General features: G+C 37.9%; 4 protein-coding genes and 1 long non-coding RNA gene across 11 annotated transcripts; 3 read left to right on the forward strand and 2 right to left on the reverse strand.

Annotated features, from left to right (window-relative positions):
* Positions 1 to 36765: 36765 nt before the first annotated feature.
* Positions 36766 to 38364, reverse strand: LOC140326305 (uncharacterized). Its single transcript, XR_011919814.1, has 2 exons — positions 38229 to 38364; positions 36766 to 37297 (listed from the first exon to the last, which is right to left on the reverse strand). It is a non-coding gene; the product is annotated as an uncharacterized lncRNA (long non-coding RNA).
* Positions 38365 to 38906: 542 nt separating this feature from the next.
* Positions 38907 to 70151, forward strand: FSTL3 (follistatin like 3). Its single transcript, XM_072404777.1, has 5 exons — positions 38907 to 39039; positions 42777 to 42962; positions 43736 to 43951; positions 65599 to 65823; positions 69280 to 70151. Exons 1-5 carry the CDS (start codon positions 38955 to 38957, stop codon positions 69330 to 69332), a joined length of 765 nt encoding a protein of 254 aa, XP_072260878.1. The 5' UTR covers positions 38907 to 38954; the 3' UTR covers positions 69333 to 70151.
* A 2840-nt stretch (positions 70152 to 72991) lies between these two features.
* Positions 72992 to 81029, reverse strand: PRSS57 (serine protease 57). The gene is made up of 5 exons (XM_072404779.1): positions 80877 to 81029; positions 79046 to 79193; positions 74743 to 74887; positions 73446 to 73706; positions 72992 to 73360 (listed from the first exon to the last, which is right to left on the reverse strand). The coding sequence occupies exons 1-5, from the start codon at positions 80926 to 80928 to the stop codon at positions 73208 to 73210; spliced, it is 759 nt and encodes a 252-aa protein (XP_072260880.1). The 5' UTR covers positions 80929 to 81029; the 3' UTR covers positions 72992 to 73207.
* Positions 81030 to 102494: 21465 nt separating this feature from the next.
* On the forward strand, positions 102495 to 156130 carry PALM (paralemmin). 3 transcript variants are annotated; one of them, XM_072404773.1, is made up of 9 exons: positions 102495 to 102606; positions 141954 to 141999; positions 144382 to 144462; positions 147335 to 147465; positions 148276 to 148396; positions 150080 to 150101; positions 150243 to 150299; positions 152634 to 152765; positions 153606 to 156130. In XM_072404773.1, the coding sequence occupies exons 1-9, from the start codon at positions 102602 to 102604 to the stop codon at positions 154121 to 154123; spliced, it is 1113 nt and encodes a 370-aa protein (XP_072260874.1). In that variant the 5' UTR covers positions 102495 to 102601; the 3' UTR covers positions 154124 to 156130. The 3 variants fall into 3 exon arrangements, with proteins under 3 accessions (XP_072260874.1, XP_072260875.1, XP_072260876.1); XM_072404774.1 differs by lacking the exon at positions 152634 to 152765 and having other exon boundaries at positions 102497 to 102606; XM_072404775.1 differs by lacking the exons at positions 102495 to 102606; positions 141954 to 141999 and adding an exon at positions 143778 to 143888.
* Positions 156131 to 160838: 4708 nt separating this feature from the next.
* On the forward strand, positions 160839 to 189730 carry MISP (mitotic spindle positioning). Of its 5 annotated transcripts, none has more exons than XM_072404765.1 (7): positions 160839 to 160975; positions 168017 to 168181; positions 169923 to 169976; positions 173336 to 175436; positions 175977 to 176134; positions 181804 to 181842; positions 184737 to 189730. In XM_072404765.1, exons 2-7 carry the CDS (start codon positions 168122 to 168124, stop codon positions 184824 to 184826), a joined length of 2502 nt encoding a protein of 833 aa, XP_072260866.1. In that variant the 5' UTR covers positions 160839 to 160975; positions 168017 to 168121; the 3' UTR covers positions 184827 to 189730. The 5 variants fall into 5 exon arrangements, with proteins under 5 accessions (XP_072260866.1, XP_072260868.1, XP_072260870.1 ...); XM_072404766.1 differs by having other exon boundaries at positions 160899 to 160999; XM_072404767.1 differs by lacking the exon at positions 169923 to 169976.
* Positions 189731 to 226727: the final 36997 nt, after the last annotated feature.

Raw genomic sequence — 226727 nt, forward strand, 5'->3', positions numbered from 1 at the left:
GGGGTAGGAAGGACTCTGTATGTACAGTTAGGTGAGAGAAGGAGACCCACACCACCCCCTACTTTATACTATGATAAGAGAGAAGGAGGGAAGAAGAGAGAAAAAGATAATTGAAGGAAAGGCGGCCATGGTGTTATCTTTACTCCATCAAAATATATTGTCAGTAATCCCAAATACTGATGGAAAAAATGTATTCCCCAATCATCAGCTGAAGAAATTACATGTCCAGTAGACTTGGCTGTTTCACAAAATTAAAGGTAGGCCCACTCGGAGTAGGGCTGAAGCACAGAATGACTAGACTCATAATGATGCCAGTCTCATCAGTGGTGAGGAAGCATATATTCCAAAAGTATTATAATAATATATAATACCACAAATTCGGTTTTCTGTGCAGCTTTCTCCCTCCCATCCCAACCCGGTTCGGTTGTGACATCAGTATTCTACTTGTAACTATCCTGATCATGACCCCCCATCATGACTTCAGTCTTTTCATCCTGACTGTGACCCCCATTATTCTGGCTGATCAATCTGTAGGCAGCAATGGTTCTTAAAATATTACCCATGTATATTTTAGAAGGTGGTAAACATCCCCTCACCTCAGTCAAACTGGGCAGAATTAAAATATTCAAGGCAACAAAGGAGCTGTGTAATTATATATATAATCATGACATGCAGGTAGTGGGGGAATGATTTTTAAAAATACAGAACTGCAATATAAATCCAGGCAATTACCATTTTCAAGAAAACAACTTGTATTTGCATGACAAGTTTTCTTTAATGCACAATTCCTGTCTATGTGTATTATATGATGCATGAAACTAAATTAAAATCACATTTAATGCCCTTAGGTGCAGATTCTAGGAAGAGCATCTTCTTTCAGGATAAATTATACTACATCTGAAATACATCAGAAACAATACCAACCATAGCACTTTAATGTTACTTTTTATATGTTTAAATAATATTATTGTCCAGCAGGTGTCACTGTATGCTGTTAAAAATAGTTTTATTTCACATTAAAGCGTACCTAAACTCAGAAAATTCACTTTACATAAAAGGGTAGACAACCCCTTATTGTTAAGTAAAATTTCTGTTTGTTTTTGTTTTAAGTGCAACACCTATTTTTAAAAAAAAAATTAGGATGCAGCAAAGCCTCCCGGGATGCCTACGTCACGCATCCCTAGAGGCTCTTGGGTGTTCCTTCTGTGCATGCCTAAGCATCTCAGCCATGTGCACAAGGAGCCTTTTGGTAAAAAGAGAAAATTTGCCGATCTCACGCATGTGCAGTGAGATCTGCAAATTTTTTTCCAACCTGCGTCACCTGGTCTCGCACCTTGGTTGAGTGTTGTAGGAAGAAGAACCAATAAGAAGAGGTGAAGATGGCGGCGCCGGGCACACTGGCTCAGGGAGAGATGCCGGGATGACACGGGACAGGATGAAAGACACCTCCAGATGGATCAGACTCCCCTGCCGGATTGAAGGTAGGTGTATTTTTTTGTTTTAGGTACTTTTCAGTTTAGTTTTTCTTTAAGCCAAGGATTTTTAGTGTATTTCAGTCTACTGAATCCAGAAATGACATCAGTTTTATTGAATTGGCTCTAGTTCTTTTGATACAGGAATCGGAATAGGCGATTTTACCAACAACAAATGTTAAAACAGCATATTATTATCAATCTTTATTTACACCGATGTTTTGCATTTTATATAATAAATGTAGCATTATTGTCATGAAACTTTCATTTGCCTTCTTTTTATTCATACATTTTCTATTTTTACAGAAATATGAGTTCTTCAAGAAGAAGTTGTTTAAAAGAGCCTAATGTATTTTGGTACATTTGTGGTGAATATTCTCAGCAAAAACATAGAAGAAGCATTACAGAATTTGTGAAACAAGCATATCTTGCATATTTTGGTAATAAACTGGGGGACCAATAAAAGTATTGGGCTCCCCATATGGTATGCAAAACTTGTGTAGAGTGTCTACGTCAGTGGAAAAATGGAAAACTGAAAAGTTTGAAATTTGGTATACCTATGGTGTGGCAAGAGCCCAAAAATTATCACAATGATTGCTATTTTTGTGCTGTGAATGTAAAAGGTTTCAATAGTTACAAGAAAAACAAGTGGGAGTACCCTAAGTTTGACGACCTTTGCCGCATGGTGCTGATGTTCCCATACCAGTGTTCAGTACACTCCCTGATATTCCTGTGTCCGGCATGGAGCGTATACAGGGTTTGGAGTTTAATCCAGGAGTTAGCAGTGGAAGTGAATATGAAGGAAGTGTTCCATCAAATCAGCAGTTCTCTTAAGAAAAGCTCAATGATTTAATACGTGGCCTTTAAGTCTTTCAAAACAAGCATCTGAACTCTTAGCATCCAGGCTAAAAGAAAAGAACTGTCTGAGACCTGAAGTTAAAATACTGGTGTAAAGGGCTAGAGAGGTGAAACTACCATATTTCAGTGAAAATGGAGACTATGTACTGTTGTAACATCCCTGGACTACTAGCCCATATGGGAGTACCAGAATACGGAGCAGAAGACGGCTTTTCATAGGCAGTTCCACTCGAAGTTTGAAATCTGTTTTACTGCATATTAGCAACTGCTATGCATCAATTCCAATTGGTCACTTAACAAAACTTAAAGAAAAATTTGAAAATATCAAAAGGGAAAACCCTTTTCCAAGGGAAAACATGAAAAAAGGTGCAGCGAACATCATTAACGAGCCAATGGTTGACAAAGAAAAAATCATTCTCTCTCCACTACACATAAAGTTGGGATTAATGAAACAATTTGTTAGAGCTCTGAACAAGGACAGTTATTACTTTAAATACATTTGTAGATTCTTCCCTGGATTGAGTACTGAAAAATTAAAAGCAGGAATCTTTGATGGACCCCAGATTCGGAAACTGATAAACGATTAAAATTTCACAAGTTACATCACTGATACTGAAGCTTCTGCCTGGCACAGCTATGTCATGGTAGTCAAGAACTTCTTGGGTAACCATAAAGCACAAGATTATATAGAACTGGTACAAAAACTTTAAAAATTTGGGTGCTACAATGAGCATAAGGTACACTACCTGCATAGCCATTACAAACATTTCCAGAAATCCTTGGCGATTTCAGTGAGGAACAAGTTGAGAGGTTCCATCAAGATATAAAGGTGATGGAAGAAAGGTATCAGAGCAGATGGGATAGACACATGATGGCAGACTACTGCTGGAGCCTTCAACGTGATTGTCCTGATCATCAGCATAAAAGGAAATCCTACAGAGTTTTTCAATGACTTCTTTGTGATTAGTTCTTTAAATATATTGAATATAGAATTTATTCACATTAAGTATTTAAAAAATTGAACTTTGTATATGTAGGCATATATATATTTGTATACATAGTTTAATTTTGCATGTTTCATTTGTTTCCTATGAGGCTAATATTGAGGTCATTATTTAAAAAACTAGAGACAATCTAGCAAAACCAATACCATATTTGGAACCTGTGCATCAAACATAACCTACAATTACTTTAATCTGTTTTGGCAAGAAAATGTTCGTTGACCAGTGTAATCAGACATAGATTGATCAGCCAAATTAATAAATCACCTACGCAATATATTTAAGGTCCCTCTTGTGCCACCAAAACAGTTCTGACTCATAGCATAGGCATAACCTCCACAGGACCTCTGAAGGTGTCCTTTTGCATCTGGCACAAAGTAATTACCAGCAGATCCTTTTAGTCACACTGTCTTCTTTCCTGCCATTTCAGGTGCCAAAATGACATTTTTGTTGAACTTTAAAGTGTAGTTGTTGAAAATGCATAAATTGTTCACTTGCTGCCTAATAGATGCCACCCTTTGCCAGGTGGTATTGAATCATGATAATTAATGCCATTCACCTTACTTCTCATTTTTTCATTTTTTCTTTTTCAAGATTGATCAGTGTATGATAAAGAAAAGCAAAAACTCAAGAAGATTTTAATGAACATAAATAGGTCCTTCCCATTCTGTCTTGATCACTGCAGCTATCAAGACAGAATAGGAGTACAAAGCCTCCCGGGATATCTACGTCATGCATTCCGGCAAGCACTTGGCTGCTCCTCTTGGGCATGCCTGAAATCGGGCAAATGGGGAATTTTCCCCGTTTGGAAGAGGAAAAAGATGCCAATTTCACAAATGCACATTGAGATCAGCACCCTTTTTTTCCCTTTACAGCAGATACAAGAAGGAAGAAGATGGGGACGCCCGGCGCAGAGGCGAAGGAGAAATCCAGGACGGCGCAGGACCCGATCAAGGACTTCTTGCGTGAATAGGGATCTGCAGAATTAAAGGTAAGTGTGATTAATTTTTTTAAATTTTCAGTTTAGTTCCTCTTTAAACATGAGATGATCTTGCTATGAGGGCATCATAACGGCATCATAAAGACAAAACAAACCTTAAGCAAAGCAGGTTTACTGTCACAACATGTCCTTCATGTATAGCAGCAAAGATTAGCTTTCTGAAAACCCAGAAGGAATTTTTTTTGTCAGTTTAAACAATTCTTTAAATGCAGTTCTTAAAGCCCAACTACAGGTATCGCAGACAATACATAATTTTTTGCTACTGTGATTGTCAGACAAGGACAGAACGTGGAGCTTTAGAAAAAATAAAAGGGACAGACAGTGCTTGATATTTTCTACTATTGTTAGAAAAAGGACAGAGCTTGGACCTAATAGAAACAAGGATCTAAAAAAAAGTTAAAAGAAGAACAAATTGCTTTCAAAGGAACAATTTTCTGCTATTGCTAGTCATGAAAAGAGCTTGTAGATAATAGGGATAGATAATAGTTAAAACAAAAAAATAGAAGCAGACAGTGCTTGCCAAGGTGCCTTAGTTTTACTGCTGCTTTTAGTTAGGAACAGAACATGGAGCTTAAATGGACAAATATGATTTACTAAAAATTGATTCACAGTAATACTTTCCAGTTATACACTGGTATTTTTTTGTTGTTGCTAACTAAATTTGCCTATTGTTCTCATATTGTTAATCAAGTAAAATCACAGCAATTATTTGAGGTTACACACAGGCATTTTTATCCCACTGTTGCTGAAACATGTTTTCTGATATTGTGAGTGTAAATGAGTTGAATCACAAATTGTAAAAACTGAAGACAGACAACACAGTACATTAACCTGGAACCAGGGTATCCCTACTCCTTCTAAGATATACGTAACTACTCTCTAAGTGCTTAGGGTCTCAATCGCCTTTTTTGATCACAGGAAACAATAGCCGATGAGGAAGATGAACAACATTGGCTTTTGTTATTTTCCATAGGAATGATCAATTTTGTGCCATAAGTATACAGGAAGGGCCATCTTTGTTTGTCCTACAAACTCCTCTACCTCCCTATCATTTTAGTCTAGTAGTCATTAGTTCCCTTTTGGAAAATGCTTGCACAGAAGGGAGTTCATGTCCTTTACAATCCAGTGGGTGAATGTCTTGCCATTGACTGTCCACACCTTGGGATCTGTTTTCACCCAAAGTAATCTGGAGGATGAGCTTCATGGTTGGCACCTCTTCTGATTCTTTTTATCTTTCCTCTTCACAAGTGTACAACTTTCCACTGAAGGCAACACGGCAACCCAGTTACACTGCTTAATACAGCATGTGTAAGCAAGGTAAGGTGTTGCCATGGAATCCTCTATCTAGTCAGACTTGGTCAGAGAAGACAAAAACAAATTGTGCTCAGGCTCTCCCACTGCTACATTCAAATTAGGTAATTCAAATCAATGTGATCATTGACATTGGGATTAATATTGGAGATGCCCTGTTTCTTGAAAATTCTAGTCTATTCCCTGCTTTCTGTGCTAATTTTGGTGGTGAACAAATTTCTGAAGAACTACCCTAGATTGCAAGCTGTCTTGGCAGTGGTGGTTTTAATAGACATTTATGAGGTCATGAAGAGGATAAGGAGGATTAAGGCCCACAGTGGGGGACATAGGGAACAGCTTTAGCCTCCACCTTGGTAAACATGGCAAGTTGTATCTTTGCTTGTTTTTTGCAGTGACAGGTGTATTCTTCATAATAAAGAAATTAGTACTATATAGCCACACTCTTAGACTCCTATTATCGTACCAAATTATGGAAATTTTTCTAACCTTCTTTAAGGAAGGCAAACAAACATTGTACAGGCACCTCAGTAAACACTTTTCCTATAAAGTGTATATTAGTGCTTCATCCCATTAGCAGACATCTCCCCATTCTCTACTGCAGCTTTCAGCTTCTAATCACATCTGCAGCGGCACCATCACTATGAGAAAGGCTAACTACACCCTTTTGGATATGAGGGTAAATTATCTCCAGCTCTGGCAGTAGCCAGGGCAGGAATTTTTTTAAGGTTAGATAGGGCAGATGGTATAATCTTATTTTGTATGCCCCAAAGTTACAGATTATTTATTTATTGACCCAATGGATTACTAGGCCAAGCAAGTATGTCCAGGTATGTTGTCTAGGTACTGTCTTGTCCACTCTCAAGTGTGATGGCAGAGAGTGTTTTCAGTAAGGCAGGTGGAATTCTAGCTTCAAAATGGACTATGCTCTCTGCTACCGGAGTGGAGCAATCGACATTCATTTGAAAATGAAAACACGTTCATTTGTTGCGGCCACCTGTTTCTGATGCCAAGGAGTAATTGCATCACCAACAACAACCACCCTAACGACCAAAAGCACAAATTTTAGCACCAAACCTATTAGAAAAAATGCATTCAGACTGGCTCATGCCTGTCCAAGGTTTCTAAAATTAGCTACAAAAACCATTCAGAGAGATTTATCACCAAAATAGGCATGTTAAACTTTTTTTTTTTTTTTTTAAATCTAATTTTTGATTTTTTTTTTCTTGAGCTTTTTGATTAGAATCATCTTGAATTTTTCCATTCTAAACACTTCTAGTTACTTTAACTTTACCGCAGGTATATTTTAAAGAAATTACAATAAAATGTTTTTACTGTATGATGAGGATAGAGTTACACCCTAACAATAGTTCACATAGTATCCTAAGCCGCAAATAGGCCTGCTGCATCCACAGAAATGCAAAGCATGTCAAACAGGCTTCAGAATAATCCTTTACAGTACAATATTAAAGTAAATTTGTAAGTGCAGAACTAAAATGCATCTGTGCCAGCCTATTAACAACCTATTCCTAACTTGTCTTGGTTCCTAAATAAATATAACATTGTTTTGTGTCAAAAAACTTCCACTTCTAACAACTTGGAAACATCTGTTGGGGGGGGGGCTTGGCCAGTTGATGGCGGCTTAAGACACACATCGCCTCAGCTCTTATCTGCCCGGGGGAATCCCTCACGTGTAAGCACTTATAGCGCCTTCTCTCCAGCTCCGGATGGGTCCTAAAGGCAAGGGGACCCAGAAAAGATGTGCTACCAGTAGTGGGAGTGCTGCGAGCGGGCTAGCTGGCTTTTTTTCTTCTGGTGCCCACATCACAAGGGACCAGGCCACAAAGCCGCTGTCTCCAGTAGATCCTGCAGCCAGGATCACGGAAACGGGATTGCGGCTCTTAACAAAGCGCAACCGGAGCAACCAGGAATCCAGCAGTCACTAGCATCACAGAAGAAGCCCACACATATATGTCCAGCGCTCCAAGCTCTCCGATCCAGGGCCCACATATCCTTGACACCATAGAAGAATCTTCCACATCCATCACCTCTCCAACAACTGGTGAGGATAACTGGTACTGGAGGGCAAATCTTAGGGCCTTGCCTACTAGACAAGATTTGGAATTAAGCATTGGCAGGCTAGAAGCGAGCTGCAAAACCCAATTCCAGGCTATGCCACTTTTCTTACAGCAAGTTACAGCTACTACGCTCCCACTGAAAAAAACCTGCACTGACCTCTCTACCCAGATGGCAGCCCACAATACGATCCTAGAAAGGCATAAAGCCCAACTTAACACCTTGTTCTTGCCTTGCAAAATGCAACAATTTATGCTATCAATGGGCTGCCAGAATTAGTTTCAAATTTGGAACTTCATACTGCAGCATGCTCTATTTTTGCATCACTCCTAGGTGTGCCTCCTGATGTGGATCTGGAAATAGATTGTGTACACAGAACGCATTTCTGGAGGTCCAATTGTAGTTTACTATATAATGGGTTTAATTATATGTAAATAACTTAGAGGGATCAGATGTGATCAGAATATCCAAGTATTTAATTGCCTTGTTTCATATCCTTAAAGAAGTATTAGTAATAATAGATGACATTTGACCAATGTCTAAGGTAATGTTGAGATATTCAGATTTTGAGTAATTCACCTTAAGATTACAATAGAGACTACATTTATGAAATTCCATCAATATGAAAGGAGTCATAATGTGTGGGGAGCATATGTACAAAAGTAAATCATCTGTATATAGTGAGAGTTTGTATTGTGAATCCCCTATCATGACGGCCTTGACATCTGAGTTATGACGCAAAGCCACTGCTAAGTGCTCCATGACCAGAGCGTATAGCAGCAGGGAGAGGGGGCACCCCTGACCGTGACACGTTGACCTGCACCCAAATTGTTGGTGAGGAATATAATGCTGAAATTCTCAAGAGCATGCTGGGGCCTAGGCCCACCTGGTGTAGTGCAGAGTACATAAACTGCCAGCTGACTCTGTCAAGGGCCTTTTCGGCGTCCACGGATAAAAGTCACATTGGTGTTCCAATAGCTCGAGAATGTTGGGTCAGTAAGACGGTTTTAATGGTGTTATTCCTTGCTTCCCTGCAATAAATGAACTCAGTTTGATCCTTATGAAATTCTGATAGCATATATGGGGAAAGACTATTTGCCAACAATTTGAAAAGTATTTTTGTGTCAACATTTATCAGAGATATGTGATAAAGTTTGAGCATACCATGTGGTCTTTGCCGGGTTTGGGGAGTACTGTAATGTGTGCTTCTAGGCTTTGTGGTGGAAATGGTGTATCCATAGATACAGAGGAGTACACTTTAGTTAGGAAAGGGACAAAATTGAGGGCATGTAACTTGTAAAATCGAGGAGTGAACCCATCTGGACCTGGGCTTTTACCTGCTGGTGTAGATTTTATTGCTGCACTGACCTCTTCCTCAGTAAATGGGGATTCTAGAGAAGATATCACCTCTGGGTCTAATACTGGGAGAGCCATTTCAGTATATATTGTTCAAGACAGGGAAGTGTTACTGGATCTGGTCATAATTGGTATAATTCGGAATTGCCTGCAGAATGTCTCTGGGAATAGATGTCATCGTGCCATTAGCTTTCCGTATAGAGGGTATATTTGTGGTTGACATGCATGGGTGAAGTTCTCGTGCCAAGAGTCTACCACATTTAACCTCATATTGGTAGATCAGTTTACGGAAATGATCCCGGTGCCGTTGGTGTGCTAAATCGTAAAATCCGACATTTTCTGTGGGGAGCGAGGCGCCCTCGTTAGCATTCTGTACCCTAGCCAAATCGAAGGATGGAGGTGGGGTAGGAGTTCCTGATATCAAATCCTAATATCGGGCATCTGTGATAGTGCAATTGATAGACTGGTTTCATAATAGAGAATCAAAGGAATTGGTACTGCTAGAGGAATCTCTCTCTCCAATTAGTCTCAGGTCCCTACATTGGGGGGACCAGTCTCTCTTACATCCAACTTTCCCTATACCTACACTTACCACCGATTTACTACATAACTGAGATGTTTCTATCAGATTAGGTAATCTATCTACGAGACCAGGCCCCATGACGCCATTATTTGATAACCCAGCATTTCCGCCAGCTATAGGTGCAACCCGCTTTTTATCCTAGTCTTCCTCTGATGATCAACAACTTAAGAGTATACTTCACAATGGCCAAGTTCCCCCTATGTCATCCCTCCATATATCAAATAGAAGTAAGTTGCTATCTTGGCTTTCGTATATACAAATGACCTCCCTTGTGTCCTCTTTCAGTATTACATTCCTGCTACATAGAGGTCTGACAGAATTTGAGGCGATACCTTGCTCCTCTACACGCCCTACACATCTCCATGGTATATGGGCAGATTGCCCAGAAACCTGACCTCACCATCCCTGTGTATACATCGTATTGAGAGAGAGAATTAGGTGGATTGATAACCACGGAGGATTGGGAGAAATCCTTAAAAGGGCATACTTCGTCACTTTCTCGTGGCCACTAGGGCCCTAATCCTGAGAATATGAAAACAATCTAAGGCCACTTCCATTAGGGACTGGGTCTCAGAACTCGAGAAAATCTGCCATATGGAAATTCCGGTTGTAGTAGATAATGATCGAACGGAACAATTTAAAATACCTTGGTCCACATGGGACTTGTTTAACCTCCCTAGAAGTAACCCGGAGTGTGACTTGGGGTAGAAAAAAGTTTTTGAAAGCGGGTAGGTAAACTCTTTGGAAGTAATAGTAAATACAGCCTTACCTGATCCGCCAGCGTCCCACGTCGTCCGTCACCATGATCCCTGTCTTCTTCGCCCGGCGTCTTCTGCACAGGATGAGTCACCGGGGGAGTTCCCGGTGATGTCGGTGCGTGTGTACGTTGCTCGCGGGGCAGGATATTCAAAATCTATTTGTATTGCATTCAATACAAAATAACTGTATTGAATGCAATATATTGGATTTTTATGTGTTAAAGCAGTGCATTTCATGAACATTTATTTTACAGTATAAGATAACAGTATGAGTATAATATATTTTTTTTTTTTAAATTATATTTTTTATTTTATTTAATTTAATATTTTTACATGATTTTGTGTTTCAAACTTTAATATACTCATACTATTATTTTATACTGTAAAATAAATTTTCATGAAAAACAATGTACCGCTTGTAGACATATAAAACCGTAAAGAAATGAACCGCTAGGGAGGTTAAAGAATACTCCAAACAATTCCAAACATATTAATTGTTAGGAGGATCTTCAGTCCTAGTGTTGTGGGTTAGCACCCCCCCCCCGCCCCCCCCAAGGGCTACCTTGTTGTTAGTTTAGGTTTTTTTTGTTTTAAGTTCATTTATCCCCTATTCTTAATGGTATCAACCATGGGTTTTTTAATAACATGGACTTTAGGTTTAAAATGTTAGATGTTTATAATGATCGGTTTGTGTAAATTTTCTTGGCACATAAGGGCGCTTATATGTTAGTCAATGTGATCTAAAGCGTTTAGATTGAAATGTGGATCTCTTTCATACTTTTAGACCAATGGTTGGTTATATTATTTTGTTGTAATGTAATTGTATTATATACACCCTGTTTATTTGTCTGTTATTATTTATTCTTGTAAAACTAATAAAGCTGATTGCAAAGAAACATCTGCTGGTTGTTTTCTTTAGAGGAAAAAAAATTTTAAATGCTTTAGTATCCATGATCCAGGTTCACTTTAAAGATTTTAAAAGTTACAATTTAAACCCATTTCAAGTCAAGGTCAAATGCAGAGGTGGGGGAAACTACAGTGTGGAGTGGTTAAGCAGGTGTTTAATACACTCAAAAGACTTGTACACCTATCAGCAGCATGGCAAGGTTTTAGGACAAGAACTTACTAGAAAATTTAGTATACATCGTTTTGATTTACAGGCAGCCCTTAGTTAAAGTCGGAAATTGTAATGACAGGGTCATGTAAAAAATAATGAATCCCCTTTTTTATTTTATTTTTAAGTATGTAAGAGATTAGCTTGTCTCAATTTATGTTTCTGATATGTACAAACCTGAAATGGATTTTCAAAATGTTTTTAAGATTTGTCTGCTATTAAGTGGAAAGCCTTTGAAAGCCTCACCTGTGTCTAAGAAGACCACAACTGTAAAAATATGTGAAAAATCAGTATGATAGCAAATATACTATTATAGCTGAGTACACATGCCTGGGATGCTATTTTTTGTAATAAATAATATTTTTCATTGCGGATGCATACAGATACTCATATCTGCATGACTGCATTTAACTAAACTTTCAGTAATTCTTAATATCTGCTTTGGCTTCAGGTTAAGGATTGAAAACATTGACCAGTTAAAAGCAAACATTTTTTAAATAAATCCATTCCAGGTTTGCTTGATTACCTAAGTTCTCCCATGATGGTCAATCTTTTCCAGCCTTAGTGAACTTTAGTAGATGAGGCCCAATGTGTAGCAGTAGTATTCTATTAAAACAAGAAAATGAGATTTATTTTCAATCAAACTGGATCAAAAAATATGTACTTTTATTAAATCTCTAAATATATTAAAATGATTTCTGTTTTTGAATTTAGAAGAGTTGTTATTACAGAAATGAATTGAACTCCTAAAAGAGAAATGCAAAACTATTTTGCGTTTGTGCCCATCATATGTTAATATCATATCAGTGTTGCATAATATGCTGCCTCTTTATAAATAGGGTTTATAATTATTAATAATTATATTAATAAAATTAATTTAACTAGACCTGTGCTGTGTCTATGCACATCATTGGTATTAGTGTTGGTGTTCGAATTGGGGTTGTCCTTATATTCGGCCCGAATATGGCTGTTCGAATTTGGATAGACGCGACCCAAAAAACATGTGATTGGACTTCGCGAATTTATGTGTAAAAATAATTGTAAAAAATAAGACGAGGCTTTAATGTTTAAGGATAGAGATTCTCTATCCAAGAACACTGTGTTCATGTTCAGCAGCCACTGCTGCTCTCTGATTGGCTGAGGAAAGGAAAATGCTGATGAGACTTGAGCTGTCATCAGGGTTTACCTTTCCTCACCCAATCACTGAGCACTGGAGGTGATAAATGGGGAAACGTGTCCTCATTTAACCTGTAGTGCCCGGGGAACCAACACTGACTGAGGGAGTCCCACGGCTGTGCAACTTAACACAGGACTCCTGTGTTCTTGGATAGAGAATCTCTACTACAGTTCCACTAGGGCTGCAAGAGAAATCAGGGGATTGGAGCTGTCAGCATAGCAGAGATCAGCTCCCCTGATTGCTCTTGCAGTTCTACACAGTCCCGAAAAAAAACCCGCCATTTCCCACCATTGAGATTCATGGTGTTCAAATTTGACCTCAATCACTGAACAATATCGGCCTATTCGTTCGAAGAGCCGTCGAACCGAAGAGTCAGATATTCAACCAACACTAGAAATAGTGTTAATGTTAAGTTGACAGTTTTCATATATAAAAGGTTCTGTGCTGAACATCAGGAGAGCCAACATGTATAAGGCCCTGGTTCAGCACCAGTACTCATCAGATGACAGTGCCCCAATCTAACACCGCAGTCTTCACCTATATCAAGCCACCGCTCAGCCTCAGGAGACTGGTTGCATCTCCCAGCACAAGGTTGCCCCCAGGACTTAATGCGCAAGGGATGGTGTCTGGGGAAGAGCTAGAAGAGGACCAGGAACCCACAGATAAACTAGTGCCAAGGTCATGCATGAGCAATCAGTCCACCAGATGAGGTACTCAGGGAGTAGCACAAGCAGAGTTGGAGGCACAGGCAAAAGGTCGGTCCAGGCAGCATACAAGTGATAAGTCAGGAACAATAAATGGCCAGCAACAGTAAATACCATGAAACACACACCAGCAACAGATAAGCCCAGCTAAACACTACAACAGGCACAGATCACTGGGAGCAGAGAGGATATTAGTCTCAGCACCATTCCAAATCCCTTTCAGCTGCACACAAATGTTGTAAAAAAAAGTTGCAATAATCGATAACCCCGTACTTTTCTCACTCCCCACTTACCTGGTCCCGCTGTACTCATCCAGCGTCGTGTCCGTGTTCCAGCGTCGGGTGCCATCTCCTGGACCCGCTGATCGTCCCACGTCGTTCTCCTTCCAGCGCGTGTGCGGGAAATTCAAATTGAAACTCATTCATTCATTTTGTATTGGATTGGATACAGGAATTTGTATTCAATCCAATACATAATGAGAGCTTAAATTTTGTTCTCATTTTGTATTGGATTGAATACAAAGTCCTGTATCCAATCCAGTACAAAATAATAGAAAATATATTTATGTGGTTTTGTCAATAGGTATGTGACGGACACTAGGGAGGTGTTTTAGAAAAATATATTACTATACATTATACCGAATTATCGCATTTTCAGTATTGGATTGAATACAAAGTCCTGTATCCAATCCAATACAAAATAATAGAAAATATATTTATGTGGTTTTGTCAATAGGTATGTGACGGACACTAGGGAGGTGTTTTAGAAAAATATATTACTATACATTATACCGAATTATCGCATTTTCAGTATTGGATTAAATACAAAGTCCTGTATCCAATCCAATCCAAAATAATAGAAAATATATTTATGTGGTTTTGTCTATAGGTGTTGTGACAGACACTAGAGAGGTGTTTTAGAAAAATATATTACTATACAGTATACCGAATTATCGCATTTTCAGTATTTTTCATTTATTTATGTATTCTTGTTTAAGCTGAATTTTGTGTTTTTCCTTTAATTTTATTAAAAGTATTTTTTTTTTTTTTTACATGATTGTGTGTTTCAAACATTTTTTCTATTCATTATATCTACTAGACCCCTATTCGGACATTATTCTGTAAGTTACAGATCTACAATTTAAAAAAAAAATTTCATGAAAACCTGTAACGCTTTTGGTACAGAAATCTAGCCATCAGTGTAACGCCCAGGTGGTTAAAGGGAAACTGGGGATCACAACGTGGACAAAAAAATAAATAAAAATGGCGTGCTGTCCTGCACTGGCCTACAGCACAGAATAGCTGGCCAGCTAATTGTCTCCTAACAACATACGTTAGGGGTCAGCATCCCCTTCTCAATGGATGGCAATAAACATGCTATATAGCTCAAAAGATGTGCCACTTTCAGATGGGTTTACTGCAATCAAACTCCATGTCTGTTCTGGTTCACTATAGGAACTGCATCACGGTGAGTTCCAGATTTTGTTGGTTTTCAATTCAATATTTAACAAGCCTTACTCGGCAGTCTGCAGACACACAGGCAATGTCTCACCACTATGCCGCTCATTCTCTGACACATTTACCTTCATGCAGGGGCTTATGATATAAAATAAGGCTTTAATACAGCTTTAGTAAAATACGATTTTAAATAAGGCTGTACAACATTGATGTACCCACACAAGCTTAAAATTCATTCTTCTATAGTGACATGTTTCTGTTCTCATATCCAGTTCAACCAGTAATGACTTACTGGAAGTCCTTACAAGACCACTTCAAAAGGGATCTTAAACTACTTGCAGATCAGACAAGTAAACGTGGAGCCAAAAAAAAACCAAAACACATCCTTATCTCAAACAGTTACAAATTATATACAGAACTATGGATATACTGTATGGGGTGCATTTTACCTGTTTTCCCTTTGATGTATGTGGATTTTTTTTTTATTAGAAAATGTTATACATTTTATGATTAGCATAAGAACAGAAGAAAAAAAAAACAAAATTTAGCACAGGTGCAAAGAGTATAATCTGTAGACAGTCAAACACAGAGAGAAAACATTATGTTATCAAGCAGTGGCAGTCAATGAAGGTAAGAAAAGCAGCCCCATGGAATGTAAAATAAAAAACCAGATCAAAACATGTCTTAGCACAGAATAAACATAAGGATGCAAAAATACATGGAAACATCAACAAGAGTCTAAGACGTAAATTACTAAAGTAAAAGACAGTATACCTACAAAAAAAAAGAAAGGGAAAAGGTAAAAGAAAAAGTATATTGAAAGAGGAACCAAGGCGGCCATGTGTGGAAAAATGTATCATGTTAGTTTGAGAGAAAGAAGGTGAGATCTTCCATGTCACGTTCAAATTTAAATTCTTTAAACTAATCAGTAATTGTAAGTGTAAATAATAGTTTGCATACCAATAACCATCCTGGCAACATTGATTTTGTTTTGTTTTGACATTTTAGGGGCAGGAAAGGCACTACTTCTGCAAGGGGCCTAGGCTCCAACCTGTCAGGGTGAGGCCCACTGATCTAGAACTAGAAATCTGATCTAGAAATGTCACCTGCCAGAAAAGTCGTATTTACAATAGAATTAAATGAACTTCAATGGCTTGTACTGTGATGGGACAAAACATGAAAAGAAGGACAGTATTGAAGTATATATCAAGGCAAAAAAAAACACATGCAGTGCATCTTTGCAGATGCACATTTTTCCATATTCTTTACTTTTAAAGACATTCAGTTCCTAGTTTCCTGTTGTTGGCTAATAACACACTTTTGTGGACTGACGGGAGTCAGCCTTGCCCAGATATCTTTTGCTACAAGACTGAATTCCTCCCAGTCTTTTTATCTCCACAACTTGTTCCATAGTCCAAAGTATGGCTGTGTAGGCGTGTTTAATTTTTCATGATCATTTCCAGTCACAAAAGAGTGACAGATGAACGAACGAGCTGAGTACTTGCAGTGTTGTTCTGTTCAAAAGAGAGGGGAGGGAGCAGAACGAGAGAGGGGCACTCCACTGTGCTGTCCTCCCTTGACCAGTAACGCAGTCGTTCATTGTTGGTCATTCATGGATAATCAGGACAGATTAATAGCCCAAGAATAGGAGCAAATACACAATACTTGAGATAGCCACTGTGTGTTCACTAGGAAGGCAGTGGGGTATTGACAACTTCTGAGAAAAAAATGTCTATATATATATATATATATATATATTCTGTAAATTTACCGCAAATAAAAGAGAGAATATTAGAGCTACATACTACATATATCAAATGACTGATTGAAATAATGTGTAGTCCACCACTATGCTTTTCTTCGGAGGACAGCACAGCGAGGTTCTGCTCTCTCATCCTCCACTCTCCATTCTATATAGAACAGAATGGTGCTATGTACAGTGTGAACTATCAGCAATCTGATATCTATCTGATGTCTGTATGGGGCTTACAGTGGATGAACAGATGAGTGGGTTTCAGAATGACACTTTATTTAGTAAATTCTGGGTATTTTTCAAACTCGTTAATCAGGCTGTGTGGTTGAACTTTGCAATGTGGAATGATGGATCTTAAGTGTGTTTTCAATGCAGGAATACCCAGTGTTCACCTTTAATTCCCACTGAAAGCTTGACATTGACATATCCTTTGCCTACATATTTTTGTGCTAAAAGATGTTCTTCAGGAAGTTGGTGATACATGCCTTGTCACCATTGTCTGATATTTATCTGCCTGTTACCAGATTCACAAATCTTCAATATATTCTGTACATTCTCAAAACATAGCAGAAGTAACTCCTCTATTGTGATGCAGGCTACTATGAATAGGAAGCATCTGAATGTCAAACAGTTTTTGAGATCCGATGAACATGTTTTGTGGATATTATTACAAAACCATAGGTAATTGTTGATATTTTTTAAACAGATTTGTTTCTGTGATAAAATCTACCAAACACCCGTTGTTAGTGCACAAAAGTAAACACTTGATTGCTCAGAAATCTCTGTTTTCTATGACTCATACTGTATACTGCACATCTAAAAAGACTCAAACTGGTGTAAATCACTTAATAGCTACAGCTATCAGTGCTTAAAGCTGAACTCTAGGCGATTTTGAAAAAAATTATTTAAAAGAGCGAAGCAAACATGTCAATAACAGATGCCAGGTGTGCTGTAGCTGGTGTAAACATCTGTACAGTCACTTCAAGCTCTGGGATTAGGTAAATGAACTGTTGTTCCTGGCCATAAGACAGAGGAATGACAGTTGAGTGAGAACGTTTATTGCAATTTTAAAATTTACTAGCCCAGGGACATCTAGCAACTGGCTTAGACTCTATGTTTTCATCAGTGGCGTCCTTTACTGAGTTGGAGACATAAATCTAAAAACATTTGTAAACAAAAATATAACTTTTAGAATAATAATCAACATAGCTGCACATGAGGCCACTGCAGACCTGACATATATTTAAATAACAAAATACTTGTAGGTGTGCAAGCAATTGTAAACCTTAGGGGAGATTTCCAAATGACCTTATATTCAGCGTTAGAGGACAACCTTACTTTGGTATAAATTGTCCTTTTAATCCTGGAACCCAAATTAGAAAGTGGTTATGAATGGCAGCTCTAGGCGGATGTGGAGGAAGAATAAAAAATATTAAACTCACCTCTTGTCCAGAAATCTCATAGCATAGGATTCTAATTCAAGTTATTTTGCCTATTACATAACTGTGGACACAAATTATAGCTATTTTACATAATCTTGCTTTCGCAGTTTTTATTTATAAATTTGCAAAAGATAAACTATTCTTGTTTAACAATATTTCAGTATTGATCAGGATATAATTCCACCTTTGACTTTTTTGCACCCTTCTTTGCACTCTGAGTTTTACTGCACAACCCATATTATTACTCTGTATTTATATGGTGCCAACATATTATGCAGCGCTTTACAAATTCCATAGTCATGTCACTAACTGTTCAAGTTCAAATTGGAGGGAAAGCCTAATAACCTAACTGTATGTTTTTTTGAGCCTTGGTTTGTAACTATTTGATAAGTATATTGAGAATAGTGCCATTTCTGGTCTCCCAGGATGTGAACAACCCAATATAATACAGTGACAATGGTGACTAGAAAGGGACCAGGAAGCGCATTGCTCTCAAAGCAATATTAGTGTATGTAGTGGGCAGTGAGCTTTTAATGATGTTGTGACCTGATAACGGTATTGCTTGCCCTAATATCGAAATACTTACAATCATGATTTATTTTCATTAGTCAATCATATATTTTTTTGCAGTCGCTTTGATCTCTTTCATTCAATTTTATTTGTTTTGTTTGTTTGTTTGTTTTATATGTATCGTTTAGGTGTATTTATTTTATTACCTGAAAAACACCACTATACATTTCTATTGCTCATATGTAAGTGTGCCATGTTTGCAGACATCAGCAACACACTCTCCGGCTGAAATCTACAAGTACATTTTACACAAGCACTACAGAAGGAGCATATTGTGCCTGTTTCAGACAGTTTGTATGGAATATATTCAGACTGGCTGGGCGCTGTCCCTGCCTGTCACACACTGAGTTCTTTGTTTGCTCAATACCTGTGCTCCAGACATCTCAACACCTGAGAGAATCTGTTCTGTCTGGATGCTGTAACCCTGTCGCTGCCACAAAATCCTACCAGGGGATCATAAAACATCACAATGCCGAACTGTTTATTGTAAATAATATGCATGTAGGGATAATTAAACCTACTTTTTATACTGTGGGTAATGTAATACATTGCTCTTGTACACAGAAATCGATTATATTCAACAAGGATGTCAGAAAAGGCAGTCAAAAAAGTACAATATTTTTTTATAACCAGGAGAACTTGCAAAAGTACAAATGCATTATTTCCGCCTTTGAACATAAATTATTATGCTGTACACACTTTGCAAAGTGCAACAAATCAATTTTACAATGGGATTATGACATTTTTATCAAACTGAAAAAAGTTAGTTAAAGAGTAAATAATGTAATAGTGCAGTGTACAGTGGTGGACCAAGAAGAGGGATATAGACCAGTGATCGCCAACTTTTTCGGACCCACGGACCATTAAATTTACCAGCTACGGACCCCGCATGCACGAGAACTGGTTGTCGCTCTCATCTCCTCACCCCACTCAGGGGTGCACTGGCCAGATCTGCGGACCACCAAAATTTTCTTGCGGACCACCAGTTGGCGACCACTTATATAGACAATGCCTTGCTCTGGAGCAAAAGCTGGGTAAGTACAGCTATTTGGGTGCTAAACCTAAACAGGAGGCAAAAGGGTAAGAAAAGGGTTGGGAAAGTCTCCAAACCCTTCAGGTGAGCATGTGGTTTGTCCATGTATAACACAGCAAACATATTTTCCCTTTTTTTTGGCATGCAACCTTTTTTTTCACACCTGCAGAGCAGAAGCAAGAAAGCTGTATACAAGCTCCATGTCACCCTGGTCAAAGCTTACACAGAGCTAAGGGGTGCCAGTGGGAAAGCGCTTGTGATCCCACGATTGGCTGCTTAGGCACCCAGAACTGAATCATGGCTGTAAGGAGGAGACACATTTATTCTGTGGACACCAGGTATTTCTCTTTGCTCCAGGAAGCTGAATACTGAAGTAAGTATATTCCAGGGGTGGCTTTAATGTGAACCTGTAAAACTCAAATGCAATTTATTTTATTTTTTATGTGTACCTATGGTAGATAAATCATTAACAAAAAAAAAACAAATACATAATAATATTGAAGAGTGTTCTGTATTTGCATGGTGTTTGTATATTCATATATTTTAAATGTTTTTTTCCAGGCACTCTGGTTTCCTCCCACATCTAAAACATGCAGTTAGGTTGGTTTACCCCCAAACATTGGCCTTTGTTTTGATGACATATGACTATGATAGGGACATTTTATTCTAAGTCACCTTGAGGGATAGTTAGTGATATGAGTATGAACTTTATAGATACAAGTGAATAAATAATTAAGTTTCTACTTCCACTTCTACTGGCAAGGTTAATAAATGATGTATAGCTGCTTGTAACATCACAAGACAGAATGCAATTGTAGGCAGGTGGCCAAAACGTTATATGTCTTTGCAAGCTCAGGTATTACCTTGTAGAAAAACATAGCGAAATCATATCAGAAAGAAGAGCTGTAGGAGGGATCTTACAGCTTCTCCTAATTCAGACTGCTAGCAGTAAGCTACAGGAGGGCAGAGACTTGACCAGCCTCTGCAAAAAGGGGGGGACCAGCAGTGACTGCTCTTTATTATAGGAAGCTCATGCACAAGGTGCACACTGAATGACTGCATAATTTTAAAAGAAACAAAACACACTAAGATTTAGGAAAGAATAGATGTGCCTCTTGTATTTAGCCAACATTTGCTATACAGCAGTTCAAGTTTGAATCCAGACCTGGCTGTGTCACGTGTTTATACAATGTACATACAGGATATATGGACATATTTGGTTGTTTAAACATTTTCTACCAATCACTAGTGAATTAGTAAATTGTCATTGCACTACTGAATCAGAAAGAGAATATTTATATAAGGTTTATAAGGTATTTATAGATGAAGCTCACATAGGAAGAAGAGTATTATTTTACTCATGAGTACTTCAAAGGAAAGTATTCAAAGGAAAAATATGAGCTATTTGCCTGCATAAAAACACTGGGCAGTGGACATCCTTAGTAGATTATTTTGCGTGATTTACAACCTTTCTCAGTCTTTTATCATAAACGTTTCCTGTTAACTTCAGAAAGATACATTTTAAGAGAAATGTATTGTATATAACACAACCCACCTCATTATACATAAAATATGGTGTCTCTGTCATTTCCTATAAAAGACTCCTACCCTACCAAACAAAAATGTGCCCATGACATATGTATATGATTGTTGTCCAGCAGTAGTCAGACTAGTGTCTAGAGCAGTGTTTCACAATCTTTTTAACATGTGGGAAAATCCTTGAAATAATTTACAGGACTTCAGGGAACCTAAGGACCACAATGCACAGTACATTAGTGTAGTGGTCAGTGGGAAGAATGCTTCCTACTTTTCTGACCAGTGGGAAGAGTTGCACCCTTACAGATAGCCAAAAAGATAACTGACATCTGGTAAAGTGACCTGAGAGGATTGCTCATTGCACAAGGAGCCCCTAGCAACCTCTGAAGGAACCTTGGTTAACCCCCCTGGTGGTATTCCTGAGTGTGACTCCGGGTAAAATTTAATTACAAAAAGTGGTAACCCTGAGCCACACTCAGGGTTGAGTTGAAAGCTTACTTGGTCCTCACGAGCCCATGGCATCCTCCAGCGATGCTGCCTTGCCATCTGTGTTCACTTAGTGATTCCCAGGCAGCACTGGTATCCCATTGGTGGTGCCCAGCATCTCTATCCCCTAACCTCGCATCCTGGAGTGTGAACGTTGGAGACGCAAGGCTAGGGGATGCAGATGCCGGCCGGGCATGTAACTTGTGTGTGCGCGGTGCGCGTGCGTCCGGGGGAGGGGGGGTTGATTACAGCAAAAAATGTAAACTTAGAAGTATTTTTAAATGTCCAATGTACCGATTTGACATTTAAAAGTACAAAATAATCATACCACCATTGCTCTATTGTTTGCATCCTCTTCAGATACCTGCCTGGTGACCAAAGTCTGGCAAACAGCTAAACAGTTGACTTTGATCCTACTGGGTTGAATATATATATATATATATATATATATATATATAATGATTGTTAGTAATTAGATCTTGCAATCGCCATCCCATGTATATAGAAGAATGTAACTTGTTAAACAGTCTCAGTATTTTTTGTTTGCAGACTGTAACAGGCTTTCCCCCTCCATTGGAATATCCCATACTCCAGCAGTGCTCTCCTCCCCACAAGTGACCTGCAGACAGTAAATCTCCTAGCAGGGTTTATCTGGAATTACACACACCGGACACATCTGCTCTGCAGGTCTTTCCCTCATGACTTTTCTTGGCAGATAATTGAGGACAAGTGTAGGCTCACATCATATTTTTCAATTTTATCTTTTTATTGGCTTTTAATGTAACATGGGCCAAAAGAGCTATTCCAAATGCCAGTGTTTTTTTTTTTAAATATGACAAACAGGGATGATTGCAGATAACCTCACATTTTTCATATTCACAGAAGTATTCTAAAAAGGTGGAGGGGGAGTGAACTAGATTCAATGGGGCTGATTTACTAAAGGAGTTTAAGCTTTTTTTTTTACCAAAGTCAATTATCACTTTCAAGTAGCTTAGCAAAGAATACTTAATCATATGCAGGAATTTTGGACAGGATAGATGAAGTCAGCAGAGATTTCACTAAGCTAAGAAAAAAGAGTGATAAATCACTTTTCTAAGTGAAAAGTCTAAACATTCCTTTAGTAAATCAACTCCATTGCTTAATTTTTACTGTTGGACATAGAACTTGACAGATACAATCTAAATGACTGCTTTGGCTTCACTCTTACAGAATTTAGTTTATGACCGTTATGTGGTCTATTTTTAAATGTATATTAGATTGTAGGTTCTTTCGGGCAGAGTCATCTCACCTTTTTGTGTAATTGTTTGTATTTGTCATTTGTAACTCCTATTCAATATAAAGGGCTGTGTAATATGTTGATGAATGATCAATAAACTGTAATATAACTAAATATAACAGATATACCAGACTACTATATAACAGAATAAAACAGTTTCAATGGCAGTAATTTATTCCCACCAGGGAATATTTGAGGGAATGTCAGATCCCCTGTTTCATAAATAAAATCATAGGAAACATTAAAATTCTGGATACAAAACTAAATGTATTCTTGTGTCATATAAACTGCTACATTTCTGTATTTAGGGGCAAGCTTTACAAGTGGCTATCTGCTACTTCTGTGAGGAGGCATCCATAACTGTGTTTATTACTTTTGCATAATTAAACAGCCGTTACAACCTGCAATTTGTACTGCCAGCAGCCCCTAAAAAGTTTTCTAAAATGATCATGTTTATTTCAAAATATGAGCCTTACCTTAAATATCTTATTTTTAAAACCCTTGCATTGTGTTTTATATTTTGGAAGAAGGTATAGAAAATCAGAGAAATGTTGCATACACAAGGGCATTTTTTGTATGTTGACTTAAGTTACTTGGTACAGCCTTTTAGTACTACTGAGGGATTAGATTCCAGTATTTAAATGCACATATAGATACCACTTGACAATATCTCCTGGAAGCCAGCCTTATCTATTTGGATTTTTTCTGGTTTCCTTTACATGAGAGCTCGCTCAGTAGCCAGTGGCGGTAAAGATTTTGCATACGTGAAGTATACAATTTGAATTAGGATGCACTGGTCTCAAATATCCTGATGAACAGATTCTGCAAGACGTGTCAAAACTTTGATGAAACCTAAACTGTAGAATATGAGCAAACCATACGATAATACTGTGCAATTATAATTTTTAATAACTTAATAATTTATGTTTGTATCATTTCTAAAAATAAAAAAAATCTAATTTGCTCAATAAATGTCAATGTATAACCCATTGCCTTCTTGCAAGTAGTCCAGTCACCTTTCAGTTTACTAAAGTCAAATGAGTAAAACAGAACAGGAGACAGTCCTCAGAGTAAAAACTACTGATCAAAGTAGAAAACATTTAGTTGTTAGGGTTTTACCAGATATTATGCAGATGCATATTAGAATGCCTTCATCCATCTGAAAGACTAAACAAATTTTAAAAAGAATAAATTAAATTCTCCAACCAGCAAGAAACTTTCTTGTAGCCAGAGGAAAATTCTAGACTAACTGCAGTATCTGGCATACCAAGATAGGGACTGCAGAAGCTATCAAATAAAAGGCATCTTAAATTGTGTTTTATTTTTCAGTTTCCAGAGAAATATTAGATAGGGAGCTAAATACTGGTATCCAATAACAATAACAAAGAAGCAAGGGGCAAACTTAACAAATATTGCAAAGGTTGAAAAAAGACACACATCTATCAAGTTTAACCAATAAGAAAATACTTAAATATTAAGAAGAAAGTGTATAGTTATTGCTAAGAAGGATATCTTAACACTGATATAACCTTATACTTACAATAGTAAAAGAATCACTACTATATTATTATTATTATTATTATTATAAAGGTAGTTTTTGCATTTTTTGAATGTTCCATATTTCCCACTCACTTCTTTATTCATAAATATTCCATAATACACCTATTCTTTTGAACAATGTAAAAGATTTCAAATTTGGAAAAATAACAGAAATGTTTGTTAATTTTCCAACACATCCAGTCTATTCACATTTTTTATTTGGCTAGAGAAGGTTTTTACCTAGCTGTAAGGTACCCCAAAACTTCATGCTTTTCATTTGTTTCATCCAGACACTTCTCAAACATAATATAAGACTTCTTTCTCCAGAAAGGAGGAGAGTTGGTGAACCAGTTTGGATAAAGATAAGATGAATGGGTAACGTTGATTTGGTATACTTTTTTTATTCATTCAATCAAAATACAAAGATGGGATGTTACACTTGGCTGGAAGGCCTGGGCCCATTCCTGGGCTGGTGTCTTCTTGTTATACTATATTTATAACTCTGTTTCAATCACAGATTTGTAGGGTTTTCCCTGTTGAGACAAGAAATGTAATCCTCAACTTTTGTTTTTAGCTAGTCTAGATAAACACAGATAACTACATGTTACTCACTGAAACAAGATTTATAAACTCTCCTGCAAGTAACTTTTTTTTATCATCACAATAACCTCAATGTACACTTCAGTAAAGTCTGTGTACAGGGCTGACTTACAAAGGTCCCCTATTGGTGGCCATTATTATTGTGTATACTCATTAGCCACTGGAAAGGAGTTATTCTTGTGCTTACACAGTTGGGCCAATGACAAAAAACTAATGGTGTCTAATATTATCACTGACATTTTCAGTGTATCTGGACCACCCACCCAGGCGACAAGCTTTTGTAAAGACCAAGGCTACAGACCCTTTTAATGGTGGAACATCGCCTTGCACCTAGGGCCATAAGGCTGAGTGTTCAGGGTAACCATGGTGCATTTAAATGCAGGATATACAAAGGCTTATAGGTTTATTGCAGACCTGGAATCTAAAAAAAAGATAAACATTATTTAGGATATGTTAGGTTTTATAAAAAAAGTTTTTCTTTTATTTTTGATCGAGTAGGCAAAGGTTAGAGCCTTTATCGGGTTATTATTGTTTGTGTCCCAGTGGTCATTGTTACTGACACAAAAACGAAAATCCAAAAATGTTGAGCTGTCATCACAGCAAGATGGGAGTGACACCAATGACATGAGATGAGGACATCAATTCCTTTGTGTGCATATGGTAATTCTATCCACTTTCGAAGGTTTTGCACTTATTTTCATAAGCATTATAAGAACAGGATATAAAGTGAAATCTTCCCAGATGGAAACAGGCAGAAAAATAAAAACACAATAAAAATAAACAAAGGTTTGGACCCTATTTACACTTTATTTCATATATTTTTTCAACATAAGAGTTTACATACATTTTTTATAACACTGTTTTTTGTTTTTTGTTTTTTTGGAAGAGGCACACCACTAGTAAAATCCATTCCAGTACTATTCAAATAAATCATAAACATGTCAGTGCAGTCACACAGAATGGCAAATGTATGAGCAGCAGAATAAAACACTGCAGTTCCAATGTTTGACACAAGAAAGCAGCAGAAAGCAAATCAAGTACAACCATGAGACTTTCCTGGGTTTCCAGGCTGTTTCCTGGGTAGCTTGTTCATCTTTATGGTCACAGCAGAATAATTTTCTTCACACTGTAACGCAAAATGGGTTACTAGTCAGGTAAACATATCCTCTTTATTCTATTTACCTCCGGGTACAAGTTTGTCGTTCTTCAATAAGTCACACTGTTGTGTTGTTGTCCAGATAAAGTCTTACTCTAAAGCAACTCATAAGAAATCTAAAGGTATTAAAGATGAGGGAGAATAAATACTGCTACCGCTACAAATAATACCTCACACTCAACAAATTAAAGTCACCAGGTGATAATTTATTGATGGTCAGGATAAAAGAACCAGTTCTAGGAATAAAGATACCATAAAACAATGCTAAAAACAAAGTGGGCAATGGCCTCTTGCTTTTCAAAGTGCCAGGCCTAGGACATGTTCTGCTTTGGGAGTATGTAAAACAGCAGTGGCTGTGCTTGGTGTTCTCTGGTATTGCAACTTTCCCCAAACATAAGTCACTTTTCCTAGGAATGCCTAATGTGTCATTTGGCAAATTCAAAAAGGTTGATTTAAAAGCCAAAGAATGCTTTTATGATTATGTCTTGATAAAAGACATCCACTTGTTACATCACATAGTTATTTTACAGATTCTTTTTGTGTTGGTAATTTTACATGTAGTGTGTAATTTGCCTACCAGGAAACATAATAAAAATATTTTGCAGTGCTTTACAGAATTTCAACATTCACACCAGCCCTTGTTCCAGTTAAGTTTACATTCCAATGACCTATAACAGTCAATTCCATGTTCCGAGAGGATATTATCAAGTAGATCATATCAAATGCATGACAAAAGAATCAACAGAGGGTATGAATCTAAGACACATAAAAAATATTTCTACCACCACTGTGCCTACCAATTGCCAAATATTTTTTCAAAACTGTGAGAACCTTGGGTTTGGTTGGTTCTCACTGTTTTAATGCATTAACAAATGCGTGTAAAGGTGTATTGCGTTGAGGCAGCCCATTTGTTTTAATTGAGCTTGCTAATGCCGCAAAAAAAGTTACCTCCATTATTTTTTTTGTAATGTAGACCCCCTCGGTCGTAAGCTACCGTGTATTATAATGTGCTTCCCAGCAGGTGCATTGGTACTATTACGGAAGTACTAAATTACTATTACGGAACGGTGACAGGTGAATGTATTTAAAAATTCAATTAGGCAGGTAAGGTTGTTTTATTGCAGGGACATAAGGAAATTGCCTATCCTTTATGCAATAAAGGACCTGCCTGGTTGTAATGTTTTATCTCTAAAGTATAGTTCTGCTTTAATAAAGACTCCTGCAGACAATCTAAACATGAATCAACAACATATGGAAAAATCAGAACAGCAAGAGGGATTCATGACTCTTCAGCTATTGGGCCTGATTTATTAAAGCCCTCCAAGGCTAGAGAAGATACACTTTCATCTGTGAACCTGGGCAATCTAGTAAACCTAAAATGGATTCCTAAAAAGTAGTTTGCTATTTGTTGGCAAATGTTTTCAAGCCTGGATCAGATCCATTACAAGTTTGCTGGATCACACAGCTTCACTGATAAAAGCGTATCTTCTCCAGCCTTGGAGAGCTTTAATAAATTTGGCCCATTGCATGCAAAGGGCTTTGAATTAAAAATGCAGTAGAAAAATATGGTATGGGTATTGAAGCTTCCCTAAGTTTCCATAGACACAAAAAAGTAGTGGCACCATTGTATCAGTGCCTCTGGAGCAACCAAGAGCACCTAACTGGGTCCTATAAAAACTTAGCCATGCATCATTGGATAAAATGAAACAAAAGAAAAATGATCAACCATAGATGGTATAGAGGTAGGTATGTCATACAAGAGAAGGAACAATGTATGAGGGGGAAGTAAACTGGTGGGGGGGAGGAGGACATGTAATAACTATATTCTCCACAATCCAAGGCCATGAGTGAACTCAAATCCGTACCAAAGAGACCAAATTAAATGGTCAAATTAAATGGTCAAAAATGACCAATCAAAATCTGTAGGTAAGTAATTCTGGATCCAAAGTTACCATATTTTACCAAACCCTTCGAAGGAATCACTTAGTACAGCTATTTTTTTTTCATTTAAAGGCACAATGACATTCCTATGTTTTACCTGAGTAACAAATTCTCTATATCTTAGTCAATACCTGTTTATTAGTAGTAAAAAATAGGCAATCAGAGCTGGCTTTTGTTACTAATCATGGGCTTGACATTCAATAGGGCTACCCCAGGCTACCCCAAACTAGCCACCATGGCCAAGACCAAAGAGCTGTCTAAGGATGTCAGGAACAATATTGTAGACCTACACAAGGCTGGACTGGGCTACAAGACTATTGCCAAGCAGCTTGGTGAGAAGGTGACAACATTTGTCGCGATATTTCGCAAATGGAAGAAACACAAAATAACTGTCAATCTCTCTCGGTCTGGGGGTCCATGCAAGATCTCCCCTCGTTGCAATGATCATGACAACGGTGACAAAGCACCCCAGAACTACATGAAGGGAACTTGTCAATGATCTCAGGGCAGCTGGAACCATAGTCACCAAGAAAACAATTGGTAACACACTGCGCCGTGAAGGCGTGAAATCCTGCAAGATTCCCCTGCTCAAGACAGCACATGTACAGGTCCGTCTGCAGTTTGCCAATGAACATCTGAATGATCCAGAGGAGAACTGGGTGAAAGTGTTGTGGTCAGATAAGACCAAAACTGAGCGCTTTGGCAACTCAACTTGCCATGTTTGGAGGAGGAGGAATGCTGCCTATCACCCCAAGAACACCATTCCCACCGTCAAACATGGAGGTGGACACATTATGCTTTGGGGGTGTTTTTCTGCTAAGGGGACAGAACACCTTTACTGCATCGAAGGGACAATGGATGGCCCATGTACCGACAAATCTTGGGTAAGCACCTCCTTTACTCAGCTAGGCTATTGAAAATGGGTTATGGAGGGACATTCCAGCATGACAATGACCCAAAATACACGGCCAAGGCAACAAAGGAGTGGCTCAAGAAGAAGCACATGAAAGTCCTGGGGTGGCCTAGCCAGTCTCCAGACCGTGAGTCGCCAAACATCAGCCTTGAAACCTTACTGACTTGGAGAGGATCTGCAAAGAGGAGTGGGACAACAAACCTGTGCAACAAACCTGGTGGCCAACTACAAGAAACGTCTGACTTCTGTGATTGCCAAAAAGGGATTTGCCACCAAGTACTAAGTCATCTTTCCCAAAGGGATCAAATACTTACAGTATTACAATGCACATCTTTGTCAGAGGGCAAACCTACAAAATCAGCAGGGGATCAAATACTTCTTTCCCTCACTGTATATCTATCATATTTTGGGACACTCTCACAGAGTGTACTTTTAACAGAACAAATGCCCAAAGAAACAAATCTGACAAGTCTAGCAGGTATGATATACTACCTCATTAAAAAGTAAAACAAAACCCTATATGATCTGATATTCTAGAGGAAAGTAAGGATTATGAATAACAAGCATGGGAGGGCAATGAGGAGACATAGGGTCCCTTTTAGGGTATGAATAATTAAATGATTTGTTACATGTTTGCACAGGGAGGGCTTATAGCGTACCTAAACTCAGAATTTTGACTTTACATAGACAACCATTTTATGTAAGGTAAAAATTTTGTTATTTGTTTTTTTTCGCCTATTTGATCGAGAATGAATGGGAGTGCAAAGCCTCCCGGGATACCTACATCAGGCATCCCGGAAGGCTCTTGGGTGCTCCTTCTGCACATGCCTGAGCATCTCGGACATGCACAGAAGAAGCTTTTTTGAGCAAAGGAAAAAAATTTGCTGATCTCACGCATGCGCATTGAGATCTGCAAATTTTTTTTTTTACATCCTACATCACCCGATTTCGCGCCTGGGTTCGGGTGACTTAAGAAGAATAACAGGAAGAAGAAGAGAAGATGACGGTGCCCGGAGCGTCGGCTTTGAGACGACGTGGGACCCGATGCAGGACACCCCCGGAGGGATCAGACTGCCCTGCGGGATTGAGGGTTTAGTTCCTCTTTAATACATAACAATCCATCTACGAGGAGAAGAGATACCTCCATTCACTCAAAAGATACCCACACGGCATATAAGATGTTACAAGTAATACCAATTGCCAAACGATTTATACTGCAGCATAATTGGTTGGGAGATATGGAACCAGGAAACTGTTCTAAAAAATTGTTAGCTTAAAAATTGTAAGATTATCAAGTAATTGGGGGCATCAGTATGCCCCCATAAATTTGAGCTTCTGGATTCAAGTTCTTTATACTGATACATGGGCATTCCTGCAATATATAGGCTATCTGTCTTTCTGTTTTGACTTTTTGAGAGGCACTAGCCAAGTTTGCCCTCTTTAAGTACTTTTGTTTACCCTCTCTGATGAACCATTGGTGTTAGCAATGCACAGTCACTCGGACATTTGGGGTCTTGAGCTAGCAGGTTATGAGCCTAGTATGTGAATCCGGCAGCATTAATCAAAACTCATTAAATCAAGCAATGTTTTACCAATCGTTCTTTGTTTCTTCTGATTTTGTTGCGCCTACGTGAAATGTAACCTTAAGTGGCTGCTCTTATCTGACGGGGGGAGCACCAAGTTCCTTTTTTCAGGCCATTCAATGTATTCCCTAGACATGGCTGCATGTAAAAATCCCAGTGAATCTGCAGTCTGTGAAATGCCCATAACTATGCTACCTTCTTGATTGGCCAGTCGGGGATGTGTACCTAATAAATTGGCTAGCGAGTGTTTATTTTAAATGCAGTATTAACTTATGTTAAAAATAAATTCCACTGGCAAGTTAACATGAAACCCCATTACTTTTGCTTTGCAAAAATCTTCCAGAAATTCAGTACAGCAAACTTTGTGGGTTTTTTTCCAGTAAAAATTAACAGTCCAAACTGTCCCTGCTGTCATCAAAAAATCCTGTGCATGAAGCTAAGCCTTAATTTGCTGTAAACAAACCGTAGATCACATGAAAGCTCATGCAATTGTTGGAATCTGACTTCATCTCGGCAAGGTCCTTTGGAGATCTTATCATGGCAAGGATGCTGGAAAATATGGGCAAACTGAGCATGCACAGCTTAATGTCAGCTGTTGAAAAAATTGCTGTGAGTGGAAAGCTGTGAATGATCTACAAGCTTAAACTATTGTATGTATGCTGAACCATTTATAGGAAAATGTTAACAGAAGAGAGTCAAATTCAATTTTATGATGAGTAACAGAATTCAGTGTTAAGATGCATTCGCATACACTATAAACAAATTATGAAATTTTTATTTTTATAACAAATATTGTATTGAGCTTTTTCATAGGAAGATAAAACAAAGTACAAAGTAACCATTTACAATATCAATTTTGAATTTCATACCTATCAAAAGTTATAAAAAAACAGTGAAAACGTTTTATTGAAGCATCAACTATATGTCTTGCTATGTCATAAAGGCCATTCATATGCTGTCACTGATATAGTGTACAGCTGATTCTAGATTGGCCGGCCTCCAAGTGGGGGGGAGTGGGGAAAGAAAGCACTTTAACCAGTGCACCTCAAAAGCTTGATATCAGATTCTCAGGAGCAGTGTGTCAAATGAACCCTGAAAGGTAAAATCCCACTTCTCCACAACTTCTGAAACATAAAGGTGAGGAGGAGTGGTATATCGTTGATAGACAAAGAAGTTTCAGGTACTTTGACAGGACTTTGTAGGTTGTTTTTACCGTAAGGGTGATTTGTGTACATCTGGCTGAGTAGGCCCAGACCTCTTCCCACTGTTTCTCCAAAAGATCATGCCCAACATCGTGGGTTCATGCCCTTGTGGTGGCCTCTCATGAAAGCCTGATAGCAATGTAGAGTACAATGAGGATATCAACCCCTTAGCGTGCAGATCGTTTCTGCATGTTCGTTCATACTCAGTATGGAAAGCTGGTTGGGCTCGGAGCAAGGACTTATAAAGTGCCTTATTTGTATGTATGAAAAGAATATGGAGTTAGCGGCCTCATATTGTTGTTTGAAGTATTGGAATGTCAGTACCTCCCTCCTCAAAGAAAAAGCAGACACCCGGGTCAGCTCTTCCTGGGTCCACTACCTGACCCACTTGGGCTCCTCGAATCCCGGAGGGAACATGGGGTTGCCCACTATGCTTGCCATCGGTAAGAGTGGAGACACGTGATCTTAACTGTGAGTTCCATATTTTAACAGAGTGGGCTAATGGTGAGGAAAGTTGGCAGGGACGCGGTAGGGAGTGAGCCACAACAGGTTAATGGAGATCAGGTAAAAATCTGGGGTATTAAGGTAGACCTACATTGGAGTTTCAGAGGAAGCATGCAATTTTGCCAGTGGGACAATCTGGGCTGCTTGGTATTATTTGGGGATGTGGGGTACTGCCAAACCCACCTCTATTCTTCCTCCTATATAGAATATATTATGGTCTAGTTTGGTCTAGTGGGACCCCAGATATACTTAGGCACAGCAACCTTCAGTTTGAGCAGAACTGCAGGAGGGACCGAGATTGGTGTACCTAACAGGATCTTAGGTAAGTACGTTGTTTTGATAGCGTTGATCATACTAAACCAGGATATGTGAAATGGGCGCAAGGACTCCAGGGGGGCATCAAGTAAACTCAGTATGACTGTGGCTTCATGTAGGGTGCGGTATGATGAGGTCAAATGAACCCCCAGATAAATAAGTCCTGTCACCCATTGAAAGGAGAAATTGGCTTGGACGCCCACCATTGCTGATGGTGGGAGTAAAACATTGAAGGCCAGTGATTACCATTCATCCTGAAATCCTGGCAAACTTGGAGAGGGAGATGTTAGGGTGAGGTGGATGTCATCAGCGAAGAGCATTAACTTGGGTGTTATCCATGCCACCTCTATACCCCAGACATTCATCTGTTGTCGTAAGAATTGGGCTAAGGGTTCATTTGCCAGTATAAAGAGGATAAGCGAAAGGGGACAGCCCTGTCTGGTCCCCCTCTGCAGGGGGAAGTTCTCAAAGCCACAGTAACGCATTAAGGCTGATGGCGTTGAATAGAGAGGCCCGATCCACCGCAGGAAGGATTCCCCAAAGCCCCATATTCTAAGCACAAAAAACAAATACGGCCAGGACACCATATCAAATGCCTTTTGTACATCTATAGCCAAGAACATTACCTCCAATGACTGTATCTTAGCTATTTTGGCTAGATGAATCGCCCTACAGATATTATCACCCCCGTCGCCAGACCATGATTTAGCCTGGTGGCTAAAATTCTTAAGCAACTTGAGGTCAAGGTTTAGAAGCAAGATAGGCCTATAATTTGACCATAGTTGGCCTAGGTTTAGTTATCATGACTACATGTGAGGCAAGCATATTAGGAGCAATGGCACCTCCTCCCTTAAATCCATTAAAGAGCCTAGTTAGGACAGAAACAATCAGGTCACTTTTTTTTGTAAAACCTGGCCATTTATCCATCTGGTCCCAGCCTTTTTTTATTTTTAACGGAGCTGATAGCCACCAGTACTTCTGAGCTTCTAAAGCCTCTACAAAATACAAGCATTGTTACAACATTTGAGTATTCTGCTCGGGCTCCAGGCATCAAAGCTTTCGAGTCAGAGGAGTGTCTGGCTTATTGCCTTTGTCTGGCCCATCGGAGTTGTTTTTCCGCCAAATCTGTATAGCATAGGTTAGGATCATTGGTAATTTTGTCTAGGGTGTGTCTATTCATGTCTGTGGGAGACAACCCAAAGGCTCAAGCAGTCTGTTTGTACTGTTGCTCTAATTGTTTTACCACTCTCTCTCCCTTCTGATGGGTCGCCATTCGTATTAAAAAGCCTCTATCGCTTTAAGATCTCCCCAAAGGGTCGGGGAGTTTCGCACTGACGATGCGCTAAAGTCCAGATACATGTTTTTTTTTTTCTCTAATGCCTTCCACATCCTCGTTAGGGGAGAGTAGAGACTCATTTAGGGTCCAGGAGAATCTATACAGTTCAAGGCCCTTGAGACTGCCACGAGAAAGTAATGCCAGGAGACCAAGATATGGTCGATTCGGGTATGTAATTTATGTAGGGCAGAGTAATGGGTGTATTCTTTCATGTAGGGGTGGAACTTCCTCCAAGCATCCGCCAAGCAAAACCTATCCAGAAGTTCCACCCCCATATATCAACATTCAGCAATAGGTTTGGTAATTACCCCTTCAAAGCAACCCTAAAACATCAGTGAACCTCCTCCATGCTTCTCTGTAGGGTCTTTTATTTGAAGGCTTTTTTTTACTTTCTGTAAATAGTCAAATGATGTGCGTGACCGAAAAGCTGTATTTTTGGGCCTGATTTATTAAAGCTCTCCAAGGCTGGAGAAGATACATTTTCATCAGGGAACCTGGGTGATCCAGCAAACCTGGAATGAAATTCTGGAATGAAAGTTATTTGTTAGCAAATGTTTTCAGTGCTGGACCAGATCCATTCCAGATTTGCTGAATCACCCAGGTTCACTGATGAAAGCGTAGCTCCTGCAGCTCTGGAGAGCTTTATTAAATCTGGCCCTTTGTCTCATCTGTCCAGATGACATTCTACCAGAAGGATTGTGGCTTCTACAGGTGAATTTTTAGCAAACTTCAATATGGCTTGTTTATGTTTCTGTGTCGGAAGTGGGGTCCTCATGGGTCCCCTGCCATAGAGTCCCTTTTCATTCAGATGGCGATGGGTAGTGTGAGCTGACAGTGTTGTTCCCTGTGCCTGCAGGTCAATTTGAATTTGTTTGGAATTTGATGGAGTTTCTTTATCTAACATTCCAACAATTCCTTGTTGTAACATATCATTGATCCTTCTGTTTTGTCTATGTCCAGAGAGATTATCTACAGGGACATGGGCTGTAAACTTCTTTACAATGTTGCACACAGTAGACACAGGAACATTAAGATTTCTGGAGATGGATTTTTAGCCTTGGGATTGTCCAGGCTTTTCTATAATTGTGGTGCTCAAATTTTCATACAATTCTTTGCTCTTCTTTCACACAGACCTTCAAATCTGAGATCTGGAGCAGCTGGCAAAGGAAGAGCGGTCCAAAATTCCATAAATGCAAGGATGCCAATATTTAATAAAAAATAATTGAATAAAAAATTAAAATAAAAAAAAATTGTTTTACTTCTAAAAGAACAGTGCCACAATATGTGTTTTTTTTTGGACATCTTGGTGCTTTGCAATCCATGCACAAATCAAGTAAATACCACCCTTACAAACATTTTTTATTCTTTTTTGTATTTTTGTTATTTAACCCATCTAATTAATATTTTACAATTTATTAACTATAGATGTTAAATATTGTAAATTGTTAAAAGGATAACAGTGCGGGACTAACAACACAAATGAAGGAAAGGTTTACTTGTGTTGTGTGTTTATGTGGCAACAAATAAACAGAGATTTTAGTTTCACACTTTTACAGATATATGTGGAGACCATACTGTCTCTTCACAGACCCTCTGCCTAAAAACAGAACAAAGCACAATGGCAGCTTTAGATACCTTGTACATGTGAAAAGCCCTTTCCATGTGCACATTGCCTTAAAAAAGTTATATATTGTTTGCAATGGTTGCCAGGTTAGCTTGTTGTACTTAGTGTGGGACACCTGAGGATCTTCATTTGCCATTTTGCTGTGCTGGGCTTCTGTCCTTGCACCCTTAAAGCTACATTTACACACTAGATAAGCCTTGCTCAACTTTTTAACATGGGGGAACCCTTGAAATAACCTCAGGTTTTAGGGAACCCGACAATATTTATGGTATGTCCAAATCATAGTACATTGCCTGGTTGTCAATGGGAATATCATTGGTGTCAATGGTATCTGACCTGAAAGGCACAAAAAGCTCATTGCTTGATGAACTCCTAGCAAACTCTGGAGGAACCATAGGGCTCCACATAACCCTGGTTTAGAATCACCCCCAATGTTGTTCATCAATCCATCCTCATGGATCAATGAGCGAGTGGGGACATGTGCATTTTTCAATGTAAAAAAAAAACTTGCCATGCATTGCAGCGTCAAATGAGCTCCATACACAATTTTACACTCTGCACTCTTTTTTTACATACTATAGAATGCGTAGTACTATGAATTCAATCTATTAGAGATACTGTAAAGAATTCTGACTGAACTGCCATAATTCTTTATGGCATAGATTCTGTAAGGTGCGTGATTCATTCTTCAGGGATTTTGGTCCATATTGACATAACATTATGTATTTGCACCAGATATGTTTGCTGTAATTCCATGATGCAGATTTCCTGTAGAAATAGGGGGGATAGATACATGCTTTCATGTTGATGACACCAAATTATGACCCCATCATCTGCATGTCACAGCAGAAATTGAGATCCATCAGGTCAGAGTACATTTTTTCAATTTTCATGAACCCATGTGAATTGTAGCCTCAGGTGCCTGTCTTCTCTTGCTGTAGCCTTCTTCAAGGTTCTTTTTGGTTGTAATGAGTGGGTATTTGAGTTACTGTTGCCTTTTTAGCAGCTCAAACCAGTCAGTTTATTGTGCTTTTATTGTGCCTTTTTGTGGAATTTAAAAGGGTTTCATAAGATAACGTCATCAGTACTTGGTAATTGACAAAATGCATTTATTTTTTTTTTACCAAACAAGTTTCAGCTAAAATAAGTGAATTTAAAATAGAGTAGCATTTTTTATTAGTAGAAAAGAAAATAGCATAATAAAACATCTGTGACTTTTTTTGGCAATCTATGCTTTCATATTGCATAAGGCTTCATTCTACAAAATGAATTCCTCAATCCCTAAAACCTGCATCTATGTCAGGTCACACCAGTACATCTTGGCTTTGTTTCATAACTCTGATTGTAGAACTTCAGTGAAACTTACCATACCATATATCACAGAAATCAAACTCTCTGTAGACTTTATTTGAAGTTTTACACCTGCTGCATGAGAAAGCAGAGATCATGTTACAATGGTTCATTTCACATTTCTTTTATGTGCACCATTGAATACAACTGTCGGTCTGTACTCTGTCTCGGCAGAAGAAGAAAAAAAGACGCAGCGTTATTCGTGTCTGCTCTGGCACTCCCCAAAAAATCCGTCCTGCAGCAACTGGAATGGGCATGTTATTTTTCCCTCCACCTTTCAGCAGAAAGACAAACATAATCAGACTGTTAAATTGCATTTTATTCCAAATCATTAACATGTTCCTAGGTAAACACAGGTATGAACAATTAAATAAAAAATGGGTCAACAGCGAGGATCATCATGGATGGATAGACAGGCAGAAAAAAGATAAATTGGAATATGAACATAGATATTTTGGAAAGCAGATGAATAGACGGAATTATATATTTAAATGGCAGATAGATTAGATATTTCTGTAGTACATTGATATCTTTCTTTTAATGAACATTTATGAAGATAGATAGATAGATAGATAGATAGATAGATAGATAGATAGATAGATAGATAGACTTTTTAAAGTATCACAGTCTACAACTGTAGACAAATAAATAAAATTAAAAAAAAATATTGTTACAATGACCAGAGACAGACAGATAGATAGAAAGATAAATCTCATTTTGATTTCTTAAATATTTCTATTACCATTAATAAATAATAAACAGATTTATACTTCTTTTTCAAAATACGACCCCGTAACGAATTAAAGGAATAGCAGCCAAAAGCACCCCATTGACACAACAAAATAAGCGATAAGGGACTGGCTAAGGGCCAGTACAGGGGGGCTTTCTGTTAACTCTTCATAACCAAAGGGGCTCCCAGACTCAGAGAGATCTCCCCAGACAGATAAACCTGAACAGACAAACACACCACCAAACCCAAACAAATTCAGAGATAAATCTGTACAAACACAAACAACAACTTAGAGAGATATTACAGCAGTGAGTAAAGAAAAAAACAAAAAGGCAGCCCATTGAGACAGACACAGACAGACTCATGAATCCTTTAGCAGACACATGCTGCTTGCTGTACAAGGAAATATGAAGGAAGAAGAAATAGGAAAGCTTGATGTGCCAAGGAGGTGTCACACATACATGACTATCCATACCTGATGAAGGAAGCACATGGTGGAGGCACTGCGCACAGCAAGTCGTACACTTTATGAGCCAGACAGAGGGAAGAATTGTACAGGAGCACCGGACAACACACATACACAACAAGTCACACACAGACACAGCAAGTCACACACAGACACACCCACGCACACACAAGTAGATAAAGTTCCAGAAATGTTCTCACATGTCAGACGTCCATGAGAGTACAGGCACATTCCCAGACAGATTGTAACGCATCCAGACAAGGGTCAGACAGCTCCATACATAAACACACAGGTGAAGCAATAGTAAAAAAGAAAAGTGGTCAGGCACAGAAAACAGGCACCCAGTGTGAGGGGACTTGGAGGAGAAGGAGGGGACAGAAGGGGGGAAATAAAGAAGTGGAGAGGAGGGGGCAGACAGATTTGTCCAATTCTTAGACACAGGACAGACATAGGGGCACAAATCAGGGGGAGATACTGACAGACTAGACAGAGGGAGAGAGGCACAGCACAGGGGGAGAGACACACACAGAGTGGCAAACAAACAGGGGAGGGACACCAATCAATTTTTTGAATACCAAAAGAGATAGGCTTGAAGAGCAGACCTCCTCAGACACAGGGAAAAAAACACAGCAGCCACAGACAGCCTCTCACCCAGACAACCAGACTTCAATCACTCAGGTAGACAGCTCTCAGACAGCCAAAGAGTTCCCATTCAAGCTGCGAACTTCGTGCACCATGCTACAATTTGTGCTGCTTACTCTACTGCTGCTGGCTGTTAGCCGATGCCACCCTATCCCTGGAGGGGACACAATGCAGACGGGTGAGTCACACCAGACCCCCCCTCCCCTTTCCTCTAGGTGCAGCAACTCTCCCTGCACTTCTTCCACATCTATCCATAAATGTATGAATCATATCAACTATATCACTTTACTGGATGCTACAAATCCACACACACACATAATGGCCTACTGCCTTTTTTGCATACTGTCATCTTCCATTTTAAAGCTTGAGTCACAACTAAAAGTGGGTAACTTTTGAATGAACATTCCCAGCCTACACAGATTTTGTACAATGGATCCATTCCAAGCTACAGACACACGCCAGATTTTTGTCGTTCAAAGAAAATGATTACTGACGTATCGTTAGATAATCAAAATAACCAAAAGATGACGATCGCAACTAATGATGGATTCATTCTGATGGTTATTTGTCATCTACCACAGGCTGCCAAGCTCTAAGAACCATCACATGGTTGCTTTATGTACAGGATATTTTGGTTGATTTTACATGCTGTGTAAATGTTCATTTTTTAGGGATTGTAAATTATGAACGACAATTATTTAGCAAGTGTACGTAGATTTGGAGTTCACCGACAACACTTTTTTTTTGTAAAATTCTATACAATCCGATCATAAGAATGATTGCAATCGAACACTTGTAAGTTAATATATTGTGCAGTCAATTTATGTTATTTGCACAATTGAAAAGAAAGTTGTCATGTGTTTTTTCTGATTGGTCACTTAGAACCAAACCGATATAATCTATAATTGGTCTGTCATTTCAATTATTCTTTGTGTTAATCACAATTGTTAAAAAATGAGACAGAGAATTACTCTGCATTACTAACTGTCTTTTATAATTGAGTCTACCCAGTTTTTATTTTTCGGATCCTCACATTTTCCAAAAAATGATATTTTATTAGTCAATTTCAAATGTTCCCCTTTAACAGTGATGTTAGCAAATTATTATCAAATTTAGTAGATTGATGGTAATTGTATCCTACACAAGGTAAACCTTTAATATTTTAATGAGCACCACATATGTGCTGTATATGTTCAAAAGATGATCATTCTAGGAGATTTATTGCACAGTCACATAATCAAAATAAGCCACATGGTTTATGTCTTACACAATATTTTTGAACCTATATGTTATTGCTACAGAATAATAACAACTAAGTAAATGTAGATGTTTGTTTTTTACAAGATAATACATATTCAAGCACCTAAACTTTTAGTTATAAGGCTGATTGATTAGGAGATTTTACACAGAGATGGGAAATAAAAATAATACCTTTTAAATGTTTTTCTTTTAATGAATACCACTTATTTAGATGAACATAAAGCCTTGAATTCATGTATTTAAAAGTCAAGATACAGAGAAAATAAGGTCATGCAGTGCATTTCATTCATTGCAGATGCACCTGTTTACTTGCATGATGTAAGGTACATAGCTGTCGTCTGGTTTTTGAAACTGCCCCCATTAACAGAATGGCTTCTTGGAAAGCTGTGCTGGAATGTCTGAAGCCAGGCATGCCCGAGCAGATTGTTTGTCTGTGGGTTCCTCCACAAGGACATCTTGACCAGGGCTCACCTCACAGAGGGACATCATCTTAATAAGGGGTCTGTAACCATCCATTTTAACCATTTGGCAGTGTTTATTGACTCAAATTAGGAATGTTTTCCAGACTGTGACTCTTGATTGAAGCTGTATGGAGTCTTAAAATGCCCACTTTAATCCACCTTTGATTGTCTTTGTTAGGTGATGCCACTTGTCCTTCACCGTCCTGCTTATCCAGTCTGACATGGGTTCTACCCAAACTTCTTTTACAAAAAAATGAGTTTACCCTTCTTCCCAAGCAATACATGACCCTAAAATGTAATGGACAAGGCTAAAGCAATGTACATATGTCACATGATTGTTGACTGAAACAGTCATTATCGTCTCAGGTAAAAATCATGTGTACAGTGATCACCTTCTGCCATTCATCAATCTGTCCTGGCAGATCAATGAATGACTGATTGGAGATTGCCACTGTACTTTCCTATAGAGAAAAGTGCGGTTGAGGGTCATTCATTCATTCTCCTTTCCCCGCTCTCAATAAAACTGGGAAGCACAATGTTTACAGCGCTCATTCGTGAGCACACAAAAGATTGTTTCCATAAACAGATATTTAACATGTGTACTTTAGTTTAGGCTTTTCATGTCACACTATTTTTTCGACTTAAGAACTCATAACTGCTTCTTTTTTATGTAGTCATCGAAAAATTTGGACCTTGTGGTCTATTTCTGTCCATAAACAATTTTTTGTAATTTCATTCATTTGGATGGATTTCAATTCTTAATGAAGTCTCAAGCAATTCTCGGAATGTACCCATTCCTTTTGATGCCAATGTTTGCCACATGGAGTGCTCTTCAGTCTTTTGCGTCTTACTCGTAACCACCCTACTTGTTTACAATGCTAAGTAGATTACAGTTTATCCATACCAATATACCATTACTGATTCTGAATGATCAAATGGCTGTACCAGGTATACTATCTTCAACATCTCATTCTCCATAGAAAAAGCAACCTTAAAGACAGTACCCTCCTTCTTTTAAATTCTAACATTTTATTTTTTTTTCCATGGTACTGTTTTTTAACTGTTCAGTTCTTTCACTGCACATGATTGCTCCAAGAATGTATAATCTTGACAATGTATCCTTATCTGGTTACTTCTGCCAATTCTTCACACTGCCATCAATGCATGTAGGGCTAAGCAAACTGCTATTCATTGAAAAGCATCTTTTCAGAATAACCTTCACTTTTTTTTGATGGTTTGATAGAGCAGGTGACAGGAGAGATATGTAAATATTTTTATCTTTACAGACACATCTTTAATGGGAATGTCTAGTTGGTGTCAGAGTCCCTTTAAAGTTTATCTGCTGCAAGGCTATAGGCATTTAAACATTTACTAATTCCTAGAAAAAAATATTTAGTGTATCTCTGTAATACATGCACATTTCTTACAGCAAAGTATACCTAAATGTACCTATGGACAGCAAACAATACCTAAATATAACAAAAAATGTAATAAAAAAAAACTTAAAAGTATAAATTTTATTTTCTAAATTCATACTAAATAAATACATTTTCTAAATTCACAAGCCTGTGCTGTCAGCCCTACTTACTTTATTTTTGAGTGATTACACATAGACTGTCTCCCTCCTACCACCTCCTCACATGATTTCTGGTATGTTTAACAGATCAAATAAAAGATGTTACATACAGTACACTTTAATACGTGCCCTCGCTCTGTAGCTGCTAGAATTAGAATTGTGCAACAATTCATTTAGAATTGTGTAAGCTAGTTTATCTTCCCCCACCAAGCCTTATAGCCTTGTAGTCCAATGCAGAGTTGTGTACATTTATATATTTATATATATATATATATATATATATATACACATGTCTAGTGGAGAGTCACATCTAAATCAAGCTCTTGTTTTTACACTTTCCATTTCTAAAACATGAGATGATAGCCATGTATCTTGCAATATATTGCTCCACAGTGCCTGCAGTAAGAGATGTGTGCTTGTCAGTACTCAGCCACCTACTACCAGCCTTATTCAACCCTATTGGTTGCTCCCTATTGGATTTCCATGAGGGACACGAGGAAGCAGCAAGTACACCGCAACCTTATCACCAGTCTGAACTTGGCACTGTTTTTATTTTGTTGCTTTTGCACACGTTATATAGCATTCAGATAAAGGATTTTCCCTGGTGTTTTTCTACAGGTGGCACATGCTGGCTCCTACAAGGCTCCAGTTCAACTTGCAGCTTGATGTTACTAACAGCAGTAACATGGGATGAATGTTGTGGAGATGGACATCTAGACACTGCCTGGTCCAACTATACTGATCCCATGAACAAAATCAGTCTGCTGGGCTTCCTAGGACTGGTCAACTGCAAACCCTGCAGAGGTAAGTCAGAAATATATTTGTGCTCCCGTAGAAGTTACACTGTCATGGGTGAACATGGGTGATACAGCAAACCTGGAATGGATCCAGTCCAGGATTTAAAACCTTATTACCCAAATATTAGCAAATTGTTTTAGGAAATTAATTCAAGGCTGGATCACCCAGGTTCTTTCATGATAGCCCTGAAGTCTTGAAAAGCTTTAACAAATCATCCCCAAAGTTTGAAAATGAACTTTGTAACAAGGATATTATTTTTGGGTATAAATAGCTGCAGTTGACATTACAGATAAAATGAAATGTGCTCCTCTTTTTATAAATATATGAGAAAGGACCTATCTTAAATAAAGAGGTTGCTCAATCTTTGTAACAAAGCTCTGGTTTACTGTGCTTTAGACCTTAGGGCACTAGTGTGTTGGCAGGGGAAGTAAAAAATGCCCCTGTTAGTAGTCATTGATGATGGGAGTAAAAATGCCCCAGGGTTAAAAATACTCAGCACCTGTAATTAATGGGTAAAGGTACAATGTCCTATTGTTGCTGTCAGTGGAAGGAACAGTGCCCTATTTTTGGTGCCTGTGGGAGGAATAGTGCTTCATTATTTGTATCAATGAGAGGAATATTACCCCATTGTTGGTATCAGTGGAAGGAATAGTGCCCCAATTGCTGGTTAAGTTCAAACAAACGGCCACAGTTTGTTCACTATTGAAATAAAGTATTTGGTAAATTCATGCGTGTTCATCATTAAAGTAACATCTTTTAATGATACTTTCTTTATGCAGACAGCTGTGATGGGGTGCAGTGCCCCCCTGGAAAGACATGCATTCTGAAGGATGGACGTCCACAGTGTGAATGTGCCCCTGACTGTTCAGGACTCAACAGTGATATTCCTGTATGTGGTTCTGATGGGAGCACCTATATGGATGAATGTGAACTTATCACCCACAAATGTCGTGGACAACCAGACTTGGAGGTCATGTACTATGGAAAGTGCAAAAGTATGTAACATCCTTTTTCCTTATATTGTTGTGTTTTGTATCTTTCAATAGCAGTTATATTTAAGTTATAAATTTGTTTGCAGTCATATTTTATTTTAAAATTCATTACCATTATTGTCTTTGACCTGTAAAAGGACTTTTGCAACAAGAACTAATTTAGGGCTTATATAGACTTATGTGTCCTTAGTATTTTACTACACAGGGCATTTAAATTGTTACCCCTGTTTTGAAATTAAGCGGTTTGTCGTAATTGTAGTACTTCAGAAACAAAACAACAGCCATTATTGAACCCATACCCCCATTCATAACTTAAACTTTGAAATAAGTAAGTTGTTATGCACCAAGGGCTGAACAAAGCCTTTCCTGTTAATGCTACGAAGACTTGTATGGACCTTCTGGTAACCTCCTGAAGATTCTTTAGGCTGTAGCTCCTTTACAAAGCAGGATGACTAAAAGTAACTCTATTTTCCTCTGACCACTTTGAAACCGTGCCAGCTTGTGCATTTCCTAAAACCTTTTTTCATCCAGTCATAGCCCTCAATTTTATGACCTAATCCATTAAATATCCTAAATTTTTGACAATATCACTCACTAGACTACTGCCTCTTCGATATACCACTCCACAACCTATGCTATTGCATTTTACAATTTCTGAACCCTTAAATCTGTACTGTGTCTAGTTTTCTAAATACATATTGTGCTAGCCTAAGCTTCCAACCCAATGAATACAAAAAAATAGTTTTGTATCTATTGAATACTGAGATTGTTGAGGATGTTTTGACAAATGAGATTTGTCCAACGTAAAGTGTAGTCCTTTAAACATGTATAATATGGTATATTGTGATCTAATATGATTTTTACTGATTTTGCTACAGCAACATTGATTATTGCTTAAAGCCAATTGATTAAGCAATTGATTAATGCTTAAAGTCACAGCCAACAACAAGACAGATATGATGTCAGGAGCTGGTGAGACACAAATGATGCCCAAAGCTGATAGTATTTCAGTGGTGCAAGGGATGCTTTGTACAGTTCATGGAGCAGTGGATGAGCCCTTTTAAGTCTATCATAGTTACTATGTCTATGAATGCTTAGAATACATGTTAATGACTAGAGTATAAATCATCAGACTGAATGTGAAACAAGGAGTAGCAACACATTTTGATGAAATTTTCTTTACATCAGACTCTGTGAAATGTACAGATCACAGAAGACATTTAAACATTTATTTACAAACCTATTGCCACGTGAATCTTTCTTTGAACAATTTCTTTTGGCAGCCGCTATGTTTCAGCTGACACACACATCTAGCCGTTGGTGCGCACAGGAATGTTTTCAGCCACACAGAAGCTAAACACAGCTTCCGATTACTCCACTGATAGCAATAAAAAGCAGAGTTGTTAGAACCTCCTACCATTCAACTCTGGTTAAGGAGGGTCAATGAGATACACCATATGGAAGATTTGACCTCCTCAAAATAGGAAGTTCTTTACCACCTGGTACTACTGGTCTCAATTCACTGATACGTTGGATTAAAGATGCTACCTGGGCACTTCTTGACTTCTTGATTTCTGGACCCTATAACTTTTTGAGTGCCTGATCTGCCTATTAGATTATATATTCAGTTATATATGTTACTCCAAATAGATGCCAATAGAACAGAGGTTAATTAGAATTGGGGATTATGTCCTGATGTTGTGATTGTAAAATGATTCGTACAAACAAATTCTTATTGAGACATTTATCGTACCGTACTGTACCATTCCATTTGTAATTCAGCTTGTATGACCTGACTTTTTGTTTTAATGTTTTAAAGTTTTAATTTCTGACCTAATCTTTCCAGATGTTATTTAAATGCGTTTATTTGATTTTGTTAAAGTCCATGTTTTTGAAGTTGTTTGTAACAATTTATGACCTTTTTTATATCACCTATCCCCCCTCCCTATATACCCAACCCCTTGTTTTTTTGAAAACCCTAAATAAAGAATGTTTTTTAAAAGAAGAAGCTGAATTGTTAGAAAACTTGTAAAAGTGAGGAATAGAAAGTAATAATGACAGGAGGACCTAAACAGCATAACTTCATGTCATGTTCATAAATGGAAGCTGTTTTGTTGCTGGTGAAGCAGACATATGTAATCATATATGAATATGTATTTATATTCATATATGTTCCTATATTTTCTATTATTGGTATAATTATGCTAAATTAATGTTGTTTTAACTAAGTTTAATATGTACTCTTCTATCCATTTAGCTTAGGCATTATACTGAAGCTGTTTAGTTAATACTGATATGCATTTATCTAAATCTGTTCATTCAGTCATCAATATGTTTATTGGAATGTTTAATTCAGTATGTTTCTTTATTGGCAACTAGTTTTGAATTTCATATGTGAAAATGGTAGCTGTTTTTTTTTCAATAATTTGTTATTAGAATTTTTCAAGTTTATATTCCAACTTTCTGAACAATTGGTTATCAAATGAAAACATAAAAAATACAGACAATGTAACAAGACTAATGTTCATCTGTTTCCATAAAAGTAAATAAAGCCAATAAAAGTAAAGCTGGCTGTTTTAAATGTTGGCTGGTCAAGCAAAAATTAGAATTAGGTGAACTCTGAAGAGTGCAGTGTCTGTTCAGTCTTTAGTTGGGGAAATACAGTTTTGGCAAGGATAATGTAGCCCAACAAGCCAAGCATTCCCATGGGCAGTTTTGTCCAGGGTTGTTGGGTGAAAGTAAGGCTAAAATATAAATTGAAGGAAGGTGCCCATTGACTGACAGTCTGAGATAATTCATGTGTAAGTGTTTTAAATGTTTCCTTTATTATGCAGCAATTTTCTAAAATGTTTCAAAAAGTCCTACAATAATAAATTATTATTTTCTAATCACTAGGCATTTGTCACTTTTAGTTGGCTGGATTAGATAAAGTATTTTGGTCCTTCCCATTGCTTCATAATCACCGTAATAAGGGCAGATATTTTATTACCTCTAATTCGTAGTGAGAGATCTGCCAATCTGTGAGTAGAGTAATGCGATGCCACATTCTGACATGCTAAGCCTATTTTCTAAAGCAGTTATTTTATACTAAGCCCAGTGAATTTGTGTTTTCTTCCAACATCCAGTCATGTGCAAAGGTACAACTTTTTTATGCTTCTGCAGGTTGACTGTGCTGAGTGGGAAATTTCCTTGCAAATTCAATGTTGTTTTCAGATGCATTTTTACAGTTGAATGTCATGTTTTATTTAACTTACCTTTATAGGTTTTTTTTGAGATTTTTCATTTGTACTTTTTTTTTCTTGATAAATGAAAAAAGCAGAACTCTGTAATCTCCATGTTTTAAATTTATTTTAAATGTGAAAATGCATGAAACATTTGAAATGAAAAGTAAGTAACAGGACGTCTATCTATCCTCTAATATGGGTGATGTTTGCCTACCCCCAAAACAGTAGTATACAAATAAAGAAAGTGTATGAACATATATGTTTATGATTAGTGTCACCACATTGATCGATGCTATATGTTTGAATGCATGTTAACCATACCAAAGTATTTTATGTCATTGTACAACTGTAACCTTGAACACTGTTGTGATATTACTATGTATATGTCACTCCTGTAGATAACTATTTAGCACGGCTTGCAGATCCCCTGAAGAAGCCAATTAGGTGAAACGTGTCGGGACATGAGACGTCATTATTCCATGTTACACATATATTACAATCAGGGATAATTCTGTCTAGTATGTAGATCCAATAGCCTATATTTTACCAAAAGGAATGGGACCTCCTAAAGAATCTGTATTGTATATATTGACAACATATTTTTTATGATGACTAATATAATTCACTAAATATAATTTTCAATTGCCTAACAAACCCCAGTTATTTACTCTCTTTATTTTTAAATGAAAACATAATTGATCGAACTAAGGAGAATCTAGTTTTGTTTGTTGTATTTTCTTAGAAATAGCCTATAATAAGCTTTCCACCCAAAATCTCACTCATTTTAAAGCATTTAGCCATTTTACCATGTTTACAAATATAACATATTTATTTGTGCTTTCAATGCATGTTTGGAAAGCATCTTTAAGCATATGTAAGCTACCTGGACATTGGTTTAATGTGTCTTCCCTAGTTTTCGCTCTTACATATATTGCTTGTTTACATGCAGCATTTTTTTTAAATACATTGAAAATTAAATACATTACATGCAGAATGTGTTTTAAATACATCGAATTTTAGGAAAGCATGCAGATAATATTTTTCTGTTTTTCTGGTAGGTTAGGTAAGGTTATACTGTATCTACACGGTCCAGTTTCCAGGGAACTATATGTCAGAAGTCAGATATTGTTTCTAAAATGATCAAATAATCAAAAGAGTACACCCCAGTGAAGTTTTATGGAATACTAAAGTAATTGCATAAAAAACTTACATTTATTAGAATATAAAAAACCTCTTTAAAGGACAAGGACAATACAGTGCAAACATGACAAGGGTAGTAACGCTTTTTGCGGGGTAACATTCTCAGCTTCTTCAGACTAGAAATAGCTACACATTAAGTTATCACACGCCTTTTAATCATCAACATATGAGATATGTATAGCATATCCACTAATGCCATGGTGTCAGGAGATTCGCTCAAAACAGTATGTCTGCATGATAGGTGGCAAACATGTGTGATGCCAAAACGGAAAAGACCATGCTGAATAGGTATATATGCAGAGACGTGCCTTGCCGAAAAGCTTACCATAAACTTGGGAAACCACACTTATCCTATTGTACAGTGAAAACATGCTCATATTATTGTCAAGTGGGAACATGGACCTACATTTTTTGCCAAAGGATTGGTAATATAAAATACACCCCATTTAACTCATTTATGTTGTATCTAAAAGAACTGATGCTTGTTTTACTGTAAATTATGGTGGTTTTTGATATTACGTTAGGTTGTTTGACTTCTTAGAGTGGAAGTCCAAGAAAAACTTTGTAGCAATCGTTATACCAATTAAATGTACCCTACCTTTTAGATTATCACACTTCAGTCAGCAGTCCAAAGATATTTGGCCTCAGATGTTGGTCCCAATATGGTCAAAATTTTCTATGGGATGTTTTGGAGGCCATACAATCAAATGTTAGTAATTTGGCCACTTCTATTGAAGGTCAAATCCTGCATCAATACTATGTCCCATCAACTACATCAATACCTTTTCCAGCATTCTTCTAAAGCCTGATGCACAGCAGCATGGACACTAAACACTGACATATCAGGGCTATTCAGGACTCTTTATTGTCTGTCATTTTGAGAAAGAGATCCTTTGGGACCCTAGGGTTCAGTATCCATGCTGTTCAAGTAAAACTACTACTTGCATTTTTAAGTGTTGAAATTTCATTTGTTTAGATTAGGCCCCAATATTAAGACACTGTTCTGAAAATTAGATCATAAATGTTTAAAAATTGACCAGTGGAAGGACAGTTTAACAGCAAAGTAAACAGGCTAAAAAAGCAGTAACATAAGGCAGGTGCTTATTTAAAATAGATAAAATAGGGTTCTAAAACACAGTGTCGTTTTTTTGTGGCAGAACACTTTAGAGCAACAGTCGCCAACCTTTCTAACCTCATGGACCACTAAATTCATCATTTTAAATCCCGTGGACCATTATTATGAATTCTTTTATAAAGATAAATCCATTTGTTAAAAAATGATCTTCCTAATGGTTCCTGACGAGGTCCAAGGAGGCTCTGATTTTTTGATCAGCTCACCGTTAAGTGAAGTATTGTCATTAGTCGCATTATCTTTGATATTACTAAAGAAATGCAAAATATTTGTTTTCTTTTTCTCACTCATTATGGGTTTATTTCACTCGAATCTAAGACAAAAGAAGGAATGATAGTTATCAAAGTCAAACTATTTGATGTAAAATAATATAACAGTTAAAGAAAATACACAGTTATTGTCATACTTACCTAAAAGAGCATCCAAGATTTAAACAAATAAAATAAAACAATCGGATGAGAGCGGGGTGACTGTTGTAATGGTCAAAACAATACTGATGCGTATGGCTCGGCAATGGTCGCCTCATAAAACTTAGGAGTGCACTGACACCAGGCTGCACCTCCCTTGTTTTTCTGTCTCTAGTACAATTGTGAATTTCGTGCAATATAAAGGTAAAAATTGTCATTCAGAATATTGGTATTTATTAGAATATTTTTTTTTGTTTTATTATTATTAAAACATAACAATTGCAAATAATGCCCACATTTTTCTGTAGACCGACAAAATCTTCTCATGGTTGGCGACCACTGGTTCATAGGCAACAAGGATACACTCAAATGCCGTAACCTGAGGCAGGTGTTTTGATACAAAAACTTTAGGCTCTTTTACACAAGTATGTAAAAATTAACCAGTGGCAGGACAAAGCAAGTTTTCCCCTGCATAAAAAATATATGGAGAGAAATGCAGAAACAAAAGAAAAAACAGTCAGAGTCTAGTTAGGATTTTGGGGGTTTAATTGCTTTTTTGGCAAAGAAGAAGAAGAGTAAAAGTAGAAGGAATGCCAGGAAGTATCAATGTTGACAGCAGCAGCAAGTACTTGAGGGAAAGGTGTTTGATCTTTTCCTTGTACAATATTTTTGTCAAATTAGGTTAGTAACCTAATCAGTGGTGGCCACAGCCGGTGTTTAATATTTTTTAATATTCTTTTCCGATCCTTGCTTTATTCATTTTATCAAAAGTAAGCCATGCCAGACTCTTTACACCCACAGGGCGGAATGTGTTCTATGACCTCACAATTGTAGCAAGACAGGCCAGGATTGTAAAAATATTTGAGCAAACTTGAAATGTATCTGGTCCTGGATTTAAAACATTTGTTAACAAATTGCAAATGACTTTTATAAATCCATTCCAGGTTTGCTGGATTACCCAGGTTCCCTGATAAAATTGTATCCTCTCCAGCCTTGAAGAGCTTTAACAAATCAGGCCCTTTAGGTTTTAGGTTTGCTGTATTAGAAACCTTTGTATATTAGCCCATCAAAGAGTTACCAAACATTGACAGCAGAATTGGGTTTTTGGGTGTTTTTAGATGTGGCCCATATTTATTAGGTGAGCACAGTGTGAACTTCCTTGAGTCCATTAACTATGTTCGAAGTTTGTGTGTGTAAATGACATTCCGATATTGGTGTAATAATCTTGGTAAAATCATAAAGTCAGCAAAACAATTATAGATTTTCTTCCTGCCTACTCTGTGTCTTTCATCTTCTGCTGGTATACTCAAATAAAAAAAAAGCAGATTGTTGTATTTGTAATATTCTTCTGATATAATATACCCATGTAATATTCTTCCACTCATGTTGAATAGAGGAAGATTTTTTAATGATATAACAACTTACAAACCATGACTCAATGGTCACTTCCTTTGGGGAAGTGGTGGATGCAAACCAATTTTGACATACTTATGTTTTAGTCTTGCAAAAGTTCTAGTTTGTTTTATCACCACATAATTGAATTTAAGTAAGCATGTCAGAAACCTAGACAGTTCATATGATGAAAAAATACATAAGCCTAGGTTACCTTTACATGCTTGAGAAGCTTGCGAAATGTGGGGCAAGCTTGGTCTTTGCAGAATATATGGAGATTTCCATAAATGTCAATGCTTTTATATATATATATATATATATATATATATACATATCCTGATGGTTTTTAAATTTGTCACACTTTGTTGTGTGGTCAGTTTATTTGCTTTGATCTGTATTAAACTATGCCAAATATATTATTACACAGCTAATTACACATGTAAAGACATTTAAGGTTTGTAAGGTTTAGTTTTACTTCTGAATATTTGTAAAGAAATTCATATAGTCCAAGTATCCACTTGTATGATATATTATACACAATATACATTGTTTACCTCTACACTTTTACAGAAGAGGAACTATCAGTATATAATTAAATGCAATGTTTAGCTAGTGCCAGCTCAGAAATAATCCATGAAGTTTATTGATTATTTTTTAAATATGTATATTTTAATTATTATATTCAGGATTAAAAACATAAATGCTGAAAAATATTTTCTTTAATTTGTTTTACTGAGCTGGGATTTATATACACAAGTAAAATGAATCAGACCAGGCTGAATATGGAAGTTATATAATTGTTGCTGAGTATTATTTTTCAGATGACAGTTTTACAAACTATTGCTGTATATGCAGAATGTTTTGCTTTTCCTGAGATGATGATGCCAAGGGTTTGGTAAAAATGAGTCAAGGTTTGAAGCCAAAGGTCAAAGACAGAAAGGCAGAGATCCAAGAGAATATTCCAAGGGGTCATAAAGTTTACGGAAAGGTTGGGAAAGCACAAACCAGAGGTCATGCTCAGGAGGTCAGTCCACCAGGTGGATATTTCAAGGAGTCAGAGAATATGTGGTGGAGAGGAGAAGTAGAGGTTGGTCCAAGCAGTAAACAGGGTATAGTAAAGCTGTGGCAAGGTATGCAACAGATAAACATATTAAACTGTAGCAGTAAGTACTATACTACTCTATCACTGGAAATGCAGCCATAATCAAGTGCAGTTTTTATACAGGTACTCTCCAGTCAAGGCTTGTAAAGGTACAGGGCCAGGTGGCTTCAAGGTAGCTGATTAGTAGGTCTGCCGGAATATACTCACCTTTGCTTCCAAAGTGCCAGCTCCACAGATGGAAGCATGAATAAGCTGCCACATGAACCTGTAGATAAGCCAGACTGTCTTGCATGGTGCTTGCTTAATGATCCAGTAAGGAGATTTACTACACGATATTGTGGTCGTAAAGACAAGACACAAAAGTCATTCAAGATAATCATAAGCAATCATTTTGAGTGATGAAAACCTAGCAAATGTATGAAGCTTTACACCACTTGGTTTTACACTGCAGTGTACAAAAATATATCCAGTTACAGAGAGTCAGAAAGAAAACCGCTTCTGCTGTGCTCTGTAAATATTATAGTTTCCTCGGAATTCATGTCATGGTTTTAATATTGTATTTAAGTTCACTTGTAAACCTAAATATACATGTAACATATATCAAATTAGGTTTAAAAATGTGAACATATGTAAAGAAATTAAATTGACCCCAAGCTACCGTATTTTTCGGACCATTAGACGCTCCGGACTATAAGACGCAGCAGGTTTTCCGCACGGGAAAACAAGAAAAAAAAAATTCATTTGATTTCCCCTGAGATCCAGCGTGCGGCACTTGTGCCCGCCCATGAAGGCGGCGCCGATCGGTATTCATCAAATCAATCGGCGCCGCCTTCGTGGGCGGGCACAAGTGCCGCACGCTGGAACACAGAGGAGGAACACAGACATTGGCTGCTATCTGCCTCTGTCTGTGTTCCTCCTCTGTGTTTCCCTGAGATCCAGCGTGTGGCACTTGTGCCCGCCCATGAAGGCGGCGCCGATCGGAATTCATGAAATCAATCGGCGCCGCCTTCGTGGGCGGGCACAAGTGCCGCACGCTGGGACACAGGAAGAGGACACTGGCTGCGGGGACCGGCGGGGATACAGGTAAGTAAAAAAATATGCATTCGGACCATAAGACGCACCCTGATTTTCCCCCCACTTTAGGGGGAAAAAAAGTGCGTCTTATGGTCCGAAAAATACGGTAATATATTTTCCTGTAATGGATTGTATATGTTATCTGCTTTTTGCACTTTTCTCTTTAGGAAAAACTCCAAGAAATGTTGTTGATATAGTGCCAATATGTACCTTAAAACTGAACTCCAGAAAAATTAAAAGACCCTCCCTCTATAAAAAATGTGCTTTAGGCTAAAGGCAGGTGGCCGGCTGTGACCACAGCCAAAGCTGTCCATGTTAGGGTGTGTGAAGGGTGTTACTGTAATCCAAAGCTATAATGCTTGAGATAAGTAGACATCTGTTTTTCTGAATGAAATTTGTATGACTAGCAAAAAATACTTCTGATAGAAAATCTGAAATGACTGTAACATGGAGAGACAGCCACATTGTTTTAGAGAACTTCCAGACCACAAGGTGCAGTTGGTGAGCAACACAGTCAGAAAAATTAGGCAAGTGTTTTGTCATCAAAACAAGACCACAAAAATCATTCAAGTGCTCTAATATTAAAAAAGACACATTAATACTTCCGGTGTACCAATAGCTTCAGTTAAGCCATCCTCCCGGTTAAGGTAAAACATTGTCTCTTTGCCTTCTTTCAAGTTTTGACAAAGACATAGTATGAAATGACGCACTCAATTTAGTAGCTTGCACTCAACGAGGAGTTGCATACCACACCACCTACTAAATGAATACCAACATACCAGACATTCAGTGTAGCCAAGACAATAGTAAAACATATGTAATACAGGAAAACACCTTCAGGATATCTTGAATAATGTTTTCAATTGTACATTATTGCACAAAACTCTTTTTGTTTTCCCAAGAAACAAATTATGTCCTGTCATTCACTTTACATTTCCATGTCTAAAGTTAAAAGGGTAATACAATTTTAAATCTACAATATATCTATATTTAACATTTCAGCAGTACAGAAATGTTTAAAAAAGAGGAATAAAGCTAAAGAACTGTAAAAAAATGAAGTGTACAGTAAAATATAAATGGTGGAGGGAAATATAAGTGCCTGAAAGATTTTGAGCAGTGTGGGAATCTTAACTGAACCCCACACTCAATTAAAATAATGTTGGTCAACTGTTTGACTAGAACAGGAAGCAGTAAATGTTTAACATACTGTAGACATAACATTTACATAATAACCTTTGATGTGTTTCCTTCTTTTTTTATATATGTCAATGCGTGGGATTACAGTTTTGAAATATTATATAGTGTGAACATGTTAGTAAGGGCAGGGTTCTTGTGGTTTCCAAAATTTTTGCTTTTATTAGCATGTCACGTAGCACATAGTGTTCTCTGACTGTTAATGCATTTCCGGAAGCAGACAATAATTTACAATACACAGAGATAGTAATTCTATGGGAGTTGGATGCCATATTGTGTAAGCCTGTGCTTGGAACATTATGTACAGATTAACAGGTATGGGAAATTTATGAAATAGGATACCTTCTCCTTACGTTTAGAGGCCTAACTATCACTTCTGAAAATCCTGCAGTCACAAAGGGGCTGGGAAGAGGGAATGATATTTCTTGCTTTATTTAAGGGGATCAATAAATGGCCAAATCAGCCTGGTCTAGCCCCACTTGGAGCAGGAGAACAGGGCTGGGATCCAGAGTAAGTCATGGCTTGTGGCCTGGGCATAGGTTGAAGTTTCCAGAGGGAGCCCTGGTAGATATGTGTTAGTGTAAAGTATGGTTCAGGTTTTTTACTGCATCTCTGCATCTATCTGCAATAGATTTGGCTGTAGGGTTTTGGATGTAGTTTAAGAATTTGGACCTTCTGGATTTAACAAGTCTCTGCAAGTATTTTTTTTTGTCATATCTAAAAAGGGAATAAAAAAAGTAATATTAAATTCCGATAGGTAATTTCCCTTAATTCCTTTGATATGTTCAATGTCAAAGAATAAAATTTAATATCAAGGGAAAGAACAGGAATCTCCAGATAACAGTACCAGCACACCTTTTTAGTATATACCAATGACAAATTGACAGTTTCCATAATTTACTAGCAGTCAGCACCTCATTGATTTTTGCTCTCGTCTGGAATGTTGGGTACTCCAACATCATCACATAGATTTGCTTTAGATCCTGCATTGTTTTTGATAGCATAGTTTTGATGGTGGAATGACTAGTCAAAGTCTGTCAAGAAGCGTAACTTCTGGGACTGGTCACCAATTATTCAAAATTGTGTGAAGGACAGAGAAGGAAGAAGTTTTATTTATTTTTAGTATAACCCTTTTGACAAACAAGCAATAATTCATCAGCTAGAGAAAGGATGGCCATAAGAACAGTCACAGTTCTAGTTTAGTACTGTAGTAAGGCACATCTACTCTTAGCTTTGCTGGATAAGGACTTAAAGATTTTTTGATCAGCAGCAGCCAGGTCGGATTTGTTAACTATATTCAATATTGACTGTGGTTTCAGTTATAGTCTTGTGATCTATACTTCATATCTAGATATAGTCACTACAGTGGCCCGTACTCTTACTGGGCTCCAAGATTTGGATACCAACTATACTGCCTTCCTGCTCTGCATTATACTGCTGTAATATACTATACAGCTAGAGCCAGGTAATCACTTCACCATCCTTAACCAGCTCAGTGCCATACCTACTCCAGACCACTATGTTGTACATCACCTGTACTTATGCAGTGAGTGTTTGGACAGCCTTTCCTTTTTTTTTCATCTATCGATCTTGCTGAGTAACACACCTGCTGTCCTAGCTGGCATTACTTACTCACTGTATTGTATCTATAGAGTAGCAACCTTGTCTCCATAGGAAAGGACTTCAAACACCCACCTTTCTCCTCATCTCCATAATATACAGGTTCTGCAGTCCCTTCAAAAAAAAAACAATACAGAAACGGAATACCCAATAAGTGCTACAACAATCTGAAAGCACAGAGAGTAATCAGCTCATGTGAGGTAGCCATACCAGCGGCCCAGTTGTTTAGTGGCTGTCTGAGGGTCCCAGCTACAGCCTTCATTTTCTTGTGGTAATTTAGGCAGATAGCAGAATTTGTCAAAGATATGCTTCTGTCTAGTACTTTACAAAGAAGAATATTCTTGTTGACATTTGTTGTCTGATGGAGAAGTCAATAGCAAACAATGAACATTGCTCGCTTTCTTTGCCTTTTGAAATTTGTATAATTGCTGTCAAAGGAACCAGGACTAAAGCATTAAATGTTCCTCTACAGTATCCAATATAATTTCGATCCTACAACAGTTTTTTTTACTTCAAATCCCTCTTTCTTCCTAGAAAGCTAGAGATAGATCTGTCCATGCCATTTAAGTCCTTGAAGCTTCTGATGCATTTCTTAGTATTTCTAAATGGGATTGGTTTATTCGGTGGTATACTGACTTCACTGCAGTAGCAATAGTGTTTTTTTTCTCTTCATGGTGATGTAGTTGACTATTTGGAGATGGTATGCAAATTCAGACTCACTTGCTAACTTAGATCTGCCCCCATTCAGATACTATCCCTTTAACTAGATCTGACAATAAAAATCTTATTTCTTTGGATACCTTTTTACCTGTGTGCAAATAACTCTGCTTTTTTTTTTGTATATTATCATTACAAGATATATTACCAGTAAATTTAACTAAATAAATTATGCAAGTGATTTGGCATCATCATTCAAAAATATTATGTTCTTTAATAACGTAAGTCCCAAATAAATATGAAAACTTTTAGCTCAGAAATGTTCGCTCAGAAAATATAGGCGTGGTTTAGATGTACAGTGTTGGGTGTGGACTGAGATGATCTTTGGGTGGTCTGCGTAATTTGCTCTGATTTTTCAGTGAGGAATGTTGTGAAGTATGCCTTAAACCACCCCTAGTAGTACAGCTGCAGCAATCCAATGCTTTGGAATCCAGCTTTTCTGGGAAAATTATCCAAGCCTCTCATCCCTCAGTGACTAGAAATTCCCCATTCTGTAGAGGTAATACTATCTGGAAACTGATTGAAAAAAGAACAATCCACATAGCTCTCTTTCCGCCAAGAAGTGTTAACTATAAAAGTAGAATATTATCATACAAGAAAAAAAAAACATATAATTATTGTTACCTGTGGCACTATTGGGGAGATTTTCTTTAAGGTCCTCTATGGCCACAGGAACAGGAAGTAAAATCTCTCTAGAAAGGACAAATTAATAAAGTTGTTTTTTAAGGGAAAGAAATTGCCCCAGGTGAAGCTTTAAGATACCATTTGCTGCACATGAGTTTTCTTGGAATTTCTCCTAATAGACGTTCCTAGTGCAAACAAGGGTTGTGTGAGAGTAGTGAAATTATGGTTTTGCTAACTAAGCAAAAGCTACATTCCTATATGGAAACATTTTATTGGTGGCTTTTCTGAAAAGTGTGGTATATATATATTAAATGCATTGGGCCTGATTTATAAAAACTCTGCAAGACTGGAGAATATAGGCTATCATGAAAGAACATGGCACCCAGCAAACCTTGAATTTGCCAACTAATAGCAAATGATTTTTAAGAAATCCATTTCAGGTTTGCTAAATCACCCAGATTCTCCCATGATAGCCTATTCTTTCCAGAACGTTAAAAAATTAGGCCCATTGTGTTTTAAGTAATTGTTGCAGTGTCCAATATTAGATAATATATTTCAGTTTAGCAGTCCCTTGATGTGATGGCTGCATTGTGTTTTTTTTTTTCCTTTTTTAATCCATGTATTTTGCAAATAACATATTGTCTATCGTGAGATGGCAACATTCAGTGCTCACTTACTGTACATTATGTAGGTACTTACTGTACCTTATGGAGGAGCAGCATTTTCACCATCTGCTGCTCTCCTAAAGTGACTTACAAACACCTTGTCCTTGTCTCATCTCCAGGGTCTAGCAGCGCCACAACTCTACAATCCTACAAGGTGTTCTTGATGGTTAACCCACCCTAGTCCCATCTTTCCCAAGTTGCATTATATTAGTAAGGGTTTTGGGAATGCAAAGCCAGAAAGTCTGCTTTCTTGAGAGAAAAGTGGCTTTGTAGAATGTGTCAATGGTGAAGTCTGGATCAGATCATGCTAGTCAGGGCCTTACCTTTATGGAAGACATTCAAAATATTTTGAGGGCAGGGTAACATCTAAGGCTATGCTGTGGGGGCCACTAATATCTTCTTACCTCCCTGCCCTGATACTTGACTTAGCTTTCAGTTAGATGCAGCAACCCAAGAATTTACAGTATCAAAAGTTTTTGTTTTTTGTTTGCAGAAAATGTATTTAGCCCCAAGTTATGCAACCACATGTAGGAATTTATAGGCTGTAATATATAACATTTTTGTTTTGGGGCTTGGATATAATTTAGAAAATAGTGATACGTAGAAAAAAATTGTTTTTTTACATGTTTGGAAAAATGTTGAAAACACAATCCAGACATTCCTATTTCAAACAGAATAATTTCCACTTTAAATGGGATACCTAATAAAAAGTTCCACAGAATCAGTGCAGATCAATGCTTCAGTTCTTTATTCCTTTCAAATAATAATTCTGCACAGTTAAGGATTTTATTTATTAGACGGAAGGATTGAAAAGGAACTTCACCTTGATTTCCCTTTAATTTAAATTGGGGGAAAAAGGCTATACCCACAACACAGACACCCAAACACTGCTGATCAATTAAGTAACTCATGGTATACTGAAAGGCCATCCAAGAGACGAATAGTAGTGAAGACATTTGGAGGAAAAGAAGCAGCTTACAGGCTGTGACCTCCTTTGCAGTATCTCTAAAGCTCCTTTGTCTATGACAATATTCTGCAAATGACCTCATTATACGTTTATTAAAACAGTCCTGTGTGCATCTGGGTCCTTCTCACTCTGGCAAAATTGACCATGTAATTGGCCACACAAGCTTACTCAGTCGTTTCTGTACTTGGCAAGGCCAATTGATTTAATGCTGACTTACTGTAGCAAAGATATTTTAACCTAAGCAGCTGGCTGGAGAAGTGTTACTCAGCTGTAAGCAGGTCTGTGCCAGACTTCTGCTAGCAATAGGGGCTTCCAGCTGCAGAGGAAACACTGGACCAGCAACTGTTTTTCTGACGCACTTGTGTTGTCTAGGAGTCGCTGATGTTTTTGTGCACGTAATACTGATATAAATGTAAATGGGGAATAATGGTGAACAATCACACAAAACAAAATCAAAATGATTTTGGTTGTCTCCAACTGAATTGCAACCTCTTGCAAATATATTCAAAAGTACATTTTAACATATGCACTGTTTTAAAGTATATGTATACCCACAGCTTTTTTTTTCATTGAACAAGGAAAAGTTAGAACACTTGTCACATGATTTTGCTTGATCTGGGAAACAGACAAATAAAAAGCTGATAGAAGTTCTAGCATACCCTACTAAACATTCAAAAGTAGTAATACATTGGGAACCTTTATAATGTTATATATTATTTCAATATTTTGTTGCCTGAACTGGAAACTTGAATACATAAATGTGTCCTGTAGAAGGTGTAATATATATCTGTGTCCATGATTGTTTATTTAACTAAACTGGTACATGTCCTCTCTTTATAATAAGGGGCAGGAAGTTTCAATATACATAAGCTCATATTTTGTCATGGTGTTAGGTTTCTGTCTTGTTTAAGAACTACTTGACTATGACATTCTGAGTAAGGCCCTTTTTATACTTGCGGGGGAAAACTGCGCCGTTAGCGTCTCCCAGGCACGTAGAAAACTGCTGCTATGTGCCCAGGAGTGGCACACCACAGGTCAAAATGTTGCTTTTCATCCCCAAGAGGAAAAACTGTACTGCCAGAAGCAACATGTCACTCCCAGGAGCCGTGCCGCAACCCCACCACAATGAAACCAGTGTGCAAACACATGCACAAAATGGTTTCCAATTTGGCATACTTTTGGTTGAAAAGGAGCCATTTACAGCACAATTGAACCTATGGCACAACACTTTAGTCAGCTGCAAGTCTGAAATTACTCTAAGAGTGGTTTAGAGTGCCATTTTTGCACATTGACACGTTGGGCCTGATTTATTAAAGCTCTCCAAGGCTGAAGAGATAAGATTTGATAAGCTTGACAAACATGTCCATTCTTGATTGCCAATAGTTGTAGCTTGAGGGAATTTCTGTCCCTTAGACCTTCATTCCAGGTTTGCTGGATGATCCAGCTTTGCTGAAGAAATTGTTTTCTCTCCTGTTTGGGGAGCTTTAAGAAATCAGACCAATTATGTCAGTTGCCTGATCTAGACCTTTTCACCCAGGTTGGGTGATAATTTTATGTCTAAGGAACAGAAATTCCTTCCAGCTACAACTATTCTATATTGGACAGGTTTGACAAGCTAATGTTTCCTTACACATAAGCCACTGTTGGGACAGCGTTAGGAGTAACTAAAGCCATAAATCCACTGGGTGATGGTCTACACTGGAAAGCTAATAACTTTGTCCAGTATTACTCTTAGATATATGAAAATGTAAGAACAATTGTTTCTGCTATAAAAAAGGTTTTTTTCTTTCAAAAGTGTGTTGAACATGATCACATGACTACATTTCCTTTAACTCGCTGCCAAACAGACGCTGATATATACAGAATCTCTTGGCAGCACTACTTGTGAAAGCTTACTTGCCAACAGTTGAAAACAACTTCAGGAACTTTGCTGGGCAGGTGCATATGTACATGATAACTGAAGAATGTTCAGTTCCAACAGAAAGCATCTACATGCAGACTTTTCCACCTCATTTTCATTGGGGCTACCTACTATATATTACATGGTGATATATAAGAACAAAAGATCATGAAATAATTTTTACAACAAAATCAATCAATTGCAAATTATATTTAAAAAAAATATCAAATTCATTTATTTTCATTGGGGAAAATTATCTTTTTTTTTTTTGCTTAGATGGATAGTCATAATAATGGTCCCATGGAAAGAGTTTATCAGATTGCAGCAAAACAGCAGAATAACTACAGCTAATATATTTTAACAAGTCAAAAGTTTTAGCATAAAATGTGACCTATTCTGGTGACTCCCACCTTACCCCCAATGTCCCTGTAATTGTACATATGTACAAACAATACTGCTGATGCACAATACAACCTTTCACAGAATACAAGGTGCTTTGTGATTGGCCAGGAAGAGAATAAAAAGCCACCCATTTCATGGTTGGAGTGGTGGAAGTACAATGCAGCACATCTGAAATTACATTATTTTTAAAAAAATGTAACATTGTAACATGTAGGACATTATAGAATATTGATATTAGGGCAAAAGCAGATACTTATATTGGTTGTCTGTAAAGATAATTAGATAAAGTGATTTTTTTATATTTGCTGCTGGGTGTAATAAAACAGATCTAAATTCACCTCTACTCGCTCTATTGCCGGTGTTGATATCTTAACATGGTCCTTTTCCAGGTTTGGGTCTTCAACCGTTTTGATTAGCCAGGCCAAAATCACCCAACTCTGCTCATTTGTGCATGAGTTCATTCATTTCTGGCAGCTAGCTATGACAGGATCATACATGGAGATGTGCAAGATCAGACCAGGGTAAGCTTCATTGCAGAACACACATAGAATGTCCCATCTGCAACAAACAACCTGTGTGCACGCATTTTATCACGTTTATAATATGCCTTAAAACATTTAATTCAATTCCAACCTAACTGTTTGCCTGGAGTTCAACTTTAATCATCACAATAACAAACTTGGCAGAAACGTATTTTATCTAGATGATAAAATTGTTAGATCCTCCTCAAAGTAGTATGTGGCAATAATAAAAAAACATGCTACCAGTAATACCACAAGCTTAAAAGCTGAAATTTACTTGAACTTTTGTAACTATTGAAGCTTTCATAAGAAATGTCAGCTATAACATTCTCCCCCACATGCCCTGTGTATGAACTGGCATAATGTGAACTGTTATACAAAACAGTTGCCAACACAATTTGGCAATCCCTAAATGTAGTAAGAGTATTGGTCAAACATCACAGTGGCATGGAGGAACTAGGTCCAGGTTTAAATTCTATCTGCATAGAGCTTAAAAATTCATCCAGTGTTTGTGTGGTTTCTTTCCACATTTAAAAACATACAGGTAGGTATTTGGCTTCCCTTAGAATATGTTAATATTATATGACTTAAAACTGTAAAACAATCCAATCATATTTTTACAGACCCCTTGTCCTTTGTAAAACCCTAAAGCGGGTAATTATAAAGTAAGTTCTCTATATGGACCGTTCATATATTTATACAGGGTGATCATATCCCCCCTAAAATGTCTCTTCTCAAGGGAGAATAGATTCAGTTTAGCTAATCTCTCCTTATAGCTGAGTTTATCCATATCTTTATTTGTGAACTGGTGTCCAAAACTGGACTGCATATTCCAGATGAGGTTTAAGTTGTTTGCCTATTGATTCCTCTTTATTATTTTAAACTATATATAAGTAGACAGTGGGTCAGTGTAAAGCTGACCTAAAATTAGTACAATCTAATTGTATAGCTTGTTAGTCAAGAAAAGTTGATGTGTTGGTTCATCATAATTCAGTGTATTTCTACAGATTACATTAGGTTGTTAAAAACAGATTGGATGAGGAGGCACATTTGTCAGTAGGTCTAAACAATTAAAAAGTTGGCAACTCTTGATATTTACTTCTTTCAACCATTTCTTCATACCCCTTCTCCTTACTTACTTTATACAATTAGATTGTTATGTAGCACTGCTGTAATGATGAATTAAATTCACTGTGAAGAAGTGAACTTAATATAAATGGAAAGTTTTCTCAGGAGCTAGTAACTAGGAATATTATGACGCTAGGGGGAGACTTGTTGCTGTGGAATACTTTGACAACAGCTATTTATGCTTGCCTATTATACCACAAAACAAGCTAATTTCTGATGGAAACAAGTTGCATTGTGCTTTTCTGGATAGGCAAACCTTTTAGTACAAAATTGTGTTTTTCCTGCATTTCATCTAAGGGATATATAATATCATTCCTCCTTCTCAGTTCTGTTACATGGAATGTGTGCTTTACTTTCCGTTTGTCACTTCTGATTTTTTTTTTCCTTTTTCTTGGAAAGTGAAAAGAAACACATTTTGTATTCTTAAGAAAAGCAGCAGAAATCAGTGTAAACACTTGGCAGCAGGAGAAGGAACAGTCCGTCCGCTCAAACACATGTCTTACATCTTCCTAACTCCTCCGGCTTAAAGAAATACACTGATTGCATTCATCCTCAGCCTGGGGAAATTAGCGCAGGACTTAGTTAATATGGCTGCAGCATGGAGTTGAGTAATGACCTCCAACTCTGCTGTTATGCAGGGAGGAACAATAATTGGACTGTGATCTAGTGAAATAATGATCCTACAAAAAAAGAATGATTCAAAGACAAAGTTTTCTTTTTCCAGTCTTTTTCCCAATATTCACCTGCTGATTCTGCTAATTACAGACACCCAGTTCTAGGATAACAATGCTCTGTCACCCAACTGTATAGGAATAATATTAATATTATTATGATTACACAGTATTTATATAGCACCATCATATTACGCAGCGCTGTACAAAGTCCATAGTCGTGTCACTAACTGTCCCTCAAAGGAGCTCACAATCTAATGTCCCTACTATAGTCATCTGTCATTAATGTAGTCTAAGGTCAATTTTGTTTTTCAGGAGGAAGCCAATTAACTTAACTGCATGTTTTTGGGATAATACAAACGAAAAAGGACTATAGACGTCACCCATCTCTAACATAGATTTAAAAAATAAATAATTTATACCAGCACAAGCAGAGAGCAAGTTATCAGCTTACTAGCCTGTTTTGTTTATTTTTTTTGTATTAAACTGATATAAAAGTACTTTATTTGGTCAAGCAAAATAGCTGCTTGATCAAACTAAATGAAACCAATTCTAGGTCAAAACTGGAAATCAGTGACCACCTAGTCCCCCCCCCCCGTCCCCCAGTGAAACTTTGGTTGCTTCCCATTGAAATATGTTTAAGCACCAAGTAACAGGTGCGAAGGTTGGGCACCAAAAAAAAGTATTAGGTTTAGGCCCCAACAGTGGGGGGTTACAGTTAGACACTAAGCACAGGGGGTTATGGTTAGGTACCAGGTAGGAAGGAGTGAACTAGGGCCACTATGGGAGCAGAACACAGCAATGAGTTGGTAGGAAAAATACTATGGGGAGTAGTGGAGTGAAGAATAGATAGGACAATAAAAACAGAGGGGTTCTTGGTTGTGTGAGCTGACTCAGATCATTAGGCTAACATGTTTATGATTTATATTTAAAGTAAACACCTAATTTTCTTCACTATGCTAAGTGAACAAATTAGGAAATACTACTTATTTTTTAATATTCTAACTTTAGATTTTTAAAGTAATATGTTTATTGTTTAGGACAAAAATGACAATGTACTGTGATCAGCTAGCAGGCGGTTTAGAATGCTACAATGACTGTGTCCATTGGGCCTGATTTATTAAAGCTGTCCAACACTGTCATGGGAGAACCTGGATGATCCACCAAACCTTGAATTGATCTGGTCTAGAGGAGCTTTAATAAAACAGATAAAGATTACTTATATTACTGTAACCAACAAAAGTCTAACCCAGATCAATTTTACTGACTTACAGTTATGGGCCAGTCTACTCAACATTATTTTTTCCTATTTGGTTAGATTATGTGGAATAGAACCATCCTTTTCATATCTCTAGAACATTGAATATGTGATTTTACATATGTGTCTCGCCAGGTTCTTTTACCCACCACCATGGTGACATAGAGGTTTGCCTGTTTGAATTTTTTATTATGGGAAATGTGGGAGAAGAGACAGTATTAGTAGCTCTGGGAATTTGCTTCTTCTGAATCCCTAGTAATATAAAAATCTGCTGTGTGACCTTTGTTGACCTTTTCAGCATCCTTTTTATTCAACAGTTCATCCAAGTGAATGTAACCACTCATAGACAGAAGACAAACAGCTTATGAACACAAGACTGTCTGCTGTATTTCATACTGAACACAATGATGCCCTGTGTCTTGGATATCAATAGCTGTCCTATTCTCTTCCAGAGTCCTGCTCCAATGTGGTTTGCCCAGGGACACATTCTTGTGTCGTGGACCAGACAGGAAGTGCCCATTGCGTCATGTGCCGTACTTCTCCGTGCCCGATGATTGCGTCTGACTACATGCTGTGTGGGAACAACAATGTCACCTACCCCTCTGCCTGTCATCTTCGAAGAGCCACTTGTTTCTTAGGGCGATCTATAGGAGTCCGTCACTCGGGCAGCTGTGCAGGTATCTATAACAGTTTATGCAGTTTTACAATATTCTATAGGGTTTCTTGAAGTCCCATAGGCATTTTATGACTTTAAAACACAAAACTGTAGCTTAATTGTGTCCTTATGTCTGGGACATTCTCAGTAATAAATGTAACAGCAGATGAAATTATCATTATCATTATCATTACTCCTTTAAAAGCAAGACCTAAATATTTTTTTTTTTTTTTTACGTACACGTGTTTTCTGTATTCTACTTACGACCACACACATATTCTATTTTGGCATGCAAAGTATTCCATTTGGTTTTATTAGACTCCAGTTGCAACCAAAAGTACTTTTGTTTCCGAAAAATTCCACTTGATTTATTCCTTTAATTTATGTGCTATGTAAGATTGATTCAAATCAAGATTTATAAACCACACACACACAGACGCTACAATACCTTCAAAATGATCAAAAATAGATGTGCGCACTGTAGTTGCTTTTTGGCTTTATCCTTAAGAATGTTATTGAGGATAACCACACAGCTTAATGTTTTTTTTATAGAAATGAATTCATATTGCCAACACAAATAATATTAGGTGCTGAATTACACATTATGCAGGTTCTGGTGCATGCATTGCCATTTAAACTGCATTGTTCCAAATGCACCTTGTCAATTAATAGAAACCACAGTGGCAACACACAGACATGGGTCACATTGCACTACACCAGGGGTCAGCAACCTTTACTATCAAAAGAGCCATTTTGCCTCCTCTTCCACTAAAGAAAAATAGTCTTGAGCCGCAAAACATAACACAGTTTATAAACTTTTAAAAGTTTTAATATTTTTTAAATTTTACCTGTTACAACAAGTGTGCATGTGTAGGCCTACTTTGAAATAAATTAAACCCTGGACTATGCCCCTAGAAGCCTCCAGCTTCTAACGTATCATCCTGTTACATTAGCTGGAGGCTTCTAACCTAACAGGGTAGATTTTTTTGATGGGCAGAGTTCTTTATGTTCTGACGATGCCTTAGCGATGAAATTTTAAGGGGTGTTAGCCACAGGTGTCCCTCATTTGCAGCTTTAATTTTGTTTACCTGTACCCACCAATCTTGAGTAATTGGGGTTCAGGTGCTAGAAGCCTCCAGCAATGTGTAACAGGGTAGATTATTTTGATGGGCAGAGTTCTTTATTTTCTGACGATGCCTTAGCGATTCAATTGTAGGTGGTGTTGGCCATAAGTGTCCCCCACTTGCACCTCTATTTTGGTCACCTGTACCGCCTCCCCCCCATTCCAGAGAAATTGGGGTTCAGATGCTTCCAGCAATGTGTAACGGTAGATTTTTTTGATAGGCAGAGTTTTTATGAATTTTTAGGAGGTGTTAGCCACAGGTGTCCCGTACTTGCACCTCAAATTTTTTTCACCTGTACCCCCGTTTCCAGATAAATTGGGGTTTAGGTGCTAGAAGCCTCCAACAATGTGTAACAGGGTAGGGGTTTTTTGATGGGTGGAGTTTTTAGGAGGTGTTAGCCACAGGTGTCCCCCACTTGCACCTCTAATTTTGTTCACCTGTACCCCCTTCCTGTTCCAGAGAAATTGGGGTTCAGGTGCCTCCAGCAATGTGTAACGGTAGATATTTTTGATGGGCAGAGTTCTTTATGTTCTGATGATAGCCTAACAAATAAATTTTAGGGGGTGTTAGTCACAGGTGTCCCCCACTTGCACCTACATTTTTGGTTTTGTACATCTCCCCATTCCAGAGGAATTTGGGTTCAAAGGAGGGGGATGTCATTGTACACACCCATTTGTACACGCCCCGTGGTAGATTTATTTCACTGGTAGATTTTTTTCATTAGAACACCGGATAGGGAATCCCCCTCCGCAGCAGTGTCTTGGGAGGAAGGGGATCCCCCATCAGAGATCTCCCCGCGGCAGCCGAAGGGAGCCACAACAAGGAGGGTGAAGAGCCGCATGCGGCTCCGGAGCCTCAGGTTGCAGACCCCTGCACTACACTAATGCATTTCACTTTATTTGGTGAGCTAGGCTGTCCTCTAAGATTAATGGGCTGCCTTAATGTGATGTATGTTAACATGCAGGTTAACCCGCATGAACTAAAGAATGATGTGATGTGAATTGGCCCACATATATGTGTCCACATAAGGAAAAATATAAATCCCCATTGTATAAATATATAATATGATAAATATGCAGTTATACTTTTAGGGAAAACTGTAATTTCAAAGTTTTGCCTTTTTTAAACACTTTTTTAACACAAGCACATACTACATACCATATAGCCATTTCCACAGCGCTGTACATTAAATAGGGGTAACAAAAGACAAACAGATACAGACAGTGAAACAGGAGGAGGAGAGGACCCTGCCCAGAAGAGCTTACAATCTAGGAGGTGGGGGAAAGTCTCACACAATAGGAGAGAGATATGGAGTAATGGGAAGTAGTGAGCGTTTTAAGAGACAGAAAAAGAGGGGTAGGTAAGTTTCAAAAGAATTTAGCTGAAAGTTCTTCTGTGTTGAACATTTCTTTGGATGTTAGATGCTCACATTGTCAACTGACTTCTGTGGTTCCATCCACTAACCCATACATCTTTATAAAACCATGGCGGGGGGGTTGGGGAGACCAGGCAACAGGAAGTATGTTGAATGCTTTAAAGAACCTGTCACTTACTTTTGAAAACAGCTACATAGCTTATCTAAAATAAATATATCTCTTTAATATCAAGGGATCCCAAGCAACATAATAAATATACCTCTTGATCCTTTCATTATTCTTTGAGAATATTATCCCAGATGTAGGCAGTCATTTTGTATGTATTCAGTATAAGAGTATGAGCAAAGTTGGCAACTGCTCTAACAAAACTTTGTTAAAATCAAGCAGCTCCTGATAGCTTTAATTTAGATTAGGTAAAATGCTTTTCCCCTATTACATATGATTTCAGACAGCCAGTATTGACAATACTACCCTCCTAGACAAATTCCTAATTAATTTTTTTGTTATCATGAACTGAAGAAATGTAAAGGTGTAAGAGTTTGTAATCTCCAGAGGTTACATGAGTGCAGTGCAGCAGAGATACCATCATCACTTGTTATGTGGAACAGATTGCTTCAGTGTCTACAGTGCAGATGCAGACAATCTGTTTGCACATAAATCACTAATTGAACTGGATCTGTGATTAAAATAAGGCAGAGATAGAATGTCATATTTACAAAACAGCAAAGGACCTCTTGACAATTGAAAATAATAAAAAGTTTTCAAAAGAAAATGTATTCCATAAGAATGACATTTCTTTATCAAGCCTAAGCACAACTTTTTATCCAGTAAATAGGGGCAGGAATCATCTTCCTAATGTCACTTTGCCCTTGTATGCCAGCTTCATGTTTATGACAAAATGCAATTTTTGTTTTCTTCTGCTGGGCAGAATTTTTCAAGATAAAAGAATATTGATATCATTTTAATTTCTGTTTACAGAGCACTCAAAATTTTCCATGGATCTCGATGACACAGTGAAGAACTATGTGTGATATCATCCTGAATAAATGGCCATGTCTGAATGAGCACACGGGCATTCCATGTGTATATTGTACATAGCGTGAGGCATATTTATTAACTGGAAGTGTTATTTATATGTATCAGACAGACTCCACTACCCAAACACGCTCATAACAGAGTTTAAGAGCTAAACTCTTGCATACTATAAGATAGTAAGTTATGTTGTAGGATATGATACTTTTTATTAATCTGTTACCACTATCTATTGGTGGATGTAGCCCACATTTAAAAGCTATTTTGAATGTCTTTCCAAGGCAAAGAATGAACTCCCTACTTGTGTTCCAGAGTTGCATGGTGACAGCCAGAATGGTCCTTTGTATAGAAAATATTATCCTGTACTATGTACCACAGATAATATAAAGACCACTGCTTTACTGGAAAACACAGAGAAAGTCTAAGCAACTTTGCAACACAAATAGAAATTACCTGGTATTATCACGTTGTATTGTATAAGAGGGTAACAAAATAGGAGTCTGACCCCCCATAACAGAACACCTGATTCACACATTCATACACACACACAACATTTAGTCAAAATGCATTGATCGTTGTAGAACTATTGTACCATATGATATGAAAACATTTGCTGCTGGAACAATCCCGTGCCAGCATATGACAGCCTCTTCAATGGGCTTTCAATCATTGTATAATCCCCATCTGCTGTTCACAGTTTTGGGTGTAATTTGCCTCCTAAATGTAAAGGTCAGAGACCACAGTGCTATTTTTTTCTATTTTTCTATCTATTGTGTCCTTCTTTTTTCTATCCATGACAATAAATGATAAAAAATTAACATGTATTTGATGTTTCTTTATTTAAACTAACTGGTATTGAGTAAAATGAATTGACTTTGGATGTTGAACAACCAAATATGTTTGCAATGTTATGCTTGTTTGGATATTTGAATTTTCTTGCTCATCCAGATTTTTCATTTACTGTACATAGATTTAGACGTTCTTTCTAATGGTCTGTTCTAAATCAGACACTGGAGTCAGCACTCCAGCACTCCTGAAAAACTTTTGTGAATAAAAGTAGTTACAGGTAAAGCCAAAAAACGTATCTTTATTTTACAAGTGGATAGGACCGTTTTTTTTGCATGTGGCTGCATGTTGCTGTGGTCATGGCAGCTCACTGCGCAGTTTACAAACATGGCATGTCACACTCTTATTGCCCACTGTGCAATTTGCTGTGCAGCTAGGGGCTGTCAGTCTGAAGGGGACCTTGGTATTGCATTCTAAGACAGCCTGAAAAAAAAAATCAATGCAGTCATCCTATAAAATGTTTGCTCTTGGGGTTATTTTTACACATCAAGTGATAAAACTGTTTGGAATGTTAATTTTCTTTTATTATATATTACATTGCAACTTATATTAATAATGAAATAGAAGATCTCTCCAGCGTTACTATCCAGTAACTGAGGAGCCTTGCTGTATTGGCTGAATGCATGACAGAAGCTTCTGACTACAGTCTACAGCGGAAAGCAGCTGATGCTGCATGTGAAGCAACCATTGCTGGATCCTGCAAAAGGTAAGTGTTCATTAAAGAAAAAATGTTAAAAGATTTTTTTTCCAATATTATTGTCTTCTCAAGGGCTGATTTAACTCTTTCTGGGAATGGGTATAGTGTACAGTGTACTCATTCCTAAGGGTGAATGTTATCTGGGGCTGTTTTAATAAAGCTTCCAGATTACAAATAAGCTCCCAACCTGCAGAGCCCAGCCCCACAGGTGGTTGGAGGTGGATGGTGGTATGGATTGTCCAAGAGGCACAGGATCTACACACTTTTTGGGAAACCAGATTCCTGAAGTCCTTTTATGGATAGAGGAGGGGGCACAAATGCTTGCAACTCCATTTCCTATCCAGGAAAGTCCTAAGCTTATTGAAGAATATAATTTGAATATAAGGGGGGATATATTCAATATTTTGGGAAAAAAAGCCTCAAAATGTTTGCATAGACTTTAACAAACACCTGTAAAAACCAAGCATTTTACCTAAAATTGCTTCTGGACACCTTACTATGGATAGTAGGCACCTGGAAGTGATAAACACTGCATTTTTTTTGCTAGTTTGAACATAGACTTAAAGAAGTTGCCAGCAACCTCTGCACGATAGTTCTGGAGTATATGTATTTATGTCTTTTTTGTGCTATGCTTTTATGCTACATCCTCTATTGCCATCTAGTGATGATATAAAGCATGCCTGTTATATTCCAGAACTGTTCTGTATTTGGATTTCTGTAAAACATTTTATTTTGTTTATACCTTATATTATATCAAGTGAGTTACCCCCTTTCCCCAATAGTATACACAGATTTTTCTGCAATTAAAAGAAACAAATATATTCTTTGTAGGAATGTTTAAGTGTAGTGTTCTAAAACATACCTTTTGTAGTGAAGCATTGCCATCTGGTGGTGTTGAAGAAACCACAGCTCAGCAAGAAGTCCTGAGATTTCTCAAATTTATTTTAAATCCTCCATTCAAGTATACAGATTAGCAAAAGATCAAATCAGGGTGGATTTCTTTGGGTCCTGCAACATAATTTTTTTATTTTTGGACTCCATTTGGTCTGGTGCTCTTGTCTGGATTCACCAGGATTCCCAGACTTAATGAGTCCTTAGGCTTCATTTGATAGCAGGCTAACTATATCTACTACACTCCATAAAAACCTATCTGAACATCCAATCTTGTAAAAAAAACATGTGATTTGGACTTTTGCAGTGGGAGATGGTCTTCATGATAAAACTAGGCTTTGTGTGTCAAGTTTATACAAATATATAAAATGTCTCTATTTTCCTCTATTAAAAAAAAAAAAAAAACATTACATTTGAGTGGGTTACTAATGCATCTCAACAAACAAAAAAAGTTTGTTCATATTTGTAAGAGTGTGGTGCCCAGCTTCTGTACAAATGCATTGGGTTGCCATTTAAAATAAATAGCACAGCAACATTTTACAACTGCTGCCTTTGGCTACGTACACACATGCAATGGTTTTCGTTTGATAATCGACTGATATTATTATTATTATTATTATTATTATACAGTATTTATATAGCGCCATCATATTATGCAGCGCTGTATATAGTCCATAGTTGTGTCACTAACTGTCCCTCAAAGGAGCTCACAATCTAATGTCCCTACTATAGTCATCTGTCATTAATGTAGTCTAAGGTCAATTTTGTTTTTCAGGAGGAAGCCAATTAACTTAACTGCATGTTTTTGGGATAATACAAACGAAAAAGGACTATAGACGTCACCCATCTCTAACATAGATTTAAAAAATAAATAATTTATACCAGCACAAGCAGAGAGCAAGTTATCAGCTTACTAGCCTGTTTTGTTTATTTTTTTTGTATTAAACTGATATAAAAGTACTTTATTTGGTCAAGCAAAATAGCTGCTTGATCAAACTAAATGAAACCAATTCTAGGTCAAAACTGGAAATCAGTGACCACCTAGTCCTTAGTACCTAGTACTTAGCCTATCAGGGTGCTTTGTAGTAAAATATATTCTGCCGCTTGGTACTGCAACTCATAGGTATTAAGCCAGCCTAAAAGAAGCCTGTTCCATAACGTCACATTCCTGGATCAAATGTACTTTATTTCCATTGTATAATAAAAAACAACCAACAAACATAATTTTTTTTACAATTCTACTTGTATTTAATATGACTAGCACATTTACTGACATCAGAATGGCAGTTGCCTAGTTTTTCTTCATGCAAGAGATTAATATCAACATACTTATTAAAGCTGTCTAATAAAATTGCCTAGAAGCTGCTCAAAGAAAGCTGTTATAAATGAAAAAATCAGATATATTCATATAATAAATCTGTGATTTTTGTGTTTTTTTTCTCATGATCTTTTTATCACTGATTTAATCCAGGACACGAAGGATGAAACCCGCGTGTAAACATCAGGAGTGATAGGATTGCCACAGCGTAATCCAGAGAAAGACACCACTCCTTCAACACGGTTCCTACAAACAAGAGGTCCTCCAGAGTCGCCCTATAAATATAAACAATATACAGGCAGAAATTAGCCACTGGACAGTTTTGTACTGTGTGTCAGTAAACATCAGCTTCTTACTTACAGAACAGAAACCGTTGATGCGCTGCTCAGGACTAGCAGTACAGATCATACTATTGAAGATGCTCTGTTGCCAAGACACGTTACAGGCTGCACGGTTCATCACATTTACATCTGTTTCCATCAGAGCTGTGGGTAAAGTCCCAAAATCTGACACTTGACCCCAGCCAGCAACAGAGCAGGAAACCCCAGGAAGAACATCAGTGTTAGCACCGGGAAGCCTTATACTTTTTACAAAGGGAGTAGAATTGGCCGATTTGTTCAGCTGAAAAGAAGAAATTAGAAATGTATTAATAATATAGGAATAAAAACATCTGCAAATGTAATTTCCTAAATATGTAAGACCATTATGTCTAATAATAATAACCTCTGATATAATAAATGTCATGTTCAAAGAGCAAATCCACTTTTTTTTTTTATCAAAATCCCTACCCTCTTTGCAAGTAAAAAAAAAAAGAATAAAAAATAGTTCTTACTATTTCTATGCTCTAGCACTCCAAAAGTGTTCCCCTGGGGTCTAGAATGTTACCCTTCCTACGGGTTGAACAAATCCATTTCCTGTCAGTCAAAGACAGCAAGGATTTGCCTCCAGGGGAGAGAGAGGTTGGTACATCATTAGGTTGTCCTAAGCTTACAGAAATTTACTGCAGAGAACAGCACAAATGTTACTACATGGCACTGTCCTCAGAATCATTTTAAACCACTCTGTGATACTGCAGGACGATAAGCTCCCCAAACCAACTAACTAGACTGAAAAAAATGGTATACAAAATTTGTAAAGGGTGATTAAGGGGTTTCCAAAGGGTTTGGGGTGCTCAAATAGGGGAATATGCTCAAGCTTGAGTCGGTCTTCAGTTCCACAACAGTTGCATATTGTACACTTATGGTAAAACACACAGATTATTTTGTTTTTACAATATAGGGAAATCATTATTGTTTTTTGTCAATTTTGTTTACAAGTATATGATTTTAAATAGATTCATTATATCTGTTTTTATTTTTTTTATCACATTTTTGTTACCATTTATTACAGGGTATACCCATGAACATAATGTCAAAGCATTGTGGATCTTCTCAAGATAAAGTACTTTCAAGGCTGTTTCCTCTTACACCTCAAAACAATGATATGACCTACATAACTCCTGCAACAAAAATGATATGAATTATCTATGCATTTTATCCAAGTGCCACTGTTCCTGCTAATAACAGACACAAGCTGTTCTTCTTCTTGTAGGTCTAGTGGAAGTTTGAACATTGACTTAAATGCTGAATTGTTTTGGAAGAAGTATTTGTCTACTTACCTTCAGCAAGTGAAGGTCATTCTGAAAAGTGTTTGGGTTATATCCTGGGTGCTGAAATGATTGCTGGATAGATGATACCTGAACAAAGTTATCTGGTTGATTCAGGTTATGAGCCCCAAGTACAACCCGTACAATATCTATAGGTCTGTAAGAAAAAAATGGTGTTTTACTTCTCTTTCTAGAGAATTATAATCTTTAGTTTCAAATATTAAAATATTTTATACTAGCATCCATCCAACAGAAGTATTTTTTTAACAGCAGTAAAATATTAACCCGACAGTCTGTACTCTAATGGGACCGTTCACTTGTCTTGGAAACACAAGAGGAAATGACAGGAATATCTTTTAAGTGATTTGTTATTGAAACATTTGTCCCCATTTAAAGATTTTTCCATTACTCTAGGTCAGGTAACATCTGATAAAAAGATTCTAACCCAGGAACACTCATTTCAAAATAAATATTACTTATTTATACAGCACTTTAAAGTATATGCTTCTGTAGTTTTAGGATTTGAGGGAAATAATGCCAGATTTGGTTCTCTATTGGGCCTTTGTTCTGTCAGTAGCCCTTGGGGCAGAATAACTGTCACCCTAGTCCTACAGTGACAGCCATTCATACTGGCTCTACTTTCTGAAACATTTCTTTCATATATTGCTATGGATTATCCAGTTGAATTGGATTATGGATGAATCTTCTTTGAAATTAGGAGACAGTACAGTAGAAGAACAAAGTTCAACTAACCATAGAGGACCAAGAGAAGAAAAAACAGCCACATGGCCAGAAGCAATATGTTACCGGAACTCAATACAAATGCAACCTTATACAAACACTTGCAACAAGTGTACAAGTGGTTCCTAAGCCTTCCGACACAGTTGAATGGGAAGATGTGGAAGAGGGTGATTGAGCATGCAGTACAATGCTGCTGCTTACTTCCCTAAAGGGGCCTTATTCTATACATGAGCATGGTAGGAACAGTGGATTGTGAGCTCCCTCAAGGGAGAGAAAACTAATTTGAGTTATTCTGTATACTTGGGTTGATTTATTAACTAATGAATTAAGTAAAGACTGTCCACTACACTGTGTTAACTAACACAGATGTTTGGGTTTGTACTTTACTGGGTAATTGATGATTAAAGGCTGTTCACTAAATTAAGAAAATACATTAAAGCTATGTTCCCTTTAAAATCCCCAATTGTGCATGGGGGTAAATAAAGAATTTTGCTAGCACCTGAAATAAACACTGTTAAATAGTTACATAGTAGGTTAGGTTGAAAAAAGACATAAGTCTATCAAGTTCAACCACTAGGGAAATAAACATATCCCAGATATAAAACCCTATAAGACATAGTTGGTCCAGAGGAAGGCAAAAAAAACCCTGGTACAATTTGCTTCCTGATTCCATAAGGCAATCGGATGTTCCCTGGATCAACAGTCACTGGTATTTTTACTTTAATGCCCTAAAACTCAGTTATAATCTGTGCTTCTAGAAAAACATCCAGCTTTTTATTAAAGCAATCTATAGTAGTTGCTGAAACTACTTCCTGAGGGAGCCGATTCCACGTTTTCACAGACCTTACAGTGAAGAATTCCTTCCTTATCCGCAGCTTAATCTTCTTTTCCTCCAGACGCAGAGTGCCCTCTTGTTCTTTGTAATGATCTCAAAGTGAATAATAGGGAAGAGAGTTCTCTATATGGACCATTTATATATTTATACAGGGTGATCATATCCCCCCTTAAACGTCTCTTCTCAAGGGAGAATAGATTCAGTTCAGCTAATCTCTCATCATAGCTGAGCTCCTTCATTCCTTTTATTAGTGTAGTTGCCATTCCCTCTCTAATTCAACAATGTCCTTTTTGTGAACTGGTGCCCAAAATGGACTGCATATTCCAGATGGGTCTGACCAATGCTTTGTACAGGGGCAGGATTATGTCTCCATCTCTGCAGTCTATTCCTCTTTTAATACAAGAAAGTATTTTGCTAGCTTTAGATATTGCAGCTTGGCATTGCATGTTGGTATTAAGTCTATGATCTACCAGAACCCCCAGATGCTTTTCCATTTCTGGCTCCCCCAAATGTATTCCCCCTAGACAGTATGAAGCATGCATGTTGATAGCTCCCAAGTGCATAATTTTACATTTATCAATATTAAATGTCATTTGCCACTTGGCTGCCCAATCAAACAGTACATCCAGGTCTGCTTGTAGATTATAGACATCCTGTATGGACATAATTCCATTACATAGTTTGGTGTCATCTGCAAACACAAAATTTGGTACTTTTAATCCCAAACTCTATATCATTTAAAAGGATGTTAAACAATAAAGGGCCCAACACTGAACCCTGGGGTACACCACTAATAACCTTAGACCAGTCAAAGTATGAATCATTAATTACAACTCTCTGGATGCGATCTTTAAGCCAGTTCTCTATCCATTTACAGACTGACTTTTCTAAACCTATCGACCCTAACTTGCATATTATTCATCTGTGGGGTACAGTGTCAAATGCTTTAGCAAAGTTCAAGTACAGTATATCAACTGCTACTCCACTGTCTACCTGTTTACTTACTTCCTCATAAAAAGAGAGTACATTTGTATGACAACTTCTGTCTTTCTTGAAGCCATGCTGACTATCACTTATAATATTATTTTCTAGCAGAAACTCCTCTATGTGTTTTCTTATCAAACTCTCCACCTATCCAACTATGGATGTTAAACTAACCGGTCTGTAGTTACCTGATAATGACTATGCTCCCTTTTTGAAGATAGGAACCACATTGGCCTTACAACAATCCATCGGTACGTTGTCAGTGACTAAAGAGTCTCTAAAAATTTGAAATAACCGAGCTCAGCTTTTGAGGACATGTAGATGTAATCCATCAGGTCCTGGTGCTTTGTCAACCTTAATTTTTCCCAGCTGTTTCATATCCATTCTGAGCCATTGTGACTTATTTAACCTCCCTAGCTGTCTAATTCTGTCCAAATTTCCATGCAAAAAGAGGTACAGTTTTTTGCATGTAAATTTATTTTTCATTGTAGGTTATAATTCTTAGGCATAACTCGCCAATATTTAATAAATTTAACAAATTCAATAATAAATTTTGAATAACAAGACACAAAAATCTGAAAAAAAAAATAAAATATTTAAACATGTAATATAACTGTACAGTAGCATATATATATATATATACATATATATATATATATATATATATATTATGAATATTTCTTTGTATTGGACTCAATGCAGTTATTTTGTATTGAATCCAATACAAAATTATTTAAATTTCCCGCCGTTCCACCCATGCATGTACCGACGTCACCGGGAAACCCCAGAGATCGTCGCTGCATTTGCCGGCTGGAGATCGAGGAGGAAGGACGTGTTCCCAGGACCTGCGGGGACCAACAGGATGGTGGGGGACGTCAACGGAACAAGGTAAGTGGGGTTATCGCTTTTTGCCTGGAAAATCCACCCCGAGCCACACTCGGGAATACCGCTGGGGGGGTTAAGGCAGTGACATTACTATTATGAATTTGGACTTGAGCTATGCCATTTTCTCAGCCAGAGCTAAAAAAAATGTTTAGTAAATCTGCCTTGTCTTTATCTCCAGTTACCAACCCAGGGACATCCTTTAAGGGGCCTACATGCTCAGATATGAAATTTTTGCTATTAATATATTTTTAAACAAATTGGGGGGTTTGCCTTACTTTCCTTTGCAATCCGTCTATCATTTTGAAGTTTTGCACATTATATCTCCTTTTTACATTTTTTGTTATATTCTTTATAGGTTTCAAATGATGAAGGTGATCCTTCATTTTTATATTTTTGTAATTCCATTTTCTTGTTCTTTATGGTTTTTTTAACATCAGCTGTGAGCCATAGGTTTTAATTTTAGCTTCTTAAACTTATTACCCATTGGAATATATTTTTCCATTTGCTTTTGTAGAACAGACTTGAAACATTCCCATTTCTGTTCTGTGTTCTTTGAGGACAATATTGTCTCCCAGTCCAAGTCACAGAAAGTCGCCCTTAATAATGGAAAATTTGCTCTCTTAAAATTAAATGTTTTTCTTTCCCATTTTTGCTTCCTGTTTACAACTTTTAATAAATGAAATCATATTATGGTCACTGCTACCCAGATTCTCTTTTAAATGCACATTTGTTATAAGCTCTGCATAGTTAGAAAGAACTAGAAAGAACAAAATGAACCATTAGTTTCATAAGTGAGCAGTCTCTACTCTTTTAGTTAATCAATTTCAGTCAATCACTGCCTGATTTGTCAGCACTACAAACAAAACTCACGTGTCTTCCATGCAGTGTGCTGCAGTCAGAACCCAGTTGGGACTGATTAAAGCTCCTCCACAGAAGCTCTGCCCTCTGATCTGTAGAGACACCATGTACGGTCTGGAATGGGCTCTGGCCTCTCGTCCACCCACAATTCTATATGCTCCTGGTATAATTCAGCAATAATATAGTTATTTTAAAACACACACACATATGTGTATATATATAATACATTAATAATGTGGTTTTCTCCTAATTTCTCATCACATGTCATTTCTTGCTCAGTTTCAATACTGATTTCATAGGTAGACAAGTTTATAGATTATTATTAATTAGAAGAAAGTATAATCTATATTATATAACATATTATACATTTCATTCAAGGTTTTCTGAATGAAACACAAATTGCAATTAAGTGTACATTATGAAAGACATATTTCAAAACTGGTTTGGAAAACCACATTACTTTTTGTGTGTTGGCGCCAGTTTTTTGCAATTATACCCTGTTGTACTTTTCTGAACACACCTGCTTATTCATTTCAATGGCCTTTCTAACACAATTGTCACTATGCAGGCACTATTTTAGTAATGCAGCACACAACAAAACATGGTAATATATTAAATTGTGCTGTGCTGCAAACAATGTAATATATTACCATGTTTTGTTGTGTGCTGCATTACTAAAATAGTGCCTGCATAGTGACAATTGTGTTAGAAAGGCCATTGAAATGAATAAGCTGCTTTAATGCAACATGTTAATGTGCTAAATAAATGTGTTTGCCAATAAATATCCAATGTCTACATTTACTTGTTAATAAAAGGTTTTTGCTTTAAATAAATTTCCTGTAAAGTTCGTTTGTATGTGCTTTAAAACCCTTTAATGCTGTCCATTGTTTTCATTTCATTTTCATTTATGCTCCAATAAAACAACCATTTGGAATGATACAATGTTGATATGATGAAATGATGAATGATGAAATGTTGATATTCATAGTTGCAGTTGCCTAGGCGGGCTAGAATGAATGGGAGCACAAAGCCTCCCAGGATACCTATGTCAGGCATCTCAGGAGGCTTTTGGGTATTCCTTCTGCGCATGCCCGAGCCTTTTTGTGGGGGAAAAAAATTTGCAGATCTCACGCATGCGCAGTGAGATCAGCCAGTTTTTTTTTAAACCTACAACACACGATCCCGCGCCTGGGTCGGGTGACATAGAATGAAGATGGATGCCAGGAAGACACAGGACCAGATGGATGGGACTGCCCTGCGGGATTGAAGGTAAGTGGATTTTTTTGGTTTTAGGTACTTTTGGGTTTAGTTCCACTTTAAAGCAGCAGGGAGTAGAATGCCTAATTTATTATTTTAAAAATATGTATTTTTCCTAATCTGTGCCACTTTTACTATGACACATTGCCTAGCTATGTGACAACAAAGTGATACAATTACTGCATGCCTCCCTTTAACTTCCAGTGGTCACCTTATGCACAGTACAATTTTTCATATATGTGTTCTTTGCCATGCCAGTTAGTACACAAGGAAAATTTGTGTGACCTCTGGCAAATCTGGAGTGTCTTTCTTATCCTGCCAGGAAGTGGTAGACACTGTGTGAAACAATTACATATTTTTTACCAGATATAATTATAGAACCTACCATTTTAAAGATGGCTCTGTATAAATATTGCTGAATATAAGGAATCTGCAAAGTAGTCAATTAAACCCAGGGATCAGATATTTTTCCCCTTATTAGTAGAACAGGTTCATTATATCTAATTTATATAAACCCAAATATTCAAAGTATTAAATATCAAATGTCACAAACATTTTCAGTAAATGTAAAAGATATAATGATTACCTGAGAAAGGAAGAAAGCATATTGTTGTGGCCAGCAGCACCAAATTGCTCATGGTTTGATGGTTAAAGTAGGACTCACAAGAAACAACAATGATCAGCTTTTAAAGGAAACTGGGCAATGTTCGTTAAGGAATTTCACCAGACCCTGGTGTTGTAAGGATGGTGGGTTTGTGTGTGTGCATGGAAATGCAAGGAGAGGAAGTGTAATGTAACTTCAATACAGAAATGTGTAAAAAAATCCCATTCAAGTGCTCTTCTTGGGTAATGTTCATCCCTCCCTATATATATATATATATATATATATATATATATATATATATATATAAAGATTAGGGCACTTTCTGCAACTGTAAGTCAAAGGACTCCCTCTAAGAGGATTGTCATTAGGTTAATACAGGTTGACATTCAGAAATCTGGCAACCTCGGGACCTGAGGAGTGTCATCTGGCACAGTTCCAGGGAGCCGGAAGCAGGGACGTCTCAACGTGTGTTTAGTTTAGCAAACAAGTTCTAACAGCTTTTTCTGCAGAACAGCGCCATGAAAACATTAGTGGTCAAACAGTGTAATGCAGTTCCTATATTGAAAATGCGATCAGAAATTCATGTGAGGAAACTAAAGGACCTGGATTATCGATAGCCGGACTTTCGATTGTCAACCTGTATGTGACATGAAAAAATATACTCAGCATTCTCATTAGTCTGGCATCCCGCATGTACCAGTTACTGTTCGTGCAAGTTGTATAGGTTCAGAAACTGGATTTACATGGGCTGATGAGGAGAGCATTAGTGTAATAGTTGTGGTACTGAGGGTGTTAGGTGTGGTGCTGATGACAGAATGGGTAGTGCTAGTGGTGGTAGTGGTGCTGGAAGCGTGCAGTGTCCAGATCTGTCCAGCAAACCAGGAACAGATATGGTTCAAGATTGAAAACATTTGCTAACAAATAGCAAATGATTTTTAGGAAATCCATTCCAGGTTTGCTGAATCACCCAGTTTCACTTATAAAAGTGTATCCTCTCCAGCCTTGTTGAGCTTTAATAAATCAGGCCCATAGACTCTAAATAGTAGCTATTCAATTTGTTTTTTCTTTATTCATAAAGTCATGTGTATAAATATTTGATAACACTGGCTTTAATTTATGCACCTTTGTATGGTTAAAATTGGTCTACAGATGTATAAACTTGGTTTTCAAAAAATGCAATAGGTGCCCAATAAAAAATATTATGTGCCAAAGGACATGGTAGGCAGTACAGAATGGTATTCTTTAATGGTAAAATAATGGTAATTCACCATGATCAAAAGTATTGCCAACAAAAGTTAAGGACTATTAGGAAAATAATTTGGCTGCCTATTTCTTGAATCCTGGTAAACTAGTCACACAAATGCATAAAACTACAAACAGTCTAGAAAATGTAGGCTGTTATAATTTTCTAGGACTTATGTAACAATGTTTCTGTGACAGCAGTTAATTTTCTTTTTCAATGCCTGGTGCTTAGTTGTGTGCAATAACAGTTACGCAACACAGAATAGTAAGATTTTATGCAACTTTCTGTGACACAAGCAACTTAAAAGTTTACAACTGTTGATTAACAGCTTACCCTATTTTTTAAAAATGAAAATGACAGGTAACAAAAGAACTATGATAAAGTACAATGCTCAGGTTTAGACAGTAAAATAAACATTGTGTCAAGATTTTGTACAAAAGCATGTTTACATAAATTAATACCAGAGCAATGACTATTTATTTTCATATAATAGCCTTTAACAAGTCAGCTTACCATATTTTAAAAATCAATAGGAGTGTCTGTGAAGCAATTTAGGCAGTTGAATGGTGTTTGTCAACCATTGCTGTAAATCTTCATTTGCAGACGCTACATTACTTATTTACTTACTTACTTATACTTACTGGGTCCGGCTGTTGTTCATTTTTTTTAACAAAAGAAACAGCCTACTGTGATTTGCATCAACCACCTGGTAACCACTTTGGACAGTGTTCTATGAAGTTTTTAGGGTTTTTTAGGCTGGTATAACACTGGCATGAGGACCAGAAATCTTTATAGCGCACACCTGTGATGACTTTGACAGTTGTTAGTGTGTATTGTGTACCTTCTTTTGTTACTGCAGGATAGTGTATCCCAACAATGGTCTGCACATCATCAAAAAATAAAATTGTAGTATCTGTGACATGTAATGCGCTTTGCTGTACCCACAAACAAGATTCCTTTTTAGAATTTTATTTTTTTGTTTCTGTAGCCAGTAAAGGGTTGTGTGTGTAGGGTCCAAGACTGTGCTTTAAGTTGAACTGTAAACTCCTCCAACCTGCTGTTTGCAATCCTTTACTCAAAATACATTGAGATCCACATGAGCAGCCCAATGTATAATATCCGCATCTGCTGGGATTCATTAACTCCTGCTTATCCAAGAGTGTCCAATTAGGATGGCTGCAGAACCTGATTGAAGACCAGGGAAGATGTCTCCTCCATCAATAGCTATTGATATCCTCTTAGATTTAGCATTTAGCATTTAGGTCAGAAAAATGTACCCATATTAGGTACCTTTTTTGTTTATTGTAAAAAAAAATAAAGGAATGATGGGGCGAGGGGGGCACTCACGAGCAGCTGATCAAGATGGCTACAAATTGATTTGGCTCCTCACCACTCAGGTAGCAAGTAGCTAGCTGAGCACACGTCATCCGCTGACATCTCCCACCTCAGACCTCACCCCACTGCCTCTAATCCTCCGGGCAAAGATGGGGAAGTCCTCAGCAGCTGGCAAGTCACATTTACAGACTCCAGCACAGCTGCACGAGGCAGACAGGCAAGATGGGGGCCCCGGCCTCCTCCACACAGAGACACCTCCTTCCTCACCAGCAGCTTTATTTTAGGAGAATTCCAGTGACGGGTCTGTTCTTTCAATGCCCATTGCACAGGTAAGCCACTGATGCAGAGCTTTTGGAGAGATTTAAACAACTACTGTAATCTGAGCTTACACAGGCCACTGATAAACATTCTCAAAACATTACTAAAGAAATAAGGAAGCTAGGGGCCCGCATCCATGACCTGGAAACAAAGATGGATGATGCCATCACAGTCATTGATTCACATGATCATGATAATACAGCAGTTCAGAGTTACTGTCCACTCTTCCTAAATTGGAAGACTTAGGAAATAGAAACAGTAGGGTTAATGCACAGATCAGAGGCATACCAGAGTCCATTGTTGATCTTCCCGTATACTGAATATTGGCGATTTGTTACAGGACTTGTTTCCTGACCTACCACCAGATAGATTGGAATGTGACCGGATCCATAGGGCTCTGGGCCCCAAGAAAGCTGATGGTCCCCCACAGGGTGTGCTTATAAAACCCACTTTTTACAAAACCAAGGAGGCCATTATGAAAGCGGCATGAAACAGATAGGTCCTGGTGTTTCGATCTTGTCCCTACCAAATCTTTGCCGACTTGGCGCCACAAACGATTCAGAAATTGAAGGCCTTGCAACCGTTCCTGTCTACTTTACAGGATCCAGATAATAAATATAAATGAGAGTTCCCCTTCAAATTGGTCTTTAGCTATATGGGCAAAACATATTCTGTGGTTAATACAGAGAAAACTCAAGACCTTTTTCAGAGATTACAGCTACAAGTTAAGGGGGGAATTCCCGTAATCCCAGAGACTCCCCAAGAGATCCTCTTGTCTTACCTCAATTTGGAAAACCAGCAAGCGTCGGAATCGGTCTCCTGGGCGGAATTTGCAGTCAGCAAAACATACTCATGTTTCTTCTCAAGAATATGAAGCTGTATCCTAATGTCTCCAGCTGCATGCCATAATGCAAATGCTAGGAGGATGACTGGTTTCACATGAATCCTGTTCTGTTGGGTTTGCTAAATTAGTTTTGGTTGAAAAATGTTCTGTTTACACCCCCCATTCTGGTGCCCACTCTGAACAGGCTCTATTGATTTGTTGTTACTGATTGCACTTTATTTTATATTTCTGACTGCAAGATGTTTTATAGTAAAGCGACGCCTGCTTGGGTGTGTTGGGTGCCTCACCCCCTTTTTATAGGCAGTGCTTAACAGCTTGCCTTATACCTGCTTTTGCAGGACTGGTCTTCTGTTAAAGACCTTTCCTGTTTTGTTTTTAGGTTGTTCTTTAAAGGTGTTGCCCTTTACTACAGTCAGGCCTACAATGTGGTATACCTCATGGTTGGGGGGAAAGGTCTGAATCATATGCAATGATTTTCGCATCTGTACAGTCTCAGTTTCCTAGTTCTATCTATGATGGCTGAGAAATGTGTAATTGTAACCAATACCGTACAGGAGTAAGAGTAAGAAAGTGTTTAATTATTATCTTCTCTGAGAGCAGATATTTTTTGCCTACAAGAAATCAGATTTTCCCAATCCTTTCAGCCCTCATATTTTCAAAAGAAATTTCCTCAAATTTTTAAAGCCAGTTTTCGAGAAAAGAAGAGGGGGGTTTTATTAGCCTTTAACAAAAATATGGCCTTCCAGTGTACTAAAGAAATAGCTGACCCCACTGGTAGATATCTAGTACTACAAGGCTTTCTGTTTGATATAGAGCTTCCTATTGTAAAAACTACGCCCCAAATACTCACCAAATCCAATTTCTAAAAACTTTAAAAATCTTTTCAATGTGATAGCTGCTCATACTGAAGGTACTCTCTTAGTGATAATAATAATAATAATAATAATAATAATAATAAAAAATAGTGATGGGTGATACCAACCTGGTTCTTGATGGCAAAATAGATAAGTCACAAATTTCAACAAAGGGACATCTAGGCTTGATCCTTCTGATCTCCCAAAAGTTCAAAGAGCTTTTATCAGATCAACATTTATTTAAAGTTTGGCGAGAACTCCACCATACTACGAAGGATTTTACTTATTATTCTCACTCTCACAATAGATTCACAAGGATCGATACTTTTTTGTTCTACAACAACTGCAACCCTGTGTGTCCACCTCCAAAATTATGGGATTCCTTGGTCTGACCACTCTCCGGTTTTTGCAACCTGTGAGGTCCTCCGAATTTCATTGGAGACTAAATAAGGCTATGTTGTCCTATCCTGATTCAGATAGCGTCCTGTAAGAAAAAAATTGTGAAATTAAAGAATCTCAGATCTTACCTCTTCCCTTGAACAGCTGGAATCTAGGTGGAAAGCCATACTGGACAAACACATACAGAACTTAATTTATTGCTGGATAGCTAGGTTGATAGGCAAATGAGATGGTCAAAACGAAAATTCTATGCAAGAGCTAATAAACCAGGCTCCATGTTGGCACGATTGCTTACCACTAGGGATGAGCGAGCGAGATTTGCAAGATTGATCTTGCGGCGAATCAGGCCATTCTCGCTTACCAAACATTTAGGCGAGAACGGCCTTGTGGTTCACCATGAGGCCGTGTTCTCACCGAACAAACAAGGGGAAATGCAGGGGGTGGGAATAGCGTGGCTGGGAGCGAATCATTTATTCCCAGGATGCACAGCAAGGCCCAGCAGCCCGTCAGAGATCTCAAAACAGGCATATATACAGGGAAAGAGAGAGGGGTGAGTCACTCCATCTTGTGATCTGTGTGAGGGAAAGAAGCAGGGAGAGAAGTGACAGGGACAGGTTAGGAGCCTTCTGCATATCTAGAAATATACAGATTGTGCAGTTTTTCTTGCTACCTTGCTAGTTATCAAAAAAGGCAGAAACACTTCTGTCCTACACTCCAAAAAATATTTCAGTGTGATACCTCTTGCAATCTATCAAAAAAGCCAGAAATTTTTCTGTATTTCTCTCAAAAATATACAGATATTTTATTTTGATCCCACTTGCTTTCAAAAAACCTAGAAACATTTCCGAATTTCTCTCAAAAAAATAAAGATATGTTATTCTGATCCCACTTGCTATGTTTTAAAAAAGTCAGAAAATTTCTGTATTTCTTTCAAAAAAATACAGATATTTAATTCGGATCCCACTTGCTATTTATCAAAAAAGCTAGAAAAATGTCTGTATTTTTCTCAAAAAAATACTCAAAAAAATACAGATAGTTTATTCTGATACCACTTGCTATTTGCCAAAGAAACCGTTTGGTACAGGTGCAGCAGCAGCAGCAGCAGCAACCAGCACAGCCGTGACAGGACCAAAGACAGGAGTTAGCAGAGCTAATGTGCCTGTACCTCCCAATGACTCTCCCTTGTTGTTTTACAAACAGCCTGGGAATCTGTCATTGCAAATTTCAGAGCAGGAGGCAGACTTTGGGACCCTTGGAGAGTGTGGTCAGCACTTGGTGGGCGAGGGTTCTGCATCAGTGGCTACATTTGCAGAGGCTGGCTTAGATGAAAATGAGGATGATGATGACTGTGATGTCACCTGGGAACCACTAGCAGCAGTTCCGAAACAGACATAGAGGAAAGGCAGCAGCAACAGACGGGATGGAAGGGGCAGCAAATCTGCCTCATGTGAGTCCCAAAGAACACACAGACGAGTGGGCACAAGCAGGGGAACAGTCAGAGATGATGTGATCATGGGGGAGAAGGAGCTGAAGCAGACGCAGGCAAAGAAAAAGAGCAGCAGAGTGGTTGCACGCACCTCTCTAGTGTGGTCCTTTTTCAGGCTGAAAGACGATGACGTAGCGTAGCAATCTGCATCTTGTGCCACAGGCAGATTCGCAGGGACCAGGCCAGATCACATTTGGGTACAACATCCCTGCTTTCCTACATGCGCAAGAACCACAAACCAAAGTGGGAGCAGTACTTGCGTTCTCTTGAAGGAGGTCCAACCACGTCATCATCTCTTCTTCCACCTCCATTGACTCCTTCTACACCTCCAACCGTCATTGCTACTACGTCTCAGGAGGTTGGTGACAGCCACACTTCAAGCTGAGAGGAAGTATCAGCTTTTGGCCGCAGGTTTCGTGGCGTCAGAAGATGGGTACTCCCCTTCAACTTCCCTAGCTCCCAGTCCCTTCAGAACACTCTACCAGAGTTCTGCGCAAGGCATCAGGCTATAGGCCCAACCAACAAAAAAGTAATCAAACTTAATTCACGTCTAGCTAAACTATTGGCCTTGCAGCTACTGCTATGCAGCACGCCGATCCTCTACTGCCACCGTGGCACTTAGCAAGATCCAACGCCAACAGAGGCTTCCATCGCATAGACTGATTTGTGACACTGTGACTAGATGGAACTCCACCCTACACATGCCATCCGCCATTACTAAGTCAGCGTGGTGCATAGAGGCAGCGGGGCCCTTGGAGATGCTGTGCAAGGTACTGGCCCCCTTTGAGCAGGCCACAATCGAGTCGGGAGCGGTCAGGATGGAACAATCATCTTTCTGCTTGATAATACCCTGTGTGGCCTGATGAAAAGTGGCAATGGGAGAGGAGGGGAGGAAATGGGGGAGGAGGATGAGGGTGACATTACACTCCATAGCGCACAGCCAGCATCAGGAGGAACAAGAAGGGACACTGGTCAGCATCACGAGGTTCAAGAGGAAGGAGGAGGAAGATAAATATGATGATGATGATGAGGGAGACCATGTTGGGGCTGCTGGACAGGACCTGTCCAACCCGCATTTGTGCCGTCACGCCCCAGGCATTGTGCAGGTGATGGAACAACAGGAACTGCTGCAGGTTGAGGAGGTGGGTGATGTGGAGGATGATATTTTTGCGCCTACTGAGGGACAGGAGGAGGATGAGCCCAGGGAACCCCTCTTTCATATGTGTGTTCACATGCTGCAATGCCTACAGAGGGACCCCCGCATTTGCAGCATCAAAAACCGGGATGATTACTGGCTGGCCACCCTTCTGTAACACCGCTACAAAGACAAAATGTCACAGTTTCTACCCAACCTGGCGCAGGAGAAAAGTGACCCACCTGAACAGAATACTATGCGAATACTAATACTATACTATGCTGGGTGAGGAGTTCTATGCACCACATTCCACACAGGGAGCTCAGGCGGACACCGCCTCCTCTGTATAATCCTGTAGCAGCATCAGCAGTAGTGCCAGCAGGCCGCACACATCAAAAAGTGTAGGGGGGATTTTCTGGATGCCTGGCGAAACCTGATGCAGCCACCTCAAACAAGTGAAGTGCAAGGGCATGACCATCGAGAACGGATGAAGCGCATGGTGCACAATTACGTTGGCTCTTTTCTGGCTGGTGGTGGTGGTGGTGTTGATGACAGCAGTTATGAGGACGATGCCTGTCCTGACAGTAGTGACTCCATTAATTTTTGGGTCAATAGGCTTGAAATCTGCCCGCAGTTGGCACAGTATGCCATCAAGCTTCTTTCGTGCCCAGAATCCAGTGTTCTATCCGAAAGACCCTTCAGTGCCACTGGCGGAGTGGTTACGGACAACCGATCACGACCGTCGCCGGAAAATGTCAATCGCCTCACCTTTTTGAAAATGAACGAAAGGTGGGTTACTAACAACTATCATATCTCCACTGCAGATGTCACTGATTAACTGACACTAAGGACTCACTAGGCCAACCAAGATGCCTCTGTGAATCCACACTGCTCCTCTGCTGAGTCTGTGGCTGCCTATCACCAAACACCCTGTCAGCTGAGCCTGCCTTGGTGGAATTTTTCTGCTAGTTATCGCAACGTCAAGGGGTGGCATTCTTCGCCAGTGTCATGCCTGCCATTGTGCCAGCTAGCAATTTACTTAACATTTCTGCTGCTTCTGGGAGGCCAACAAACTGCAGATAAAAACCCCCAGTACTGCCACACTGATAGGTACCATTGCCTCTGCCTAATTTTTCAGCTAAGTATTGTTAGATTGAGGGTTGGCATTCATGTCATCCACCTAATGATGCAAACTAGCAATATCGTCTACCTTCCTAATGCATACGGCACTACGGACCACAGCAACAGTGCTGGCGCACAAAACATCTTGGTCTAGCCCTTCTACGTCTAATCACAAATTTCCAATATTTGCATCACACACTTCGGGTTGGCATTGACAAAGAACTACACCCAGCTCTAGATGCCAGTTACCAATGCCGTCCATGCTCTATCTCAGGGTCGACCGCCTCCTCCTTCTGCTGTTGCTGCTGCCGCCTGTCGGTACTCCATTCGCAAAAATTAAATTACACACCTCTGGGTGCCATTGACTATACACTACACCAGCTCTAGATGTCAGTTACCAATGCGCTCCACGCTCTGTCTCAGGGCCCACCGCCTTCTCCTGATGCTGTTTGTGCTGCCGCCTGTCAGTACTCCATTTATTATAACTGTATTACACACTTCTGGGTGTCATTGACGATGCAATACACCCAGCTCTAGATGCCAATTACCAATGCAGTCCACAATTCGTCTAAGGGCCCACCGCCTCCTCCTGATGCCGTTGCTGCCCCCTGCCAATACTCCATTCACTAAAATTGTACACTTCTGGGTGACATTGATGATGCACTACACCCAGCTTTAGATGCAAGTTACCAATGCGGTCCATGCTCCGTCTCAGAGCTGCTGCTGCCGCCTGTCAGTACTCCATTCACAGAAAATTGTATTACACACTTCTAGGTGTCATTGACGATGCACTACACCCAGCTCTAGATTTCAGTTACTACTGCGGTCCACGCTCTGTTTCAGGGCCCACCGCCTCCTCCTTATGCTGTTGCCGCCTGTCAGTACTCCATTAACTATAATTGTATTACACACATCTGGGTGTCATTGACAATGCACTACACCCAGCTCCGGATGCCAGTTACCAATGCGGTTCACGCTCAGTCTCAGGGCCCACTGCCTCCTACTCCTGCTGTTGCTGCTGCCCCCTGCCCAGTACTTCATTCACAAAAAGGGTAATACACACTTCTGGGTGTCATTGACGATGCACTACACCCAGATCTAGATTTCAGTTACTAATGCTCTCCACGCTTTGGCTCATGGCCTACCGCCTCCTGCTTATGCTGTTGCTGATGCCGCCTGTCAGTACTCCATTCACTATAATTGTATGCTCCTTCTCAGGGTCCAACGCCTCCTCCTGCTGCTGTTGCTGCTACGGCCTGTCAGTACTCCATTCACTATAATTGTATTACACACTTCTGGGTGTCATTGGCGATGCACTACACCTAGCTTTAGATGCCCAGGTACCAATGCGGTCCACGCTCCGTCTCAGGACCCACTGCCTCCTCCTGATGCTGTTGCTGTTGCCGCCTGTCAGTACTCCATTCACTATAATTGTATTACACACTTCTGGGTGTCAGTGACTATGCACTACATCCAGCTCTGGATGTCAGTTACCAATGCGCTCCATGCTCTGTCTCAGGGCCCACCGCCTCCTCCTCCTGCTGTTGCTGCTGCTGCCAGATCAGTAGTCCATTTACAAAAATGGTAATACACACTTCTGGGTGTCATTGGCGATGCACTACACCCAGCTCTAGATGCGTTACCAATGCCGGCCACGCTGCTTCTCAGGGCCCATCGCCTCTTCCTGATGCTGTTGCTGCCTGTCAGAACTCTATTCACTATAATTGTATTACACACCTCTGGGCGTCATTGACTATGCATTACACCCAGCTCTAGATGCCAGTTACCAATGCGCTCCACGCTCTGTCTCAGGGCCCAAAGCCTCCTCCTCCTGCTGTTTCTGCTGCCGCCTGCCCAGTAGTCCATTTACAAAAATGATATTACACACTTCTGGGTGTCATTGACGATGCACTACACCCAGCTCTAGATGCCAGTTACCAATGCCATCCACGCTCCTTCTCAGGGCCCACCGCCTCTTCCTCCTTCCGTTGCTGCCGCCTGTCAGTACTCCATTCACTTAAATTGTACTCCATTCACTTAAATTGTATTACACACTTCAGGGTGGCATTGACAATGCACTACACCCAGCAATAGATGCCAGTTACCAATGCGGTCCACGCTCCATCTCAGGGCCCACCGCCTCCCCCTCCTGCTGCTACTACTGCCACCTGTCAGTACTCCACTCCACTTCACTAAAATTGTACACTTCTGGGTGGCAATGACGATGCACTACACCAAGGTTGAGATGCCAGTTACCAATGTGGTCCCCACTCTGTCTTAGGGCCATCTGCCTCCTGCTGTTGCTGCTGCCACCTTTCATTACTTTATTCACTAAAATTGTACACTTCTGGGTGGCAATGGTAATGCACTACACCCAGCTCTCCATGACTCTTACCAATGAGGCCACACACTGCTACTGCTTTCGCTGACCCACGCTCCGTCTCTGGTCCTACATCCTTTTGCCTAATGTCACTGCATTACTTGTCCATAACTTGGGTTCAAATTGGGCAGTTCCTTTGTCGCCCAACAAATATATGGGCACTTCCATGAATCCCTAGGAAACTCAAACCGTCAATTATGACCTTGCATTTGCGACATATGTTTCATTGCTGGGACAAAATTAAATAATTTAGCCCAGGGGTCAGCAAACTTTTTTGGCTACTAGGCCATTTTAATAGGCTCTCTCTCGAATCCCGCGATGATGGCTCTGCCCCACCAGGAACGGTCGGGATTAGGCCTGATCGACCAGGGGGGCGTGAGGCCGGAACAGACTACTGGCTAGGCCGTATCTGGCCTAAAGGCCGGAGTTTGCCTACCCCTGCTTTAGCGGATTGATGCCCCAACCCTACCTCTACTCCCAATTCAAAATACTCTATTATTTACTCTGGGCTGGGAATCACCGTCCATATTTAATTGGTGGGCGGAACACAACTATTATACTGTGTATTCACTGCTGGACAGATCAGGAATTCTTAGCTGGGATACTATTCATGAAAACAATGACGCCCCAAGTGGGGAATTCTTTAAGTATTTACAGTTGTGTCATTGGATTCTACAGCTAACCTGACACAAAGATCGCCCAACGCACCTATCAGTACTGGAACATGTCTGTTTAGGAACTCCATTATCTCCTAAATTGATTTCATCACTGTATAGTGAGCTTAATAAAATAAGAAATCTTTATTTGTACAAATATACTTAATTGGGAACATGATCATGAAAGATAAACGGTCAAATGAGGAGTGGATGGGGGCTTTGTTCTAAAACAGCAACATGCTTGAGGAATGTTACTGCTCTCGAGTCGGCATTAAAAAGTCATGATGCGTTGATATATGGTACCTTCTAAGCTGAATCACCCTTTGGGCCATGGCTTGGGGCTTTGTTTTCGGGGTTGCCAGGAGGAAGGGACAGTTATGCATATCTAGTGGACCTGCCCTTTTGTAGGCAGATTCTGGGGCGGAGTTTTTAGGATGTTAAATGGTATATTTTAAACAAATATTCCCAGGGATCCCTGGATGGCCTTGCTACATTTTAAACCTGCCCAGCTCACCAATAAACAATTTCAACTGTGTATGTATGTCTGTTTTGCCGCCAAACGAGTGATAGCGAGTAACTGGAAGAAACAGGTAATACCCATTCATGAGGTGAAGCTTAGAATGGATAATATGTTGATGTTAATGAGAAATGAACAAGCTCCCTCATGGATTCATATCAGAGATTCTCAGTTGTGTGGGATCCCTGGATCCAGTTTTCTGTGCCCTCCATACCCCAGATGTCTCTGAATGGCTAGTAACGCTGTACAACTAGGGAATGGGGTGGTATGTCCTGGGTTCTCGGTCCTTTTCCTATTTAATTAGGAGGCTGGAGGTGCCACAACTGTATTGTACTTTATATTTTATTTTGACCACTGTGTTCTGAGCAAACTTGGTTTGGGTTTATATTTTTTCTGTTAGGTGCGTGGATGCCATCACACTTTTTTGTTCTTATTCACAGTATTTTCTATAATGCATTACCTGTGTTGGTTATCAATATTGAATGTCTGTATGGTATCATTCCAGCTTTGTAATTTTTCTATGTAAAATTAAAATTTAATAATAATTATTGAAAACAAATATATAAATATTCTGGCCAACATGCACATGTTTAAGTTGCAGCAAAGTTAAAAAATAAAGGAAGGTAAAGTGTATTTGATTGGAAACCAGAGCTATTGCCACCTAATAATTTATGAACACTTGGTAATTGTGGGTGATGTTTCAGTACTCTGACATATACAAGACTTGTTTTGCTTAATATGTTTTGGAGCTGGGTTTGCAGTTTGACCTCCATGTTCTTCTTTCCTGCTTCCCCTTTTCGTTTAAGATATTTTTTTAGATTTTGATTTTTTGATTCTTTCCTGTTTGCCAATCCTTCACTTCTTTAAGGATGCATGCTGTACATTACTAGGTTTAGGACTTTGCCCAATTATATTTGAAGCAACTAAATCAACAAACCACCAGTCTCCACACTCCCTGAGGAAGCCTTTGGCGGAGAAAGGCACTGATACTCGAGGCGGGATATACTATTGTATTTAATTGTAAGCTAATAAGCTTAGTCTTTGAAACATTTAGTTTAAAAAACAAAGTAAATGTATATTTTTATCAGCCTTAAAGCTCATCTTGTCATTTGTCCAGTTTACTACATGTTTTTATGTTTTGATGACCTATTTCTAGGTTATTTTCCTCATTTTTTATACTCATATTAATGTTGCTATTGTGTATCTGAATATTTTATTTATGTTTGTAACAGTCTTCACCCTCTCTTTTTCATTATGGTATATTACATGATTTATCATTAATTATTCATGGATATATTGAAATCGCCTTTATGTTTGTTTAAATTGTTCCTTTTTTTATTTTTGTTGTTTATTTTTTTTTATCAGATTTATATCAAAGAACCATTATGCTTTTTTTGAGTGTGAAAAAAATAAATGTAGCTTTTCTTGCTTTATTTATGCATAATCCAGTCACCCTTTCCTCCTGATGCTTCTCTTTAGGGTTGATACTGGTTATTCAAGCCATTTACCCACCATCTGGGTGCTCATAATCATGGTGGTTATCATCCTTTACCGGATACTTTTATAGAGTGAGTCAGAGAGTGGGTCTGATTTATAAAAGCTCTGCAAGGCTGGAGAGGATACATATTTTTATCAGTAAAGCTGGGTGATCCAGCAGACCTGGAATTGAAAGTAATTTGTTATTTGTTAGCAATGTTTTCAATCCTGGACCAGATCCATTTCAAGTTTGCTGGATCACCCAGCTTCACTGATGAAAGTGTATCCTCTCCAGCCTTGGAGAGCTTTAATAAATCAGACCCAATGAGTGAACTTTCCATTTAAGTGAACAGTCCAGTTTAATCAACAGTACAGGTGACACTTATGTTTTAAGCATTTTTAATACTTAGAACTTGCTTGTAAAAACTTTTCCAATTGACAATTTTACAGCCCCTCCATGTACTTGAATTGGAAACGTTTGTTGCCACTTGCAAAAATGTTTAGGCATTTGCAAGCAGTTTGGTCAAGTGGTTGGAATTTTAAAAAACTGGAGAAAATGCACCTTTTTGTTAGGCTTGCAGCTGCTTGCTTCAGGACCCTCTAGTTTTTCTAACAAAACAAAACAGTAATAGACAGGGAAAAAGAAAATTATATTGTAAAATAAAAAAATAAAAAATTGTTACAACAAAGGTGAGCCAAAAGTCCAGAATAAATGCTTTAGGATGTCAAACGAACATTTTCAGCTTCACATTCTTTGGTAACCTATATACAGTGCTGTAGATCTGAAGTTGTACATCAGTCAAAATAAATAGCTTTTCAACAGTCAGGTACATTTTTATTCACTATAAGAAGTAAGTAAAAATGGAAGTAATAAAAAGCATGAGTGTTCTAACATCTGAATAACACCTATTTTCATGTCTTTTACTATGCACAAAATTTGTTTTTATGTAATTACTTGCCTTTTCAGGACATCTTGTGGTCTGAATTATGTATTACAGTTTTCTTTTATTCTTGATAATGGATAAACGTGCTAATTTTTGTAACACACCAAAAGAAAATAAAAACACAGGGCTTTAAATAATAAACCTTTCCTATTTTTTTCTGTGCGTCCTTACGTGTACCGCAAAACAAATGCAGAATGAAACAATAGTACCCCATGGGGCTGCCCAAACAGAAATGCTTTCCTGTGTTGTATTGTGCGTTTTTAAGTGTTTTGATCTAAAAAAAGATCTTTGAGTGGAAAAATTAACGTGCATCAGAGCTTTATCCACATTGTTTCCGATATCTATTCCATATGTGGACATATAACTCCACACTATAAAATCTCTTTTAGTATGTACTCTGTTTAGTGCTAAGTACAAATCATTAACTAGTATAGGTAGGGAAATTAACATTTCTGTGTTACCTTTAAATTGTTACAGATTGGACAACATTTTATTAAAAAAGATTCTTTTAGGGCAAATTGTCCTAGGGAAGGCTATTCATTAATATATAATATCATGGCGTTCTGTTTCTATTTCTCGGTTTTCTGAAGGTCATGAGAATTCTGGCAAGTCTGCTGGCCTGAATAAATGATTGTGTACAAGCTGAAATTAAACCTGAACTCTTTCCAGTCCAAAAACATCCTAGTAATACTCTAAAGCACTTTAGCTGGCACCACAACCCACTGCCATTTTGCCCACTTCTTGTTGAGTTAAGGTGTATACATTTTTAGACCCTTCTGGGCCATGTTGTGGTCCTTTCTTTGGCTACATACCTTATTATCTGCCATTCCTGGAATAAAATAAATATTGTATGCTGTAATTTAATGTGAGTGTGAGCACATAATATTTACCTGACACAGGTCAAATGTAGGACAGATGACGATCAACTGCAGTTTATCTGCAGATTTCATTGGAAACAAGAGTCTGGGTCACTAAAGTTACTCACGCATTCGGAAACAAAAAGGCGCCCAGAGATTTGGGGCTACAAGAGATGAAAAGGAGACATCTCTACCTCTCCAAACATTAGATTTCTAGTTCTTGGGAATCTTGAATCTATCTCCCTCTCTACCAAACTTCACATATCAAAAAAAACTCGATAGATCTTGAAAAGAGACTGAGCCTGATTGGTCATTTTCACTACCAGGTAGAACTGTTATCACCTTTACTTGTGGGGGGATAAATGCTTTAGTGAGTAGCACCATAGCAATATCACCAAATCTTACTCTAAATCTCCTGAGACTAGCAGTCAAAGGCAGCAGTGTATTAGATGATCTCTCACTGTTGATCTGTGCGTCTGAAGACATGATTGCCTAGTAAGGATTCAAGACAAAAGGGTCATTTTCAGGCTACTGGTAGGAACAATTACCATTTCTAAATTTTTCCTGTAATGCAAATCCTTTATTATTGAGTTTAGTTCCACTTTAACGTCGTGCATGTGCTACAGGGACTCCCTCCTAAATTGAAGTGTTGAATTCATGGTCATGAGCTAAAGCATAAGACATTTATCTACAATAACATCTTTGTAAATATTTTTAGAAAATGGTTTGTCTTTCTTGAAAACAGACAAACTTTAGAATTATTACAAAAACGGACAACACTGCTCAACTTTTCATTCTGTATTGCACTTAGAGCTTTGTGAGCTCACAAAAATCTTGATTCACCAGAAAAGTCTCCATCAGCTGATGACTGGTTAGGGATTGGTACTGGTGACTGGTTTTCTTCTTTAAAAAAATGCTTGCTGCTTGGCTGTCACATTGATTCTTTGGTTTTAATACTTTCTGAGTCACTGACCTTGAACAAATACCGAGATATTAAATTCTGAAATTAATGTTTGCTCTCCAAACTTGTGTTTCTGATATATAAAAAGCCATAGCCAGCACAGGCAGCTACCATTTTCGAAATAAAAGTCAGACAGGGGTAGCCCCATATTTCTATTTCAATAGGTATATATGTAAGTAAGCTACAAAAAATAAGCCCATCGATGCTATCTGCACATTTTATAATTGGTGACTGTATTAGCTTCCCAGGAAAGAACACAGGAAAAGGCAGAAGTATAAGCAGATACTTTTGTTTCACTCTCATAAATTAATGAAGAATCAACTCAACTATTTTCAAGATCAGAACAGGTGGAACTAGTTTTTCTCTGTGATTCCCATATTTTTTGATTCTTCTGGGTGCTAACTTACATCCTTACATCCAAAACATCACAGCCAAGTTTATAACAGAGTTTTGGGAAAAAAAGAAAGAATTGCCGTCAATTGTCCTGCCTTAGGCTAAATACCGCTCTGAGCAAGTTTATTTTTGTCACGCAAACCCAGCCTAATGTAAACTGCAAAGCAATGACCCTTGGCCCTGCAAATACCCCTTGGAATCTTTTCATTTTTATTTTGTGTTCAGTGTTGTCTTGATTACTAGCTGGAAGATCTTCAGCACAACTTGTTCCTCAGTTGCTTCCAAAGGTTCCTGCAAAATAGAGCATATGTTCTTCATTCTCAGGCTCACTGCTGCAACTCCCTTCGGTCTGTTCTGTAACTAGGTTGCCAACCTAATTACTAATTTTTTATGGACAAAATTATGGCTACCCATATGTTTTTATGGGCAGAGGTGGTGTCAATAGCACACTATGTGAGGAAATTGTGGACATGGTCTGACTCTGCAACATCTCAAGCATTGCGTTACCATACACACACACACACTAACATGTAATAAAATGCCTTTCCTGTCCCAATCAAAGCCTTTCAGTGCAGCCTACTAAGTAAGTCATGCAGTTTCCAATGGGATGATTGCACTGCCTTAACTATAGGTACTCCATGCCATCCCTGGTCTTTTAACCTTGTACACAGTCTTCAGTTACAATTTTTGATGTCACATACCACCCAGTCCGAATTGACTATGGACATAAATAGGATGCCCTTTTTCTCTCGATGCCACATGCAACACATCAGAGAAGCTTATTTGCTAAATATCCTTGTAGTATGGGATAAAACACAGGCATTTGCTGCCCATCTCCCTTATATGCTCCTTTATCTGTCTCTATCACTAGCACCTGTCACTATCGTACTTGCTTTGTGCATGGTGGTGTCCAGGCTGTTAGTGGTGCTTTAGCTAGCTCCAGGGCTGGAGTTATCTTAGATGTCCTGGTTGGTTTTGGGTTAGTGGAGTGGGATATGCCTGGTAAATGCATACTGGTTCTTTTTGCCCAAATCACCTACAACCTCCTTCTCTTTGCCATGTTCATGAAAGTCTGGTTTTCCTTCAGTTAACTCCTGGTTCAGATGACCGAATTGGGGCTGTTATGCTTTTTCTCTGGTTGTGTATCTGGGCATGATGTACGAAGCAGACACAGCACTTTAAATCCAGCGTTGAGCAATGATGCAGAGGAAAATTCAAGAAAAAAGTAAGGCTTATGGTCTAAAAAAAAAACAATATTAAAATCAAGGACATCACAATTTTGCCTATTTATGGATAATTGGGAATAATGGTCACAATACACAAACACTTAGGCATTTTTTTACAACTTACATGTAAAAAATGTACTGTTTAATGCAATATACCTACACAGTTCTTCCATCATTTTACATCCCTAAAATTAGTTCTTCCTGGAGGTTACACTTTAAATTGGGGGCCCCTATTTCCCCTGCTAGTTACAATAGTCTGAATTCCATGAAGTCCATTTTCCACATTCTTCAGCAGCAGCTGATCTATGCACAGGGCTTTGTACAGTGATAGTACTGTCTGGGGTTTTACAGTAGCTGCTCAGCAAAGCAAGTCCTGGAAAGGCAAAAATTGCAATCATTCAGCATTCATTGTTACACACTCACATTACTTGTAAAATTATCCATGTGTTTTATGTTTTACATGGTGGGACAAACTTTTTTGGAGCATCTCAAGACAAGAAATGTGTTAGTGATCAACCTAGTCATCTAGCTTTTGTCTGTCAAAGCACCACCTCCTAGCTAGAAATACCTTTAAATTATATGCCAGAGCAATAACCCCCCAACCCCAAATTTACAAAATGTTTTGTCTCTATAAATGGGGGAGGGAGGAAAAAAAAGTATGTTCATTGTTAAGATTTGCATACACTTTGCTCCCTTACTACCAGCAACAGGTGCAGCAGACATAAGTGTTGGAGGAGGGTAAAAAAAGTATCAATGTTTTGCCATGGGGTCCCATGATGTAAAGTTATGTATCTGCATACAGCATAATTTTTCTATTAGGCAAGACTTTTGTGGACATTGCTGCTAGACCTCCCGCATTACCAGCAAGGAAAGCCAGAGAAGAGTTAATTGTAAATACAAAACCAAATGTATGTGGGTTCTCCTTGGTTTAATATTTCCAGATAACATTTATGCCATTAAAGTATTGCATGTTTTTTCTTTAGTTTGTCTGAAATTTGTGAACGTCAGTAAATGTTATTAAGGGTCCCTGTGTTCTGGAGTTAATTTACTCATTTTTTTAATGTTTTTTGATGTTTCAATAATGGCAAAGATTTTCATATTTTATAATTTTTGTATCTGGTTGTGAACGTCTAAAAAGCTTGGCGTTATACTTCTTGGTATAACTTTATGCCTGCAATGCAACTTTAAGGATACAAATTATAGCAGCTCTCCGTTCATTAATACATCATTAAATGTATATTTTAAATGCAAGCAATGTAAAAACCTGAATTAAACCTGATATCAGCTTCTCACAGTTCCTAAGAGAAGAGCTCATATAAGAAGAGTCAAAAAAGCAAAACAAGAAGCCAAACAAAAACCTTTATCCTCCATCCTCATCCCTCCAGCAGCCTGTAAATGTACAGTGAAAAGAAGATGCAGAATGATCATGTTCTGCTGAGCATTTGATTCCCTGGGCTAATATTATCTGTACAGGTTACTTCCATTCACAACAATGTGCAGGACAATATTGGGGCACATGGAATACCTTGTCTTTTCCTCTCCCTAATTTCCCTTTTTTTAATTTATTTTCCTGTGGATATAATTTTTTTGTATGGGTGTGGGTGTATAGTTTGTCCATGGTGTTCTCTTGTCTTGGTGTTTTGGTTCTCCCCTGGTTATTTCTAAGTAATTGCCTTACACAGGTCTCCATTTATGGAATATGGGATCGTTTGCTATATCTGTATGCTGTTCTTCCGGCCCTCCAGGTAGTACCATTTTATTGGATATTGCTTTTGTTGGAAGCTTTATTGTCTTTTTGTGCTGATTTTCCCCCGTTAAAAAATACCGGTAATCAGGTTGGTATTTTTAAAACATTTATTTATAGACGTATGCACATTTCTTTTCTATGTATTCATCCCAAATTGATTCAAATGATAGTTTACACAATTCATTTGAATTTACCCAATGTAAATTCTAATTGGCTGTTTCATTGAACATTAATAAAACAATTCAGCATGGGTTCCTATTCAGAAACAGAAAAACCCAACCAAGTACAACATGGATAGTGTTTAGCTAGAAGCAGCATGCAGAATAGGGGTTTAGCAGAGGCTCTATTTTGGATTAAAAAAAACAAAAATGTAGTGTATAGAGTAGTATAGAGTATAGAGTAGTTGCTGTTGACAACATGGCTCCCAGGTGTTCAGTTTCAACTGCACCTGAAGTGGTTAAGAGGAGGTACTGACATGCATTCATAAGACTACTTTCAGACTGCTGGAGTTTTCCGCATGACATACTTCTCCTATTCAATTGTATAGGAGCAGTTGAGAACCAGTTCATGAGTTTGTGTACATGTTGCGGTGGTGTGCTTTCTGGACTCAGCAGGTTGCATCAATTGCCTCCGTTACCTTGAATGGAAATGTGTTGTAACCACAAATAGGTAGAGCAGTTGAATGCGTTTGCTTCGTGCTTTTTTCTAGGTGATTTGAGATAGCCCGTAATTCTTTACATCGCAGTAAACCGCACCTCAGCTGCAACCACATTCTATAAAGAGTTTGGTAAACACTGTGATTGAGTCTAAAATCTGCTCCTGGGTGCCCAGCAGTGCCTAACCATGTGGTTTTGGTCTGCATGACTGAAATGGGCTAAAAAGCAGTTGCAGGTTTTGTCACATGCTGCAAAGGATCATCTGCAAGGGTGTAGTGGGGCAGGCACGCTTGGGCAGGCTGTGCCCTCATTTTTTTCGGGACCCCCATATATAGGCTTTCCCTGCACGCTCGCCATGGATAACCTTCACTAATACCGTGCCCTCTCTTCTTTTTCCTACGACTACACCCCTAATCATCTATCCCTGACAACACATCATGCTCATGGCTCCCATTTTGGTCTATGGAAGCAGTCCTGTGACTGACTGACCGCAAAAATAGCGCCTCAAATACCTCAAAACTGCACTGCCTGAGGTTTCACAAGCAATAATAGATATTTTAAACTACTTAATTTTTATTCAGCTGTTTATGTGGTTCAGTTAAGTTTGTGAATTGGTGAAGTGGTGCCATTTACCACAGCTGTGAACTTAGTAGTAATATACAAGCAAAACCCTAAACTATGCTAATTCTGAGAAATCAGAAAAAAATCCTTCTTATACCAAACAAGGTAAAGCTGCCCACTTCCAGGCAGAATTACCAACAGCTTCTCTCAGGGGGTACAAATATGAGGAAATGCCAGGGCTATGGAACCATGGGCGGTATGAAATACAATGGACCACTGACAAAAAAAAGGTTCATAGGATAGCACAGAGAATTGTGTTCGTGCACTCAGGAAGGACATTTGCAAGGGACAAGCATGTCGAAGCCAATGACGTCTCACTTGTAGAAGGTATACTGAATACAAATGTGAATTGAAGCTGCTGTATCCCTTGCTGCCCACAAGGGGCGCTGAACACGTTACAGATAGTGTGCACAGGCTACTGCCCTGTCGGTGCCTCCCTCCCTTCACACTCATACTAATACACACGCATACACACTTAGGGCCAGACCAGGCTCTGCCGCCTGCACATCACCCCGAGCTGTTGCAGGAGCTTGCACCATGGAGTGAGTACTAAACAACTCATATTACTGAAAGCTGCCCGTCCTGAAATGCCTGCTTCCCTCTGCATGCTGTGCATCCCAGTCCTCCTGTATCTTCCGTCACAACCTATGGGTATCCTGCACTCCATCCCTGCATCCCAGTCTCCTTGTATCTCCTATCATCATCTATGTGCATCATGCACACCTCTGTATCCTAGTCTCCTTATATCTCCTACCATCGTCTATGTGCATCATGCACACCTCTGTATCCCAGTCTGCTTGTATCTCCTACCATCATCCATGTGCATCATGCATACCTCGGTATCCCAGTCTCCTTGTATCTCCTACCACCATCTATGTGCATTATGCACACCTCCTCTGTATCCTAGTCTCCTTGTATCTCCTACCACCATTCCTGCTCATTCTGTACTTCTCCCTGTATCACCTACCTTCATCTGTAATCATCATTCACATCTGTATCACCTACCTTCATCTGTAATCATCATTCACATCTGTATCACCTACCACCTCCTCTGGTCATCCTGCTCATCTTCCTTATATCCATCATCTCTGCACATCTGCCATGTCCCCCTGACCTCCACCCCTGTCATGTATTACCTACCTCTACCTCTGCACATCTGCCATGTATCACCTACCTCCTCCTCTGCTCATCTTGCATGTCTTTCCTGTACTACCTACCTTCACCCCTGTGCATTCTGCACATCTGCCCTATATCACCTACCACCCCCTCTGTGCATTACCCCGCCCCCCAAACAATTTGATCCACCTACCCCCTCCAGGGCACATCTTACCTTCCATACATTCTGTCGGGTTTCGTGTTTTCTTACCCCTCCATTTGTATCATGTGCTGCTTTTAAGCAAAGCAAATTTGCAATCCTGTGTTCTTGGATTCTGTTTTTTTTTCCTTTGATGTTATTTATACTCCAGACCATCCATCACACCAACCCCCACCCCTTTAAATTCCTGCAATCCCTGTATATTTTGCAGGATGACCCCCAACCCTGCCTCAATCATGGCAATAGTAGGTTGGGTCCCCTTTCTAATCTGCCATCTCCCCTTATCTCAATGCACCACCCCCACCTCCTTATGTAGCTTTGCAGTTTTGAACCCTGTGCTTTCTCGAATTCCTGTTCTTCCTGTAATCACATCTACTCCCTGCATCCCTGCTGCTGCTCTGCCACTCCTCCCTGTGTATCAGAGCTGCTGCTGATTCCCATCTGACTGCCCTACATCACCCTAATGTAGTATGTCAACAGTTACAGCTATTTGCCAGTCCCAAAATTCTCCGCATTTGCCAGTCTCTTTTGCGTATTATGTGTGCAGCACCTAGAACTGCTCTATTTTAAATGATTTACATTACTTTGCTGTGTGTCCTTCAAATGAGATGGTTATAGGTATGGAGACCCCCCCCCCCCCCCACACACACACACATTTCTGTGAATTTGGCTCCACCATCACGAAGTAGACTCCTCCTGAACCTTTCTTACCACCTGGCTATGCCTACCTGTTGGGATTCCCAAAATGATTTCCGACAACTTGTTTGAGAGGCCTTTTCTTGTAATTTAAAAATGTATATACATAACTGCTTGTGTAGGAGCTCTTGTTCTGTTCTGGGATTGGAATTGTTGCAGAAAATAGGCTGAGATGCAAGGTGCAAGAGGTTATACATAGGCAGGGAAGCTGGTGGGAGAGAAATCAGGGAAGGGCTGTGGATGAAGAATGCAGAGAGGCTGTGGGGGAGAGAAAAAAGGAGGGAGGTATCATGGAGTGTAGACAGAATGAGCAGGAAAGGGAACAGGGAGTGAGTGGCCTCAGTACGGAACCAGAGACACATTCCCACATTCCAAAACAAGGTTCATTCCTAGCACAGCCAATACTGGAATAATCACACTGAGATGTAACAAAATGGGAAGAAGTGTAATTATACATTAACATGGAAAACGGAGTAATATCTAGTTCTTTTCAAGTAGTATAGTAGCGTGCAGTGCCTTATAATAAAGCACAGGGGATGTAATATGCCACAAACACAAATTATACAATAACACACACAGCGATATAATAACAGCAATCATAGAGCGCAAAGCAAAATATTAGCAGAACTGTAAAAAAAGCTTTTTTTCTGCTTGATTTGCTGTGTGTTTTACAATAGAACTGGTGTAACAGTGATTATTGTGAGTATAAAATCATTAAAGATTAGTTTTATACCTTATTAAACGTTTGTTGAGTGTTGCCATATATGCTACCATGGAAGTCTTTTACTTCTGATATATGCTGCCCATTCAGAAAAAAGTATACACTCTAATATTTAGTTGGACTGCCCCTATCTTTTCATGCTTATGTAAAGTCACTATTTCCATCCAGAGTTGCAATCATTATTTACTAATATCTTCTGTTGATGGTGGGATGATTGGCTTTGTCATCTTGGAATATACTCACGTGATCAGGAAAATAATCCATTGATGGAAAAACCAGGTCATTCAGTATATTTAGGAAATCGGCTATGCTAATTTTTTTTTTTGAGGGGGGTCATATAACATTGCTGAACCGAGACCTGACCACCTGAAGCACACCCAGACCATAACACTGCACCCACAGGCTTGGGAACTTTCTTGGTAAACATTTGTTCACAATGAGTCTGATTTAATAAAGCTCTCCAATACTGGAAAAGATAGATCTGATTGTCTATCTTCTCTAGTCTGAGATAGCTTTGTTAAATGAGCCTAACTGTTTTTTTTTTTTTCACTTTGATAAAAGTGCAATAAAAGTCACCAAAACCAGGCAAACCCCCAATAGTTAAGAGGACATGTGTACTAGGGACATGACAAGCTTTCTCAATTCATAACAAACTCTCAGTGGCTATTAGTGTCTATCTTCTATGCCAAATACACGAGTTGTCAGGCAGTTGGCCTAGGCTTGGCAACGTTCATATTAGGGGAAGAAAAAAAAAGAAGCTGGCTAATGACTTGTAACACCATTTGTCCCTTGTGTCAAGGCTGCAACAATGAAGTGAGACAGCCAGTTTATTGACACCAAAACCCTGCAGCGATTCCCATGTCCTTGTAGTAGTTTTCTCCATTTGTGACCAATGGAGATAGCAGATGTCTCTCTAAGTGATTTCCCAACTGATTGTACAGTAATTTGCTGCAGACTGGTGTGAGATAGGTGCTATGATTTGTATGACTGTATGGTGATTTAATGAACATGATATATTATAACCAGCATGTGATCCAAAAGATGTCCACTGCCCTTCATTGACATTCATGACTCCATTTATTATAAAATACATGCCTCAAAACAATTGGTGAATATAGCTTCCCGGAGTGCTGGCGAGGACTACCCATACTTGAGTTATGTTATACATCCTGATTCTTGCTTACGATTTGAGAGAACTCTTCCTGGCCTAGCTGGTTATAGGTAATTGAGTAATAGATACACTTTAATGGACATCTTTGGTATTTGGTTCGTGGTAAGCTTTGCTGTAAAGGAGATGAAATGATCCTACATATTGACTCAGATGAACATCTATACTGCGCACGCAAGCATTTATAATGATCCCTTGTGTATTGGTGAACCGAATAATAATAAGACTGAAAATGTCAGTGCCACTAAAATACTGCGTCTGATGGCTGTTTGTTGTGCCTTTAGTAATGACACTAGGGGATCTATCTATAAAGCAAATATTTTCTGGTGGGGAATCAATCTCTGAAAACACATGAACCTTGAATAGCCCCTACTAAGGAATGTTTGGTAAATGTAATTTTCACTGCTTTATAAGAAGCCCCCTAATTGTTTGCTCCTAAAAATCACCATTTGGTACCTGGATTGCACTAACTGGCTTCTAAAATACACATGATATTCTTAGTGCATCAGCATAAACTGGAAAAGCAGAAATACCTAATGGTTATTTTATCAAGAGGTCCGACTAATATTTCTATTATGACATTGGCCTGCAGTATCAAACAAGACATTGTAATGCTGCAGATAAAACTAGAAATGGGCACACCTAGCCTAGGATTGTACCCATTTGTATTTGTTCTGTAGAGCTTGCTTGGTTGTAAATCCACATTGAATTGTTGATTAAAATATCAGGTATGCTTGGATAAAATTGTTTTGGACCAAATTAGAAATTTAAAGTCCATTTTCAAGTTTTTTTTTATAGTGATTAAGAATGAACCAAACTTTTTCTGCCTGTGTCTTGTTGGAGAAATTTCACTCTGCTGTCTGTTTTAGAGGCAAAATGGAAGTTTTCTACAAAGTGATGGAAAATCCTCTCTCGGGTAGCCATTAAAATGGATGTCCCCGTTGTTCTTCCTTGGTTTGGACTGTTCATAAAATTGGTAAAAAATGGAATCTGTTATTAGCAGTTATTTCATACCGTACAACTGAGTCTAAAGCAATGGACCTGGCAAATACTAAAGTATTTTCTGGTAGAGAATGAATTACTGCCATTGAAACACATGAACCTTGAAGATTCTCCATCAGGAAAGTTTTGCAGTAAAAGTCAGACTCCCTGCTTTCTAAATAGACCCAAATGTGTGTATTTTGTTAAAGATTGGACACATTTTCGGTCTGTGAAGCTCTGAATAATTTGGTAGTAATTATATTTAAAAATAGAAATGTTTTAATAATATGTTAATGTGGTATTATGTTCTTCTTTATATACTGTAGGTACTATAGTGAATTAAATGGTAAATTAAACAATAACATCATATAAAATGTGTATCTAGGGTAATAATAAATGAAGGAAACAGTATAAGAGAAGGAGAAGCTGAAGTTGTATTTTTTTTTTCAAGACTCACTAAAAATATTGGGAAAAAACTATGCCCCCCAAAAGCTTATCTAACTCTGCAATTGGTAACAGTGAAAGTATCTGTTGTCTGGTGGAAGCATCCACAAGAGAATGATCAGGGAATGCTGAATGTACAGTGTAATTTAATATAGCTAGGCAAGGTGCTAATTAAATGGTTCCATAATATGCCTGCCATTCATTAACATTAGGTATTAGCTCTGTGATAGCTGAATTGGTATTTAAGTCACTGCAGGATGCCTAAGTAAATTGTCCATTGATACTAAAGCTGGGTAAAGATGTGATATTTTTGTTGCTGGAAGCAATCCTTTATGATAGTTTCCAGTGACATAATAATGAATGAGGGCTGTACACACAGTGCTGTTCAGTTTTTGGAGACGGGAGGATGAGCAGGAGGGAACTTGGTGCATCCTCCTCCATAAGAAATGACAGCAGTTGTCCTACTCGATTATTCCCCATGTTGGATCACAAAGTGAAGTTGCAGAGACAGCTGTTCACGCACTAGGTTTTTGCCCAAGACTATCATGTGTATTTGTCTCTGGTGACAGTTCTGTAGTGTGTGTATATAACTTAAAAATTAGAAGCAAATGGGCAAACACTACCTACTGCTTTTGCTTCTTGTTAGATGGGGATCAGTGAATTAAACCTTACTGGTAATATACAAGATATTGTATACAAGTATACTGAGCTCCTATAAATAGAAGGTATTTCGATGTGCCCTATTGCATTCAGAACATTGGAATCACGTAACTGTGTGCTTAATACTTTATTACGATAGTATTCAGTATGAGAATCATTTTTTTTAATTTTAAAGTTTTTTTTGCAGTTGTTTTAGTTGTTGAGACAAATTGTGTAACAATGACAGGGTTGCTCTGAATTGTCTACTTTTACCCATATGGTTCAAATAATTTTTTCAGAAGAAATAAAATCCTGTTGCTTTAACAACCTAAAAAGTATTAGCAGGAATTGGGTTTTTTGTCACTCTACTTTGTGAAGGTTCAGTTTATCTTGGATGAAGTCTATACACTTAACTCTGATGGTGTATATCAGCGGTCCCCAACCTGTGGTCCACGGCTGTGGCTGGTGCATCCCCTAGTGGGGTCAGGAGAAAGAGCCCACTTAGGGGGACGCACCGGCCAGAGCCACGAACCATGTCTTCCGTATGCATCGCAGGGCTCAGGGCGGTGGGTTTTATCTCTGGACACAACCCACCCACTCTGCCATCACAGGCTCAGACCTGCAATGGGAGAGTGGGCGGGTTCTGGCATCATGATGTCACTCTGGGGGAAGTCGCGCATGCACGGTCTGGAGTCCGTAAATTTAGTGGTCTGTGATGTCCAAAAGGTTGGGGACCACTGGTGTATTGTGACAAAAAGTATGTTTAGTTAAATAATAAAAGTAAGTTTACACAAGACATGTAAGAGATATATGGTTGTGCCCCTGATTGTGAGCCACTGTCCTAAAGTTACAGAAAAAAAGGTATTGTAAGTTGTTCTCCACCAGCGACTTTACATAAAGAATATGTGAAGGAGGTTTTTATGCCTTAAAAGTCCAATACCAATTTTCCTTCCTTTTTCATTGTATTGTCTTTGGGGGATGTGGCATTAATGATACATACAGCTATCCTTCCTTGGTTCAAAATTTTAAAGTATGTAGCCCTTACATTAAATAGGGGTTTCAAATGACAGATAGATATAAACAGTGACACAGGGCGAGGAGAGGACCCTGCCTGGAAGAGCGTACAATCTAGGAGATATAATTTTCTGCCAGAATACATATTTCAATATACATTTATAATCGTCAAGGTATAGATATCTATATAATGTATGGGAATGCTGTATATTATTATTACACAGGGCTGTTTTGCAGTTGTGTTGCTTAGCCTATCTTGTTTTAGCTAACAGAACAGCGTTTGACCGGAACTCCAGCCTTGGCCAGAGAATTAAGTAATGCAGAACCTCAAAGAATGGTAGACAGTTATCTCAATGGAAGTGATGCCTCCCAGATAGCAATGGTTTTGGGTTGTAATCGTACAACCTTACCCAAAATTATTAAGACCTATGAATCTTCCGCTAGAGTAGAAAAATTACCAAGAGGAGGTCTGAGAAATTCAAAGTGGGATAAAGCCCAGAAGGAGGAGTTACGCAAGTTAATCTCCGAAGATTGCGGAATAAGCCTCAGGGAAATGAAGGATCGATTATTTGTCAAATGTGGAATTATTGTATCTATTTCAACAATAGATAGATGCATTGATAAATTCCAATGGTGATTAAAAAGAACTTCAATTCCTGCAAGGTGCAATGATTCCCACTCTCTTCAAGAAAGGCTATGCTAACAAAATCCTTGATCTCATTGTTAAGGAAGATGGAAAAACATTGAAAAGTAGGTTTTAACATCTCAATGAGAACCAAAAGGGGAAGATCTCCTATTGGGCAAAGGGCGGTGCATGTTGTGGCTGGAGTGTGTTCCAGAAATTATTCAATTTGTTGTGTGGGGAATAAAAATGGGACCCTCCACTTTAAGTCACAAGCACATAGCCATTAAATGCAATACAAAACTAACTCAATGTAGTGTTGTTCTAAGAAACAGAATTGCTTCTGCCAGATCCTCTTTCATAGAAATTCTTAAATCTGACTTGATTATTTTTAGAGCTGAAAATAGTCTTTCAACACTGACTTGGGTGGGTGGCATTGCTGTTACGGTTCTAGCCAGATCACTAGTAATCTCGGGATAAACAGAGATGGCTTGTTCTACAGTCAGTTTTAATGAGCGATTATACTTTTCTATATATATGCTTTACTGTTGAAAGTTCCATTTTGTCCAAGTAGGAATCAAAGTCTAATTCTTTATTTGAAGAAAATGATCCTAAGTTACCAGTGCTTATAGCTTTATCTAGCGGTGGTGTTTCAGGTCGTGATCCCTTCATGTGAACTACTACATCATAGAGGGCCATTTTATTGTTTTATTATTTTCATTAACAAATCTAACATTAATAGCAAAACAATTGACTCACTAAGTGACATGTGCATGAATCCATTTTTATGAAGACAAAATGTCCCTTCAGACCTTATTGTAGTTCTTCCTTTTTACATTTGGCCTCTTCAGTTATAGGATTCCTTATATTTTTTCTTTCCAGAGAAACACCAAGTTTTTTAGCCATTTCTCCATTTAGGCCTAAAAAGGCTGGCTGTGATAAAAAGGATAGTGGTACACTATTCTTTACTACCATTTCAATATTGTGCTTTTTGAATTTTTCTGGTGTCATTGTTATGGTAACTTTGTCACATATAAAGAATCTTCTTAGTTGTGTTTGGTCTCCAGTAGATTTCTGAACATTTTTTATCCCAGAAGTAGATGGAATATTTTCATTGATATCTTTCTCATTCACAACTTCCAACACTTTAGGATGAAAACCCTGCAAGTGTTTTTTTAAATTTGATGCTCTTGTAGGTGCATTTTTGTTAGACCCACTGAAACTGCAAATGTTTGCATCACATTGTTTTTCACCATCATCTTCAAGAATACATTGGCGCACATAATGTTTCCCATCACTTAAAAATGTAAAGTGCTCATAAACAGCAGACTTTATTGTGCTTGTTGACAGATTTTTTGCCATTGGGAATGGGGTGCTGCTTTCACTAAAATATAAATATAAAAAATGTTATATACTATATACTATACTATATACTAACTAGCATATTCTTTGATTTAAATACAAACATACACATAGTCCTGCACTATTGCAAACATACATACACGGCACTATACACACAAATAAGCTATAGCCCTGCTCTAAACTTAGACATAAACTGTCCTATACAGAAAAACATGCACAAACATATGTACTATACACACAACACAGAGCCCTACAATTTACTAAGAAACATACACACAATATGCACTATACACAAACATTCATACATTCCTGCACCATACACACAAACATACACACAGCGCTGCACTTTTATCCAGAAACATGCAAAAAGCCTTCCATCATAGTACACACAAGCAGCCATGCAGTTTTAAAATAAACATGAACACTTACAGTTGAATCCAAAAAGCTGTCCCTCCAAGTTCTTCCAAGTTCTTTTAGCAGACTGAGGAAGTTGAGCAGACGCTGCTGCCTTTTTCTTTTTTTGCGGATCTTCTGCTGAAGACAGGGCAGTAGGAGGCTCCAGGGCTAGGGGGGCACTTAACTAACTTCCTAGTATTTGTTGGTGTGCAAAATGATGTTAAAGTTCAGTCCTGGATGAGAGCATCTATGGAGAGTGCAGACAGGACACCTGAACACACATCAGGCCATAGCATCCACCTACACCTATATCATTACACTTGTTTACACTCAAATGAACTTGTTAAACACATTATTTCTGAAATAAAATAAAAACACTTTTTGTAATGTACATAATCCAGATTACAATAATGTAAATGTCAGGTTTTATAATAGCTCAGATGAACTTCACACTAGAAGAAATACAACTATGCACTGGGCTTTATTCTTACATCAGAGAAGTACTAAATATGACTATTGTTTGTGAAATAGGACATTTGAACTTGCTGTATTTTTTTATTATAATTTAAATTTATCAGGAGTCGGAGTCGGCACATTTTTATCGACTGCAAATCCAGGTACCCAAAGTTGTCTGCGACTCCTCGACTCCGACTCCACAGCCCTGGTGATGGGGCTAGTAGAAAGCTGACAGAAATGTTAGCAACAATTATGGCAACAACTGGGAACACTAAATTTGCTATGTGTTCCCTGTCCACTTTTTGCCCACCCAGCTGGAAAAAAAATTTGGTCTTCTACTGTTCTTAGTCTATTTTCCTTACAAAGTACACTGCATGATTTGCAGTTTAATTATTAGAAACTCCAGTCATCCCACCCCATTTTCAGGGTGACGGACTAACTTACTTGATCATGTACAAAACATGATTAGAATTTCTCTAAAAGCAGGCATTCATTGGAGTAAATAATGCAGCAGTTTGTATTAGGAAAGGCAAAGGGAGCTACAGGTAGATTGTATAGAATAGACTAACTTTCAGCATTTTTTTCTGTGTCCTCACTGGTGGATTTATCCTCCCTATTTGTCCTGGTGTTCTTTATCTCTACAGAAAGTGATAGAAAATACTAATGTTTTGAGTTGTCACAGGAAATCTTACAACAGGTAAATCCATATAGGTGACAATATTCCTTGCAGGGATAGCCTCTCACTTCCTGCTGTGTTTCTGGGACAGGAAGTCTCACAAATAGAATGCATGATAAAAAAAAGAAACGTGGAAGGGCTCAAAACAATTTTCTTACTCTATCCAAATCTAAAACAAGTTTTGGCTAAAACAAGTATAGCTGCAAACTTTAATATTTTTTTTTTTAATTTTTATTGAGAATTTTTTTCTCATAAGACATGAACATCAAAAGCAAAGGAAAACATAATGGTATGCATAACACATTCAATTTAACAGATTGACACAAAATAGTCAAAACCAGGCATTACCGTCATTTGTGACAGAGATCCAGACGTTCAAAGAAACAATAATATGCATTATATACACTTGTGTGGTAACTGAATAAGGACAATCAGACAAGACAAACAAAGGGGAAAGAATAGGAAGGAAGGGGAGGAAGGAGACCAGCATTCAGGTATTGGGACGACTCTTTTGTAAAAAGAGCAAACTTTACATTGAAGGAAGGATTTTTTTAAAACAGTGTGGCTGAAGAACTAAATTGTCAGGCTGATGTAAACCAGTTCCTAATTCGAAAATCCAGTTGTTTAAAATAGAAACGTGAATTTTTAAAATTTTCCCTGTACTTGAATAGATGTCTAATGTGAACAAAGGGAATAAACAGTGTTCACATTGTTTGCTGTGATTACTTTAACTATCAAATCATGTACATGGAAAAATTGTGGGTTTTTACCACTTTGCCCATTATATATTCAAAGTGAATACAGCTTCCAATTCTTTTCTGATGGCATTTGTCTTGGCAGGGCTAAAGGATGTATATGTGATCAGTGTTCTCCCCAGCCCCTTTTAGCCAGGCACACCACCCGAAACTTTTTAGTAACCACCCGGCTGTCTTTGGGTGCTTACTGAAAAATTAGGTCACAAAACAAGGGGCCATAACCCGCCCACATCTTCTTCCCACTCAGCTTAAAAAAAAGTGTGGGGAGAATACGGTTTGATCATGTTTTAAAACAGTATAGATAGATATTTTGAGCACTAATTGAATGTAAATTGTAATACTTATTGCTTTTTAAGAGTTTAGTAAAATATGATTACTCTAAGAATTGCTTCTGATTTGTTTGAGCTTTTAACGCTACATGTGAATAAATGATTAAATGATTACCGGAGCACACACCAGACTTTGTAATATCCTAGGAATTAAAATATTTATTAATAGTGTACCTGCCTATGGTTTGATCACATATTTGTGATGAGTAACAGTGCAATAGATGGAAGGTCTCATCGAAGGGGTTTTTATAGGATCAGTGAATTATCTCATGAGAGATTTAGAGGCATCAGTAGGGTTGTAAAATGTTGGTTACATATTTTGTTCAGTTAGTTTCTCTTTATTGATATATCATGTTTTGTTTTTATTATTATTTGCTACATAATGATATTTTGTTGTTTTATTGAATTGAGGCAGCTCATCATTTTTGTAGAGTGGTGTGTTAGAGAAATGTGTTTTTATAAAAATGGGCTTTGTGAACAGCCTCTACTGTTTAGTAAAATAGCACAAATGGTTCACTTCATTTTCTACTGTAGTGAATGTGACCCTGGGTGATGTCACTTCACTGCATTTCACACTTTAGTAAATCAGTCCATTTACTACATCAACCCTTTAGAACCCTTGCTTCCACTCCAGTTAACTGCGATCAAAGGGTTATTCCAGCAAGAGCCTGTGTCGACTGGCTTTTATTTGCTTCAAACAGATATTGCATTCTCATATAAGTTTTGAAGCAGGTCAGAAGGAGGCCAACTGCAAGTCAGATGCACCTGTCAATGAATTAACATTCTCACAAACCTTTTAAACTAATGTCCAAATGATACCATCGACACGGTCCAAAGCCCATCAACACAGATCCTCAGAGAAATGTAGTAATAGATTAGACATATCTTTTTCTTCTCCTAATAGGGACAGATGAATGTCCTCTATTAAGCCTCAGTCATAACAGCCATGGTGTGCTGTGTGATCTACTTTACCTGGCATAAAGATAAATGATGATACAGTCTAATTCCTGGATTTATTTTTCAAAGGACAAGGAAACCTATTGCATAACTCATAAAAGCATGAGTGAAAAATAATAAAAACATCCATTTAGTCTGTAAGAGAGGGAAATATAAACCACCTTTTGAAAGTGACCTCTTTGAAGAATTTTGTTGCACGTTCTGTTCCATGATGTAAAGCATGAAAAATGACAAACAGTGCTGGTACTGTACTGTATAAAAAGACTTTAAGAGCTGCTTGAGCAGCAGACCTGCAAGTCACAAGTGCATGAGGCACATTTTTTTTAACTGATCAAAATGGAGCTCATTACAATGTCAGAGCCTTGGACACTATTTGTCAATACATTGAAATGAATTTATTACATTCTTGGGCACTGTTGTTTTTCTTTAAAAAAAAAAAAGTTCAGCTATCACCAAGACTTCATTGTTTAGAATCTTCTATATATACGCTCATTAGAACCTTGAAAGGGTAGCAGCTTGATGTGCAATTATGTCTTCCCACCTTGCTCGTTATAAGCATTTTGCTTTGTCTAGTTTAATATATTTAGGCTCTGTGCCTTAACGTCTGTATTTATTCCAAAAAGAGCATTTAGGAGACAAAACCACAGAAAGTAAAGATGATGACACACACACTAATCTCTAAGACTAAGTTTAGATGGGTGGTTAACAGCCACACGGTTAGCCACTCCTGGCACTCAGTTTCCACTGCTTGGAACAGGTGAGAGGATGGTAATGACATACATCTAAGAACATTTGCTGAACTGTGATTACCAGTCTAGTGCCACATGTCACAATGTCTTCCAACTCCTGCAGTAAAAGGAGATTTTTACCACTTTAATAGATTTCATTTATAACTAGGACTAGGGTGGGTATAGTAGTACTGCTATATAAAAACATCATCTGAAGTAAGCCTTAACCTCTAGACTTATTTGGTAGTAATTTGTTAATAATGACCGTTTCCTCTGAGCCAATGTCATTCTGGAGCCACCCTTGTCTAGAACAGTAAGGGAAGAAGCAGCATATTGATGAGATTATCTATCTGCTTTCTCTTTCTGTAAGAATGCTTCTTGTCAGTACTTTTTGGACCCTCTTGTACTGTTTCATTCTTTGACTCGTCAGTCCGGCTTTAAAAGACTAAGACCAGGTCAAAGTCAGGTATTTATGTTGCTTGCATTCAAAAAATACATTTAATGATGTATTAATGATTACAAAGCTTCATTCATTTGTGTCCTTTATACTTGCTTAGAGTCCTGAGGGCATAAGGGGCATAACTTTAGCCATACACAATATGCAGGGTGAAATAGTATTTGGTAAATACATTTTTGATAAAATAAATGTATATACTGTATACTTTAAGAACCTCTATATGCTATAAAAGAAGTTTGGAATGTGTACCAGTAAAGTAATTGCATTGAGATGGAAATTGAGGGAGAAAGCAGTTTTGCCATCATATACCGTAAAGTTAAGCCCCTGCACCCAGTAACTCAAGTATTCAGGTAATATAGATTCTAATATTCAGCTTTAGGGTTTTTCTCAAGGGGGGGGGGTCATATACCACAAGTTATGCACCTACACTAGTTATCCCAAGTTTTCAGGTAATATAGATTACTTCCAATGCTATCACTCCTTTTCTATTTGCTTTGTATTAGGACGGTTCTGTGTTGTCACTCAGATATCAGTAAGATTAAGTTTGAATTCTGATTTGTAGTTTTGGGTCAGAAGAGCAAAGTATTTAATAAATGCAAATGATGAAAATGAAACATGTAAGTCTCAGAGTTTGATATACTTCCACATTTTGCAGTGTTATAAAGACCCCCTCACCTTACCCAATAGGCAAGTAAATAAATACAAAATGCCCCAAATACTCAATGATTCTTGGCTTAGGGGAGTTTGGGACTTACAACCAGACAACCTGCATTTTCAAAAAGGGGACAGTAATGGCAGCCTTATACTATTCTCATGAAAAATTAAATTAACCATTCCTATTTTTCAGTGTAATATAGTAAAAATGTCATGTGCATTAAAGCATCTGGTGCTGGTTTGTCTTCTAGCAGGGACTTTTATTACGAGTTGCCAATAGAAAACAATTAGCATCTAGTTAATAACAACCCTACTGCAGTGGCACAAGGGCCTGATTTAGAAAACTATTTCAGGTCACAGAGGTCAGTGGTAAACTTATGCCTTCTTTCTGATTAGAAGCACATGTAGCTGATGTAAAGCAGATCACTGCTTTATACAATGTCAAATGACACATATTCTTTATCTGCATTTATAAAATCATTTGAAGAAAACTTTACATTTCTAAACTGACATATAGAACAATTTGAAATGCACATTGATAGGGGGTGAAAAGATAATCAGCACTTCTAATATGACTGTGCCATAAGCACTTCAGTTTTTTTTAACTTCTCCCATGGTTCTTTTCCATCTGCCTTTTTGAGAAATATTTATAATAACAGTGACGGAAGAAAAAAACTATCAAAGCTAGTAGCACACCAACAAAAGAAGAAGCTGTAAACATAATTGTTATTTACCAAGAAATATTTTTTATCCATCACTGATAATGTAACATGTAGAGAAAAGGAAGTACTATGCCTATTCAGACAGAAACCATAAAATACCTTGCATAACCTCTGTGTAAGACGGTGTTTGAGTTTACACAGGAATGTTGATGTCACCTTCTTCATCACGTGACAGCATTCACTACAAGTTCTCCCATACCCAAAGTGGCAATTGTGATGGAGGAAGGAGCAATTGGGTATTGCTGCAAATTAGAGTGTAAGTGGGTTGGGGTAATATTAGGGTATCTTCCTAAATGGTATATTTATTTAGAGAATGAAGAAGAGGATAGCAGCTGCTAACCAGCTAATGAGTGGACATTCTATTGAACGCTATGTAGCTGACTATTACAGGCCCAATGTCCAATAGGCTCAGGGAGAACAACACCAGCAAGAACTGTTGCAGGTCTGCCAACAAGTGGAATATAGAGATTGTGGGGTCTGCTCATAGGTGTTTGTGTGGGTGCAGGAGGCTTTCAGTAAAATTTATTTTTACATTTCTGTTCCACTTTCAATATTTATGTATTTAATAGTTCAACAGCTCTTCCAAGTAAAACTGTTCTTAGTATAGGCTAACTACAATTGCTTGTGTAATTAGGTATACCTTAAACAACATGACCCCACACATCAATAGAATTCCAAAGGAAGTCCCTGAGGTTGGGGGCCAGAGTAGGAATATCCCTCTTCTAGAGGATTACATCTGGGGAACAGATGTGGGAGATGTATTGGGAGAGTCTCATTCTGTATCTAAAGTTAACCAGATTAGAGCAGAAGAGCATGGTACATGAAAGGAAGCCTGGATCCCAGCCAGAAACAATGAATGGCAAATGGTAATGAGACAAGTCTAACGTGTGGTGAAAAAACAGATCTTTATTATTCTTTATTTTCAACAATGTGCTTAAAATATTAAAAATTTTGTTGTAGCAAATAGATAAATTGAATGTATATACACATAACATCACAGCTCAACTAAATATACTAATTTATTATTATTATTTAGGGTAATTTTACCTATTCATATTATTATTCATTTTTTTCAAACTGGTAACATGTTTTTTTTAGGGGTTATTGATATGTTCTGTAAGTGCTCCCTGTTGTAGTCAACATCTTTATATTTTTAATATAAAGTAAGTCAGTTTTTGCATTTGTGCATGACTTTGTAAGCATTTTGTTCTTCTGACCCTAAGGTTTAGTCCACACAGACGTTTAATCTGAGTGTTTAAATGGCCGTGTTTCCCATTCAATCCAGTGGGCCAGACCACACCAGAGCATTTTTGATGGCCTGGCAAGAAAACACATGGGCATTTATAGGTGTGAATCTAAACTTTGTCCATGTAGGCCAAAGTAACAGGTTTACTTAAAGCTGATCTCTAGTTGAAAAGTAAACCACCACCCACTCCTCTTCTTACTCCCTAAATAAATGTGCTAAATTCATTTTTCCAACAAAAGCTCCACTCTGAAGTCTTCTGCCTTCCTCTGTTTACAATAGGTGGGGTCCTTCTTCTGGTGCCTACGCTGCTTGCTGCATGATGGGTTAAAACATTTGTACCCAAACTATAGTAGGTTTGTACTTACTGTGCGCTTCATGGACTGTAGGGAGAACAAATGTGGGTGCATCAATTTGTAATAGGTTTCAATACCATTGATCACTGTAAATCTAAATGTAATCTTTCTAAAGTCCATGACTGGCTCCAGTATGTTGTCCACAGTCCATGGCCATCTCTTGTAGCATGCTAATAGCCTTGGACCATCTGTTGTTGCATGTCTGCAGTCTCTAATAGTTTTTTTATAGCATTATATTTCCTAATAATATGTGATGTTTGGTGCTCCCTGTGCTGACTGGATTAGATTTTTCCCAGTAATTGCCCATGTTGCCCAGACAATCATTTATGCTAAATACTGTTGCCTATATGTTAAGGGCTGGTACACACAAGTAAATGCTTTAACAATTTTGCGACCGACTGATCCATTCAATTGATTTTCAGATTGGTAATCAATTAGTTGGAAGCCCCAAAAACACTTACTTGTTTTGAAATAACTATATACTGTATTTTGGTATATATTGATTGGCTGGTGTATACATGGCAGGGGTACTCCCATGGAGATGCCCACTCTGTTCATAGGAACCATAGCATATGTACACTTCTTACGATTTAAAACACTCAAGTTTGCTGGTTGTATAGTAACATACCAAGACCCTTCACATGCTGTTGCATGCCATTGTGTACATGCATGCCTGAGTAAGGCAATCACCTAACCTAAGCTTCCTCCTGCATAATAATTTAAACAAAAGCCAAACTGAAGATGTAGATCAAAACATGTTTCTGGCTGCTTTACTTTGTGTTGGTTGTGTCTCTGCAGAATGGTTCCAGGTTGTGTCAGTAGGTACTGATTTCTGGACATGTTATAACCTCAGGGTACCTAGTTTCTCCCTAAATAAGAACAGATGTTTAAGTAGGGGTTGTTGAGACAAGGTACCTGGCCCAGGGGAGTAAATAAGTGTGCATCAAAAGTTGATAACCAACATGTTTTCAGGTTTATATCCCAGAATGGAATAATGGGTAATTACTGAAGTGGGTTGGCTGTCAGTTCTTAAAAGAATCTCTTTTTATGACAAAAAAATATATTTAAACTTCTCTACAGCTCATCGCTCTCATATGTGTATTCAAAATGAATGGGCTTCCTAAAGACATTATGTAGTAATGTGCATGAGTTACTGTACTGCACAGGGGTAAAATCAACCAGACTAAAACAGCAGAATATTTTGTCAAATTATGGATCTGAGGTTTTTGCATATAAGTACATAAGTACAAATAGACATCTAGTTGGAGACCACAATTCAAGATGATAAATAGTTAAAACACATCAACAGATGTTGTTGTGCCATAGCTTTTACCCTACAATGCATGTTATTGAAATAAAAATCATTTATCATCGTTCATAAGAATGCTCTGCTGATATAAAGCCAAACTTGTTATGCTGGAAATTGTGCTTTCAAAGCAGTTCAAGCTTTGGACGTTCATTAATCAATAAAAGCCTATTGATTTCAAGGTAGACCTTCAACAGCACTTACATCAGGCAAATGCACCCAGAACAGTGTGCATAACAGCATCCTTTTTAGTAGACCTTTATATTCACTAGCCAAATATTTGGCTCAGGTGGTTTCAAGATTCTTGGATCTCATTTACAATACTTGTTAGAAGTAAACTTGCTCCATTCTTCTACTATATCTAATGCTGTAATCATAATTAGCATGTACCAGTCAAATGTTCTAAACCTTTTCATATTAATAAAATTAGAAATAAGGGCTAGCAAGTCTAGCTAGTCTTTATTTCATGTTATATAAGCGGCCTTAGCAGGAGGACAGTGCAGGACCTTCAGATGATGGACTATATTGATTGACTGTGAGTAGGAAAGCTCGACTTTTGCATCTGATTATCCTTGTGTGATCTTGCAGATTTAAGTAATGTCCATAGCAGCAACAGAAATATATTGCCCATTGCTTTCAAAGGGAACAACCAATTGGATAGGTTTAAAACCCCTGCTTTGATGTCCTCTTCAATAACCCAGAATATATATTGGATATATTACAGTATCTTGTTTCTGGGATACCAAAGCACATATTAGAAATCAAAGCCAATGTCCAGGCACTGGGAGTTCCTGTCCTGCAAAGTAAGTACCAGTTTCATAAGTTTAGCATAGCTACAGATCTACATAACAGTCTGCATCACATTCTAAATAAAGTCTAGAGGTAGTTATTTTAAAGCTGCGTACACACGTGCAATTTTTGTCGTTGGAAAGGATCTTTCACTATCCTTTCCAACGACAAAGGACTACACGATGCATGAATGAGTGCTGTACATACAGCCCTGTGCTGCTCTATGGAGAGGGGAGGGGGAGAACGATGGAGCGGCACCCTGCTGCGCGCTCTCCCCCTTCCCTTGCATTAGGATCGCTCGGCGTTCATCGTTCATGGATCCGCCAGGACGGATCCACGGACGATGAACGACGCCGACTGTACACACGCCAGATTCTCGCCCGATATCTGGCCAATGCTGATTATCGAGCGGGAAAAATCTGACGTGTGTACGCAGCTAAATAGTAAGCTTTTATCTCTCTTCTTATCACTCAAACACAAAAGGACCAAGACAGCCTTACAAAAATAGTCTGATAATCTCACACAACCACTCTACACACTCCAAATATATATAGCTTCTTTCTTTGCAATGGAAGAGGAGCATGTGTGCATTTCTTTACCTGACCTCCTTTAAATTTGTTTTGACTGCGCTCATCCTCCCTATTACACCCTGCAGACTAACAACATAGATCACATAGAATACAGTAGGGAAAGCCACTTTTCATCCTGGATACCAAGCATTTTTCCTGTTCATAGTGTGTTCAGGTTAACAGCTTGATTGCACACAGTTGTTAAGGTTATAATCCATTTAAACTCAAACAGTCCCAAAGCTACTGTAAAATACATTTGTTTCCACAGAAAAGGTTTAATTTTTAAAGAACTCTACTGGGTCTGTGTTACATTGTAATATTTTGCACCTCTAATTGCTAACAAATCCTCTATCAATTCTGTACAAGTACCTGGTACAAGGCAGTTTTTTTTCTTGCAACTAGAGCCCAATTTGAGCAAGTTTTGCTAAAAGATTAATCTCTTACCTTACTTTGATGTACACACTAAACAAAATGCACAAGCAGGGGCTAATTTTTTTAAAACTGATGTACAATGATCAATAGATGCAGCTATATAGACAGCTGAAATCATATTAAATTTATGAGTTTCTCTGTAAAAGTCAGTTTTATACCTTCATTATACCTCTAGCATTTTTAAGCCTATTGTTAGCTTTTTTGATGTCATGAACAGTTTCACAGATCAGTAGAAGAAGTGCACATCTGGCTGAAACAGTCATGTTTGTGTATAGAAAGTTCTTTAGTAAGACAAATCTTTCAGACTTTCTGACCAGTGATTTTTGTCTACAGCTTACCTGAAATATTTAACAGACATAATTTCAAATGCCTGATTCATTTGTTCCCAGCTAAGCCTTATGCAGATGCTTGCCAACTGAACAGTCTCAGCTGGGACACCAATAAAACATGGACAGCAAAAATACTTGCAATAAGAAAAGAAAACCTACACCAGCTGCTGTCCATCATCCAACCCCTGGATAAATAGCTGCAGGAGAACCAGCTTCCTGGGTGGTTTTAGTATTTTGATAAAAGTGAAGGAAAAGTCATTCAGTTTCCTCACAGAATCATTTCATACATATCAGACAATAAATAATTATTATACAGATTTCTTCCAGTGCATTTTTGTAAGAATAAGTAAAACCACCTTACAACAAATATGCTGACACTCGGCATAAAGGCTGATATTGGTACTCTAGGCAGGTAAAGTTTTATCACTTTTTTACTATTTAAAAAAGTTAAAACTGTATTAATCTAACTTGTACACAAAGCTGTGTGCTAAACAGCAGCAAGTTGTTGATCTTAGGCTACCCACATAAATATGACGGTGCCAAAGTTGTGGTGTGCAATATCTAAAAACTTTAGGTAGCCTCAGGCTTCTTGTAAATATAAAACAATGGCAGATCCAACAACTAACACATGTCTTACATTAGTTCGTAAGAGATTTTTCTTCAAACACTTGTAATGTTTTAGTTGAACATCAATGTTTATGAACTAAGCAAACTATCTGGTAAAAAAATATGATTATTCAGGAAAAGAAGATGCAGTTTTTCTTTAGACAAAATTTTGCTTCTCAGATCTTCGTAAGATTTATCAAATGACTGTAAATATTCTCATTTATCCAAGTCATTGTATAGCTAGCAGAAGATTAGATTATCCAATTAGTGTGTTAGTGATATATGGATATAAACATTATTCAGGAATCCCTAGTTTTCAATAAATATTTGTTAGATGTTTTATTAAATCTAATGTCAAATGTATGGAAGTCTTTATTATTTATTTGGTAGATATAAACACTTCTTGAAGACTGGCACTGACAGCAACAGGAGGTAGATGATCTAACTTTCCTTCCCAAACTTTAACATCCAAACCTGCTGTAACCTTAGTGTAACCAAATAGAAATTGCAAATACACAGTCACAGTATTGTTTTTGTGGAGAAAAATGAAGGATCACAAACTGGTCAAAATTATCAGTGAGTTACCACTTTAGCAATAAACTTCACGTGGCTTTGTTTTAACATGACATACTGGCATTTGTCAGCAGCAAATTGTACACCAAAGAAACTTGTTTTTGCCTTTTAAAAAGGAAGTCTGGTATTTTGCCCATTTGAGCCAAAGTGGCGGATTCTCTTGCTAGGACTTCTACCATCCACTGAAACCGTTTCTAAGGTCCCCTCCTACTTGTTTTGGCTATTTAGGGGAGCATGTGACCTTTTCTCTTTCCAACCAGAATGCATTTTAGAAGGGGAATACAAGAAAGATTTGTGTATTTGGGGAATAGGATCCCTGTCCACATAATCTGTCCTTACGCCCTAAATCAATCTACCCAAAAACTCATAGTTCAGCGTTTGGTATTTATATCTCTCAGGAACTTTAATCAATAATTACTCTGCAGTTCCTAGGTCTGTCCTGAATCTGTGCACATTCATAGGTATATAGAGTTGCTACTTTCACAGTTGGATATTTTGTTACCTATTATACTATGGGGAATACACCAGGAGGTTCTGCACCATGCAAAGATAGGAAGGAACATGTCAGACTCTGAGCAGGTAGTGCTTGCTGTTTGGTTATTTAAAAAATATATACTAAAATATTATTTTGGGTGGGCTGGTTTACTAAAAATTAACAGGAAGATGCTTAGAAAATGTCATGCTGGTATTTCAGTTCTGATGATGTTAGGAGGTATTTAGGTTATGTTATCAGGAGTATTTGGTAAATGGGATTTAAATTAGATCATTATGTCAGGTATGTAGTTTCCAAGGAGGTCATAGAGATTTTTAGTTTAAATGCCCAGTTAACGTTAAAACACTAGATATTTATGCTTACTAAGCAGTGTGGACATCTAAAACATTAGGGCAGTTATTGCATAGGTATCATTATACTCAAAGCAAAGATGGATTAAACATTTAACCCTACAACCACCACCCAGCCATACACTAATATTTGTTGGGTGAATATGTTGTGTGTATGATGGATGTCAGGAAGTAAGTGCTTAAGATTTCTTTGTTGCAGCTCTTCTTCTCTGTAACTGTTTTAGTGCAGTGAGAGGGCCATCCGATTGGGGTCTGAGTGCATCCTATTTCCGAATCTCATTAAATATACAGGAGCCCCCCTGCAAGGACCAAGCTAGCTAACACTTAGCACTCAGACTAAACCATGTGCTTGTCTACAGTACTCAGACTCTATTCTCTTGTCAGTGACACAGCATATGCTATTCACTAATGCATCCTTTGCTTATACTTGTGTAATGATATACAATAACTACATCTCACTGTTATCTATCTATCTATCTATCTATCTATCTATCTATCTATCTATCTATTTATCCATCTATCAACAAAAATTCTGTGTTTATTCTGTTTGCCACCTGCTCACATGTTTAGGTGTGTAGGTCTATCTTGTATTACAACTGAATATGTTTTGCTGAATGGAGGGAATGTATTGAGTATTTATGATATATACACAGTGTCCGCTTCCTGTGTTGCATCTCTCTGGTCCCCTGATGCCGTCTCCTCCTGGTTTCCATGGTGATGTTGCCACGGTGCCCGCCTCCCTGCAGTGTCAGCCATTAATCCCACGCATCCCATTCCTCCCCGAGGGCCTGTCTGGGACATGATGGGAGTACTTTATAAGTGACATTTGAAAGAAACAGGCAGGGGAAATCGAATTTTTGTAACTATGTATCTAGAAAACGGAGGGACATCGGTTATATAGATAATGGGATTCAGCAAGTGTAAAGCAATGTAAAAAATTGTTGCTTTATTAGCAGGTCATGAACTGACAAATTGCAAGGTGAAATGTGAGAAGAGTCGATAAGGCATGGAATTGCTCTTAATAAGTAGCGTAAGTCATTTCAGTTACAGGTAGTCCCCGGGTTACATACGAGATAGGGACTATAGGTTTGTTCTTAACTTGAATTTGTATGTAGATCGAAACAGGTACATTATTTTAATAAATGCAATTTGAGATGTTTGTCTCAACATTTTATTAGGCAGCATGGTGTCAGTTACTGTATAAAATCCTTACTGTGAGTTAATCACAAACAAAACAAAACAAAAAACTTTATGAGCCTAGACAATCATTTACTTCTGGAGCAAGCTGTGCAAAAAGAAACAACTGCAGAGTTTGTCTTGGTCATTAAAGTGTTACAAGATGTTACAGATCAACTCCACTCTTAAGATCACCCACAACCTCAGCTGTGTTTAGCAAAATATTTCTTCTGCAAGTCATGCAAACGGCCCCCCTCCCCCTCCAAGCCTCTGTCCTGCACAGAGCAAGCAGGGAAGCCAGTTCATATGTAGGAGGCGTCCGTAAGTGAGATGTCCTTAACTTGGGGACTGCCTGTATTTTGAGCTCCTCTGTATTTTTTAACAAATTTGTAGCTCTTAGTGTTACACAAGAAGCCAGATATTACCCTTAAAGAATAACTCCAGGTAAATAATAATTCTACCCATCCTGCAGGTTTTTTTCTTACCTTGTTCTCACCCAAATTCATTGTCCAGGTCTCAGTTCCCAGGTGTCGGGGAGCATGAATCTGCTGTGCTGATCAATGAATGCAACGCCGGCTGCATTTATTGATCAGCTCAGTGTGCAATCCCCGGCACTGGAGGTTACAAGTCTGGGGACAAGTCTCCCAGTTCAAAACTTCTAGTGCTCTCTGATTGGCTGGGGAACCTCTAGTGCCAGGGATCACACACAAGATTCCCAGGGCTGTGTGAATGAATGCAGCCCTGAGAATCCACTGGGATCCCGGGGCACTAGAGGTTAATTAACCTCTTATCAGCCCGGTGACCGTGGGAACTGAACTGCAGATGAACTCTCAATGAAGAAACTCCATTAAGAGTTCATCTGCAGTTCCACTGTGATTCCTGTGGTGCGATTAATTGTCCTCTGTGGTTAATTAACATCATTAACATCTAGTGCTGGGGATCGCAAACAGGATTCCCAGGGCTGCAAGAATGAATGCAGCCCTTAGAATCCACTGGGATCCTGGGGCACTAGAGGTTAATTATGATTTCCTCGATCTTACGATGGTTTTGCAAAATCAGTTTGCCGAAATTTCGTGGACCCATCGGAAGTCACTCTATATGCTTCTGGATCCCTGCTGCTGGGCAACCAATAGGAAGTGTCACTCACTAGGCAGTGATAAGATCATCTGGAAAAGGACCCCTCCTCCTATAAATGGAAGAACCTGGGCTGGAGCAACATGTGACTATGGGTTTAGATGAATGAAAGGGACAGCAAACGGGTGTGTGAGAAGGCTTGTTTGAAGCGGGCTTTTTTTTCACAGACATCAGTTTTAAGGCTTATAGATTATTTAACTCATGAGGACAACAATGAAATGTTTCTCATGAATTTCCCTTCTGTCTGCAACCTGTCAAATACATAGGAAGTGGGGAAAAAACTCTATATTGGGAACGCCAACAACAATTGGAAGGCTGTTCTGCCTTTTCTTTTTTAGCAAAAGCATGCACATTCATGATTTGTGCAAATACATAATAGAATACACATCTACCCTGGCCTATCACTAAGCATTTGTAGTAATATGTATATTTTCTCCAACCTACAAAATTATCAGTTTAAAAGCCTTGTTGTTAAAGCAAATTATATGAACCAAATAAGGGTAGGTAAAAGTGATAATTGCTTTTCTGTTCTTTCTTTTTTAAACCTCCCCTTGTCCCAACACAAAAGTTCTTTTCTTGACAGTAGGCTGTAGAGAAAGATGCCTGGGCTGAGTAAGTAGGGGTTTTACTAGGACAGTCTAATATGCTCCCTGTAAAGTCAGACCCAGAGCTCTTCCATCACCTTTCCTGCTAACTGGAGTGTCTCTGAAATGGAGTAACTCTGCATTTCAAAAAAGAAGAGTGGTGTAGGGTATATATAGGTTTTTCTCTGGATTGGACAAATTTGGTCCATTCCTTTCTTTCCAAGCCTGTGCTCATTTGAATTTTGCTGTTTGTTTCAAGATGGAGCAATATCCTCTCATTTTACATCCCAGAGACAGAGAAAAAAAATCTCAACTAAGTGAGGGGCACTATAAAAACTTTTTTTGGCAATGCATACACCTACCGGTAAATACATGACACAATATAAACATTGTAAGTATCTGAATTTGACCTGGTATCAACTTGACCTGGTATCAATTTGACCTTGCAATCCCATATACAGCAGAGCTCAGTGTGTGTTACTGAATCACAGCATGGGGTGGATGATCATAGTACCAACTGCTACAGTATCATTGAAGCTGAAACTATTCTGCCTGGCTTTTGCTTACAAATTGGGACCTCAGCTGATAAACTGACAGCTGGTCCTAGCAGCAGTGTGCATTGGAATGTCCATAGCCGGAGGGGAAGTGGTAGGGTGGATTCTCGGATGTAAGTATGATAGGAGAGAGAGAGTCTGTATAAGACAAATATTCTGCTTGATACATAGTTACATAGTAGGTTAGGTTGAAAAAAGACATAAGTCCATCAAGTTCAACCACTAGGGAAATGGATATATCCCAGATATAAAACCCTATGGACATTGTTGGTCCAGAGGAAGGCAAGAAAAAGCCCTGGTACAATTTGCTCAAACAGGGGAAGACAATTCCTTCCTGATTTCGTGAGGCAATTGGATGTTCCCTGGATCAACAGTCTCTGTTATCTGTACTTTAAAGCCTTAATACCCAGTTATAATCTGTGCTTCTAGAAAAGCATCCAGCTTTTTCCTAAAGCAATATATAGTAGTTGCTGAAACTACTTCCTGAGGGAGCCGATCCCACATTTTCACAGACCTTACAGTGAAGAATCCCTTCCTTATCCGGAGCTTAAACTTCTTTTCCTCCAGGCGCAAAGAGTGCCCTCTTGTTCTTTGTAATGATCTCAATGTAAAAAGAGAGTTCTCTATATGAACCATTTATATATTTATAGAGGGTGATCATATCCCCCTTTAAACGTCTGTTCCCAAGGGAGAATAGATTCAGTTCAGCTAATCTCTCCTCATAGCTGAGCTCCTCCATTACTTTTATTAGTTTAGTTGCCCTTATCTGCACTCACTCCAATTCCACAATGTCCTTTTTGCGAACTGGTGCCCAAAACTGGACTGCATTTTCCAGAAGTGGTCTGACCAAAACTTTGTACAGGAGCAGGATAATGCCTCCATCTCTGCAGTCTATTCCTCTTTTAATACAAGAAATTACTTTACTAGCTATATATATTGCAGCTTGGCATTGCATGCTGTTATTAAGTCTATGATCTACCAGAACCCCCAGATCCTTTTCCATTTATGACTTCCCCAAATGTATTCCCCCTAGACAGTATGAAGCATGTATGTTGTTAGCCCCCAAGTGCATAACTTTACATTTATCTATAATAAATGTCATTTGCCACTTGGCTGCCCAATCAAACAGTACATCCAGGTCTGCTTGTAGATTATAGACATCCTGTATGGACCTAATTCCATTACATATATTATTCTCACATAGTTCAAGATTTCGGCAACATCTATTTTGTTTTCTAGTTAAACATGCTTTGTAGCAGGCCAAGGCTTTCAATCTGGCAACTGGAATTTGACAGAAGGGCTGGTGTGTTTCTGAGTATCTGTGGGCTGATTAAAGCTCCTACACATTCCTGTTTATATCCCATTTTTACAACAGTTAATATCACTCATGTGTTAGGAAGAAAACAGATGTAGTGCATTGTGTATCTTAGTTGTTCTGTGTGTGCATATTGTATGCATTTTTCAATGTGCAGCATTGTACAACATTAATGTCTTTCAAATGTCTTTTCAAAGCTATGGTTATATTATATATCACATACCCTGCCATATACACAGCTGAATACTTACTGGTGCACAGCAGAGTTCTTATCCCCAGTAACTACTGTGTCTTGTAGCAGAGGACATGCTCTCTGACACACCCAAAAGTGTCAGACTACAGAGGTCCCAAGAGTTAAGCTGCGTACACACTTCCAATAATTATCTTTGGAAACGAATGACAGATTGGCCGAAAATAGTTCACAAAAAAGGTGACCAACGACTGACCAACAACGCCGACGAACGAGGATTGTCATTGGAAATGAACAACCGTCATGGTGGATCTGATTGGCCGACAGTCGTTCGCTATCTATCGTGTGTGCGGTCGTTCAGTGTTTGTGCATAATTCTGCAATACACTTTCTCCTTTACATGCCACTCCCTGCATCGTTCAAGCGATTGTATCTAGTGTGTGTACACTATTGATGGATTATATTTGAACAATCGTATCATTACAGCATGTAGAGAATTGTGCACAGTACGATCGTTTAAATATAATCGTGCATGATCGGTCGTAAACGTTCGTTGGAAATGTGTTCCTAGTTTATAGGGACAGTAAAGATTTCAATTACCAACTGCCAGAAAGGTAAGTATTCAGTTTCTTCTATATCAAAGGACAGTGGGTAGGGTTTTTGCAAGATAGGAAATGTGAAACAGCATCTCTTTACAATACATCACAATTCATTATTATTGAATGGGCCAGAGAATTGTTTATATAAATATATGTAATCTGTATTACCCATATATATATATATATATATATATAAATATATATATATATATTAATATATGTATTACCCATTTATACAATATATCTGTTATTGGTAAATGGCAGCCATAGAGCTGTACAGAGATATTTCTGTGTGCAGTATTGACCTTTAGCTTAAAGCAACTAATGAATGCATCAATATCCTTGAAGCATGTATCTCATAAATACATGCTATTGACAAAGGCCTAATGAAATATGCACAGCTTTAAATGCTATGAAGGTCGCTGGAAAGCTCTCAGTAAGAAACAATTGTGCCAGGAAATATTATATGGCTAGCAAAGGGCAGTCTTTGAGTGTGAATCCTTGGTTCTATTCAGTGCAGTACAGTGCTACTATATTTCTGCATGATCACAATTTTTTGTATACAGTAGTTGCATGTTTCCACCTCTTTGGCTACTGCCGCAGGTTACACACCTATTAGTCTTGAAGATTAATCCTCATATTTTCTTATATGATGTTGAACTCTGGGTGACTATGAGGGAGAAGGACACAAGGGGCGTAAGTAATTGTTGGAACAAAGCCCATCACACACTTCCCCAGCCTCAGCTTGAGGGGTGGTCACACCCACTGAATGACATTAACCCCATTGGTAACTGTAAAGTAAAGTTTAAAAGCTGAGAAGAGAGCTGACAGATACAATAGAACACTATTGAACAAGCTCTACAGCGCTTACACCAAGATGTGTGCTTTCTAATCCATTTGGTAACTACTTTCTATATGTGCATTTGGTATGGTTTTTAAAAGTTGTTCTTACCTTTCAAGGGCAACAGTTCAAAATCGTATAATAATTGAATATATGCACTGTCCAAAGCAAATCATTTTATAGAAACATGTAAGAGAAGTATGAGGACTAGCATTGCTGACCCACAATAAAAAATCCTTCTGTACTTTCTGAGACGCAGACCCAAAGTCACAAAATCAGCCAAGAAATATAAATATTCAGCAAGTCATAAACATCCACTTATTTTTGAAAACTGCCAAATCAGCCAATCATGGTGCAGCAGCAAAATGCATCAGACAAATAAAGATTAGGAGCTTAAGGTAATGTGCACATCAATCACCAGAATGGGGTTATCCCATTTGTATTAAATCTTATAGCCAACTAAATCTTACTTTCAACCTTTGTGGTTCAGCCGGGTGATTATTGCAGATGTCCCTTCTGCATCTGTTGCACATGCAACAGATGCAGAAGGGACAGTTGCACATTCACTGCTCAGCATCGGAAACCCAGTATTCCCAGGCTGTGCGCATGCTGGGAATAATGAACATTACACCGGCACAACCAACCAAGATGACCAAAGACTGTCTTTGGGAAATAAAGAAGTAGGAAGATGGTGGCATCCTGTGATGGCATGGGGGATAGGTAAGTAATTTCAGGTTTAGTTCCTCCTTAATGAACTGTGCTGTGCAACTGTTGGATGAAGTAGGGTCTAAAACTTTGCACTCTCCAAAAATGAGTCCAATGGTGTTGCTTAGTGATCCACCACAGTATATTATTTATCAAAAGACCAATAATGGCCACTATTGTTTTATTTTGGGGAGGACACAAGAGGTGTCACCTGCTTTTCCTTTTCCTCCCCTTTCTTTAGAACAGAACCGTACAGATTGATTCACTAAAGATTGTTTCAGCAAATATTAATAATCATCTGCATGAAGCCTAAAGCCACGTACAGAAGCCAGATGAGCAAGTCTTAGGTGAAAACCTAGGTTTTCAACAGCGTTCCAAGACGTCAACAATTAAACCATTCTGGACTGATCAAGAATGGCCGTGGTAGTTTTCTATGGAGGAGAGCACAGTGTGGTGCCACACACTTGTTCTTTCCTCTCTCCATAGGACAGAATGGCACTGTGTACAACACTCGTTCTTTCATCTGTTACTGGAAATGATCATAAAATTTAGTTTCCAGCAACAGAAATCTAACATCTATCTGACATCTGTATGGAGCTTAAGTTTCAGTCAAAAGGAGCTTGCATACATGTGTTTAGGCTGACACTGAATGAAGTGATTGTTTCTCATGGATTGCCTAATGCTGGGCCATGTGACCAGTGATGCCATATTGCCAAGCCTAAGATTTGCTTGGGAAAATGTCAGGCTCATATCACATTGCACAGAAATCTGTACAGTTAGATAAGTAACATGGTCTTACCTGTAACAAAACATTTCTCATCATAACTGGGAGGACTGACTATACTGTCAATCTTCCTCTGTAACCCAGTTGTCTCTGGTGAAACATGTTCTATATTTATGTTGCCTCTCCCTGCAACTCAATTTCTGGGCAGCGTTTCTGTAGTTTTTTTGTAATTTGGCTCCCTGGATTGTTTGTAATATTACATGTTTAACATGGTAGGTCTTTATTTTTGACGGAATGGCTTGTATGTTTTTGATAAAGTTATAGCCGGGGTTATGAGTATGGTTCAAATGCAGACTTACTGAACCAGAACCACACGTGTCTATTACAAAACTCATTGTCTAAAATAAATTTTCAAATTATTTTCCCACACCTATAAATATTATTATTATTATTATTAATAAACAGGATTTAAAGTGCCCACATATTATGTAGAGCTGTACAATAAATAGGGGTTGCAAATGACAGACAGATACAGACAGGGACAAATGATATGGAGGAGAGGGACTCTGCCTAGATGAGTTTATCTATCTAGCTAGCATCAGATAGGATTTATGTTTTTAGTGTGCGTGAACAAAATTGGATGGTACCTCTATGTACACCTTTCCATTAAAAAACAGACATTACTCAGCTCTCAACAGTTCCTTATCAGTATTGTACTAGCAGGGCGGAGTGTCTCCTTCCTTTGTTATTATAAGATGAGCTCATATTGCACCCACCCTTTCCCCTGGGATTCTTGCGTGTGACTGGCTGCTTACCCTGAGAATCAGATTCACAATACCTATAGGGGACATGTTCCAGAACATCCTGGAAGCAAAAATGTTGTATATATATATGTATTTTTTATTTTGGTGAAATGTGCTTTGCTGGGGACACCATTTACTGCAACACGAATGCCCCTTTTGGTTTGTAAAAGCCTTTCTCTCTTTTTGTAATTTTGTTTACCTAAATCAGTGTTCTTCACTTTAGCCATCATAGTCTGTGATAGTCTGACATTGCACACACATTACATACACATGGTTTGAAATATCAGTTATTGCTGAGGTTTATGTTTTGGGAGAAGAACACTGAAACATTTTAGGGGGTTGCAACAGGTACACCTTTTCTTAAGATACAGCAGATCAAAACTACAAAGACTATTTATTTCTATTTAGGCATTGCACATATGAGCCCAACTTTAGGTACGCTAACCTCTCTCAGCCCCCCCAGAAAGCAATTGGTTTCATTTCCCTTCTGAAATCCTTAGGCCAGTTATGACAAAGCTTCCTAAAAGTCATTTAAGTATTTAGACAAAAAGACACCTCCTCACTACATGTGGACTGGGAAGAATTTATTTACCAAAAATACTTTGTTATTCTTGGTTTTTTCACCACTAATACTTCTTTATATTGGTTTTGCAAAAAAAAAAAAAAAAAAACATATAATGACTTGTAAAATACTTTAATAGTTAAATAAAGTTTTTAAGTTAACTTTTTATAGAAGTCTATAAATCAAATAACTATGTGGGATAATTGATGAGGTAAGAAAAACTGGTTTCAAAAGATGGACTGTCTTCTAAAACAGGCATAGGTATGCATGTGATATCATCATCATCATGCATGTGATATCATCATCATCATGCATGTGATATCATCATTGTATATCAGTGTGTATAGAAACAAAATGATGGACAGAATTACTGTTTTGGGGCCAAATTTGCTCACATACAGCTTTTTGCTCTTATTTCTGAATTTAGCCAATGGGAAGGTCAAGCAGGTGAGACCATGGAACACCCAAAGTTGAAAGACCAATAAATGCTAGACTACATTTTTCAAGATGCCTGCATTACAGTATAAACCATGAGCCTGCAATGGATTTCTTCAAAGTAATTTGCTATTTTGCTAGCAAATGTTTTGAATCCTGGACCAAATCCATTCCAGGTTTGCTAGATCACTCAGCTTCACTGTTAAAAGCGTATCCTCTTCAGCCTTAAAGAGCTTTAATAAATCAGGCCCCATGTACCAATATAAGAGAGGATAGAACTTGTAATCCCAAAAAGTAGGTGGTGTAAAGTAAGACTTCAGTCTGTTAACAGGGAACTAAAAGGTATGACAGCTTAGAAATGTATGAATCAATACACAGCTAAGCTTAGCTTTTAGTTTTTTTGAATTTGTAAAAATTGGTTCTAAAGATGATAGTGATAATTTACGGTCAACATGATTACTTTAAGAATGTGATAACTCCTTCATAGGCGCGCAGGAGGTTTTTCATCCCTGGCACAAGCAAGGAAAGCCAGGATTACCAGGTTTTCCTGGCAATCAAAGCTGATGCTGTGCAGCACAGCTTTTGCCCATTTATTCAGCGTGATCAGGCAGGTAAGACAGGTTATTGCAGAAGGGACTTTGCTTGTCTCTTTCTACAGTAACCACCTGCATTATCCTTTATTTTGTAAAATGAGACTTTAGTTCCACTTTATGTCTGCTGTAGACATCAGCATGTGCAAAAAAAGAATCTGCATTTATGTTATGGTAAATGCATGCTGTAATGCACACATGGCACACATACTTTCTACACTCTAATGCAAGTAAGTATGTTCTCTGCTCACAAAGATATTTATAAAATATTTTCTTTTATTTAGTCACTATAAGATATATGCTATTTAGGAGCCTGCTAAGATCCCCGTCATCAATGACCTGTACCATGCATGCATTACAACATACTTTTACCATATGATTAAATAGACATCAGGCCACACCAGATCTAAGTGTCTTTAGGAATGCATTTGATGATCCCTGTGTAATAGGTCTTATGTTAATAGAGAACTAAGGCATTGCCTATTTCATTTCTGACAGTTCTTTAGTTACTGTTCTATAGTTACAGTCTGCATGTTTCATGTGTGTCCAGATAAAAATGGTTTATGTGACAATCACAGTGCATGCCCATCCCTTGCACATCAATGAATATGCTTTTAACGGAATGTAGATAATGGAGTCTCTTATCTCCCTTCCCCCACTTCCCTCTGCACTTTTCCTCCCCACTCCTTCTTTTATACCATCCAGCCTGACCACTCTAGTTTCTAACACCATCACTCATTTGCTCTTTTATCTCATTGTTATTTATTTTTGTTCCAGATGCCACCTTTATCCTTCTAATATTCTTCATCTTCCTTTCCTTCTGCTTCACTTCCCCCCTAGTGTAAGACTGTGCTGGGTCATGCCTCCTGCTGGGTCCCATGATCACATCACATGGACCCTGGAAGACCCCGAAGCACAAAGTGTCAAAGTGTTTTTCCATGTGTACAGCATGAACAAACATATTCAGCCTGATATATTAACCCCTATGACAGTCATCAACACTGTGCTGAATTATAGTTAATTAGCTGAATCTAAAAGTTTAGCAATATTTTTTTAATCTATACAGTATCATAGCAAATTTGAAAAATCCTGAGCTGAACAGTGATACCCCCCTGTGATTACATGACCTACATTGGGAAGCACAGTTGTGTCTGTCCTCCACTCCCCAAGATTCTGCACTGCTGCCCTTTAGCAGTATTGGTGATTCTTCAGTTTCTCTATTAGTCAACCCTAGAAAGATGAAGAGATGTGTGCAGCTTTATAGTTCCCAATGAGTCATTAATTATGGATGTTGAAGGCAAAGCTGTGGAATATACTGTTGTGATTATTTGCAGTCTAATAAATGAATGCTCCGTGGGTGTTTGTGAAAATTGAATGACGCAGGTGACAGATGTATTCCACAATTTGTATATCGTATATTTTTAGAATCCTTTCCCCAAATAACTTCTCTTCATTACCACCTTCTTTATATATACATCAAAGCACCCGGTAAACCAAACATGACATTAACTTTACCTGTAGGAGTTTATTTTACTGAGTAAAATACTACACTGTAATCTTTCACTACATTGTCACTTATCAGCATGCTGGCAATAGGATTCCTGGGTTTAATGTGAAAGGCAACAAAAAATCTATTCATATAAAATTATTTATATACATATCTCCTTAAATTTGTGTCACATTTGTAGTACAATGTGATTAGTATATTCTCAGCAGTAACCAATACTTCATTAGACCCAGTTTAGGGGTCATAGGGGAAAATACAGCTAGTTGGTATTTGCATCGACATGTGTTGCATAAGGGCTCCCTATTAATGTCATTACTAGTAACAACAATTCCGGGTTATACAGATTTTTTATCCCACAAATTAAAACCAACTCTGACCCTGCATGACAAAAGTCATAGGCATTACATACATAAAAAGAAATCTGATGATTTGCTAGCTCTGCTAAAACTGCCTTTAGGCTGTCTGTAAGCATTTATGTGGCTATATGACCCATCTCACACCCCAACTCTGCACTGCAGTCATATAGTAGAGCAAAAGCTCAGAGTCTGGTAGGTGAACAATATTTTTTTTACTAGCCACTACAGGCATGCAGATTGATGGAGATACAGAATCTATAGGAACCTGTATTGTTTTGTATTTAGTGGCAAAGAGTTATGATGAGCAGGAGCAGTATCTCCTATTTCTGGTTATTCTGCTGCTGTTATTGTGTCATACATTTCTTTGAAATGTTGACTTCAAAACATTTATTTGCTCCCTTGAAAAAAAGTTCTTAGAAATAAGTGATTAAAAGTTTAGATAAATAATTTTATGATTTTTACAAATTAGTCAAGGGACAATGGAGGGCAATTAGCATGTGACTGCCTGGAAGTTTGAAAGTAATGGTCGTTTGGTACAATTTTTATTATGTTTAAACTACATCCGTTTAGGCATACCAACTTCATTTAAGCCATGCCTCTTGTGTACATTACGTTTAAAAGGCCAGCATAGACGTGGTTTATTGTTTAAGTGTAATTGTGTTCATATATATATACCGATTAGGACAGATAAGTGTATACCTGATAGATGTTATCCCCTATCAAACAAAATAGCGGAGTTAGAAGCCTTAATGACTGAAGAGCATTATGACTTAGTTGGTATTGCTGAATCCTGGCTTTGTTCTTCACATGACTGCGCTATCAATATTCCTGGTTATACTCTCTTTCGTAAAGACAGAGTCAAACAAAAGGGTGGTGGTGTCTGTCTGTATGTGAGAAGTGTTTCAAAAGTGAATGTGAAAGAAGAAATTGCGAATGGAACAAGCGATGAGGTTGAGGCATTATGGGTGGAGTTGAATGTGGGGTTGAATAACACACAATTTAATATTGGAGTCTGCTATAGGCCCCCCAGTGCTAAGGAAGAAATAGAGAATCATCTACTAGCATATATAGAAAGAGCAGCAAAAAGGAGAAGTGTTTTAATCATGGGAGATTTCAACTACCCTGACATTGGCTGGAGTAATGGCACTACAGGAACAGCAAAAGAGAGGAAATTTGTGAATTTAATACAAGATAATTTTATGGTACAGTTTATAGAAGCCCCAACTAGAAATGATAATCTGCTGGACCTAGTTCTTTCTAACAATGCAGAGCTTATAACAAATGTGCGTATAAAAGAGAATCTGGGTAGCAGTGACCATAATATGATTTCATTTAATGTAAGTTGTAAACAGGAAGCAAAAACAGGAAAGATAAAAACATTTAATTTTAAGAGAGCAACTTTCCCATTATTAGGGGAGGCTCTCTGTTACTTGGACTGGGAGACAATATTGTCCTCAAAAAACACAGAAATGGGAATGTTTCAAGTCTGTTCTACACAAGCACACTGAAAAATATATTCCAATGGGTAATAGGTTTAAGCTAAAAGGCTTAAAATGGCTCACAGCTGATGTTAAAGAAGCCATAAGTAACAAGAAATAGGCATTTCAAAAATATAAAAATGAAGGATCACCTTCATCGTTTGAAAACTATAAAGAATATAACAAAAGATGTAAAAAGGAGATAAAATGTGCAAAACGTCCAAATGAAAGACAGATTGCAAAGGAAAGTAAAGCAAACCCCCACATTTTTTACAAATATATTGATAGCAAAAATATCAGATCTGAGCATGTAGGCCCCTTAAAGGATATCACTGGGTTGGTAACTGGGGATAAAGAAAAGGCAGATTTACTAAACACTCTGTGTTTTAGCTCTGTGTACACAAAGAAAAATGGCAGAGCTCACGTCCAAATTCATAATAACAATGTCACTGCCTTAAATGAGTCACAATGGCTCAGAATTGATTTGATTGACAAACAGCTGGGAAAAATAAAGCTTGACAAAGCACCAGGACCTGATGGATTACATCCACATGTCCTCAAAAAGCTGAGCTTGGTTATTTCAAAACCATTATTTCTAAATTGTAGGGACTATTTAGTCACTGGCAAGGTACCGATGGATTGGCGTAAGGCCAATGTGGTTCCTCTCTTCAAAAAGCGAGCAAAGTCATTACCAGGTAACTTTAGACTGGTTAGTCTAACGTCCATAGTTGGAAAGGTCCTAGAGAGTTTGATAAAGAGCCACATAGAGGAGTTTCTGCTAGAGAATAATATTATAAGTGATAGTCAGCACGGCTTCAAGAAAGACCGAAGTTTTCAAACAAATTTACTCTCTTTTTACGCGGAAGTAAGTAAACAGGTAGACAGTGGAGTAGCAGTTGATGTTTGTGTACTTTGACTTTGCTAAAGCATTTGACACTGTACCCCACAGACGGTTAATATGCAGGTTAGGGTCAGTAGGTTTAGAAAAGTCAATCTGTAAATGGATAGGGAACTGGCTTAAAGACCGCATCCAGAGAGTTGTAATAAATGAATCAGACTCTGAATGGTCTAAGGTTATTAGTGTTGTACCCCAGGGTTCAGTGTTGGGACCTTTACTGTTTAACATCTTTATAAATGATATAGGGATTAAAAGTACCATTTCTGTGTTTGCAGATGACAATAAAACAATATAAAATATTAGGTCCATACAGGATGTCTAAAATCTACAAGCAGACCTGGATGTACTGTTTGATTGGCAATAGATTGTTAGGATGTGGGAGAGATAATGGAGTGGGATGGGAGCTGGGAAAATGATACAAAGAAACCTTAATGTAAACTAATGGAAAATAAACAGTGCAAGAGATAAAGTGTGTTCCTACATTTCACTTTGACATGACAACACAACTCTGAATTACTAAGCATGTGGTATCAGCCCTACCTATTTTATTAATGATGGATTACAAAGTACACAGACCACATATAGACCATAAAAAGAAGGCAATGATCAACAGGACCAGTGGTGATGGTGAATCTCCCCAGTGGGGGTAACAGCAATAGAAGTCTGCCAAGATTTCTGTAAGGGTTTTTGTACACCCTTAAGCATTAGCTATGTTGATGAATACAAACACGCTTAATTTTGCAATTGTCTCTCAGAATAGGCCTGCTTTATTAAAGCTCTACATGACTGGAGAGGATACACTTTTATCAGTGATCCTGGGTGATCCAAAAAAACCTGGAATGGATCTGATCCAGGATTAAAAACATTTGCTATCAAATAGCAAATGATTTTAAAAATCCATTTGCTGGATTACCCAGGTTCACTGATGAAAGGGTTCCCTCTCTAGCCTTAAAATGCTTTAATAAATCGGGCTCAATGAATCATATCTGCAGACTAAAAAAGTCATATGGATCAAAAGTTGATCTAATACTTAAGACCAAACGTGTTTCAATTTAGGCCGACTTTAGAACAGTTACACAAACAGAATATAAATGATTATTTAGGATAATAATACAGAAAGGTACAAAGAGCATGCAGGCAAAATAAACACAAAACATTGCCAGTCCTAATATGTAATTTCAAAGAATTGAAAGTTCCACAAGAATCTGATTTTTACTGATCAGCATGAATCCATTGATCAATGTCAGTGCTAAATCAATCTATTAAAAGGATTGAGGGGTTAACCACTGGCAATACAGCCCTGCAGTGGCTCAGTTTTTATTTACGCATCCTCATAATGTGGAGCTTTGCTTTAAATCCTATCTTTAGCTGCAAATTTGCTTTTAGCTGGATATCGTGGAGAAGAGTTGAAGTCTCTTTCATGTTTTTATTGCTTTTTATCATACTTTACCTAAATTCTCTATTGCATTTTATGCATCTTTTGCTTTTTTATTTGTTTCTTACACTGGTGAACTTCATAAATACAAGCAAATGGCTGGCAAAAATGGCTGCTAAAAATTGCATTAAATATTAGTAGTGGAAATAATTCTAACATTTCAAAGCTAAACTTCAATCCAACAGAAAAATACACTAATTATTGCAATTTTGTATTCAGTAAAAGATAATCAAGTGCATTTTTAAACACAACTAATGTGCAGGCAATGAGCTTGTTGTTGGAAGAAGAAAGAAGATGAGTGAGCTTATTAGTATTTTGCTGATCCTAAACTGTCCAATCACAAGCTGGGGGCAAGGTGGTGAGCAGGCTGTAAATGTTTACGGCAGTGAAGAAAATGTCACAAAATGTCACAAATGTCACAAAAACACATATCCTTAGACGGGAAAAAAAGGTCCGTCATGAGTATATGAATTGGAGTTTGTCTTTAAGTAGTAAAATTCTTTAAAGGTGTTTATAAATTAGTCAAGAGTGGAAAAAAGTAAAGCCCTGTACAGACGTCAGATGATAGTCACTGGAAACAATCTTTCACAATTGAGCAAGTGCTATACATTCATGCTTTGGAGAAGGGATGAGGAAGGACATTCTTTATTGTAGGAAAGCATAGCAGATCTTCCTGATCAGTCATTTGGCCATGACAGATTGATTAAAGACATTGCGGGACCTCTAGAAGCATGTCAGATTTTGCCCAAGACAAGCATGATGCTTATCCTAGGCGACAATCATCTGGTGTGTGTACTTGTGACTTCTGACATCTGCTTAACAGAGCACTGTTTCAAGACAGACCTTTTCAATTGTATTCAATTTTGTAAGCTTTGATTCTACCGTATATAAATAGAACTTGAGGACAAAAATGTCAGCAGTCTTATTTCTTTAAAGTTCAATCAAACCATGGTCAATGTCAAACATCAGAGGCAGAAGGATCTTAAAATGGCCATCAAGCCATATGTGACATCACTGATGCAGTTAAGACAACTCAAAATCAACATTCAGGAAATTGCAGGCTGCTCTTTACTGAGCTCAAATCAGTGTCTATGACGTAATGGTAAGAAACAATATATACACAGGATAGAATGAAGGAAGAATCCAGTGCCTAGTAAAATTGATGTAAAAGCATATACAGTCACCCACAAAGGACTTTTAGAATTAATTGCATCGACATGTTAATTAATTAATTAAATAGTTATGTAAGGCAGGCACCCCATTACAAATGTGTGTGTGTGTGTGGGGGGGGGGGGGGGGGCATTTTACAGATAAAAAAACACCACCCAAAGTCCAGGATAGTGTTGGAATTGTGATGTTTTGTTACTTACTATCTACTTACTATCATTAAAGAGAAATACATGTACAAAAATGATACATGTACAAAAAGATATACACCAAAATTGACAGGCAAAGTTATCACTAAATAAACAAACTCATTGTGGAAATGGACTGTGGTCCATAAGGGGTATAAAGATACAAAAGCTTGTAAGTAGTTAAAATGCTTTAAATATAAAGAAAATGTAACAGGGTAAATCCTTTTGTATTAAATGCATTTGGTATGTTCACTGCATACTGTTGTCTCTATAATTCCATGTGCAACCTGATCATCTATTTAATACATGTAATTTTCTGCATGTTTCGCTAGAGAACAACCCCCTTCCTTTGATTTTTGGTTTTTAAGGTCTTGTATGACTATATACATCTATTGTTATGTACATGTATTGTACATGTAGACACATAAATGGTTATTTTGCTGATCATTTTTAAGGGCTGTAATATTTAAAGACTTGCGTTTTAAAAAACATGTATTTCTCTTTTTTTCAGGATCAGAGAATCACAAAGTCAGCAGGAAAGGCTACAAATGATAGCGGTAAGTGCAAGGGGATGTATGATAGCATGTGTTGTACTTATTTCTCTGATTATACATAAATGTGAATGTTACTTGTCATATAACCTCAGCCTATAACCAGCAGATGTCACTACTGCTAAGGCTAATTTTGTAAATCAAACCCAGAGTATGAATTCATATCTACATCGCATCCCATTTACAATAATGAAAATAAAGATGTGTAAACAACAAAGTATTACATTTATGGCCACTTCAATAAAATTAGGTGTTTATATGATAATTTACAATAATAAGAACATCATTGGGTAGTATGCAGAAGGAACCTTTCCTATATAAATTTCAGATATTTAGGGTCTGGTGTGCTCTGTACTATTGAATAGTAATATGTCTTCATGTCAAGATTAAACAAAACATTTGACGGACCTCAAGGAGAAAATTGTGGATTCTAATAAGTCTAACAAATGGCTTACAAAGTTAAAATTATTTGAACTCATTCTGTCATAGGAAAAATTATCTACTGGAACAGATTTATACAATAAAAAAAACACTACTTTGGACAAGCTATAGAAACACATTCAGGCAGAGAAATGACTGACACATCTCCAAAAACATCAGATATATATAGTTGGATTTACATTAACTCTTTCAACAAACGGTTCAAAGTGCATGCATCTGCAATTAGAAAGAGATTGCACCAAAAGAAACTGTATGGGAGGTGTCCCAGGAAAAAATACTTATTTGTCTAAAAAGAACATTAGAACAAGATTAAAGTTTGCCATGAAAGAGGTATGTAAAGTCCAGGTATTCTGGAAGAACATGCTGTGGACTGATGAATTAAAGATAGATGAACAGCTATTAAGACAAACAGTAGACATATATGAAACACCCAAGGATAGCATTTCAGGAGAAAAAGCCCATCTTAACTTTGAGTGGAATGATGATGAAAATGTTATGGCTTGGGTTGTTTTGGTGCTTCAAGGTCTGGACAGTTTACAGTCATCAAGTCACCTATGAACTGGTATCAAAGTGTGCTTGATAAGAATGTCAGGACATCTGTCCAAAAGGTAAAATTGAAGTAAAAGTTGATCTTCAACATGATAATTTACCTGAAGCACACTGGTAACCTAAAGCGGAAGGTTCATAAAAAAATATCACTTACCTTTACTGGCCGAAAGCCCTCAGTTAGTCATAGTCTTAGGCTTCCTTCTTCTTTCCGGCGCTCGCCGTTCTGTCCAGCAGTACAATCTTCTTTCTTTCTTCTGTGTTCTTCTTCTTGTCACCCAAACTTGCACTTGGCAGGCGCAAGATCAGGTGACATGTCTTTCTAAAAAAAAAAATTCCTGACCCCACTGCGCATGCATGAGATTAAGGTCTTCGTTTTTTTACATTACAGGAAAGCCCCAAGCTCAGGTATGCGCAGAAGGAGCAGACCACAGCATCCTGGGATTTGTGACACAGGCATCCCAGGAGGCTGCAGGTTTCCCCCTTTTTTTTTAAAAGTATTACCAAAATATAACACATTTTTTCTATTCAGTAAAAAAGGATAGCCACACTTTTGTATAATGTTAAAGATAGGTCTGCTGTCCTAATAAATTTTGCATGGTTGAGGAGACTATGTAGGCACTCTTAGAATAATAAATAAATATATATGTATATATATATATACATATATATATATATATACATATATATATATATATATATAATAAACACTTGACACATTGTATACAATGATATATTGTTACCATTATTTTTAAAATAATGATTGCCATTTTACAATATTTTTTTTTCTTATATACATAAAATGTCCTGCTATGGTTCTTTTATGACGCGTTTGTAATGCATTTGCTTTTTTATGGACCTTTTTGTCTACCTTACGGAAATCTGGTGTACAACAATCTGAGTCTTGAGTAAGTAAAACAGAATCCCACTAAATAAGCACATAGTTGAAACAGTAATCTGTCCTCCCACTGTCCTCCCTTCATCACTTTAAAACACTCTGATTAGCTTTTCCTTTTTCTGATGATTAAAAAATACAGATGCAGGGGTTAGCTGCTTGAATCCACACTGTCATTTTTGGTCTGTAGTCATAAATGCAATATAATTTTTAGGAATTTGTTTTTCACGGTGTGAGAACACTAGCAAACTGGTGCTTGGGACATCTGTACCACTCTGTGGGATTATGGCATGCCCACCATTCCAAATATTATCACGATTAAAAACATGCTAATTATAAACATGTGGGTGCATGCAGATGCAAAAAGTAGTAAATTGCATTTCTGTTTTTAAACTAACCTGTCTGCACCTGTCTGTAAATACAGACAGGACTAACCTGTCTGTATTTATTTCAGTAATATGTAATATTAATTATGGATTATTGTCATATATTCACATTTCCTTTAGGAGAAAAGACGACGTCAAGTTGAAATTGAAAACAAGAGACGTCAGTTAGAAGATGACCGAAGGCAACTGCAGCATCTTAAGGTGAATTTGTTATTATATTTATAAATATTATCATTATTAGTGTTATTATGAATAGATGTTTATGCATGATATGATTTTAGGAACATGGACTTTGGGTGCCACTATTTTTGTGTCACATGTGAAGTTCGGGGGATCAGCACTATACAGAACACTGTAGAACTGCAGGTTATAGTCCTTTCTTCTGTCTCAAACAGAAATAAAACAGCTTCATATAAGCAGATGAAAATAAAACAAAACTGCCTATATTAGCAATAGGAACCCTTGGTCAGAAGTTATCAACAGTACTGCCATCTTAGCGGCTAATCCAGGAGGGAATCTGGGTCTCACAGGTAGCAAGGGGGTTTCAAAGCCTTTCCTCTAAAGCAACATGGAGCTGCCAAATGCTGCTGCCTTCAGCTTCACTCCTCACCCAAATCTTGAACCACATCCTGCTCCTGTTTGGCCATGTTCAAACAAAATCTGGTCTGTATTGCAGTGGGATAGAAAGACCTTCCTTCCCTCATTCCCCAGAGTCTGCGCTAAACTAACCAACTGCAACCATTGATCGCCAAACGCTGGAACATGATCTAAAGCAGGAGGACATATTAACTGCTATCCATGACCCAAGCCTTAAGTCCTACACACTATAATGTGGCACCATTTAGTGAAGGCTTTCAGTATTCTCCTCCCTGGTGCGTATGCTTTTTTTCACTTTGTCCCTTTCCCTCTGTTCCCCAGAGTAATGTAAATGGCTCATACAGGCTCCAAGCTGTCATATTGCAAAAAAGGCCAAACTCCTATCCCACCTCAGGAGTGCCAAACTGCCTACATGGGCTTAATAGAAGATTTTGTTAAGAGTTAGGTTAAGGTGTAGAAAGAATAAACCTAACCCTTAATAAAATCTTCTATTAAGATTTAAGTCAGGTATTGATTTGAAGATTTAGATCAGGGGTCGGCAAAGTTTCATGGCCACTAGGCCATTCATGGGGCTCCGGCTCTGGTAGTTTCTAACGCCCCCTGGCAGATCTGGCCGGCATTAGGCCGGATCAGCCAGGGGGGGTTAGGCCAGAACGAACTACCGGCTAGGCCGTATCTGGCCTAAAGGCCGGAGTTTGCCGACCCATGGTTAAGATTAATTAGATCACCCTTTAGAGAAGGTGTTTTGAAACAAAGAAAACAGTAGTATTAATTGTTGCCAGATGGTATATTTTAGTTATCAGGATTTTTTTTTCGCCGATATACTAGCCTTGCCCTAGACAGTGATATATTGTAGGAAATGTACTGGGAGATAGATGGTCATTAAGTCAAAGGAGTACATAAAATCACACTGATGGAAATCAATTCCCACACACAATGTGATCAATAAAGGGGTTTGACTGCATAAACCCTATTTATTCCATGTCTTTTTTTTAAATATTTATAGTAAACTGCCCTTTATACTGTGTTAAAACCAAATGCATGACTCCTACACAAGTATTCAAAATGTCATAAGCCCTTTAAAGTGTATGTAAACCCTAATAATGAAATTGTGCTGGGTGTTATTCTCATGATGTTTATTAACCTCCTTGCCAATAAGCCCGACCTTCGTACGGGCAAAAAAAATGGCTACGATGGTTAACCCCGAGTTTTTTCCCATCCTTACTTACCTGGTCCCGCTGTGCTCATCCAGCGTCGTGTTCGTGTTCCAGCGTCGTCCGTCGATCTCCCTCTCCAGTGTCGGGTGCCTTCGTCGGGTGCACAAGATGCCGGCCGGCGGAACACAAGATGCCAGCCGGCTTCTTACCTGGTCCCGCTGATCGTCCACGTCCTTCTTCTTCCAGCGCCGGATGATCTCTGAAATGAGAACCCGTCCGGCGAAGAAAAAAAAACGGACGGCTCCTCCCTGCGTGCGTGATGACGTCGGCGCGTGTGCGGGAAATTCAAATTGAAACTCATTCATTCATTTTGTATTGGATTGAATACAAACTCCAGTATCCAATCCAATACAAAAAAAAAAAAAAAAATAAAATAAAAGTAAATAACTTGGAAATTCAAATTTATATTTTGTATTTGATTGGATACAAACTTGCGTATCCAATCCAATACAAAATAATATAAAATTAATACAAGGGACATAACTGGTAAATTCAAACACTCATTTTGTATTGGATTGAATACAAACTCCCTATCCAATCCAATACAAAAAATAAAAAAAAAATAAATAAAAGTAAATAACTTGGAAATTCAAATTTATATTTTGTATTTGATTGGATACAAACTTGCGTATCCAATCCAATACAAAATAATATAAAATTAATACAAAGTACATAACTGGTAAATTCAAACGCTCATTTTGTATTGGATTGAATACAAACTCCAGTATCCAATCCAATACAAAAAAAAATAAATAAAAAAAAATAAAAGTAAATACATTTTTTATATTCATATTATCTACTAGAACCCCTGTTCGGACATATTTCTGTAAGTTACAGGTCTACAATTTAAAAAAAAAATTTCATGAAAAACAGTGGATCACTTTTGGTACAGAAATCTAGACCTCAGTGTAACGCTTAGGTGGTTAAAAAATAATTTTGTTCTGAACAACAAAACAAAATTCCACTTGGAACCTCCTCTTTTGGCATGTTTCACCTGAAGGCGAAGTTGTTGTTTATGTTGGAAATATTTTAGGTGGAATAGCCTTTCACATACACTGATTCCAATTAACCTAAAATATTGAGTATATTACTAAATGCACAAACTGTAACTGCTCATAATATTTCTGCGGAAATCCAAAGATGTTAGGTGTGTTATTTATTTTGGTTGAACTATTGAAGTTTGTAAGCAAGTATGTGTGTATGTCAAAGAGTTGCTAATAATTTAATTGCTTAATGCATTTCTATTTGTCTGTGTGTAGTCTAAGGCTCTTCGAGAGCGTTGGCTTCTTGATGGAGCCCCAGCTTCTACCCCTGAGGAAGATGAGGCTATGAGAAAACAGATGCAAGAAGACGAACTGAAGACCCGGGAGCTTGAGGACAGTATTCAGAGGTATGGGCTTTTCCTCACCTGAAACAGACTCAGAAAACAATAATATATTGGTAAAACAAATTATGTCTTTGATCATTAATAAATCAATCTTTGAAATTGACTGTAAGTATTTGATTTACCACTCACCTGTTTATTATACATTCATGTAACACTATTGTTTTTATGAAAATATCTGAATGAAAAATCGACTGGGATGGAAAAAGTGTTTTATATTTCAAAGGTTTTATTTATTAATTTTATGTTTTTGCTGAATCTGTTGTCTAATTAATCAAAAAATATTACTTAGTGTATTGCTAGCTTATTTCCGATGGGTAAAAGTGAAATGTAATATGATAGTGAAGGATGCTCATGAATTAAAATTCATTACACATATACTCACAGAAAATGCTGCTCAGTAATCCTAATGCCTTTAGTGTTAAGAATTTACAGTGTTCATTTTGAATGACTACATTTAAAGGGTTGGTTAAGTTTGTGATATGAGTATGCATTCTGCAGGAGAAAACATGTAATGGATTCCCCCCCCCCCACCCCCATGTCTTGAACCTTCTAAATTATTAAAAAGAGGCAAGTCGCACAAGGGTTATTATTCAAATTAGAAAATCTGTTCAACAAGTAAAATGTTTTAATGTTGTGACTTTCTTTAAGAATATTGTGATTTGTGTATTTTATTATATGGCAGCTTTAAGTGCATCACTAACACTCCGATATAAACACAATACATATATATATATATATATATATATATCTAACACTATTATAATATATACTGGTAGCTATTTTTTTTTTATGTGACCCCTTTGTCTGTTTCAGATTGGAAGGAGAAATCGAACTATTGGAGAATGGGTTGTCAAGCACGTCCACCAAAGAGAGCCTAGCTGAGGAGACAGCACACTCAGAGCCTGAGAGCAAAGACATGGTCAAAATACAGAAGGTGAGCTTCTTACTGGTGCTGGCAATATGTAGAGATTGGGAAATGAAGTAAAGGATATTATTGGTTATCTGCAAATGTTAAATATTGTACTCATTACCAGAAACATCTGCACAGTTCCCTGTAAATAGTAAAGAAAAACCATATAATATACAGTATATTGATCTGATTTATTTAGGAAGATCATAACAGGCTTCCGTATCCTACAAAATTAGGACTTTAGTCAGATATCTAACTATTCACAACTCTGTGTTGTCATTGTAACAATGCCTGGTGTGTCTATGTAAGATAACACTCCTATGCACAGTTGTAAACAATGTAAATTTTATTATCTTTGTCTTGTTCCCGTTATGGATGTACTTCCCTTTGGCGTTTGAATGCAAAATATAACCACATAATGTACCTGCCCTATGTCAATTATGTTAATCATATCCTCTTGCTATGCTTTGTGACTATCTTGTGATAGACTTTGACTATCGTGAATCAGTATCCCAGAAACAAACACTGTATCTAAAAAGTATAAGCAGAAGTTTTCTTGGAGAAGAAAAAAACACACATAAATTACCCAACCCAAAAGATTCTCCTCTCAAACACTGGTTTGCGTAACAGAACATTCAAACATACAATTTTCAAAACAAAAATTATTTTTTTACAGTTTTACACCCAGGCTTTTTAATAAACCAGGCTGAAAAAGGAGAGAAACATGGCCCACCCACTGTATTACTATATTATTCAGTTCAAACTGGGTACACATCATTTCAATACAATACAATTTAGGGTTGATTTAATTCTGATCTTGAAATCCACATCAAGTGTTCAATGCACCATCTACTTGTTTGATAATTGAACTGAATTGATGAGTTTTCTATAGCTTCTGTATAGAACACACAATGACCCTGGGTTGCCATAACTGCATTGCAAAGCATTTTCAGATTGTTGTCTGTGGAAAAAAAAAAAGTCATGCAGCTGCAGGCTAGGATGGAAAGACAATTTTTAAAGCTATTGGATTACAAAATGACTATGTTTTGCCATTTATGGGTAAAAACACTTTTGGAATTTGCCCATAGAAGTGTAGGTAATCATTTGTACAAGTAAACATTTCAAATCATTTTCATTAATGTTGAGATGTTCTACTAAGCTCAAGCTACAATTTGTATGGGGTTTATTAATAAAGGAGAAGATAGGCCATTTGCGTAAAAAAAATCATCTATTTGTACACAAATAACACCATTTCTGGCAAACAGCCTGATTAGTCTGTAGGTGGTCATGCACAGGTCAAAAATATAAAAAAATAGATTGCACATGACTAGACAGCTGAATTCAGCAGAGCTTTACCTCATTTACTTTGCAGACTGATAACTTACTTTGCCAAGTGATCAGCCTAAACTTCTTTAGTAAATCAAGAATCCAACTCAAGAGTTGTGTCAGTTACCAGGCTCAACTGTCCTCATTACCAGCTGCAGCTGTTGAAGGTCTGGGAAACAGAAAAGACTACCCCTACTTTGATTTACCGATTGACAATTTGATCTAGGAGTTCTTTCTTTATCAAAGACAGTCACTTTTCCTGTAGTTCAATATGTTCCCGTAAAAATTGGCAAAATGTTTTTGATGGTATAATTTGTTCTAACTTTTTCTTTCTGATAAAGATGCCATAATAAAGCAATCATCTTTTTTTTTTCATTTCAGGCCATAGTAAATGCTGCCAGGGGTAAGTTCAGTTTGTTTCTTTTCTTTTTAAATATGGCACATCATAAAGTTCATGCATTTAAATGGCAAACATTTGGTTTAATTAATTGACTGCATTTTCTAGTTGTTTAATTAAAAAAGTATCCCTGTTCTATGTCTTCAGATTCAAATACTTTGCAGTCCCCGGCAAAGACAGATAGTCCAGATATGATGAGAGCAGGTGAGTATCTTTGGGGGTTCATATGCTATATTTTGGCATCTTCTCTTGGGCTGGGCTCCCCTTGGCTTCCACGGCACCCAGGAAAAAAGGCATGGCTGAGCTCTACCTGCTAAAACTAAAGTAGTGAAAATTAACAGCATTTGTGCTGGTGTAATAATAAAGGCAATCTAAGCAGTAATTACGTGCAGTACTATATAGCAACCAATCATAATGAACTGTATTGCAAATTCCTTGTTAAAAAAGTATGATTGTTTGCTATTGGTTACTGCACATTGTAGTTTATTTCCTATATCATAGGAATGGAAATGCTTTTGCATAGTAATAGTAATGACATGTGCCAATACTGCACTGCCACAACATGGAAGCAATATTCACACACGCTAAAATATTGTACCATGGCACTTCATTGCTAACTAACAAAGTATCAAAGTGTACCTGTCATGCCGTTTTGAAATTTTTGTTGCTGATGCATATAAAGCACAGGTCATAGATCTGCTATGGGTAGATAGTACCATATACATTTTAAATACAGTTTTATGCGTTTCATATTTTCTATAAAACATGCCACATATATATGACTGTTTACTGTACATTGCTGGACAGCCATATTTAATAGTACATGTTTGTGGCAATCTACATTTGGTGCACAGCCTAACTGATGGACAGATGTAACCTATTGCACAGTTGAATAATTTTCTAGTTTTTACATATAGGTTCAGATATACATCAGTGTGCTATGCATTAATAAAGCGAACCAGTACTCTGTGGACCATAATCAGCATCTACTTACCCTTTTCACCTGCGTTTTTTTTTTTTAATTAGTACTTATGGGGAGCACATGAAACTGCCCCTGCCCACAATGCAGTACTTGGAGCCTAAACGACCAACAACCTGGACAGGAAACTGTCATGAACAGTGTTGGAGTGTAAAGTCAGTAGTCTGCTACGTGTGATATTTCATTATTACACAATAGCAGTTTTCTGGGCAATGTACAATATCTAAATTGTTTACAGATGCTACAAAACATCAAAAGGCAGTTGGATATTCCAGAAGTAAAAAAAATGTAACTTCTTTTCACCTGCAATCTGCAAGTTAACATTCTCCCCATGCCAGAAGCACATTAGCCAAATTCACTGAGACTGCAGTACCCTCTTGGGATCACTCTTCTCCCCAGTGGTAAATGATATGGATCAAATTTTGGGCATGGTTAACCTTTTTTCAGCCTGTAACTGCAGCCCCTGAACCAATTCTATATAATACTAACAAAGCAAAAAATGCTGCATACCACAATATAAAAATCATTCTTGCTGGATTTGGCAATGATGTTCTCATATCTGTTGGTACCTTAAGAACACCTTTAGAACACCTTCCTTTTCTTTGGAGGAAATGGAATAAATATTTTATATTTGGTTGCATCGGAATGAACAAAGCAGCAGGACAGGAGAAAATAGGTAGTGTATACTCACAATTGCCTATTCCTCTAATTCTTAGCTAGTCTTAGAAAAAAATAGAAGTAATGAAGGTGATTTTTGACATATTAGATTTAAAATGTCTTTATTTACTAATATAGTTACTCCATATAAAGACATCTTTGGAGGGAGTGGGAAACCTTGCAGTACCACCATTATTTTAGCCTTTTTGTTGTGGAATATGTAGATTATTTACACTCTCAATGAATATGTTAGCTGCTAGAAAGATGATTAGCATTGTTGTGCCATAATAGGCAAGTGACAGGTATGCTTTACATTTTAAGCTTTTCAGTGTACATGCTATGAAATTGTACGACTGGATTAGTAAATAGTGCTTCCAATACTGAGCAATTCATTATGTAGATGTAAACATTTTGCCACTGCTTCAGTTTCTGGCATGACAAACTTTCAATTTTTTCCAACATTAGTAAATGAAACTTGGTAAAAAAAAACAAAGGATATGTCACAGTCATTATGAAAACTATTTTTTTTTTAAGCTTCCTATATTTTTTTGTTCTACCTGTGAATGAATTATAGTCAGTCTAAAGCAGTGGCATAATGTCACAACATGGCACCATATGGTAATGACAATATGAATGCAGTTACACCAAGTAGTGGTGCCTAACTGTGCTGATCACAGCTTGCTGTTGTTAGTTCTGTTTCCTCACAGCATGACCAGGATCCTGCACTGGGGGTATAGCAAACCAAGGAAATGGCTGCATTATCTGCTACCTTTCTGCTTCGTTACCTTCACTCTAGGCCCACGTTCCCTACTGTGTTTACCTGCTTGCTGCCCCATGGCAGGGCGGTGGGAGGGTTTTAAACATGCTTTAAGATTTATATTGCTGTCCTGTTTGTGTCTCAGCTATGTATTCTGTGGAGATTACAGTAGAGAAGGACAGAATCACAGGGGAGACTAAGGTCCTCTCTAGCAACACTGTGCTCCCCAAAGAGCACCTGCTGCAGGGTGTCAAGGTGTATGAAGATGAAAAGAAAGGTAGGGTACTTTAGTAAGTCAGGGTTTTTATCTTCCACAGAAACAAAGGTAATTCCATGTACGAATATTTATTAAACTGTATTCTGAAACTGTAAGTCATTCCTCTCTTTGCTTCTGGATGCCTGTACCAGTCTGCACCGTGATGCAAGAGCAACTGCAGATGGACCAACATTTAAAGTGGATAGAGAAACCTTTATACCTTTTTTGTCTTCTAAGTTAATTTAATTTCTTGATTACTTTTCCACAATCTCTTGTATTTTGTACATACTAAGCTTTTCAGTTATAAGTATTATATGTTATTTTCTGTACACATAATTTCACAATTTATATAGATTTTATTTTTACATTAGGCTGTTTACATACACACTGATGCTCTAGAAATTAATTTATTGTCCATAAAAGGACCATTTTTAAAAAAAATTGAGTATATAGTTTTATAATAGTATAATCTTAAGCATTCGACACTTCCAGGTGTTTTGAATACTTTTATCCCCCTGCTGCACATTGTTGTCACATCTGATACCCTCTGTGTCACTAATGAGTCCACCTATATGTTCCTTTAGAGTTGCAGGGACACACTAGTGACATATCAGAAGTATGGTAAAATTGCTTGGAACCCAGAAAGGTTAAAGATTCCAATGGCATGTGTATCTTTGGATTAATCAGATTAAGTACCAATGTTATTATTTTAATCTTTACAGACTTTTTTTAAATATGTTCACGTTTACTACTTTTACTGAGTACTGCACTATTTACCTAAACATTTGCACAAATTCCATTTGTTTTTTTTGTCCTAATTTTTTTTTTGTTTTTTTCTCACAATCTCTTATCTCTCTTTAGTTGTTCATGAAGTAAGATCTGAGGTAGCAGTTCCCAATGACATAGTTCACCAGCTGAGTTCCACAGAGGTAGAGGAGCTGATCACAAAGGCAGAGGAAGCAACACTTAGTGAGATTTCCTTAACTTCAGATGAGAAGACCCAGATCAAAAAAGCTTCTCCCTGCAAGGAGATTCCTGGTGTGCAGGCTCGTCCCCCGCAGACATCACCAGGCCCAGAACAACCAGTAACCATGATTTTCATGGGCTATCAGAATGTAGAAGATGAAAATGAAACAAAGAAAGTTCTTGGTGTGGAAGAGGCTATCACTGCTGAACTGGTCATCATTGGTGATGGGGATGCTCAACCAGCTGTTGATGGTGACCTGCAAGAAAAGGCAGAGCATCCTCCTAATGGTGCTCCTGTAGATACGCCCAACAAGAGTGAGAAGCCAGAGACCAATGACACAGCAGCACCCACAAGTGGAGAGCAGGACCTAACTCTGAAGAAACAAAGGTGCAAGTGTTGTAGCGTGATGTAAATAGGATAATGTAGGGGAGGGTTTTGCCTTTCCTCCTCTACTTCACATACTCCTAAAGCCTGAGATGGGAGCTCCCTTGTCACTATGGGGAACTGCTACCCCTTTAGCCTTTTTCTCAGTTCCATAATGGGTTCCCTCTGTCTACTGCAGCCTTTGAGGGAGCCCCCTTCACAATTTCAAGACTTAGAATGTGGTATCCAGTCTGCCATAAACATTGCTTCCTTTAAAACCTGGAAGGACTTTACAATGTATAACCTATAATTTGACTCAGGCCAAACTGAATTCCTAGCTTAAAGCTTTTTAAGACTGTGAAGGAGGCTTTCTTTCATGTCACTCCCAGGTGTATGAGAGGGGTGCTTGTTTTTCTTCTCAGCTATACATGCCATAATGGCAAAAACAGTTCAACATTTTCTCCTGTTGCCATCCACTGTACTCGTCTAGGAGGTATCTGCAGCTCTCTCTCTATATTAGGAAAGCTACTGCCAGTTTTTACAAAGAAGACATTCAGCATATACTTCCAAATGCCTCCAATTTGCTCACCTCCAAGTGCTAAGCCTTATTATTGCTCAAGCCTGATTTTCGAAAATATTAAAAACATACATAAATGAAAGGTGATGTGGATAGTACAGAATTACTGAAATAAAAATCTGCCTAGAATATCTTCACTTATGTATAAAAAGCTGAGCAGGAATTATGTAACAATGTGAAGATACTTGTACGAAAAACTACAATTTATTAAGAGTTATACTGTGAACGCATTTTATAGAATTTTCATTCTAGAAAAGCAACAGTGAAAGTGCTAAAGTTAGGACCCCATTTAGCCCAGGTGTAAGAGCATTTAGCTAAATGTGCTAACTATATTGTTTCACATGGTTCAGCCTGTGTCTGTTGAAGATGGCTCCAACAGCTGGATATTCACCTCTTTTGAGCATTTATCCTAATCAAAATTATATATATATATATATATATATATATATACACTTTACAGAGCAGAGAGTATAAGGAGATTATGAGAAGAGGGGTAACAGGTGCACCTCAGACACTCTCAGCCTAGTTCTTACCTCCATGATCGTGGCATCCATCATTAAACAGTGCTTTGCTGTACTCGCTGCATTCTTATTGCGGCATTGTATTACTCCAGTGACAAATGTACAATTTAATGAAGATATGAGAGTTTGGGAAGTTGTTCTGCACTCTGGTATATTTTCACAATTTCAGTGGATAGAGAGAATAGCGCAAGATTTTTTTTTTGCAAGGGGTAGGCACTACACTATTATTGTAGACAGCGTGCCAAACTAAAGCAGTATAACACAATTTAAATATGATCACAGGCCACAACTGAAGATGCAGAATATTAAACCTGACATCTTTATTTCTTGTATTTAACGGCATGTTAGGATGCATAGTAATCATTGGTGCACTGGATCATGGCATAATTATTTTAGTTCCCATCAACTAAAAATAGTAATTCAATTATTGGTCCATTAGAATCTCTTAGCAGTCTCCTTTAGAGGTTCTAATGCTGTAGGAAGTAAAAACTACATTACAGCTATAGTCATTTGAACCCTCCTATAATAAGAGTCAAGAAGTACTGGAGATGTGATATATAGGTATTTTTTTTTCCTTTACGTCCATTTGTTTAATGCTGTAAGCTCTAGTGGCTGTGTAGGATTGTGTATTCTGCAAGACCTTGTATGATGTGCATGGAGAGGTGCTGCAGGTCTTACTGAATTCCCTCTGATTTTCTCCATCCATCCCTTTTGCCTATCACCCTTGTATGTTAAGTGTAAACCCTCTGCACCCAGCTGAGTTTGTGTGTCTCAGATGTAGCACATGAAGCTTGGTGTTCATGAGGTCATAGGTCCTAAGCTGGACTTTCATAATGGTGCCTCTGTCTTTTGCTCTGCATTTCCTATACTGACCCTCACCTTTCCTATTTTGCCCAAATTTCAGAATTCATTGTAAAATATGTCAGTACGTAAATAAAATGTGTCATTAACTACACAATTGCAATAAGCTTTTATGTGTGAATAATTGTGAAGGACGTTCAATCTGTTTTTTCCAGACTAACTAAAACATATCTTGAATAAAGATAAAGTGACAGATCATAATATCCATTGCTACCAAAAAAAAAACTAAAAGAACCAGACAAGTTCATAGATATACATTATTTATACACATTTTGAGAACTTTTTGAGAAATTTTTTAATGCTTTCCACAAACTCTATAATATAGGTTACAGAACATTGCATTCACACAAGGTTCTATCAAAAGCTCATTAGTATCAGTTTTCTCACTTACTAAGAAATACAATTTTTTTTTATGTTAAAATATTTAATTTGACTGAAAAAAACTACCAGAAGATAAAAGCGGAAATCTAGTCTCCAGAATTAAAATAGGCTTGGTGTATATTCTAATATAACAAAGTAAGCCTTGGATCTGGAAAAAAATATGGATAAAAAAGGGAATGTTAACATTACCAAGAATAACATGAAAATTAAATGAATAGTATTGTGTATTAAAGTAGCTTTAAGTGGTCTGTGCCTCAAACAGTCTGGCTAAATTGTTTGGTGATGTTGTAGTGTTTCTGCCACAGTCCTGGATTGTATTTCTCTGAAGGCAAGATAATCAATTTCTTTGTACAATTCATTAGAAGATATAATCTCAGTGGATTCCCAACAGCTAAATTTACAATCTATGTATTATTTTAAGTCAGGGTTGCATGAAGGGCAAAAGAATTTGGACCGATACATTTTTGCAGTCATATGCGGTCATAGCCTGCATAGTTTATGCAACTAAACATTATGAATTTATAAATACTCAATGCAACACTGTATCGTCAAAATGTTTTACACACATTAGATTAACAGCATTTTTATGATGCAGTAAAGCCTGAACTGTATCCTGTTGCAGTGCTATTAATTTTGAATGGCACCCCGACTACAGTAGCAGGCAATGCACTTGCACTGCAGCATGGCTATGAGATTCAACATGCAATGTGGTGCCAGATCCCTCACTTCATTTTTTTTTGTGACAATAACCCCCCCCCCCCCCCATAATGTGGCTTTTGATTCACACAGAGTGAGATCAGGCACTGGCACTGTGTCATCAGAGGAGCAGCAAGAGACAAAAAAGAAGATGGACATCTTCAAATGGCAAATGGAACATTGAAGAAGATGAAGGCAACACAGGATTTACTGGAATAAAGTATGTATATTTGTGAAAGAATTTACTTCAGAAAGTAAGTGCTTTAGAACATGCAAACAAAGAAGTGAAATCACTGACACATGATATTGCTGACAACCAATAATACATTCCTATCAGTGGAGTAAATAGCACCATTGCAACCTGTTACAGATATTGAAGTGAAGTAGTAGTAGGTGCCCTATGCTAAAAATTTAAGGGTTTAAGCAACGGGCACTACTTCATGAGGCAACATACCAAGGATGGTAGATCAATGCCTCACTTGATGCACATCAGACATCAGTTTAGTCCTTTCTCCCTCTGGTCATTTGACCCATGAAATGACCCGGAAGAAGAAAACATTTTACTTCCCAGCAGGCACTCAATTATAGCTGGTAGGAAATAAGTAAGACAGAATATCTGCTCCATACAGCTGGTCACTAAGCCCATTTAAACTTCTGACCAACTGAAGAACCTCGCACAGTGCTTCTCAGCTCCCATGAAGCTCCAAAACTTCCCATCATGCAGCAAAACCTAAAGAGCATTCCAATTAACATAGTGCCCCCAAACTTATCACACTGCCTTTCATCTACCATAGTGGACCCAAAACTCCCACAGTGGCCATCCAGGAACTGTGCTTCCCTTCCCTGTATAGTTTATACATGTTGATAATATGGATTATTGTGTACCTACAGTTCACTCACTCTGGGTCTACACACCTTAAACCAAACTGCTTATATATTACCAGTTCTAGTTCCACAGATAAAAATTTGGCAAACTGTTATTAAAACTCTTCTTGAATGGAAAAGATAAACTATGATGCCTTAACCTGTGTTTTCCAGCTACTCTAGAGTCTAGTGCAGGACTGAAAATATTTGCCAACTGTTTAGCAATTTGCAAATGATTTTTAGGACATCCACTACAGTTTGCTGGATCACCCGGGTTCTCCCATGATAGTGTGATAGTGTATCCGCTATAGTCTTGGAGTGCTTTAATAAATCAGGCTGATTGCGTCAAATTTGGAGCTTCAAAGAAGAAAATGCACTTCAGAACATCCACAAGTATGCATTATATGTGTTTGCCTACCTACCCTGATGTTATTCATAGTAATCATGCAGGTTTTATAGTTTTCAGGACTTTACTTAATTACCAGAGGTATGGGAACTTTGAAACTAAGGTTATAAATTTTACTGCTAGCATAATCAACCTGCAGACAGCAAACACAAAATGAACCTACTCTACTTGGTTTTATATATTGTTTCACATCCATTGTATATGACAAATATGTAATCTTCATATTCAAGTGAAATATGTTAAATCTTGATGTTGTTCATAGGTCTGACATAAAGACCTTCTTGGTAAATACAGGCTTTCTGGCACATTAAGACATGCAAAATGTTCTAAATCGGCCTGTGTAAAGGACAGAAGGCCAGGACATAGTGTTTACATCTCTTATAACATGTGCAATATATATCAAGCGCAAACTGTGGGAAATGATATTACTTTGTATTTTCTCCAGTAGTAGTAGTATATGTTTTTTAAGCATCACTTTATGCAAAATTTAGAGTTCAAGTGATACTTTTTAGTGGTTAACATAATTTACTAAAGATAAAGGCTTTTAGGATTTCTTCTGAAGAAAAGAGGCAGTATAATCCAGAAAAATTATTAATGTAGGGTATTGAAGTTTTTATCGGTAATAACTCAAGTTAGCCAACAAAGAGTATCACTTAAACATCAAACTTAGATTTTCTGAGAAGTAATTTGCAGTCATAGGGTTTTCTCAGTACAAAATAATTTTAGAGAATGAAACCTCAGACTTCCATTAAAGCATATTCTGTAGGCCCGCTTATAAATGGCTGGCATGAAAGAGCGGAAAGCAAGCCCATTTTTACTTATCTACTTGTTACCTTCAAATGGAATTGAACCCCTTTTGGCATGCAGCACATTAGAAAGTCAATGATCACATCCCTAACTGACCCTCAGAAAAGAAAATCTAATGTTCCTACCACAGTCATGTATCATTACCACCACCTAAGGCCTTTTTTGGGGGAGAAGTCAAATAACATGGTTTTAGGAATTGGGAGGAAACTGATGTGCCTAGAGGTAAAGATGTGGTGGCTACATTAGATTTCTTTTTTTTGGGCTTTTTTCTTTCCTATTGTTTACCTGAAAATCCTTGAAATACCTCACCTCCTGTCACTTCTTGTCTCTGCTTTTTTTCCCTATTCCATCTATTGGGACAGCCATAGCCATCACACAGACGGGACATCAAAAATGTCAACCTTTATTCATCCACAATAAATTAAATGTCAGATTTATGACCCCAATAAGTCACACCTCAAAGATATCATCATGCTTTCTTTTAATTTCATAGGAAGTGACAAGTTTATTGCGTTTCTGGCAAGATAAACAAGTTATTTTTGTAGTTGGTGAAAATGTTCTTGGTCTAAAAAGTGAAGAAATGCATGAGGCCATTAGATTTGAGAACTGGTTAGATGCAAAATGTTACATTTTTGTTTCTGGATTTAGATACACTTTAAGCCCATGGTTCAACCCCAAATGTCACTGGTAGGACCATTTCTAGTCCCCTAAACCTATAAGTGAATAAGCACAGATGGCTGACGTAGAGGAATATAAAAGTTCCCTACAAGATATTTTAGATATTGCCTGGTGATTGGGCTTAATTGAATAAGTACATAGGAGTGCAGAAACTGATATTGGTGTGCCTAGCTGATTGCCTTGTCTGCATTGATCATAATGTATTTGAATGACATATTGATTCGTTTGTAGCGATGCAAACTGGCCATCCAGCAATCTAGGAATTAACAAGGAGGTGACCTACGTAGCAAATAGAAACTTCAAATGGAGAAGGAAAACTGGAAAGGAAAAAATAAAGGAAAAAATAATCTATGGTACCTTTTCAAATGAATCATGGTAAAATTATTAATAATCCCTTATGTTTAGATCCAGAATTATGTAGTGCATTGATGAAATGTGCCATTTAAAGATACCTAAAAATGTTTGTGTTCATCCAAGTAGCACAATGTATGTGCTCTATTACCAATAAACCCATTTTGATAACACCAAGAAATGTGTTTACTCTATATTGCCACCCAAGAAACCTATCCTACCATAATCAGGTACAAATGTTTCTGCTTTTCTGAATATGCTAGTGATAATGGAATGTGTAATATCAACCCATATGACAATTTGATCTCATATTATCTGAGTGGTTTATCTGTAAGGGGTTATATTGTGCATTCAGTCACCAATACCTAACAATACTACAGTACAATATTTAGTATTTTTAACAAATTTTTTTGCCTATCATTACCATTCAACCTAATGGGTTTACAGGACATGTTCAGATTATTGCAATAACATCTGCCTGGCCCCCAGCTTCCCCTCCAGCTCTCATGAAGTTTCCCGATGCAGGCTCTACTGACAAACTCGTGCTTGGTTCCTGTCTAATAAAAGCGGCTCTGTGATCAGCAACATTCCTGGGTACATATTCCCTATGTCAGCATCCCATGACTATTGTACTGTGTCACTGCTGGTCCATACTTGCCAAGGGCCAGCTTTCCGTATACCCATCATACATTAAACTAACCAGTGAAAATAGGCAGAAGTGAGAACAGGATGGATGAACCTCAGGATAGATGGAGGCAGGTAAGGAACTCACCCTCCTTCCGGGTATATACAGAATGTGATTTCTTTTTTAAAATTAAATAATTGACTGAGACAATATAGTAATATGACTCCAAACAATATATGTATTCTCTATGCTTTACTTTTCTTTTTTAGGTTCCTCTTAAAAAAATGAAACAGAAGGGCCAACCTTGTAGAGATAATTTTTTATAGAGCATTTCCCAAACCTGTCCACTGGGACAATTTACAGGTTATATATTCCCTGTCCAGTAATTGAATTTTTATAATTCTATTAAAATGTTATTATTAATCCCATCTGTGCTTTTAGCTGCAAACATGCAAATTATGGCCTGTTACAGGGAACAAGAGAAGGAAACAGGGGGAATGTTAAAAAAAACATTCCCCCTCTGCAAAAATTGCAGGGATTTAAACAATCTGACTTTTAAAATTCTACCTGCTTATGGTCTGTAATGATAGGTTTCATTGTGCAGAAAGCTAAGGTTACAGCGTAGCAAACCAACCACTTGTCTCTTATTGTTCCTGGCAATGTCAATCTTTAACAACAACAGAATTTTTTTAATACATTTTTTATTAAACAAATGAAAAAATTGGTAATATTATTTAATATTATTATTCATAAAAGTAATTTCATTACAAAGAGAACTACATTTAAAAATTACTAAAAATTATTACAAAACAGGGTTAGCGAAGATTTTCTTGTAGTTAAATGGTGCACCAAGGCAAGTAAAATCATGCTAAATAAAATCACATTTTAGGTGCACACTGTACATTACAACAGTTTTTTACCAGCAGACTAGGACTCCAGGAAAGATCTCTCTCCCCCTGCTCCACTTTAGACTGTCACCCTTTTTAGGTTGCCCTCCAGTCCGGGCTCACACCCTGAGTAATCCTGTCCTGCAGTGTGTCTGGCACTTTGTAGGCACTGATGTGCTGGGAAAACCAGACACACAGCATGAACCTCTCCCTGTTCTCCAGTTCTGCAGTGTTTAAGCAGGAATTACTTTGCATCTGTTGTTGTGTGGCACAATGATCTGGCATTGATTGGTTGAGGCCATCACTGCACAGACTCAAGGGGGGAAAGACACCAGCCGATTGTGTGCCTGTGAGCTACTGGGTGAGCAGAAGGGCAGGGTGGCATAAAAGTAGATCACTTGCCAACCAGGTATTCAGCTGCTGTACTTGTGCTGCCTACTTTGTTTACCATGCTACCACACAAACAAAGTAACACAATAGTATTTTCTTACCCTATATAGCCTCCTTTTCTTCAGGTGTACCACTGATTCTGACATAAATCAAAACTTACTTTTGGCCACAACTGCCTCTTTGGTTAATAAATGTCATATGATGCAGTATATAGCAGAGACTTGCATTTTCACCCCCACTACTATCTTGTTAAACATACGGTATATAACAAATTGTCTAAATTTTTCATGTACACCTATGATAGAAATGCGTTGTGTTTTTATTGTTATTTTACATATATGTTGATGTAAAAAGTATGTAGCAGAATCCAAAATTTGCAATAACGGTGTAAAGGGTTTCACAGGTAATATAATTGTTACAAAGAATTAGCAGTTAACTAACAGTTAACAATTGTTAAAATATCTACAAATAAATGTTAAAAAGAAGATGCACCCATGACACTGTTGCCAAAAAAAGGCAACAATAAAAGATGTTTACTATCTTTTACTGAAAGTTTGTGTAGAGATGTACAGTGCAGGGGAAGAATTGAGGGAAGGGGGGGTGAATCCATTATTTAGGATAAGACTCTGTTGGTATCGTAGCAAAGCAAAGGAACAGAGTTGGCAGTGACTGCCTAATTTCTTAGGACAGATGGTCTTGAATTTTGTAAACCCACATTTAAAACATTTCAAACAAGGATTTTTTAACCATGCCAAAAGTTGTGGAGACTAAAACCTAAAGGCTAATTTCTATTGTGTCAGACACACTTTAAACACCTACATTTGAAGTGCAATAAACCATGCATTTTTTAAGCATTTTTAAGCATGCATTTTTGCAATACTAAAGATTTTTATCAAAAGAAATTGAGCATTTATGGGTGCTTTAGGTCCTAATTTTGACGCAGCAGCTGCTTTGCCAACAAAAATATAGATTTTTTTGGCATGTAGCGTTTTAAATATATATATATATATACATTCTTTTAAAACAAGCCATAAATGTAACAGTCATTGGTGGTGTGATAATGTCATGGGTGAAAGGTGAATAAGGAAGTGAAAGTAGAAATTCTAACTGGCCGCATGCCAGGCATTCAAGCTATCGATACTAGGGAGTCCAAGGTCAAATCTAAGAGACTGAAATAAAAGACATCTCACTTTAGGAGGGTGCAGCCACAACTGTGTATTATAATAGTAAATATTGAACATGACAGAAAGGTTATAGTTGTAAATAAAAAAAAAATATATAAAAAATCAGAACTATTATTAAGTTACAGGCTCAGCATAGAGATCTTTATCATTTACTACCACTTTTTTTAAATAAAAGGGATATAGGAATCATAGAATTAAATACAAAAACCCAATAGTGTGAAATATAAGAGTTCTTTAAAGCTTCAAGGGATCTCCACACTAATAAGTGAAGAAAGTTGAGAGTGGCGTGGGACAGTTAAGGAACATAATTAATTCAAGTCAGTAGCAGTGATATAGAACTAATAAGTGGTATAATTAATGATAAAGCTATAGAGGATTTGGAGTTTGGAAGACAGCCTTGATTACTTTATGGCACACTGGGACTTGAATCCACCGCTTCACATGCATCTAGGATATACATTGGTAGAATGTATTGTCACAGTTGCAAGTACCCCTTAATTAAATAACTAAAGTTTTAGTAAAGAACAACAGTTTACGAGTCCTTAAATGATGGATGTTCAGAAGTAATTTATTCTACTAAATACATTAAACAGAGACTGTAGATGCATCCAATGTGTTTTGGAAGGCCAAAACTGCACTTTTTTTCACATATTCATAAAAGTATATTAAAAACTCATTCATAATAAAGGATGTGATGTTAATAATATATCAGATTGTTTTTTGCATATCTTTAAAAATGTTTGCACATTTTGTAAAACTAAAATTTTATTTAAAAAGGTACAATAGAAGTAACGACATACATAGTTAGCAAAAGCTTAGGTTCACAATGCTATGCCAGTAGACCAACACATGGAAAAAAGGAGAATGACAATAAGAAAGTGTCATGTATTATTCAACATTTTCTTTTTCTAGATGTTTTGCTTCCCAAATATAAAGGTTGGTCTAGCCCAATAGCCCAAAAATAGAAGAAAAAAGAATGGGGGCAGAAAGGAATAGTGGAGGGGGAGTAGGACTTATGAGGTACCCACAGAGTTGCCTTCTTTGTGGCAATTGGACTAGGACCTGTTTACATGAGGTTGAAGACAGGTGTTGAATTTTCAGTACCTAGGAGTTAACTATGATTCAAAGATAGTCAGACACTGTTTGGAAATGAAGATAACCTACTGGTAATACTGGTGTCAGACAATCTTGGGAGTTATGAATAAGTTTATGCATGTCTCTTATTTTGTCATTCCTGGTGAGACAGTCTTTCATTGTGAATAAAATAAAACATTTTTTTTAATATACTTAGTGGTCAAGGGGGTTTTAAATGAAGAACTAGGACCTCCCTCCCTGTGATAAAACCTGTTTCATATAAGTTGATAAATGGTGGTAAGAAGAGCAAGATGTTTGGAGAGAATTTATGTGTACAATCTTAGACCATTATATAATAATTTAAACGTCTAAGGCCATATATTCTACTATAGGTTGAAGACTAATCCCTTTAGAAAAGTCTTTGATAGTTTTGTTTTAGCTTTTTGTTCTCAATTTGTCATATCATGGGGAAATAAGTTGTATAGACCTTGTACAGAGTTGTATTGAAGTAGCATGTTTTGAACTGGTCAGCTTTGTCTTCTGTAGTGGCATAAGGGTGTCTTAGTGATGATTTATACTGTGTTGTACAGACTTTTATTTGTGGAATACTGTGCAAGCTCACTTATTGTTGATGCTAGGATGTGCTAAGGTAGTCTCTAGCAGTCTGCAGCTCTAAAATCTGTTGAAGCTGCTAGTTCTGTAGGTTATGCAGGCTGCAGTTAGGAAGGTGTAGAAGTGGAGTGGCATAAAAAATCACTCTTTCTGCTGTAAGGTATGTTTCTGTATAATTTCACCATTGGTACATGTCCCTCATGGAAGTGCCTGGCTACACCTTTCTTTTGTTGGACTACATCTTGCTTATTATCCCAATGACCAAAGTTGAATTAACAAGATTCCCTCTAAGTAAAGATATGCAAAGGAAAAAATCATTTGAGATGAATAGTCATGCTTCTCACAGGTGAAAATCTGACATGTGTATACAGAATCCCTGAAGTTCTGGTGAATTGACGAACGAATAATCGGTAAGGGTGGCTGTACTCCTCAATAGAGGACGGCGTGGGGGGGGATTAAGGTGCTGCTTCCTTGTCCTCCCCCCTTCTTTCTCTAAAGAACAGAATAGGGTTGAGTATATGGCGTTCATTCATCTGTCACTGGAAACAATCACAAAACATTGTTTTCAATTACAGGAATCTCTTTTGAGCATTAAAAGAAGATAACTAGAGCCTTTAAAGACTTATTCAATTGAGGAGAGTGAAATTTTGCTTCTACATAAACTGGCATAGGTAGGCATGGCATGTGTTCGTGGTAAAACTTTAAGGTATTACATTCTTCCATTAGTAAAGCCAGTGTTTTATTCAGGATTATGAAGATCAACAATTAGAAAGGTCAAATATATAAAAGCATAACAACAATGTATTTTTTCATTAACGATTTTTATGTGACTCCAGATCTGTTTCTCTTGCACCACATTGGTAGAGTAACGTGTCCATTTATCCATTTCAATGTCTGTTTTGTCACGGAAAAGTGAAACGTTTCTACTGCTGCTTGAAAGATGGGAAACAAACATATTTTTTTTTTGTAGGTAAAGAGGACATGAAAGGGGAATGCCTATGTATGTATGAATGCATCTGTCAATCAAGTGTTGTAGCAAGGGTCTGCAAAAAATAATGTGATATCCCAATCACATTGCTTCTATTGATTGCTTCTAGATGTGATACTATCAATTTTTGATTCAGTTGTCTTAATCTGGGCTTGCAGGCCTAAATTCTCCACTTACTATACGAGTAAGGTGGGAAATGGCATTAATCAAGCCCTGTTAAAAATTTAGCTATTGAAGAAGGTTCCTCTGAGAATGTTAAACTGGATGCCCATACGACTGGAAATCTTTAAAAGCCTGCTGGCTATCCATAAATTCCATTAGTATTTCCCCTATTGAGTGCGTAGCTATCCAGGGGAATTCTGAAATAGTGATCCCTCATCTGATAATAGAAATGTGTTTTTATATGACAATGTAAAGTAGTATTAAAGCATATTGTAAAGGGCATCTGGGTTTCTCTGTAGAATGTTACAAACTGTTTCTTTCTACTAGGTCAGGGGTCTGCAAACTCTTATGGCCACTAGGTCATTTCAGGTATGAGCGGGAGCAAACTAGGCCGAACTCTGAATCCCGCCCTAATGGCTCCGTTCCTCACCAGGGAACGCCCCCTGATGTGAAATCCCTCTCGCATGCATTGCGGAGGAGAGAGATTTACCTTCAGGGAGAGTTTGCTATTTACCGCGGCCACGGAAGTATCAGGCCTGCCGCAGTAAATAGGGGAGCCACAGCAAGGAGGTGGAACCGGAGCTCCGGTGGCTCCAGCTCTGGTAGTTCCTAATGCCCCCTGGAAGATCCAGCCAGCAACCCATGGCTCCGGAGCCGCAGGTTGCTGGCTGGCATCGGTCAGGGGGCATTAGGCTGGAACGAACTACCGGCTAGGCCATATCTGCCCTAAAGGCGGGATTTTGCCAACCCCAGTTCTGGGCCATGCATAATCAGCCTACTGCAGCCTTGGAAAGTAAAAGGAATGCAGTTGCATAGAACTGTGATGTTTAGCCTTGTGTGTCATGTCTTGAATGCTTTCCTTCTATGTTGAATTCTTCTGTCTTATTCACACAACTTGATGTAAAAAAATCTGATGCTGTTGTTTAGACGGCGTTCCATCCACAGATTGATTACTTTTAAGTAATGAACATTGTCTCTAACATTTGGGCAGCTTGACCTGCAACACCCCATGCAAACCCATGTAAACCCATGTATATTTTAGTCTAGCATGGTTGTTTCAGCTCCATACACATTTTTAGGAACTGTGTAAACAAGGCTTCAGAAAAGTGAAAATGAAAAACATTAGTTTTTAGATTGGCTAATAGCCTAGGTCAGAAATACACATGCACAATGTAGAATGGGGAATCAACTGTTATACCTTTGAACCACAACTGTTTCGTGTTTACAAATTTTTTTTACAACATCTTTGATGTATACTTTAGGCCATGTTCAGACCTTTGTTTTGTCAGCATTTTTACAGCCTGCAAAACGCCTACAAAAGCCTTGTAAAAAATATTTTAATTGAAAATGAGTATGTCTGTTTTTGAAGGCTTTCACAGGGTTTTGCAGGCATTGGGCTTTTTTGAGCATTTGTTCAGAAGCTCCATGTACCTTCTAGGGTCATTTGGCCACCCAAACGTCTCTATAGACTTGCAAACCTTTAAAAAATTGTCTGTACAGGCTTTTGCAAACACAAGTGTTTTTTCGCCTGAAAATGATCAAAATGATCCTAGAAGCCTTGCTGTGCAGAGTTGTCTTCCAGGAGCATTCAACAGACATGTTTTTCAGAAGCAGGTCTGAACATACCCTAAAACTGAATAAAAGTGATTGTGACTTTAATTATTATTATTTAAGATCATAGGATGACAATATTAAACAGTTTCCTAAAAAGGAATCATGTCGGTCACTAATTGTTTTATAGTGAGTTGGTATGCATAAAGTGTGCAATTTTTTTCTTTTACTGCAAGGGCATTTGTATGGGATGTGTTTGCAATGAGTATGTACAAGGTCATTGCTCTTTCTCCGCCTTTTTGTTTCACTCTGAGATCTGTTCTATAGGACTAGGACAACTCCCTGCCTTTGCTTTTGTCGTTTCCTGATCGTTCCATCTGAAAAATATCCAGGTATCCTTTTCAGCTGCCTGGTGTCGTGTATAAACCCAGGATGTTTAAATACCCCTCTCCATGGCAGGTGCTGTGCAGCAGTTTGGAGAAGAGAGAGCAGGTAAGTGCAGAGAGTGCTGAGATGAGTGTTGTGAATAACTGTGGATATTCCAGGTGTGGAATTAACACAAACAGTGTCATATAATATCTGTTTATGTAACTGCTATGGGACACAGAAGCTGGGGGGGCATATAACTACACAATAATGAACTTTATTAAAGTGCTACCTACCTTAGGTTTCCAGCAAAGTAACATTCAAAGTTCATTAAGTCAAAAAGTAAAAGTGTGTCTAAAGTCTTTTTATCATTTTAGATAGTAAAAGGTGAAAAGTGTAAGGTTTTTTATTGTCTGCGTCCTCAATGGGGAGCTCATCCCTCCCTATTTCTCCTAGCTATTAATATGAAAGGGACTGTGGCATTGTCAGGGTTACAGAGGGCAGGGTAACAGGATATTAGGATGAGATGGAGTAATAGGAATGAGTGGTTACTCTTGGAAAGCTTTAGATATTTTTACAGTGAGGGGCAGCACACTGCTTGTACACATAAGGTTACGCCACATACAAATGTTACCAGGCTGTGCAGTTCATAGAGCTCTTCTGCCCCACATGGTTGCATCTTCCAGGCGGAAAGGTCCAGTCAATTTTCTATCCCTGTGCAGCCCAACCTTCCTTATTGGGCACAGGAGCAAAAGCACCTGCAGTATCTCAATGGCCAACTGACCACTCTCAATAAGAAAGATGCTGGGGAAAGATGCTAGGAGGGTTGTGTCAGATACCACGTGGAATATTCAAGATGGAAATTCAATGAGCAGCAACAACTTGTGTAACAACAATGAGAATTGTGTCAAGGCATATGACCGGACACTGATCACACTAACCACATATATATGTCCATCATTACACGTTAAATGAACATACTTGGTACCTTCACTAACTGCACAAATTACAAAATAATAGCTTGCTGTAGCCTGATTTAGCCTCTCTTTGTGGGCAGACAAACCAGGGAGCAGCACTGTTATTTTACAAAATTCTACACCTTCCCTTGTGGTGGGAAATGGTGGCAGTATTAGGCAGGGAATTTAAGCATTTTATTTCTAAATGTGGGTTAATGGCAGTGTCAGAAACTGCATTTCTAAGTGTGGAATGTGGCCAGCCTGCCTGCTGCTACCCACACCCCAAACTGTGATGTACTATTCCCAAGACAGCTGCATTTCTGGCTATCGATTGGACCAGCCCTTGTTTCAGTGACAACTGTCCAAAGGAGAATTTATCTTTACTTCTTCCCAAGACAGGAAGTTTAGTCAAATTTCCTCAATAGGACACAAACAGCTAATATAAATAAATGTATCATGTACCATAATACATTTTTGCAACTGAATATTGGGTACTAAGAGAAAGAAAAAGAGGTTATGCATATTTTAAGGCTGAAGCCACATACTGCTTTGAGTATGTTGAGCTAGGACAACAGTATGGTTTAGTTATGCGCCTGATTACACAAGCAGAAGCCACAGAACATTATTGAGAATATTTTTTCATGATTAAATATAGTTATATACACAGCCATATGTTGCACAAACTCATCCACGTTCACTATCATACTGATCGATGCCCCATTCTTGGCACACCCACCTATTAACCAGCCTTACCCTGCTGTATGACAGCATTTAAGAAGCATGCAGCGTACACCTCTTTACACCATCTCTGAAGCCTTTTCCCTGAGTCCCTCCTCTGCCATGGGTGTGACCCTATTATCATCATTGGACTTTGCCTAGCCCTAGAGTACCTAATCATTCAAATCTTTCAGGTTCAGAGTTTAGAGTATGGACACAACGAAGAGACTGTGACAGAGGACTGCAAGGTGAGAGAGATGAAAAGAGAGACATATATACTTTAAATTTAAACAGTAGCCAAATAAGAATGCAAGTGGCTTTAGGGTCAGGGTAAACAATTTGGATGTTTGTACAAAACTGTGAGGGGGGCTAAATAGTGTCCTCACCGTGGGTAGAGACAATGCAAAATGAAATGAAAAATACATAAAGAACACTAAATGATGAGGAATTATTTTATTATCAAAAGTGTCAAAATACTTACAAATTAGATACCAGTAAATACAGATTGTAAATACTTTGACACTTTGGATATTAAAATAATTCCTCATCATTTAATGTTCTTTATTTAGTGTACGGCAACTCAAAGGTGTGTTAATATTTATATATAATGGTAAATGCACATTTGTTTACTGGTTTTATTTCTAAACAATGCTCATTAAATGCTTAATATTTGTGTTGTGGTGTTGCATTTTATGTCTTCTCTGTATTCTAGCATGTCAATAAAAATGCACAAAATATAATGAATTGTTTACTCTATGCGGTAGTTTTAGCTGTTAAGCTCCCTAAATAAATATATTTTTATATATATATATTAATAATAATAATATTAAACATTACTTACATAGTGCCAACATATTACACTGCTTTACATTAAACAGGGATATATATATCAGCTTGTAACCTTTCCTAATACATTCTAAATACAAGTGTAATTGTGTTTTAAGACTTTTGTAATCTTCTCCTGTGTACAGTCAGTGTGTTTGTGTTTGTAAAATGCTTGGTGGTATATTCCTGGAATTATCAGTTGCTGGTGTTATCAGCAGCTTGCAGAAGTATCGTTTTCCATCACACCCCCTTGCTACTTGCTACTTGCTACATGGCATATGCATAAATTCAGTATTATGCAGTTTTACATATTTAAATAACAGGCATCAATAGATCTTGACCCCAAGATGCATTTCTCAAGGGTCAAGAGAAAATGCATTGTTTCATACAGAACATGTAATACAGTTGTAAAAAGGTCTGAAAAATGCATTTGTCAATGCAGTGAACATTGATGCAGTGCAAGTAACATATGTGTTATGAACCTTAGAAGCAGAAGTGGCTCATCCAGCCCTGACCATATGCAATGAAGGTCAATTGTGAGTCAGATCTTCCCAAGATCAGTACCTGACCTCACCAATACTTTTTTGGTTGAATGAGCACACATTCCAAGAAACTCCAAAAATACAGGGAATCTGGCATCCCTTCAATCATTCCCTGGTGGGAATCAATTATTGCCATTGAAACAGATAGACCTGAAAGATTCCCTCAAGGGAATGTTTGAGGGAATGTCTCACTCCCTGTTTTATAAATAGAGTCTATAGGGTCTTCCCAGAGAAGGGGAGGTTGTTGAAGCCACAAAGAAGAATTCTATATTAATGCTTTTGGTTATGGAATAAGATGTTTAACCAACTCATATGGGTTTTATGGTTAGATGTCCACAAACCTTCAGCAATTTATCAAAGTTTTCATCCCTGTAAGGGCAGGGAATATTTTTCAGGAGTGTGGAGTATCCCTGAACAATAAGAATCAACATCGTTCATAAAGGACCTTTAAATTTGATTGAGAAATAGAAATATATTTAGATTATTTGGATGCATAGTAGGAGTTAACTGTGTAAAAAATAAACCCATTCAAAATAGAAGGTTGTCAAGCCCCTTTGAATTTAGTAGCTACATTTGTGAGGAATTGATTGGGCTAAAAGAGAAAAATATTCTTGCCATTTGGATGCACAGTAATAAATAACCATGTAAAAATAATGTAATTTAAAACAAGGAGGTGCAAAGTTGAATTGTATATAGTAGGTACTTTGGCCATTTGTAAGGAATTTATGACAGGATGACTTAAATTGCCCTGTTACAGAATGGCAATAATTTGCTAGTCTAAACCTCTTTGCTGTAATATGGCTTCTCTCATATCAGGATAAAATACACAATAAAATTGTACCTTCTGTGCTAGTATTTTTGTGAAAACACTATGGTAATTACGGGGAGAATAGCAAAACACCCCTTGAACTCCATGGCACTTAAAGCTGAACTTCAGGCTTGTTTTCAGACTCAAGCTCCTCTCCTGTACAACTAAAAAGAACTTTCTCGTTTCATTGTTGGAGGATGTCAAGCATCATCTAGCACTTTCCTCTCCAGCTTCACTGTCCCTGGCCCAACCATTTCATTCATTAGATTTTAGATCTTCCAGTCATGAAGGCTGAGCATCACATGTGAGAGGTACCACATACATAGAGAAGAACAGAGGTCTACTTAGGTTGTATTTAGTAATTTCATAACCAAATTTATGTGTACAATTTTTTTTTATATTATAACTGTTGTGAGAACGAATATCTATCCATATATATAACAATAACTCAATTTAACAGAGAACCCTCCATTAGCTCATAATAAAATAATATAATGCAACATCCCAATTCACATTGACACGACTACAGAATTTGTTAAGGAAATCACCTCGAGACTTTAAAGGCATTTTATTAATATTCATTAAATCAGATACCACATAATTATAGTAAAAATTCAATTTATTAAGTAACAATATTAAAAAACAATCATAAAACAACCATCGATAACATCATTACAGATATAGATCACCTTCAGGTTGGACCTCAGACGTAAACAAATTTGACGCATCACGGATCGAACGTTTACTTTCTCAGGAACAAAATCACCTAAAATCATATATCAAACAACCATGATACATTTCATATTCAGTTTCAATATTTACATAATTCAATTAAAATTATCACCAAATTAGAACATCCAGATCGACAACAGAATCCTTCCCTCCGATGTGAACACATGCAGGTCATATCAGCAGATATATATAACAAGTAACCTCCTTAGGAAGGGAGTTTTTCAGTTATGGACAAGGATGAAAAAATGTTTCTTTTGACCCATACAAAATGCTTTTTGCACATCTTCACAAAACACATATATAAGTGCGCTGCCATATAACAGTGTATACAGTAAGCAGTGCTAAAACAACAACATAACAGAATAAATGTTTAAAAAGTACACAGACATATGTGTCAGAACTGGTCTATACACTCTACATCCAGCACATCGATGTACCACATGACACCACAAGCTTCAGGTAAATATATTGTTCTTGGCTTCATGTTAAACTGTTATATTAGAGAACAATCAGGTATTCTGCCACACTGGGCTGTGAAAATTTGCAGAATAATTTGACATAAATACAAATACATGTTTTTCTTCTGTGTATATTACTGTTTGCTTGTAATTAGGATTTATTGTGTTGTTGTGTTTAGGGATCTCCTGCATGTATTTTAGTATTTCATGATAAATAATACATTTTACATTTTTTGCATTAGGTATCAGTTAATGGTGAAGAAGGAGGCTCAAGCCTACAAGAATCAGAGTTATCTACAGATTACAGAAATGATGCCACAGACTCTGCTCAGACTATAGTACAAATATCAACACAATATCAAATTATTGGTTTATCGGATGCTGACTCAATTACAGTAAACTTACAAAAAAACACTGAAGATTATCAGAACTCATCAAAATTAACAGAATTTATATCTCAAGCACAAACAGAAAGGGAATCAGAAAGGGAATTGGATTTGCATACAACAGAAATTTATGCAGATGAAGAAATAACTGGAGGGCAGAAGCCAAATACCACTAACACCGAGGAGAAGACCAGTGCTTCGGACTTGACCATGGACAGAGTGACCAGAAGCCTAATCTTCTCCCTCTCCTCCTCTAAAAGTATAGATGATCTGACTAGTTCCACACCTGAGGAAACTCAAGTGGCAGATAAAAATAAGGATGTGTGGATCCCCCCACCAGACAGAGATAGTAAGTTAAAAGTGTTAAGGGAGGAAGAACGTTTTGAAATACGTTCACATCGTCCAGAGACCAGCCCAAGCAAGCTCTTTGTTGATAGTGATGGAGAAGGTAATGAAAAAGCTAGGGCAAGTTCACATGAATTTACTCCAGAAAAAGCATGGGAGTTGGAACAAGAGAGAAGAGACATTATCAAAAAGCAAAGTCAGCGTAAAAGTTTGGATGCAGAAGAACTGATCGATTTACAAGGCAGCACTGATTCCCTATATAAAAAGAAAGAAGTGAACGGGGTATCTGGGGGTCAAACCACGGCAGATATAGACATGGAACAGATTAATTTTGAAGCTGCCAGGCAGCAGTTTGTAATGCTAGAGAAGAAGAGGAATAGTCTCCCTAAAACCCCTCGCCTTCAACACAGATCCCCTCGGCTCTCTTCTCAGTCACTATATGAGAGTTATAGCTATTCTGAATTTACAAAACAAAAACAGCCTCCCATATTGGAACAGGAAGTGAAAGCATACAAGAATGAAGGTGTTGTTACTCAAGAAACAATTGGTAGGGAAAGAAGTACCAGCTTGCTCCGGAAACAGTTTTTGAGGGATTTATCAGTAGATGCTGTAGATTCTGGAGAGCAGGCAAACTCAAGGGAAGTCTATGGAGGGGAAATACCCCAGATGGTATTAGAAGAAAAAGACAGTATTCCCAACCCCAGTGATGAGACTCCTATAGAAAGGGAAATCCGTCTTGCATTGCAAAGGGAGGAAACTTTAAGGAGAGAGAGGGGAATTCAGCATTCAGTGGAATCAAAAGAGATAGTAGAAATACAAAAAAATCCAGTGTTGTCCTTTTCCCCAGAAGGACAGTTGTCAAAAAAGAACAAAGACAAAGCTCGAACTGCTTTCTTTTTGCAAAGAGAGATTCAAAGAGACGAGCAAAGAGAAGCTGATCTAAAAAGTGAAGGAAAAGTACCTGGACTTTATGATAAAGGGTATGCCCAGGAGATAGATGAGCGCAGGAAGCTGTTTGAGCAGCCTGATGAAATACCTGTTCAGCCACTGAAATTAACCACCAAAACTACCTCCAAAGGAAACATGTCTGGCATACAAGATACAAGTACAAACCAGAGCGACTCCAGAGAGAACACTGAAACAACTAATTTGACAGTTGTGGATGCTCCTGTACCCTACAGTGTAAGAAATAACTGGAAGCCAAAACCACTCAACCCCTATAGGACCAGAAGACTAAGTGTTGACAATATTCTAGATGTAAGAACACCTAATGACACCAGTACAGCTCAGGAGACATCAGAGGATCTTGTACGCAAAGAGAATTTTCAATTTCAGCCTTTGAAATTTGGTCTAAGATTACAAGAAGATAAAGATAAAGAGGAAAAGGATTATAAAACAGAGAAAAAAACAGAATCAGCCAATGGTGTTGAGATATACAATACATGGCTGAGGCCTTCAAGATCCAGTGTGATTGAGGAGGAGATTCGTCAAACATTAGAAAGAGATCGGGAATTACAAGAACGAAGAGGAATAAGTGAACTGCCTTCTGTTTCCACATCTAGGGAAGATCACTATGGATATAATGAGTATGGGAGGCCATCAGTGACATCAGGTAAATAGCCTCTATGCAGCTGCTAGTTGTTATTCTATATATGTGTTTTTAATAGGGTAACATTCTTAATGGCTTAACAATAATAGCATCATTTAGCCTTTGTATCAGATATATTAAAGTTGAATTTCAGGCAAACTTTACTTTTTGGAAAAGATACTATTACTGATTTGCACATAGCATATACATAGAGCAGTGAAACCCTGCAACTACATCTACTACAGTAAACTACAATATAGTGAGTTGTGTGGATACCAAACCATTCATCCCTCGCGAAAAAACAGGGGCAGTGGCAGCTGATCTTTGATACAGGAACCTCCTGCACAGAGGCAAAGTGCAGGATTTATTTATCTTAGATTACAGATCTGTAAGAAAGACACAAAAGACACTTGGTCCTTGTATTTAAACAATATTTGTTTTGCCTGGAGTTCAGCTTGCAAGTGTTATAATATTTAATGTGTTTCCCTACCGGAGATTGACATTTTTAGATGAACGGTGTTTGTTCAGTGTTTGGACATTTTATTTATTTTATTTTTCTCTTAGATGGTTCAAGATCATGGTCTTCTTCATCTAGAAAGAGCACATTATCCAGCCCCCAACCTTCCAACACAGCAACTGTACAAATGTTCACACCAAGAATCTACCCCAAAATAGTTTTCTCTGAGTCACAACCAGGCAGCTTGAAAAAACAAGAAAACTGGGTAAGTAATTTCTCAATTTTTCTCAAGTAATTTCTGCAATATATACGTACTATAGAATTGATGACCCATTCTATAAAAAAAGACGCTTTTGTCCTAAAGCTCAACTTTGCCCAATTTTATTTCTAATTCAACAGAGCCCCCAGAAAGGTACTAAAAGCATTTCAGGCTGTAATACCCTAACACAGGAAGACTATTCCAACACTTCATATATAATACTATAAATCCAGTGTCAATCAACCTTGAAGGCTGAGGACAGAATAAATGAATGGGTTTCATGACCCTGTACTCCTTTTTATAACTTGTTTTTACTATTCATGCAGAAGATTTTGGAAAGAAAACTGTTTCCCATTTTGGATGAAGTAGGGAAAGTGGAATCTTCTAAAATAAAGGCATTCCAGTTGTTTCTGGATCATATGTCTTCATTGGAAGATTTATTTTCACCTCTTTTTCTGGGAAAAAACATTTTTGATTTCTCCTCATTTTTAACAATGACTACCAGGACAATTAGAGAAGGCAAATCTACCAAATTGGGACACAAACAAAAAAAATAAAATAAATTGCCAGATGGTTTATTTATCTATGAGTTCATGTTAAAAGTTATTTTTTTATCTTTAAATTGTACAGTTTTAAAGATTACAAGGACATTAAGCAAATATATACAATGTTATTTTTTTAAAAGACTAATTTTTAGGGGGCTGCATTTTTTTTAAATGGCTAAGCTTCTTAACACACTAAAAACTAACTGGACCCTTGTCATTTCTGAACATGGAGCACTATATTAAAGACACATGTGTTGTGGTGTGTTGTAGTGTGTTGTAGTGTAGTGGTGCTACTGTAATAGCCCATTAAGATGTTCTTTTTTAAAAAAAAATGGCAGCTTCCCACAATACAACTCCTGCACACTACTTTTGTTACAGAATGTTAAACAATTGTTACTTACAATTGTTTTCCAACACTAGATAAAATCTGTAAAAGTATTGCTTTAGTCTGTAGGCTGAGTCTTTAAATAGGACACTAAAATCTACTTTTTTGGTTATTCCAAATTGTCAGTCATGTTGGAAACTACTAGAGACCAGGTTCAGGGTAATAACAGTTGTTTTCTGTGGTTAATAAAACAAAACAAACATTTTAAAATATTAATTGTCAGAAAGTGTAGGCATATAAAATACCCCTCTGCGTGTATTCTCATATGTTTTAATTACTTTTTAGAGTTGATCAACTGTTAAACAGTATCCATACATAAGGTGTGAAGTGTACCTGAACCCTGTATGCTCTTTTCTTTAAATAGTAGAGGAAGTTTCCCAGTCTTATTACTTCATGGCCACCTGGAAACAAGGATGTCTAAGCTGGTGGATGAAGACACCAGTCTAAGGAGGCAATGTCATCTACCAACTCAACTTCCCCTGTATATGAAAGCAATTATTAAGTTCATAGCAAAAGTGGGGAGCAAATAATAGCAAGCTTTATGTGTTCATTTACACCATCCCCTTTAAATTCAACACATATTGGGGACTAAAGCCCTGATTTATTAAACCTCTCCAAGGCTGGAGAGAATACACTTTCATCAGTGAAGCAAGGTTATCCAGCAAACCTGAAATGGATCTGGTCCAGGATTCAAAACACTTGCTAGCAAATAGCAAAAGACTTTAAAGTCATCCATTCCAGGTTTGCTGGATCACCCAGCTTCACCGATAAATATGTATCCTCTCCAGCCTTTGGGAGCTTTAATAAATCAGCCCCTAAGCCTTTAGAGATTCACAAGGATGTAAAAATAATAATTTAGGCAAACCAAGTTTTTATTTCAGTAAAGTAAATGATAACATAAAGGTTGCTGTGTTTTTGATTTCTGGGTCATTTAAAATTATGATAAAATATATCCCAATTAAAAAAAATCCATAAAAAATCACATTTAATTATGTGCTGATTATTTTTATATATCAAATGCTAAATAAAAAAGAAGTAAAAAATATATATGTTTGACACAAATACACTCTGTATTTCATTTATTTTAGATTGTATTATTTTGTAATTATTTAACCAAACTTAACTGATAACTATGTTGGTCTTTACTAAAAGGTAAAATAAAGAAGTTGCAAGGAATTTGCTACAAATAACACTATTGACGCACAAGAAGAAATTCACCTGACACTGGGAAATAACTGGCACATAACTATATAATTTCATAATAGAGATAACATAAACACTGCATTCTAGCAATTCTTATATACACATCTGGAATGAAGTACTGGTATGCTTTAAGAATCTTAAAAATATTGAGTATTAAATCAATTTTCAATCTATTAGCCCAACACAGACATGGAGTGTCCTTAAGTTTTAAGACAGCATTATTATTCGTTGTCAGGAAAAGATATTGGTGTTTTTTTAGTGGAGAATGACATGGGTTCTATTTCAAAACACTTATTATAGTATTTTATAAGTGTAACCCAAAAGCAAAAATGTGATTTCCAGTGCCTTGCAAAAGTATTCACCCTTGTTGTTGTTGGACCTGTTGTGTTGCATTACAACCTGGAAATGAGATGAAATACCATTTGGATTTTAACATCCATTCATACTCTTTGCTATAAAACCTGTATTAAGAATTGGCCTAAGTAATTATCTTCAGATTCACATAACTAGTTAAGTAGGGTCCACCCTGTAAAAGGTCCCTGACTCTGCAACATTGCTAACCAAGCAACTTGAGGTCCAAGGGGAACGCCAAACTAGTCAGAAATAATTTGTGAAATAAAGATCATGGTTGGCCTATAAAAAAATATTTAAACCTTTAAATATCCTATGAAGTACCATGCAATTTATTATAATGAAATGGAAAGAATATTTCACCACTGCAAATCTGTCAAGAGAAGGCTGTTCACCAAAATTCACAAAGATGAATTCACACTGATGAAACTGCAAATATCTACAGCAGGGGTGTCAAACTCTGGATGGTTTTGAATGGTTGGATTTTCATAGAAGAATATTGGTATTAATATTGTTAACCTGTGCAAAAAGGTTGCGATTTAAATTTAACTCAGAAGGCTACAAATAGAGAAAGAGGCAGAAGATTTTTTTTAAATAAAATAAAAAAAATGTTTTGCCTCTTTCTCTATTTTAAGCTTGTTCCTGATTTAATGTGAAGCAAAACCTCTTTGTTTCCATATGAAAAAGGTTTAGATCTAATGAGAAGGAAAAATGTCCTCAATTTTTTCAATAAATTTCAAGGTTGGCCCGCCACTTTGTCTTAGGTTTAATTTTGGCCCTCTTTGTATTTGAGTTTGACACCCCTGATCTACAGTTTTTGTCCACAAAACTACTTTAAAACCATATGTGCCACAGTGCAGGGCTTTATGGCAAAGTAGTCATGTTTTGAGCAAGTGGCAGACCACATAACAACTGTCAAGTGCAGTGTTGGGGGATTTAGGCTTAATTTGCATCCACAATCCCTGGACACTTTTCAGCCATTAGCCCTGATTTATTAAAGCTCTCCAAGGCTGGGGAGGATACACTTTTATCATTGAACCTGGAATGGATTTCTTCAAAATCATTTGCTATTTGCTAGCAGATCTATTCCAGGTTTGCTAGATCACACAGCTTTACTGGTGAAAGTATAGCCTCTCCAGCTTTGAATAGCTTCAATAGGGCCATTGAGTCAACCAGGAAATCCTCTGTATACCAAAGTGTGCTAAAGCTAAATGTGAGGCCATGGCATACACATGGCTTCCCCTTTTGGCTAAAGTTTTGGTAAATTAGTCATCAATGACATGATGAAATCTTTTGTGTGTTGTTTTTTACCTGCGGTTAGGTTTAAGTAATTTTAGAACCTTCTAAGGACCAGATGATTTTTTTTTACTGTATGTACTGATACAATCGAAAATTTGAAAAAGGGCATACTTTCTTTTTCCTATTACTGTATGTATATTTTGTATTTTTGCACTGGCATGCACTTTTAGGAGATGTTAAAAGATTGTATTTTTTTGTATCTTGGTTCATGCCTGCACTCTTTATGAAAAACCTTTTAAAGTGGACCAATCAGCAAAATTTACATAGACAACCTAAAAGGTAAAAATTATCTTCTTTTTTTTTTGGTTTAAAAACCTGTGAGTGAAGCCCCTCCCCACGGCGATAAAGACAGAATGGCAGAGCAGAGCCTCCCGGGATACCCACGTCACAAATCCCAGGAGGTTTCTGCAAAAGGGGCTTTTTTCCTACATGGGAAAAAAATGCTGATCTCATGCATTTGCTGTGAGATCGTCAGTCTTTTTTTTCCCATTTACAGCGACCACGTCGCTGCACAAGTGCGAGATTGAGTGACGTAGGCAAAAGCCACAAGATGAAGAAAGAAGATGGCTTTCTCCACACAGGGACAAAGGTGGATTACAGGATGGCACAGGACCCGATCCAGGAAAGATTTGGTCGGATTGAGGAATCTACCGAAGTTAAGGTGAGTTTTTTTTTTTTTTTTAAAAAGATTTTTTTGTCCAAATACATATCATATTTTAGACACAGTCATGTCATCCCTTTCTGTGGTACTTCATGTAATGCAGGGAGATGAGTGCTGGTGATAGAGGTTGCACATAAGTTCTGATGCCATATGTGATGCTGATCTCCAAGAACTTCAGTTAAATGATGTTGTGTGTCCTCCAGTCAGAAAAAGACTGGCCCTGACTTTCTTCAGCTTCTAAAGCATTGTAAGAAGCTGACTGTGTGCAGTGAAATCAGAGTAAGCATTTTCAGTACAGGAGATGAGTCTTTCAAATGTGCAAAACTGAAGGTAAGAGTAGAATTTAGCTTCAAAACCACAATTTTTCTAAGTTTCTTACTGTCAAGTGGGACTCCCCTCTCCCTTTCCCTGCAGTTCATTATAAGAACCCCAACAAAATCTGTCCAGGGGGCTCAGGGCTAGCCTCAGACCTGAACCCCTATCTCTGCTTCTCTAAGGGAACCCTCTACATATCATTCTCCAGATATTTATTTGTTTTTAATCGCCCAATGAATTCCAAGCTTGCTCATTGGTCGATGAACAGACACACCTGGTAACCAGCCAACCATTATTTTCAAGAGAGAATCCAGAGCTATTTAGTCAGTCCTAGACCTATTCACCCCAAAGGGAACATACAACAAAGGGTCACTACATGGAGTTATATAATGAATTACTGGGACTTTTTCATACCACATAGTCCAGCTGTATACACTTACCTTTGACTTGGAGCAGGGTGCTATTTTGAAGGGATCCAAAGAAAGGATAATGGAGAGGAAGACCACATGGGAGAAGTTTATCAGGACTACATCTCATCTTAGAAAGAAACATTTTTCCGAAGACAATAATATGTCGGAGTTGTGTGGTCTTTCTCATCAATCTTCATCATGGCTACTTGCTTTTGGTCCTAAGTGGGTAGATCAGGCCACAAGAGTCTAGAGTTATTCTTTCTACTGTTCCAGCTGTCTTCGGCTGACCGAGCAGAAAGGCATCATTACCCAAATTGAGATGCAGAAATTATATTTATATTTAGTTTTTCAAAAGAATTCATATTTGTATTTGATATTTTATATGAAATAAGTTATTTGGCTTATTAGCTGTTTTTCCTTTCATTTTTTTTCATTACTGAGTGTAATACATTTCCTAAAATAATGTTAACCCAGCAGTTAACAGACTGTTCATTTATCTCCCTTAGTATGCTGGTATTGACCCAAATGATGCTGTCAACACAGAGGTAATGATCTCTCATATTTCTGACAATTTATGTGTGTGTGTTCTTCTGTACAGCTGCTCTACTATTATATGAACATGTAAAATCAGCAATTGTGTCATATCATGTGGAATTTGTTATGATAAAGTATAAAAAAAAGCTACAAAACTGCATTACATGCCCAAGCAGATGAGGGGAAATTGGCATAAAAATATGAATATTGCTTTGTTGTTAAAAGGATATTTTAGGTTTGAATGAAATAAAACCAGTGCTTTCTAATATAGGAGGTAGGTCTCCAATTCTGTACTACCCCCATTTCAGTGAAATTGGGATCTAGTGTTTCAAGCTTCTCTAGCAACACCATCCTTTGGAGAAAAGAAAATTGCTGCCATACAAATATAAAGATAAATACACTATTTATTACATCAAAATAAATTATTAGTCTTTATACCTGTGGAGAGTTCAGCTTTAAGTATTTATTTTTATGTGATCTTTGTTGTATAAACTTAAAATATGTATAAGCTTTACATGGTGAAACTAAATCTTTCCCCTAAACAAGAAACTGTCAACAAAAGCAAAACACACAATTCAAACAGCAAAGACTAAGAAAATGCATAAACAAAAAAATTAAGACAATCAGAAGACAAAAACATAAAGGCTAGTACAGTTATAAGACATTAAAAGCTAACCTTGACCTTCCACTTTGCAGGACACTGCATTGATCAATGAGGCTGCCATCATGATGGTGCCTAAACAGAGACTTGGGATTTAGGAAATAGGCAGGAATAACATTGACTTTTTTTAAAATAAAATACCTACATTTACGTACAGTCTTATCTGCCTGCATTTCTGAATTTTTGTGCTTATAATTCACTAGTTTTACAAAAAGCCTATTCACAACACAGCACAGCAGTAACACACATGCAAATGGTTTGATTGTGGGGCATTAATCTGCCCATAAATTGAGTGCCTTAATGTAATATGCATCGATTTAAATACCTTAAACACACTGCACAATGCCTTCTAGTGTGAATTGACCCTCAACATATCTTCTGCTTATGCATTTTTTCATCTGCACCTTGCTTAGTCTAACCAGTCCAAGTAACACTCAAAATAAAAGCGTGGAAGTGAACAGGATCCCTATTATTTACCATTTCTCATGCTATCACTTTCTCACTGACTTAACCATCTAGATTTAACTTTGTCACTTGTAAGAAAATTTTTTAGTGTTTTGGGCAACATAAGAGTCATGTCCACTGGGGAAGTCAATGGTAGTGATGAATGACAATTGTTTGTATGGCACTGAGCAGTAGTGTCCCAGTACATAAAGAAAGTGACAAATAAAGACCATAAGCAACATTGACAGGAACATTCCTGTACACCAGTTACCATGGTGAATGCTGTCATCCTGCAAAGCTTTTATTTGAGACTCCAAAATTCAGTATACATATCTTCTTCAGAACATCTTCATATTTTCTGAATGAGCGCCATCCAGATTGAATCCCATTGCTCCCTAATGAGATTATTGATGTTTTAACACAGATTACACTTATTTGACCTCTATTATAGAATAATAAAGTATTTCTCAAGCTGGTTATTGTTATGATGGTTAAAACCCATTGTCAATGAAGAAAATAAAGTTTATCCAAACAAACAAAAAAAAATAGCAAAGAAATAGTGGCATGTTATCACTTTAGTTTTGTGTTGTGTTAATATTATGTATGTTTTACTGAGTGTTACTGCAGTGCATAATCCAGGCAAAGGCCTGGGAGTCAGGGAAACAGTTAAATGCAGATGTTAAATGGATTGTGTGTATTCTGGAAATTGAGTGCTAAGAGGTTAATGTACACAGTACATATAGGCTGGTCTGTGATGGATTAGTGCACATACTCTGGAGACCAGTAACTTGGAGGCTGACACATACTCTAGTGGGTGCTACTATAGTGTGATTCCTGCCATCATTTTTTTTCCTACCTCACATTCTCTTATAGTTACTACTCCAGAAACTTCTTTGTTTACTTTAGTAGCCATTATAGCATTATAGCAACCGCCCCTAAAAAAACTACCTCACCTATTTCATGAAGATTTCCATTAAAAAAAAATAATTCACCTTCTATTCAATTAAAATTCCTATTAATATTAGCCGTTGAGACCAGTAGAAACAAGCATACCCTTACAAAAAAATGTTACAAGACTTTTATACTGGAGTGGTACAAAGTGAAGAAACGTCATCACGATATTTCCTTTACCATGGTCTCCTGGTTGAGGAAAATTTTTGCCGCAAGTGTGATGGCCCAGTGATGTTGACGAACAAGAAGGTCCGTGGACATAATGTGCCGGTATGGAGGTGCAAAAGAAAGGGTTTCCAGTCCAATCAATCAGTAAGAAAGGGTAACGAATTCTTCCATTACACTGCTTTTAACGGAAGACTCCACTTTAATTTGAAGCTCTGTGAAATTTTGGAGCTAGTTTACCTCTGGAGTATCCGAATGCCAATGGAAGAAGTGCCAAAGCTTACTGGTAGATCCACAAATACTGTAGTTGACTTGTTTAATTGCTGTTGGGAAGTCTGCTCGGAAATGGTATCTGTCACTAGGAGATGAAAGCTGAATGATACAGCATTCACTATAGACACACTAGAACCAATCAGGCATTTAGGCAAGGAATTTAGGCAAATATCACCTTCTATAGACATCAACTTTGCTTCAGTTTTGCTCCAACAGCTACCATGCTACAAAGTGTAAAGGTGTGTGTGTCTGGGGGGGGTGGGTTGAAGGAAAGTTGGATATGTATAGCTTTTAATGGCTTTATTAGGGCAAACTTGTTGATTTGCTCTGCATGGCCTTAGTGCTAATTTTCTTATATCTTTCTGACAATGTATCACTTTTCTAATTCACCAGTTAAACTGTCTCTTTCAGATCGTGGAGTCCACTCGTGTGAGTCGACACAAGAGCAAAATGGCACTGCGCTGGGAAGCCGGCCTATTTGCCAATGAGCCAAGTGAATAGAGCTTAGAGAATGGAAATAGCTGGACCTTGCTGTGGAGTGCATGTTGAAACTGCTGTTAGTTTAATGTATTGATAATTTCAAAAAAATACCAAACAAAGGATATATTACTGTATTGCGCTCTAGAGAAAATCCTTGAATAACGAACATTGTATGCCTATACACAGATGATGCCTGCAAGAATCAGTGCCATGTATTTTATGCAGCTACCTCCAGGCTGCTACGGTTGTACTGCACTGTCATAGTGGCACAAGGATAGCCAGTTGGCTAATTGTTATTTTAAAAGTGGCAACTGCTAGCCTAAATTCTACTATGGCAAGTGGGCAATTATAGCTGCAAATAAGAAAGTTTGGATTGCTAATGGAAAACTACTTGCTAAGAGCTATTAGCATAAAAGTGATTGACACTGCTGAAACCTTAGCTATATGTCCATCTATGATGTCTTAGTTTACCTTCACTGCCATTTTTATTATTTGTCCAAAAATTGCTCGTCATCATAGGGTCACATCACATGTGTTGATGCACCACTGCTTTGCTTTTTCTATGTGTAGAATTCCTGCCTCTTTGCTCCATGCTGTGGTTCATCTCACAAGTTCATATGTCAGTATGCGCCAGAGAAACCACAGCATGCCAAGGGTAAGCACTGGTGCCTAACTCACTTTAAAGGGTCTCTTACCCTCAGTGATTGGTAAGCAGCAAGTTTTTAACACATGGGCCACATAAAAGGTAAGGTCCTATGTGACAGGGTCACTTTAAATGGGAACTCCATATAGATTAAAAAAATATTAGATCATAATTAGTAATTAACTTGTCTGGAATATTTGTCTGGAACTGAGGTGTTGGCCAGTTTACAGGGAGAAATGGACAAGGTGGAATTCAGTAGTGTGTGATTGTAACTGATAACTTAAGAAGGTGGATAAAACAGGAACCAATTAGAGTGAGTTACTTCACCATCCTTGCTTTTCAGAAATCCAGGCAGTGAGGACCAGAAGAGACAACAACATCACAAACATTTTAGCAAGTAAAACAGTTATTTAAAGAGACTCTGCTATTGGGAACTGGGGGCAAAGTGCTTCATCCTCCTAAATCTTTATGTATTGGCCAATGATTGGTAATTCCTGATTCCTTCCAAACTCCTGCACTTTTTGATTGCCCGGTGAGGCTCATCATAGTAATGAGTCCTTAGGAATGTGTTTCTGCATAGATTAATGGAAAGCTCTGACAATACTCATGGGTATTGGAGCTTTGCTATAAAAATTGTGTATCAAATCAAAACTATGTCAAAAAAGTTAAAGGGGCTCCTGGAGGCATGCGCTGGCACCTCTGGGGGACTGTAGGAGTTTCCCGCTTCCTCACGGTGTCATTAGCTATGTATATAAATGTGGTTATGCTACAAATCAAAGAGAACAGAATTTAGAGGAAGAAATGTTAACAGAAAAATACAATTTTTTTTATTATGGGTATTGCTCAGTGTAAGCCTATTTTGACCCATGCTGATTTTAATGTATAAAAAGAAAGGTATGAAAATATTCAGTCATGTAAATGGCTTGTAATTAATAAGTTGTTGAAATAATAAATGACTACAGATAATTCATAGACATTAGCCAGTGGCTTGATGCACAGAATAGACTCTACTGCTAAACTGTCATACAACAATGACAATCATGTTATTATTGTCATCTAAGTAACTGTCTTTCGTTTACATTTATATTCAGAGTAAATTAAGGCAGGAATTTTTAGTGCAGTTTGAGACAATCATAGCCCAAATTCAATAGGTTTCAACTTTGATATATAAAGTTACCTTAACATAAAACTAATGATGTGTTTCTCAGAATTTCTCATGCTTGCAAAAAAAAATCTGATATACTTGTCAATGTCCACTATACTACATGTTAGCTGTGTCCATGGGCTGGTCTAAATCAAGCTAAGTGTCTCTTTCCATGACCATGGGATCATCTCAGTTGTCCTCCATGCCTTGAAGATCCTGTACATTGTCATATATATCTGTAAAAATTAGGAAGGACCCTGGGCATTAGGAAAAAAAAAACAACAAAAATTGAGTGAGTGTTGGACTTTAATGTTTAGGATTTCTTGAAAAGTTTCTAATCTCATGAAAAAGACATTTATAGAGACAGAACAGTACTTTGTTATACCACCGTATTTTTTAAGTGTGTACAGCCAAAAGAATTTTTTGTAAGTTTTGCATAGAGTAGGGAAAGTCACAATTTAGAGCATAGTTTGTCACAATTTAATTTCTTGTCTGGGTCTCTGATAGATCTACCCTCAATATTTGTCCAGGTGACCACTATTTGTCCCAACCACTAATGTCCAAATCAGAAAGTGATAGGAAATCTAAAATGTTTACATTTGGCACTAGAAGACAGTATGTTTTCCAATTGGAAACCTGTCCTGCTTACAAGTAAGAGGGACTGCCTTTGCATCTCCATGGGATACAAACACCCATTAAAAGAGATTTTTACTTCCCTACTCTATCCAAAAAAAGCAAAAAGGCAAGTTTTGACCATACATACACTTTAGTCATTGTTTAAGAAGATGATCCGAATCCTAAGTGGTAAAAGGTGTTTGAGTGGGTTTTTACCAATGGCAGATGTAGACAACAGTGGGCTCCCCTACCCAACTGACTTGGGGCCCCTGTTGGCTGCAGAGGGTTCTGAGGCATACTTTGCACCTCCCTATGTCTGCCTCCCTATGTTTTACAGTATAAATATGAAACTCACCACTATGCTTGATGACTCTGCTTGTTATCATTTACTTCATGTTGCTTGAACAGGTATGCATGATTTCAGGTTTACCTTCATGTGTGAAACCTAGTAGTCTACTTTGAGATAAAACAATGCTATTACACCTCTAAGCTTTACCTGGAAGATACAGAAAAAGGATGCCACTCTTGCTTACAAATTAATTGAGAAAGAAGGTGATCTTGCCATGTTCCTACAAAGGGGAGTAAATTTTAACTTAGGTAGTAAATGTTTTTTTTTAATTGCACAAAACTACTTGGCAATGTGCGTTTTTAGATTTTGCATGATTAAATTTTTTGTTTTTAGATTTTGCATGACTACTATTCTATGTTGTTTATATAAAGGAGCAACTGGCATTAATTTAGTGTGAAATCTATAGGCCACATCACACAAGCAATTTGTATCAGTGATTTACAGCATCTGCAAAACAGATCTCTTTAACATTTTTTGTTAGGAAACAATCAACTGCTGTCAAGTAGCTTTGAAATCATCAGGTTCAATAGCTTCTAATGTTGTCCAATATAACACATTGACATGCACTTCATTAGAGTATCCATTTAATTTCATGGGTTGCCCGAAACACCATCAACACCAACAGTATATGTTGCCCTTTTAAAAATGCAAGCGTAGTAAATTAATAAAAGTGCATTTGGGGTGTCTTTAGGAATAATTAGCAATCCATCACACCAATGCATGTTATGCGTAATGCTGTATGTTGCAGTATCGTGTGTTTCCATTTGCAGACGTATGGGTTTTCACAATACAATTGTGGGAGGAAGCCCTAAAATGGAGAAATAATCTGAAATATTTTAGCTGCTACACATTTGCAAAGGTGGCCTGGGTCTAAAGATGATTTAAATAAAAAATAAATTTAAACATTGTAAATAGATCTTTTGAAAGATTTGAACTAAAAGGTAATTTATGGAACTGTTTGCACTTTAATGTAAAAACTAGTGCCTCTTACATTATTTATTACTTTATAAAAATGTAATTTCTCTATATATGTCCAATAGAAATTTTGTTAGTCAAACATTTTATAGATATAAATAAAACCTTTATTTTAAAGACAGTGAATGTTGACCTCCTATTTAAACTGCTAATTGCCTGGCTGTTATGCTAACTGAGGATTGAAAAATTTATGAGCTGCTGATCCACAACAAGTATGCAGATCATGAAGCCTAAGAAAAGTCAGGAATCATCTTTACCATTCTTGTTCTGGGTTAGTGATTACAAACCAATATGTCAGCCAGGTCCCGCAATGGCAGCTTTATTATAATATTATATTTTGATTGTATCAGTATCCTTATGGCTGATTGACCTCTCAATTAATAGTGCCTGCATATTTTTTGCCATTTGGTAGAGCCAGCAGTATGACACCAATGATCTTTTCAATTGTTTGTAAGAGTAGCATTCTGACCACTGCTGGAAGGGGGGTATTGTTCTTATTGGCCAGCAATGTAAAGGGCATTATTCCCAGAAACCCTCAAATTATCATTTTTAGCAGGGATTAGCAGAAATATAAAGTTATGTCCAGAGTTTCTCTTGGGTTAAAAGTTGAGCATGACCTATCTAGTCAAATGCAGAATGTTTTAAGTACTTTCATAAAAAATCATTTGCATTTGGGATCAGGTTGGAGTGAATTTTTAATAGATCTATTTAAATGTAAATGTACAAATTTACATAATTTTAGCTAAAAGTGTTATTTTTTAGGAAGTTATTGTTACTTCCATTGATCTTCGATGCACTTTTTGAAAGATGTAAAAAGCTAAATAAAGATTTGTGAGGAAATACATACTGTGGAGTTACAGTGTATATTGATATATGCGATGAGAGTGTAAATGAATAAAAATGTATAAAGAAGAGACCAAATATTTATTATAAGAATCCAAGTTAATTATATGTTGTCAAATAGGTACAATAAAGAATGCTTTGCTCTTTAGCATGATGAATTTAAAATATATGCCAGTAAATATTATAGATGTACCAAGACAGTAAAGACTTCTCTTGATGACTGGATGTTTAAAGTGTACTGTTACTTCTAAAATATTAAAAAATGTTTCATTAAGTCCTCTAAACCAGAGTAAAGGGAAGTGAGAAGTGGGAAGGCACCATTCAGTGGGAATGGTGGGAGATACTGTGGAGTAAAATGGAGATATAATTATTAACCCAAAGCAGTCATGGTAGCCATTGTTTAGAATAAAAAGAATATTAAAATACTAAGTGTCAATAGCACAAAAGGCAATAAAGCAGAAATATTTTTTCCCTCAAAACAGCCAACTAAAAATCTTTCAATGTACCCCAGCAGGCTCAGATCTAATGCTTGCTCAGTCACAGGTTCACACTGTAAGGTACTTACCTGTCCAGCGAGCCCGCGGCGTCCTTGGGGATCGCAGACAGCGAGGGAGATGTCGCTGCGGGCAGTGTGGCTGAGGCTGCTGCCCTGCTCGCAGCACGTCTCTCCCTGCCGGCGGAAGGATCCCTTCTGGCCAAACTACTGATTGGCCAGGCGGCATCCCCAGCATCCCTTTGGACGTGGACAGTGATGTTCACATTCTCAGCACTCCTGAGGGCGTGCAAGGCATAGCACATCCCAGGGGTGCTGTTGGAAGGGGTGCGCGCGCTACCACGAGTGCCTCTTGTACCCCCCCGGGACGAGACACTCGGCTGCCTCGCCGCGGGGCGGGACATAGTAAGTTTGAATTCAGTTGATCCTCCAATCAAGTGGCACCAGGTGCCGCAAGGTCATTGGGCACTCTGCCCATGTAAGGAATACCTGTCCTGAACACCATTGCTAGTTATAAGCCTCTGTCTAACAGTGTGCTTGGGTCCGTTTTGTGTGCGTGTGTGGGTTATCCTATTGACTTCTGTTGTGTCATCACCAATAATGACCCGGCCTGATATCTGATTCTGCCTGAACTCTGCCTGCCCTGATTTTGGATTGATTCTGACTACCCTTGCCTGCTGCCTGCCCTGACTTCGGATTGTTTCTGACCTGCCTTTGCCTCATCCATCTGTACCATGCTCATTGCACTGACCTTTTGTGAATGACCTTTGGCTTGTTTTCTGACTATGCAATAAAGCTTGATAAAAGGATTCCTGGAATTGGCAGTGGTTTGTGTGTCACAAGTGTATCCTTCTGCAATCTTTTCTCCTGGTAAATGGCACATTGTCCGGCTATTAAAATGATCTAAAAAATAAACCTCTTCCTCTGCTTTGGGGGAAACCTGAGTTTCCACCGGGCATGCCACCACATTGGTTTGGCTGGTGGAGTAGCCATGAGTATCTTAGAGTAGGTGACCTTATATACATTTTGAGTTTTAATCACTTCGGTTCAAAATAAAGATTTTCCCAGACCTGAAGGTTTCCGCTATTCACAGCTTCGATCTTTTGTAAGCCCCAAATATTGCAAAACGTTCAATTCTTTATTTGGGGTTGTCGACCACCCCCCCCCCCCCCCCCTGCTCCAAACCACCCTATATGACAGCCTGGGAAGGGGATATGAATCAATCTTGGGACTTGGAGGAGTGGACTGAGCCTGAAATATATACAAAGTTTCACTTATTGTGAATCTGGTTGAAATGAACTACGAGGTAATGCTACGATGGTACCTATTCCCTACCAAGATCTCTGGTGCTTCTGGCCTTTGTTTCAGGGGATGTGGAGGGATAAGAGACATGGAGCATGTCTGTTGGTTATGCCTGGTGGCACAAGAGTATTGCAGACCTTTGACCTTCTCACCAAGGAGATACATACTCCCCCCCCCCCCTAGTCTGGAATGTGCCCTATTGAGCAAAATTGAGATACAATTGTGAAAATATATGAGAAAATTTTGTAATTACCTGCTTCTAGCCTGTAGAACCAGGGCTTGGAAGTCACCCTTAATACCAATGGGCCCATTATCGGTAAAACTAAATTGGATCATGGTGAATGATAAACTCACGTGTACTAATAAAGATACCCCACTTTCCTTTGAACTTACCTGGGACTCATGGATCGCTCACTGTTCCTCGGCTCAGTCTCCTCCCTGATGTGGACACTCTTTCCTCCCCCCTCTCCCCTAACTACCTCTTCTTTTATTACTTATTATTTGTTGACAGGTCAAGCAATACTACAGAGACTGCCTTGATTTTTGGAGATGTGTTTATTCAAGAAAAACTCTGTAAATCAGATGCGTTCATTATGTTCAAACGATACCTGTTCTTTTCTGTTTTTATTTTTTGTGTTCTGACAGCTTCCTTTTATGATTAACATTAGGTTTTCAGTAATTACACATTTTACATATTACACTATTGTCCAAACTGGAGTTTGTGTTTTGCTATCTGTAACATATTAAAGTTAACACTAGGTGGCTCCAGCACAACAATATGTAAATATTACACTTAGCAAGGCTGAAAGTATTTTATACACATATACAGAAGTCTAAAACCACAGCTGATTGAAATGATGTAAAAAAACTTTTATAAAGTGGTATTTGATTTATTCTACCCATGAATACTTACTTTCTAATTTTTTAAGGCAATTGGTTAACTCCCTGCATCAACATTCTCAGATTAAGGATAAGTCATTTAGGATGTTAATAGCCATTTTATACATTAGGCCTGATTTTTGAAAGCTCTCTATGATGGGGGAACCTGGGTGATCCAGGAAATCTGGAATGGATTTCCTAAAATAATTTGCTATTATTTGACCAATGTTTTCAATCCTTGACCAAATCCATTCTAGATTTGCTAGATCGCCCAGGTTCTCCCATGATAGTCTATCTAGTATATTCTTGGAGAGCTCTAATAAATAAGACCTATTGTAATGTTGGAAACATTATGTCAAACGTTCAGGACTCAAAATCCACATATCTTTTGTGGTGTCCTGATTTTCAGGCGTTTCCACCAGCAACATTGCTTTATCATTGATGAAAAGAAGCAGGAGAAGCCTGCTGTGCAATGCAAGTGGTAAAAAAAAGGAATGAAGGAGACAAGAAAAGATAGTGAGCCATGGAGAGGGGGTGCAGAGGAAAGCTGAGGATGTGGGGGGTGTAGAGCCGCTTTAAGCATTACCATACTTTTGCTATATCCACATTTTACTGCAGCAAGGATTGCACACTGCAAAGTTGCCTCTCTCAAGGAAGTCTACTAGAACCATAAAATTTCAAGTGTATAATTTTGTTCCCAGCCTTGCTGTTTTTAATTTTTTTTTTGTTTTTTTTTTTTAGTATTGTGTTGTGCATTATTACACCCAGGTACAATCTGTATTACATCACCTGTCAGATACTCTGATAAGCAGAATCCAAAATCCTGCGTTAGTGGGTTAAACATATTAATAAGCAATATTCTGAAAGACTCTCTTCTTGGACAGGAAGTTCCCTCCTGAGTAAGGGGTATAGCTTTTATGTTGAGTAGTCTGTGTGTCTGGTTTTAGGTTTCAGGACTGAAGCTCCTGTTCTAGAAGGTCGTTCTGTTTGGGAAGGGAAGCCAAGCAGGCCTAAGGTCATCAATGAAATGGAATGCATAACCTCTTGTTTTGTGATTGGTGTGCGTCGGAAGTTCTTTGGGCTACTATTGGATGTGAAGAGCCACCATTCTAGTCAATGCTAGCCACAGAGCTGTAGGACCTGTGTGAGTTTTGAGTATTCCTCTTCATTTTCCTTCCTTCACTACAAAGTTCAAGTACAGTTTGGAAACAACTTTGAGTGTAGACCTACTTTTTTCAAGTGTATGTATAATATACCCTGGAAGCTAAGAATGTCTTATGAATTCCTGTTTCTGTCCACAAGGCCCCTAGAGGTGCAGGCACTCTAAAGATCCAGATGAGGTCCAGAGGCTGAAACAATACATTGTGCAACTTACTGTGCTTATCAATGGTTGTATGATGTAATAAGACTGCCACTGGTCAGCCCAATTCTAAAAAAGGTAATTGCCAACCTACAATGCGGACTACTAGCTCCATAAGTATGGGTAAAAAATACAAAATGTAGGTATATAAGTATGCAAACAAAAGTAATACCCTATTCCTATGGTCATCTTAACATGTGTACCTGGAAAAGTGACAATTCTAGAAAAGACAATTTCTTGCTATATATATATATATACTATCTTTCTATCCCACTAGCATCATGCATACCTAGCATTCTCCTTACAACATTCCAAAAAGGAACAAAATTGGTAAATTTTCAATGTCCCTAATATTTCCTACACATATTTTCTGGATTTATTTCTGTATCTGGGCTCATGTCAAAAAAATATCAGCATGTGTGGGAACTTCATATAGAAAAGATGTGCTAATCTATCACAAAACAAGCTAACCATGAATTACAAGTATGGTGATGGAATAAATCTATTCAATACAATTGTGGTTTATAGCTCTCCTAATAGTTTCCCAAAATGGCACCTGAGTAAAATAATTCTAAACTCAGCCCTCACTGTTCTGAACTTAGATACCAGTGCTAAACACAGAGAGACCACTAGAGGGAAGTGAAAACTAACAAAATGACATTGTTCATTATCAGTAAGTACCATGTTTTCCTCATTGCTTTTTTTTTCCTTTCAGTGGTTAGACAAAGAACCCTACAGACAGGATTTCTCCTGTAACAAAGAAAAAATATCAGTTACTACTTTTAAGTCATTTTCAAAGAGGTATCATACTAGAACATGAGGATGACCATTGCCATGAAATATGACAATGTTTTAGTAAGTATTGCACAATTAGATAAGTAAATGCAACAATAAATAGAACTTGAGCTAGAAAAAGTAAATGCCTGGCTTACACATATGTAGCATATAAACAGTGTGCATACTCTGCATACATACTCGGCATAACATGAATTTAGATTATTAAATAAACTTAGGATGCTTGTAGTCACACTCTGGAATCCTCCTGTTTTAAAGTTGTGTTTACTTTAAGACAAACATATGCAAGCAAACTGCACAGAAATTAACCATCTATAACACCAACACATGATACCTTTTTCTGTGCACGCTGTAAACCAATATGAACAGGATGGGATGGATGCCAATAACTATTGAGTGTCTGAGGACACCCTTTGACTTATAAAGACATTCACTAGTTTCAGATCTTATGTGATGAACTGATTATTATTAGTTTAAATATCATGACTGATCATTTATTTTTTCCCAGGAAAACTGGAAGCTTTTTCACTACTTTAAAGTCATAAACATGTGATTTCAAGTAATCCAGGAGTTAATGGAAAGATTTTTAGCAATCAGATCACATGGACATTTCTGACCACCCTTACATGTCTATGGGAAGTTTGAGTGTGTAATGCTGTCACCCTTGTGCGTAATAAACAACATGATTTGGGACACACTGTTGTAAATGTTTTATTCCCAGGACACCTGCAAATAAGCATAAAATCACACAATAATCTCTACATCTACATGCAATGGTAAACTTTCAATTTATCTCGAAAAACATCCTCATTTAGCTTACAAAAAGCTCATTCTTTACACAGAGTCTCCTTGTTCTATGAACACTTGAATGAATAGGACAAGTCAAGTAGAGAATGTGCATTGGTCTCAAAAAGATGATCTTGTGGACAGCCAGATCATCTTGAACCAGATGTGTTACACATTGATCTTTCCTAATGTTTTCTAACTCACAGAACAGATAGTGCAAGTGACAGCTTCAGAAAACCTGACAATAACCAGACTATTACATTTGTTAATTGTCAAAATAAATGCTGCTAATCTGGTTATTTTTAAATAAATGAGACTACAATGCAATGTATTATACATAAACTGTAGAATACAAACAACGCATACAAAAATTACATGATAAATTTAAATTTTTTTAAAGTTGCACTTTCTTTCATAAAGTATAGTTTTTTAATAAAACAGTTAGTGGCAATTATCAAATGTTCGAGCATCTGTGGACACTATAGGTTTTGGAATTTTTCGCTTTAACGACAAGAGATGGGAGGGGGCTTCTGATTTAAGAGTTAAGGCCCTGTGTACAGTCTGGACCTGGGGCCAAAGAAGCTCTGTAGGCACAAAGGGATTGAGAATAAAGACCACACTAACAGATAAGAACATCCATGTGCTTCCTTTTAGGCAATTCAGGGCAGGTCAAGTTAACATATAACCAAACCCTCACTCTAATTCTACCTTCACAAACCGTGCTTCAAAAAGTTGCTCCTCTTTGCCATGCGAAGGGTTGTTCACATTCAACAGTGAAGAAGAGTGCAAGCTGCCAGAGGAATGAAAAATAAGAATCTCTGCTTTTTTTTGCCCTCTAGACTAAATATAACTACTTTACCCTGATTTGTCAGAAAGAGGAAACACAAAATACAAATTTAATATTGCTCACATTTAAATCAGATGTATGGTTAACTTTGACTATAGTTCCAATTTGAATATACAAGTAAACATTGCTCAGCCCTCCTGCTTGCCCTCAATAGAAAATGAATGTCTATTATGGATTATATGGCCAAGCAAGAGTGCTGAGAGAGATAAACATTTCCAGGTATACGTCACTAATGATCCAGGTATTGGAGAGTAACATTTCCAAGTACATCATGCGGCTTCACCAGGGAAAGGCAGAGGTTTGCTATTTGCAAAGGCAGAGCTGAGTCCGGAGTGGATGTAGTAATATTTCCAAAAAAAACTAAACTGATTGCCAAGTCACATATGGGAGTCTAGAGATACTCTTGTTTATGGGAAATATGAGGACTCTTTTGTGGACACTGACTAAAGTGGTAGTCCCAGGGGCGCTACGGAGTCAGTGATAATAAGAAAGTAGAGTTTTTAAGTCTTCCTCACTTAATCCAAAACTAATAGGAAATAATAGTTTTATTGGAATTAGTAACTGAATGTATGTTCTTGCATTCTACCTGACATTCATACCCTACCTTCTCCTACACAACATATACAAAATCAGCTTGAACATTGGGTTTATCTGCAGTAGAAGGGCCTATACACAGTATAGGCATCTCTAGCATTTGTGTAATTTTTGTAGACTGAAAGATCCAGCACTGGTAACTAAAACCTCCCCCAAAACTGCCCAGCTAGGGGGCGTTTGCAAAAGTTGCAAAATTCACATAGACATATAATCATCTCCTTTTTCAAACGTAATCTGACAGATCATGCAAAGATTATCTAAAGGCCCCCTTATGTTGTTCACTTAGAAGGTAAGAATCAGTATCAGTATTTAATTAGCATACCAAACTGACATTGGAATTTCAGCTTTGAAGCTGCTCACTAGCCATGAGAGGGGCATGTTGGGTACAAAAAATAGTTCCAACCTACTGTTGCATCATATTTTAAAGCTATTTGCAGATGCAAACAATTACTTAACCACATTTCCGTGATGGGGAGAATTTTTAAAGGTTAAGAGTGAAATGAATGTTTAAGAAAATGTTTATGAAGTTTGGTTCACACTGTTTTAAAAATTACAATGGTAAATCTCTTTTTCAATTTTTAGTCCTCCAGTGTTAGTGTTAATGAATTTTTAAAAGATAAGAAAAAGTATTTAATCAACAGTTTCTGAAGTAATTCAGATATTTTTCTTAAAAAAAAAGAAAAGAAAAAGCTGTAGCGGCATCATATTACCCAAGGGAAATATTGAATAATATCTGAGAAACCAGATGCAATTTTTAGCAAAGTTTCTTCAATTATTAATATGTAAGCACTTGTTATTATTACAGCTATTTTAGTGATTTAGCTCAGCTGTCTAAGTTGGCTCACATATTTATTTTTTTTTCCCAAATAAATACAGTATTTAAAGGAATACACCAAACCACAACCGGTCACATTGCACCCTGCCCTGTAGATGTGCAATACTTTAATCACATTTACACACATTTTGTGTGTGCAGGAAAAACCAAACTTGGCCAAATTCTAAGTATTTTTTTTTTTTTTTGTAGAGATTTAGAGAGCTTTAGAGATGCATTTTTATGGACACGGTATTAGATTCAGGATTTTTAATATGACATTTCAACACTATTTGCACACTTTTGGTCCATCTCACTCTCCATGAAGAAAAGTTGGTCTCAGTTGCATGTGTTCTCAATAGGTCTGAGCAGCAGGGGGTCAAATCCTACTGCCCTTATAGCACTGAACCAAAACAGAAATTCTAAACAGCAAAAACATGCAATCAGTCGGAAAACACTAGAGCTTTAGCTTTTTTTCCTGAACATAATTAAATATATACTGACACACTTTTTATATTTACCATTCCAGGATGAGTTTGCTTTTTTAGTGTAAAGTAACTAGGGAAGCATGGGAAAAACAACTCATTGTGAAGTGTTGTCAGTTTGGACCCCAAAGGCAAAACCCAGCTGACTAAAGGAATACAGGCAGTTCACTTAGAAAAATGAATACATTTGGTACATCTGGTGAAAATACATTACAATGGCTTTTAAAATTGGTCATGATGGGATTATTTGTGGTTTACCAGGTATACTGCCAATATGCTCTATCTCTAGGGGTTAATGTTGAGGTGTTTCTTTCCTGAAATTGCAAATCCACATTGACTTTACCTGTGCATTAGAGAGGCGGTGTTTGACCTGCTATTGATTGATCTCAGTTTCTTTGCATGCCCTTTAGGGAGCACATGAACTGCAGGAAAAAAAGGTTTATTGGCTTGCAACATATCTAGAACTTTTTTAGAGATATTTTTCCCTAAATAACTGCCCTGGGTACATGTTTTTTCAGATTGGAAGTGAGGAAAAAATTTCAACAACCAAAACAGAAACAAAAACACTTTCCTAGGTACAGAATAGAAAAGGAAGGAACAACAGAACCTCCGTCGTTTTATAAAAAAAAAAAAAGTGAAAAAACACCAATTATTATACATCAACATTTTTTTACTCTGAAAACCAAATCCATAAAGGAATATTTCACCCAGATAAAAACAACATAAAAAATGGTTATAATATTTTACTTTTGTCTGCTAATTGTTATTTTACTGTTGTCTAAGTTCCTTCTGTATTGTCAAGAATTAGTTTGCCTTTTTATTCTTCCTTAAATTCCCTTTAATATTCATACATTTAATGTTACATATAACAATACATGAGCACTGTAAAACATACTTCCAGTGATATCCCAGGTAACAAAACCTGTCACCTTCAGGTTAGGAAAGTATTGTGGATCAGTTGTAAGAATAATTTCTACAGAGGGACTGTTCGGTAAATTTACTTTGAGAACCCATAAAAACATATTTAAATTTTAGTTAGTTTTCCTAATTACAAAAAATCTACATTACTAATATATATAATAAAAGGTTTTCCCCTTGTATCTGAATAAAAGGCAGGTCAGTTTACACCAACCTGCTACACACTGAATGAAGCTTGAACACCTGTTCTATGACTAGATTCTATCTGGATAAGACAATAAAGATCTGTATTAGTATGCTTTTTTATGTTTCATTTATGTTGTGATCATTTTGTACAAACGTTTAAAAACTAGATTTGTCTACACCTTTATTTTATGCTTCTCAAATTTCTACATAGAAAGGATGGACACATTATAGCACAAAACAGATATAAACAAACCTATGACAGCCCCCAGTTACACAGTTCTGTTTGTCCTCTACATTAACACATTTCATCCAAGATGAAAAGCACATTGCATAAGGGCAACCCATTAACTTTGACTTTCCTGATATAAACTGTATCTGACATCTTGGAGCAAGCATGTGCTGCACTGCAGGGTCCACTTTAGTCTGTTTAAAATAAATTACCATGCGGTGCACCAATATTGTGTGCCTGCCCTCAAACCAAATATCAACAAAACAAAAATTGCAGCAAAACGTACAAAAGAATGAAGAATTTTAAATTGTTTAGTTGCAGTGTTTTCGGTTCCTTAAATTATTTTTACTTGCTTTCAATATGACTTTAAACTTGCTGGAAAAGGTAACAGATTTGTCTATTAACTCTAGTCTATTTCTTATCACAGCCCAATTTCTTCTTTCACATAACCCTCTCTGCTTTTGGGAGTGTCTAATTAATCTCTGCATTGACCCAGCATTTCTACTCCCTCCCTATAAAATGCTTTATGTAGCAGCCAGGGAAGAAGCAAAATTCCAATATATTAATACTCTAGTAATACTATAGAGCAGCCATTCATTACGATTTTACCCCAGTAGCTCACTTGGAATAAATAACACTGGGGAACAATTTTTTTCAATTTTCTTTTATCATGTCAGGTTTTTTTCTCCACTGCTTATATTATTGCCAATACTGTAGCGTGGATTTGTATAGGCTATTCATTTACACGCCATTGTGGTCAGAGGTTGTGCGCTGCTCTATGTAGTGAATAAGCAAAATTTATTTTTCTACTTATACACATATTTCCTTTCTTTCAGATCATGTCTGGCTCTGCTGTTTCTCTTCGTAAGTGCCTAAACCACCCTGATTCATTTTGTTATATCTGTGGCAGTTTCACCATTCCCAGTCAAAGGGTGAACATCAGCACATTTGTAGAGCAAGCCTATTTGGCATATTTCAAAGTTAAACTTGGTGATCAATATAAGTCTTGGGCCCCTCATAAGGTGTGCAAGCAGTGTGTCGAAGGTTTACGGATGTGGACAAAGGGAACACGTGATAAGATACCATTTAGTATACCTATGGTTCGCCGAGAGCCAGGAGATCATTTCAGTGACTGTTACTTTTGTATAGTGAAAACTTCATATAACAGGAAAAATAAATGTAACATAGAGTATCCTAGTCTACCATCGGCTATGCGCCCAGTGACTCATTCAGATGAAATCCCAGTGCCGGTTTTCATTACACTACCCTCTCTAGAAGAACATGATTATGGTGATAAACTAGGTGACAACAATGATGAAGAATTTGAAACTGAAGAGGACTCTGTTTGTAAGGGATTTGATCAGCATGAGTACTTTAGAACTGACAGTGGCTTTATGTATTGCCATAACATACCTGGTTTAATGGAGCAATTGGGAATTCCAATCTATAACTCAATTGTCCAATCTATAATTTCAACTGTCGACTAATTGATAGCTCAAACCGTAGGTTAAAGTGTGTCCTCCTTCAAAATGGCAATATATTTGGGTCAGTCCCAATTGGCCAATCAGTTTCTCTTGTTAAGAATATGCAGACATAAAGAGAGTCGTTTAGTTGTTACAATATCCAACACAATTGGCTCATCTGTGTTGACCTTAAAATAGTGTGCTTCCTTCTTGGTCAGCAACGCGCATACACCAAGTATCCCTGTTATCTGTGCATGTGGAAGAGCAGAGCTCGTGAGAGGCATTGGGTGGAAAGGAATTAGCCTCCAAGATCTGCCCTAAAACCGGGTGATCCAAACATTCTACATGAGTCACTTGTTGATAGAAAGAATATTATATTCCCGCCTCTGCAAATGAAACTGGTCTGATGAAGCAGTTTGTTAAAGCTTTGCCAACTGAAGGACACTGTTTCAAGTACCTCATTTTGACATTTCCTAGCATGCCTATTTGAAAAAATAAAGGCCAATGTGTTTCATGGTCCACAGATTCGGCAGCTCATCAAAGATGAACATTTCATCAGGACAATGTCAAAAGTCGAAAAGAATGCTTGGTTACCATTCAAAGCCATTGTCAAGGACTTTCTTGAAAACACACAAGCAAATAATTACACAGAAATTGTCCAGAAACTCTTGGAGGGATACAAAATGCTTGGTTGCAATATGAACATCAAGGTGCATTTTCTGCATAGCCATCTTTCTTTTTTCCTGGAAAACCTTGGTGCAGTCAGTGATGAGCAAGGTGAACGATTCCACCAACATTTGAAGGTCATGGAAGGACGGTATCAGGGTAGATAAGATGTACATATGATGGCTGACTATTGTTGGAGCATCCGGCGGAATTGTCTGAACACTAAACACTCCAGGAAAAAATAAGCGAAAATGTTTTCCTCAAGCGCTTACCAGATTAATTTTCAAATGTTTTACTGTAAAAAAATGTCATAGAGTAACAATAAATCCTTTGTATGAACAAAAGAAATTAAATAACACATTACATTCAAGTTATTTCATTATTTTTTCATTGTATGTAAAACTTGCATGTTTTTTGACAAAAATGGAGGGTACCCTGTATTGTAAAAACCTGAAGTGATAGCAAAAAAATGGGGTAATTTCTGGATTCACTACCCAAAAATTAGCAAAAAACAAGTGTAAAATTCAACTCAACAAAAAATGCGTTCCCCAGTGATAACCAATCATAGGCAGGAAACCCCAAATAAACATATTTGTTGTCAGACATGTCACTAGCTCTAGTGGTGTTGGTTCAGGGACTATGCAGGCACATAGAATCCTGGTTGGGAATGGCTGCTAGTGAGCTGACAGCCCTGAGTTTGCAGGGGATGCTGACATCACCAAAAAACATTTGCATTTTACATGTAAATGTCTGCTAGATTGTAAGCTCTTCGGGGCAGGGTCCTCTCCTCCTGGGTCATTGTCTGTATCTATCTGTCATTTGCAACCCATATTTAATGTACAGCGCTGCGTAGTATGTTGGTGCTAAAAAAATCCTGTTTATTAAAAATGATAATAATAATGTACACAGCATTAAATGTAAACAGCATCACATATATAATAAATTACTGGCCGAAGAGACCTAATAGTCAGTAAAATAATCTGCCAGTCTGGATTTATTTGCTAAGCAGAATTTACATCTGCTTTAACAAACTGTAATGATATACATTTATGGTTCAAGCTAAAGTCAGATATCTATTATTATGTAGCATATATTAGGCTTCCTCCCAAGTTTTAGAGATAAGGATGAAATATATTGTTTAGTTAAAAGTATGTAAAAAAAGGCATCCCCATTTTGCAGATCATAAAAAATAAATACTCAAACATGATTGGTTAAACCAACCACAAAAAGGGCCCTATCAGACACATGGTGTAAAACTGTCTGCTTTTCTACTCTTGAGCTGCATACACACCTGCAATTTTTCTCGTTGGAAAGGATCTTTCACGATCCTTTCCAACGAGAAAAGACTGCACGATGCATGAACGATGCTGTACATACAGCACCGTTCATGCTCTATGGAGAGGGGAGGGGGAGAGCGACGGAGCGGCACCCTGCTGCGCGCTCTCCCCTTCCCTTTCATTAGGATCGGTCGTCGTCCATCGTCCATGGATCCGCCAGGACGGTCGTCGGACGATGGACGACGACCGACTGTACACACGGCAGATTTTCGCCCGATAATTGGCCGATGCCGATTATCGGGCGAGAAAAATTTGCCGTGTGTACGCAGCTTTGGGTGCACAGAAAACTGCTGCTATATGGCTGGGAGAGGCAAATCACACCACAAGCAACCACATTTGCATGCAGATGTGGCGCAAATCTTCAAAGAACTATTGAGACCACAGCTGAGCTCTGGCAGAATGCTGTGGCTCACCATGAGTCTGAAATAACCCTTACAAAGCCTTTAAATTAGCTTTACAAGTAACATTGAATACTTGAGGTAGGACAAAAGGTGCAAAATAACCATTTTAAATCCACCTAAAAAGATAGACAACTAAGGAGGATCAAGGTACAGAGTTGCTAAAAGAGAGACAGTCTATCCAAATCGAGAACATTTGGAAGGTATGTATTTGTACAATATTAGCATTCTATCTGCAAAAAATGTCCAAAGCTTCAGTGAAAAATGGAAAATATTACAAATACTGTCTGCGGAGAGAGTTTTGGGAGTTCTGCACTTAATATTATGCCTTATGTCTAAACAGCATTCTCCTCCACTTTGAAATAGATTTGTCATATACTGCACTGACGGTGTAACATATATTAAAGTTTATTAGCTGCATGGTTCACCAAGACTTGTTTCATCCTCACCCAATAATTATAATATTTCACATGAGTGAGATGAGTGATCTGTTGTTAAAAATATCTCAGCAACGCATTGTTTTATAGCAATCACAACATATCATAACAGAGAATCAGAATATCTGCAACAGGTAGGTAAAGGATGTAAATACTTCCTCAATGCAAAGAAGCCTCATTGTCATGATAGGTTCAAAACTGGAAGATATTTTACAGCCCAACTAAACCTCCAAATGAACAAGGTGAACTCTAATAGTAATTAGATTACTGATTAAATACATTGTATAGATGAAAAATAGTGGAGAAAATATATAAGTGCTTGCAGATTTACTACAGATTATTTCCTATCATCTTTGAATTCAGACAGTGGTTAGGTCAATCACATTCAACCATCTGACACCCAATGTAGGAGGAACTATAGATGGCAGACTACATTTCCCAGCTTCCGTTTATTATAGACAGGGAGTAGGCAGTGAGTAATTGTTTCACCACAATCTGTTAGCAGAAAACTAAGGCTATGCACACACGTCAGATGATTCTTGTCTTTTTTGATAATCGCCTCAGGGCTGATATCGGATGAGAATCTGGCATTTGTACAGTGCTCATTGTCCGCCATTCTGTCGCCCATCCTGGCGGATCCAGGGAAGACCAACAATCACATTGAAAGTAAAGGGGGGAGAGCGCAGCAGGGTGCTGCTCTGTCGTTCTCCCCCTTCCCTCTCCATAGAGCAGAACAGTGCTGTATGTACAGTGCTCGTTCATGCATCGTGCAGTCCTTTAAAAGGATTGTGAAAGATTACATGTGTGTACCCAGTCTAAAAGGAAGGTGAGGTCAAACAGCTGCAAATTGGGTTTTTAAATTTGTTAGGTTCAGTTACAAAAATAATACTTATACTTAACACAAATCAGCATAATTACTTAAAAAAATGCCCTTTTCAGCTTTGTGTTTTTCTTGGGTTTCATTATTCAACATTTCACATCCATTACAGCATCATACAAGGTATTTTAAAGCCCCGATACAGCCAAAAATGTTTTTGGTGAAAAGAATATGGAAAAGCATGCACCTCTGTTCACTTTTATTCTGGTCTGTGCTACCACTGGGAAAGCTTGCACAGGTTCACTTTCATCTTCCTATCCATGTACCTAGACAGTCAAGCTTTCAGACACCCTTTGTCTAGGCATAATGATAAAGATAGTCAAGATAATGTAAACATATTAGCCATGGCTTGAGATTAAATATGATGTCATTCTCAGTGTTGGCTTGCATTCTCAGATCATATCTCAGAAATAGGGGAGAACAGTATTTGCAATGTTCAGGGGCATATTTTCCAAATAATCTTCATAACTAGATGTTTTACCTTTTTGAATAAAAGTTAACTTTGACCAAAGCTGATACCAAAAATTGTCTGTGTGAATTAGGACCTAGGATGGTTAGCAAGAAATTTAAATGTAAACCCTAACGTCATAACTTATTGAACATATTTATTTATTTTTAGTCGGGTAAATATACCAAATACATTTTTTTTTAACGAATCTTGCTTATCGTGATCCACTAAATAAAAACCCTGGTGGTCGAAAAGAAAGTGACATGTGCAAAAAAACACCACAAAAAACATACACTGGGGTACTATTGTGATCCCTCCTCAAAAGGGGAAGGGCCACCGAGGTTCCCCAGACCCCCGGGGCGTAACGCTCCTGACAAGGGCTGGGTACTAAGACCACCCAGTCCAAGTGGGCCTACTGGCCTGTATGACCGAGATCACACAGATTCCATAAAGCCAGAGCACTTCTCAGATTTCAGGGTTGGCCCATAAGGTACCAGCACCCTCCATGGACAGCGGCACACAACACCACACCAGTGACATACAGAAAAATACATAAAATATAAATAAAAGAAAAATATCTTGTGGGTTGGTAACATTCTGTGCTCCCTTAGATCTCATCAGTTACATTATCTCCAATTATCTATAAACCTTAATGAACACCTCCCCTACATCAATCAGAAGATGAAAGGGGAAAGTATCCTGTACTTTTGTTCTATAGTGGTAAGATTGTTTCTCCATACAATACAAACAATATGGTGAGTTTTGTCACTTCATGCCTGGAAGTTTGTTACTGATTTAGATTTGTTGGTATTAGTCTTAACTAACTCAACTAAATGTAATGTAAATGAAGCAATTGTTAAAGGGTAAATTAAATCAAGAAAATGCTAAATAATTTTAAACAGACAACCATTCTGTTTCCTAGTGCTTCTGTGCAAAGAATTATAGAATCCTGAAATCCAGACAGATTTCAGTATTTATTCTTTTTTATGAAGTTTTAAAACTGCATGGTGTTAAGTTTTGAAGCAAAACTTTAAATCACTTACTATATTATGTAGCTGAAAGCACTGTGTGGTAATTCATCCTCCGAATATTCAGCAGAAAACAGATTCATCTTCTATTTCAACAGCTTCCTCACCCTGCTCTCCCTCCCAGCATTGATTTGGGAGCATGCCAGCTTTCGGTTTTGTGATCTAAGCATGAAGTAAGTGCACATGAAAAGGGAAGAACAGAGTTCTGAGACCAGACACTGGTCCTATTGTGAATTTTGAGGGTGAATTATACCACTGTACCTGCAGCTACATCATTGAGGGCTCATCTTTTTTTTCTGTTTGTTATAGATATGTCAATATTTGCATGTTTATCGCCTGGCCACAGTTCCTCTTAAAAGTAAACCTGTGTTTTTTTACCCCCCTCTTCCATAGTCACCTTCCTTATACACCTCATGACTCTCTTCCACCACCTGGGGCAAAGAAAGATATACATGGAGCATCTGTGAATCCCCTTCATCCAATGATTCAGCATTGAAGAGACCAACAAATATATACCATTTACTTGAACCTTGCTCTGCCCTGTATGGTCACAGAAAAAGTTCACTTTAAACAAAAGTGGACCTCTCAGAGAGAGATTTTTGACCAGACTCTATTATATACAGCTGGCCTGGTTGGTGCTCTGATCCTCTGCATTTATTATCCTCTGAATCTCAACTCCTATTGTGTGATACTTCCCCCACCTCCTAGACTGTAAGCTCTTCGGGGCAGGGTCTTCTCCTCCTCCTGTGTCACTGTCTGTATCTGTTTGTCATTTGCAACTCTTATTTAATGTACAGCACTGCGTATAAATCCTACGCAGCACGGCACTATAAAAATCCTGTTTATTATTGTTATTATTAGTATTATTATTAATAATAATAATAATAATAATCATATAAACACTTCTAGTATAGATGACCTATTTAGTAAACATGACCCTGGATTGACACTGCCATTGCTGACCAGTTTCTAAAAATACTAGCTGGCATTTTATATGAATCTGTGCTTTGCTGTGCCCAGTGCTACAAGTTCACTTTAACATAGCCCTCCCCTGAAGTTTATACTTCTCTTTTGTTAACTCCCCCACTGCTATGTTTTCTTCTATGTAAGCAAGGTGGTAGAGTTGAAGCTCACACAGTATTATGGACCTCCCTGAGAAAGTGATGACTGGCACAGGACTAAAACATAAATTAGGGCAAATGCTCCACACAGCAAAGCACCTTTTGGCACTGAAGTACTGCATTGCAGTCTGGGCTCCACATTTGCATTTTAGAGATTAAGAAATTAAGAATAACTATTATCTTGACCATGTTGACCTATGTTCGATGGTATTTTCGAGCTACAATTAATAAGGCTACATACACACATACAATAATTGTCGTTGCAAAACGGACAATTGACAACCAATCAACGATTATGCACGAATATTTTGAACAATCGTATAGTCCACGATTCTGTACATGCTGTAACGATACGATCGTTCAAGTATAATCCACAAATAATGTACACACACAAGATACGATTGTTTGAATGATGCAGGAAGTGACATGTACTGCAGAACCATTCACGATCACTGAACGACCGTACACACAATAGATTGCGAACGATCATCGCCCAATCAGATCCGCCAAGATGGTCTTTTGTTTCAGCAACATTCCTCGTTCATCGGCCTCGTTGTGCACTTTTTTTGTTAAAGAATATTGGACGATCGATCGTCAATCGTTCGTTTCCAACAATTATTGCACGTGTATATGTAGCCCAAGGGATCTTCTGCATGTGATAGATTTTGAGATGTGCCTGGTTAACTAAGTTCTTAGGTTTCATCCACCACATTTACCCTGTACCCTACCAGTAATTTGTAATATGTTGGCACTATAAAAATTCTGTTTATTATTATTATTATTATTAATAATAATAATAATAATAATAATAATAATCTCTGACATATAATGGGAATACAGTTCACATGTTTATTAATTGTGTTTTTTTGCATGCTTGTTTTCTGTGTGTGACTTAAAAAAATGCTGTTGTTACTTTTAAACCCTTAGATTTATAATATTTGTGGAGTAAAGTAGAACTAAATCTAAAAATTAAATAAACCGAAGAATTGTGAGCAGGCAGGTTCTATATTTCAAAAGGGACAGATTATGTCTCTTCTACAATAAAACAAACTTAGGCTGTGAACACTCATGCAATAATTGTCGTTGGAAACGAATGATTCACGACAGATCGTTCGATAATTGTTAACAAAAAAAGTAAACAACGACTGGTCAACGAACCCGGAATCTCGCTGGAAACGAACAACCGTCCTGGCAGATCTGATTGAGCGACGATCATTCGTAATCTATTGTGTGTAGGGTCGTTCAGTGATCGTGGATTGTTCTGTGATACTTTCTCCTTGGCATATGGCATATACGTCTCCGTATATACCACTTCCTGCATCATTTGAACGATCGTTTACACGATCACATCTAGTGTGTACATTATTGGTGGATTTTATTTAAACAATCGTATTGTTACAGCATGTACAGAATTGTGCACAATACGATCGTTCAAAATATACGGGAATAATCGGTGATCGTTCGTTTTTAAACCATAATTATTGCACAAGTGTACCTAGCCTTACCTGCCTGTTTACAATCTTCTGTATGATGTCCACTGAGCTGCACATGAGCCACTTGGCATACAATCTCAGTATAACTGGTTGCAAGAAATGAATGAACTCCTATGAGCATGCATGGAAGTTACATCTTTCCTACCTGGCCAATCAAGACTGATCCTGACTGATGAAGATCCAGAACCGGGAAGAGGACCTGGTGAAGATGTCAGCAGTAGCAAAAAAGTGAGTAGAGGTGAGTTGAATTAATAATTCTGTACACGTAGGTAAATTTGTTTTGTTGGAAAGGAAATACAGCCTGTCTCCTATGCAAAAAACAACCTGGGCTCCTTGGTGTGTTTTTCTTTTTTTTAGCATTAGTTCTGTTTTAAAGCATAAAAGTTTAGAGACTGTTGTGTGTACATTTTAGTGGTAGTAGAAATTCCCAGAAATTGCCATAAATATTTATATATACTCAAAATATTTCCACTAGGAGAGAGACATTGTGACTTTTAGGCATAAAGGCAATAATTAAACTGACAAATATTATACTACAAGAAGATTTGGGAATTTAAATAGGTACTAAATCATCCCTCACTAGTCCTTAGCTAACACCTGGGCAGAATAATGGAATTAACACACAATTCTACTTTATGTTCACAGTAGAAGGAAAATGTACTTTTCTTACAAAGTAAGACTTTCCAATGTGTTTCCACTCCTGTGGAAACCTAATGCTGTAATTTGAGATGTCTTTGTGTGGCCTATCTCAGGCTTTCCAGGTTAGAAATATAATCCTGAGAACAAAAGAAGTTTATTGGATTCTGTTTCATGAAGCTATACCTGTAACCTGACAGGTGAGAAGATACTGAGAGCTCAGCAATAATGTATGACTGATCCATTGAGCTGCTGTCTGCATTGCACACCTGCTGTCTGCCAGCCGCTTGCCTTGTGTTTGGAGAATGGTGGAAGGAATGCTATCATGGAAAATACAAGCTGGATACAGCTTCATATTATGCCCATTCCTAAAGGATCTCTCCTACACAGGGGTTAAGAGGATGTAAAGCAAAACAGATGTTAGGGACAATTGGACTGACTCAATGGAAAGAGGTTGTATCTAAAATTGTGTTTTTAAAGGTCTTGGAGTTTGCCCTAATTTTAGACAGATTTGTAACATATTGCTCTTTTAAGTTAATCCTGATTAATACTCAAATGTTAGAATACCAGCCTTGCTTGGATAATTACCTAGAATGTAATAGACGGGTTGAAATACTTTTCTGTGGTAGAGTAAATGCTGCTACTTCCTTTGCTTGTCATGTGGTCAGTCTGATCCTTCCCTTTAAACATGTGGCCAGCACTGATGAAAAACTCAAGCATCAATCTGACAGAAAACTAAATATTTTCAGCACTTCTATGATACTTTTTTTATTCTATCCTAGTGACATTTCCTAATATATGGTTGGATATGCTCCTGCTATAAAAGAAAAGTAAAGTACTAAGTGCTCAAATGGGCAGTGTTGTTATTTATAAATATTATATTTAAAATGTATTGATTTAACAGTTTCCCATGAAAGCTTACATTAGAAACGTTATATCTTATTAAAGCCTTAATTTAGCATCCCAATGTTATTTTCTGCGATGTTCTTCCTTACATTCTACCTGTTATCACATGCACAGAGTAAAGGTGCGTACACACTTCCAATTTTTATCGTTCCAATCGAACGACGAACGATCGATTGGGCAAAAAATCGTTCGTAAAAAAGTAACCAACGACGCCGACGAACGAGGAAAGTCGCTGGAAACGAACGACCGGACCGACGGATCGGATTGGACGACGATCGTTGAACATCGTTCGTGTGTACGGTCGTTCGTTGATCGTCCATGTTCAGAGCATGCGTGATGAACGAACGTCCGTTCACTTTCCTGTCGTGCACATAGTTCCTCTATCGCTTAAACGATCGTATCTATTGTGTGTACAATATCTACGAACGATCGTGTCGTTACCTCTATGTGCAGGATCGGTGCTATACGATCGTTCATATATATCGTGCATGAACGTTCGTCGTTCGTTTTCCGACGATAATAATTGGAAGTGTGTATGTAGCTTTAGTTACACACAAAGTATTTCTGGTGATTAAATGTTACAGTTCTCAGGTCAGATCTCAACCCATTTTCTAAGCAGTCAAATAGTTGGTATTATAGCTGGTCTCATGTGCAGTGAAATGGCAACTGCCGGTCTAAATTAGTCTAAAGCTGCATACATACGTGCAATTATAGTCGTTGGGAAGGATCTTTCACAATCCTTTCCAACGACTAAGCAATGCACTATGCATGAACGAGTGCTGTACATACAGCACTGTTCTGCTCTATTGAGAGGGGAGAGCGACAGAGTGGCACCCTGCTGGGCACTCTTCCCCTTCCCATGCATTAGGTTCGTCCAAATGACATCCTGACGAATCTACGGACGATGGACGGACGGCCCTGAGCCGATTATTGGGCGAGAACCATTGGACGTGTGTACGTAGCTTAAGATAGAGCTGGTGGTCAGAAGGAGCAGCTTTATAATAGTTATAATAATTTATAAATTTATGTTTTAGTCCTGTGCTAGTATTCACTTTCTCAGGGAGGTCCATAATACTGTGTGAGCTTCAACTCTTAACAAAACTTAACAAAAGAGAAGTTTAACAAAAGAGAAGTATAAACTTCAGGGGATGGCTATGTTAAAGTGAACTTGTATCACTGGACACAGCAAAGCACAGATCTATATAAAATGCTAGCTGCCTGATAGTCTGACATGTTTACATCACCACTAAAAAAATTTCTCTAGACTTATTCCCTATCAGTGACTTATTAAGTATTAAAGCCAGTGGTCAGTTTACAAAAGCTAGTATTTTTAGAAACTGGTCAGCAATGACAGTGTCAATGCAGGGTCATGTTTACTAAAAAGATTATCTATACTAGAAGTGTTTATATATTTTTTAATATTATTTTTTATCAGTATTATTATTATTAATTACCAGGATTTATACAGCTCCAACATATTAAGCAGCGCTGTACATTAAATAGGGGTTGCAAATGACAGACAGATACAGACAGTGAAACAGGAGGAGGAGAGGACCCTGCCGCAAAGAGCTTACAATCTAGTAGGTGGGGGAAGTTACACACAATAGGATGGGAGATATGTAGTGGTGGGAAGTAGTGCGGGTTTCAAAAGACAGAGGAAGATGGGTAGGCAACTTTGAAAAAATGGGTTTTGAGTGCTCTTTTAAATGAGCAAAAAGTAGGAGCAAGCGGAATAGGATGAGGGAGACCATTCCAGAGTCGGGCAGCTCTAGAAAAGTCTTGGAGCCGAGCGTGTGATGAGGTTATGAGTGAGGAAGTCAGTAGTAGGTCATTGGAGAAGTGAAGAGAGCGGCTAGGAGAGTATTTTTCTACCAAGTGAGAAAGGTAAGCAGAACAAGAGCTGTGGAGGGATTTGAAGGCAAAGCACAGGAGCTTGAATTTGATTCTGAGGTGAAACGGAAGCCAATGAAGAGAACCACAAAGAGATGCAGCAGAAGGGGAGCGGAGGGAAGGATGGATGAGTCTGGCTGCAGCATTCATAATAGATTGGAGAGGAGAGAGTCAGGTTAGTGAAATGCCAGAGAGGAGGAAGTTACAGTAGCATGTACAAGGAGTTTGGTGGTCTCAGGGGACATATAGGGGTGGATTTTGCAGATGTTGCGCAGGTGAAAGTGGCAGGACCTGGAAATGTTCTGAATATAGGGGGTAAATGAGAGGGCAGAATAGAAGGTTACACAAAGACAATGTGCATGAGAGGAAGGAAGAATAACAGTGTTATTAACAGTTAGAAATATGTCAGGGGAGATTTGAAATGTGAGGCGGGGGAGGGGTGATGATGAGTTTGGTTTTATCCAGGTTGAGTTTCAGGAATCAGTCAGACATCCATGATGAGATGGCTGACAGGCAGCATGAAACCTTGTCGAGGACTAAGGGAGACAAGTCAGGTGGGGGGGAGAGATAGATTAAAGTGTTATCAGCATTGGTACAGTAAACCAAAGGATATTAAGCTGCGTACACACTTCCAATTTTTAACGTTCAAAATGAACGACGAACGAACGACAAACGATCGATTGGGCAAAAATCGTTCGTAAAAAAAGTAACCAACGACGCCGACGAACGAGGAAAGTCGTTGGAAACGAACGACCGGACCGGCGGATCGGATTGTACGACGATCGTTGACCATCGTTCGTGTGTACGATCGTTCGTTGATCGTCCATGGTCTGAGCATGCGTAATGAACGAACGTTCGTTCACTTTCCTGTCGTGCACATAGTTCCTCTATCGCTCAAACGATCGTATCTATTGTGTGTACAATATCTACGAACGATCGTGTCGTTATCTGTATGTGCAGGATCGGTGCTATACGATCGTTCGTAGATATCGTGCAGGATCGTTCGTCGTTCGTTTAACAACAATAATAATTGGAAGTGTGTACGTAGCTTTAGACTACCGAGTGAGGAGGTGTACAGAGAAAAGAGAACTGGTCCAAGGACTGACCCCTGGGAACACCAACAGGGAGGAGAGTGGGCGAGGAGGAATTACCATTGTAAGAAACTTGAAAGGAACGGTCAGACAGATAGGAGGCAAACCAAGAGAGAGCAGTATCACAGATACCAATGGAGTGCATGATTTGTATTAGAAGGGGGTGATCAACAGTGTCAAAAGAAAAAGGAAAGATCCAGGAGCAGGAGAGGGGAAAAGTTTCCTTGAGACTTAGCTCTGATTAGGTCATTGGCCATTTTAGTAAGGGCTGTTTCAGTGGAATGGGCAGCTCGAAAGCCAGACTGGAGAGGGTCAAGGGGAGAGTTGGTGTTCAGGTAATTGGTGAGTCTTATATAGACAAGGTGGGGTTTAGGAAAGAGTTATTGGTTTAGAAGAGGCTATCTGGGTTGGAAACTTAGAAGGAAATGACAGAGGAGAAATAATTTTGCTTGGTGATAATAGGTTTGGTGTTAAAGTATTGTAGTCTGGATTTGTGGTCCATTAGGTCAGTGCTGAGGCCAGATTTCCTCCACTCAGCTGCACGAACAGTCTTTTGTAGATGTTTGGTGTGATTGTTCTGTCAGGGGTTAGCAGGATGGGGGTAGCGGAAGGTGGCAGGGGCAACTTTATCTAGAGCCAAGGAAAGAATGTGGTTGAATGGAGTGGCAGCTTTATCCTGAGATATTATTTTAGAGAGATTTGGGGTTGGGGAGGTAAGGCACTATGAGAATAGGTTGTGGTCAAGGTTATGGATACCTCTCTGCCATTACCCAGGTTTAGGATGTGGCAAAGGGGGGCAAGAATTAAATAGGTTGAAGGTGATAATAAAGTGATCAGAAAGGGGAAATGGCAAGTTGTCAAGGTGGAAGACCATGTATTAAAAAGCTGCTGCATCTCTACTCCGCAACAGCTGCAGGTATTTTACACATTTAGGTATTCAGAGTACTTGTTCTAACGGTTTGTAACTATGGGATGTATGAGCTTTTTAAAAGCAGACTTTCTTTCCTTATTGACTCATCAGGCCTGATTTATTAAAGCTCTCCAAGGCTGGAGAGGATACACTTTCAACAGTGAAGCTGGGTGATATAGCAAACCTGAAATGGATCTGGTCCCGGATTGAAAACATTTGCTAACAAACAGCAAATGTTTTTTAGGAAAGCCATTGCATTTGCAGGATCACCCAGCTTCACTGATGAAAGTGTATCATATCCAGCCTTGGAGAAATTTCATAAATCAGGCCCATTGTGCACTGAATATTATTAATAAACAGTATTTGTATAGCGCCAACGTAAAATACAGTGCTGTATTTCAGCATATTAGTACAATAAATAATAAATAAATAGTAACATAAAAACAATAAATTCAGAACACAGGAAACCAAGCAATTACCAATAATACCATCCAAAAAGTACTTCAAATGTTTTATAGTCAGAAGGTTCACCTAATTTGCCCCAACCTGAGTTAATCTATTATCTGTTCAATTTGATTTGGTGAGTCTGAGAAACTCATTGACATTTTCTTTACTTTTTGCATGCAAGGAGCCTGCAGTAGGTGTTTTTTGAATTCCTCATCTGAATCAGAAGTAAGGGTTCTCAGATTACCAGCAATATGGAATGGAGTGAACTGGTTCATCACAGCATTTTTGAGATAAATCCAGCAAGTAAACTGTGCTGCCTGCATGCATTTAAGGGGTTGCTTTTAAATTCAATTGGAGTGTATTTGCATAACAGGTTAATTTACAAAATAAATCAGTTGCATAATGCTCTGCTTAGTTATATGTAAAGAGGTTTGAGACAGGCTAAAAATACTATAATAGCCACTTAGACATTGATCAATGAGATTTGTGCACCTATTTCCCTGGTAAACAGAATTAATTCTGAACTGGCTTTAAAAAATACAGATTGTTGTACACTGGAACTACACTTGGCTATTGTATAAGTATTTTTTCACAATTTACATTGGCCATATTTGCATATAGTGTAGTCAAATAAACATGTATGGACAGTGTCAGACAGTTTTCAGCAGAATTTAATAAGGTGATAAAGTAATATCATGTTTTAATTATTGTAGAAGTATGGCCTGGAATGTTCTAGCTGGAAAAATATATACAATTTGTGGTATGTGGTTAAAACAAATTAAATTCCTATGTTTCTATCTCTGATCACTTCTGCTCTGCACATCTGCATTTGAAAAACTCCCACACAAAGTCCAGCAATAGCCCTGGAGGCCCAAGGACCTCTGTCTGGGCGTCTGCCATCTATCTGTCTTCACAGAGGTTACTCTGATAAATATTTTCAAACTGTTAAAGCTTTCAGTTTTATTTTAAATCTCAGAGCAGTGTATATAGAATCCCATATCTTAAGTTTCTGTATGACTTTTTTTGCATACATTATTTTTTTACTGCGTTTTGTGTTTTATCCCACAAAAAAGCTCTACAAATCCTTGAAGCAAACAAACATTGTACAAGCAGATTTTCAGTGGTCTGTAATATTTACCTCTAATCCCGGTGGTCCTGTAGTGACTGTTTAAATGACCTGTAAATTAAACATTTGTGGGTCACATGAATGCTAAAACTGTGGGGGAAGGAAATGTTACTTAGTGAAATCTGTGTATATATTTTTTTTGACATTCCCATAAACAAAAGATTCAGCAGAGGATGTCTATCACAGGCTTCATTCATTTAAACTATTTCCTTGCCAGAAGTGCCTGTCACACTACAGAGAAATACATAGTGTTGTTTTAAACTTACCAGCACAGTAATTTGCCAAGGCAACAGTGCTTTTTTTGCTTTTTATTCCAATTTGTTTTTATAAATGTTGGTAACTCAGGGATTGGTTAATACATTAGTGCCACATCCACAACTTACATATAAAATTTAAGGACTGATTGATAAACCTGACACACACTGGCTTTCATTTCACCTAAAGCTGCGTACACACGGCAAATTTTTCTCGCCCGATAATCGGTATCGGCCAATTATCGGGCGAAAATCTGCCGTGTGTACAGTCGGTCGTCGTCCATCGTCCGACGACCGTCCTGGCGGATCCATGGACGATGGACGACGACCGATCCTAATGAAAGGGAAGGGGAGAGCGCGCAGCAGGGTGCCGCTCCGTCGCTCTCCCCCTCCCCTCTCCATAGAGCATGAACGGTGCTGTATGTACAGCATCGTTCATGCATCTTGCAGTCTTTTCTCGTTGGAAAGGATCGTGAAAGATCCTTTCCAACGAGAAAAATTGCAGGTGTGTACGCAGCTTAAGAATCAAATTTAGGCTACTTTGTTTTACTTTTAAATCACACCACTCCCTCAGTGACCTTCTCATGACTTTCTAGCCCATAATCTTTTCTTTTGCTCAACTCTAAAGCTGCGTACACACTTCCAATTTTTATCGTTGGTAAATGAACGACGAATGATCCTGCACGATATCTGCGAACGATCGTATGGCACCGATCCTGTACCTACAGATAACGACACGATCGTTCAAAGATATTGTACACACGATAGATGCGATCGTTTGAACGATACAGGAAGTGACGTGCACCACAGGAAGTGAGCGAACGTTCGTTCACCGCGCATGCTTAGACCATGGACGATCACTGAACGGCCGTACACACGATAGATGGTCAACGATCGTCGTCCAATCCGATCCGCCGGTCCGGTCGTTCATTTCCAACGACTATCCTCGTTCGTCGTTGGTTACATTTTTTTTACGAACGATTTTTGCCCAATCGGTCGTTCGTCGTTCATTTCCAACGATAAAAATTGGAAGTGTGTACGCAGCTTAAGAGTTCTCTAGTGCTGTCCCCATTTTCTGGAACTCTAGTACTTGTCACGTGAGGCTTGCTCCTACTTTTCACACATTTTCAGAGTATTTAAAACCCACATTTTTAACTTGCTTACCCATCTTTATCTGTCTCCTAATCTATCAACTTTCCATATCACCCTCCTATTGTGTAGTGTTCTCCCCCACCTCTTAGATTGCAACCTCTAATGAGCAGGGTCCTCCCCTCCTCCTATGTCTTTATTTGTGTTATTTATCATGCAAGCTTGGCATCTGAATCATTTGTTTAATGTACATTTTTGCATATTATTTGGGAGATTTGTGATTAAAGGGGAAAATTAATACTGACCTCACTAAAGTGTTCAAACACAGACCAACTACTTTAACAAATATTGACTCCTTTGCTGCTGTAAGCGCCTACAGAGACTTAAGCTGCGTACACACTTGCAATTTTTGTCGTTGGAAAGGATTTTTCACGATTCTTTCCAACGACAAGGGGCTGCAAGATGCATGAACGATGCTGTACATACAGCACCGTTCATGCTCTATGGAGAGGGGAGGGGGGAGAGCGACGGAGCGGCACCCTGCTGCGCGCTCTCCCCTTCCCTTTCATTACGATCGGCTGTCGTCCATCGTCCGTGGATCCGGCAGGTCGGTCGTCCGGACGATGGACGACACCGACTGTACACACGGAAGATTTTCGCCCGATAATTGGCCGATGCCGATTATCGGGCGATAAAAATCTGCCGTGTGTACGTAGCTTTAGGCTGCATATACATGTGCAATAATTGTCGTTGGAATCTTTTATGATCCTTTCCAATGACAAACTCCTGGATGATGCATGAACGAGTGCTGTACATACAGCCCCGTTCTGCTCTATGGAGAGGGGAGGGGGTAAGATGGAGCAGCACCCATCTGTGCGCTCTCCTCCTTCACTTTCATTACGATCGTTCGTCGTCCGTGGATCCAGCAGGACGGTCGCTCGGACGATGTGCGACAGGCGCTGTACACACGCCAGATTCTCGTCCAATACCAGCCCTGAGCCGATTATCGGACGAGAACCATTGCAAGTGTGTACGTAGGCCTAGACTGCCCTCAGGCAGTCATCATTGTAGGAATGGGGAGAGGGAGGGAACCGTGAAGGTAACCTATGTAACACCTTTGGATTTCCTTAGGAGGAAAACAATAGTGATTGGACAAACCTGTCTAACCTGCCTATCCTTTAATAGCATATACACCCTCCCTTCCTGCAGTTCATTGAAATGCATCTTTACAAATTTAAATAGCATTCCCTGGCTTTTGTGTGGCTATGTCAAATGAAACCTGATACCACTTCCAAAGCTGCAAAAGACTACTAGGAACACTAGTCCATTCTGTGCGCCCTTAAAAAAAAACTTTCCCTGTATATTTGTACTGGACAAAGCAGTCGTTTGATAAGCAATATGTTACAATTTAAAACATGTTCTGTCATAGCCCTTACTGCTGGAGAAAGAGACTTACTGTACACTGAGAATTCAGAATGGGAAAGGGATGTCCAAATTAAACCAGAGCCAGATCTTGTTATGTATTTTATTGGGGCGATTGAAAGAAAAAAAAACACACACAGACCAAGAAGCCCAAGAAGTCATTCTGCAATGTTGGCTGACATATATTTATCCACATTTCTATGGATAAAAAGCAAGCTTTTACTAGCTATGTGTATACAATAAAATACTTCATTCTGTTTAAACACTTTAAAAAAGCAAGAAGTGCATGTGTCAGTTATGGCTGCCATATGTGGACATCTTGCAGTGTCTTTTTGTGCTGCCATATGTCTTTAGTTATGTCTGTTCTTTTCAGCATATCTTTAAACTGTACTACTTGAGATTTGTTGAAGTTCACATCTTTTAAAAACTCAGTGCAAGGGAGTGGTTGTGTGTAATATCTCTAGGGCTTACCAGTTTCTACCCACACCCTTGTGAACACAAGCTGCCTGCCACATTGCCATCTGCACTGGAAATGTGAGGTTACTTCTTTGAATTTCTCCATACAGGGAAAGCAGAAATCTTTTGAAAACTAATCTGGAACTTCTTAGACAAAAGTGTGAGTGACAATAGTCTGAAATACAAATACATTTTTTGAATAAATACATAAAATATAAAAATATATTTCTAGGGACGCTTTAAAAATATTAATAGTAGTCTATGCCTAAGGCTGCCAGAGTTCCAGCTGTAGTTTGTGGGGGGGGGGGGGGAGGGGGGTGATTTCTACAAAGCCATTGTCACACATGATGTTCTGGATTGCACTTCAACTGATTCTTGTTCCTGACCTGCCAGATCCTGAACACTCAGGGTATGAACACACATCAGATGATTCTCATCTGATAATCGCCTCGATATCGGACAAGAATCTGGCGTGAGTCGTCATTCATGGGTCCATCCTGGCGGATCCACAAACGATGAACAATCTTAATAGAGTGATGGGGAGAGAGTGCAGCAGTGTGCTGTTCTGTCATTTCCCCCTCCCCTCTCCATTGAGCAGAACAGCGCTGAATGTACAGCACTCGTTCATGAATCCTTCAGTCTTTTGACGTTGGAAAGGATCATGAAAGATCCTTTCCAATGACAATTATTGCATGTGTGTACCCAGCCTTGGATCTTACAAATAAAGTTTTCTTACCAGGCCTGGATTTATGGAAAGGTCAAACTGTATATGTTGTAGCCTAGGGCAGAGAATTGTCTGGAGGTTGGAAGCTGAGCCTCTTTATTTCAGTTGTACTGTAGTGATGTAGAAATTCCAGTGTTTCTTTATGAAAGAAAAGGCTTGGGAGTGGTGGAGGCAGCAAGGCAGACCTTGTTCTACAAAATGCTAATCTATGGAGAAAAAAAAAAAGGTGATTGCACGGTGGCTCAGAGGTTGGCACTTTTGCTTATGCAGTGCTAGGTCCCAGGTTCAAATGTCAGCCAGGACACCATCTAAAGTTTGCTGGTTCTCCCCGAGTTTAGGTGGGTTTCCTCCCACATCTCAAAAACACCCATTTAGGTTAATTGACTTCCCTCTAAAATTGACCCCAGATTGTGTTATAGACATGACTATAGTAGGGACTATAGGTTGTGAGATCCTTTGAGGGGCAGCTAGTGACTTGACTATGGACTTTGCACAGCGCTGCATAATATGTCGGCGCTATATATATATAAGTGTGATGTAACAATCCATTCCGTTGTATGTCGGGGAACGCTGAGGATTCCAATTCTCACAAGAAGATGATGGAGCAAAATTTGGGATACTTAGCATTCCACAGAATCTCACCAAAAGGATATGGAGGATAAGAATAAGGAAACATCAGAGGCCACAGATAGCGTTTGAACTTTTACCAACATTTTCCCCCACAAGCTGTAATGTCTAGATATTAAGATTTATTTACTTTCAATTAGTATTGGAATTCATAGCAATGGAGGTCAGAAAGTGGGGAAAATTGTTCAAAGAATGCTGATAGAAATGGTAAACAGTAATCTTTCTGTTTTATAGTAGGATGATACATTATCTCAGATACCACAATAATAAGTCAGACGTCTAAATTACACACAACTGAAGGATGATTTTGTCCCGAATAAACCTGAAAAGTTGCATGCAGCTTCACTTGTAAATATCCCCCAGGAGTCGTAACTTTTAACATTTAACTGTAGAAAAATGGATCTACCTGAAAACAGGATTGTCTACAGTGAAACATGCCCCAAAACTGATGATAAACATGGAGAAAATAATGACAAATACTTCAGAAACATAGCAGTTATCAAGCCTTAAAAGCATGCATTTGTGCATGGGATTCAAAATCCATATTACCTATTTCTCAGCTTTATTTTACCCCAGACAATAGTCTGCTTTGTGCTTGCCTACATACATAATAGGACACATTGTCCCTGTTTCCAGGTAGTGGAAAAGGTTTGATTTATTAAGGTATGATAAGAGGTAAAATACGGTAATGTAAAGGGAAGTTGAACCTGATTAAAAAAATTAAGCAAAAAATAGCATTTTTGGTAATTTATTGAATAAAATGACCTAATAACATATCTGTGTGTAGTATAAGCAAGTGACTCTCAGTATTTGGTGTAACTGAATAGCAAACTACCTGGTACAAAATCACAGCGTCAGCTGCCATTACCGCTAAGGCTAAAATAGCCAGGTCAGCTAGGTCAGCTGGGCAGTCCATTCAAAAAAGTAGGCTGCCATATCACAAAGCATGTTAACACCTAAACCAATGCATATTACCATGAGTGTGTTGGAATGGGTTGGTGTGAATGGGTTAGCTTAGCTATGAAGCATGTGAAATAGGAAAAAAGTATTCCATATTATATTAAAATCACTTTTAAATGGGAGACATTTATGGTGCTTTTTAAAATTCTGTAGTAGTGTTGCATGCAACTAGATTTTGGGTAATTGTGTAAATTCCAAGGCATTATATTAGCGCAGGGTACACCATATATATATAGGTTTAACATCAAATCAGATATAAACCTGTGTACCAAATGATCCATTTATATGGAAACTCTTAGAACAATTTAGGTCCAGCCTTCTCATTATTAATTTTTTTATTCATTTTTAAGCCATAAAATGTCAGGTAACCCAATGCATTTCACAGCTCTATGGATAGATATTTGTAGATATGAAGTCTGATGGTTATGGTTAACTATGGTTACTAATTTGTCACCAGTAAGACATAAGTCTATACTGAGCAAAAACACAGTTCAGTCACCCCTTCACCCACTTCCCCCAGGTGTTTTTTTTGTTTTGTTTTTTTTACCAGGTAGGGTATTGTTTACATACTAAAACAAAAGAGATACCAGATTAGTGGGGGTGGGTTTGTGTCTCAGGAACTTCACAGCTGTGTTACAGTTTAAAGGCTTGCTTTCCAGAGATTCCTCTGGACTAGATTTCTATGGATTTCTGTTTTTGAACACTGATCTACATCACAGTGAAGTCTTAGTTATATTCATGTTTACATTTGTTTGTATTATGTTACTGTTTTTAGACTAAACTTTTAAGGAAAACTATACACACACACATGATCTTCAGTTTAGTAAGAATACCATAATGGGATTATTGGTGCCCAAACGTTAAACCCAGTGAACAATCAGTGTAGATAAATAGCTTGTACAACATTGTAGCCCTGGAAAATATTTTTAAACAACTATGTTGAGCTAGGGTTGTGGCATGCCTGTGCAACTGTAGGACCCCATATGGTTTTTATGTACATGTGAGAATGCACATTTTTGACATGTGCAATTGTCTACATATGTTTTTAATGGCCGTCTTGGCTTTTTTTTTTCTTTGAATTTTGGGAAAAAATTAAGTTTAGAAGTTATAGACAAACACAAAAACTTATGCTACATGTCACACAGGGACATGCAGTTGAAATAAACATGTTATATACCATTATATATAATATATAATATATATATATATATATATATATATATACTAACATTTAAGTGATTGTTTGACTGTGTGTATGGCCAAAAATTTGTTGGTGGATAAAATCAGATGGAGAGTCTTTGCACATATGTAAGTTTCCCATCTTAAAGTACTGAACTCCAAGACTTTCAAATAGAATGTGTAAGGGTTAAAATGACTATCATTTTTTTGTTGCTGTCTTTTTTTTTTTCGATGAGGAGAATCTCGATCTGTCCTGTTGACCACTGTTTCTAATATGCAAATTAAATAGAACTCCAACATTTTTAGGTTGGTAAGGAAATAAGAGGTGGGGGGAATCTTCCAATATGTAAGGCTGATGAAATTTAATTTTACATCACCTGCCAGGCAACCTAGGCAAAGCACATAATCTAGTGGGTTTCCTGTAGCTGCCAACACATGAATGAATCTTCAAATAGTTTTGTCTCCGTAATGGGAGACATGGCCAATGGGCCTTAGCTGTGACAGTTCACAAGGCTAATAAAAACTGTAGCTCTGCCCTAATACCGGAGGTGCCCATATCACTGTACAAAACACTTTCCTCCTACACCCACTTCCTCGCTGCCTGCCATGAAAGACCATTTATTTTTCTGTATTTGTATTCTTTTTTTTTGTAAATTCTTTACAAAAAAACAAACTCATAATAATAAACAATTTAAAAGAATAAAAAAAACCCACAAAAAATATAAAGTCATGTGACAGACAGAGTCTGAACTCTCCATAAAAAAGCAAGTATAAGACTTTTACATTACTAAAGAGGGAAACTACAGTAAAAGAGAGGGAAAAGGAAACAACAGTTATTCTTTGAAATTCTAGTATGTTTGCGGCTTTTATTTAAAGCACCAGACCTACTTTTGTCATTGACTTTGTTGTGTCTGTTTACAACTGTATTTTGTAAACATGTATTCTGAATAAAAGGCAGTGATAGTGTTCTAGGGCCAGATCACTTGCAAGGCAATCTGGGTTTAGGCAAGATAATCATGTGCTCAGGGCCATATCTGTGTGATGGGAAAACGTTCAAATAACAATTCCATCTTGGCTGTACTTCTGTGGCTCTCAATCTCTGATGCATCTTCTCTATTTAGCCAGTCTCTCAGTGCCATTTATTTAGTGAATGACCAGGAAATGGCCACAGAGAAAAACAAATACATACAAATGAAGGGGTATTTTAATGAAGTCAGCACTAAAAGTACAGTTCAGCTGTACTTTGCGTTGGCACTAACTTGTGTGATCATAGAAAAACTACATTGGTAGGGACAGTGATTAAAACTTCTAGTTATCAATTCATTTGTGTCAAACTTGGAGTGGTTCTTTAATAGATGCCCTGCCTCTCAAGTCTACATCTAAAAGATTATTATAATAAATAATCATTCCTGTATAGCAACAGAAAGTTTTCCATACTATACATACAGTTATTAAAGCCAAATGTATTTGCCACGTTACCAGCATGAATCACTATGTAGCCAGACAATGCTTGGCCCCGTAATGATTGCACGATCTGGGCTATGAGCCCAAACTACTATAGTTTCTCTGCAAGATATAAGAGAGCAATATTGAAGGGGCAGGATTTTACAGACTATATGCATAGTTAAAGCGAAATCATAACATAATGATGTTAGCTTTAAGGAATAACAAACTTTTATTTCCTATTTGGAAAAAAAATAGGAGAGCTAAAACCTCTGTTTTGTGATGTTCTAATGCACAAAACTGATATATATCAACCTTCAGTTTACTAATTTAGTATAACCACCCTTTTCTCTGTTATATGTATTTATTTATTTTCCTCTTTTCTTGTATGGAATTGCACCTGATCTCCTGCAGGCTAACTAAAGCCATGCTCTGTTTGAATGCATTCTATTCATGGCTGCCTGACATTTCTTTCTCCAGGTGGTAATAACAATAGTAGACCATGCCAACAAACGTATTTTCAAGCATCTACTTGTATTTTCCATGAAAAGCTTGTGTGACAGGGTGACAATACAAGAGCACAACTGGTAAACAAGTGTTGTCACCTAGTGCCCTTTCACAAGCAAATACTGTAATACCTAATGTATGCATTTACAAATTTAAAAGCATACATACGTATGTACGTTTATATAGTTAACTTTACATGTAATTTTATTAGGTTACAATGGACTTGGTCACAGCACCTAACTGATCAGAATTGATTTTCAATACTACATTAGACTAATATAAAGCTCTTCTCATAGTGGGGAAGCTAAATTAATTTGTCAGGGCTTTGTTGGTTTTAGACTTTAGTTATTTAGCACTTTCTGCATGCTTTCTCTATCCTATGTTGCTTCTGACATATATTCGCCTTCTGTCATGTAAATACAATTTTTTTGTTTCACTAATATAATTCTTTACTTCCTGCGATACTTTTTTTCTTTTGAAGAGTGAAAGTATAAAAAGGAAATTTAGAACAAGCTGCTGAGAAAAAGTAAAAAACTTGTTATGATCCTGTGAAGCCAGCTGTGAAAAAATAGGGTTACGCCCTTAAATTCTTATATAGGTTCAGACTTGTTCATCAGAATGCATCCTTTTCATTGTGTTTCTCAGCTGTACAAAACCTGTATCTTGCATTTCTCAACTTGAAGGAAGAATAGCAATGCGGTTTATTTGTATGAATAAAGTTTCAATCCTTGCCAGAGAATGCAAAGTATTGTGCAGAGTTTGGAGACAAACTACTTTGTGAGACAGAGGCCAAAGGAAGGGGGAACAAGCCAAAAAGGAAACAAGAGGAGGAGCAAACAGATGGATATAGTCTCCATTGGGTGAGGGTGTAGGGTCACTTGCATAGTTTCTCATGCAGTTTTTAGCTCATGCTCTCTACTTCACATAACTTACACTGGAGGTTTTGTGCCTTACAATATGAGAACTTAATTACAACCAGGCCCAGGAGCAACTGAGGGTAGTGATTAACTCCCCCTCAGCCAGAATGGCATGCAGTGGAGGTTTCACAAATACAGCAATGAAGCCAAATTATAACATCATGTTAGTCAATGTGGAAAAGAGCATCATATTACACTGAACAAAAGTTAAAGCAGAATAGGTACCTTAAGAATAGTCAAAAAAAGTAACAAAGATAAAAACAAAAGACAGGTATACTGTATCAACACTAAAAAAAGTAAAACATTAAATGAAAAATACCATTGTATTTGCTGCATTGTACCAATGTAAAACCTATTAAAAGAGATCTAAATTCTCTGTAGCAGATTGTTGATTTTCCTAAGCACTTTTAGCCACTATGATTTCATGGGTAAAAAATGCTTTCTGGAAAAAAAATGAATTTTCATTTCTTATTCTGGAACACGTGCCCTGCTAGTGATGCTATGCTATTCAGGAGTAGAACTAAGACTCTCAACATTTCTGGTGCCAGCAGTGGAGGGGATGTTCTTGGTGGTGGTGTTGGGGAAAGTGATTAAGAGCAGATCACTTCTTCCCAGTGCTGTGCTGACTTGCATTATATTGCCACATCCTCCTGTAGTCAAGCCATACCCGTGGCAAAGTTTATTGTTATTTTGTCAGAACTTTCAAAATATTTGAAAAAAGAATTTCTGAGAGATTTATGAGTGTTATCAGTAAATTTAGCAGTCACACAAAAACTCTTTGACCCATGGATTTTTAAAAAAGGTTAAGTATAGACACCTTGGGCTCTATTTTTTAAAACAGGGAACTTTCCAGGTCCATGTCTTACATTGGTAGTAATCGATTCCTATCAGAACTGGTGACGAAGAATGTTCTGAAGCCATTAAAAAAGCACCACAGTTTACTAGAGAATGATTCAGTTGTGACACCTTAGCATTTGTCTTGGTGTTGAAATGGACCATGCCTGTGTACTTTCTAAAACAGTGCTAAATTAGAGGTTCTGTCTCTACTGTAATCCCTTAATAGTGTACTATAGTGTACTTTACCACTTCGAAGAGAAGTGGTAAAGTACACTATAGACCCAGCTTCATAATAAAAGAGTAGCACCTGGCATTTTTGAAAACAGATTGTTGCATAGGTCTTCAAAGGGTTGTATGTAGCCAGTTTTACCAACAGTTTTACCAATTAAAATGTAAGTTTTCATCTTTCAGAATAACAGTCCATTGAGCTGTCATAGATATTAGATAGGGGTGTTTCCACATAATGAAACGGGGTTGGCCTATAACTGTATAATCGAAATTCTACCTAAACTGGGGAAGCTGTGGCAATAGAAAAGCTAGAGACTAGTCATTAGTTTTAATTTTAGATAGTTAGTGAACTTTATGGCAGATCATTTTCTTATTTGTTCTGTAGGTGTCCAAATGGACCAAGCCTGTGTATTTTCCAAACAAAAGTATTAAATTAGGGGGTCTGCCTCTAATATAATTCTTAGATAAATTCCTATAGACATCAATTGTGGAAGTTATGGACCTTTCAACAGTATTACTGTGGTCACCCTGCAGCTATTTACACCAGCATTGACTTCATCATTCCATGCTTCACAGAGTGCCCCTGATTCATCATTGAAATCCGCGATCGCGGGAAGCGCGATAATACGCGCGACCCGCGATCGCGGATTACCGCGTCCGGGAATCGAGTGCGCGCGTCCACTCGCATCCTGAATCTGCCGGCCGGATTCCTGCCATGCGCAATAGGGGTCGCGAATCTGCCAATTAAGGC

The sequence above is a fragment of the Pyxicephalus adspersus genome, chromosome 3, assembly GCF_032062135.1.
Source record: "Pyxicephalus adspersus chromosome 3, UCB_Pads_2.0, whole genome shotgun sequence".
Taxonomy (NCBI): domain Eukaryota; kingdom Metazoa; phylum Chordata; class Amphibia; order Anura; family Pyxicephalidae; genus Pyxicephalus; species Pyxicephalus adspersus.

What these genes read in the sequence shown, in the direction of transcription:
- MISP (XM_072404765.1), top strand. Translation starts at nt 168,122, where the DNA reads ATGTTTAAATACCCCTCTCCATGGCAGGTGCTGTGCAGCAGTTTGGAG. An exon ending in GTTTGGAGAAGAGAGAGCAG is followed by an intron (nt 168,182 to 169,922) that starts GTAAGTGCAGAG and finishes CAAATCTTTCAG; the next exon opens with GTTCAGAGTTTAGAGTATGG. An exon ending in CTGTGACAGAGGACTGCAAG is followed by an intron (nt 169,977 to 173,335) that starts GTGAGAGAGATG and finishes TTTTTGCATTAG; the next exon opens with GTATCAGTTAATGGTGAAGA.
- FSTL3 (XM_072404777.1), top strand. Translation starts at nt 38,955, where the DNA reads ATGCTACAATTTGTGCTGCTTACTCTACTGCTGCTGGCTGTTAGCCGA. An exon ending in AGGGGACACAATGCAGACGG is followed by an intron (nt 39,040 to 42,776) that starts GTGAGTCACACC and finishes GTTTTTCTACAG; the next exon opens with GTGGCACATGCTGGCTCCTA. An exon ending in TCACTCGGGCAGCTGTGCAG is followed by an intron (nt 65,824 to 69,279) that starts GTATCTATAACA and finishes TTCTGTTTACAG; the next exon opens with AGCACTCAAAATTTTCCATG.
- PALM (XM_072404773.1), top strand. An exon ending in CTTGAGGACAGTATTCAGAG is followed by an intron (nt 147,466 to 148,275) that starts GTATGGGCTTTT and finishes TGTCTGTTTCAG; the next exon opens with ATTGGAAGGAGAAATCGAAC. An exon ending in GTATGAAGATGAAAAGAAAG is followed by an intron (nt 152,766 to 153,605) that starts GTAGGGTACTTT and finishes ATCTCTCTTTAG; the next exon opens with TTGTTCATGAAGTAAGATCT.
- PRSS57 (XM_072404779.1), bottom strand. Translation starts at nt 80,928, where the DNA reads ATGAGCAATTTGGTGCTGCTGGCCACAACAATATGCTTTCTTCCTTTC. An exon ending in GCACACTGCATGGAAGACAC is followed by an intron (nt 74,888 to 79,045) that starts GTGAGTTTTGTT and finishes TTTTTCTTACAG; the next exon opens with ACCTATAGATATTGTACGGG. An exon ending in ATGACCTTCACTTGCTGAAG is followed by an intron (nt 73,707 to 74,742) that starts GTAAGTAGACAA and finishes TCTTCTTTTCAG; the next exon opens with CTGAACAAATCGGCCAATTC.